Source organism: Apus apus, chromosome 1, assembly GCF_020740795.1.
Source record: "Apus apus isolate bApuApu2 chromosome 1, bApuApu2.pri.cur, whole genome shotgun sequence".
NCBI classification, from domain to species: domain Eukaryota; kingdom Metazoa; phylum Chordata; class Aves; order Apodiformes; family Apodidae; genus Apus; species Apus apus.
In genome coordinates this window covers 137826549-138070341 of record NC_067282.1, presented here as the reverse complement: position 1 = coordinate 138070341, position 243793 = coordinate 137826549, and the positions used below count along the sequence as shown (strand labels likewise).

At 37.3% G+C, this 243793-nt stretch overlaps 2 protein-coding genes across 15 annotated transcripts; both read left to right on the top strand.

Annotated features, from left to right (window-relative positions):
- The first annotated feature begins 1916 nt into the window (after positions 1–1916).
- Positions 1917–163185, top strand: PLEKHA5 (pleckstrin homology domain containing A5). Of its 13 annotated transcripts, XM_051614371.1 has the most exons (30): positions 1919–2024; positions 2171–2247; positions 5266–5323; positions 97026–97109; positions 98035–98155; positions 104279–104383; positions 107403–107475; positions 110915–111015; positions 111818–111933; positions 119225–119692; positions 124296–124764; positions 126290–126373; positions 128808–128927; positions 129589–129642; positions 135957–136037; positions 141650–141712; positions 142797–142877; positions 143012–143161; positions 144544–144645; positions 145726–145837; positions 146088–146134; positions 147054–147242; positions 147798–147915; positions 150980–151095; positions 152664–152873; positions 155553–155711; positions 156940–157061; positions 157866–158011; positions 159203–159287; positions 162304–163185. In XM_051614371.1, exons 1-30 carry the CDS (start codon positions 1927–1929, stop codon positions 162320–162322), a joined length of 3828 nt encoding a protein of 1275 aa, XP_051470331.1. In that variant the 5' UTR covers positions 1919–1926; the 3' UTR covers positions 162323–163185. The 13 variants fall into 13 exon arrangements, with proteins under 13 accessions (XP_051470436.1, XP_051470426.1, XP_051470331.1 ...); XM_051614388.1 differs by lacking the exon at positions 128808–128927; XM_051614380.1 differs by lacking the exon at positions 135957–136037.
- An 18715-nt stretch (positions 163186–181900) lies between these two features.
- Positions 181901–234299, top strand: AEBP2 (AE binding protein 2). 2 transcript variants are annotated; one of them, XM_051640478.1, is made up of 9 exons: positions 181901–182666; positions 200144–200351; positions 203415–203522; positions 211815–212001; positions 218542–218666; positions 226861–226928; positions 230509–230622; positions 230885–230951; positions 232217–234299. In XM_051640478.1, the coding sequence occupies exons 1-8, from the start codon at positions 182038–182040 to the stop codon at positions 230937–230939; spliced, it is 1494 nt and encodes a 497-aa protein (XP_051496438.1). In that variant the 5' UTR covers positions 181901–182037; the 3' UTR covers positions 230940–230951; positions 232217–234299. The 2 variants fall into 2 exon arrangements, with proteins under 2 accessions (XP_051496438.1, XP_051496447.1); XM_051640487.1 differs by lacking the exon at positions 230885–230951 and having other exon boundaries at positions 181902–182666.
- The last annotated feature ends 9494 nt before the right edge of the window (positions 234300–243793 follow it).

Sequence of the window (243793 nt, the reverse complement as noted above, 5' to 3'; positions counted from 1 at the left end):
TAAATACTTAAGGATCTGGGCCAATGTGAGTCTAGCTGTGCTGCATGTCTTCCCTGCTAGAGAAGGAAATTGATTCTGCATGGTTGAAGCTATCCAGTTTTCTGGAGATCAAGAGCGCTTGCTCCTCGCTTTAGTTGGGCTGCGTGTGGAAGTATCAGGATAGGACCACTACCATCTCAAAAGCCCCAAATGGATGTGATTTCCCTCATGCTGTTGCCAGGCAGCTTTCCACAGCCCTTCAGAGGAAGAGTTATTATTCACTTTTCTTCATCCTCCAAGTGCTCTTGCTCTTAGGAGAGAAGGAATCTGTTTATATAATAATTTGTTTTCTCCAGTGTATCTTTTTTCTGGTAGTCTTTAAATCTTAGATGCTGTCAGTGGTGAGTGGAAATGGAGGGTACTGTTGGACAGGGAGGAATTCTTATCTTATATCCAGTTACTTAAAGATAACTTAGGATGTGCTCACATGTTCACTGCTCTTCAGGTCTGGAATATCTTGTGTGAGGCAACTGGGTTGGAAGGTTTTGACCACACACAGTGGCAGGGACCAAACCGCACAGCAACTCCTTCTGCCAAATTTTAGTTTTCCTTTATTGTTCAGAATGGGAGAGAGGACAAAGCTGGTATGCAGAATGCTGTCAGCTGTGAATTTCAAATGTTTTTGTGGACAGAAGAATACCACCAGCCATCCCAGCTTTAATGCGCACTCAAAAACTCATTTTGTAAGGCAAGATTCTCTTAGAAGTATCACAGCCACAACATTTTTAGTAATTTGTCACGTATAACTTAAATCAAAGGTGTGCATAGCTATGTAGAAATGCCCAATCAAATTATTCGTGTGAATAGAAGCATACACACTCGCTCTTTTAATTTTTGCGGACGTGGATTTTACTTGAATTATTGCCACCTCCCTGAACAACTAAAAATCACATGCATGCTATATCCTAGATCTCTGTTAGAGGACAGGGACACAGTGCACGGCAGGGTTGTTTACATGAAGAAAAAATATGGCATCTCTTTACTCTTGCTTCTTAAGGCTATACCTTTGTGTGAGAAATTTAAAAAAAACCCCAACAAACACAAAAACAGTTGGGGGCTCGAGAAGAGCGTATACACACCTAGAGGAAACTCGACAAAAGTTTTAAATTCCGGCAGGAACGCAAGTCTTTAAAGACCCGATGAGAGCTCTCCCGAGGTGCCGCCTCGCGGCTGTAGCTCCAGCCCCGGGGATCTGCCCCGCACGGCGGTCCTGCCTGGGGGGCCGGGCCCCCGGCTGCGGGAGAGACCGCCCCCTCGCCAGGAGCGCGGGGTTCGTCCCCGGCGAGAAGAAACGCACTGTGCTCGGCTCAGCCCCGAAGCTGCGCCGCCGGGCCGCCCCAGCCCCGTTACCGGACTGTGCCCGCCAGCGCCGTCCGGCCGAGCCCCCACCCCCCGGCACGACCGCGCAGCCAGCCCTGCGGGGCGGCCCGCACCGCTGCTCGGGCGCTCCCTGCCCCCGCCCTCGGGCCGAGCTGGCCGGCGGGGCCCCTCCGGGCAGGGCGCGCTGCCGCCCCGCGGCTCTCCCGCCCCGGGCACGGGCCGCCGGGCGCGCCCCCGCCCGCTGGAGTCCGCTGCCCGCCCCAGCCCCGCCCCGCCCCGCCCCAGCGGCGGGGGCAGGCGGCGCGCTCCCGCGGGCAGGCAGCCCGGGCGCCGCGCGCGTCCCCGCGGCGGGAGGGGCGTGCCCGCGCGGGGCGGGGCGTGCCGCGCGCCCCCTCCCCCTCGCGCTCCGCCCTCCCCCTCCCCGAGGTGTTGGCGGCGGCGGCGGTGGCTGCTGAGGGGACGCGCTTCGCTCGTGCCCGCGCCGCCCCCCCCCACCCCCCCCACCCCCCCTCCCGCCCCGCTCCCCTCGGCTCTCCCCGGCTGCGCGGGCAGCGGCGGCGGGCGGCCATGGCGGCCCCGGCGGAGCTGAGCGCGGAGCGGCTGCGGGCGCTGCCCGGCAGCTGGAGTTACGGGATCAGCCAGGGCGGCCGCGTCTTCTTCATCAAGTGAGCGGGGCGGCAGGCGAGGAGGGGAGCGGAGCGAGGCGAGGCTGGGCTGGGCGGGCGGGGGGCCGGGAGGGGCGGGCGGGCGGGGGGGAAGGCGGCGGCGGGGCTGCGCCTGCCTGACTCGGTCCGTCTGTCCGTCCCCGCAGCGAGGAGGCGAAGAGCACGACCTGGCTGCACCCGCTCACTGGAGAGGCCGTGATCACCGGGCACCGCCGCAGCGCAGGTAGGAGCCCCGCCCGGGGACAGGGGGCGGCCGGGGCCCCCGGCCCTTTCCCGGCGCGGTCGCCCCCGTCCGGCCGCCTGGCCAGCGCCGCCCTCCTCCCCACTCCCCGGGGTCTGGTTCGCCCCGTCGTCCCGCGGCTGCCGGGATGGCCCGCGGGGCTCCTGCCGCCCCCGCCCGCCCCAGACCCCAGCCCCGCGGCCCCTTTGCCCTCTCGAGCGCGGGCAGCGCCCCTGGCTTCACCCCGCGGCCCCCAGAGCCGCCCGGTCCTGGAAGCCGCCCCGGTGCCGCCGCAGCCACGCGGGACGACTCGTCCCGTGCCCCTGCGCTCCCCTCACTTCAGCAGTTGTTTGTCCCCAGGTTGAGCGAGAGCGGTGTTGCGGTGCAGCCTTGCGTGTCCAGCTTGCCGGCGCTGTGCTCCTCGTCTTCTTCTTAAAACGCGTTCCTTTGCACCCGTGTGTTCTCTCCGCGTCTGTAATTCCTCTGTCTTTGCTTTCTTTCCGTTGCCTTGTATCACCCCTACGATACCGAATAGTTACCATTAGAGACCGCCCTGCCCCTCTCGTGCTCCTCACCGGCTACCCCGGTTGTTCACCTGCAGAGCATCCTTTCTCGGATTAGCATTCAACCACTCATCGTATTTCTCTTTCCAGCAGGATCTAGATATAACCACGATAGGTATACTAGAAATGTCGAGGCTGATCTCACTAGTCACCTAGAAACCCTTTTCCTCCCTTCACTTCCACCTAGGCTGAGAGTGTGGGTGGTTTCCAAGTGACTGAGAGAAGTGGATTAGGTAGGAGGAAAGGAGACTGAAACGTTAGGAATAACTTGGAGGGAGGAGGGTGGAATAGGTCGTCTTTGCTACTGCCGTTTGTTCCACTCTGGAGAAGTAGCAGCAGGAGGTGCTGGAGGAGGAGGATTTACAGCAGACACTCTGAAGATCCAGAGCTAAACTCTGTCTGCTGGAATTGCACACAGCCTACATATGCCACTGGGAGGTGGTGGAGTGTAGTAATAAGTGCAGTTGTTTTTATGTATTGTAATCGCTTGGATAATCGCAGGAAAATCTGCAAGTGGATTGGATGATATCAGATTATTTGCTTTTTATGTTTGGTTAGTAGTTATGCATTAAGAAATCAGAAACAGCCTATTAGAATACTGTGGGCAGCTGCTCTTTGTTTTTGTTTTGTTTTGAGTTGAGAACACTTTAAAAAGCAGAAATTTCTGGCCATTAGAGCTCTACCGTTTGATCTGAAATGAAGGGCTGTTGTTTGCAAGAAGTCATTTAATGTCAGGAAGCAGAACCATTAATTGCTATCAGACTCCTCTTTTCCCCACTTTCGGTATTTGTACTGAGAAACTGGCCTTCATCTACAGCAATATGCATGGGAGCAGGTGTATGTGAAGTAACATTGAGTATTAATTCTTCTTTAAAACTATTACTGTTGTCTCTCTTGAATGATGGTGATTTCCCAGTAATTTTCCAAGTGTCTCGTTTTTTTTTTTTTTTCTGCTAGTAAGTGCTTTCTAAAGGAAATGCAGCTTGCTGTTGAGTATCTGGAATATTGTATGTAACACAGCAGAGTTACTATTGGGTAAATTAAACTTGTTTCTGAGCACAAGAGTGAGGCATGACCTTGGATATACTGACCATGATTTGTTCAGATGTTGAAGCATCTGCAAAACAAACCTGTTTCTGTAGTTTTCCTTGTTGTATGTGTTAATGGATCTCACCCATACATAGATATAATCAGAGATTAATTCTGTGTTTTATGTCTTGTTTTGCCCTGACTATTTTTTTGGAACTTAGTCAAAATGTGTCCAAAAGATATCTTCTCTTAAGAAAAAATTTGTGAGTGAATAACTCTTCTTTTGGAAGCGTATATTATGGTAAAGCTCCTTATTAAATAATACTGTGAGATATTTATTAGATGGTGAGCAAAAGCTTTGTCCACCATTATGAATTGAAGGGCTTTTTATTCTTTGAGATATTCAACACTGGAAAGGTGTTTTTTGCAACATTCTTACAGCAGCCATAAATACTACTGCTAGAGAGGCTTCCTGTTTGCTGTACTTTGCCCAGTACTGTTATCAGAAGACACCTTGATTTTTGTTCTAGAGAACACAGGAGTAAAGAAAAAATCCAGCCAGAGCAAATAAGTCAACTGGAGGGAAAAAAAAAATCCATGACCCAGACTGAATATTTTTCTTTTAATTAGGAAATGTATTCTTGCCTTTATCACTCAGTGAATCCTACATATCAATTACTGTTTTGATGAACCGGGGTAAACTTTTAAGGGTAGTGCTTTATGCAGAATTGCATAGAGGTGCCGGCATTTTCAGAGCTTCCATTACATCAGGAAGCTGCTTCTTGAAAAAAAAATGTCCATAGGTGGTGTTTTATTATTTTGGGGTTTTTTTTTAATATATGTGTGCTCCTGACTCTTCAGAGTGATACTAGAGAAAGAGAAGATGTACCCACTTACTCCACAAGATTTGCATTTTTCATGTAAAATTGAATAGAGTTGTAAACACTGCAGGAACACTTGTTAGTCACAACAGTGGTGGAATTATGCTAATGCTCTGTGGTGTAGTTGATATCATGCCTGTGAAGATGCTTGTGACTTGCATGTAACACAAACTCAGTAAATTGTTTTTTGTTTAGATCTCTGCCTGTCAGGTAGTTTACTACAGAAATTTAAGGCAGAAGGATCTGGCGGTGACTGCAAGTTGTAGTTAATTATCAAAGGAATGTTAAATAAGGACACACTTAAACCCTTGGTGTTATTATTGGAGAATGAGAAATCCCAATCAGATCTTCATGCATGTTGCTTCTCCTGGATTAGAGCTGAGACAGTATTGTGAATCAATTCTAAAATATTTGTTTATAGGACTAAAGCTTTAAACATGTGGAATCAGACACACAGTATTTTAACTACCTTAGTCGTAAGGGAGTATACCAGTATGGCTAGCATAATTTAAAAAGTTAATTTGAATGTTTTTCTACTTGTTTTCCAGACTTACCCACAGGTTGGGAGGAAGCTTATACTTTCGAAGGTGCAAGATACTATGTAAAGTAAGTTGAATGTTTATCTGTCAAAATACTGTAATTTTCAATTAGTTTGTCTAAATGTTTCTGTAATCTTGAATGTATTCCAAACTAAATGTAAATGTTATGCTACAAATTGGAAAGGACTATTCAAGCTTGTCATAGGGTATGTAGTCTTTTGCTTACTGAATTCTGCACAGCTAAAACAATTTATTGAATTTTTGTGTTAATACTTTTAAAGCTGCTTAAGGATGCAGGTTCAAATTACATTTTTGCTGTGAGTGTGACCATCTAGCAACAAATGTCCTTGCAACTTGAGAACACCCTGAGTTTGTCTGTTTCATACTTGTGTATATATGCTGTCATGCCATAAATGCTGTCAGAAAGACAGTCTTATTTTGTCACTGGGAGAAGAGTTTTGATTCAGCTCTGTTGTCTAGTAATTACTTTGTTTAAAGCCACTCTGATGGTTTAATGTGGCTGTTTTATTTGCAGTCCTGATCAAGTTTTAGTATGTTTTGAGAAGTGTGTCTACTGTGGTAGACTTGCTGTAGTGTCTTTTTGAATGCGTCTCATGCAAGTAGAGCTCTTACATAGAAGTCCAGACGTCAAGTTGATCAGATCTGTATGAACTTCTTAAAAGCTTTTTCTCTCCAGATAGTCAGACCATACTTAACTGGAAAATGTTAAACTGGTACCTATGTATACTTGTCCAGTTAGTATTCTTATTTTTCTGTTATTTAACAATTTGTGGGCTTTTCTTAATTTTTTTTTTTAAATGAGTTTCTACTCCCTTTGCTGTGTGCTTTGTTTGCCATCTTTAAATTAATAGTGTTGTCAGTGGGATAACATACGTGAGGAGAGGTTACTAATAGTCATAAAGCTTGTAGGATTTTCTGTCTTATTGTTGAGCAAAGGTAGCTGTTCTGTGTAAGTTGTGTTGTAGACATCATGAGACAGGTGATATGTATTGTGTAATTTATTTCGTATACCAGAATGTGTTTGATTTGATCCTAAACAAAATTAAAAAACCATATATATACCAAAGGATAATTCTCCAAAAATCTGGTCAGAACTGGTGCTGGGCTCCCTAGAACAGGTCTTCTTTTTGGTAGATGGTATGTTTGTTTTACTATTCTATTCTGCTTTTATGTAATTTACGTTATACTGGTGTTGTGAAGCAACTGACAAAAACTTCAGCAGACTGAGGACAGGAATGTACTAAGGATTTCACCCCCGGTGTTCTGTTCAAGTTATTAAATGAAGATGAGTGAAAATTAGAGAAAGCTATGTTTGTATATAAGATATGAAAATAAATTCTGTACTTTCAGATGGAACTTGTTCTCATAGAAGAAACCTATGAACAATGCGTTAGCTCTCTTAAGTGGAAAATAGCAAGTTGAGTTTTCATGGAATAGAAGTGTGTGGACAACTTTCGTAGAGTGACTGATGTGCTTATGTGCAAACTTAGCATGTGGTAGTTTTTTGGTGTACTCATGTCCTTACAAGATCTTGTGTTCAAGGTGTTATCATAACTGTTAGAATGCACATTAAGCTGATTGTATTGCTGATAGCCAACAGTAAATAGCCCTGTTTATGTTTAAAAGTTGTGCTGCATCTTTGAAAACATGTTGCACAAACAGCACTTCTCTGATTTGATAGATGTAGGAGGATAGCAAGGAGACTGCTGTCAAGCCTGTCGAAAGGTTTACATGGTATGACCAGTTTGGCATCCTTTGTTAAGTACGTGTTTGTTGTGTAGGTTCTCAGGCTGAATTTAAGCTTTGCCCAATGACAGCTTCTGCTTCTAAAGTCTTCTAGCGTTCAGCCCTACTGGTGCTAGAGAAGATGTGAGAGCTAATGTAGACAGAGTGACAGCATTATAATCTCTATGTTGTAAATCCTCAGCAGTGTAACTCCAGATGATGTGTTGATTATAATAATTCTAGTTGTCTGAGTCCTGACTGCTAGGATGCTCCCGCGTGAGTTGGAAACAACAGTGCAGGTTGTTGTGACTTCATGCCGTACGAGCACCCTCACATGTGGATTTTTTATCTGTAATCTGCTAATTTGAGTATATTTATTTGCTAAATATTAATGTTTATTATGTTGATTACAGCATAATAAAAATATGTTGAAATTAAAAATGTTGAAAACTTGTTCATGGTTTGGTCTGAAAGAAATATGTTGTATTATATTCTGGTATGAAAAGTTAGAAGGGAGTGAATGTTAATGGCAGGCTCTTTGTGCATTCAGCCATGTGAAGCTTGGCAGATTGATTTCTGTAAGATGTGCAATAAGAGTAGTAGACAAGAAGGATAGTCAAGTTTCCTGATCACATAAATAATTTTACCTAACTTCTGAGGCACAGCTTCAAATATGTGGGTTGGATAAAAATATTTAACAACCCTGCTTTATGGCAAGATGTTACACTAGACTGTGTTTGAAAATAAAAACCTTTTGAAAATTATTCTTATGGTTCTTTAATAATAGGTCTTTGCTGTTTCAAGTGGGTGTGTCACTGAATCTATTACTGTGCTTTTTCTGGCTTTGATGTAGTAAACACTGTATAATCAAATTGTGATAATGTTGAGGAGATAATTGTCAGCTAAATCTTAACATTCCTTGGAATGGCATTTCAACAAATGACTCAGGATAGAGACTGCATTGAAATGTGATTCTTTTTAAAGAACACTGTATTTTTTGGGGGATGATTGGATGATACGTTCGTTTTCAGAATAAGTAAATACCAAATGGTAGCTATTTTACACTTTTTTTTTTTTTTTTCCCCATGCATTGAATTTATTCTAGCTTTAAAAAGGAAAGATATTCTGAAACAGACAGATATAGAGTTGTTTCTATTGCATTATGTGGTTTTGTTTTTATATAGGGTTGTATTAGTAAGTTGATACTAGCTAGAAGTCTTACCTTTCTTGCAGGTTTTTTTTTGATTCGTAGGAGAATTCTAATGCTTGGTAATGACAGAATCCTTCCCCCCACATCCTCTCCATCCCTTGTAAATGCAAATAGCAAAATGTGATGTTCATTATTTGGAGTAAGGAAATAGGCAGTGTCATAATAAATTATATATTTGTTCTCATGAGATGTGGTTGCATTGTTAAAGTGTTTTGTTTCTTTGGGGCTCCTAAGTCTGGTTTTGTTTGCTTAATGTTAGAAATGTGCACATATCACCCTGCATCATTACTTGATGGGAAACTCTCATCAGTAACTTTTCTGAAATAGTGCTTGGTTTGGGTGTCATCTTTCCTTATACAGTAACTAAACTTTTACCTGGAATATAGCACTGTATGTAAAATTGACACATTCAAATATAAGCTTTCATAGTTAGTTTACTGTCAGTCAACTATTGAGTCTTCTGTTCTATGAAGTAAAAGAAGAGATGGGAAAACTCCAGAGTCTGAAAATGATAGTACAGTCTATGGAAAATGTTTAATTTTTTTTTTCTTCTACTCAGAATATTTCAGTTGACAAGTGATTTATGCTTAGTGTGTTGACAACTCATTGAGATCTGCATATTTAAGGGCTTTAGCCCCAATACGGATATAAGCTCATTAATAATATGGGAAGCTTAAGTTACTTAAATGATTATAAGTACTTAAGGAAATGGATCCATATGACAATCCCAGTATGATACTTATTAATAGAGAAGACATACCTCATCATTGGCTTCAGACTCTACACCTATGAAGATCAGTGAGAATTTTCAACTTGATGTTTTTAGTACCTTGTGATGACTACATAGTCATTAGTCAACAAGGTACTGTTTTTAAATGCTATGAAATGACAAAAAATGTCTTTCACCTTGTTTCTGCATGTGTATTTATTAATACACTTCTATTTAAGAAACCTTTCTTTCTGGTTTATCTAACTATCTAAACTCAGGTATTTGTTTACTTTCCTTTTCAGTAGTTCTGAACTTGCAAGAGGATTTTTGACTTTTTTTTTTTTTTTTTTTTTTCAAATCAGGTTTATATTATTTAGGTGGCTAGTTTACCAAATAAAGTTGTTTTTAAAACCAATCCAAGGATGATATTTAAGGAATTTTGTATCAGTCTAACTAGTTTGGCTTCCAGAGAAGTACTCTTACATAAACTGTTTGTATATTACAATTTGATATTTCTTAACTCTCCTGTAGGACAAATACTTTTTGGGCAGCTGACTGAAAAAGTTCATGAGTAAAGTTGAAAATTTTGGTGTTTGTTTGTTTTGTTTTGTTTTTGTTGTTATTGTTGTTTTTTGGGGGGTGGTGAAGTTTACCTTTTTCTTCATTAGTACAAGTTTTGCCTGTTGCTGCCTGAAGCAGGGCATTGGCAAACCTAGGCCAAAGCTGAGGTGAGTTCACTGTTGCATCAAGTAGAGGGGTTTTTTTATACTTTTACAGACACTTACCAATACAAGTTTGCTTATTGTGGGCATGTAGCTTGAAAATTGTGAAGGTAAGAAAAATTTATTATGTAATTAAAAGGGATAAGATCTTTTTCAGCCTAAAATTTCTGTTGTTTATTAAAATAAACCTGTGCTCATTGAGAATTCAGCTTCCTTTTGAACCTTTGTCTTTTATGTGCATTCTAAAGATTCTCTTTCATTTTCTTCAGAAAAAACAAAGAAAAGCTAGTCATGTTTGCAGAGAAGCCCTTTCTGAAAAGGAAAAATGGGGTTTGAAAAACAAAAACAGAAACAAGAGATCAGATTGTTTTCTTTCCAACAGTAAGACTCACAGTGTCCCTCCCAGAAATTTAGTTCTTTTCTTTTTACCTCTAACCTTTATTTTACTAAAATTATGGAGAGACTGAAGTTTACTGTTGGTTTTAATTCTGTTCAGTCTTGGATGGTAAGACCCCTAGATCTGATAGTGGTATATGGCTAGATGGGACATAGTGTTACACCTGTGCTTTTTACCTTTATAGTGAGCAAATCTGTTCAGAAAAGGAGAACTTTTTAGGAATGCCTGCAAATATATTATCTATTTTAACACTTCTTTATTGCACTGAAATATTTGAAAACCCAAAAACACTTCAATGCCAAAGCTGGATGTGGAGGTGGAACGGTTTTAGACACAGGAAGAAACAGGTGTGGTTCAGAGGAGGAGGGGTGGGACTGCATCCAAAAAGGAGCTTATACAGAGGGCGTGAGGGCATGCAGTGGGAAGAGGATGGAGGTAAGGGTGTACTGAGGGAGAGGGCTAAAAAGGTGGGAGTAGTTGCAGAAGGGGGAGTTCTGGAGACTAAACCAGGCAGAAAGGAGCAGTGGCAGTGGGAAGTCTGTAAAAGGGGTAGGGATGGGAGCTGTTTTCTTAGGAGCGAACTCAATGGAATGTCTCCCAGAGGGAAGGGTGGCAAAAGTTCACCCTGTGAAAACATATGTTGACTGACTCTGTGCAGGTCTGGCAGTGCCTCTTAGTCCTGGCTTATCAACCTGTTTCAAGGGTAGTCTGGCAGCTAGAATATAAAATGTGAATGTCAGGAATTACTGTGCTTATAAAGTCTTCTTTGGACTGTGACATCTGTGGTTGATATTTTGAGCTGTCTTTTCCTGAAGTGTGTTTCTAAATTGGATAATACCTTAAATGCTTTGGTTTTACAAAGATAGACTTGAAGCCACGAGAAAACTTACTGATTTTTTTTTTTTATGTGCTTTGTTGTTTTTCTAAACCATTGCCAGGTTTTTAAATGGTTGTAAGAATTAATGGATACATATTTTAAAAAGACACCTGCATGTAAGTTATTACATGAAATGTTGGAATCCATGAGAAAGACATTGAAGACACTCAAGCTTTTTGACATCAGTTAACAAATTAGTAACTTTGTTAACTTCCCCAGTTTGGGAACCTTGGTTTTGGAACTGGTAATATTTCTTCCCTAACTTTGGCCTTAATTGGTGATGGGGTTAATAATAGCAGGTAAAACTAATGTTTACTTTATGATGTTAATAACACAAAGTTAATAACTATGAAGTTAAGTCTTTTGTGGTCTTTCATATTCAGTACCAGCAATGTGTGAAAGTTGATGAAAAATAAAGGAAATGCTGATTGTTTGTAACTTTTAATGTAGATGGCTGCTGCATTAGTTTATATAGTGATGGGTTTTTTTTCCCCATCCCTTTCCCCCTTTGGCATAAAAAGATAACTGAACTGATACTCATAGAGGTCCCAAAACAGTTCTTAGAGTGTGTATCTCTTCTTCCTGTTGTGTCAGGTTGTTGCACAGATTCTTTTTCTTTTCCCTGCCTCGATACCAGTGTCCTGCAGTACCTGGAACTGAGTGACTCCTTCAAAAATATCTAAAGTAGCAGGCAGCTAACCTGTCGACTTTCCAAACAGAGACATCTACTTGATGTAGTCACTGTTTGGTAGAACTTTTACAGGTCCAAATTTACCTGGTGCACATTGTTTTGTGCTTTTACTTAAAGGAGTTGCATGCACTTTTTTTTCCCCTGTGGTCTGCGAGTGTTTTGTTTTACTGCATCAAAACTAGTGTGTGTTGTGGTGCTGTGCTAAGCCTGTTTTTCCTGCATATGTTTATGTTACACTGGCTCTTATTATAATGAATTACACTTTCATTAAACCTGAGATACACTTTGGTTAGCAGTTCAGAGCTATCTTCAGTACACTTCTGTGTGCTTATGAGAGAAGGAGAAAACTCCTGTGAAGCTTGAGGCAAACTGGCTGGAAGCAAAGCTCCACAGCCCTGACTGCTGGTATTTCTGCCAACGGTGTGCCTGTCTATGTGCTTTTTCTTTTTCAGTAAGTAAATACCTAAATTTAAACACTTTCTCCTTCTCTCTCTTTCTGTTGCCTTCCTTCTTTTGAATGTGGAAGATGGCCGTTTCTTTCTGTGTAGTTCACTTGCTTTTGCATTTGATTAAAGGGATTTCCTGGCAGTGATGTTGGAGGAGAAGTTGCATTGGTAGCCACCTTCAGAAGTAGAAGTTTAGGGGTCAGAACTTGGTAGCAATAGGTGCTCTTTGGGAAAGATTCCTACTCCACAGTACTGAGTAGGACAGGGAGATTTGCTTAAATAGTTGGTTGTAAAATTTCATCTTCTGCTCTGGAACTATAAACCTGGAGTTGAGTACTCATTTGAAATCTGTGATGTGGAAAAAAAGGCTTTTAGACAGCATTTTGAATGCCTCTGTGGCCTGTGGTGGTCATAGAGCTTTATATAAACAATTAAAAAAAACACTTTCATATCCAGAAGGACTCAGAAACTTAGTTCTTCATGTTTTTTTCCATGGTGACTTAGTAAGAGGAATTCTTTGTAATGGAAGGTGTATTGCCACACAACTTACCCTTTAAAAGTACCGTGCAGTTTTTCCTCTTCCAGAATCTATTGCGAGTCTTGTTTAGTAGAAACAAAAAATGAAAGAACTCATTTTTGTTCTTAACTGGAAGCATTTCAGTATGTCAGAGCCGGTAAAGTTTACCTTAGCAGGTAAACTAAGGTGTTTGAAGGGAAAAAAAAATGGTGAAAATTTTTAATTGAAATGCTGTCTTTGCCATCTTTCAGTAACAGTAGTTCATGGCAACTTTTACATTCTTTACTACTCACTGAGTAGGACTACGGAAATTGTATAAATCCTGAAAAAATACAGCTTTTGGTGCTTTTAAGTGGTATGCTACTAGCAAAATTCTGACACTAATTTTTTTTTGTCTAATTTTTTTGTTAAATCCTACAGATTATGCAGCTGCTGATGAAAGTCTTAACATTTCTCATTTTTGGAAGTATCTTAATATTCCCAAAGCTGATGTATCAGCCTTAGTTTTTCAGTGAACCTACTTTATGAGAAGGGCAGACAACTTATTTAGGAATAAAATGTAAGCAACAAGAATAAACAAGTGGTGCTCTCAAACTTTTTCATCTGATGAATGTTTAAAGTGATGACTTCTTTTCTTGGAAAGGGTAAATCCGGTGCTAAGACTGGGTCAGGTGTTGGGATTTTTTTTCTTTGTTTCTTTCTTGGGTTTTTTACATGTTGGCCACACCATTTTGTCAGGCTGCTTTCTTTTGCATTTCCTGATAATGAAGAGTATTCTCTAGATAAATCTAAAACTTCTTGCTTTTCACTCTTCAATAAAGTTTGATTACAGAAGATTGAAAAAAAATTACAAATAAAAATGTTTGAGCTATCAATTTAAGTAACAATTTTTTTTTTTTTAAATTCAGTTTATAAAACTAGCTTTTACTAATTGATCCATTTTTTTTATTGCATCTGCAGAGTTAAAAGGATTTGACATTTGAACCAACAAATTTTTAAGTTGACTGAATCAAATGCCTAAGAAGGATATCTCTAATATGGTAAACTTTGAGTGTAGGTCACCCAATTATACTTGAGCAGGGAGGAGGTAGCTATTAAAATTGTCCGGCAATGAATTTGAAGAGTTTGAGAGCCTAAGTACAGCCATCACTGAGAATCTTGGGCCATCTGTAGTTCTGGTCAGTAAAAAATACCTCTTTATACAAGCATAACTAGGGACTATACCAGGCTGATGAGCTTTGAGATGCTAGTATTTTCTGATATGTGACATACAGTCTGTTTTCTGCTTCTGTCCATCCTTTTCCTCAACTTAAGATAAAAATGAACTGACAGTCAGCAAGGCCACTTCATAAATTGTGCCTTGAAGAAGTGTGGAGATGAGACTAGAAAAAGCAGAGTGCAAACTGTGCTAATGTTTCCAGAAAAGGTGGTTTGGATCTTATCAAATTTTGTTCTGAGCCTTGTATTCAATTACTAAATTATAGGTTTTTTTTCTAAAAAAAAAAAAAATATATATATATATATAAAACTTTTGCAGGTTAAAACTTTCTCTGGAGTTTTTGCCACAGATAGTGTTTGAGAAAAGTTTTGGTCTTAAAAGCAGCTAAACTGACAATGAAACTATCTATTCTGTATGATTTTTTTTTTTTTGACTGAGTACATTACACTGTACATATTGAACAGCATGAAAGGTGAAGTTGTGGAATTGTTTATATGAGTGATATTTAGCATTATGGTTAAGGTGGCTTCTGTTTAAATGTAAATTAAATCAAAGAGTATCCTTTTGACCCTCTCATTGCCAGTAGTGTTTATATATTTTATATATACACACAGAGACACACGTGTGTGTGTGTGTGTATAGGGCACATTGTTCTTATGCCTCTTTCAAGGACCTCTCTCCAAATTTTTTATATGGAACACTTGCATTTTGCTTTACTTTGAAAATATAAAAAGATTCTAGACATGAGGAGAAATCTGAACCTTTTCCTGCCCTGATCTTCATTCTAAGCTAAACACGAAAGATTTTGCAATACACTTCAGAATAAAGCTGACTGTTGTGGTTTTTGTTCAGCTTTGGTTGAGAGTGCCAAACCTGTCTAACAAGAAATTCGGGATTTCTGTTGACTCTGGTTGCTCACTTTGTGGTTTAAAACAACAAAAAGTGCTATCAATTTCAGCAGTCAATTCAAGCACCAGTGCTTTATCCTCTTCATTATAATGCTTAGTTTGGATGCTCGCACTACTTCAAAACATTTTTGAGCTCAAATATGTAACTTATGTGAAAATCCTGCAATTATGTAGGTGGAAAAGAAGTAGGTGAAGGGAGAGATAAGTGGAAAAAAAAAAATCTGTTGTTTAAAGCAGTGATGTCCTATTACCTTGTCTGTGGGGTTGGTTGTTTCACAGCCCTCGGTATTTTGAGCTTGGGCTGCCTGAGAGACTGCAGCAGGCTGAGGAGTTGGAAATAATTAGCATTCTGGTTTTAAATAAAGGAGAGAGAGGGTCTTTTGCAGTTTTTGCTCAATAACTGTTACTTTCTTTGTGACTTTAAGTGATGCTATTTGTAAGTTGTTAAGGCAGGCAGAAGAGTACTTTCATCTTAAACTTTTAATGAGGATTGAAGGCACTGTCATTTTAGACAGGTATTGCAATCAACATTTAACTTTGTAAGGGAACTCTTGCATGTCAGTTATTTTATTGCTTTGTTTAAAAATTGTATTGTGCAATTGGAAATAGGGTTTTCAAAGAAATCACGGTAACTTAAGGTTTTCAATTTTTCAAGGAGGTGAAGAAATTAATGTGGATTTCATTCAGAACCTGTGTGTCTTCTACAGTTTCACCAGGCCTGGTATGTAGGACATTATGTAGCAGGCAGAACCACAACAAGAAACGAAATGCGATGCAGGCAAAGCTATAGTTGACAGCTGTTAATTTGTTTTGAGTGGAGACAAATATTTCAACTCTTCTGATTAGTTTATTTTCCTTGTGTTGAAGTAATTTGCTTTTTTACTAGCTGAAAAGCCTGTATGCACTGCTAGCTTGGAAAAAAAAAAAATGGACTTATTTCTATGAGAAAAAGCAACTGTCTCCAACTCCTATCTGTTCAATTCTTTTATTTTGCTGTTTGACCTTCTCTTTCTCTTCTTTCTATTTCCATATATGTGCCCTTACTGTTCACCCTCCTCTTTCCATAGTTATTCTGCTTGCTTCTGGCACTTGTAGCTCAAGTAGTGTTAGATGTGATTTTCCCCAGTTGGACTGCCTGCCAAATTTTCTGAAGGGGAATGTAAATACTATGAGGTCAGTTCAGTAACAAATGCCTGCAGCCTGAAATGAACCCTGCAGAATCTTCTGCTACTCAGTCAAAATTAGAACCTGCTTAGGATACCACAGTAGATATTGAAGAGTCAGGCTTTAAATTGTATGTTACAATTTACAGACTTTTTTTTAATTGTTATTTTTTTAAAACTATAAACTTAATTTTTCCCCCTAAACTAAAAGCGAAAGAATTAGCACTAGGGACGACTCAATATCATTGTGGTAATTAGCATCTATGTTAAAAAAACTCTCTATACTGATAAAGGTTTTAAGTCAGAAGAACTGGTATGTGTGTGTGCATGCTCACTTGCAAAACGCCTGAAACAATGATATAAGTATTGAACTAATGTGCTTTTGTGCTTTTGATAGAAAATAAAATCTTCAGCTCATGTTTTTCTCCTTATTTTCCCTTCCCTCCTTCCCTCCTCTCTTATTCACCAAAAAAGCATGATGGAGAGAGTTGACTGTGGTAACCTCGCTTACCAGAGCAAAACCAAATTGCTTTGTATGGCGTTCTCATATTTCAGTAATTCTTTTGAGTGAGAAACACTCAGTGTGATTCCTGTAGGTCAGTGATGCTCTCTAATTGGCCATGTGGTAGTTTGGATTACTTGCATCTCTGTGCTTCTGAAGATTTGATGCAGCAGTTTTACTTTTACATGAGTGGAAATATACATTGAAATTTAACTTGAGATATTTTCACTTTGTAGTGCTGACAGTAGATTGATGTACTTTAGGCATATCTGTAATTTTTGAAGTGTTGTCTATGAAAGATTGGCTTCTGTTAGTTTTGGTACAGGAATTCATCTAGTTGGTGAAACTAGGAGAAAATAAACTCCAAATGTTAATGTAAAAGTTGGGGTTGAATTGTTTTTTGGTGTATTCTCTTGGCTATACCATGACAAGACTGATTTACTCTACATTTTATCTCCAGGTCTCTTTAAGATATCATGACAATGTCACTGTAAATAACAGACAAATACGACTTGTGGTCAGGGAAATTCTGCTGTCTTTTTATCAAAGTTGTTTTATTCTTGTGAAGAGATGAATAGTGTTTTGGTCATAAGTTAAGTCAAAACTAGAGTGCTTTTGTAATCTTCCTGGTAAGGTTTTGCAAACACGTTTGTGGTTTTGTATGGGAGGCTTTCGTGATACTTAGATTAAGAAATATTTTATTATTGAATATTATGCTTCAGTTTCTTCTATGGATTGAAGTGGATATTCAAATTGACCATTAGAGGTATTGAACAGTACTGAGCTGAGAATAAAACATTTAAAAATGAAAAGCATTTGTAGCTGTCCTGTAAGTAATGTTAAGTTCAAATTAATACATCCTGGAATGGCTTATTCTGAAGCAAGGATAAATGTGTTCTGGAGTATAAAGCTGTCTTTCAAGAATGTTCCTCAAATACATTTAGTGAATAGTTCTATTAATTGAACAGCATTTTTTACTGTACTTGAAAATATTTGTTTGGAAAGTAGCTTCATGTACCATTTCTCTCTAAAAATGAGAAGCATAAACATCTGTGTGCTGGTAGGACAACACTTAAAATATTCAGGTTAATGTCTGAAGTTGTAGGGACAACTACTGTACTAGTTATGAGCTTCCTTTAAGTTACAAAAAACAGCTTTTTGTTTTATCTTAATCAAAAGTATGTGTGGTTTTTTGCTGTTCGTGAAATGACACGATAGTGACTTCTAATTTCCATTTGAAAATTATGGGAATTTAATCAGCAGGATTACAAGGCCTGGTTTGTGACTAGCTGTGTAGAATTTGTGAGGTTTGTTTGGTTTTGTTGTTTACAATACTTTGCAATGGTGCTGGTGAATTTCAAGAGCCTTAAAGTCAGGGAATGAAGATGCTGCGTAACTTCACCATATGGATTAGTTCTGTTTTGGTTTCTGGAGCTGCTTGAGCGAATGACAAGATGTCCATTCAACTCATCGTTGCATCAAAGCTTTTCTTAGTCTAATTCTGTAACCCCAGGATTTATTTTGGGAAAGATCCAATGCTGTCAGCTGAGAAGTCTACAAGGGAATGTAGGGTTGTTTGTTGGGTCTTTTTTCTTATAAAACAGAATATTCTTTTTTAGAAGCTTCTTTTAAAGTATTTAATGAATCCTCCTCATGAGGTATGATCATTAAGCATAGCTTCCTGTGCATTATTAAAACTTGAAGAAAAAAAAGTTGATTTTTTTTTTAAATTTTTCATTTGAGTTGGAAAGGATGCAGATCTATTCTCTCAAAATTGATTGCATTTGCTGTTTTTTGCACAGCTACATTGCCATTAAAACCCTTTTTCTTAGCATTTCTGAATGAAAAATAACTGTTTAAGGGCTCCTCAGGACAACTGGGAGTTTCCTCCGCACCTGAAATGTGCATCCATTAGGTGTACTCTGGGACTGACATGAGATGTTGGAGCGTAGCCTCTGTAGTGTTGTCTCTCTGCAAACCACTGTCAGCTCTTATATCTCTATTAAAGCAATTTGGCTATGCCCCCTTTTATATAGATTAAGTATTACTTTTGCTGATTAGTGAAGATAGATTCCCAGGGTTCTGAGAATGAGTTCCTTGTAGTACTGAGAAGAAGGGAGCCACAACGCCTGTACTCCGTGTGCAGTTATAAGCCGCATCTGTTTGCTTTTGTCATTTTAAACAATTTAATTCAAAGTTAGAGGAATTCATTTGCATCCCTAAAAATACGTGGAGCTTACTGGCAACTTCTCTTTCTTCGTGTACAGTTCTTTTAATAACAAATTAGTAAACTGAAAACAGCTAATTGTTTCAAATCCTGATCACACCATAGATGATAAAATATTGTATCTGCGTGACTACTGCAGTATCATAATGTAAAAATTAAAGTTACAGGAAATTATATTGCTCTGGAAAAATTAGTGTGCTTTATTCCCACAGGCACTAATTATCATTGTTCTAAACTGAAACGTGTACTTTTCTGCAAAGACTCCTTGTAAGGAGAATATAAACAAGAGCCAGTAAACTGTCTGCTCTTACTTTTAGACATAAATTGTGCCATTTCATTGATTATGTTCCGAAGTTAGGTATTGAAATAGTAAAAAGTTGCTTAACTTAATTCCATATAATGATACATATTTAGCACTCAGCACTCAAAAGAGATGAGAAAGGAGAAGAATCTGATTTCATTTTATGTTTCTATAACTTAGTACCTTAGGTTTCAACTATGTGTTTAAATACTTGATTTATTTTTTTTTAATTTGCATCCAAAACTACTGTTCTTATTTCTTTCTTTTTCAAAGGAGCTTCACTTTTCCTGCTTCTAGACCATATTTTGAACTGCCCAAAATATAGTGGAAATGCTTGTTCTAGAGTTCTCTGGTGATACTTCTTTGAGCTATTTCTGTATATGTTGAGAAATCACATCTTTGGTATTCTGATAATTCTTTGGACCACCAGAAAGGATATGAGACTATTACTAGTCTGTAAGCGCTACTTAGGTATTTAATAAATTAATATATATTTCCTTGCTTAAGGTGTAATAAAGAAGAGTATATAAATATTGTGTGTGGAAGTACCTTTGAAGCTGTGATTTTATTTTCTGTAATTAGCTGTACTCATCTTCCAGTGTTACTTCTTTATGGTATTATGATTCACATGGTAGTGTGGTAATGGCCAGGATAATAATTTGGGAAAAACTGACTCACAGAAAACTGAGGAGATACAAGTCCCAAAAAAGATAATGGTGTTAGAATATTAGTTCATGTGCCTCATTAACTGTACGCAGCCTGTTGAGTCATAGAAGTAATTTGTGAATTACACCAGTTTATAGGCTGAGAGCTGAGTGGGGAGAGATAGTGTGCTTCTGAATGGATACATTTCTTCAGAATAAAAACTTTTTCATCAAGAAAAAAAAATCTCTAGGGAAGATTGCTGTGTACTTCTACAAATTCTCAGAAATAGGATTGGCATATAGGCCTAGGAGCCGAGGAGGGAATGATTAATAAATTGCATGTGAAGTTAGGAAAGGAATTTACATAAAATTACTGTTCTCTTGAGCTTAAAGGAAACACCAGTGTTTTCAAGATATGACCTGTCTGGCCACTAGATGAACTGAATAGTGTAAATTCATGAGAAGTTTATAGTTTATGTATCGTTATAACCTGTTTTGAAGCAGCTGAAGTGGTTCATGTTAAATATTTTACATGTCTCAGCTCTCCCTTTCAAAGAATTCTTTTTATCTAACCAAAGTTAACCATCTGCTTGTAGGAGATCTTTTTGCTACAAAAACAGATAAAAGGTTTTCATTGTGGTACAAGATTAATGGGTGGAAGAATATGAAGTTAGAGGCCAATTAAAATATTTTCTTGCTTACTTTGTGTAAGTAGTTCACTTTTTAAAAAATATGATGTGTTCTGTAATGACATTCTATAGAGTACTTGCTTTGGTGAATGTTTTTTCCTCTTTATATACTTGTTAATTACAGCTACTTAATTGACTTTCTTTCACTTTTTTCTTTTTACTTGCTCAGGGAGAGGGACTTTCCCAAGGTAAAATAATAATCAGGAAAAGCACATCTGTGTAGTGTTAATACTGGTTCAAGGGGTTTTTTGGCTGACTTGTAGTGTTCAGTCTTTAGATCATGATTTGAAAATTGAAAACCCTTTCTTTGTAGATTCTACCACTAGTTTCTTTAAAAAAAAAGTGTCATCTGCTTCTTCTTTAAGGTAACTAGGAAGAAAATTGCTGTCTCTAAATGTGCCATGTTGAGTACTGAATTAAGCAGTAACACGCAGTGCAGAGGAGAGCATGTTCTTTCACACTGTCTTTCAAAGACTTCCATATAAATCTCAATTGTTGCGTATAGTAGTAGAGATTTTGTGAAGCAGGCACTGAAGTCAAGCTATGAGTCTTTTCCAGAAGCAGTTAAATAATACCATTTTCTTGTTCCTTACTGTGATCTCGAAATCTAAATGGGCAATTTGCAGGTGGTAGATGCTGTTTTATCACTTTACTCTATGGAGCCACCGGGTCCTACATTTTAGTGATACCTTTCTAAAACTGGTTAAGTTGTTCAGTTTTTTAATTCTTTCTATCTCCTTTTGAGCCAATATCTTAATTTAATCTTTTATTTCCCCTTTGTTAAAATAAGCTTAGAACAACTATCTGTTCTTAGAATGAATATTCTTGCAGTTTTAGCAAAGAAGCTCTACATGGATTTAAAAGAAAACCTGTGCATGCAACTGTACTAGTATTTTCAGAAACTGGTGGGAACTTACCAGTAGATGATCAGCATTCCCACTGCAGTGGCAGGTTAGTGGAAATAGACCATCTACACACAACTAGCATTGTGTTATCATGAGTTGTATGATCAGTGCTGTCCAGACATATGCAATTATAGCTTGTTTATTGGAGACAAAGAGGATGGCTTCTACTGTTTACCGCTTGCCATGATCTACTGGCTGTGCTGAGGGAATTCTAAGCCTTTCAGGCAATTGTTTCCTTAAAAAAATTCATTTGAAAAGTAAAAATGAGATAATGCTATTTGATGCTTAGATGTGCTTTTTTTGGTCATGATGCCATTGCTTTTGACTGACCTTTTCATGCAAGGATTTCTATCTCTTTTTAACAAGATTTCCTATTTGAAAGGCAGCACTACTTTCTAAAATGTAATTGACATCTTCATGATATTAGGCTTATGAATTGACAGAATTGCATGCCCTCAGGATACAAAAAACCCCAAACTATAGATATTCAGAATACTTTTTCTCACTTTCATTTAAGAAAAAAAATATGATTCTGTGGCCTTGATTCACAGCGTAGACAAAACAGATTTCCTAAAATCAGACTCCAGTTGAAAAAGTCACATGACTGTAGAGGCTTGATATCTGAAATTATATTGTTCCAGTTAAACGTGTCTGGAAATATGAGCATAGTTTTATGCTAAAGTAGTGCTGGTTTAACAGGAAAATGATTTAATAGAATGAGAAGATACAGGAAAGTTTGGCAAGGTTGATCAAAGATGAAAGCTCTTCATTTTAAGAACGCCTGTAATACTTCACTGAGGGCTGATGCAGAGAGTGTAGGTATAAAATTATAACTGGTAGAAAGGGTAGAGAACACATTTGCTGTATATTCCAATAAAAGAAATAGTAGGAGGAACTATGAGTCACGAAGAGTTTACCCTTGTGGCTAGCACTCAAAAGGTCTGAAAGAAATGCATATATATTTAAGGAAAGTAACTGAAAACATCTAAGAAATGTAGCTCAGGATGCTGTGGCCTGTAAGTCTGCATTCATGGAAGAAGAATATATGGTCACCTCTTCCATTTAATATCCCACCTCTGAGGCTTATAGTTGCTGAAAAAAGGTATTGCTGTGTATCCCTCTTGTTCTGATAGGGTCTCCCAAGATGTTTGCTACTAATCATGGCTGGGAACAGGGCACTGTGTTATGTGGACTTTTGATCTGACATAGTTCAGCTGCTGTTAAGAACAACACTAATCATCACGTCATAAATATTCATTTACTAGTAGAAAATGAGAGATGTTGTTTTAATTTTGGTTATGCAGATTATTTGGAACCGTCTTGCAGACTATCTGTGACTGGTATCTTATCTCTGAAGCTTTGATGGATGCTGTGTGTGCATAAAACTTTGTTGTATGACTTAATACTTTCCCTGTAGTAAAGTATTGATCTTAACTTGTTTTGAAAATAAACTGTGTAAACATGAACATGCTACTGATCTTCCTACCTGCCCCTTAGTACACAGATTTAATGAGAAGAACATAAAACTTATTATTTAATTAGATACTGTTCATTGAGTATTGATTTAGGCTGATGTAACTGACTTGTCTTCTAGTACAAAGACGTTTGTGTGACTGAGGTGGTACCTGGCAAAGAGATTCTAAAGCTGATTTTTTTTTTTTTCAGGGTATAAATGAAATTGAATTGTTAAACTTGTACCTGTTTTCAGAAATGCTGAGATAATTTTAGAGATAGCTGCAAGTTAAGTTAGATATACAAGCTCAAGGAGGGCAGAGTGAGTTATTTTCAACAGTCTAAATGATTGACTGCTTACTTACCTGCAGGAAAAAAACCCGTATATACTCTTTTCCCTTGCTTCTCAGAAGACATGGCTGTTCTATGTAAGCACATAGGCACTTGACTAATGTCTTTTCTTCAACTGTGAATCAGTACTTGGATTATTAGGAAATAGCTATCCTTTGTGTATTATCCACTCAAGTACTAAATTCTTTGATAAAAATAAATAAAAATGCAGTAGAACTTTAATAATAATTTATACAAGTTGGTTTTGTTGTGTTTTTTTTTTTCTCTAAAGTTTAGATTTATTTTTATTTATTTATTTAGTGAAACTGTAGGAATTTATTTGACCAGTGGATCTGGAAGCTTTCTCACAGAACTCAACATTGGTCAACTCTGAAAACTGAATTTATTTTTTTTTCCTATGTGCAGCCCATAATTGATATTAAAATTTAGTGTAGCAAAGTAACAGGCATATTGTAAATGACAATTACTTACCTTACTGTTCCTAGTACTAAATTACTGTAAGATGTATATACAGAACTCCAAAAGGCTTTGGAGTGCAAGAACTCTCAATTACAAAGCCCTGTGAAACGTTTAGTTTTTTGGAATCAGTATTATCTTGTGTTATTAAAAAAAAGAGAAAGCGTGTCTTGTTTTTTGAAGAGTAGAAATGCAGACTTCTTGGATAACACAAGTGACTGTTTTTGCTGTTCAACTACTGTTTGTGGGAATAGAAATATAAGCTGTCTCAATGGATAGGAACAAATTCCTAAAATTGTTGGATGTGCCTTTGGAATATCTTTAAAATATAAAGAGAATTAGCTGGTAAAAACTGCTTAATGTAATATCTCCTGGTTTCCTAGTGAAGGTTATATTTCCATTTATTTATTTCTCACTTGGATTGGGAGGAAGAAGGTAAGGAATAAGTATATACCAATACTAGAAATTTGCATTCTTTATTTTATCTAGTAAACAAGAGAAAACTGAGTAACAAGAATATTGGAAACTGATAATTTATAAGTCATATTTGTCTGTTTAAGCTTCTCATCACCAAGCATTAGGTTGTGGGGTGTTCTACCAACACTTCCTAAATTTAAGTCTACCAGGACTTCAGCCAAGCTTTAAAAGGCATTTGAGCACTTCTTAGCATGGCTTATCCATTTCTGAAGAGAGAACAGGAATAATTGAATGAGGTTTCCAAATGTTGATAAAGATCTTGCCATGCTTTCCCAATTTTCAGGCTCTTCAATTTGGACTGTTTTGTGACTACTAATTTACCCAAAAAGTCAGTTTAAATCCTGAAAAACAATAGAAGAATGTTTGGCAGAGAAGACATCAACTAGTGTCTTGGCATTATCTTCAGCTCAGTAAGCCAGGTTGCTGACAGCAAAAACATGAACAGAACTTTGAAGAAAAAAAATAAATGGAAAATCTCCAGTCTTCCTAAAGTAAATCTAGATGGAAAATGGAATTCACTTTATAGAGACTAGATTCTTCTCTGCAGTTACTTCAGAATTACTCTCTATAAAACAATAACACCTGAAAAATATTTTTACCTGAAAATAGATCATTTTCTTTACCAGTTAATGAACTCTTAGGATGACTTAGGCCTGCATTTTAATCCCTGTGATGGCAGTTCCCCATCAAAGGTATTAAATTATTGGGATACACCTACATCTGTTTCTAATTTTCATTCCCTACAAAAAACTCTTTAAGACCCAATTCTTGAGAAACTCTTTGTGATTGATGAAGGAATTGGAATACAGGAAACAACATGAGGAATTATCTTAGAAGTTATGTCAAAGGATGCCACTGTAGCATTTGCTCTCTGCTGCTGTTTGATGTATGCTTTTTTAGCAGACATGACACAGTGGTTAATTGAGGCTGCTTTAAATGTCGAGAATATAAAGTGTGTAAACAGCAAAACTCAAGACAAGTGACATCTGTAACAAAAATATAGGGTTTTGTATGGAACTGTCAGTGGAAGTTTCCATTTGTTAATCATAACTATTTTAAGAGTGAGAGCACTGTGCGAAAAAGTTACTTCATGTTTTGTACGTTCTCTCTGACGCATCCATGAAATCAGTTACTGCTTCATAACTGTGGTCAAAGAATTGTGTAGCATGCATGTAGGTTTGCCAAATCCAAAGTTAATGGCTCAATCCAAGGAGAAAGATGGTTTTTAAAAATATTTTTTGGAACAGTTTTCCAGGATAAGTTCATCTTAACATAAATTGGTTTGAAAATATTTAGAAAAATCAGTCCTGCAGATCCCTTTCCCTCTAGTCATGTAATCCATCCTTTGTTATGGTGGCTTTTGCAACTATGCAGTTATAGGGCAAGTCAAATCAAAGAGGAAATTTGTCTATTATAGGAATGGTTTTCAGTCAGGTGTGTGAGCTGACCTGAACCTGTATCACTTTCAATAAGTGCTTCTGTCAATACCAGTTCATCAGGCAGTATCAGTATTCAGAGAACATACTTTTATGTTGGCATAGTTATATTTGTCTTTAGAGGGTTTGTTCTTGCAGAAGTGTTTCTCACTAAGTAGAATGCTGCATGATATGGTTAGATGGAGAAAAATTTGCCATGTAGATTTGCTGATAGTTTTTATGCAGTGTTCTTATGTACATACTTAAGTAATGCCAGCTCAGTACTTTGCTGCACTCACTCATGTTTCTATTTTTACTTACAGTTTTCTTTGATTAGCCAAAACAGTAAGTAGGTGCTATTTCCAGCATAGAGGGCATATTGAAATAGAGATGTAAAATTACTCTTTGAAGTCTACTTTTATGACTGCCTTCAAAATCAGCAGAAGCTTTATTATCCAGCAAAATTGTTAATATTGTTTATTGAATTGAACAACTTGCCTGTCAGCTCACAGAAGTTTGGAAAAGAATGCTGTAATGTATAGCTGAAATGGTAGATGAGTTAAAATGCAACTGTATTGACAGGAAATATTAAAATAGTAGAATTAACTGTTCTGGTTTAGCAGTGTGTGTTCCGATCTTTAGTAACTAGAACTATTTGAGATTAGTTTAAAACCTGTGATTACACTTGCATGTACAAATGTGAACATTTATTAACTTCTTAATGAAACTTTGGGAGTGGAAAAAGGCTTCTTCATGTTTTTTCCTGATTATCGTGTGTGTGTGTGCACATATATACATATGAAACAAGGTTTGAGATTTGTGTAGTTTCCTGTTTCTTTAGAGTTAAAAATTCAGGTCCTCTCTTAGACAATGATAATGTGACTGAGCAGGTAAATCTTCAATCTTCAGGGTAATAATTTCATTTAATCCCCAATGTCTAGTGAATAACTATGTAAAAAGGTAGAGGTATGTTTAGATAAAATAATTCATGTTTGAGATCTCTAAAATTCCAGAAAAAAACAGAAAATAATTGACCTAAAATTGCTAATGTTTCTCTGGTAAAGTGGGCAGTGAAGGCAGAATAAAAGGGGAAAGGGAAGCACCAACTGTAAAATAATGGCAAAAGGAATATGTACCTTGGCTACAAATTCCTGGATCAATGTGAATGCTTAAGTTATCTTTGTGCTTGTTATTATAATTAATTTTGAAAAGAAAAACAAAAAAACGAAACAAAGAAGTTGACTCCAGAAGTGCAAGTTATTCATCACATGGATAAAGTAAAGGACTGTTCATTTATCTGACTTGTTTGTAAACACTGATTTTGCTCCAGATTATTTAATGCATCTGTTGGTTTTAAAGACAGAGAACATATGCTATATTTGCTCCACCTGTTACCACAGCATAGCCCTAAAAACATGGACCTATATGCCAAGAAGGAATTCTTTCTGACTGACTAGCAGGAGTTTTGTCGGTTTTGGCAAGATGACTTAAGGAAATGGTTTTGCCTTGAAAAATACTGTTAGAAACAAGTTTTTCAGTGCAGAAACTCTAGACTGGTGCTGCTAACTTCTTCAGTGTTATTTCATCATAGAATCACAGAATGATTTGGATTGGAAGGGACTGTAAAGATCATCTAGTTCCATCCCCCACACACACCCTTCCATGGGCAGGGACACCTCCCACTAGTCCAGGTTGCTCAAAGCCCCATCCAGCCTGGCCTTGAACACTACCAGGGACGGGGCACCCACACCTTCTCAGGGCAGCCTGTTCCAGTATCTCAACAGCCTCACATGCAGAATTTCTTCCTAATCTCTAACATAAATCTACCCTCTTCTGGTTTAAAGCCATTACCCCTTGTCCTCTTGCTAGAAGTCCTTGTAAAATGTCCCTTCCCAGCTTCCCTGTAGGCCCTCTTCAGGTACTGGAAGGCCACTAGAAGGTCTCCCTGGAGCCTTCTTTTCTCCAGGCTGAACAGCCCCAACTCTCTCAGCTTGTCTTCATAGCAGAGGTGCTCCAGCCCTCTGATCATACTCATGACCCTTGCCTGGACTCACTCCCACAACTTCATGTCCTTCCTGTGTTGGGGGCTCCAGAACTGAACACAGTACTGCAGGTGGGGTCTTACAAGACTGCAGTAGAAGGGGAGAATCACCTCCCTTGGCCTGCTGGCCGTGCTTCTTTTGATGCAGCCCAGGATCTGGTTGGCTTTCTGGGCTGCAGGCACACATTGCTGGCTCATACTGAGCTTCTCATCAACCAACACCCCCAAGTCCTTCTCTTCTGAACTGTTTTTGATCCATCCTCTGCCCAGCCTGTAATTGTACTTGTACAATTACAATTACAGCCCAGGCTGTAATTGTACAGCCTGACCCAGATACAGGAGCTTGCACTTGGCGTAGTTGAACTCCATGAGGTGGGCACAGGCCCACCTCTCAAGCCTGTCAAGGTCCCTCTGGATGACATCCTTTCCCTCCAGCGTGTTGACCATACCATACAGCTTGGTGTTATCAGCATACTTGCTGCTTGACATAGCAATGCCAATATGTCTGTAATGGTAGGGGCTTTTGCCAGCTCTTGATAAGAAAATGGTAAATATCCTTGAGACATGCATAATCTGTGGTTTACCTTATCTCAGTTTGTACCTGGAGAGGCCTTGGGGTCTTTGTCTTTGAAGACAGTCAAAACTTCACTGCACAAGGCTCTAGTTAACCTGAATGAGGTTTGAAGCTGGCCCTAGTTGGAGCAGGGGTCGGACACTTTCGAGCCTAAATAATTGAGTGATAATTGTGAGTGAAATGGTGGATCTTCCATAAGAAGAAGGAATATTAAGCAAAAATGTAATTACATACACAGATTTCTTCTCGGAGCAGGCTGAGTGGGGACTGGTCTTTTGCTGCTTTTATGTTTGCCAATACAGTTGTAGTGTACAGAGTTGTAAATGTCTCTGAAATGGCACAGTTTGTTCAGTAACAATGCAAACCTTCCTACCAAGTTTTGTGAGAACAGAGAGATGAATCTATTTTGTATGGGAAAAATATTATGGAGAGCCTAAAGAAATTAATTCCTGTGTGAGGTGTTACGGAATCTACTAAATAAAGAAGGCATTCCTGAATTAATTTTCTGGACCTTAAAGAGGACGTGTTTATTTGTTAGAGTTTTGGTTTGTTTGTTTTTAATCTCTGGCGTGCTTCTGTACTGGTTCCAGACCAAACCTGTGTTGCTGTGTAGTTCTGTGCTGTGTGGTAGTATTTCCAATTTGATTGCTGTTAGAGATTTCCACTGTGCTTTCACATGTTCAACATGTCTAAACATGCCCTAGTAGAGCAGAGTGAAGGCTCTCTAATAGATGTCTTCCAAAGTGTGGTGTTCATCAGGGTTCAGAAAATGGAACAAGCATAAACTTTTGGGTACCTCAAAGAGAGCCTGTGTCAGTGAGATCACCACTGCAGTTAGTTTTATTCATGTTTCTGGAAAAAAAATTGGAAACATAGATGAAAATGTAGTACAGTAAAGAATAGGAGGAAATTCTAAATAATTTTTAGTGTGCATATAACCAATTTTGACACTTCGGTGCAAGCAAAGCCACCATTGTGGCAGTAGCTGTTCTGAATAGTGTAGGGGGAAATTAATTACCCCTTTCATTCCTCCAGCCTCCAAGGAAAAGAAGTTGAGCTGATTCTTTTTGAATAGTTTCATACGGACAAGGCAAACTATTTGTAGAGAACAACAGAAGTACTATAAGCAGCTCATTTATGGAGCAGGATATTGAGAACCCCTTACCTGTTGAGTCTGCAATTTTTTTTCACTTAGAGAAACCTGTTCCTTTCAGAAACTGAATGAATGTGACTCATGACTTCAGTTTTGTCACATATGAAAGGCTTTGATCTTCCATTCATTGTAATTTATCTGATGGTGGGTTTTGAAGTAAAATCAGCATACATGTGTTGTGGCGTTTGGGGGTGGATTTTTTTTTGTGGTGGGTTATTTCTGAGTATTCAAAGAGTGCTCTCCTATTATAAATGGTGTTACTCTGGGGAAAAAAAATGCAGTTCAGTGGAGGGCAAGAAGCCACAAATACTATATTTAATGGCTGCAAATGATAGATGGCTATTGAGGGGGCTTAATGGGCCTAGACACAGAGTTTGTAAAATGAGATTACACACACTTGTACCTGGTACGAGTGCTGCCCCTGTTCTAAAGGAGCCTTCCAGTTCTGAATGTCTTGTTTGGAGGTTGTTTACCTGGAAATTAATCTTAACTTTGCACCTTGATTGCTTAGAAGGGTAACGATTGCTAGAATAGTAGTTCAGAAATTAGAGCAAGATTAATTTAAGAATTTAAGACGTAGATTGTTTTTTGACTAGTAGAAATAGAAAAGAAACAAAACTTAAGCTTCATGTTGAAATGACCCAGATATTAAACTGTAGCCCTCACCTTTTCTCTCATAAGACACAATATAAGCTGGGATTAAGTAAACACATTTTAGATTAATAATATGCTTCAAAGCATAAAGCAAGACTTGATCATTTTCATTTCTGGGAGATGCAGTCCTGTTACTGTATCTGTTATGGCAATGTGTGAAAATGTCTATCAAGCTTCAGAGAGCGATCTTAAATATTTTCCTCTTTTTACTTTGATTTTAACACTTTCTTTTGATGGCCTGGAAGGTATCTGGATGTTTAATCTGTTTCTGAAATTAGGAACAAATCCACCAAATATTTTTCTTAAACATCTATCAAGTATTAGCTATTCTGTGTCCAGAACATCCATTTCTTATTCATTTGGCATAATGAAATGGCAAGCACTTGTGAAATTTTTTCCATGGGTGCTTAGCGTCCCTTTTGATGAGTATTTTATTAAATACTAAACCCTCATTTTTGGGAGCAAGAAAAATAGTCAATTGCTTTTCAGTGATTCATTTTACCTGAACTTAGTTGGACAATGGAGGAGGTTCATCAGCCAAGTTAGATTCCTTGCTTTAAGACCAACAATACTGTAGGTATTATAAATTATGCAATGAAGCTGTGGTGAGTGTAAGGTTTAGTGAGATTTGTTTTAAGATTATTAGTGTGTTGCACAATGCCAGGCGTATGTGATTGTAATTTTCCTGGGTGGTTGCATAGGTGATGAACTTCGTTTACAGCAATTTACAACCAGTTTAGGACCTCATCTTTCAAGTGTATAGCAATGTGTACTTAAATAGGTAATAGCAATAAAATGCTAGCTTTGCTGCTTGTGTTGCTTTGATTCATATTGTCTCAAGCTTTTCACTGTTTTGTTCCACTTCTTACTTAAAACACGAGTAATGCTGGGGTGGAGGAGCCTTGGCAATGAATTATCTTACCTCAATCTATACATGGACAAGTACAGAAGGAAAAAGTAAACATCCTTTTTGCTACTTAATTGCAGTCTATTTTGCTACTTAATTGGAGTTTGTTCTTCCTTCCTAAACTATGAAATTTATGGTTGGATCAACAGGAAAAACTTGTTTTAGGCCTTAGGGCAAGTACCTGATGACTGCTGAGAAGCTCTTGTGGGGTTATTTTTTTTGGCGGGGGTTCTTTTGTTTGTTTGTCAGTGGTTTTTTTCCCCTCTTTTTTAAATCATTAGGGATTAAGTGAACTTTAATGCTGGTGTTGAATTTTCTGGTTTCTTGAGAAGTAATGCCAGAAAGAAGGAATGAGTGACAATCATATGACTTCATAAACACAGCTTTGTATAACTGGATTTTATACATTTTTGGAACAAAATATTTAAATAAATTTGGTTCAGTTAGATAAATTTTAATCTTTTTGGAAGAAATTACAAGAAAAATCCCTCAAGGTAGGAAGTAGTATCATGAATGTAAGTATGCTTTGATTTATGGACAGTGGTATCACATTGTTATCTAGCAGAAAAATGAGGATAAATGGAATCTATACTATGACATCTTGTAAGTTAAAACCAGCAATAACAAAATATAAAACCAAGGAACAAAAAAAAGTAAGTGCAGAAGGAATGTTTAGCTCAATATAGTGTTTATAAAAGTTGCTCAGCTTTAAGGATTTTGAGATTTTGGGGTTATTTGTCTGGGTGAGGGGGAAGGGTCAAGTGTTTTCAAGCAGTAGTATGACTCATGGATAACGTGCTTTTTGCATTGGCTTGCACTTTGTAGCTGGATGTTTATGTTAGTGTTGGTGATGCAATGCTCTCTCTTCCAGCACATACTATAAAGGATAGTTTATATGTATCAATCTGCTTCAGCTCTCTAAAAGTCTAGATGTATACATGTTTGTTAGAACATATGTTAAAAAAAACCCACAACTGCCAAACCCTCAATCCCTCAAAAAACCCCCAAAACCTCTGCCCTGTCTCAGCTATAAAATTCCAGCCTTTGTTTGATTTTGGAGGTTATTTGTGGGGGACTGAGGGTTGCGAAAAGTGGAAGATGAAAGTAAAAATTTAAGAATTAACTTATGGTCCATAGATTATCATACTATGTGCAGCATAGTTTGATGAATATGAATATTCTGATTGTTCTTAAGGTATTTCAGCTGAAGCTGTTAGAATTCACTGGTATCAGTGAAAGTAACGTTTTAACTTTTGAAACACTGAAGTAGTGAAACTTGGTTTTCTGAAGGAAGTCTCTGAATATGGCAGGAAATAGACTGCACTAATATATTACATAAATGTGAAGAACCACTGCAGGGGGATAAAGAATGAGAACTTGCAATATAAAGGAAGTGGAATTGATACCTTAATGAGTCTCCTTTCAGGTAGACTTGAACAATTCATGGTGTTTTAAGAGATTTACTTACTTAGATGTTAAGCTTAAGAGGTTACCTCCCCATTCTTCTACCATAGATTTTTTTTTTGGTGTAATTTTTTTAGGAAGACCAACACAGCAAGAAACATGTCTGTAGTTTATAGTACAACGTAAAGAAACTCCATGGCTTACAGATCACAGATTAGCATGTGTATTGATGGCTGAATTACTGGTAAGCTTAGTCTTCTTGGAGGTACATAATGATAGGATGAAAGCCAACAGATACAAGTTGTAGTGAGGGAAAACTGAATTAAGGATTAACAGGAAAACATACTATGTGAGTAATCACATATTGGGACAGATTGCTTGGAGAGATTGTTTCCCTCCAGAACTCAACAGAACAAGACCCTGAGCAACTTGGTTCATGTTCTCCCTTCTATGAGAGCTGGTCTAAATTATTTCCAGAGCTCCATTCCAGTAAAAATTACTTAGTGATTTAGAATTCTGCCTCTCCTGCTGCAGGAGTGAAAACTTAGAGGAGTAAGGCGGGGAGGGTGGGTGTCTTTTAACCTGCTTTAGGTTTTTGATTGCCAGAGTGCATCTCTTGAGGTGTCATGTTATAAATTTCTAGGCATTCTTTACAGAACCACAGAACTACTTTGGTTGGAAAAGACTTTCAAGATTGAGTCCAACCTAACACTAGTAAGTCCTTAAATAAACCATATGAGTAAGTACTATGCCTGTATGACTCTTAAATACCTCCAGGAATGTTGACTGCACCACTGCCATGGGCAGCCTGTTCCAATGCCTGAAAACCCTTTTGGTGAAGAAGTGCTTCCTAACAGCCAATCTAAACTTCCCCTGGTGCAATTTGAGGCCATCACCTCTTGTCCTATCACTTGTAACTTCATTGGACAGCCTGATCCCCACCTCTTTACAACCTCCTTCCAGGTAGTTGTAGAGAGCGATAGGGTCTCCCCTCAGCCTTCTCTTCTCTAGGCTAAAAAAACCCAGCTTCCTAACCCGCTCCTTGTAAGACGTGCTCCAAACCCTTCATCAGCTTCATTGCCCATCTTTGGACATGCTCTAGTAGCTCAATGTCCTTTCGGTAGTGAGGGACCCCAAACTACACACAGTACTTGAGGTGTGGCCTCACCATTGCTGAGTACAGGGGTAAGTAAGTAAGATCACCTTCCTGGTCCTGCTGGTAACACTATTCCTGATGCAGGCCAGTATGCCATTGTCCCTCTTGGCCACCTGGGCACACTGCTGGCTCATGTTCAGCTGGCTGTCAATCAATACCCCCAGGTCCCTCTCTGCTGGGCAGCTCTCCAGCCACTCCTCCCCAGGCGTGTTGTGTTTCTTGGGGTTTTTGTGGCCAAAGGACCTGACATTTTGCCTTGTTGAAACTCATGCAATTGGCCTTGGCCCATTGATCAAGCCTGTCCAGATCCTTCTGCAAAGCCTCCCTACCCTCAAGCAGATCAATACTCCCATCCAACTGAGTGTCATCTGCAAATTTACTAAGGGTCAATCTATCCCTCGTATAGATCTGATAAAGATGTTAAACAGGTGTTGCCCCAGGACTGATCCCTGGGGAACACCACTCCTGACCATCTGCCAATTGGCCACAACTGTTTAGGCATGGCCATCCAACCAGTTTTTAACCCAGCAAAGCATGTGCCCATCCAAGCCATAAGAAGTCAATTTCTCTAGAATGCTGTGGGAAATGGTGTCAAATGCCTCACTAAAGTCAAGATACACAAAATCCACAGCCTTTCCCTCATCCAGTAAGCAGGTCACCCTGTCATAAAAGGAGATCAGAATTTTTAGAGGGGAAGAGGGATGTTTAGAAGTGTATTTCAAAGTCTTCTCATAACATCAAGTAACCTAAAGGAACTAATATTTACATTTTTTTCCAAGTACTCCTTAAAAAAAATACATACATTGCTTTTATACCATGTGAGGAGATTTTGCTCATTTGCGTTTTGTCTTTAATAGTTGTCAACTGACAACTAATTAGTTACAGATCTATCAACTCTTAATGATAGTAACTCTTCCCTGTGAAATTACTGAAGTGTCTCACTTTTTCTTCTGAGAAATGTTAGGGATTGTTAGTTTTGCTTCTGCAGTAACTTCTAGTACTAAAAAAATATTTGAAATCCTGGTAATTATACGACTGCGTGGTAGCTGCAAAATGTATGTATGTTATGGATATGACTAGCCGCTACCTTCTCCCCATATTAAAGAGAATGTCTTGGAAGTCTTCTGTCAGTGTACAAGTAGTTTATAAATAAAGGCAAAGTGTTGAAGTCAGCATCTGAGTTTTACTGCTCCTAGGGGGCAAGGAGAAGGGCTTTTTTAGTTTAAATCCACATCAGAGAGTTCTTTCACAAATTGCCCAGCATCAGGATGATCACTGCTTGACATCTACACCTGAGCGAAAAAGTAATTGTTACCAAGGTTTTTAAGGAATTGGAAGAAAGTAGAAGATATAGTAGTTGTCCTCCTTTGGATTTTTAGTGGCTTTTACACCAACAAATTCTAAAGTTCTTTCCTTTTTTTTGTCTTGCAGTCATGGTTACCCCTCAGGAATCTCTTTAGTTTGTCAGATCATTTGGGAGCACGCATTGATTTGCAGTGTTGCTTTCCCTGCCCACGGGGTGATAAAGCTGCTCCATCTGATGATCCGTTACTGGCCTGTAAGACCTACTAATTGGAAAAGATTAAGACCCTTTAAAATTTCCTCTGACTTCCATACCATCACAATTTTCTGCAAGGCTGTGTGAGACATTCATTCCTAGAGCAGACTTTCCTGGTTTGTAGGCAGAAATAGAAATAGAGAAGATGTAGACAAAAAAGGAGCTTTTTTTCTATCTTTTTTTTTAAAGTCTGGTCATCACATTCTCCTAAAATACTCAAATAAAACTAAACATCCTGCCACTCACCTTGAATTTTTTTTGTAAAATAATGTGACATTTTCCAATTTTTAAATAGATGGCATGTTTAATTCAGCTTTCTTCAAAACTGTTGATGAGTTCTTCTGTGTAGTTAGTTTACTACTGAATTTTATTTTGAGAACTGTGAAAGCTACCACGCCAGTTAGGTCACCTCCGTGTTGGGAACTCGTAGGATTTGTGTTCAGTGCTGGGTTTAGTGTCTCTGTAAGCTCAAGCACTTTTCCCCCTATGTGTTTCCTGCACAGATGGTTACCTCCGGGAAACGTGGTAGACCTTCAGCTTTGCACTTTGTCAGCCAGGATGGACCATTGAAGGAAGTAATTAGTGGCTTAAAATTTTCTTCTCCTGTTACTACTCTGTATCATATACTTCATCTATGGAACTAATAATGTGTAGTATCTGAAAACGAAACCAAATCAAACTGAGATGTGGCACCAAAGATTTTGCTTTCAGTTTGGTTTTTGCTGCAGTTTGTTTTCTCTGCTTACTACTGTAGTCACTAATAAAAGTGAATGCTTTTGTATTTCACACAATGTTTTAAAATATCCTTGTTTCTTACTTATCAGCAGGAAATATACATTGGTTGAAATAAAATGATGTCTGATGTATTTCCTTGCTTATTTTTGTCTCTGTAGAAATTTTCTTGGATTGAGGATTTGAAACATTTTGTGAAGTTATGTCCCTTTTTTTAAACTAGTGAATGTAATCTATCACAGCTTCCAGCTAATTGGGATTTTTTTTTCCTTTTACAACAATCTGATAGTCTTGGGTCTTGTACGACTCTGGGAGCCTTCCATTATGCCCTTTTTGGGATCTTTTGCTGCTGCTTTCTGTTCAGACCTTTCCGTTTTTTTTAATGTCAATGCCAATTAGGGCAGCAAAGTAATACTTATTAGTTTGTTGAACGTTTTAGCTTGTTGACTATTAAGAATTAAGACTGACTTTTTTCTCTTCCCTACTTTCGTTTAGTGGACGCTAGAAGCCTTTTGGTTACATAGGATGCATTGCAGTTACACAAGTATTTTATGAAGTACCATCCAGAGTCTATAGATCCTACATGGCTTGTAACTGAATGTACATGCTTTGTTTGAATACTTGATGCAGAAATGGAAAAAGTAATCCATTATCTTATATATATTATAGCGTATAAAGACTGCAAGCATTAGTTTTAACATTATTTTTTTTTAGCAGAAGAAACTATTGTAGCACACTCAGCTGTAAAAACACAGAACAAAAATAGGAAGCAAACTGTTGAAATATGTAATGTTTAACTATGAACTATTTTCACAAGCTGGCTTTTTAAAATTTTTTTTGAACTTCAACTTCCAACAAAGGAGTTGCGTTTTAAAAAGAGATGCAAACACAAACTGGCAACTCAGTTCCTTAAAAGATTATTTTCTGATCCCCAAAGTGCTATATACTAGCAGAAAGGATTTAGCTGAATTATTGTGAAGAAAAAGGGGTCCCTCCGTTATGTAATGGGCCTCTGGCATAAATTACAACTGTCACACAAGTATTGGTATGAATTTGCAGTATCTGCTTTATGCCAGAGAAAATAGATTCACTAAACTGAGATATGATTTGGACTCTGGACATAGACTCTTTGGCCAGTTAAATATCACAGGGAGACTGTTACACGCTAGAAGAATACACAGTTGCATCTTGTAGTAAACACATGAAATGTTTTGTAAATGAGCAAGTGGTTCTCTTTTCAACTTTCTCAACACAAAAATTTGACTGAAATTAATCCAGAAGGTAAACGTCTGCATTATAGCCCAAACAGTGTCTTTCTACCAAAGTTTTGCTTGTGCTGTGTGCTTACCAGTTATTTTGTGTTTACATTTTCCCTTAAAAAAGCTGGTTCATTAACTGTATTGATAAGAGAACAGTACTGGATTTCATCCTCATCAGAAGTCTAAAACATGTAAAGCTTAAAAATAAACAGTTATATTAAAAAACTGCTAGAAATGTGTTCAAGTACGTAATCACAAGAACTGAATTGTAAACTACATTGTCAGCTGGTGGATATTTGTCTCTTTTTTTCTGCACAGTAATTAGAGCAGATCTTATACTGTTTAAAAGTGATGAGTTTCTTGGAGTACTGACTCATGCAGAGCTCCTAAATTACTATTTCTTACCTAAAACATGCAAAGTACTTTGAAAATTAATCAGTATAGATTATATGAATTTTTACTTTTCCTCAAAAATTGTTCCTTTAAAAATAAAATAAAATCTAAAGCTTCTACTTCTCTTCTAATCATACTTTTAAGATATACTACTTTTGTGCATATTTTACCATTTTATGCTTAGAAGGTGTTTATAAATAGAGATGTAAAGACATTCTGCAACCGATTGTAAAATAGTTTTCTTTTTCTAAGTTTGGCTATTCTTGCTCGGTGCTCATCTCTACTTGATACCCTCAGTTATCCTACTGTGGTGTTGCATTCATGTTCTAAGCTTTTCTGACATTTCCTTTTCTCCTGTGAGCACCCTAGCTCCTCTATGGCCCCCTGGGTTTCCATATGAAAAGGGCGACAAGAATGTTAATTGTTCTTATGGCAATAAGCAATTTATGAGGGACACCCTCGCCCCCCAGTATTTCAATATTTGTTCTTGCCAATAAAACACAAACATAAATCTCAGCTTTTTAAAAAAACTTTTTCCTTGTTTGGATTGTTGAATTATGTAGAATTACGCCTGAAAATGACATTGTTTTGAAGGGTCTGGACTATCAGTGTGTTTAGGTGTTAAAAGCAGCAGCTCTGCTTTGTTATAAATGGAAGTGATAATGTTTAAATGCATAGCAACTTGTAGTTGCCATGGTGTTTCAACTTGAAGTAATTTTCTTTGATAATAAAATGTCGTCTTTGCATTTAAGTAGTCACTATTTAGGAAGGAAATGGCTCTGAAAAGTAATGAGAAACTGTTTTGGATTATCTAATGTGACAACCAGTGAAGAAGTGTCAAAAAAATTCCGCAGTATTCAATAATCTGTTTGGAGCCTCTTTATTTTGACAATACAGGCTTTTATGACACAACTTCAAAACTCCAGGATGACCCCATCCCTATGTAATTAATCAGTTCTTCAAGAAGAAGTTGAGTTTGTCAAAACGTGGAGTCAGTAAACTGGATCAGTCTCCACTTTATCCTGTCCTTGTGTATCAGTCCACTACTGTGGTTCACACGTGCTTTCTTTTCTCCTCCCCAGTTCTGAACCGACAGTCCTTTTATCAGATATGTTAACGTACCTCTAATTCTTACTAATACGGTAATAAAAAGGACTCTTCGTCTGACTGAACATACCACTTTAGAAATACTTTAAACTTCTTCCAGAGCTTTGGTATCTTACCTCAATAATTTCCAGTTCTGGAGCTGCTAAGTGTTAGACTTGGGTCCCCCATGTGGAATCGAGCTGCACTACGACTTCTGGCTCTCCTAGCCGAGCTGCTGCTGTTTATTCTTTTTTTGCCAGTTTTATTTACTCTTTTTGTTTCAAATGAGCTCCTTCCATATGTTCTTCTTGAATAAGGATTTTGACTTTTAACAAAATGAAAATAAAAAGAATTCTATCAGTTACTGTTTTATCTTGTTCTTGGAAGTAATGAGGACTTGAAAAAGCCTCTGAGGTATTGCATGACATTTATACTTAAGTAGTAATAACCCCAAAATGGTGGTCTAGAAGCTGGCTGTAAATGAATTTTTATTGAATTTCATTTAAAGAGTTTTGATGCGGAGCCTTTCTCTGCGACACTTCAGCTGCTTGGCATATAAAAATTGTAAAAAAGTGTTTAAAAAAATAACTTCAGGAAGTTGTTTTTTTCACTAAATTATTTTTTTTAAGCAATAACATTTAATTTTGTAAAACTTGAGTTAGAATCTACTTGTTTACTGTAGTCACACAAAGATTGACTCCAGCTGTTGGAGTAATTCTGTACAGTGAACGAGCTAATTAACTCAAGTTGCATAATATAAACTTCAGATTGCAACACTGGCTACTTTAAACAGCTTGCATCATGTTTATTGAAATGATCAATACTGTGTGAACCAAACATAGTGATGAACTCAAAATTACTAGATTTAGAGTTAATTTATACCTCCATATTCTGACTTACCATGTAGCTGCTGAAACTCAAGGTAACTGCAGAAAAAAATACTGTAGCTTGTAGGTTAAAGGTCTTAGCCCTGTGTTCAGTTAGGGTTAATGTTTACTCTGATTATTAGTGAACCATCAGTAGAGAAGTGAAATTACTGCTGTTTCTCGGAGTAAAAAAAAGTTGCTGCAAGTGTTTGGGGTTTTTTTTGGTCTTGGAAGCAGCAATCTTTTTTTTTTCTCCTTAGTCAGTGAAAATACAACAATCATTGCTAAATATAGTATATAGATGTTTTGAATACCATTATTTCAGGCTTCAGGGCAAAGGCATAACAGGACAGTGATTCTCACCCTGAAAGATGACCTCTTCAAAGCAGTGTCCTGCAGCTATTCAAAGTTATCTATCGGGCAAAGCTGAAATCAAGTTGGAGCTTTATCCCTGCTTCGGAGTAGAGCAATGGGTGGTTATTTACTCTTGAAAGAGAGCTCTATGTGTTCCAGCAAGGTTTCAACCAATTGTTTTCTCAAAAACTCCAGAAGACTGCTCGCATAGCTGGAATCCTATAGGCTGTATGCCTGGATTAATGTTTGAAAACATCACTATAGAAGTTTGCATGATTGACACCTCCATGTTGGGTTATTTGTTGGCTGGAAAATTATTTGGGAAACAATCAGAAAAAACAGTAGTGAAAACTACCTTCTAGAGAATGTTTTTTTTGACCCTGTCATGTTGCTGCAGTTGGTGGTGATGAGAACTGGAATGTTTATGTTCTGGTTCTCAGTCAATTGCTCTACCAGCTCAGGAGCTCTGTCCTCATTTCAGAGCCAAGAATAAATCACATCACCTCAGACAGCAGGTGAATTTTTTAAATGCGCCTACGGATTAGTCTTTGTGTCTGTCAGCAGTCAGCACAATTTAAGTTGCTTTTTACTCAGTTAAGGTGACGTAACTGAATAGTCTGGTGGATGTAGCTTTGCAGTATGTTAAACTTGAGATGGTTTGCCTGCCAGCAAATTCTGCTGGAAACTCCACATCAACGATGCTCAAGTTGTTATTGTAAAAGGGATAGTGTTTGTTTTGTGTAAGAATTCCTAAGAGATTTGATCTTGTAGCTTCAGGTGGCTCAAAAATTATTTCAAAAGGGATGCCTGTGCTGACACACGGTAGTGTAGAAATTTCTGGGCTGGATTTCAGAGGGTTAGCTTACACACCAAAAGCAGTTAAACCATGGCAAAAGATAGAACTGGACATGTTTTAGAGCTGAGGTATTGTGAGAAAGCTTCACCTTGCACTTCAGAAGTCCCTCTGCAATCCCCCGCTAGTGGTTCCGATGTTTTCGTAGTTTCACCTGTGTTACTTCAAGTTCCTTCTATCTTGCCAGCTTTCTGAAAGGGCATACTTCACTCTTCTGTGTTGCTGCTGTTGTGGTGAAGCTCATAATTTCAGTCACATGTGGCAGCTCCTTTATTCCTTCATTAACAATCTGTAAATGTGTATTACTTCCTGCTCAATTTTAAAGGCTTCTGTTTGTTGGGGTGTTTTGTTTTGTGTGTATGTTTTTTACAAGATTACTATGTGTTTTGCAAATTAGAACTGTGAATTATATAATCTCATTCATGTAATTTCTCTATGCTTCCAAAAGATGCTGTTATTCAAGGAGCTTCTTGTAATGAGAATTTCTCAGTTTGTCTTGTTCCTGCTCACCTGCAGGTATCAGTGATGAAAAGCATAACCTAAAACTGTAAGCCTTATATTTACTACCAAGATGACAACATCTTAAGCAACTGATTTACTTAAAGAAATCTCAGCTAGGTTGTTAATTGTCTAAGTCTCTATAGTGGCTGTCTAGAAACTGTAGATCTCAGTCTTTTAAGAGACTCTCATTAGATTGAGTATTCTTTACCAAACTGATTTGCATTGTTAAGTGCAGTATGTGATTATGTTGCTTCTTTAAAAATACACTGGACCTTCCAGTTCAGGAGATTAGCAATCTCTTTGCATCAGCTTCAGCCTTCTGTTTGCATCTGCTCATTGGTGATTTGTTCTATACGAAGAAAGACCTCGTAATCGACTGAAGGTTGGGTGTCAGCTTTTATTCTGTTTTTGACATCCCACAAAAAAAGATGTCAAAACTTTCTTAATACCAGAAAGGTGGTGGGGAATGGTGTTTATGAAAGGAATTAGAATTTATTTATAAATAGCCAGTAGCAATCGATTTCTGAAGTAGTGTATGTGGAGCAATAATCTTAATCTGTGTGAAATGAGAGGCAGTTTTTTATATACTCCAAGACAGAAGTTACAGTTAAAATGCAGTATTTCTCTCTAATCTTAATTTTCATTGGAAGAAACCTAGAGAGATTGTCTGTTTTATTAATTTTTAATGTTAGGGTGGTATCAAGAGGACTGAATCTGCTGTGAAAGGAAGTAAAATGAGAAAAGGCAAATTGTTTAAAGAGGAAAGTCTGACATAGAAAGGGATGTCCTAACTTGGAGGAGTTAATGCAGTTGTAGATGTATGAAAAGTGAGAAGACAGCAGGTAAGAACAAAGAGTGGAGAAAAACAGAAGGGAAATACAAATACACATTATTTTGTTGAGGTGGCTCTTAAGAGATATATATATAGAGATATGTATATAAAATTAATATCTCATATCTAATATAACATTGGAAGGCAAAACCTGGAAAAAGGATTCTCTAAGTCTGGGAAAGGTCTCTGAAGAGTAAAATAATTGGTTAGTTTGACTAGAGTAGCCCCAGTGTGTTTCAGTAGTGTGCTATGGAATTAACTAATTGGTGGCTTATGAGCTTAATTTTGTTCTAGACTTCCTGTTTAGCTTTGTAACTTTGAGCTAGACAATCAACTACAGTGATTTGAGAAGAAGGACTAGCATTGGCTTAATTTTCTTCTGCCCCTGTATGGCTTGTTGAGGTTTCCCCGCATTGTGTTCAATTTATTTCTGTATAAATATTGGATCGTTTCTTATGTGTATTCATACTTGATGACTTCCTCCTTTGATCTCTGTGCATTCTTGTTACGAGATTTGATCCCTCAAATTGGAATTAATGGCAAAGCCAGGCTTGCCAGTGATTATAGTCTTGCACTCAACCCATTCTTCTCCTTTTCTGTTAATTTTATTTTCTTATTGCTCTCACTCCATCACATGTCAGACAGGAGGAGGGCAATAAAGACCAGAGATGCAATGTGTTACTTTAATTTCAGTAGAGCCATGCTGCTGTCCTTCTGGGAGACTTTTGAATCTCCTTCCTTCAACCACTCTTTCATTTTTAGGAGCATTCTGGAAATTGACCTCTCTGGTCAATCTCAGTTACTGTAGTCAATATGTAGTCAACTGGTGCTCAAGTTGTATTAAAACCAGTCCTCTCTGAAGTGCTTTTGGCAGCAAAGGCCCTCTGAATGCTTCAGTGGTTGGTACTGCCAGTAGTATTTCAGTGTCTACTTCTGTCCTGTTTTCTGCAATGATGGAGCAGTCACATAAAAATACAAGTATCTATATAGGTAACTTCCAAAATAATACAATAAAGAGGAAATAATTATTCATTTAAGGAAATTGCAACCTTCTGTTAGTAATAATTTGTAAATTAATGTATAAATTGAATCTGTATTAGTTCTCTCTCCATTAGCAAGCTATCCTCTTCCTTTTTGTTCCACAACATATTTTTTTTTTTTTCAGTACTGATGTATTGGTAAAATGGACAAGTTGGATTGGTACCACTGTTGCTCCTTTGGAAAAAATGTTGTACCTAAAAATTAAATCTTGAAAAGGCTTGATTTATTTAGTGCTTGTTAGAATTATTTAGTCTAGTATTATCAGTAGTTACAGGGGGAAGTTGTTTAGTATTTAATAAAATACTTAATCAAAATAAGTTATTGTTAAGAAAATATACAGGATGAGTAAAGAGATATCTATTGTTAGATGTTTTGTGATGCTTGTAGTTATGAAGCAATACTTCTGCCTATAATTTTAAAAGCACATTTGTCTTTGGGCCATTCCTAACCCACCCTGCCCACTAGCATCATGGTGGCTTGTTTGCTGTTCTACCACTGCAGGTTTCTTCATTCTCAGGGAACAGCAAGGAAAAAACCTCAAAACCCCCTTTGTTTCCCTGTTTGAAGGAAAAATCAGAGCAGTTACTGAAGTGATGCAGATCAAGAGAATGTTTTCAATGTTCATACAATGATTGTTGCTTTGGAAAGAAACTGAAGCAGATTTTTGGGGCATGTAGGATAGAGTAAGCATTTCTCCACAAAAGGGAAGATTATTGACAGGACTGTTGTATGTATTTTAGTGTCACGTTTGTTTTATTTAAAATAAGGTGTTCGTATTATTCTAAGACCAACAGGAGATTATCCCACAGTATACTGTACAGTAAGCTTTCCTTGTTACAAGATCACTTTAAAGCCTGTCTGTAATTAATTGACTTTCAAAAGCATCTTGATTTCCTTGTCAGCAGTGCAGCAGTTCTATAATAATAATTTGCTAATTTCTATGTCCTTGCTGGAGGACAATCTTGTTAGTACTCTTTCTTGCCAGGAATTGATCATACTGGACAGAACTTGTAACTGAATCTTAGAGGTTGCTGTACAATTAGTTTGTCTTATTGTGAGAGCACTGCATAGGTGCATCCTCAGCTGGTAGAGTCTTTTGTTAGAGATGGTCTAAAAATAGAGTAGAATTCCTTTGCGTTTAGTAATGCGTGGTGGAAGTTTCCACTATAAGAAGGTTGGTTGAAGTACATAGTAAGTCCTGTGATATGTAGCTAATCTGGAGGACTAGTCAGCTTCTCTTTCCATAATTTACTAGAAACTTGTGTTTATATGTGTTTCTGTGTTTGAATATCAATTGTGTGTGATCAGAGGGTCACAACAGTTTAAATCTTGCTTGGATTGTAAAATTATTTAGATTTTTTTTTTCTATGTATGTTTGTAACTGGGAGGAAGGGGGATGGAAAAAAACTAATATATAAAAAATGGAGTGTGCCTGTTGAGGGTGATACTGTGATTTCATCAGTGCTGAGAAACTTGGATTGTGACAGGCAGCTGTCCCCAATCCAGTTTATTAAAGAGGGAGACTATATGACATATCAGGGTAAATTAGACCCTTGTTAAAGGCAGTAGTGGATTTCAGAATATGCACTTTTTTTTCTTCACTAGTCACCTTAAATGTACTGTAAAAAATAGTGAAATTATCATAAATTCATCTGTGGTTTGTATTAAAGCTAATTACTAATACAGTTTAATATTATGAGGTAATAATCAGGTGCACATGTGAGATCACATCCAGTGAGTGTAGATTTTCTAAGATACCAGAACCAGCACAAGCTAATAGGAGAGTCTGTTAGGGAAACATAACCTGTAAGAAGAAAGCTGAAAGGTAGCATAACTCCAAAAATACATTAATAGCTACAGTGAAGTGGAAGGGAGTAATTGATTTTCAATGTCTCTGGTAGTTAAGACGAGAAATGAAGGTCTTAAGCTACAGCAGAGGCAAAACAGACTAAAGGGAGGAAATGTCCCCGATAGTTTTATAAGCTGGGATGGACTACAATGACAATCTGTGTTTATTTACATTAATAGTGCTAACATACCTGCAAATGGTTATTTGGTTTATTAAATATGTGATTAAAGCATGAAAATATCTAGCTGTAGCCTGGATTATTGCTTGAGAATACACTGCCCATGAGGGTCATTGTTCCCACTGTCAATATGTCACTTTAGACATGTCCTAAACTTGGTAAATAATTGTTGTTGAGCCGTTTTTTGGGGGGTTTTTTTGTTTGTTTTGTGTTTTGTTTTTGTTGGTTTTTTTTGTTTTGGTTTTGTTTTGTTTTTCTTTTGTTTTTTAAAGTTGCTCTCTGCATTTTGAAAGACTTTATAAATGCATATTACTTTCAGGAGGGATTTTTCTTGGTTGATTGTTTTCTGTAAGTAAATTAATCAGTTCTCTTGCATGTTTCCACCTGAGCTTGTCTTTTGTCTTTCTTTATCTGAATGGAATCTCTTTGAAGCAGAGGTTTTATTCTCTGCTGTAAGGTAAGGTCCTTGAATAAATCCTTTATTTTCCTGTATCATATAGTGTACAGCTCAAAATACCAGTTAGTTTCTGGAACAAGGAAGAGGTCTTCTAGGTAAAAACTCTCATGCATCACTGGTTACTAAAGACTGGAAATAGTATAATGTAACTTACTCTCTGGCATATTTAGGAATCAGCTTTGCTTTGCACATTAGGACAAGTGTTTTCAGCATTCTTTGTGGAGGTGAATTTCTGATTTTCCTTTGTTCATCTGGTTATACAGTTTTTATATGTAAATGCTCCTTCTGCAGGGAAATATTTTTGTGTGTTTTGGGAATTAAAGCACTTTTTCTTACATGTATAACAACGGCTGAGTAGACTACCTGTGAAACAAGTAGAAAGTCTTTTACTGCTCTTTCATACCCAAATGTTGTTTTCTGTGATTGGTGTTGACAAAGTTCTTGATGGAAAGCACAGTCAGTTCACCTGAATTTACAGTATTAACCTCGTTGTGATGTAGTGTAGGGATATAAGTCCATGCAGTTTTAAAGCATATTCTGTAGGATGCATCATTAGTTTCCTTTTTCTGGAAGTTTGGTTTGAAATCTGAAGTGCCATTAGTAATTAAGCTTTGTTTTAGGATGTGGAAATATTCCTGTTGGGAATAACAGCTTTTTTTGGTTAGTAAACCATGGTGAATTGGGAGTGCAGCTTCTGTGCTATGACATGAATATTGATTTAACGTATCATTTTTTAATAGGTGGAGGGGAGAAAAGCCCCCAAGCACCAGTTTGCTCTCATAAAGAATTATATACTACTTCCAAAACAATGCTAGTGTGTTCCCTAAATGCACATTCCAGGGGTAGGATTTTGTTGTAATCTTAAATGTTCTATTTTATTATTGCACTGATACCCATGGTTCCTATGGTGGAAGAAGCATTAAGACTGCCTTAGGGATATTTGGTCTAAGTGGTGTTACTTTATTGCTCAATCCTAATTGTCTAGTAAATGGAGATTTTTTATTATTATTATTATTTTCATCAATTATCCTCTAGTGTATAGCTTCAAAATGGCTCTGCTCAGCAGACCAGAGAGATCTGTGTGTGATGACAGATAACTAAGAGTGTGAATACAGCTAAAACCTTCACCAGTGTATGTTGTGGTTAGTGTTAGTACTTCATTCTACATATGAGTGTGTTGTTTTGTGGTGGTTTTTTTTGCTATGCAGAATACTTTGTGATAAGGAGACCCAGAACTGTGTACAGTTCCATTTGTTTCTCTTGTTAAATAGAACTTGCTCTTCAAGTAGAGATACTATTAACCTTACTACTTCTTAAATCTTGAGAAATTATGAATGCGTCCTGTGTAGAACTGATTTTCAGTATCGCTTTTTGGTATAATTTGTGAATTCAGCTTTCTGGTTTATCAGCACCACTTTTCACGTGTATCTCCTCCACACTCATTGAGTCCTGCTTAGTTGAACTTCAGCTATTTTAGACCATTCCATGTTCCTTCAATCCCTGTTTGGAGTTGGGTGACAGGACCGGATCTCCATGCTTTGCAGAGTTCAGTTGTGATATAGGTGCTTACTGTGATCAATTCCTCTAACATGTTTGTCTGTTCAACCTCCACTGATTTGATGCTTTTTGAAACCACCGGGTAGATCTCCAGATCTTTCTGAAAGGCAGCAGCTAATTCAAGCCTGTTTTTTTTCCTGTGCTTTTCTTTCCTGAATCACTTTGCAATTAATGTGCTCTGTTTCATTTGCTATCTTGTATCTCAGGCACAGGCTATTATGGATTTTCTTGGCAATGCTCTTCAATCTAATTTTGCCTGTCCTGAATTAACTTTGTATCAATTGCAAATTATTCCTATGCTATTCACGTGCTTTTTCAGATAGCTTATGAATATCCTGAGTATAATGGGGTTTTGTGTTTTGCATCGTCCTACCCATATGTACAGAGCACTGTTTTGTTTCATTGCAGTTAGGTTTCTTTAAGAGGTCTGAAAAAAGGACTTTGAAAATATGGCATTTTTTCGAGATAAGCATATTGATCTGATGAATATGATTGTGTAGCAGTAAAATGTACAAGGTGAGGCTTTCTCCTATAGAAGTGATGTTGAATTTTTCACAGTATGCTGTATGTATAGAAATATTTGTTGATTCTGATCTTCATTATAATACCTGATAATCCATCCGATGCAGAAGCTAAACTTAAAAAAAAGGGATGCTTTATTGCACATAGGATCACCATGTGGCATCTTCATTTTCCAATACAAAAGCCAGTTTATATAAGAGGTGTGCTGTTACGTTTTCCTTACAATTATTAAATAAATATGAATTTGATCTGGTGGTTTAATTGCTGTTTACTTATATCAGCTCCATAAAATAAATCTTTTACTGACATTGCTTTGAGACAGTTTACAAAACTTTCCTGCCTATAACGAAACACTCGCACTTTTCAAGGGATCTTGGTTTCTACAGTAAGAAAAATGTGGCTGTTTTGTTGTGGTTTTCTGTCTTGAGTGCTCCTCTTGCATCTGCAGATCAAATCACTACTTCTGATTCTGACAGGTTTTTGTCTGTTTGTCTTTGTACAGTTTGTGCCACGTGCCAGAGGCAGTTTTTCTTGGCCTGCTGAATTATGGCTTGATGATTTTGATTTCTGTCCTTGGACACGAGTTCTGCTGTTTGAAAGGTGTATTTTCTTGTAGGTTTTATTTAGTAGCCTTTATGTTTTAAAGATTACAACTAGATAGAGTTAGGCTGCCATATTTACGCAGCAGCTTCTTCACCTCCTCTCCCACCTCCCTGCTTCACTTACTGCCAGGTGAAATGGAAAATTGTTGGCTCTCTGGTAGATGGCAGCAGTTCTGTCCCGGTGCTTTGCTGGAGGAGCTGAGTGATTAGCTTCAGTTCATACCTGCTCATGAAGGAGCAACAGGTTGAAGCAAGGGGGAAGAAGGCAGGAAAACTTGATCAGCTTTCTCTTGCACTCGGATCAAGCTCTACAAGGACAAGTTTCTACTTTTTAGAAGTCGTAAACTTGTTTTATTGATAACCTATCATTTCTTTTGGCAGTTGCTTATTGCCAGTAAGTTGTCTCTTTATGTTCTCTAAAATTATCACTGGATAAATAATTCTGGGTTCTGTTTTGGCAACAACCAGAGCAAGTGATGCTTGTTATACCTTCTTAGCATCTTTGAAATTGTTCTCAACAAAGTGGCATTAGTAAGGTGTATCCCCTTATTTCACATCTGAAAACTGCCAAAGAGAGCAACCAGAATGCAGGAGAGGGAAGAATAAAAATGGTGTGGGATCTTCTGTAGTTGGTTTGGTTTTTCACCTATCACTTGACAGGTCTGGATACTTTATTATGGCTCTAGACACAGAGTAAAACATTCCAAAGTTATTATTGAACTTTCTAAGAAGGTTAAGACAGGACCAACAGGAAGCACATGGTAAATGGAGAATTTATTGCAACCCTGTTAGTCTGGACAAGTCACGATACGTTACTTGGATTTGAGTCATCCTATTCCCATTCCTGTTGCAAAACAGATTTTGTGAATAAGAAACTTGGAGTCTATCTTATAATTTATGGCTAATGATGGATCTTGTTTCAAATTGGCAGTGGCTGCAGCAGTGTTTCTTACATAAGCTTCTTAAATGGCATATGGAAAACATTCCTAGCTTCTAATTCCTTTTCAAAAGCAGTGTTGAGGAATTAACTGAAATAGGTATTGATGTTTTATAAATGTGACATGTATGATTAGACACTACTGTTAATTAGTTAAATTAAACAAGTGTCTTACTGCCAAAAGTGTTTTTATTTCCTGACACACACATCTGCCGATTATTTGAGCTTTTTAGAAAGCCGCTTTTATTTGTTACAGCAGTGTTTGACTATTTATAGTAGTGGGACCCATATGTGGAGATTTGAGAAACCCAGAAATTAGGAATGACTAAATGCTTAGTGACTGACTTTTTTTTTTTTTGATTGCTTTTCCTGATGACGGTATTTAATTCTCTAATCTACAGAGTTGATCTTAATCCTTAATGGCTTCGTGGTATTTTATTTTGCATCATGTGTGCAATTACATTAATAGATTTAGGTATGTTTGTTAGTATGGGGAAATGCAGACTGCTGTCTTAAATTTTTTCATGACGTTGTTTTACTTATCTGAAAAGTTAGGTCTAGAAAGCATGTGAACAGGAACTGAAGTGATACTAGAAGAGGGGGCAGGGTAGGGGAGGCAGCTAGAATGGGGGTTTAACTTTGCAGCTTCTCCCTGAAATCTCCTGAAGAATTGGTAATTCATTGACTGATAAAGGCATTAGCCTTTACGGAAGAACTTCATAATACCTGTGCCACAAATGTTAAGTTGTGTGTTGCTTTCCTAATGAACATTTCTAACATGCTGCACTTTCTTTGGGCTATAAATCTACTGGAACTGACCAAATCCCTTTGTGTTGAAGGCAAAGGTTACTAGTGGGAATCAATCAAATAATTGATTCAGAAAAGGAGAGAAAATGAGTTTTGTAATGATAAAGATTTGATATGTAAAGTAATTCTAGAAATGGAAATTTCTGACTCTGTTTAAGCCATTGTTTCCCTCTCTTTCCTTCCCCCTACCCCCCATTCCAACCTTGAATAGATAATCCAGAAGAAACAAGTATTTTTTTCCCCAGGAAATTTATGCTCGTTTTCCACACTCTAAAGGGAAATTCTTCTCTTTATGTAAATATTTATGTAGGTCCTCTTTCAGTGTCTTGGAAACTTAAGGCAAAGTCATGGACAAACAAATGTGAAAATGTTTTTTTCTGAATAAACTTACCTTGTGTCCATCCTGCTAATTAAGATGCATGTGGTTAGGGTAAGAGCTATCTCTGTGACAACCTTCCTGTGCTTTCTTTTCAAGCTGGGAAGAACATAAAAGGCTCATCTTAATAAACAGAGGATCTTACGGGCTTTGTCTTTTCAGTACAAGATAAATGTTTGGATAGGATTTATTTTTTGTTTGGGGAGTTTTTTTCTGGGTTTGGGGAGTTTTTTTGGTTGTTTTTTAAAGTTGTGTTTATACATTAATTTACACTGCCGATTAAGTTACTTCTTTCAGATACTTCTGTGAATAAGTTATGTAGGTTCCGCATTAAAATATTAATGGAGGAGATATTTGACTCCTTGGCACAGGACTTATATTTTCCAGGTGAAGTGACTAGAGTTTGCAAAAGCTGTGCCAAATACTGCAGTGCCAAAGAAAAAGACTAGCTTATGCATAATTATTTTCAGATGTACTTCCTACAATTAATTATTTCATCACACCATCATGAATAAACTTGTAAACAGTCAGTTTTTCTAACACTTTAGGTTATGCTTATATGAATTACTTAAATATGAATCACTTAAATATGAATTGTTCTGGGATACTGGTGAGAATTCTGGAGAAGGAAGTTGGCACCTGAGTATAATTTCTTGAAGTTTTCCAGAACAAAGAGGAACTGAAAGGTGATTTTTAGTACGTTATGGGGAGCTGTTGCCACACTAACCTGCATTCATACATAAAGAGGCACAGATGGAATGTGCATGGCTTGAAAGCAGAAAGTAACCAGGAGGGGACACCAGTGTAGTTAGTTCAGCGTTCTTAAGTTTAAGTTAAGCTCTCATAAACTTTAAAACCTGGGTAAAATATTTGAGGGTTAATGCTGCTTTTGTACTAATAAAATTGGAAACTTTGTAGTACACACGGGTTACATGCAAATATAAATGCTGACATTTCACTTTTGAGTATCTCTTACCAAGACTTAAAAGAGCAGAAACACTGTATCTTGTCTTTTAAATAAATAGCTTATGTTTTAAAATTCATATCCAGAAGGAATAAATTTGGTAATCATTAGAAGTAACTTCTGTCTTCAGACTCAACAGGAAATTCAAATGCCTGTCAGTCAACTTATACAAGTCACTTCTCAGGCACACAGAAATCTGAAACAGATTGTCCAAAAAGATTAAAAAGAAAAGGAAAAAAGTAACATTAGAGAATCAAGATACTCTGTCTAAGAGAAACAAATTTGGCTTGATATGTATCATGTTTGAAATGTGAAGTGGTGATAGTAATTTTGAATGATGGTACAATAATGCCACTAAAATATCTCAATGCAGCTAAGTCAGATATTTGTATTTCTAACAAGTTTTTGATAGCATCTTTTTCTGTGTGCTCTCTCTGGATGAGTCTTATTTACATTGGTTGGCAGTGTAGTACTACATTATTCCTTAGGGAGGTCGATATTTGCCTCCTGTAATAACACTGAAAGGAAATAACAGTTCTAAAATCTGGGGGCAGGTGGGTGAAGGATTTTTCTGAATATTAGCCTTATCACAATGTATTTACAAAAAATTAAAATAAACAACCCCTAACCAAAACAAAACCAAGCAACCCCCCACAAACAAACCCCTGCAACTGCTATGTATTGTTAACAGAAAGTCTTTAGTAATAAATAGTTATACAGTAATACTTAACTGTAACACAGACTTACTTTCAAGAATTAGTACTATGTGCTTTTTCTTAAATACTTTTATTTAAGAACAGTTTTTTTAAAAACTCATGGCAGAATTAACTTTTTTAATTCTGCTCATGATATTTTGATGTTTCAGTCTGATAGGAATCCTGGGAGGGTCTTGTCTAGGCTAATGCAAATTTTAAAAACACAAGCAACACAAGTCTGAACACACCTTGCATGAGAGAGAGCGAGGGAGAGATGGGATTGCCGACCAAGATAAGGATACAGTATGTTAGCACATTAATTAAACTTAATTTTTGAAAAGCATTCTTTTCTTTGTCTACCAAACTTCCAATTCTAAACAAGTGATTTAATGTCAGACCATGATTTTGTGTGGGGAGTGTTCGGGTCTGTGGGGTTTTGAATGTGGGTTGTGTTTTGTTTGTTTCAACAGTGAGTTAATTATTCAGAGGTGCTGCTATGCAATCGTGTGTATCCCAGAACTTCTTGTTGGGCTGTGGTGTTACTTCCAGTGAGATGAATAATGCAAGTGTGTGCCTTAGAAGCTGCCCTCCTGTAAGTGGGGAAAATTAAGAGGCCATTAATACTTGATTAATAACCGCCAGTGAATATTTGGGATTTATTTCACACTGCTGCTTCATTAGTCCTTGCAGGTACAAGATATTGCCAGTAGACACCTGTAATACAGCCTTTGCTAAGATAGCAGAATAGTGCCAACCTATTGCAGGGTGGCTGGCATCGCATGGCGATTGAGAGCACAGTAATGCATTTTTGTAATACTGTAATATCTGAGCATTTCAGTCTTAGCAGCTAAGGATTTACCAATAAAAAAAATTAATCCATAATTAATGTTGTTTCATAACACTACATTTGGATATACAGAGTAAATTAGATCATTGTTTCAAGGGTTTTCAAACATAATATAATTTGTTTGAAGTACAGCCTAGGATATTGAGTAGAAATCAGTAGTTCTACGTAAATTGTTTTTAAAGCACTTCAGACCAACAAGGTTTTTTTAGACTAAGGAATTAATGTGATAAAAAAGTTAGATTTCTGTTTGTCTGCAGATGTTTTCCTGAGAATTTTGTAGCTGTACGTGTTGTAGGGATGATCTGGTAGGGTTTGCTCTGTGCATGGTTGAATTTTTCGTGTCAAATGAATGTTGTGAGTTTTGTCTATAAAATCACTTACTGTAAAACTGCACATTGCAATGAAAAACTTCTTTGTGAATAATACATTGTAGAAGGCAGAGCTGCTATTGGGAAGAGAAGCTTGTAGACTAGCTGAAATAAACACTGATTCAGATTTTGCCCATTTATGCTGTTTACACACTCGATGATGGGTCTGGACTTCCACTGTACTTTGCCAAGATTCTGTTTTTCAGACATTTAGTTACTACAAATAATTCAGTCTTTTAAAATATTTTTTCTCTGTTTTGAGTTAAGATCAACAATTTATTTATTGTTTGTTTGAAGTTATGGAATTGTATTAGGAGTTTGCTTTGAAATCTTGAGTCACAAGTCGCTTAAAAGGTGCAAAATCAGCAGCAAGCTTTAAACAGAAGCATATTTCTACTTGTTTTTTTCATCTCCCCAGCAGCAGAATAAGTAACAGTGTTCTCATGTAATCAGTGGAGAATGAAGCACTTAACCTTTCTTGCATTTTTCTGTTTTTCAAATAAGATGTCAGAACAATTTTTTTTGACATTTTCATGCTCAATACTGCTTTTTGACTGTATATAGAAGTGTGCATGTATATATGTGTAATTGGCTGGATGGCTGCACCCAGGGAGTTGTGATCAATGGAGTTGTGATCAGTGTCCAAGCAGAGGCAAGTGACAAGTGTTCCTTGGGGGTCTGTAGTGGGACCAGTGCTGTTAACATTTTTGTTGGAGACATGGACAGTGGGATTGAGTGTATCCTGAGCAAGTCTGCTGATAATACCAATCTTTGTGGAGTAACTGACACCCTAGAGGGAAGGGAGGCCATCCAGAGGGACCTTGACAGGCTGGAGAGGTGGGCCAGTGCCAACCTCATGAAGTTCAGCAAGGCCAAGTGCAGGGTCCTGCACCTGGGTCGGCACAACCCCAGGCACAAATACACGCTGAAGGGAGAATGGCTAGAGAGCAGTCCTGAGGAAAAGGACCTGGGTGTGGTAGTAAATGAGAAGCTCAACATGAGCCACCAGTGTGCGCTGGAGCCCAGAGAGCAGCTGCGTCCTGGGCTGCATCATAAGAAGTGTGGCCAGCAGGGCCAGGGAGGTGATTCTGCCCCTCTGCTCTGCTCTGGTGAGGCCTCACCTGGAGTGCTGTGTACAGCTCTGGTGCCCTTGGCACAGGAAGGGGCGTGAGGCTGTTGGAGAGGATCCAGAGTAGGGCCATGAAGATGATCAGAGGGCTGGAGCACCTCTGCTATGAGAACAGGCTGAGAGAGTTGGGGCTGTTCAGCCTGGAGAAGAGAAGGCTGCAGGGAGACCTTAAGGGGCCTACAGGAAAGCTGGGTGAAGGGCTTTTCACCAGAGAGGATAGTGATAGGACAAGGGCTAACTGTTTTAAACTAAAGAGGGTAGATTTAGGTTAGACGTCAGGAATAAATTCTTCACCATGAGGGTAGTAAGGCACTGGAATAGGTTCCTCAGGGAGCATGTGGAAGCCCCCTCTGTGGAGGTGTTTGAGGGCAGGTTGGATGAGGCTTTGTGCAGCCTGGTCTAGTGTGATGTGTCCCTGCTCATAGCCGGGAGGTTGGACCATAATGATCTTCCAACCTTGACCATTCTATGATTCTCTGATAGGTATATATTTCTAAGTAATACCTTCACCAAAAAAAAAAAAAAAAGCCTGTCAGAGGCTGCTGGAAAGAGAAGTTTGAGTGAAGCTGTGAATTAATTTCCTCTGGCTTGCATTGAAGCCATATGAATTGGCTGTCTTGCTCAGTGATTTTTCTTTTTCCTCTTTGGACTAATGGCGTTTTTGGAGTTTGGTTTCAGCATGTAATATACCATACACTTTTTCTCTCGAATTTCCTGTGATTTTTTTTTTTTTATTTTTTTATTTTTTAATGTGTTTTTTATAATAAATGAGTCTTTCACTTAACAGGAAGTCACATCTCCAGTGTTTTCCTTCTTGTTCTAAAAATATTTAAATACACATTATAGTGTAAGTACATCTTAATTTTAAAGATGAGTATTTTCAGATAATATGAAAAGTGTGCAAAATATTATTGGTGTTTGCTGTCTGAAGTAAAATTTGCCTGTAAGATTCAAAATTGAAGAGATTTTTATTAGTCGTGTAAGTCCAATTTAATTGTTGATTCTGTGTGTTTTGGTTTTTAGCTTATTTCCTATGTATCATATTTGAATGGTGTCCTGAGTACAAATTGTATGCTTTTTGAAGGACTTGAGATATTGGAGTAATAATGAAACTTTATCCCTGGGCTGTTGGCCTGAAAGCAAACATCAATTAAAAATGCATTTAAAGTGTTGCTCCCTCTAGTTTTTATGGAGACATGTAGGCTTTTTCATATTGCAGAATACAAAGCTCATTAGATCAGTTAAATTGACTTTAATGAAGGGAAAAGGCATAATATGATAATTTTTTGTGTGTGCTGGTTTTAACTGTCACTTTGATTAGATTTGCTTTCAGCGAGTTTAAGTGGTTGGTATCTGACAGTAGGGGTTCTTGGTCAGGATAGCTCTGCTGAGTTGGTGGCAGCTTGTAAAGAAGGAAAGCTGGTGATATTAGTGGCTAATCCGATGCTGTGCTGAATCTGGTGAATCAGTTGAGAATGAAATTAAACAGCTACACACTAGCTTGTGAATTTGTTTTTCAAATACATTAAATATTATCCCTGTTTTAAGCAGGGAAACCCACTAATGAGGACTCATATAAAAATACCCGATTGAAAAGCACACGATTATATTCACATACCTGTATTGTGTAGTAAAGTTCAACTGCAAATTAGCTGCGGATCATTTGGAGTTTAATTATCCTGTTCACTGGTTTAATAATCTTTCAACATTCATTGCTTAAGAATTAGTCTCCTCTCCCTTCTACAATCCATGCTACATTTACATCAATTTCCAGGGAAATAGTGAACAGTCCGTAAGCTCTGGCTAGCTGGAGGAAGATGTTCATATTTGACAAGCTAGTGTAATTTGAAGTGAAAGTCAACTCCATCACACAAGTTGATGGATCGATCCGTATCTTGTTGAAAAGGATGTTGGAGAAACAAGGGGAACAGGAAAAACTGTTTAATGAAATTAATAAATTTGAAAAAAAAGCCACCCCCTAGATTTGTAATGTACTGATATTATAATACAATTCCTGCTGGGCTTTACAGTAGCTGAGCAAAGCAGCCAAATATAGGAGAAGTTTTCTCTATTAATTTGATACATCCTGTCTTCAAGGTTTCCAACGTAATGTATTTGTGGCTTTTACAGCAGTTGCCAGGAACTTAAGTGGCCAGAGATGTGGATTTTTTTATTGTTTGTTTGTTTGTTTTTGTTGTTGTTTGGAGTTGTTTTTTAGAATCTACACAAGAATTTCCAGTCAGCAGCAGTCTGGGGTTCAGTGACTTCCAGAGGCAGAGACAATGTCTTTGTGTTGAAGTGCATATGATGGGTTTCCATATTCATTCCTGAAGCCACACAGAATCTCAACAAGTTGTTTTGGAGGCTGAACAGAGCTCCATGCTACAACTACATGTATGGAGTACTATCACCCTTTTAGTTTTGAATTACTACATTCTAGTTTAATTTGTTATGTCCTGCATTTTGTGTAGGTGCAGTGGTGCATTGTTTACCGTAAAAGTCTGAGTGATAAAAAGATCTTTGTCACATCCCCGGTCTGATGCTTATCAATCTGGTTTTTTTTCCTTACATGTGGAAAGTGTTCTACACTCTTTAGTCATCCCTGTTGCCATTTTTTGGGAACTTCTGTGGGTTTTTTTGTTTGGTATGTGTGTAAGGATTAATCTACACACAAAATGTTCTGTGAATTCTCTGAGATGACCAGTCTGTGAAAAGGTATGTGTCATAATACTAAGGTTTTGTTCCATAGTAGTAATGGTCAGCTCAGAACCAACTATTGAATACGTAAAATAGGTGGGGTTTTTTTATTTGCGTTGTGTTACATTACTACTATTAAATATCACTTATTTTCTGCTTGCATTCTTCATCTTGTATTTTTCCTCTGTAATTCTTCCGTAGGGCCCATGTTGATATTACCCTGAATAGCATCCTTGATATGAGATACTCTCTCTGGTAACATTTTACATCTATATTCATCCCATTTTTGAAACTTGGATGAAGAGCATGTGGGAGTTCAAACCCTTGCAGGTCTTAATAATTTGTATCCTTTTATTCTTTTGAACCAGTTACTGTTCAATCAATACTTGAGAATTCCTGTGTTAATTTAAAGAAATAGCTTAATGGGTGCATGTGTAACTGCAATTCCAAATTAATTTAAGAACCTTGCAAAGAGCTTTGAGTGGCTAGTAAGTTAGTTTGAGAGGAGAATTCAGGTATTTTCCAGATGGGATGTCAGCAGTTTTAACTCTGGCTTTATTGATTAATAAAAGGGATTTGTGTTATGTGACAATTACTGAATAAGGATTTGAAAATTACTGAAGGTCTTGCAACACAAAAGGGCTGCTGAGCTTCCATGTTTCTTACAAATAAACTTGTGTTTGATGGATTGTTTCACAAATCCCAAACCAGATTATGCTGCTTTTGTTGATGCTAAATAGTATTGAAGGATGTATTATCAGGCAGTGAGGTCTGTAATGATGTTGCCCTAAAAAAAATCCATGGTCATTTTTACAGTGTAAGAAATTTGCAGAAAAATTTTATTTCATTAGACATTAAGAATAAGTAGATGGATTCCTGAAATTGTCAGTTTTAAGCAGAAGTAAACATATTCATACATGGAATCACTTAATAGATTTTTTTAATGGCAGTTCTGGGAATAGACATGAAAAGGAATGGCACTGATGGGTTTAATTTTAGAAGCAGTCAAGAATTTGCTTTGCCAAGTACTTCCCTTTGTCAGGCTGTTGTTCTCTTGCCCATCTTGAAGGTGTTTCTAAAGCTAATTACTAGTTTTAAAAGCAAAGCAACTTTTTAAGAGAAAAATGGGTGAAGTATTCTGTCTGCTATGAGGACAGGTGGTGGATTGTCTCCATGTCACTAGAGTTTGTCTAGGATAGGCATGTAAGTAGCTTGTACTTCGAAAAGGTGGTTGGTTCAGACCTGATCTTAGTGTCGGTCACCCTGTAATACAAATAGATATATAAAAAAACTTGGAAAACTACACTTAACAATCTAGGCAGCAGTGACAGTTTTATATGTTCTGGCACATTGTCTGATACAATTTTCCAGATGAATCATCTATGGTCATATATTAAAGACCAACACACAGCTTTTATAATCCATGAACAGCAGATATAAACCATATTTTTCTGTTATACGTACTGAAGAGTACGAGCACAAACGATTGTATCTGTAACATTTAGTATACTGATATTTAGGAAGGCAATGACAATATAATTGTTAACGTACGAACTCATAGTTGACTATCCGATCCAATTGTCAGCACATAAAGTGTGAAGAACCTGTAGAAACAGACGTAATCAGAGGCTTGCGATAACTTAATAAGGGTCTCTTCTCAGCTGAAGAAGTAAATTTTGTTGAGTCTTTGATGTCTCATTTGCCTTTTCTTGCCATGCCATGTCATTATTAAGTCCTGCATCTTGAAGCCTTCGAATGAAGAGGTGAGGTGAGGAGGACATCCTTTTTAGTAGGTTCTTTGAGCCAATAACGGTAATGCCCTTTTGGTGGGTTGTATAAACCTCACAAAATAGTTGGAATTTATTTCTTCTTTCTAGGTATGCTGCAGGTGCGCTGAGAGTACTTAATTCAGGTAGAGTAAGAACCTTGTTGATTCTCTAAATATCTGGAGTTAGCTACTTAGAAACTGTGAAAACATAGATAGTGGAAGAAGTAAAACAAACAGAGCAGATAAAAAATGTTGTCTTTCTCTGGTGGTTTGTGTCCCAGTCTCATTTTGGTATTAATCAGTTCCTGATGCTCTTAGCCATATGATATGTGCATTAATAAAAGTTCAGAAGATTTTCTTCAGACTATGTATTATATTCAACATTTTCTTTCAGTATTTAAGGCATCAGGAGATGGTTTAATAACAGGAAAAAAATAAAATAAGAAAGTTGGAGAAAAAAAATAAAATGGAATTGAAATGAAATCTGTAAACTGAGGCAGAATTTTCAAGTGAGATGCAGGAGTAAACTAAACAAAATATACTTAATGTAGGAAGACTTAAATATTACATGATAGGCACTAGAAATAGCACAAACAAAACTTTTCATAGAAGCAAGAATGTAAATGAAAGTATGTAAATAAGAGAAAAATTACTCATCTTTTGAACTTTGCATGTGTAGTTTTTTTTCTTGTGGTTGTCTAGACCCGGATGTAAACTTTTTCTTAGTTTTATTTGAAAAATGTTCTTTCCATCTGAGTGCAGCAGATAGTTAAGATGTGAAAACATAATGGCAAACAGATTTTAAGTTGCTACATGTTTCTGGAGAATGTAGCTTTAAACTATACAGAAAAGGAAGAAATTTTAGATATTTTATGTAGCATTTGAGAGACGCCTTTTGAGGTATTACTTATAATTGACCAAATCTGGAAAAGCTGAGAGCTGAAAGAGCTCGTGTAAGAAACGTGATTGTGGAATATTTTTTTAGGATGCCATAAAGTTTTGTGAACGTCAGCTGCATATCATTTACTGAAGAATTTACCATGTTAGTTTAAAACGTCAGTTGCATAATAAAAGCTTTTAATAAAATTCATATAAAGGCAAGTTGTAAGTTTAAAAGTGAGTCATACTTAATTCTGAAATAGTGGTGAGTGGGATTTGAGGCTTAAAATGAACCTAAACAACGTAATGCACAACACCAGTGTTACTAAAATGAGCTGATCTGCTCTCAGAACAGGTGATCAGAGGACTTTGTGTGTGAGCTGTTGCTAAGAAGCTCTTAGAAAGGAACAAAGATGTTTTAAGTATTGCCCACCTGATTTCTGGATAAATGGGTGAAAAGAGAAAGAAAACAAAACAGCACCACCTCAATAATTAAATATTTTCTGTCAGGTCTTCTAACAGTCCTGATTTTACTGAAAGGAATCTGCACTACCGTTTTACGGCACATCCAACTCAGTCTTCGTAGCAACACAAGTTAGTCTGGCGTAGTTTTAGTGTGCTGTGAAATGTTTCAGCTTCCATGTCTGAAGTCTGATACCAGCTTTATCAGGTTCAGAAAGATAATTATTTTATGAAATCCTTATTACAGGGTATATTTTCCTACTTATGTATTAATGTTTGTTTTTGGTTTTGTTTTGTTTTTTTCTTTAAAGAGAAGTTTATTAGATTACAAATTGGCAAATTTGAACTCAGGTACTATAAAACTCTCTTAACAGATGTACAGATCTTGAAACTCAAATTTATGTCATTGTAAAGGAACCCTTTCAAACTTAGTGAGATTTCTTTGGACTTAGCGTTTTGCATTAGTTACGGAATCAAAGTATTTTGGTTCTAAGTGCTATTCATAGCCCCTTTCCCTTGTATTATTTTAAGTTACAGTTTGTAGGTCATTAAGAGAATAAAACACAGATTCCTCAAAAGAAGAAACAAAAACTGTGTTGGAACTTCAAGTTCCTCTAAGGACTTGGGCAGATGTCCAAGAAATGCAGAGGAGGTTTTTCTTTCATGAAAATTTGTCTTTTTGGGGAATATACCCACAATAAATGAACTTCAGAGCAGAATTTTTGAACTTTTAAATTCCTGTCTATCTGAAATAAGTTTCTCATAGTGTGTTCAGCTTGATGGGATTTGGGGATGCAAAGGTGAATAAACTTGAAACAAGACAAGTGTTTACTTCAATTTTAATCGATTTTATTAGCAACTTCATCTTCTATATCTGTGTGCTACAAAATACTCATTAGGTACATACAGATTTGTACAATTACTCTTTCTTTAATGGCTTTTTTCAGATTTTTTGTTAGAATGCAGCTTGATCAAACATGCATGGCTGAAAATATTTCTCAACTCTTATGTTAATAACATTTTAAATTTTAAAATGTTTTATTTCATCAGTCTGAATCTCTGCAGAAGTTCAGAGAGCAGTAACAGAGCAAATTATTAAAAGTCAGGTGATGAGAGAATATAAGCTTAGGTAAAAATGTGAAATATTATTTAATACTAATTTCCTTTAAAGAGTTCATTAGCTGGGAAGGAAATACTGAAATTCATAACAAAAAGCAGACTTTTTGTCACCTAATAGTAGACTGCAAAATTCAGATTAATTCTACAGCCTGAACAGATCTTGTAGCAAGGGTTGTTTTTTTTGTTTATCTGTGTAGGAAAACTAAATATGAAGATGATATATGATTAAAAAATCAAATGAATGCAGTCAGTGTTACATAATTATAAATAAACTTCTTTTTATAGTGATGGAATATGAAATGGGATATTTCAGTTTGTTCATGCAAATTAGATTTAACTGTGCCATAGCTCTATTGTATATCTTGACTTCTGGGTTTATGACTGGAAAGAATTTCTGAAGTAAAAGTAGTTATTATCATTTTGCCTGAGTTCAAAGTCAAAGGGCAAGGATTAATGTTAAAATAATTACCATAATAAAGTTTGTTTTCATGCCAAGATAATTCTGAAAGCATAGGAATGCAGTGTATGAGTCTTAGACTTCAGCTAACTATGACTGAAGCTGCAGGTTCTCGTACTAAATACAAGCATTTTTACGTAGATGTGAAAGCTTCATTTTAAAGTTAATTTTAGACATTAGTGAAACTTAAGAATGATGTCTTGCTTCTCTATGAAACATTGTATTACCCTTTATCCAACCATGCTAGAAGTAGAGAATTTAATACATGCCTTCCAAGTAGTAGACTTTATTCAAAATTCAGTTAAATACTTCTGTGTGGTAGGGACCAGGAGGTGGGCTGTGTTGGTTTTTATATAACATCTTTTAAAATACAACATTTATGAAGCAGCCTGCCTGGCTTTACTTTCAGCTTGAATGATAAGCAGGAAAGCATTTTAAAGAAGCCAAAAGTGCCTGGGGCATAGCTTTTGTCTTCCCACATGAGAAGAAAGATGTAGTGTGTTCATTTGAAAAAATGAATATACAATATACATGAAAAAAGGCCTGCGACTCAGAGAAAAACAAAACATAGAGAGGGATTCTATATCACTTGTGTCTGTGGGGGAATTAAAAGATGTTAATCTCTAAAGAGAAAGGGTTTGTATATGTGTTTTCTTTGACATAGGATTTTTGCATGTGAATAACCTGGCTTTTGGTATCAAAATAAATTGTTTCTTTACAAAGCTAAATGGTTTCTTTATGTATAAAGATATTTTTAGTGGAGGTTAACTGTTTTGGAACATAAATCACTTGTTAGAAAGTTCTCTAGCCTTCCTTCTTGCCTCCCCCACCCTATTAAAGAAAAAGCTGCCCATAAATCACCAGGTAGGGTAATTCTTTAATTGATTTGGAGAATATTAAACAGATTTGTTATATTTTATTTACGTATTGTGCTCCTTAGTCTTCAAATCATATGCTATCCTGAAAAGGGTTTCAGTCAATTATAGTGGCATCATGTAATTACGTTGAAGCACGTGATGATAGTATTTAAGCCTCAGGATGCCTTTCAGGGAAGTAGTACACATAATTATTTCTGATTGAGTGCAGATTGGGGGGGGCAGGGAGGGAAGAAATCAATATTGCTTGGTGGCTGAGTTTTGCATATTCCAATTAATGATTTTGGATCTGACATAAAGTTCTGAAATTGTTTGGAAGTAGGCCATCTCATGCTGAGATGAAGCATCAGGCCATTTTAAATTAGATACAGAGCATGCTCATATCAAGTACCCACTCTTTCAGATTTTGCAGTGTGTGTCTCGGTTCCCTGTTAGTAGAGCTGTCATTCAACTGAAGTAGAGAAGAGCACAGCATGCCCTTTTATAATCTTTCCATCAGTGCACATATGATTTATCTTGGAACTGGAAACGAGATGTGAAACAAGCCTGGCTTTTCATTTGCCACGGGTTTTGGTGAGTCGATATTAATCTCTTTCCTTTCTAATGCCTTTAGTTATCTCAGATAAAACTCAGCTTCGTACTTGTCTCTGTTCTCTAATGGTATCTATTTGTAACGTCTCTGCCGCCACTCACTTCACTAAAAGAATTCTGGTACATATATATTCATTTCTTTACTTGGGAAGAAATGCTTTTTTAACAGGAATGCTGGGCTGTTTCACTCAGAAGACCGAAAAATGAGCACTTTTTTTTTTCTCTTCTGACTTCAAATTAGCTAACTAAATATAGCAACAGTTCTTCAACTGTCACTTCTCAGTAATTTTTCATTTTCTTTATGTCCTTTGTAAGTTGGTTTAAAACCTAGATCGTTTTGTGAATCTCATGTTTTATAGGGAGTTTTAGTAGTCTTGCAAAAGATAATTTTATTTTTGTAAAACAGTGCTGAAGGGTATTTACAGTACTTGGTTTCAACACAAATTGCTGTAAGGGTAAGTTAAATGCTGTCATCTGTTGGTTTTGCTGATAGATATGCATGTATTCTCTTTAACTGGCTAAGAAACAGAAAAAGACATCTCTTAGTTCTTTGTTATGACTGAGATTTTGCATTTTGGTAGGATATAATAAGAATTTCTGAAGACATTTATGGTCTTTATAGTAGCTGAAGTGAATGTGATACATCTTAATATTTAATTACTGCGGAAGGGCAGTATTTATGGTTGAAAGTATTATCAAAACCTATTTCTTGTACTTGATTCAAAATCTTACTTTCTTCCAAGAGGATCTACAGAATACAACTTTTAAATTATTTTATGCAATGCATTTAACTTGTACCAAAAAGTCAGTTGACTATGTAAATATCTAAACTGAGGTTGTAAGAAGCAATGAGTGAATTGATGAACTCTTAACACCACCCCCTATCCTGCTTCCTAATTGCACTTATGTCCTAGTGAATGAAGATCATTTATATAGTGATTGAACTTCATGTGTGTTTTAAGGCTTCAGGTGTGACATACTAGAGTTACTTCCTAAAATACAGTTCATCACTGGATTGAGATTGGAGGTCTTAATTATAATGCATTCACATATACTCTTAGTTTTGGAGGGTTATTCGTTTTACAAGCAGATACTCTTCATCCTGTTATGATTATGTCTGTATACTTTAAGTAGTCTTCTGGATAAAAGATTTGAATTACAGTGGGAAAAACTGCTTGTCAGTGAATTCACTGAGCCTGATAAAAGAATTTTGCTGAAGATAACTCCTGATATGGTTCTGATTGATCTGATTGATAGGAGTTAAATCAATAAACCGGTAAACTTCATCATTGCCTGGACAGTCCCATTTGGAAGTGAGACAGGATCGACAGTGGTGTATGTGAACCTTGAGTGCTTGAAGCTTGACCCCCTGATACTGGGTTCTCAGTGGAAATTATCTAAATAGGTGTAGTAGTTAAGATTTTTGTTAAAGCCTAAAAGTAATGCATTTAATTGAGGTTTTACTGTGACAAAGGGTTGTCGTAACCCATCAGAAAATGTACATTGCATTGTGTTTATGTTCTTAATGGTGATTGCGCATAAACAGGTGAATTTGAGATCTCAGAGAACCAGATAGTATCTTTAGTTCTGCTGTAATTTTGTTAATATCATTATGTATCTATATGTATGTACACACACACAGATACGCAGAGAGGGAGGGTGAATTTCAGCACTGTTGAAATAATGTTAAAATAAACTTTGTGCACTTTGAAATTTTAAATATGGATGCTTGTATGGAACTAAGGAAAAAAAATCAGAAAAGGATGTGAAAGTTAGGGATGTGGGGTGAAGAGGAACTTCTTATATACATATATATTTATGTCTGTCACTTAAGCTGCCTGCCAGCTATTTTTTTGCACTATTAAAATCTTCTGGACACTGAAGGTTCAGTCTTTTTCCATTCATGTTGTCTTCTAAATGAAACATTTTACTACTGACAATTGCACATACTCATTTCATATCCCAGATGGAGAGTCTGTGACAATTTTAGACTGAAGCTTGTGTCTAAAAACCTTGTCAGCATTCTGAATCAAATCTTGACCTATTTTAGACAGTATTCTACAATGTGATACTTTCAAGAGAATACCATATTTTAGTTTTGCTTTTTTTTTAATAGAGGAAGGAATGGAGCTATATTTCACGAGCATGATCTAAATTTACTTTTCCAAATGAAATGGAAACTGCACACCAATATTCATTTAAAATAATTGACTGTAATGTTAGCATTGGATCCAAGATTTTTAAGGAAAAATAATAAATGTATTAGTTCTTTCTATATATATCTAATTTATAGCTTGTTTGTACAAAGAGAGTGGAAATGGTAAGGTGTTAGTTGAGTCCTGCCTGAATGAGCTGAGAGTTGTCTCTACTTTTCCAGTACATTAAGTTTTAAGTGGGTATTAGATACAGTGGTGTGAATTTTGGCGGATTTTATCTGTGAATGTACTAAATCATTGCACTTCAATAATGAATAGGAATTTAGTAGGAATGTCTATGGATAAAAATTTAGAAAACAATTTTGTATGAAGTGGGTGTTGGGAGCTTTATCTTATCTAAAAGATGACCAAGAGTAAAACATTCCCTATTGTAGGTCATGGTTTCCAGCACCCCAAAAAAGCACAGGGAAGAGATAAGGGGAAAAATGAAAACAAGCACAGGAATGTTTCTTGAAATAGTACATAAGTTTTAATTTTTTTCCATGTATTTTCAGCACAGTACAACATCACTTACCTTATGTATATATGTGAATCCATATTTTTTAAGAAAATCTAGAATACTGGTTTTTGCCTCAGAGATCATAAACATTTGAAATATTTTTAGGATATTCAGGCTTATGCACACTTCAGTACTGTGGTAGAGAGTGGCTTTAAGAAAACTAGAATTGCATTGCACGTCCTTAAAGCTATTCTGAATTTAATGGAAGTATGTGCCATACAGTGACTCTTGTTTCCAAGCCAATCACAAATCTATGCATTTCCAAAGCATGACTATTGAGAAAAAAAAGAATGAAAATTTAAATTTTATGTACTTCAGGCCATTTGAAGAGGCAATCTATTTGTATTTCTATTTCAATTGCTCCTTTTGCATCTTTTGCCTTTATATATAAGAATGTGTGCAGGTTTTGTCTAGGGAATTACATAGGCAATATAACTATGTTGGTAGATAATTTTTTATTTACAGGACAATTAACAAATGGGTAATTAAATACATTTTACTCAGCAAAAATCTGATGTTTGGTGACAGAACTAAGTAACAGCCTTAATAGAATGATCTGGAGCAAATAATTTTGAGTGCCATAACACACCATTTACAGGACAACCAGGTGATCAGACCCAGCCAGCATGGGTTCATGAAGGGCAGGTCCTGCTTAATGAACCTCATCTCCTTCTACGACAAGGTGACCAGATTAGTGGATGAGGGAGAAGTTGTGGATGTAGTCTAGCTGGACTTCAGTAAAGCCTTTGGTATTGTTCCCAACAGCATTCTCATGGAAAAACTGGCTACCTAAGCCTGCACAGGAATGTGCTCTGCTGGATCAAACACTGGCTAGATGGCCAGGTCCAGAGGGTGGTGGTGAGCGGAGTTAAATCCAGTTGGCGGCTGGTCATGTGGTATTCCCCAGGGCTCAGTGCTGGGGCCACTCCTGTTTAATATCTTTGTCAACAACCTTGAAGAGGAGATTGAGAGCACCCTCTGTAAGTTTGCAGACAACACAAAGTTAGGTGGGAGTGTTGATCTGCTCGAGGGTAGGAATGCTCTACAGTGTGACCTGAATGGGCTGGATTGATGGCCTGAGGCCAACCGTATGTGCTTCAATAAAGCCAAGTGTCAAGTCCTCCACTAAGGCCCCAACAACCCTATACAGTACTACAGGCTTGGGCAGTAGTGGCAGGAAAGCTGCTTGGGAGACAAGGACCTGGGGGTGTTTACTGACAGCTGGTTGAATATGAGCCAACAACATCCCTAGGGGGCCAAGAAGACCAACAGTGTGCTGGCTTGTATCAGGAATAATGTGGTCAGCAGGTGTAGAGATGCGATTGCCCCACTCTACTCCACACTGATGAGGCTGCACCTTGAGTACTGTGTTCAGTTTCGGACACCACAGTATAAGGACATTGAGGTGCTGGAACATGTCCAGAGAAGGGCAGTGAAGCTGGTAAAGGGTCTTGAGGGTAAGTCTTACAAGGAGTGGCCTAAGGGAGCTGTGGTTGTTCAGTCTGCAGAAAAGGAAGCTGAAAGGAGACCTTACTGCTCTCTACAACTACCTGAGAGGAGGTTGTAGAGAGGCAAGTGCTGGTCTCTTCTCACAAGTAACAAGCTATAGAGCGAGAGGAAATGGCCTCAAGTTGTACCAGGGGGGTTTAGTGGTTTAGGCTGGATATTAGGAAAAATTTCTTCACAGAAAGGGTTGTCAAGCACTGGAACAGGCTGCCCAGGGAAGTGGTGGAGTCACCATGCCTGGACGTGTTTAAAAGTCATGTAGATGTGCTGCTTAAGGACATGGCTTAGCAGTAGGCTTGGTAGAGTTATGTTAAAGTTTGGACTTAATAATCTTAAAGGTCTTTTCCAAACTAAAAGATTCTGTGATTCTATCTTCAAGGTTTGAATGATACAATATTTTCTATGGAGTCATTTTACGGAGGTCTTTTTTTAGGCTGTATTAAGTGTGAGCCATGATTAAATTAAAAACAAGAAAGCAAAGTGGCTTTATTGCACTATTTTATGTTGTGCCAATTCTTCCTGACAAGGTGTGTTCAGCATAAAATGGAAGTTTTTGAGGGGAAGTTGTTCTGGGAATCAAGAAACTCAAGAAGGTTTTTCAGATTGTCATTAAAACATCAACACAATTTTGAGCAATTTTACTAAATACAAATTTGTCTATTATTGAGATTGTGTCTTACCTGGGAAACCTAAATTAGGCTTTTTCTTTGTTTTTCACTGTTCTGAAAAATAGTGTGGAAGATTTTTTTTCCTCCTGGAGAAAATAGTATCAAGTTTGTCATATCCTAGCAGAGAACAAAAAGGCATGACTTAAACAGAGCCATTTTCTATTTCATCCCACACTGCCCAGTACATTTGTTTTCTCTATGACCGAAAGAAAGACAGGTGTCTTTAGTAGCCTGTCAAAATAAGTACTTCAGTGCCGCCTTTGAAAGTATCTCGAAGTAACAGTGATGCTCTAGCCGTCATGTGTTGGCCTGCAGAGACAGCTTTAGTTGCCTGCCTGGTGAAGTCTGGCTGCTCAGTGGATCACAGCAATGTCAGTGGGAGGCAGAATTTGCACAAAGGATGAGGGAAAAAGTAGATGGTGTGAATCAAAATAATAATGAGAGTGATAGAATTTCACTGGGTCCTTAAAATTATATCCTAAAATGTATCTTACAGAAATAGCTGTAACATGTAGCTCGTTAAAGATGGGAACTGGTCAAGAGGAAAAGAAAAAACAGCTACTCAGTGACTTCCTTGAGCCCTCTGAAGCATTCCTGGATGCTAAGCATTCCTGGTTGAGAGCTTTTTTAACTGTTTTTTAGACCTAGTGAGTTTGATTTTCAAAACTAGTACTTGATAGGTTTAGGCAGAACTTAATTTCTAGCTGCTTCAATGATCGGACCTGGTTGAGAACATTCCCCACAACCTTCCATTTGCAGCCTTACTATCTTAAATTTTTTATTGGATTTAGTTGCTTTAATGATGGGGACTATTTTATATCATGATAGTACAAATGGGAAATGGAAACGGGTTTTCTTAACCAAGGTCACATGGAAAGTCTGAAGTAGAAGTGAAGCCAAAGAGCATATATCCCTGATGGAATTAGCTTGATATTGTGATCCCTGAGTGACTGCACTTAGGCCTATAGGAAGAAAAGCCAAATAGCCCCAGAGGATCTTCTTGCTAAGGAGACTGGAGTGTTTTTGAGATTACAGCTGCCAGCTTTGAGTTATCCCATTCAGAAGTACCAGGTTACCCACAGCCCATTTCTGATATCTTAACATGGCACTGCCTTGTAATATGATACATTTACAGTCCTTACTTCCTCAGCTTTGGACCCTGAGCACTAAGGTGTTCTTGTTGTCATTTTGTCCTGTAATGATTCTTGTTTGTGGGATATATCCGTATGGATCCATTGGATGCAGGTTTTTTTCATTAACATGTCTGTGTAGAAATCAAGTAATAGTAGTTTAGATTTTGTTTAAACAGAGCTATTAAAGATATTAATCATTGTGGGACTTCAACAAAAGTAGTTTTATTTAATTTCTTCTTTTTTTTAATTATAGTGACACATGTATTAGAGCAGCAATGTGTCATCTTCTAATAACTATGTTGAAGTGATGTTGAGAGATTCTGACTGCAGTCCCTTCCTCCATTTTCACTTTTTTTAAATTCTGGAAACTTCTGTTGCTCCTATGAAATGCTGGAACAAAGTTTGAGAACTATACAAAAGAGTACTATACACACCAGCCAAGGGAACAGAAGCTAACAAAAGTTGGACTCACTGCAGTGTGGGCAAATGGGGGTGTGTACCACAGGTGTTTCGGTAGGTCTAGCCAGTACTTTACATTATCTGCCGCCATGTCGTAGTTTCTGTAACACTTGCATGCTTTCTGGTCCGAAAAGTACTGCAGCTTCTCAGACTGAAATTTTTTCTCTTGTTATGTCCATAGTTTTATTTAAATGATTAAATTAAAAAGGTAGAGCCATTTCCTTGAATGGCATTAGAAGATAACTATTCTTAATGTTTTTTAAATGTTTCCAGCTGATTCTCTGCAAAGCTCTGATATCCCAGTGGTATTGAGGAAAACTTAACAATTTAGAAGATTGGACTGTTTTTCAGTGAAAAGCATTTCAGTCTGTCTGCAAATCATAGAATCATAGAGTGGTTTGGGTTGGAAGGGACCTTAAAGATCATCTAGTTCCAACCCCTTTGCCTGGGCAGGGACACCTAAATAGTATGCACTTTTTTTAACTTGTGAGACCTCTTGCACACACCGATACAATACTTGTGGCATTAAATCTAGGCACTGGGACTGGTGAATATAATTCCAGTTCCCTACAGCTTTCTCACACAGAATGAACATATACTGTCAATTAAAGAATTAGAGTAACATGATTAGTAAGACTTCTGCTTGTGATCTAGAAAGTAAATTATTTGAAGACACTAGATGTCTTTGCTACTTCTGTTGACACCACAGTCCTTAGTCTGGAGGAAGAAGTTATAATTTACAGATGTTATAGTTTAAAGTTATTGACAAATAACTCTCAAATGTCATCTGTGTTTGAAACAGAACCAAAAAACATTCAATAAATAAGCTTATAATTTTTAACTAGGTATTTTTTCAGTGTGACAAATCCTTTGACTCTGGAGATGGTTACCAGTAATTCCATTTCTGTTAAATGTGTTTGTGTAACAAACAGATGTGGATCATCAGAAAATATTGTGCAAAGAGCTGAATAGTTGAGAATGTGAATCTCCCTATAATTATTGGAAAAAATGTGTCTTCTCGGTCTTGAGAACTGAGTATTTGATAGCCTGATTTTTTTAAGATATCAAAGTGGCTGACCCCAAAGTATTTTGTTTGATGTACTTCAGTGGAATGCATTCATGGAAACGGTACCAGTGAATCTGCTGTGCAATGGTATGAACACTTTCAAAAATTATTAAAAGAGAGTGGGAGAAAAGTTCTTACAAAGCTGCTTTTTGTGAACCATTGTCATAATCCTCAAGGACGGTCTGCAAAATGCGTTTCAAAGACAAGCATGTGAATGAAATTAAGAAGTTTATTACAGCATCTTAAAACTCATTAACTCAGTGGTTTTATACCACATATTGTCCACTTCAGCTAATCTCCCACCATTTTAGCACCTTCCCCTTTAGGGGGAGAAAAAAACAATAATGAAGTTTTTAACAAATCTCACTCCCTTCTGCTGGACTGTAACTCATTTTCAGCCAGTCTGATAAACATACCTAATTTCAACTCAGCATGATGTTTTTCAGCTTTCCTAAATCAGTGAGTACTGCTGCTTTTATTTCAAGCTTGAACAATGGCTTTTGCTTTGTAAGCTTGTAACTCATTTCCAGCATTGTCAGTAGATTTAACAAAAGATGCTGATCCTTGTGTAAACCTTGCCTTGCTGGCTTCAGTGCTGTGTGTAGTAATGCTAATACCAACTTTTGACATTATTACTCCATGAAGATAGCATTTGTTTTATTACAGAACATACTCTCCTAGGTGGATTGGTCAGTTTATTGTTTAGTTCCTGAGAATAAAGGATAGACATGAAGGCTGGTTATGGCTGCCTCTGTGACAGTCCAAGTGCTTTGACTTAATAGCACCTAAGAACCTCAAAGGATGTGAAAGTAATGAGAGTTATTATTTGAATGTGTTGGAAGCAAAAGGGTCATACAGGAATCCTTGCAGGAAAACCTCCTACCTGGAAGTTATTTAGAGATAGTTTAAGACATATTTATTATAGCATCCTTTGGGGCTACTCTAACTTATTAGATAGCTTTGAGTTTGTGTAAACATTGCACATTTGAGCATATTATATTAAATAGAAGTGTAACATATAGGTGGCTTTCAAAACCTATGTTAGAGAAATTTTTGATTGCTTAAAACATCTGGTAAATTTAAGAATTAAGTTAACTTTCTTAAGTTGTACTTAACCTGCAATGGGTTCAGTTTGGACCAGTGAGATTTGATAATTGATTCTTAAATACAGTGTTTGAATTCTTATGTTAATGTTTTGGACCTTCAAGTGTATGTTCAGTATCTCACTGACAGCATGAAATAAAAAAAAGCCTGGCCTTCTTCCTTGTAACTTCTTAAGGTTACTGAAGGTAGCTGGTGAGTAATCACATCATTATTCAATTCAGAAGTGATGCAGGACATCACCTGTCCAACCTCCTGCCCACAGCAGGATCAGCTCTGAGCTTAGACCAGTCTGCTGAGTGTTTTATCCAGTATGATCCTGGGAGCCCCCAAGGATAGAGACTCCATAGCCTCTCTAGGCAACCTGTCCCTCCACCTCAGTGTCCTGTGTGAAGAAGTTTTTCCTAATGTCTTGTCTGAACCTCTGGTTTTCTTTGATGTCTTTGTCTCTCAACTTATAGCCCTGCTTCACTGTGAAGAATTAGCTTAGTTTTTTTCATACCTCCTTGTAGGTACAGGTGGGCTGCTGTTGGGAGCCCCAAAGCTATCTCCTCTCCAGGCTGAACAAGCCCAGCTCCCTCAGCCTTGCCTCCCGGGGCAGGTGCTGCAGCCCCTGACAGTCTTGGTGGCCCTCTGCTGAACTCATGACAGTTTATCAATGTCTTATACTGAGGGCAACAAAACTGGACACACTGTTCCAGATACAGTCTAACACACTCTGAGCAGAGAGGATGATCCCTTGCTTCCCCTGAAGAGCTACTGCCCATGTCCCCATTGGTGTGGCCCAGGAGGCCACGGGCCATCTCTGCTGCCAGGGCACTGCTGCCCGTGCCCAGCTCACTGCCCACCAGGCCCCTTTGAGCAGAGCTGCTCCCCAGGCAGGCAGGGCCCAGCCTGTGTGGCTGCCGGGGCTCATCCTGCCCAGGGCAGGGTCTGCCTTTGGCCCTGCTGAATGTCACTGGGCTCTGGTCTTCCACTCCTCAGTTTCTCTGCATCCCTCTAGATGGCAGCCCCTCCCCTGCAAATTGGTGTCATCTGCAAATTTGGTTTAATCCACCTACTTATGTAATTTTCTTGAAGACTTCTGTCCTCTCTGTTACTCTTTTGAGCTTCAAGTTGTACCTATTGCATACTTGAACCCATCTAGACTATTTGGTCGTCGCTTAGTGTTAATCTGGTCAGATTATTGTCTCCAGGGGAATCTTTAGTGACCTCATTGGATGTTGTCTTTGAATGTCATTCCCTGTGATTTATCTGGATTTGTGCCATCTGCTTGCTTGCTGCTGAGCCTTCCTGGTTGAACACTATCCTATCTTGACCCAAAGAGCAGTTCCATGTTTTTGTTACTGAATTGAAAATAAGTTTTTCAAAGGGTTGCCAAAGCAGAGTATCTGTAGTGTTGCTTATTAGTGACTGCTAACATGCAAGCATTTAGTTAGCTGGAAAGTGCATTGTATTTTATATAATAGAAAATAATAGAATATAATAGAAAATAAACATGACACTTTTCATTCAGCTTTTCGATAATGTATCAACATCCATGTCAGAAATTTTGAAATGTTATAATATTAATGTTAGTGGATACTGCTGTTGCATTCCTGTTACGCAATATCTGAATTATGTAGTTACTAGACTTTGCACCTCACGCCCATTATGATTTTCCATGACTGTTGGCTTCCTCACGTTGAATTCAGATTTCTAACAGATTAAAAATTGCCTTCCAGAAGTGGTGTACGAATCTTAGCTAGAGGTCAGTTAGTTGTCAGACCAGGCTAAATTGCATATTAGATGCCACAAATATAAGCCAAAAATATTTGAAATAACATAATTTTGCAGTCACACTTTCAATATAGAAGACTTCTACTTATGTAAGTGTTCACTGTATCTGAAGTATATCCTCAAAGTTACCCTAAATGTCAGAATTTTTTTTTAATACTCATTTGGTTCACCTTGCAGAAAATGCAGTTCTTAGTATGCTCACTTTTAAAAAATTTTGTTAAGCTTATGAGAAGATATTCCTCAGAGTGCTGATAAGAGTAAGCAAGGGGTATCTGTGAGGCAGCAGCTTTCCATGAGGTTTTTTTTTAAACAGAAGACTCTTACTAATTCTTCTATCAAGAGTATTTATTTTTAAAGATGACCTTTTTTCTTCATCATAACCTGAGAAAGACAGCTGTCAACCTCAGGATTATAGAACCATTTGAAGTCTGTTTTTAATATCAACTACTTCATATTATACTTTCCTTAAACTTTTTAATATGGGTTCAAAATGAATGTTAATTTCGACTGTTTGTATTTTGTAGAACAAAAAATTACTAGAAATTTTCTGCTTGAAGTCCCTTCAAGAATAGCACTATATGAGCAAGGGATGCCTCTTTCATGGCCTCCCGGATTAATCTATTTTTTTGCCACTGGGGGGAGCAGAAGGCTCACAGGCATTAGGGAATGGAGTAAGAGCATTTTTCTTGTTTCAGAAGATTCACGTGGGAGCTGTGGGAGACTTCAAGTCCTTCATGTGTGGCACATGCTTGAAAATCCAGTTTACAGTGAATAAAATTGCTAGATAGTCAGGTTTCATGACTGCTTTTTTCCAAAGAGTTACATTCTGAATCTGGACTGGATTAATCATAAAGTGTATTTTAGAAAAGGAAGGGAAGAAAATACATAATTTTTACTATGAAGAGTAGATTGTGACTGATGTTTGCTTAGGTAGAGTACTAGAATTCCTCGCTGAAACTTTTTGTGGCAGCTCTGGTTAATGGCAACCTGCCTCTCAGTGCAATATAAATGATAAATCACCTGGACTAGGGTGTAGTTCGCTTTAATAGGAGATGCTGTAGCTGAGAAATGTATATTTTTGAGTTAATATGTGCATGGCTGTTACTTTTACCAGACATTTGCTTTAATCCTGGTTTTACAGAGGTAAATCTAAAAATACTGTTTCCTTCCTTTAAAAGTATTGGAAAGGAGGAAACATTAATTTTCATTCCTTTTCATTTTACAGTCATAGAATCAAAGGCTGCCTACATGTAGGGTACTATAAACATGTTATTCTAGAAAGACAAGAACTCTAAATGCTGACTGTTTATTCCCAAACTTATTTAAGTTCTCTGTCAGTGTTTTATGTCACTGTAATTGAGAAAAAGCGTTCCACAGGCTGTTGAGGCCTTGCCTTCCCTTCTAAGGTTGCTGGACTGGTAATGTTTGTGCTGCATGTAGGTTCTGTTATGTATCTTTAACTTTTTTCATGTGTAGGGCAGAACAAGACATTCCAGTTGCAAGCCAAGGTTGTACTTTCCCTCTGTAAAAAGTTGTTCTGTCTGTTCTGCCAACAGCAAGCTTTAAAATTTTCCTACTTCAAAATTCATTTGTATTTTTGTTCATGGTGTATAGAGTTTAAAATAAACAGAGCATTATCAGAGAAATGCTAGAGCAACACCTCAGTGCTTTCAGTCATAGATTTACAGCAGTTTCGTGAATAGAACAGAAAGCAGAAGACCACCAATAGGTCCTGGAGCATAGCAGCAATCCAGATATGGTTGCAGTGAGGACCAGTGATGTCATTCCTTTTTGGTAATTTTTTGTTCCACCATTTCTTTTACAGATATAAGCTGCCTCACTTTTTTTTTTTAATAGGACATTTAGTTGTAAGGTATTTTCTGACTGGTGTTTGAAATTGTTATGTGTTCTTTATCTAGGAATGTAGCCATCTGAGGGTGCTGAGTGAGCTGGCACATGTCACTGTGAGTCTGTTTTTTATGAGCATGGATAACTCTTGACTGGAAAAAGACAATAGTTACTGTGTAACAAAACAAAAAAAGGAATAAAATTCAGGGAACCAAACACTGGCCAGCTTTCTCTTTCTCTGGGAATACTATGGAGCAAATTCTAGAAACTATTTCTGTGAAGGGCTGGAAGATAATTTGACACAGCCAGCATGGGTGTATCAAGGAAAAGTCTTTCTTGACCAACCTGACTGGCTGCTGTGACGACTGCCTCTTCAAGTGGAGGAAGAAACAGTGGAAGCCATTTACCTTTAGCAAGGCTTTTGATGTAGTTTCATGTAGTATTCTTGTATCCAAACGAGGGGGTATGGTTTGGATGAGTGGCTACAAGGTGGGTGAAAAACTGGCTGCACCATGTGGCATAAGGAATAGCAGTCAAGAGTTTGAAGTTTTAAACGAGTGACTGTTTACAAGAAGTCTGTCTTGGAGTTTGACACTGAGGCTGAAACTATTTTAACACTCATCAGCAAGTTGGTCAGTGAGGCAGAATGCACCATCAACAGGTTCCTGTTTCAAACACTAACCTTGGGAGAAGGGATTGGTATGCTGGAGGGCAGGGTGGACATTTGCAGGGACCTCAGCAGACTGGGGAGTGAGCAAACTGGAACATGCTGAAGCATGACAAAAGTAAATGTGCAAGTGGGGGAGCAGCATCCCAGCAAATGACCTGTGATTCCTGGTGGGCAGAAACTGAATGTTCGTGTTCTGCTGTAATGATGATGAAGGCTAACCACATATTGAGCTGCCTTATTGAGACTGGTGTTTATTCCCCTCAGTCCATCACTTTTGAGACTGTCTCTGGAATAATGTGTCCAGGTTGGTGACATCAGTATGAGAGAGTGAGAGAAACATGAGTGAGTCCAGCACTAGCATAGTTATGGGACCAGGACACATAGTGTACAAGAAAAGGCTGAAGGGGATTGGTATGTTTAGCCTGAAGAAGAGGCAAAAGCAGATACATAACTGCAGTCTTTCCTTGCATACATGGGCTTTATAGAGGAGACAGACTCTCCTCAGAAGTGCACAAAGGAGGAGCAAAATGCAATAGTAATAAATTGCAATAAAGTACATTCTAACAGGTTAAAATAAAAATAAATACTTAGAGTTATAAAACAGCCCACAAAGCTGTTGAGCACAGCAGGGCTATGGAATCATTGTTCTTGGAAATTTTGGAAGCTCAACTGGATAAGGGCCTTTGCTAACTGACCTAGTATTGAATTTGTCTCTGAGTGTGGGGTTGAGCTTGGTGACCACTATGAGTATTGTCTGACTTACATTTTTGTTTGAGTCTCATTTATAGAGAAAATCTTCTTGACTTAAGGTTTTTCTGTAGCATTGCACTTATCCAGAAACTGTAACACAGCTTGTTGGTTTCATCAAAAGCACATTCCCTAAACCAGATGTCTAAAGACCTTGGTAATAACATGAACATAAACCCCTAAATTCTGTGAAAAATATAGGAAAGCTTGTCATATGGTCATCTGTAAGTATGTGCCCAGAGCAATTTTATTTTCCCCTCTTCCTTTGACCAAGTTATGTTGTTTTGTCTTTAGATTGGCTTGATGAAAAACAAAATAATTTTTCTTCTTACTTGAAAATAGTAAAATAGGTTTACTGGTCCAGTCCATAACTCTGTAGGATAGTATGCTCAACAGTGACAAATTGTGACCAGCTGTACTATTGTGATTGAGATTTTCAGCATTAATCTCAGCTATCATACCGTTTTTATTATATTAAACTGTTTGTTTAAAATAATAGTGCTTCAGCACTGGGTGCTATCTCAATTTACTGGCTGTTAGAAGTTGGGAGATAGCTTTTTGCTATCTAGTAACTGTTTTTTACTGAAGGAAAACTGGAAGATAATAAAGTCAGTCAAAATTAGCCCTTGCCCTATTATGGTAAGCTACTGTGTCTCAAACTTGATAGTTCACTCTTCCAGCTGCCTTGGTCCTGCTTGTTTTTGTCTTCAAACATCATGATAATGTTTTATCAAATCACTCTGGAATCAGGACTGGGGACTATGAATGAAACTTAGATTCTTTTGGAAATCGCTCTTACAAAGCTCCATTAATGTCATTGAACTAACAGATTAATTACTTCTATAAAGCTTATTGTATACTAACAAAATAAGAGGAAAAGACTGCCCACTTAATTTCAAGCAGTAGTTCAATTTGGTACATGAAATGTGCAAGCAAGGGAGAAACAAAGTCTCTAGTACTGACCTCTTAACGTGTGATTAAAGGTAAAACTCTTTGATTTTCCAATGGATTGCTGGATTGTTAATTTTTTCCTTTAAGTCTCATACTCCATACCTTTCTGGAAACATCTCTGCTCAGGTTTTGCCCTGTATACTCTTCTTCTCCTAAGTGTGACAGGTGTAATTGTTTCCAAATAAATCACTTCCCTTCAGGGCAGTTGTGGATTTTGAAGACAGCTTCTTTGTGACACAGAAAAGTTACATGATCTCACACATTAACAAGACCAGCCTCATTTTAAATCTCTTCATCTTTTATTTACATGTCTCAGACAACTTGTTAAAGCCTCAAGCTTTATTTACCTTCCCGAGTGTTTTATCTGTACAGCATATAATCATCTTTATGTAGTATAGACTTATCCTGCTTTGTACTGCTTGGCTTGGTGAGACTTATTCCTGTAATCTTCTCTCTTAGAATGAATGGTCATATTGCTAAACTTTTTTTTTTTTTGTTCGAGTTTGAAGTATTGTCATGGGTACGTTACTGAATCATATTTTGATTCTGCTGTCTTTCAACCTTTTTCAGGTTATGGATCCATTAGAAAAGGGACAAAAAAGTCAGTAGGAAGTGCAGACTTCACGTTTTACCACAGAAGTAGCCTCAGTGCAGAGAAATAGAGAACTCGGGTTAGAACAGTCTATATGCATACCGGATGCCATTCACGTTTTTGTCAGTTTTTTAACAGATATTTTGTTAGTTAGGAGTATCACCTTACATTTGTACTCCTGAATTTTGTTCCATCATTGTTGCTCTTTCTTCCTGGGTATCTATTTTTTCCTATATAAAACTCATCTATTTCTCATATTTTATCAAATATAGCTTATATGTCTGATGATGCCCCTTGGCTTTGTCACCAGCAGGCTTCATTACATAATGCCTTTCTTTTTAGGAATTAAGTTTGCCCTCTGAGCAGGATTGAATTCTGGTCTCGGTGCTTTGGTTGGTTCCTGGCTAACTCCCATTTTAAGGCCTTTCTAACTGCATCCCAGTTTTGTGGGGTTTTTTCCAGTCTTTATGCTTTCTCTCAGAAAAGTATTCTTAGTGTCTGACTTAAGAAGCTGCCATTTCTTTACTTTGAAGGCTTGTGTGTTCTTCTTGGTTTGTTGCTTTATCCTTTCCTTAGAATTTCTCATCTTATTCATGCTGGATCATTTTGAAAAAGTAGTGACTTATGAATTTGGAAGCTTTTGCTCTTAAGATTTTTCTCGTTATAGGTCACAGATAATTGCACCAATTATAATGTCAAAAAAATTCAGGCCTCTTCTATACTGAAAGAATTGTACTGCCCTCAGTCTAGTTGACTGCAGGCAGTAGTTTCCCACACAGAACTCCCGTTCATCACTAACCAGCTCTAAATTACCATATTGGTTGTTCAGGACTGTTGAAGATCCGTGGGCTGTCATATTTAAATATATGTGATATTAATTTGAAAATACCAATTAATCTTCAGTGTTTACGGTTTTAATATGAAAGATCTCTCTATATATTCTATCCTAAATTTTTGGATTTGTAGAAGGCCTCAGCCCTCCCTGCAACTGCAACTCTAATTTTTACTTCTGCAAAAGTGAATTTTATATACTGCAGGATTTCTTCATGCTTTCATCACTTTTTTGCTTTATACTTTTAAAGTAGAATATTATTCCATGGTTTCTCTTTCCTCTGTTGTAATTTCCTTCAGTACTTGGGTTATGATCACTCCTTTCTTTTCTGTAGTGTTCTTCACAAGGTGTATAGGTTCACATCTTGCATTAGGAGTTTGGATGCATCCATTTCAGAATCAAAGCTCCCGTTCTTAGCCCTCTGAAGGCCACCATGTGGTGTCAAGAACTTCTCAGCTGACTTGGCTGGAGCCCTTTAGAGAGATGCCACGTGGTGTGGTGGTCTATGCTAGTCTTACCTGTTCCCTCATAATTCAGGAAGTGTTTTATGAATATTGCTGCAACAAACAAATACTTTGCAGGTTAAAGCTGAATTAAAAGAATGTATTCAGATAATGTAGGCAGCATCTGCTCTTTTTCATTTCTCTAACTGTAATGTTTTGTCTTAACCGTGTGATATGCTCTTAAAAGTCTTAAGTGTTAGCTCCTGTTGAAACTGAATTCTGTTGTTAAAATGTTTTGTCTTCCATCATCTAGAGGTAGGGATTTTATTGGTAGAAGAGAGGCAAACATTTGGAACTGCAGTAACATTTCAGAAGTATGTGACATCACTCCGGTATCAGCTTTCTCAGAGGCTAGCAATCCTGACAGCTACGTTGCTTTTTCTCTGGGTCAGGGTTGTGCAGAACTCATTGAGGAACAGCCTCCAAGAGAAAAGGGTTGTACCTCACAGCCTTAGGTGATTTTTGTTGTTTGGGTGTCAAGCTTTTGGTAAAGAATTAATTTCTCTGGAGACTGGTGAGTAATTCTTATACATTTTAACTCTTTTTCTTTAGGAATTAAACATTTCCTCATTCCTTGGGAAAACTCTTTCTTTCTTGAAATACAGCATTCAATAATTCACAGTATATGCAAAGTAGCATACAACATTTATAGAACTGAAGTTAAGATTTTAAATATAAACCTAATTTTAGGTAGAAATTGTTTACTGATTTATTACTTACTGTAACTGTGTGTAACTTTCAAGATTTTTATTCAGACATGCTTGTCCAGTAGATCACATGAGATTGAATATATCAGGAATTTGAGCTTTTTTAATTAGTTTGCAACACTGAATGGGAAGTACTTTCCAAATAGAAACTTGTAAGTTACCTTATTTCAACACCCAGCTCATACAACAATGTTAATAGATGGTCATCTTTCAAATGTTATTTTGGGGGGATTGTGTGTGAGTGTGTGGGGACCAAATGGAGAAACAGATGCATTTCCAGTCAGTGTATGTATCTCGGTGTATATCATCTGCCAAGCTGTGTGTTTATTTATCATGTATTGAGCTTCAAAATCTGTCAGCATAAAAATTATTTAGGAAAAAAAAAAACAACAACCAACAAACAACCCACAAAATTGGATCTGGTTGTGGCTTAAGTATTAAATAACTGAAATAGACTTAGTTTCCACTTCATGGTAACTTGTTTTCTCATCACAGAAATACAAAACACATGCCTTCTTTTCCCCTCCCTTGCACTTAAAAGTCTAGTTGTAAAATTGCTGCAGTAGCATAGTACATGCAGAAATCTCAGCAGATTCAAATTCTGAAAGAGTTTTTATTTTAATATGCTGATAATTTTCCTTATTATAGCTAGAAAATTACAGCACATCTATCTGCACAGAGGTATTTTGCAAGGCAACCCCAGGGTTTTGCTGTGTCACACTGGTTTAGGTTTCTTTCAGTGTTTTCTTTAAGCGTGAGATGTCTTGATGGATGAATATATGCAAAAATATATTATTCATCTGTTTGAAGATTCTGGGGAGTACTGAAACTCCTCTTGATAAAAGTTAGATATTGATTTCTAGCAGGATATAATTTCCAGACTGATTTTAGATGATCTGAATCAGAGCTGTGAGTAGCTATTTGGATGTAATATGTTAGCTTTCAGAAGCCTGTGCATAGGATAATTTTACTAATGCATCAACTGTCAATTTTTTATGATGCAGCAGTGTGGTGATGACATATTGCAGACACAAAATTGATATAATATTTATGATTTGGCAGATTACTGTTAGCATAATAGTTCCTTTGTAGCTCTGACTTTTATGTAGGTGGTTGGCTTACAACACAGAACTAAAAGGAATAAGCTGTGGGAAATGCTTTTTAAATTATATTGTCATGGATATAACTATTTTCTATGTCATAGTTTCCAAATACATTTTAACCTTGAATTTAGATAAATTTTAATGTTTAATTTTAGTGAGATATTTTTTAATAGCTACTTGGCTTTTTTAAAAAGCTTGAAAAGTTAAATTTTATTACCAGTTTTATCACTGTTGGTTTTTTTGTCTATATAATTTGTGTTTAGCCAAAACAGATTTTTATAGGCAGTTATATCAGAATGTCTTCAAATATCTTTAAAATATATTGTGCATATATATATATATATAAACCCTATGGAATATACTAATAAATGGAAAAGAACAGGGAAGTTACACACCAAAATGAGGTGCCAGTAGCATTTTTGATCAGGACACAAAAGTTAAAATAGTTGTTTTCCTGTTCTGTTGGCCAGAATATAGGATTGCGTTTAAACTTGTAATTTGCTGCTTTTCTTTACCAAAAGAAAACATGTAACTGTACTTCTAGACTAATCAGGGTAACTTGCTTAAATAATTTCCAGGAAAAAGAATAGGGGTGGAATGAGAGAGGCTTTTCTTCAATATAGGTATAAAGATACATGTTACGTTGGTTAGCTTCATCACATAATCATTAATACGAAACTTTCTGGCTTTGTTGGTTAACTGAATAGAGCCATAGTTCGAGTTAGTGTTGTCATGGCTGGGATACTCGAGGTACTTTTTACTACCTTTACTATAGAAGTAACAGTCTTGTAAGTTTCCAGTTCTCTTGCAGGATTAGTTTGGGTTTTTTTAAAGGAGAAAAGGAGGCAGTTTAAACATGAGCAAGTGTTTTTTAAACCTTAAAGCATATCTTGATTGAAATGTGTGGCTACCTAATATAAGCTAAAAGAAGAATGAATATATCGATGTATTTAAAGGTATATGTCACCAAGCCAAATGATGGAAGGAAACTTCTGACTTTGCTTCTAAACTGAGCCAATTGTATCAGTCTGCCTATTTTATTGCGAGTGAGGGGGCCAGGGAGGAACACTAAATATGTTTATTCTGGTATTAAAACTCCGATTTTGTGTAAATAGTATGATCCCTAAAGAAACATAAGCTGTGAACATTCAGTGATATCTGTATTTTTCCTTATCTGGCTTTAGAAACAGATTTACTTCATGAAAAGAGAAAAAGCTGTCATTCTGCCAGAAATTTTCAAAAGCTTGAAGTGTGGCATTTATTTTGGGGCGTGGAGAGAGGAAGGAGCAAATTTCTGATTTCACCTGAGCAGTGGAATACTTTAGGGCAATGATGATTGAACAAATTCTTTACCTCAAAATACCTTCTGCCTAATGAGAAAAAGTATGAACAACATTCATGGCAAGGCATTACCACTTGTTCACACTTGCTTCTAGTGAAGCTGATGAATTTATTGCATGGCTTTAACATTTTATTTGCCTGGTACATTGAACTGCTTTCATCTTCTAGAAAGTTCTTTTTTTGCAAAATACTGAAAAAACTTACCTTGTGAAGACCATGTTTGCTTCTATAAAATACATACTACAGGATCAAACCTTTAGCTTAGTATGAAATCATTAAAAGCTCAATTATGTAGCAGTGCCAAGCATTTTCAGGGTTGGAACCATCCAAGTAAAACAGAAATTTTATCTTAAGCTTATCTACTAATATATATATTTGGCTTGTGCATTTTCTGCTCGTTTGGAAATGCATAAAGTAGGTTGAATTGTTTGATTTGGATGGGTTTTGCCTCAATTATCACCAGGCAAAGGACACGAAGAGGGAGGAAACCATGGCAAGCTGTTTTGCTGACTTGTCACTGGCACAGCATTTTCAGACTGCCCAAGGCAGCCAGGGAACAGGAGTAAATTGAGTGTTGGCACACCCTGCAGTCAGTGGGCACCTGGAAAATTCCCAGCCTACAGCAATAATGCAGCCAAACTCCCTACATTCATACTTGGTGAAGGAATTATTCAAGTGGCATTTTGTTTTTGACATGTGAGGCTTACTTTTGTGTCCATTTTTCATGTGGAATGAGAAATTGCTGGAGTTTTTTTGTCTTCCCCTGCCCCAACCTTCCCCTCTTAAAATCCCTGACCCTTGCTTTAGAACACTCAAATAGGATAGAAGGAGAATTAATAATATTCACAAATAGTAGTTAATTCTTCCCAGTGAGGACCTGGGTTATGGAGATGCTGGTCTGTGATACCTGTTCTGTGATGTTCAGTGTGCCTGAATGGATGCCGGGAATCTGGGTTTAAGGCAAATAAACAGATGAACCATGCTCTTTTCTGTCAGGAAGGACCAGAGGTCTTTTTAGTGCAACATCTAGGATGGGTTTTGACTATAAACCTGCTAGCCGTAAACATATTTTTAGACCCCCGTGTTTCATGGCTATGAGAGGGGATATAGCCATATAGAGGCTGGATACCCATGGCCAGTGCTAGGAAATTGTGACTACTAGAAGAAAACCATTCTGAAACAATGTCATAAGGTACATAACACAATATGTAGAACTGTATGTAGTAGCTGAGGATCTGTAGAAATTCTGCGTAGCATAGTTAATAGAACTGGAATATCTCTAAAATTGCTGGTTTTGGAAATGTTCTCTAAGGTGAGAGATACTGTAAAAACATGTTTTTGTACAAATACTGTGTTTTATTGGTCTTGGTCTTGGAATGTAGCCTAAAATCTGCTTTTCTGATAGGATGTGTAATCTAGAAAGAAAAAAGGAGGGAAGGAGTTTTTGCTTCTGGGTTTTGTATGAAAATTCACTGCCTCACAAATCTCTTCCTTATGTTCGTGTTTTCTAGTGGTAAAAGGAGAAATGAGTAATACTCCATATGGTAAACTGCAGTTAATTTATCTTCTTGGATATTATTTTACTAGTCCTTTCTAAAGCCAGATTCAGCATAAGAAAAACAAACAAGTTCCTAGAGAATCTGATAGAAGATAGCATTCCCACCCAGAACAGAGGGTGGTATTGGATTTTCTTTGTCACTTTAAAATTCCACTGAAATGGTTTTGATGTTGAGGGTTGTTTGCATTTAGTGGTCAGGGGAAGCAAAAAACCCAGAGAATAGTATTGCTCTCTGTTACTCACACACACTCTCCCAGGGGAAGATAAAAGGGGAATAAGGAAGAGAGACTTCAAGGTTGGGTGTTAAAGCTATGACAGGTTTACTAGAACAGGGAAGGGATAGTAACACGGGAGATAATAATGAAAAATAGACAAATATAAAAAATCCTGGTATCAGTGGTTGCTATTATAAATGTCTGTAAGTCCCTAGTGACAGAGCCAAATTGGGAAAAGGGAACAGGGCTCTTCCCAGGAACTAATGGATTTGAATTCTGCAGAGCATGTGGCAAGCAAAGGACAAAGAGCATGATTCTCACTCCAAACACTCCAAGATGTCTGCTGGACCAGCTGAAGGAGGAAGGAAGAAGAAGAGAGCAGAAAGGGTGGACTTAACAGCCCTCATGGCTTTTATAGGGTATGGCATGAAATAGGAGGAAATACTGACCCCTTTCTGTTCAGCCCCTTGGATCCCTTGGGGTTCTAAACAACACCCCCTCTCTAGGCCCTTGTATTGATACCATAAAAGTAGCCTGTGCCCTCAAACCACAACAAAAGTGATGTCTGCCATCCACGTGTCCCTTTGTCCCTGACCTCTTGCTCTGACAAATGAAACAAACTGATTAGTCATTTTTATGTAAGTTGTTTCTTTATGAAGGTGTATACGCTTCACATCAGAAAATTCTAGCACTTGAGATTAAAACTTAAGAAGTCATCATCAATGCTGTTGGCATTTCATTACTCATTATGTGAGAGCAGCCTGCAAGAGTTGGCCTAAGACGCATTGCATATAGACTTGGAATGGTATGCCCCCATTCCAGCAACCTGCAATCACAAAATAATTCTGGTTAGAAAAGACCTTTAAGACCATTAACCTAACTCTGCCAAGTCCAGTGCTAAACCATATTCCTAAGGACAACATCTACATGTCTTTAAACACCTTCATGGATGGTGATTCAGCCCACCTCCCTGGGCAGCCTGTTCCACTGCTTAATAACCCTTTCAGTAAAGAAATTTCTTCTAATATCTAATCCTGCCCTCAAGCAGATAAACACTCTGGCCCAATTTGGTGTTGTCTACAAAGTTACTCAGGGTGCACTCAGTCCCCACATACAGGTCATTGATAAAGATACTAAGCAGGAGTGGCCCCAACACTGAGCCCTGGGGAACACCACTTGTGACCACCCACCAGCTAGATTTACCCCATTCACCGCAACTCGTCAGGTGTGGCACCGAGAATCTCACAACAGCTTAAAAAAAACATCCATGAAAGAAAACAGCTCTGAGCTTCTGGCCCTCACTGAGGTGTGAATTTAAGACAAGAACATGCTGGCAAGGTTGTCAGATGCATCATGTATGCTCAAGAGGAAGGATTGTCCTGCAGTTTTTTCCTACTGCTGCGGTTAACCTCTGATTTTAATTGGAAGACACAACCCAGCTTGCCATTTTCTGAAGGGCTGATGTGAGGAAACAGTCCACCTTCTCTCCCCCCACGTAAGACTAAACAAAATGCCTTTCAAGCCAGGAAAGCAGTATTGCTGGGTCAGTAATAGTTTTTAATAAAAATCAAGTTTTATTTCAGTTGTATTGTTGGATAAGGATCCAGTTGAGAGGGTCAGGATGTAAAACTGGGAGACTACATAATATTTTTTTTGCTATGTATGATTCCTACATAACTGTCAGATCTGCTCCCTGTTAATTTTGTAAATTAACTGTAGTAGTTTAACTGAGTTGGCATTTTTGAGATCATCTGGGGGAAGGTGTTGGAGTGATGTAAAAGTTTCGACACAGGTAGGAGTCTCTGAGTGTCAGATTACAACATTTGATAATCATAATGATACTTTTTCTCTGTGCATTCTGAACTAACAAAAGATATTCCAGTATCTGGGGCTCCTGCCAACATGCATATAATAACTGATCAAGAGAAAGCAAGCCAAACTGTACTTGAAGAAGGTTCATTTTAGTTTTGCATGTTTTTAGATATATTTGACTAATCACCTGTTAGACATTTTCCTTTTGACCACTGCCTCTAAATTCTCCCACTTTTCCATTTTGTGCCTGGTAACAGAAGGAGCACAACAATCTAGCTTGCCTAACTTTTAGAAATACTTGAATTTAATGATTCTTAGTAGGCAATTATTAATATTAAACCAGAGAAAAGCGAAGTGAGGTCTCTTTGTAGCTAAGAATTCTCAAGGTTTCTTGCAAGCCTGATTGGTGTCCACATCTCTAGATTAAAATGTTTTATCTCCACCAGCATCGTTACTCTGAATTATGTGGAAATGGACATTAAGTGCAAATACGAACATAAAGTGTGGACATATTAAAACAAAAACTACGTTGTTTTCATTAAGGATGTAAGTGTTCAGAGAAGACCCTAAAATAATTTCTGATATACCTGTGATTTCAAACAAATCCCAAACCAATTTGATTTGTTGCTAACATTTCAGTCGTTTAGAGCCTTCTTAAACAATTCACTCCTATTCTTCTAAGGCAACAATGTTGTTATTTTTCTGAAATTATCAGCTCCTGAAGCTGAACCCAAATGAATTGAAAAAAAACAAGAGAGCTGAGCGAGACTGAGCTGCACTCTCAGACCTTGGAGATGACAGCTGACACGTTCAGCGTTCCAGTTCAGTGCCACGCTTTGTACCCTGTGTGTCTCTGTACTTGAACTTTACGTCATGAGCAATGAATATTTTTAATAGAGTTTGTACTCTTTTCTCTGAGATGAGTGCAGGCCCACACATGGTGTAAGCTTCAGTTAATTATCCTCTGGGGTCTGGTGCACATATTTGCATATGCTCTGTCAGTGGACCACCAAGGTTATTCAATTAAATTCTTAAAATGGTTTTATGAAGGCTGGTGATTAAAGCATTAGTGATGACTATTCATTGACAAAATAATTATATTTATAAATTTCAGTGTCTACCCTTATTTCTTGCAAAATAGGATCTATTGTGAGGGAAAGCCTGAAGTACAGGATGCACCTGAATTGGTTCCACCATTAAAACTGATAAACAAGTAGATGCACCAACATTTCCTTTGTGAAATTGTTTCAATAAATATTTATAAGCATTTCTCAATGATAATGTATTTACTTTGCAGAAGCTTGTCAGACCATTTTCCTCTCAGCAGAATGACGGAAATGTCTAATTATGACCCTAACATTTTCTAAGTGTTTGATAAGCATGGCTTTCTTTAAAAAGTTTTACTGGGTTGTTAATAGAAGTGTGTTGTTACTTAATAAAAATGGCTGTTTACTAGAGATGTGATTGTGAAAGTATGCCAGTTTTTAAGACATTGGGAAAGTGATCAAGGAATCATGAAAGTCATGGAGCTAGCTGAAGACAGTGTTATATTGTTACACTTCTTTGTAATCTTGGCTAAAATAAAAAAGGTTTTGCTTCATAGACGGCTAATACTGTGATTCACAAAATCATCAAAGAAACAAACCTGAGTAATAATAAATAATAGCAAATGGGTTAAGGGAAAGATATCTCTAGAAATCTGGCCAAAGGTAAAAAACTTAAAGAGAAATAAGGTATTTAACTACCTCTTTTAATACATACCAGATTTTGATCCTGATGTGCTTAGCTATCTTTGTGAAGCAACACAGTATGATTTCACCAAATGCCTCTTGAAAGTCTGCTGGTGAATTTGAGATAGTAGTTCACAGTATCACAGAATCATCAAAGTTGGAAGGGACCTCAAGATATCATCTAGTCCAGCCCCACTGCTAAAGCAGAATTGCCTAGAGCACGTTACACAGCACTGCATCCTGGCAGGTTTTGAATATCCTCAGAGAAGGAGACTGCAACCTCTCTGGGCAGCCTGTTCCTGTGCTTTGTCACCCTCACAATAATGAAGTTTTTCCTCATGTTCATGTGGAACTTCTGTGTTCCAGCTTGTGCACATTCTTGTTCTGTCACTGGGCACTACTGAAAAGTGTCTGGCTCCATCCTCCTCATACTCACCGTTTAGATATTTATAGACATTGGTAAGGTCTCCTCCCAGTCTTCTCCTCTCCAGGCTAAACAGTCTCAGGTCTCTCAACCTTTCCTCATAAAAGAGATGCTCCAGTCCCCCAATCATCTTTGTTGCCCTCTGCTGGTCTTTCTCCAGTAGTTCCCTGTCTGTCTTGAACTGGGGAGCCCAGAACTAGGCAGTGTTCCAGATGTGGCCACACTAGGGCAGAATAAAGGGGGCAGATGACCTCCCTTGACTTACTGGCCACATTCTTCCTCTTGCATCTCAGGATGCCATTGGCCACCTTGACCACAAGGGCATAACGCTGGCTCGTGGTTTACTTACTGTCTACCAAGACACCAGGATCCTTTTCCTTATGGCTGCTTTCTAGCAGGTCAACCCTGCTGATGCATGGGGTTGTTCTGCCCCAGGTGCAGGACCTTATATTTGCCCTTATTGAACCTCATTAGTTTCTTCTCTGCCCAGCTCTCCAGTCTGTCCAGGTCATGCTGGATAGCAGCACAGCCCTCTGGAGTGTCAGCCACCCATTCCAGTTTTGTATTATCAGTGAACTTGCTGAGGTTACACTCTATCCCCTCATCGAGATCACTGACAAATCTATTGAACAAACTGGACTCAGTACTGACCATGGGAAACACCACTAGAATACAGGCCAACTCAACCTTGCACCATTGATCACAGCCCGCTGAGCTCTCTCATTTAACCAGCTCTCAGTTCACCTCACTGTCCAGTCATCTAACCCACACTTCCTGAGTTTGTTAATGAGGAAGTTATGGGAGACAGTGTCAAAAGCCTTGCTGAAGTCATCCACTGCTCTCCCCTAATCTAACCAGCCAGTTAAGATTTGATAGAAGTCAATCTGATTGATCAAACATGATTTACCCTTGGTTAATCCAAACTTGCCACTCCCAATAACTTTCTTTTTTTTCACATATTTAGAGATGACATCCAGATAAATTTGTTCCATCACCTTTTCAGGAGTAGAGATGAGACTAGCTGGATTTTCCTGAAATTATGTATTTTTTTAATATTTCTATATATATATTTCATTTGTAACTGAGTAACATTAAGCAACTTTACTTGTTTGCAGTTCTACAGTAGGAGTTAAATTGAATTGCTGTAATTCCAGCAATTATTCTTTAAAGACTGTCACTGCTGTAAGTAGCTTGAGACTAAACTAAACAGGGCTCTGATTTATGATACAAGAGTAAAAAAAAAATTCTAAGCAAGTCATACCTTGTAACAAACCAGCAGACAGTGTTGAGTGAAGGTAATTGACAGCTGAGATCTAAGGAGAGCAACAATGGAAGTTAAGCAGAATGTGAGTTTTGAGAAAATAAGAATCCACAAAATCGGGGTTGTTTCAGGAATAGGTAATTTTCTGTCTAGCAAACATTGAAAACACTTAAAGTTGATATGCAGCTATCAAAGCATTTGCTTAAAGTTTTTACTTAAATTGGTGCTTGAAGTTGTGGAGGGTGACTAAGACAACTGAATTTACTCGGTGTGATGAATTGCTTGTAGTAGCAGAGCACAATAATGATCAGGCAGTTGCACAAGACAAGTGCCAGTCTTCAACAGAAAGATGCATTAGAAGCCAGACTGGAGCATCCAGTGCTGCTTCTGATCTACAAGCCATTTGCTGAACCATGTTATTCCAAATCCTGTTTTTGTTTAGAAAACAGATTGTGGGTTTTCATTGCAGAATTGTTATGTTACTCTAGTTCTTGGGAGCTTTCCAGGTAGTTAGCCATTAAGAGATGCTTGGTTTTAAGCTATCAGATCTGAGGCTTATAGATAGTTCTCTGCCTTTTAGCACCCACCTCATTATTTTCTCAAACTTACATCAGCAAACAATGTATTAGTAACTTTTACTACATATTTACACTTAAAGAATTGAAAATTTTGTTCATATGGAGTGCTATTATCAAGGTACTGTATTAGAAACTGTGCCCAAGGCTTAAAATATATGTAGTGAAATGTTATATAACTTGATGACACATGGCAAGTAAAACTCACAAATTGCCACACTTCTATTTAAAGGTGTGTGGCATTTGTGTCCTTACCAAGTCTCAGTATCTTATAATTTCCCAAATATATTATCTACAGAGTGAAAGACACCTCCCCCTCCCCAAGTTTTGGGAAAACTGAAAACAATAACACTTTCTTTTTTTTGAAAATGCAGTACTTGATTAGAAAGAACAGTTACATACTAAAAACTTCTTAATCTGTCACACATTATACTCTGTTCCAGAATGTATTTCATCCTAGCATTTTGGAAAAAAAAATAGTATTTGCACTTAATTGCATAAACTTAGTTTTACATTGAAAGGATCTCATGCAAATATGTTAATTGTATCTGCTTAAATGAGAGGCTTTGTTGTTCCATAAATATTTTCATTGGAATATAAATCTGGTTTTAGAATGGTCTCATTGAAAGAAAGGTTTGCAATTTCAGGGCAGTAGTGCTTGATCTTTTGGAAAATAAGTATCAATAATTTAAAAAAAAGCTGTAGTACAGCCAATTGTATTGAAATGCCCAGGTGCTTTTTCGTTAAAGCAGTAGGAAGCATACCAGAACTCCTAAAACTATAACTAAGGAGGGCTTAGAAGGGAAGTCTACGGAATTGACACATTGCCTGAAGAAATAAACCTATAGTTTAAACAAAATTAGTAGAGTTTTGTGTGCACCTTCCCAATTGTGTGCACGCACAAAGAATTATAAACACTTTGCTCTTAGGAGCAGATGTGGTGTTTTACAGGTCTGTCAGCATTTCACTTAGAAACTTAGTGTCTCTTTACACCCTCTTTTGTTCCAACTCCCTGATCTTATCGTACTCATATGTTTTCCAGTGGAGCCATGCAGCCTGGTTTCTAGAGTTGTTTAAAAAGCTTAATTGAAAAAAGGCTCCTAATTATAGGGTTTGATACCACTGACAAAAAAGTGCTTGCATTTGCTATTTACTGTACAATGTGGCATTACAGATTTAGTAAAATAGAAGAGTTGGTGTAGCCACAGACCACATCCTTGCTAACGATAGGGGACTGCATTTACTTATTTTTTTTCCAAGTTCGACAGATAAATGTAAGTTACTGCATTTATTTCCATTAGAAATGAGACATTCTTGCAGTAGAAAGTAGGCACACAAGGTAAAAATTGCTGATGTGATTTATTTTTTTTTCTCCTAGTTTAGGAATGAAATGTTTCACCAAAGCAGTATAAAGCTGGCCTAGACTTACCATATGTTTGTCTTCAGCTGAACCTTGCCTTTAAATGTCAGTGCAAAAATTTAAGTATTTTGTCATGCAACTGGTATGAAAAATGCATAAAAGTACTTCTCCTAAGTACTTCTAAGAAGTACCTCTATGTACTCTGAGTATATTTGTGATGTATATGGCTAGGTTGTTAGCATAATAGAGATTAGATTGTCAGACTGTGAATATTATCCAAGACAAAGAAAAAACATTAGGAGGTAGATACTTGGTGTGACATTCTTCTGAAATGTGTTCTTCAGTCGTTCTAAATTAAAGATATGGAGGCCTGTTGAAAGTTTTTTATTATATTGTTAGTGTTCTTTCAGTGAAGTAGAACTCAGCCTTTGCTTTGATCGTGAGGTTGAGAATGAGCAAATGAGAAGGCCTTTGCATTTAGGAACACATAAATAAAGTCTACAAAGAAAGGGCATGATAGAAGCTTTGAAGTGGCATCTAGTTTTAATCTTGGTGGGAGAAAAACAGATGTGTCTTTGGGTGTTCTGTCCCAGCTCGTTTTTTTTGAGAGAACAGGGAACTCAACCAAATCATACAATGGAGAGACCCCAAACCAACTGTCCCCACCCTAGTACTTTGATCTGCCTTGCCACTTCTAAGTGAACTGCTCAGTTCCAAAGAAAAGATAATCTAACCCTTCATTTTGAATTGAGTGCATCCTCTTGTACAACTGGATTACATATCTCTTTTTTTTTCTGTAGCAACTGCTATTGTCTGAGTTCATTCCCTATCCAAAAAGTCCTGGTACTGTTAAATAGGGTAGCAATTTCAAAATGGCAAAACTGGACTGAATTTTTAATTTGCTGATTTTGCAGTGGTGTGTGTTAGAACAAAATATTGGTATGCAGCATTCTGGGTTAGTAATCCTTTCAAACATGAGGTAAAACAAAAAAAAACCCCAACAATCCTACTTGTGTAGGACTTTTGTTGACCAGTGCTGCACCCGGAGTTGTGTATACTTCTGCTTCTTACAAATAAAATAATACGAGTAACGTTTTTGAGGGCTTTTTTTATTAGCCTTTGGTCACATTTGTCCATCAAAAAGATTGCTGTTGTCAGTACATTTAATTAATAGATTAAAAGCACACAACAAGGTTTTATGAACATGTCTAGAAAGTAAGTAAAATTATTATGTCTCCTAAAGAGATTAAGAGTCTCAAGGAATGGAGAGATTAGACATGAAGGCAAATAGCAAGGTTGCTGTCAACTTCTAACCTAAACAGGGTAAGTCCTTTTGCTCCAAGGGCTTGCCCATGTGACAAAGCTAAGCTACCCACTAAATGATGCCAGAGCTTGCAGTGTTCAGAGGAAAGTACTGGGTAAGAGAAGCTTAAAAACTGGAGAAAAGAGATCAAGTTAAGTTGGTATCAGTTGTCATTCACTAAGATAGCAAAAAATTGAACTTGTCCCTGCATGAATTATTTCAGTGTGATTAGGAGTTTGTGCTGTTGGCTTTTAAGTTTATTTATTGTTGGTTTGGTTTGGTTTTGATCCTTCTATAGCAATTCATTGTCCCAGGCTGCTAACAGAATATTGTCTTGAATCATAGAAGAAGTATGCTTTATTTAAATGTTTATCTTTCGTTTCATCTTAGTCAGCTGTATCAATTTTTGGAGCTCAACACATCCTGGTAGCAAGTATTAATGAGGAATGTTTTGTGTCAGGTACTGGAGATTATGCTCATGAACACAAATAAAGTGCACAGGGAATTTTTTCTGTCTTGGACTCTAGTGTTCAGCATGCTATTAATACAATCTAATTACAGATGCAGTAATGGTAAGAGTCAGTTGTATCCTTCACTATAATTTCAGCAGTGTGTGTGTATAGCTGCATGATCTCAAAACATTGATATGAAAAATTGATTGGAGAGAGAAAGAAGAGGAGTGTTGTTTCCATATACCTCTTGTAGGCTGTATCTCTGCATGAGCAAAAGCTTAACACATTGCCTTCTAGCTGGCTGTGTGAAATTCAGTCACTCTTTACCACATAATGAAAGTGCAGACACATAAATATGCAGAGTTGAAACTGAATTGCACACTGCAGTTCGTAATACTCAATAAAACTGCAATTAGAGTTCTCAGTAAAAAACAAGTTTTGCTTTATTTCCCTTGAGTTTTATTGGTGGGATAGGTATTATTATAGTGTAATATATGAAATACTAAGTGTATGTGTGGACCTGGAAATTCATGGATAACTAAACAACTGTCTAAATCAGATATTGAAAATTGGCAATATCAAATTGTAACTTGGTCTTAATGAAACTGTAGTCTGCAAGATCGAGCTTAAAACAAACCCCTTAACTGACTATTATGTGGGAGGGTTATGGCAATAGTTATCAAGCTATTCTACACCTTACGCAAGTATTTTGAGGATTCTTGTCAAAATATCAGCTAAATTAATGCCCAAAATGCAAGAATTCAGATGAGTAATGAGTAAGCCCTCAAATGGAAGTATTTAAAATCTGTTCATCCAGTTCAACATACTTACATTTGTCACACTTGTACAAGCTGAATTTCCAGTGTTGACTCATGAGATTTCACTTGCATCTAAGCTGAAGAGAAAGAAAAGTTTGTTTTTCCTCCTTTGCCTTGCCTTCTCAGAAGAAAATTACTGTAAAGGTCTCTCAAATGCTAGAAAAAAAATATTGTAAATCCCACAGGAGAGTGTTTCATGTCTACAATTTATGGGGTTTTTGCCTTTTTAATGTAGTGTCAGCTACACCTCTTTACACCTTAACATCAGTGTGAGTCAAGTAAGGAAAACTGTATTTTGTCCAAAGACTTTTTGATATATATGGAATACCAATCTGTGACTCAAGCCTGAAACAAAATATTCTTGAATAGGCTCCTTCCTGCTTTCCCCCCTGGTTTTGTGTGACCTGCCCTTCACAATCTTTGAGTGTGGCTTCTCCCTGTGTCAGTGTGAGCTGAAGGCATTCATACTAAACATGGAATGTGCCTCCTCTGTGGTGATCGTGAGTGTTGATGGTCCTTGAGAAGAAGTCCTGATCCATTTATTTCTACATTTCAGCATGTCAGGTGACAGCCAGATGTCAAGGTTTAATGTGAACAAGATGGCAACATTTTGGCAAAGTCTGTGGTGTGACAACTCATCTCTTTTTAAATGTTTTGTGTGACTGTCTGAAATGTCAGAGGAAACAAAGCTTTGGAAAGTGAAGAAAAAGAGGAACCACAAAAAAATCCTGTGCGCTTCCTCAGGAATATTTTGAATTTTAATACTCTTCAATCTGAGCCATTTTCTTTTGAAAGTCATTGTAGGACCATGGCAATTAGAAATGGCACAGACATACTCAGGTCATCTATTTTCTGTCCCCCTCATTGTCATGGATGCATTTCTGCAACAGAAGCTTCTTCAGAAGCTAAACTTAGAATTCTGCTGAATTTAGTATGCAGATAAGAGTACCAGCGTTTGCTAGCTCAATAGTTAAGCTCCATTACATGTCTATCCATTTAAGTATTAGTAGGCTTTTAAAATAATTAAATAAAATACAGAGATTTGGGCTATCTTTCTAATCTTGCACTTCAGGTTTATGCAGATTTATCAAACTATCCAATGACCATGAAAGTAGTGTGAATTTTTTATTAGGCTTTTGCTTGGAAGGAACTTTTAATTGGTAATGCTCCATAATTGCAAAATGTTGTAATCCAAAGGAATTTTTAAGAAACCTGGAGAATGTTAGGGCAGTCTTGTTAAGTCTAGGTTGTTTTAAGAAACAAGAGGGTAGGGAGCGTAACGTTTGAGAGATGAGCTGATCTTCATAGTTTTGAAAGCTATAAAGGTTAAAAGAAAAGGCAATAAAATAATTTCGTGTTAAGGATAAAATACCATTCAGAGCTTTTGTTGTTCTGCACCTCTTGCTGTCTTGCAACTAGAACCCTTTTTTTTGGTCCAGGTTTGTTCTCTGACCAAGAATATTTTTCAAGTCTGAACTTAGGATGGAAAGGCATAGAATTATAGAAGATACCTTACCTGAAAAAGATTATCATCGCATATTCGTTGCAAAAGTAAATGCTATCAAATAGAATTACTTTCTTAATTTATTACAGTGCTCATTTCAGATGCTGTTTTTTTCACTATATATTATTTTGGTTATGCATTTTATTTAAAGTATTAAAAACAGAAGAGGCAAATTTATTTTGAAGCACACAGGTTATATCCAGATAGCACATCTACATTATATAGTTCTGACCTTTCTTAGTATGATTTGTGATTGTATGCTTTTTAATCTCTGAACCAGGTTTAAATTTCATCAGTGCACCTTTTCTGCTCTCTCTTCTACATTTTGGGGCCAGAGAGTTTTGAGGGGGGTTATTGCAGTTCAGCCACCCTCCCCTCTCACAGAATCTTAGGGGTTGGAAGGGACCTCAAAAGATCATCTAGTCCAACCTCCCTGCCAGAGCAGGGTCACTTAGAGCACATCACACAGGAACACAACCAGGCAGGTTTTGAATGTCTCCAGTGAAGGAGATTCCACAACCTCTCTGAGCAGCCCATTCCCTCTCCTAGAGGTACAGTCTGCCTGCTATGCCAGTTGGCAGCTCCATGCTCCCACATGTGCTTGTAGTGTAAGTGGGGCTGGGACTCTTCTACCTGCATGGAGACTTGGGGTAGAAAAGCCCATGTGTCTCAGCTGAATAACATACCTGGTAGGCAGTAAAGGCAATTCCTTCCCTTCTCCTCCTTTCCCTCTAGGGCTGGAGGGCTCAAGTCAAAACATTTCCTTCTTGAGTGGCAGCAGCTGATAGTTGTTGAATTTTGACCATTTCTTCCAAGTTGTGGGAGCTGCTGTGATCTGGCAACACCTGCAATTTAGGGAAAGGAGATATTGCAAAGTGAGCATTTTGTGCTGATGAGGGTGAAGCTACTTGAGGGTGCTCTCAAGATTGCTTCAGGGAAGTAACACTCTGAATTAAAAACTCACCAGCAAAAGTAGAACTGATTGGGATGCATCACTGTTGTTCTAGTCACTGAATATTTATATGTATTATTGAAAAAAATTTAAATTAGTAACTTCATGTTCTAAGCTGGAAGACAATTGCTTTTACAGTAGTGATATTTTATCCCTACAGAGCAGTTGTTTGTCTTATGTTTAACTTTTTTAACTGTCTAGCTGAAGTCTGTTTATGAATCTACAAAGAATCAGCTGAAGAGAATTATCAGTGATCATACATGAGCTAGTAACAGTCTTACTGCTCTAGTTTTTAAAATCAAAGCTATTACCAACCCATTGCTAATGTTTTCCATCTCTTTCCAAATTATTAATTTCTTTAATGCTTGTTATCAAACTTCTTATTAGTTTTTTTAAATATATATGTGCATTTGTGTGTGTATACACATACATTGTTACATGACTTAAATATTCATAATGGTTTTCACTGAACTGATATACTCAATGTACTGGATTTATATACTGGAGTTGGAAAAGAAAAAGATTCTTGCCTAATAATTCTCCATATTTCTCTTCCACAGTCATAATGAACGAAAAGTAACCTGCAAACATCCAGTAACAGGACAGCCATCACAGGACAACTGTATTTTTGTTGTGAATGAACAGTAAGTGGCATCTGTTCAGTCTAGAACATATATGTTTTAAAACTTGTTAATACTATAGTAAGATTCAGTGGTTGCTAATTGCAGCATTTGTTTTTTCCAAGTCAGATTAGTATGTATAAAGTTTTACTTGATTAAGTCATTTGAATGTAATATTAAATACTTAATACTAATTTTTAAGATAAAAAGCATAGCCCACAGTGGTTACATGATAGAAAGGCACTGTGTTTATGCACTGTGTGAATTTCTACTTGTCACTTATTCTGTAGTGTTAGCAAATGGCATATATATTACATTATCCAGTAAGCTTCAAAAAGAAATGCATTTTTTAATCACTTAGGGAAAGTCTTCAATCTGTCATGTTTTGAGTAATAGCTTCTCTGCAATTTATTATTTTTTTTCATCTTGGCCCGCTTAAACTCTTTCTGAACTATTGGATAACTTGGTTTAGTTTTGTAGATTACACAACAATAGGAGAAGGTATGCATGCAAGTCATACCTGACCTCAAGTTTTTATATGTGGTTGAGTATTGGGTGTCCTGCTTGTGACGGTTGCTGCAACATGTTACACAGTGGCTAGAGTGAAAACTGATGGAACTGCAGTATGTGAAATTTCACAAACATGCATGTTCTTCACTGAGGTGAGACAAAGCCATATGGGGTCTTTGGAGACCGTTTCTTCCCATTTCCATCTCATGCTCATGCTTTTTCAATTCCACCAACATCTTACACTAATAGAGAAATCTAATTTTAAAACAACTTAAAATCTGTCTAATAGAATTGTTACAGGTAACTTACAATGAAGTGTGAATTACTTTCAGATTGGAAAAGTAGGACACAGGCTGTATTAGGCTACATCTAGGGGTACTTTGTAATAGCAGCCTGCACACACAGCATGTTCTAGTGCTATTACATATTCTATTTTCAGGACTGCCGCAGCAATGACATCTGAAGAAAAGAAGGAGCGACCAGTAAGCATGATATGTGAAGCAACTAACTATAATCTGACATCAGATTATGCTGCTCATCCAGTGAGCCCTGTGGGCAGAGTAAGTCTTTATGTCCAAATTAAATGAAAGTTAAAATAATTCAATTATGCCACAAGGTACTGGACAGTGCTGTGAATTAGCATTCCACTGAAAAAGAGAAAGCAAGCATATATCTTTTTCAGGGTACTTGGGTCCTTTCATGTTTAATTTGGAAACAGATGTCTGAAACAAATTATCACTGAAGCTGTAATTTTTATCAGGTATCTCAGATCTTATGACTTGCAGGTACTTAAATTGTTTACAGAATTTGACCTTTCTAATCAGTGTGAAGGAGCAAAATCTTGAGTGACTGATGAGACATCTGGGTAAGCATTGTTATGGAAATTGCTTGGTATGCAAACAACTGGCTAGGTTTCTTCAAGGTAAAATACAGAGAATTGTAATTGTGTATAGAAAGTATTCACAAGAGCGATGGAAGATGACCCTGTAGTAAAATTAAAGGGCAGATGACATAATTTGCTGTCATTGGACCAAAAGTCCTGGTTTCCTAGAGCCCTGTAATCTTTTCTACCCAGCAATTAATGTGTAAACAACAAAAAAAGTCTTGTAATTTTGCCAGTCATCAAAAACTTTAACCCTGACAAATACTTTTCAGCAGATTAATCCAGCCTGTAGAAGAAAACTAACCTTTTGATTGTCTTTTATCTGAGCAGATTCCTTAATTTCAGAAACTTGGATTGAAATAATTTCTTTTTTACGTGGTAGCAAACATTGTAAGGTTTCTTTAAGTTCATTTTAGAACCCTCATTTTTTGTTATTTTAAGTGTCACATTAAACAGGCAAAACCCCTGACCTACATTAGAAAACTGTTATTTAATGAGAAAAGTGTCTTAATCTATTAGTGTTGCTGGAGAAAAACAAACAAAAAGTAGTCATAAATGAGTTAGAAACAAAGTCCATCTTGACTTTCATATGTTTATGTTAAAGTGCATGCAGGAAAGCCAGTTTAAAAAAAAAAAGAAAACAAGCTAGAAAACCCGCAAACAGCACGAATTAAAAACCAAAGCCAGATAAGCCCTAAAACAAACCAAGCAAGCAAAAAACCCAAGATTACTTATTGTTAGAGTGACATAGATTGCAATAGAAAATTAATTACAACAGACCTAGTCAGGAAGTACTCTTGGGCTAATTGTAGGAAAGGAACTCCAATTTAGGAACACGTGTTTTGCAAACATATTTTTCATTCTTTTCTTTCTAAAGATAAGTTTGAAATGCCCTTTAGCATGTTCATTTCATAGTGTTCTAGAAGGAAATTGAGATTATTATGGCCTAGTTATTGTAACTTACTTACTTTCATTGATTAATGACACTTTAGCTTCCTGAGGAAATTATTTTCTTTTGAAAAATTACTTTTGTTCTACCTTTCAGTCCTGTCCTAGTTATTTGAATGCACTTAAAATCTTAATATGATTACTGTGACGGTTTTGAATTGTAAATTGGTCTGAATTACTGCAACACCATTTTAAAAGTTCTGGTGAATGCTTGCAGAGTAGAACCACACCTAATAGAACCTCAGCATTTTCTGGTGGTTATTTAAGGCTAATGTGTTGAATCGTTTTTAAAGATAACTGTATTGAAATTCCCCACTGGCTGTACATGAAGGTAACAACTGATTTTCTTCTGTGATTTTATTCTTATACCCCAGTGGTAGAACCTGAAATTCTTAGCTGTCTTACCAACTTTTGAATACAATACAGAATCATAGAATGTCTTGGGTTGGAAAGGACCTCTAAAGGTCATCTTGTCCAACCCCCCTACAATAAGCAGGGACATCTCCAACTAGAACAGATTGCCCAGAGCCCCATCAGGCCTGACCTTGAATGTCTCCAGGAATGGGGCTTCCACCACCTCTTTAGGCAACCTGTTCCAGTATGTAGAGGCTCAGTGTATTTATTGCAGCACAATAAAAGAGAACTAAAATATTGGAAAGTAAATTACAGAACAGAAGATTGCTTCACATGGTTATCACATCTATTTTTAGGTATTTCTGTTTTCAGAGATAACTCATTAACATACCTAGGATTGGAAGGTAATGAGGGCGGAAGAAAAGGTTGTGGTGAAGTGAAGTTTCAGACAGTTGAGTGGTATAGAAACAAGTTCTCTCTTTCATTAACGTTATTTGATACTGAATAGGTCTTCTATTTTGTGGCACAAAGACTCACTGGAGTCTTAATGCTGCTGCTGTTTAGAGCCTAATATGAGATGAGGCAAAAATCAGTCTCTTCCCAGGAAAAGTCTTATTTCTACTCCTCCTTTCTCACAATATACATGTTGCTGGGCAATAACACACTGCAGCTCTGTTAAGTGCTGCTTCTTGCCTGTTACCTTGAAGCATATATCTAAACTTGAAGCCACTAGCACAAACGTCTCACCATGAAAAAGATCTACACAGGCTTGAGATTGCTACAGAGGTATATATTTCTGCTCTTCTTTTTGAAATTGAGAAGCTGGTTTTGTAGTTGTCTTCTTTTTTTATTTTTTTCCCCACTGTTAAAATCACTACCTAGACAAATATGATGATATGTTCTGAAATGCAGGGAATCAGCTTTCTAAAGTGTGAAGTCAGTCAATTTACCCAGTCACCCTCCACAGTTCACTTTTGCTCTTCTTTGCTGTCCTGATTATCAGCAGAATAAGGCTAACAGTTTTCTTGCAGTAAGTGGAATGAAGCGTTTGCCCAGGACAGCTGCTGCGTAGCTCTCTTGTCTCCATTACAGCCAGGATGTAACGTATTGTTTATAAATATTCATCAGTTTGTTTATAGATGTTTCATGCAGTGCTTAAGCCAGTCCAGCTTTAAGTGGCTAGTTTAGCAATAGTTATACATCTCTTTTCAGGATTCAGGTTAGCTAGAGATTTTGGAGTAATAGTCATGGGATAAATCAGCAAACAGCATAGTAAACAGGAGCAATATGTGAAGGGCAGTATTGATTCTCAGGGCTGAACATCTGTACTGTCTTTTCATGGTTTATATTCAGACTAGTCCAGCAGTGCTCCTTCTGCATCTTGCATTTTAGGCTTATCTAAAATAAGACCAGTTTGCTCTATTATGCAAACCAAAGCTTAATGAGTGAATGATTGGGAGATTTGCTTCAAGAGCAACCTTCTGGTCCAAGCTTAAAATGCTGAGGCAGAAACCCTCTCAGCTCATGGAAAAATGCAACATTGAAAGGCACTGAAATTGCCTACAGAATCCAAAAGGCAGCATCATGTTGGTTTGTGGCTTGGAAGAAGAATACTGGAATACTGGAAAAAAATTTAAACAGAAGTTGAAAGCAACAAAGGTTTAGATTTCCAATATTTGTGTTCACATGCAGAAAATTTCCTTATCATCAAGGTTCTCGATCCATTTTTTTCAAATACAGATTCAGTAAGTTTAGTGTTAATTACTTTTGTGCTAGTTCTGAAACTGAGGAAGAAACCTCATGTAAATTCTGTGTCCTCTGTCAGCTAAGCAGAGAAGAGCAGCTTGCAGAGTGATGAAGTTTGCAACCCCAGCTACTGACTGGTCTGTTGCCCACAGTTCAAAATCCTGCTGGTGTTTGTTTTCTTCATGTTTGGGAAAGAGTGAAAATCACTGACTGGGCTTCCTGTCTTTCTTCTCAGTACTGGGACTGTACAGGGTCCTTCCTGTAGATTCTGTTTTCGTAGGTATCACGGTGGCTGGAACCATTCCTTAGAATAGGTCAGATGGTACTAGATCTGACTATAAGTTTGCTCGTTCTCTTACCTTGTACATCTTCCATCAAGCAGTTAGTAGTTGGACCCTTCATTCACTATCCTTTTCTCCTTGCCTTCTCCAGAAGCTGAGACTGTGCAGTATAGCCTATATTTGTAGTGCTGTGGGGTAAAAAGAAGTTGTACTCTTCAGTTCTTACTTTTCTCCTTTCTTCCTGTCTCCCCAGTTTGTGATAGATTAGATATTTGTGCAAGAGCAGACGAGATGTACAGGGATCCCAGATATAACAGGAGGTGGAGGTGATCTAAAAAGTTTGATAACTCGTAATTAGATATACACCTATGATATTTCAGTATCTTAAAATGCTATGTGGGGCTCAGAATTTGTTGTGAGCAGTTACTCTCTTTATGCAGTGTGTGGTAAAAAGATCACAAGTCATCTAAGGTGTTCTCTGTATTAACTAAAATTGGCAAGTACTTGTGAAGCTGTGTTTGATTAAAGGGAGTTTGTTTTCACATTTGGCAAGATGTAACCCATTAAAACTTTACTATGAACTCAGTGAAATTAGAGTCAATATGGTTTGTTATCAGATCTGCTTAAGAAATATCTATCTAAATTATCTGAAATTGTTAGTAAACAACATTAGTAGTACATGTGGTTGGTTGTGATTTCAGAAGCATCCTTAATGTGTTAGTCGTTTTACAAGCATAGGAAGTCTGGAACACTCTTGAGAGGTTTTGGAACTTGAATACCTAATATTAGAGAAGGTATGAGTATTATAAATTATTTCTGATAAAAATCCTGGCACAGCTCTTGTGTCAAATGCCAATATAGTAGCCATATGGGTTAACAGATAGATGCAGTTAATTTTACGTGCTCTGGATTGTTACAGGTTCTCAGTGTATTCCTTTTTTACAGCTGGATGTCATAATTCCCTTGGCTTCTTACAGACCTTTGTTCATTTTGCACTTTTTCAGATGAAAATGTGAAAGGTTTTTTACTTTTATTTTTAATTAGGTTTTGAATTGTTTGCCCTTCCTTTCCAAATGGAGTTGAGTTACATTTCTGTATCTCCAAGGGAAATTAAAGGCACTCTGCTTTTATATTCTTTCAAAAAAAAGAAATACAAAATTACCTTGTTTCATTATGTTGTAGACTTCAGGCAACCACAGTTTTTTGTAGTATTTTTCTTTTTTGGCTTAGCTACATTTTATTCTTCAGTTAATGGCATCATTGACAAAAGCTGCATTTGAAATAGCAGTTTTCCACTTACGATTTTTAACCTGCTGTGGAATTCTCTCTGAGGCATGTATAAAACCCAGCTCAGTTCTGGGATGAATGTTAAGAGAATTTCCTTAGAGATACCCCAATTTCCAGCAACTCCCTCAGTGTTTAACCTTCCTCCTTTAACAACTTTGTATAACCTTATGATTAGTCTCATTAGTAGATATGGGAAGCTGAAGCACAGGATTCTGTTGTCTCAGTTCAGATGGTGGACTTGAAGCAGAGCCATGAGCACAGCTTAAAAAGCTTCCTTGGGTTTTACTCCTTTTGCAGAGTGGGGTACTTTGCTGTATCACATTGCATGGTCTCTGAGGCACCAATTCTTACAGAATTTAAAACACAAGTAAATGTTCAGCTCCTTTAGTTGCAGAACAAACTTTCTAAGCGGAGGCTGAGAAGAGTGAAGTGTGAATTGGCAAAGTGCTGCACATTTCTTTGTCTTTTCCAATTTCTTTTGGTTACTCAACTAGAAGAAGGATAAAGTCTAAAATGGGTTATTTATCTTCTCTTAACCATCTGTGATCACTGCATAGCTGTGAGGTTGTAAAAGGTATAAGCAACAGTAGATACAAGCGATGGAGTTTCAGGGCAAGTTTCAAAGTAGGCCTTAGTAAATGAATGAATATTCAAACCAGCCAAGAGATGACAGAGAATTCTTGAAAGATAAGAAATATTTTTAAACGTTTTGTATATATTAGGAAAGGGGTAGCTATAGATTGTTGAAATCTGAGTAAGTTCTCATGGCTTAGTGCAGTATTGGAAGCAGGAAAAAGTAGATTTTCTTGCCCAGGTGATGTAATTTTTCATAATTAAGAATAGCTCTGTTAGTTTTGCTTCTCCTTCTTCAGCTTGTTAAGCTTTCTACCTACCTTATAAGAAGGTCAGATACGTATTTGGTTGGATTTTCATGTTAAAAAAAATAATCTTTAAGTACTTGTCTTGGGAGTTGTCTTTAAATTTTCTGCAGAGGAAGAAGAAAGAAATGCTGAAGCCAGCAGAACCATCATAATAATTTTTTATCTAAAAAAGGAAGAGTTTGTATTCTGCAATCCCCCAGAGAAGCATGTTTAAGAGAAACATCTTAAAGAAAAGAAAGTATGTTACAATTTTTCCACAGATACTGATATAATGTGTTCTTTAAACTGTTCAATTCAATTTAGACCTCACGATCTTCAAAGAAGGTTCATAATTTCGGAAAGAGATCAAACTCTATAAAGAGAAATCCTAATGCACCAGTTGTCAGACGTGGCTGGCTCTACAAACAGGTACTCTTCCTCTTTTTTTTTTTTTCTTTCTTTTCTTTCTTTTTATTTTTTTTTCTTTTTTTTTGGTAAGGTGTATAATGTGCAAAAGATGGTTTTGCATGGTTGTTGGCATAAAATATAATGATAGCAGTATCAGTGAAGCTATAAAATGTGAAGAATTGACGCGTGATATTTTAATTAATTAGGTACTTATTGTCTTAACATTCTGATACAAATGAGTAAGAGCATGAGGCAAGTGCAGAATGCTGATATATATTCATATTTCTCCCTTAAAATGCATAAACAGCTTGAAAAATCTAGGCAGATGTTGTTACTAAATAGGTGAATTAGTTTCAGGTGTGCTGAGATGCTAGGACATGTATGGCCCAGCATATTGTGGTGTTTTTTTAATTCTGAAGTTTCTTTTGTTAGACTGTATCTCTTAATCTTTTTTTTTTTTTTAATTGGAAATCAAGTCATTTTTTCACATATGAAAATACATAGGAATGCCTGTTTTCTTACCTCAAAGATAATAATCTTAAAACCAGAGAAAATTTTAGGTTTTCTTATTGAATGTAAACTAATCTAAAGTATGTGCTCTTCAGTATTTAGTGACAGTGTACCTAGTCTGCTGTAGATTTGCTCTTCAGCAAAACAACTTCCACTTGTTGCTCTGCAGGATATCAGAGTCATTTTTGATAAAAAAAATTTAACAACAAAACTGATTACGCTGTATTAGGAATATATTTTATAAGTCTACCAGGAACCCTGTAAGAGCCTGTTTTTTAAACTCAGCTGAGGCAGATGTGTATATATAGTTTTGAATCTACATTGTCGTTTACTGTCCCTACCCTGATAGACCAGTATGTCTCACATAACTTTATGGATGCTGTTGATGAGTCAGTTTTTTAAAATGACTATCAAATATAAAAAGATCTAGAAGTATCTGTTTAATAAAAGATTTTTCTATGTTTCGATACTATTGTGGCCTCCACTATCATACAATGCTGAGAGAAAATGTATCACAAAGATGATAAATTTTTTTGCTTTGTTTTGTGGCTATTAAACTTTTATTTGAAGGTGCACTCTGTCTCAGTGTGCAGGTCATTAATGAAGATAATAAATAGTCTTGATCACAGTATCAACCCCTGCAGTAGACCACTAGCAACTGCTTGCTACTGGTGCTGCTGATCTCTGCTCTTTCGGCCTGGTACTTCACCCAGTTTTCAATCCACCTCACTGTCAAAATGCATATGGTTGCACAGGGTTTATGTGTAAAATTATTTAAATGTTGTGGTGTGTGGTTGTTTTTTGCAAGAAAAGAGGTTATTTTATGTTTCCATGTTGTAGTAGTAATTGAAAGCCAATTTAATTGATTTACCAACAGATACTACCTTCAGAAATTTACAGTGAAAGCTTATGCAAGTTTCTTTTTGATAGTGAGATAACTTTGTTGACGTATTTGTGTGATCACAGAGAACAGCAAGTTTTGTTTGACTGAGGGTGTGCTGTTCTCATTGCACGTAATGCCATTCTTCTGTCATTTTTCTACTAATTTTTTAGTCCAAAGTCAACTATTTTGGAAGGTGCTTATTATAAACATACTGTTACTATATTATGACATAATCACAATCAAGAGGAAACAATAATTAGTAAATCCACTGATACAGAAGGAGTGTACTTTAAACTAGGAAGGAATTTAAAATGAGAACTACAGAATCATTTTGTGTGTCCCTCTATCTGAAGATCAAAAGTTCATTTCTAGAGTGTCTCATTGCTGCCAGAATTTTACATGCGGGTCTGTAGAAACCTGTTGGGTTTTTTTGACTGGTGGGATAAATGGAACATTGTGTAACAGCCTCTTCAGAAAGCCTGTCTGAGGGCATGAAATAATCCTTTATACTGAAGAAGTCTACATATTTCCAAGTGGTAGGGGTTGGTTTTCTGGCCAATGTCCTTGGAGCCAGGTATCTGGTATCTTAATCCACCACTGTGTCAGTGACCTTGTCAGTGAGGTGAGGAAGACAGTCTCCTTCTTCCTGTCTGCCTTTCCAGCTGTGAAACAGGAGCTGACTGCTACAGACAGTGTGCTCTTCCAGACTTCATTAGTGGTTTTTAACCCCCTTTGGGGTCCTCAGAAGGAAGGCGCTATAAAGTGTTTAGTTATTCAATTTATGAAAATGTTTGTGGCAAAGGATTTTTTAACTTTTTCTGATTTATGTTTCCCTAGCTAATTCTTGCTTTACCCTTTTGTCTCCCTCCTTCAGTTCATTCTCCCCTCCCAAAAAGAGCAGAGTTTGAAACTGAAGGCTAAAAATGATGCTGACTTTTCTCAAAAAAAACCGCCCAAAACACAACCCCAAGCTCACACCACCCCACAGTTTTTCTTTATAGAATCTCTCTTCTTGCTTGTCACAAAGCCTATTTACTACAAGAATATTGATAATTCACACATACCTTCCTCTATTCTTGGAACAGATTAACATATTTATTAAATCTGATTCTACTAGGATGTGTGTGCTGCAATGCTTTGATTTATTTACACTGCAATAGTGGTGGCAGCCTTTCATTCTGAGTTGTGCAGTCTAAATTGGTTATAAACATAAAAGGAAATGAAATTGGTTAAGAATAAACTTTATTTGAGAAAGAAATTTTCTCTAGATATGAGTGGTGGTAGAAAATTAAGTTCAGCAGAAAGTTTCTTCAGAAAACAAAGGAGGATGTACCCCAAGTACTCATTTCCTATTTTTTAAAAAGTATACATTTTTCTCAATTGACTGTAGATTGTAGTCTCTAGCATACAAAAATAATGGACTCTGATTTCATTTATTCTTGAATCATCTTAACTTCAGCCTTCCTGGGTTATGATTTTGGTTTTCAGTGTTGAGTCTGTGATGAGAAATCAAAGATACTTTCAGTATCTTAGCCAAGAAAATTACCTACTAGCGTACCATCACGGTTATGCAGTATCTGGGTTACTTTATTAACTATTACTATTAACAGTCAGAAAGTTCTTACTTGATCACTTTGATTAATACAGGATAGTACTGGAATGAAGTTGTGGAAGAAACGATGGTTTGTGCTCTCAGATCTATGTCTCTTCTATTACAGAGGTAAGTTCCACTGAAAGCAGATTTTCTGACAAATTTTGACACACCACTCAAGTGTAAGAAGAATGAAAGTGCTTCTTTTAAGTTAATGGATAAAATAGTTGTACAGCTGTCAATATCGAGACCTGGTACTATTTTTTTTCTTCTTCTTTTTCTTTTTTTTCCTTCTTTCTTAATTACCGATTTCACATAATAGCTTCCTGCCTCTCAGATATGCTTAAAGGACAAACCCATTCACAGCCACCTCTTTTATTAAATTCTGAATTGTAGTTTTCTCACTGCTTCTGTTGTTGGGAGCTAAAGATGCCAGGTTAAGTTTGATTTTTCATCCAAGTGAAGTAGCTGAAATGGCGATAGTAAAGGGATAGTGCAGGGGAGCTGAAACTGCCTTTGGAATGATAAAGAAAATATACATGCCTTTTGGGAATCTAATCAGTGATAACGAATACTTATAAAGTGAAACATTGTCCAATTCCATGTGAATAGAAGTCTCTGCTGTATTTTGAACAAAGAAATCTCTTACTTGACTTATGTAGCTACATCAGACTTATTTTACATGGGAAAAATTAGCTAGTTATATTTCTAGTATGCAAATATGTATATTAAAAAACTGATACCTTCACCATTATGTAGTGCTGCTGAGGGGATATGCAAATGGGATTTGTGCATATGGAAACATATTTAGTCCTGAAATAAGGTGTACAACCGTAATTTTGTAATGGAGGCCGAGAGCAAAGAAGATTGATGAAAATTAAATTAAAGCCATCTGCAGTCTTGTGAAGGTTGAGAAAGAGTTTCAGTTTAGGAAAAGACTTGAGAATTGGTTTAAGTGCTGTGGGTGGTGGTGATGCTGAAAGCAGTGATTAATGAATTTAAAATGATGTGCTGTTAAGAGCATCATGGTTCTATTCTGATCAAGTCAAATCAGGTCATGAAAAACAAAAGCTTTGTCTTTGTAACTGTTTTAGTTAAGAAATTCTGAATTATTGAAATATAATCATTAGTCTTTGTTTCTTTACCCCAATAAGTATGTGTGGCTGGATAAACCACTGCTGAGTCAAAATTAGGCTATAATTTCAGTCATGGAGGCATCGATTGTGATACAATTGATTTAGTTAAGTGGTCATTATATACTCTGTGCTTTCTTATTTTAAATAAGTCTTCAGGCTCTCTATTCCAAAGGTTCTGAAGAATGTGCTGCTTTGTAGCTGCCTTAAGAACAGAATAAATTGACTTAAAGCACTGCATATTAATTATATCTAAATAAAAAAACAATAAGCAAAACCAACAACAAATAAATCCAAACGGCTTTATAATCTTTTTCATTTCTACATGCTAGTGTGCCAAATAAGAAATACAAGAAGAATAGTCTAAATCATTTACACGATGAACTTAGCTTTTAGCTTACTAAAAAGCAATTAAAGCTGATAAGCTGTAATTAGACATGTATAGTGATAGTCCTGAAGGTGTTAGAAATGACTACTAAAATGTAAAAAACTTGCACTATAAAGCCAGTGCTTTTATGTCTGTGTTAGTTCTGATTCATATTAAAATAATGGGAAGGGAAGAGACACACACTTACTCATAGTCACAAACAGTGTTTCTGGTTAGGGGACTGTGGTTGTTGGTGGTTTTTTTTGTTTTTTTGTTTTGTTAGTAAATCTTACTGAACTTATATAATCATGATACAATGGTAGCATTATGCCTAAATCTAATTTAGAGATTAAAACAAAAATGATTGCATTGTATTTTTTTTTCCAGAGCTTAAAGAATACTCTGTTTCAGGGAGGGATAAAAGACTTCCTGCTTTTGTATGGGAAGGTTACAGTTGGAAAAAAAAAAAAACACAAACACAGCAAAAGATCTTAGAGTGGAACAGAAGATCTGCTGTTTCTCTCTTGTATTGTTAATACACAGCATACAAGTAAAGATGGGTATGAGACAATGTAACGTGTAGATAAAAGCTAGTCTGATGGGAAACAGGTTTTTTAAATCTGGAAATGAAATGTAACAGTATGTCTTTCACCAGAGTCCCCCAGACATGCAGCTGTTCATTGAAACAAAAATGCTTAATGCTTTTGTAGGGTACTAGTGGGTGTGACTTACTCTGTCTTAAGTCAAAGTATAATTAGGAGAAGAAGGGATTTTTTTCCCCAGAACAGCAGTCCAAATAAAGAAAGCCCCAACATTTGCCATGCATTCTGAGATGTGGGAGAAAAACAGGTTTTGTGGGCATGTGTGTTTAGCACCTTGGGATGGGGAGGGGGGGTGGTTTCAGATATACTTATGGGTACAGTTGATTACCTGAAAATAAATCAACTCTCTTCATTTCTTTTCTATTCTGTTTATTTTTTATGGTTGAAACTTTGGAATATCTGTGTTTTCATCTTAATTTCATAGATACATGGTCATTTGTTGTGGGCAGTATTTTCAAATAAGACAAGTGTTATAGCAGAGAGTCTCCTAAGATACTAGTTGTGAATAGAAGTTCTGTGTCTCAAATACAATTAAGATTGACTTTGTGAATTGCATCCAATTATTCCTTGATTAAAGTATAATTGGATTTAAGAGCTGGTGATGGCTTCCAATTAAAATGTCAATTTATTATTAGAATGTATTATTCTAAAAATGTATGTAAAACAAGGTTCTGGGAAAAGGGTGTTTTGGGGGTCAGTTTGTTTCTTTTTTACAAATGATCTCAAAGATAAACATTCTTACAAATAGGATGCGATGGAGTGTAAACTCTTCATGGGAATTATAAAATTTCATAGCTGAGTATCTCTGATACCAAAAAAAGGATGTGCAAATTTTCTCAAAGGCCAAGATTCATAAGCAGTATTTTAAAATAATTCTGCTCTCAGAGGTTATTTGCAATTCTTACTGAGCAGGCAATAGATAGCCGGCATTGTTCTTGTCACTTCATTAGAGTCTTGACTTCCACCTGCTTTTCAGTTTTGAAGTCATAGGCAGGTAAGCACCAATCTGCAGAAGAACTCTCAGTGAAGCTTTTTGTGGTGTTTTCTGTAAGGCAATTTCTGTAAAGTAGCCCACATGCTTAAACTTTACAGAACTAACACACTCAGGAGAGGTTTTGTACTTGTCCACCTTGGGAAAACATCAAAGGTGGCCATTTTCAGGTGATCTAGATTTCTTGGTGCTTCACAGGTTTTTGGGATGTGCTCTTGTGTGATGCATGTTCTGTGGCATGTGTTGGCAGAGGGGGCTGCATAATTGCTCTTGTGGACTGTGCACTTGAAAGAGTGTATACAAACACCTACATAAAATGTCAGGCTGGCTTTCTGATTCTCTAATGCATTTTCTTCCCAGGTAAACATCTTGTTACTGGTCTTGGGTTGTTAAGTACTTTGTCACTGAAGGGTCTGAATACAAGTGTTATATGTCAAAACACTTTGTTCTCTAATCAAAGACTATACATTCACAGATGAGAAAGAAGAAGGAATACTAGGTAGCATACTTCTACCTAGTTTTCAGATATCTGTGCTTACTCCTGAGGACCACATTAACCGCAAATATGCCTTTAAGGTAAGGGAACTGATTTTTAATTTTAATATTATGTCTGAAACTACAAAAGCCTAGTGATTAGAACTCAATTTACTGAGGTTTTATGCAAAACAGGCTTTCCAGACAGCTTCTGAGACTGATTTTTGCATAGTACAGTAGCAGAGTCTTCCAAGTATTTAGCTTGATGTAAATATAGACATTAATTTTTACTTCATAGATCTCAAATGCTGCTTAAGTTATTTAGATGCCTTTACAAATAAATAAAAATGAAGTTTTTATTTTCACTTCAATCACAGTATCACATGAAATAATTAGTGTTTCACAGCTAATGTTTTTAATCATGTTATAAATCACTACTAAATATTTTCTCTTGACTTTTTTTTGTTTTTTTTTTATGAGCTCCTTTTGACTCTTCTTTTGGCCTTCTAAGCAACACATCATGTATTTGCTGTGGTAAGTACAAATTAAAACTTACTGTCTCATTCAGACTGCAGAAATCTATGCCAAAATCTGTAATAATGATATTAATTTACATTAATGGATAGTCGAGATAGTTTTTTGTAGATTGAAGTAATTGGAGGTCTTTTTATTGAGTGTATTAATGAAGAAGCAACTATGATGGAAAATTATAGGCAATTGTTTTGAAAATTGAATGCAGTGACAGAGAAACATTTAAGTATTCCTTCTGATATTTTTTCTGATAATATTATTTGCAGAAATCTTACTACAGAAAACATTAGAGCGAATGTACAGTAACATTATTTGTCTCTTTTCTTTTACAGACTCCTATTTTTATTGCAATGACCATGTCATTTCCAATCAGGCAGCTCATCCAAACATGAGGACCTATTATTTCTGCACAGATACAGGGAAGGAAATGGAGTTGTGGATGAAAGCCATGACAGATGCAGCTCTTGTGCAGACAGAGCCTGTGAAGAGGTAGTGTGAATTTTCAAAACAATGGCACAATGTATTTTCTTATCATATTTAGTTTGTTTAAATAAATTTAAAATAGGAGGCAAATTTGCTGAAGTAATTTCTCCTTACATTGAAGATCTCTTAGGAATTTAACAATGTTGGATAAAATTTTGAAGTAGTAAAAATAATCTAATTTCCATTCTGAATATGGATGCCTTGCGAGTAAGGAGCAAAGGCACCAGAACCTGAGAAATCCCTTTAGCCAGTGACATCAAAAGAAGGGCAATGGCAAGTCCTTTGTGCAGGCTTGTTTGACTTCCTCTGGCCTCCTGACTGAACAATAACAGCAGCTCAACTGGTGGTAGTCTTTGACTTGTGTAAGTCTCAAATTCACAACCATAGTTTCTGGCTAAATTAACCACTTTACTCCTATGGGCAACCTGTGGGGAGCAATTCTTGTTCATCATTAAGCTGTTATCAAATATATACTTACCTGATCTGGAGCCTTATCGTTCATGTATCCCTGTGTTGACATTGAGAAACAAGTTATCACTGGAAGCCTCATGTTCTCAGAAGCTGAATAGTGTCTGCTGCTGTGTGTCCAGTAAGAATCATTTTCTCTCTAAGTGTTGTCCTTTGGGTCATCTCCATGTCATCTATAATGCAAAGCCCATCAATGGAAGACTTAAAACCTCCTCGTTACTGATGACACAGAAATTATTGCTGATGGCTGCTGTCACTTGATCTGCTTCTGCACTTAGTTCCTAATACACTGGAGCTAAATGGCAGCAAGGCTGAGAAATTCTAAGTTAAAAAAAAAAAAAAGGTAGAAAATTCCATAAGTGCAGATACCAAAGAATGAAACAGGTGCAATTTTTGCAGAAGAGTGAGCACATTGAAATTGTTACCAAAATACAAACAATCTTTCTGAGTTTTGCATCGCTAGTACATGTTATTCCCATTAACTTGTTCCAAGCACTTCGGTGTCCCATGTTCCAGTGTCATACTGACAGAGCCATAAACTGGAATGCAGAGTTATCAGGAAATTTCAGTCTTACATGTTTTAATGTTTTGTGAGCTTCTTAGTCAAACATAGTGAAACTTCTGCTTACCCCCATTTGTGGGACATGCAGGAGGATAACAGTAAACTAGGAACATGTTTACATTTGTACCTGTGCAACCCTTTAGTCACCAATCTTAAGCAAAAAGTTGAAATCTTAGTTTTTGTCTCTACTGTCCTTTATATAGACAGCATATGGAGTATTTCATTCTTTGCATTAGACACCATAGTGAAATAGCTTAACAGAAAAATACATTGTTCCCTGTAGTATGAAAAAATAACACATGCTTCAAGCTCTCAACTGCCATGTTTGTTTTTTCCCAAAATTGCTGAAAATAAAATATTTCAGCTGGTAGAAAGGAGTAGGTCCAGTTACCACAGTGACATTTGATCTGATTTTCTATTATTTCTTATTATATATGAAGATTTTATGTTCTTTGTCTACTGTAACCCTCCTCATGTTTGGGACAGTAGATGACACAGGGAAAGGATAAGCAGACTGAGACAGAGAATAAGCAAGCAGGTACTAAGTAGCATTCTCACCTTTTAATTTCTCTTTTCAGAGCTTTTAAGAGGTTGTACTTAAAGGCATTCTCTTGAAAGAAAAAAATCTCATTTAGTTTAGTGAATAATAAACTTAATCTGAAAAATCAGGTTTGGTTCACATTATAAGTGTGTTGCAGATAGCTGTGGTAGGTTACAGATATAGAAACTATTGAACTAAATCAGACCCGCTTTACTTCAACAAACAACAGTACTGAAGTGGGCCATTCTGAATCTCTTTGAACCATTGAAATGACCTTTGTTTGGTATTTCCAATACTGTGAAGAATGAACGTTTGAAGAGGACATATTTGTAGCAGAAAAAAAATTGTGAAAAAAGTATATCTCCATCTGACAGAGCCTCCTTAGTATGTGTTGTCTTCATAGTCTCTCCCATAGTAGTCAATGCTCTGTAGAAGATACTCAGTAAACTTACGTAGTCAGATGTTACATTATTACTTGTGACATTTCTTATAAGAAGCGATCTGAAATGTTAATGTAAAGATCCAGTCTTCTGTGCTGTTCATCAGTACAGCTGTACAGCCCTGTGTGCTGCCTCAGAGCTTAGCAAGTCACATAGTAAGCTTGTCCTGGTGCCTGGTGCAGCATTGCAAACTGATTATCCTTCGTAGGCTGAAGTGCAGTGGCTGCTCTAATAAGAAGGGTGTGCAGTCTGCTACTGTGAAGTGTGTTCCAGCCTCCCAGAATGCTTGGCCATGCTTTCTTACCCCTGTCAGCCACAGTGCCAGTTCCAGCACTGATGTCTGCCGTTTCCAAGTGCTTGGCAGCATATAGGCAAAGGGGGAGGATTCCCAGTATAGCTAAGCGTATCTAACACTTTGATCCAACTGTAAGTGCTTCTGCAATCTGCCTTATATTGCTTTGGGTGCTTATCTTACTCCTTGGTGAATCAGTGTAGCACATAAAAGTAGTAGAAAAGCACTCAGCAGCAAAATCCGTAGTTTTCTGCCTGGCTATCCCAGGCAGAACAGGCTTATCAACAGCCAGAACAAAGTGTCAGAAAAGCAGCAGGGAAGGCAGATTGTGTAACACTATCTTGTTGTAATTCAGACAAAAAACCCTAGAATGAAGCATCAGAGATGTAACCTCTATGAAAAGTTTGTTAGTAGTCTTGAAATAATTATTTGAGAGCAAATATGTTTCAAGACCAGTGAAGTTTCTAAGACTTCTGTTAGCTATAATAAGGAAAAAACCCCTCAGACATCTGTTTTCTGAAGAATCCATCTTTTAGCTATCAAACCAGTTCTTAAAAAGAACCGTGTAGCAGGATATGATCTTATCCAGAAAAAATACTGTTTCTTCCATGTAAAAATCTGTTATGTGTTAAGTATTGTGTTACCTCATCTCTAAGAAACCTAAAGTTTGTCATGCACATAACTCTAGGCATAAATGACTTTTGTTCAGTCAAATTCGACCGCTACCTTTGTTTGTCAATTCTCTGTTTTTCTAGAGGTTCTAACATTGTACTGAATATAGTTTTCCAGCTGACCAGATACTTAAAATATAATAGCTAAATTTATCAAGAACTTACTTCCTTAAATATTCATGTAAGCTGATGTTGAGCTACTCTTAAGTGCTTGTTACTATAAGTTGCTCAATTATAAGTCATTTTGTATAGTTCTTTAAATCTAGAAGTCAAGGTACTTCACTTCTTACGATACTTTGAAAATCCAAACCCTACAGTCTTTAAATTGAATGTTTCAGCTTTAAATAATTTCAGAGCTATAATCTGTATCTTTATTTTTCTGAGGATGTGAGTTCCTTAGAAAAAATATAAATATATAAAACATTTTAAGTTTTGGCTTTTTTGTCCAGTTTTCTGTAAAATATTCTTACTTTCCACATGCACTTAGCCACATAATACAGAAATGAGATACTGAGGTGAGAAAAGAAAAATGCAACCATTTCTTAAAGAACTGATTTGCTGCTGCTGCAGAAAATCTCCCTTCTGATAGATTAACTGCTGGGAAGGACAAGTATTACTTGGTCCCATTGGCTTAACTATAATTACTCCTTTTTAAACAATTTTGTTTTGATGTTACCTAGGTAGTAAATTCAAATTTAGTAATGTAGTGAGAGACTTATGAAAATAATTAAACACAAAAACTTTAGTTAGTGAGGGACTATTTAAGTTTATGACTTGCAATACAATCCCAAACAACCTCTCTGGATTAGCAAATCATTTTACTCATTCCATGTTCTATCCCTGGAGACCACAGTTAAGTTGTATCTATGAGCATAGATTGCTTTCTTGTGTTCGTAGATGCTAATATCCACCAACATGCTGACTTATCAGTTTTACCCTAAGTGCTGATTTCTCTCCTCTCCCGTACTTAAGAGCATCGTTTTTCTATCCCTACACTGTCAACTGTGTGTGCCAGAGCCTTTGTTTCTTCTGACTAATGCAGCATGTACTGAGAAAAGAGTGGTTTGTTTTTTTCTCCTGTTGTACTTGCTCTCCCGGCACAGCATACTAAGCTGCCAAAAAAGCTCTTGTTAGCATAACAGCATCCACAGTGGGGGTTTACTGATGTCACTGTGTTTGGAAAAGATGGCTTTTTTCCTTTAAAATGCCTCTGCCTGGCTTTGTTAAATTGGTATTCATGTCTGTCTTATACTTGATTACATCCCCCCCTTATATATGTGCTTATCTAGAACAGCAGAAAATAGTACTTTTCCTATATTACTGTTCCATTCAGACTATTCCTGTTTTGTTGTTGAATTCTATACATTGCATTCAATATACATCTCTTGTCTTCTCCCATCTTCAAAATATCCTACAAGTCTTGCTGAATATGTCTTTGAGAGCCAAATATAAATATGGAGTCAAATATTAATATGGATTTCTGTTTTTTAAATTTGCATATTAGGTTGTGATAATTCTTTCCTATTTGGATCCTTGCCTGTGGAAAGAGATCTCTTGCTCACACAGAGTTGACTACCCATTGCAAAGAATGCCAAATATAAATGTTGTGCATGACCACATTAACAAGTGATAGAGCATAGACATTGCATGGAAAAACAATTCGGAGATTTTGGGGTTTGTTGGGAAAGTACTAAGGTAGTGTGAATCGAACATTGTGCCAAGTCTTGAGTTTGCTGCCTGTATGATATATACCCTTAGAGAAGCTGCTCTCTCTGTGCATCATAGATTTTCCATCTGTAGAGTGACAGCTGCTTCTCTGCCACAGAGCACCTTGAGAAAGAATTCTATAATATACAAGGGTGTAAGTGGTACTATTAAAGGCATGTTGCGTATATTAAGGCCTGTGTTTAGGATTATTTGCAAGGTAGTCCTTACATTTATTTGTAAGCTCTTGAGTGCTGGCTGAAGACTGTAACACCCTTTTTTGTCTTGATAGTTACATGAAATTGAGTTTTTAATTCACTTTCCCATTTGGAGAATTCCTTTAGTTTGTGGTAGGCCACTGGGTAGTGAAGTTTTGAGGTGAAAGGGGGATGTGATCCAGTTTTATTCGATAACCTTGAGAAGGAACCTAGAGAGTAATATTTGATCTTGGGAACAGTTTCAAGTCTGGAGGGAAAAAATAATAAAAAAACACCTCAAGTTTAAATGGCAGTAGGAGATCAGCCTAGCATTTCTTTGCTGATACTTGGAAATGATTGAAAAGCTGGTGTAAGTGTAGCAGTTTTACCACGTGTCCTCCTGCACAAAAGTCTACATAAAAATTGGTTCTACATCAAGATTTTTTCTCTCAGAGTTATGGTTGGTAGCAATATTACCCTCTCCTTTCTGCTAGCAGAAAACATCAGATGTCTCCAAGGTCTGCATTTAATAGTGATGTATGAGAAAAAAACCACTGTTTTAAAATAATGTGACTCATATAGCCAAGGAGATGTTCATGTTAGATTATTGGTACAAATGTTTTCATTTGCAATATCTTGGACGAATACTTACGCTTTCATGTTGGCAGCTCAGGAATAATCACTAAAATAAAAGAATTGTTTTGAGCTACCTATATTAATAGAGTGAATTTTGGAAGACTTTTATAACATCATGAAAAATCAAGCAGAGATAGGGATCATCACAACTAAGGGGTGAAAAAAAAAATCACTCCCTTTGTCAACATGCAAAGGGCATGAGCATTCCATTCTAATTCATGTGCAGTATGCAGCAGGTGTTGATGTCTTGCTGTTACTTGTCAAGACAGGAGTTTCTTGATTCCTTTTACATCATGGAGGATTCACAGTAAGAGTAGGGTGGTAATGAGAGGTGCATTTAAATTTAAGCTTCTGATATTATTAGCAGTGGGTAGCATTTTATAAGGACCTTAGTTTTCAGTCCTTTATGTATATCCTGGGGTTCTGTCTCAGTTTTTGGCTTGTTAGGAAGTCATGCCTTAAATAATCTGTTGGGGAAGTGTAGACTTTGTTAGACATCTAAGCCTCTTATTAAAGACAGGGTAAGCAAAAATGCTTACAGCTATTTCTTGTAGTTTAAGTGGAATTAGAGTATTTTTCAGAGAAGCAGTCATGTTTGTGCTCTTGGTCAGTTGTGTACGTGATGAACTTTTGAAACACAGATTAAGCACATGAACTGGACACAATTACATAAATGTATAGTGCATTTGCAAAAAAATGCAAAACTTGTATGAAAGGTTAATTTGACATAATCTTAAAATAAAGTTTTGTTCTTGGTTTGGTTTTATACAAAGATGTAATCTTAAATAATTATATCTTTTACTCTTTTTTCCTCCCATTAAAAAAAATGTTGATTGGAACATTTGAGGGTTTTTGTGGGGTTTGTTTCCAGTAAGCTGGAAAAAAAATGTCATTATCTGAGCTAGGTGTTTAGGTCATGTCCCAGTACAAATAATGACACAGCTTCTTGACATTTTGAAGTCTTAAAAAGATAGCTAATAGAACTGCATACATTGAGTACTTGTGCAAGTACTGTAAAGTGGTAAGTGTTCTAAAAATACCATTATTTTTGTGGTACAGTTCCCTCAGTCAGCAGCTATTTTCCCTCTTAAATTAGGAAAGCCACAGTTCTTTCCACAACATGTGTGCCAGTCAAAGTGATAACATACCAGAGAAACCTCATTGATGCCAGTGACCATGAGAAGTTGTTTGCTTTCTTTAAAGGAGCTCATTATATGTTAAATTCAGCAGTATTGTGCATGACAAGCTGGTTAGCAGTATAATCTGCTGCTGTTTTTAAAGATGGCTTTTAAAAGTGTCGGAATTTCAAACTGCTGATGTCTGGAAGCTTTAGCTCTTGGAAAGCCATTCGAACATCCACTTTTCCAGACTCTGGCTTTATTTTCTCTTGTGCCTTTTTTTGATAGGGGGTTAAATTGAAGTTGGCTTAAAAATTTACCCCATTTTATAAATGTTTATAAAATAGCAAAGAAGTAGAGAAGTATGGAAGAAAAAACAGACTTGCACTCTCCAACCAAAAAAACTCAAAAACCAACCAACCAAAAAAACAAACCAAACAAAACACCACCCACTCTTACAACAAAAACAAAACCCAAAACAACAACAACAAAACAAGCTTGTCCTTGATTATTGTGAAAATATGTCCTGGATTTTTCTCTCAAAGACAAGATACTGATGTGAAATCAGGGCTTCACTGAAAGGACACAAATATATTCACTTTTCTTTTTGTGTTACTATTTTTTTAATATTTTGTTGATGTTATAGCTTGTCATATATTTATTTTCAGAGTAGAGAGGTTAACGATGGAAAATACACCACCTCGAGAGGCAAATAATATTTTAAACCATCGGGTGCTAATCAAGCCAGAGGCACAGAATAACCAGAAAAACAAAGAAGTGAACAAAAATGAGGAGAAGAAAGCTTTGGAAGCTGAAAAATATGGGTTCCAGAAAGTTGGGCAAGATAAACCATTAACAAAAATTAACAGTGTAAAAATAAATGCTTTGGGATCTGAATACAGGACTTTACCCATAACCACAATTCAAGCTGGACACTTCAGACCAGTTCATTTAAATGGGTCTGAGAATAAAGCTGTTGGTGTTGTCCTGGCAGACAGTGGAGATGGAGCTCAGCACAATGCAATTCAGTCACATATGGAGTCTGAACGAGTTATGCAGAGAACTAATTCAATGCTGCAGTTGGAACAGTGGATTAAAATACAAAGAGGAAAAGGACAAGAAGATGAAACAAGGGGGTAAGTAATATGTAATGATTTTTAATTTCTTTTTATTCTTTTTTTGCTAGGCTTTCTAACAAATAATACTTAGCGTTGCATCCTGGTTAGATATTTTAGGTTTTCCTCTATACTAGTTAAATATATTCATTGGTGTCTGTAAGAAGTGCCTGAACAACTGCTCAGAACAGATTTATTAAAGTTTCTCTTCTATTAACATTTGAGTTATTAATAAATTAAACTATGTTAATAATAAATAAAAATGGCCATAAACTGGTTTGAGGTGTTAGAAGTTTCCCTACACTAGCAGAGAGAAGATGTCATCAATCCCAACAATTATTTTTCCTCTTGAAGCCTGTTCTTGAAACTGCCCTCAAATTCTTGTCATAGTATTCTATGTAAAATTCTTTTAAAATATTCCAGGGAGCTTTTAAACTGAACAGTCTTCTGTTGAAGAGAGAGGGAAGCTTCACCTTAGAGTAAGCCAGAAATCTAGCTAACTTGATGCTTAAAGCTTCTCTTCTTGTGAAATTAAACATCTCCCTGTTCTAATATTGAGTTCCAGTGATTATTCATGAAGGTTTAAAATTATGTGTGAATGATATTGAATCTTGTTCCAAAAGCAATTTTTTCTGTCTCACAGAAATGTAGGGATGTTGCTTCCAGGTGGGCTTATGGACAAGCAGCTCTAGCAATGAAATACAGAAGTTTTTAATAGTACATTAAATAAGAAATAAGGGAGATGCTATTGAAGAGTTGGAAATTAAGGGAGTTTGCATATAAATGGATGGCAGAGCAGCACTTACGATAGAATGAAGTCCAGAAAATGTATGTTCCTAAAATTTTAAAATATGGGGGTTGTGGGCTTTTAAGTTTTTGCAAAAACTAGAAAAATGTACAGTAGTTCAACCTACACTTGCCTAAATTGGCTGAACATTTCCTCATTGCCTTTAGTCCTTCATTAAATATAAGTAGGAATTGTTAATGTGTTGGTTCATGAAGTACTCAAATAGTTGAAAGATCAAGTTTGAACTTGCAGTACAGAGAGTGACTTGCTCACTCTGACATTTATTTTAAAATATGCATTGTGTAATGAGAACTGAGAAGCCTCTTTGATGCAATTATATTTTTTAAAAGTTGGACTGTAAAACTTGCAAACATTTTTCAGATGCAAACAGGTATATAAACCCTAAAGCTGATTTCACTGTGAGAATCAAACACAGGCAAATAATGTTAACAGTATGCTTCTAGTTAACAATACTTTATTCTTGATCATAGAGGCCACTTGTTGCTTAAATGCGGGTGGCACTGATAGCACAAATTATGTGCTTTCAACTGCAGTGCTCCATAAAGGTAGGAAATGGAAAAATAATTGGCATTGAGCTAACTTTTTTGCTTTGTGTGGAAGTGGCCATGAATAATCAAATCTCTAATGTATATTGATGTCTTTAGAATGTGGTTTCATTTAAACTATAATTATTTTTTTTTTCAGATTGGCAGTTTCTGACTGGAAACAGAAATTTAAGTAGAATTTAATTTGGTGGATGAGAGTAGAAAGAAGCTCCAGTTTATGTAAAAGCTGAAGATTGGGGTGAGGAGATAGTAAGGCTGTAGTAAGAGCTGTTCAACTCATAACTTGAATTTTTTTTGAAAAGTAGTCTTCATTTAATGGGAAAAAGTTACTGTCTTTAACAAAAATGCATCTGTCTCTCTAATGTTTTAGAGAAATCATGGATGACCAATCTGAGTATCGGTCTGTCATACTGAAAAAAAAAAATCAGGACTTAAGAATACTAAAATGTTAACAAGCAGGTTTAATGAAATAGCGATATATAAAATAGAAGTTGTTAGCTGTCTATGTCTGAAAGGGTTCACTGTAAAACTACTAATTTTTTAGATACATGTTATTAGTTTGATTTCCTTAAAAATTAATGAGAATTATGGCAATGCAGTTTTTAATTCTTGAAGCCATTTCCATGGATTTAGACATCTAGTTTTGCAAGAGCCACATGAATAAAGACAGCTCATGCCTTGGGGAAAACAAACCTTTTTTTTGTTTTCTTTACAAAAAATTACTGTTTTTTAAACAAAAACATTCCACTTCAGTATCCTTTTATTACATTAATTTTGCACAAGTTAGTTACAGGTAAATATTTTCACTAAAAGTCATTCACTTGCATAGTCTTTCTCAAATGTGAAAAAATACAAAAGTGTTGCTTAGTGAGGTTTTTTGTTGCTGCTAACCCAGGGTGTGAGCCTCTGGATCCCCACCTCCCCCATGTAAGTCTCATCCAAAACAATAAACACGTGCTGTATAGCACCAGGTTTCCATCCGCACTCTGCCACCCTTTGCCTGATTCTCTCATGAAAGGTCTGTATTCTGGGCTAGCTGGTATTTGCATTCTTTAGGAGCTGTTGTGACGTTTTGATGTTAGGGTGTCTGTAACATTGCAAAACTGAGCTCCTAAAGGTTTAGCAGCAGCATCTCTTTCCCAAATACCCAACTTGGACACCAGAAGCAGCCTTGCTACCCAACAGTAATCCTAGAGACAGCCTCTGAAGTTGTCTATAAACTCATGTGGAAAACTTTTTTTCATATGGGAACATTTGTAGGGAGCTCTTGACGATGACAGTTGCGGGAACATTTTGTGGCCTCACAGCATGCATGACCGCTTGCTTGACAGGCTGCAGCAGCCTGCCCCGCTGTGCGAGGCAGCTGTGGGCTGCAGTACTCTCTAGAGTTGTTTTTTGGATTTGGCTAGAATTGCATTTTTGCAAGCATCAACAGGACACTGGGGAATCTGGTTTGATTTTTATCAAATAATGTAAAACAAGGCTTAGTATTGAGGTGGTTAGGCTTTTTACGTTTTTCATGGTTTACCAAAAGAAGCTGGATATGCGATCTTCCTAAATGTTCTGGAATATTTCTGTCTTTACATAGTAAGAACTTTGGGCAGCTTTTTTGCAAGTCCACAGGGGTAGATAAGGGAGCCAACAGGATTACACTGCCCATTTATCTGATTAATGAAATGGGAGAGAAGCTTCTGTGAGAGAGGTTTATCTAGCTACTCTATATCTTAATGAAAATACCAGGCTTTCCTGTGCCTGTTTGTGAATAGCTAAAATAATGCTTTGGAAGTTAGAAACTGAATGCAGAGGTGTCTTTTTAATTATTATTTTTTATTATTATTTTTTAATATGAAGATGGAGATAAACCCTTATCATTAATTATATCAAGAAATTTAGAGGTATTTAAGCAGATTTTGCAACAACAGAATAGGATTTAGAATCCATTTCCCTTTTTTGTTTGGTTTTTTTTTTCGTGAGAATGAAAAGCTACGCAATCTGAAAATGGGGATTCTTGGAAAGCTTCAGAAACTATAGCAGATTTTGTATATAAAACTCTTTATAGCAGTTTTAATCTCCACAATGTTACAGGTGATCATAAATACTCATCTGTTTTCAGTGATGATTTAAATAAGCACTTTTCAATTTCCTTGATAGTTATTTCATAAGGATCTAACATAAGTAATGTGTTTACCTTGCCATTTGCCCATCATCATTCTTTTAATGTATACGTGGCACTGAAGTAATTCAAAACCATCTTCAGGTTCTGGTGCCTGGTGGTGTCAAGGATTTTCCTTCAAAATAATGTGGGATGCAGCTAGAGACTGCTGCCCTCTGATGGCTGAATTATGACCAATTTGAGATCAGTTTTCTTGTCTCTGAGCAAGGATCTATCATAGCTGTGATCAGTAGCAAAAGGGTATAAAAGGTGCTCATCTGAATTGTAGATAAGGGTTGAATGAATCAATGTTTATGACCTAAATATTGTCCTCTGAAAAAGCAAGGAATGCTTTGTCATACTTAGGCATGCATTGATACTCATTATGGAAAATTTTGCATTTAAATTAATGCTGAAAGGTGCTAAATGACTGTAGCACTCTAGAATTTTAATGTGACAACAAATTAAAGAACAAGCCTTTGAATTCATACCCAAGTTGAAAAGCAGTAAAATATTATTAGAAAAAAATAAAGAAATATTTGGGTATTTGTTTCACTTGAAGAGCTGATACAGAATACCTTGTCCTTGACAATTACAAAATATCATTCTATAAGACAAGTATTTCTGTTTTTCTTTGGTCTGTTAAAAAAAAAAAATCACAAACATTTTTTTTTCCATAGTAATTTCTCAAGGTTTTCTTGGAGAAACAACAGGAGATCTTTCCACTTTTGAAGATAAAAACAGTTTAAATGTGCTCATATGGAAACATGTGGAACTTCAAAGCTTTCAAAACTTTGACCTATCCAGCATGTAGACAGGTTACAAGATTTGACCTAAACTTTACATGACTAGAATGTTAAACAAGGAAGAAGATTAAATGCAGATTTTGTAATCAAGGAGCAAATCAGAGATAGGATCCAGTTTTGGCTGCTGCGGTGCATTTAAGCACTATAGTTGATTCTTTAATCATCTTGATTTTCTTCCATGTTTGTCAAATGACATTTGTAGTATTAAAAAAAAAAAAGTAAGAGTCAGATAGCTGAACATAACCAATCTTGAAAAACTATATTGCCATAATATTAATACTGCCCACTAATAAACAGAAAAATTGTATTTCAGTATAATCTCATATCAGACGTTACCAAGGAACATGCCAAGCCATCGACCTCAGGTTTTACCCCGGTACCCGGAAGGCTACAGGACACTGCCAAGAAACAGCAAGGCACGGCCGGAGAGCCTCTGCAGTGTGACACCTTCAGCTTACGACAGGGCCATAGGGCCGGTGACAGCCGAGGAAAAACGGAGGTCCATGCGGGATGACACCATGTGGCAGCTCTATGAATGGCAGCAACGTCAGTTCTACAATAAGCAAACAACTCTTACTAGACATGGTACTTTAAGTAGCCCAAAAACTATGATAAATATTTCTGATCAGACAATGCATTCGATTCCCACCTCACCTTCTCATGGTTCAATTGCTGGTTTCCAAGGATATTCCCCCCAGCGGACCTACAGATCAGAAGTGTCTTCACCAGTGCAAAGGGGAGATGTAACTATTGATCGCAGACACAGGACACATCATAGTAAGGTAAAATATTTACTTTAATAGTTTAAAATCTTACAAGGATTTTTAGTAGTGTATCATTACTGAAAAACTCACATTGCCTGTAGTATATTTTAGCGTAATTATTACATTAGTGTTTTCATGGAGAAAGGTTTGATTTTAAAAAGCATTTTAAAGTCTAAAGATTGTGAAAAGATATTTTTCGAATATGCTAGGTGTAAATTTGTTGTCCTAAGATTACTGTCCATGGTAGTATGTTTCTCTAAAGGAAAGTCAGTCATCAGATTATTCAGAGTAGTTTGTTGTATGCACAGACATTTTTCTCTCTTCTAGCTTTTTTAGCTGGAACTCTGAAAGGACTGAAAATCCCAGATTTCTTTTCCTGTGCTGTTTTCTGTTCTTCAGCCACAAGTTTGGCTGCCTTGAGTTCCAGCAGAAAGCTGAGTGTAGTAATTTCTTTTGATGCCTTTGAGTTATTAGGGAGATCACTAGAGACAACCAGAGTCCATTTGCACACAAGCTTAGCACCTGACTAGCTTAACTTTGCTAGTCTTCATCAGTGAGAGAGACAAAGAATCATCTGGGTACTGTATGTGGTTCTGCAATACCCATAATGCTTCTGTTACACAAATTTCTTAATAGATTGGACATTACATAAAAACTATTATTTATGTTGAATGTAAAACTATAATTTTTATGAAATACTCCTGGACCTCTTTGCTAAATCTTCGTCTCAGATGTCTTTATGTCTCTTGATGCAGGAAAAAATACCTAACTGCATCCTAAAGCAGTTTAAACACCATCTTGTTGTTAATTAAGTCTTTCTTTTGGAAAGTTCTTAGATCCTTATCAACAAAGTAGTCACTTTGTTTTGGCATCCTTAGTCTCAACTGGACTAGAAGTTTAGTCCTCGGCACTTCTCACAAATATTAGAAATACCACTCGTGTCAGTGCTGCAGAGCATGTGCTTACTTGTCCTTTCAGCCATAATCTGGAACAGTTTATGCTAGTATTTCAGTTAATATTTAGCATCTCTTATACAAGATTCTTTTTTACTTCAGTTTTTCATGCTGTTTGGTTTGTTTCTTTTACTTGCACAACCAGTTTTTCCCATTAACTTAGAAACACAAACCTGTTTTTAAGAGGTGGGTAATTTGAAGACTGTTTTAAATCACTTACTAAATGTTATTAGATTTATTAGATTATTTATAAGATTTAAATGAGGCAAATTTAAGATTTAAACTCCAGTGATTAATGAACAAATAAAATTGCTCTTGTTTACATGGGCTGTGATTAGGGCAACAGCTGTAAGGGAGAACTGTTAATTAAATTAACAATGAAAGATGGGTTATTTCTAGAAATCAGAGGTAGCCTACTCCGGTGTCTTAGATGGTTGATAGGAAAGGAGCATGACTGCCCAAGGCTGGCACAAATAATTGCACTTTTTTCATGAGTGTGAACTTAGCTTGTCCTTTTATTTTTAGCATTTAATAGTTGTTGATTCTTTAAATAACTATGGATCATACTGTGCTATTTTTTTTTGGTACAGCATGTCTTTGTGCCTGACAGAAGATCAATGCCAGCAGGTCTGACTTTACAGCCTGTTACTCCTCAGAGCCTCCAAGGCAAAACAGTGAGTTGGATTTTTATTTGGTACATCAATTTTTTCTTAAGAATAATTCTTGAAGTATGAAGAGGCAACACTGAATTCTTATTCTATTCAAAACTTTCATTAAATGTAGCCTTTATTTTAATTATCAGGGATTTCTAAAGCAAATAAAGTAGTACTCCTGTTACATCAAATTCTGAGAATGTTGTTTACTGCCTCAAGATTTTCTTTGACAGTTTTACTTATTTTTTTAAATAATCTTTGATACATTACAGAAATTCCTGGGAGACAGTAGAATACAGCACAGAACACTTATTTCTATATTAGGTATTTAGGAAATCCTAGAAATAAAGTTTATTTTTTCTGAAAAGCTTAAGGATAGAAAAACTGCATTTGGTAAAATTATGTCCTTTCTGACATCTTCCATTTTACTGTGATGGAGTTGAAACTGTCATTGAAGGTATTTAATCAAAGTAATACTGAGGAATGCTGTCCACCTTCCTGATTGAAACATGGCTCTTAGCCAAAAGCTAAGAAATCATGCTAAATTTGCCACATTTATTTGCCAGGTTTTGTTTCCTTTCCATAATCTTTCTCTGTCCATCTGAAATTTCTGTTTGAGACAGTTACGAATTGAGAATACACATTTTGAATCATATTGTGGGCAACAGATCCTCAGTCAATCCTTGTACTGCCTTGATCCCTGTTTCTTGCACTTCCCAGCCTGAATTCCTGACACCTTCAGCACTTTAGGGGTTGGCCTTTGGCAGCTAGTGCCTTATCTCTGCATCTAGTCTTCTAGTTGCTTTGGGTTCATGGCCCCATCAACTCTCCTGGGCTCTGCTGCTGGAGCTGGGCCCATGAGTGGGGTAGGGGGCAAGGAGGTCCAAGCTTCAGCTTGTGGAAACCAGAAATAGTATATTCCTGATGCTCTGAAACTGGGCTTTTGCAGAACATACCGAGAAAAGTTTTGATCTTGAAAAAAGTTATTCACTTTTCCTTTTGTTTGAATATGCTGCTTTCAGTTCTCTTATTTCTAGAAGCAAGTTTTACTGTGTTTTGATGTTAATTTTCAGACTGAAAGCATTGTCACTGATTTTTTGAGAGAACTTGAAAATATCCTGTATAGCAGTCTAGATTCTTACACTTTCGGAAATCAAGTGTTTTAAATCCAGGTATTGAAAGATTACTGTAAGTGGAAGACTGGCCATCAGACAATTGAGCTTTGTTGTTGGTTTTCCATCAAAACAAATGGTTTTGACAGCTGAAGCTTTGTGGAAATCCCTTGCCCCCTCTTGTGGGCTACTTTGGTACGAGCTCAGACCCGTGCAAGCGCCAGGCTTATTCTCAGAGATTTTTTTTCTTTTTTCTAAGAAGCTGGTATTGTTTTCTCGGTAATTTAATATTTGGTTCTCTGGAGCTTTTTTCTTTGCTTTGGGAAAATTCTGTAACTGTGGGACAGAGCAAGCAGGGTTTTAGGGTGGAGGTTTGTGTTTGATGGGGTTTCTTTAACTCGCAGAACATGTGAGAAAATCAAAATGCTGGATGAATATTTAACCTCTATTTAAGACTGACGTCTGGAGAAGTGTAAGAAACAGAAGCAAACTGGAACATAACAAAGATCCTTGTGATGTTAAGCTGTTTTGTTGTTTGGTTTTTTTTTTCCTTTGAAGTATTGCTAATAGAAGTGATTCCTAGGAATGCTTCAGGTAGACTTTCCCAAACTGACCTAAACTGAGCTATGTGGAATTACCTGACAAATACCCATTTGAGTGTGACTGTATTTCCATTCTATATATAAGCTTGTGGCTTAAATACTATTCTTCATCCCTTCCTAAGGCTGTATTGTACATCTTAGTTATAAAAGTGAAGCAATAAATCAACTGGTAGCCTCAAACCTGTGAAAGGTGGGACAGAAAATTATTTTTGTCATGCTTGTGTAGTTTAATGTTTTGAAATATGATTGTTTCTGATGTAGGTCAGTTATTATGGGTATTTTTATTTACTCTGAATTTTGATGACGCATACTTTTGAAGAATTATTTTAGTAACATATTTTCTTGAGAGAGTTTTTTTCATTTTTGACCAAGCTCAAACAGCTGTCAATGTACAGATAATGGCATTCTAAGGGCTGGAATTGCCTCCCCCTTCACTCATGTCATCAATTTGATATATATATCTGAAGTTGGGGGCTGTAGACTTTCTCCTGCAATATCCACACTTTTTTGTCCTTTATATGGGATGTTACAATATTACAGCATTTTTGAGTAGTTAAAACTTAACCCTTCGTTATATATTTGAAAGTGGTCAGTTTGTGGGAAATGGCGTATCTTTGGTTATATCAATATAGAAAGCTTTTTTAAGAAAGATATTAAGAACCCTTATTTTAATTAAGTGTTGTTTAGGATGCCAATTAACCTTTTTTCTACTCTTTGGCTTCTCACACTGCACTCCTTCAGCCAGAGGAGCTCACGCTGCTGCTAATAAAGCTGAGACGGCAGCAAGCTGAACTGAGTAGTATCCGGGAACACACACTAGCACAGCTCATGCAACTAAAACTTGAGGCCAGCAGCCCAAAGGTCAGCTATAAAGCAATGTGTGTCATGTACCATTCTCACTAACTTGTAGTCATTCACTAATCAAAGTTTTCATTGTATCAGTGCAAAATTCTGACTACTACAGGAGTAGAATAGAGTAACGTTGGCTCTTTATGTATGTGATGTTCTGCTATTAACCCTTCAAGGCTTTACTCCTAGCTTTTTTATATTAGCAGAGTCAAAGTTGCATAGGAATATTATATATGATAGTTAAGTTTAAAGGCTTTTAACCTATTGTTATTATAAACAAAATTGGTAGTGATAGATCATTAGGTAAATGTATTTTTTATACTGCTCCATAACAGATACAATTGTATCTGGAATCTTCGTACAAAAATTAGGACTTGTTTAAAACAGATTTATCGAAGGGTTTATAGTTGTCTGTGTTGTAGACATTTACATGAGCCTATTGTATTTTATGTACAAAAGCAAAATGTAATGTAGTCTAATTCATGGCAAACTTCAATCACTTCTGTTTTGGGATCAAAACTTGTTGATAGTTCACCAGGAAAAGCAGATAAAAGTAGCATTATGTGTCTACATAAAACAAAAATCACTGTCTAGTTCACATCTTTTAAAGCTCTTTTCATGCATTCTGCACCTTCTGTCCCTTTCCTTTTTCTACCTGACTGCTGCCTGCTAGAATGAGATTCTTTCACATCACCTTCAAAGGAATGCCATATATTTGGATCATCAGGTGGGATTTGCAATTTTCTTGTGTGTTTATATTTCTTAATGCTTTTTGCCTGCTCCTATCAAGCTGGAAATATTTGGGGAGAAGGATTTTCAGTGCTTTTTATAAAATTAGATATCTAATACATTATCTTTTTAAGTAGCACAGAATATCTTATTCAGTTACAAATTTGGCATGTAATGGAAAAAAACCCTTCAATTTGAGGTTTTTCAAAGTACAGTAGCCACTCACAAATTCATTTTTCTGTTCTTCATTTCCTTCTTATAATAACACTAACTGTAGCATTTAACGATCTTTAACCAGAGTTGTATTATATATTTCCAAGTGCATATGACACACATGGAATTTATAGAAAACAAGTACTTCTGATAATATTTGTTTTCCAAATGAAGAAGTGTTAGATGTTTCTACAGGACATTCAATGAAAGGGAGTTCAAACATGACAAATGCTTTAAATCATAGCATAACATTACTTTTTCTCATTTTACTCAGTTATTTCCTGAAGATTTATTTAAGAATAAGATTTTGCTTCTTTACAGTTTCTGGTAACATAGAAGGTCAGAGTGTAATTACGGCTACACAAGCATAATTGATTGATAAGTGAATTGTGGTATCACATACCTCTTTTTATGGCTTTGTAGCATGATCAAATGGGAATTCTGTACAAGTTGTGTGAGAAATTTTTATATGGGAAGTTTTTGCTAGGACTTATAAAATAGACATAAGTGCCTAGAAGAAATAATAGCAATGAGGTATCCTGATAGTTTAGAAGTCACTAGAGCTTTTTCTAATACTGTTTCTTCTAATGAAATTTTTCAACATGGCTCTTAAAAACAACTGTTCTTTGAACATTTTTTTTTCCCTAAATGTTCCTCTGATAAGATTCAGTGAGTTATTAAAAAACGCACACAACGCACTTGGTTCACCCAGTGTTTTTAATTTTCTGTTATCTCTTGGAAACAAGGTGTGAATTGTGACCAGTTAGATGGTGATGCATTTCTAAACATCACTGTCTTGTCTTAAGGGGCTGCAGGAACTCTGAAACAGTAGGGAAAAATGGCATACAAAAATAGGCCAAAATACTTCAACCAACTCAAATATTTCCAGTTTATAATGTTTTGAAATAAGGGAATAGTTCTGTCTTCAACAATGTAATTCATATCCAAGATAGGACAACTCCATGTGAAGCGTAAAACCATGTACTGTGCTGTTGCTTGATTAACCCAGCTTGTGAATGTAGTAGGATTAAATGGAGAGAATCACCTGTGTATCACATAAAAAGTGGTAGAAAGGATTTTCTTTTTACTTGTATCAGATAAAATTTAGAAATGCAATGTGATGTGATAAACATGAATTTCAGGAAGTGTCTAAATCTTAATAAATGTGCCATAATTGCCCCTACCAGAGATGCAAGACATGACTGCACTTCTTACAGTAAGAAAGCATTACCAAGAGTAAAATCTTTTACCTAATCACAAAATCACAGAAGAGCAGATTGGAATACTTGTCCCAGTTTCCGATCAGTTTTTTTTTTTTCCTTGTTTTAATATAATACTGCCACCTACCTGCATATGAAATAAATCCCCCTGATAGGCCTCCTTCTTAGAGTACCACTGTTTCTAGGAGTGTTACCTCATGTATATATTTTTCTTATTTTGTCCGTTAGCAGTTTTCATTTATGTTGGGAATCAAAAAATCAAAGCTTCTTTTAGTGTAATTGAGGCCTTTCCTCCTCGTTACCTGCATCTGTAACAAGCTTGCATAATCACTTGCCCTCTTTGAATTTTAAATGTCCAGTATACTTAAATTAGATATTTCCACTTGTATTTATCTCTGAAAATACTTTCAAAACCTGCTTTGCCTAGAACATGTGATATAACCCCTAGTCCTGTTATCTTCAACTCTCACCTTTTGGGTCACAAAAAATTTAGTATTGTACCTAACAGAAATTAGTAAGTTTGTGCCAAGGTTTCACAGGTGAATTTTCCAGCAGATTAAAGTTCATGTGCAGGGAGCATAACTTCTCTGCTGTTGCAGTAAATTGTTTTCTGCTCATTGGTGACTTTCTTATCAAGACTAAAGAATATCCCATGGCCTTTTTTAATTCATGCTGCTAATTTGTACTGCTGTTTCTTTTTGAGATGCTTAGAAATTCTTATGATACACTTTTTGAAGTTTTTGTATTATGCTTTCAGAATTTTTGTTGTTGTTGTTGGAGTTCAGAGATAGGGGAAAAATGATCAGAGTCTGACACATACATCCAGCCATATGATTTCTTTGATGTCTTATGGCCAAAGGAATGATTGTCCAGCATCCTTTTTTTAAAGTGAGTTTGTGAACCAGTCTGCTGGCTCAAGGTTCATAGAGAGGCGTGAGAAAGGCTCATCTGCCTTTTAGGAAGTAGTTCTTTGGACATAGGTAGCAACCCTAGGTAACAATGATTTGTTTGCCAACATGGGATATGTTGTGAGGGCACATATCTCAGTCTTTAGCATTATTCCCTTTTATTTAGTATTATTTTGTTGGGGTTTTTTTCTCCTTTGTAAATAAAGCCATGACAGGAGGTCCCACTCGAATCTTTCTGTTACTACAGAGCATGCCAGCAAACCAGTCTTTTGGTACACTTCTGAATTTTATATTGATAGTAAAACTTTTCTTTGGCTGAAAAGTCCTTTTCTATTGAGCTCAAGCTGTGTATGGAAAACTCCCCATGTTAATCTCAGAATATCCCAGGTTGGTTTGTCACAGTTGAAACTCTATTCAATTCAGTTTAGTATTTTTTTTTCCTTCTGTTTTTTTGTAATGGCTATTTATGTGAATAGTTTAGATGTTGTTAGTATACTTCTGTTGGCTCTTTAGTTTTTAGTTTCTTTTCATTTTCAAGGGGTACATAAAAATAAATAGAACTTGAACAAGAGTTGTCAAATAAAGGAGTGAAAGTCCCACAGCCAGTGTTCATCCTGTCTGGGTATTTTGCTTCTGTTTTCTTGTCTTCACCACTCTCTTTTACAGATGCTGAAGGTGGTTCTTGGAAAAGGTAATAAATTAAAGGAGGATGAAATAGCACAAGGGAGTTTGCACAGACCTGACAGATACCCGCTGGTGTATCTGAAGTCTTGAGTTTCAGCCTATGTCTCATGTTAGAAATAAATAGGATACTGCTCTTGTATTTTTCAAGTTATCTGGAAAAGGTAGAGTGAGCTGACCCAGCCAATACTGTTGTTCTTTCTGCTGCTTCTTTTCTTCCTTTTCCATCTCCAGAGGAAGAAGAGAGGTTCAAGGTCAGGGACTCTGAAGGGTGAAAAAAGACTGAGCTGGAGGCAGCATTGCTGTAACAAGGCAGGAAGGGAATGTGCTTTTTCCTTCTTTGTTTTCTTTTTGAATGGAAGGTAGAAGAGCAGAAAAAAGGTCAGAGAGGAGTTTGATCAGATCCTGTTGCCACTGCTTTTGCCTTCAGGAAGCGTGAGAGGAAGTGGGTAAAACTGCTAATCCAAGCTCAGTGTTTTGTTACCCATAACATACGTTCTTATCAGTGAGATCAGCTGTCATGGTAGGGAGCCACCATTCCAGCTGATCGCTGCCATCAGAGCAGCACGTACTGAAATGTGATCTGTGTAAGGTATTCTCAAACTTGGAAGAGAATTTAGGAAAAGGCAGGAAGAGAAGAATTGTCAATAGCTTGGCTTTACAGTTTAAAACGCAAAATACCCACTCATATGCCTGCTTATAAATAACATAGCTGCTCATATAGATCATAAGGCAAAGAGGTGTTTTTTTCATTGTTTCCAACTGCAGAAAACTTTTATATACTACATCAGTAAAGATAAAGCATCACTTATGGGGAGAAACAGTTGTCTACTAGATGTAGAAAGTGATAAAGCCAAGACTGCTGGATTTTATTTGGTGTTACTGCTGTGTTACTGTGTGGCACCAGACAGTTCACACTTGAGTTTGCTTATGAAAATCTTAATTCCCATTTTTGTGACTTCTTTAACTGAAGAGACTTTATAATAGTATTAGTATTACAAGTAGGATGTGAAAGTTGTTCCTTACTGTACAAAAAAATAAAAATCTTATTTTTATTCTGATGTGAGAGAAAAGGCTTATTTCTGTTACCAACAAGCAAGTATTGAGATATTTATTCAGTGTGAGTAGTGTCCAATTCAGTTTGGGAGTAGCTTCATGATAATGCTTTAAGAACACCAAATAGGTGTCCTCTCCTCCTTTTAGGGCATGGGACTTACCATTGTGTCCCATACAGCTTTGATTTACTCTGCCAATTCTTCAGTGCACATTGCCTTGTGTGAGCACTAGCTTTGATTCATGGAAGGTTTGTGACAGATACATAGTCCCTCAAGAACTTAAATGTCAGTATTTTTTTTAAACATTATTTCCTAAGAGGAAAAAAGCTTTCTGTATTTGACTGCTACAAGGGGTCTTTGGTTGGCATTATTTTACCAATTATCTGGGTTTTTTTATCTTTGTCCTGTAACGACTTAAGAAAGTGATGCTTTTCTGGAAATAACTGGCCTTTGCAAACAGTGTTAGCTAAGCATGGTTTAGCACCAGTGCTAGTAAAAGTATTGGAAGAACTCCTATAAATCAAAGTTGCAGCTGATTGGAGGACAAAACATTATTTCAGAACATCTTTTAGCAAATCCACTTTGATTTTCTAATCTGGATTAAAACAATTTTTGAACAGTTCCACAGAACTTAATTCTGCTGTTGTCTGTTAATGGTCAAAAACGAAAAAAATGAAATATCATAAAAAAGAATTAGCCAAAGAGCCTGAAGCTGTTGAAGTCCTCCTAATAAAAATGCATCTGAACCAATATACTACTAATAAAATATTTCCATTTCAGAGCAAGTTTTCCTTTATAGCTATTTCAGTTGGCTGTGATTTGATTGCTTGGAGTTTGGACCTTATTGTTCATCTTACTGTTAAGATATCTTTTGGTGTCACTCGGTGCACCCACTGTCTGGACAAAATATTAATGTAAAGGGAGAACAACTTCTTGTGTTATTTCTAGTTTTCTTTGTATGTATGCTATAGATGGAGCAACTGGAAGGGTTTGGTTTTTTTCCCTACCTTAAACAAAAATAGCATTTATTGTGTGTTTATCAGCTGATCATACTTGACTATGTAAAAAAACAACAACAACAACAAAAAGGTTCTCTTGTTTATTAAAAAAAGAATGTTTCCCATAAAGAGAAAAAAAATGCTTTTCCAAATATAGAGGTTAGGGGTTTTTTTCCCCTAAGAATTTGGGGCAAAAAATTCCAAAAGGCATTGAAAGCTCAGGCTTTCTGTTGCATTTCAGTCTGTGAAACAGAACCTTGCTGTGCAAATTCATAGGGAGTGCATAATATATATATATATCTATATAAAAAGAGTGAAGGTCATAAATATTCATACACACACTTCCTTCCTGTGTTACTCTACTTGAATCAGGTATTGCTAAAGTTTCCAACAGGTCCTAAAGTTTCCAACAAAAACAGGAGGAGGATTGTGCATTAAGTGCCTTTTCAGTTTCTTTTGGAGGGGAAGTCTATCCATTTTCATAATTTTTCCCTTACTCTTAGGAAAGTCTCCTTTTTAAAACCAAAAATCCCATACTATTTTCTGTGTTGCATATTTTTGTGAAACCCTAAATGTATGCAATTTTAATGATAATAATAAAAGGATCTGGTTTTGACATTTGCATGCATATCAATGAATACAAATTGTTATAGAAAATGTCTGAACAGTTCCAAAATAGTTTCACACTCATATATGGGAGTGGATAAATAGAATGAGTAATGATTTAAAGTTCCTAAGTATATAAATCAGTGCAGCATAGAAAGGCATTTTGTGATACATGAACGTAAGTCTAAACCTTGCTTCAATATTCAGAGGCTGGGGATGCTTTTATCTTTTTAATATACATTGAGCTATTAAATCTATAATTTAAAAGGTTTTCTGATAAAGATCTGGGTGTTCTTATTGCATAATCCAATAATACTTTTCATTTCAATATTGTACAAAGCCTGGCTTATTTTAAGCATTTTTATTTTTAACAAGGGAGAGTGTAGGTGAATAAATATTACATTGGTTTTGAGCATTCATATGTTTTAGATACATTTGTTTGATATTATTAAACTTTTCAGATGTTGATATTACTGAATGATGGCATATTAAAAAAAGCATGGGATTAAATGTAATCTACTGCATTATTAGAAAAAAATTAAAGTAGAGGCTATATTTTACAGTGTCGTCTTTCAAATCTAGCCATGCTGTAAACTGATGTTTGCTGTATGCTCCTCCTGATTTGAAATAGATGAAAGAGAATGAACCTTTAATCACCATGGTTCACACTATGATTGAGAACTCGGCGCTAAGACCGCAACTGTACCAGCAAGTAAGGTCTTGGATAGTGAATGAAATTGCTTTATCATCTGCGAAAATTTTCCTTAGTGACAGTTTTGGTTGTTCCTCAGATTTATTCATAACATTGGTGTTTCTCTTATTTGCTTTGGAAAACCACAAGTCATCCATGCTTTATAAAATGCTGCAATATCGTTAGCATGGCTTTTGCTGCGTTTTTGTTGTTAAGTATTTAATGTACACTTTTAAATAACTTTTTCTGTCTAGACAATTTAAGTAGTTGATGTTTTATGCAGGTGTCCAGTAAATTCATAAAACTTCTAATAAGCTTCCAACATTTGTCTTAGCATGACTCTTTGCAATTAGTGTTCGAAGGTGCTTCTTTTTTTTTTACCACTACAAAAGCATGTGAGTGGTGTTTACCTGGTCATTTCTGGCAATTTTGTTTTGTTCTAGGAAGTGGATTTACAAGTTTTTGTTTGCACCTACCAAGCCTTTAGCCACTGAAGAAAGGAAGGATCAAAATTACTTTGATCTGGGGACTGTAAATCCAAAAGGCAGTGTCTGTTCATAAAGTCACAGCAGACTTAACAGTGCACACTTACAGAGATTATCTAGTGATGGTGGTAAATGGTAAGATGGAAGAAGAATCAGAAATGTGAATGGAAATATTGTCTGTGAGTTGAGACCTCCATTAACTTATGAGCATGGCCAATATGTATCTGTTGGCACTGCAGTGTCTTAGGGATACTGGGGTTTCACTGAATAGCTCCTGTCACATCAGGGGATGTTTAAGAATCTTCTAGCCTCAGCTGCAACAAAGACGTTGTTCTTCCTTAAATGGCTGGGATATTTTGCAACAGATAAGGTGTGCAATTCTGGTTGCCAGTCAGAAGGGAATATCTGCTTGGTACCTATGCACTTGCATTTGTGCTGTTGTGAGCCAAAGCAATGTATGAAGGTCCCATAGTTTGACGAAAAGGCATTCAGCCATGATAAACAGTAATTTATTAGTGATTAATGTTTTGCCATGTTTCTAAAAAATGCTGCAGGTTAATTTCATGTTTCATTTTATTGGAAGTCAACTCCACATTGTAGATTTGCTTGTGATCCAGAAAAGTTGCAAGAAAAATCTGTTTTCCAAAGGAAGTTGTGTTGTGAGTGACTTTGATTTTCAGGATCATCCAACTTGTTCCTGTGTACAAAATAATAGCTTTAACATGGAACCTGAAGGAACTACTTGGGAGAGGAATGAGAGAAGTAAGGTGCCTTGCTTGGGGTTGTTTGTTTTTTAAAGAAGCCTAGCTGTTAGGATTTTTTAAAGCTAATCCGTTTTCTGTAATAGAGTAAGACAAAGAAGTAATGTGTCAGGGTAAACAACTGCCTAAGTTTCTAACACTAATATAATAGAATGGTTCGGGTTGGAAGAGACGTTAAAAGATCATCCAATCCCAACCCTCCTGCCATAGGTACATTCGAAGTATAGCTGTGCTTGTGCTAGCCTGTCATCTTATTTAAGGATACGAGTAAATTTCAGTCTTGAGGAAGCTGTGCTGTCAGATAACACTACACAGCACTGCCTTCATCTTGTAAACATACCTGCTGCTTTGTATTTGACAATGAATAAGCACCTTTTTTGACATTCTGGGTAAAGAAACAGTAAGTGTAACAGATTATGAAGACTGAATAACCTTTTGTCACTAGAGGTGTGGTCTCTTCAGGTCAGAGTGTTTGCTACATGTTGGCAGGCTTGTGCAGAAGAACCCATGTGCTGCATAAAGTCGAGAATAGCAAGACCTTCTTCTTTCATGGATGAAGTTTCCTATATGAAATACTGCACTAACTAATTTCCAGGAAAGGATAAAAAGGCACTCAAAATTTCACTGCCTAAAGAGTCTTCTAGATGTTTGTAATGAAAAGCTGACCTGTTTAAAATTCTGGCAACTTACTTAACTTAAAAATTTTATTCAAATGAAAGAAATTGTTCTTACCAGTAATCTTTTCCTCTGCAGTTTTACAGAAATCTAAACAATTGGGTAAAGCCTCTGTGTAAGCGACTGGAACCTGTTTTGTTGTCAAGATGTTAAACTGGTTTCTGATGACCATAACCATTCCTACGAGAAGAGAAAAGGGTCTTTCTTTGCTTCAGTTTATTCAGTTCAGGTTTATGACTGAGCTCATTTACAAGTTAAGCAAAGGAAAGCAAGAAAGCCTTGTATTTAATTAAGAGTTAAGGTGTCTTCCTGTTTATTTGTAATGATTAATCATTCTTTAGTTAAAAGAGTTGAAATTTATACTATTTCAAATGTGTTGTTCATAAGACATTTTTGTTTCTCATTTGTTTCATCTTCACAGTTACTTAAAGCACTTTGACTCACATCAGTCTACTCTGCTGACTGTACTGTAAATTTTTACAAGTATAAGCCAGGGCAGTGATTCCATATGTACAGACAAGAAAAAAAGAGGCTTTTTACAGCCTGGACCCATTTCTGCCTTGGGTGTTTTTGATTCTTCCTAGTGCTAGGTGAGGTGTGTTAATCTAGTTTTCTAAAGGCAGTATATGCAGTTTTTTAGTTAGAATTATTCTCAGTTCCTCTTATGTGTGTGAGTTTCCTAAAGGAAGAACAAAAATCTGATTGCAACAAGTGAACATCCAGGCCTTTGCTTGGATAATTGTTCTTAATACATTAAAACATATTAAAACAGTCCTTGATTTTTTGCTCCTGTAAGAATAGGGAGATTTTTTTATGGCATGCATTATTATTAATCATAATTATTATTATAGCAGCTGCACACATTTAAACTGTTATACATGTTAGATTTTGCTATTAACACAAGATTATATCTGAGCTAAAAATCTTGTTTCAAATATGTATTTGCAATGTTATCCATTGCATTATGTAAAATTAGAGAAGAACCTCTGCTTCCTGAATGTAAGAAGTGCATTAAAAAAAAAAAAGTCTGACTTCAACATCATGCTCCCTAGAAAATTGTTCTGGTTTAATTTGCTAAGTGCAGTAATCTTGCAAAGATGCTTAGTGTGCTCTCGGGGTGTGAAATTTCCTGCCATATATTTATTGAGTCAAAATGTTAGCGGAATCTGAAAATAGCTTATAAGGAAATTAAATAATGCTATCACTTACAAATTTTAAATATTTACTGCTTAAATAGGTTTAACCCCTCATGCCTCATGACAGATTTGCCTAACCTGCATTTATTTGGGAAGAAATTTCCCTCTGAGGACATCTTATATTGTGTCCATTGTGGTGGATTTATCCACTTGTGTGATTCTTCTGGTAACTGGCATTTGATGGAGGTGGGAACTGTGCAGTGGGCCTGTAAAGTAGATGGCAAATTATTTCTAACATAAAATGGAGATTTAATTAAGGTCACTACCTTTTTCCCATGTGAGATACACAGTTGGCCAGACTCTGCATGTGCAAGTTTGCCTTTCAAAACCGATAAGTTCTGTTTGTAGGTATTCAGGGTGCTGCTCTTTAATGTTTGGGAACTGTGTGGTGTATTTCACCATGTTGAGAGGAATAGTCTTTTTTCTGTTTAAATAGGCAAATGTCGAGGACAGAGTGTAGCAGTCAGTAGCAAGCCACGTCCTTGGTGCAGTAGGTGGCACTCTTTCTCTGAACTTACTGCCTTGGAAAAGTATTTGTAGGAACAATTTGGTGAGAGAGCCATTTGTTGAACGTGACATAAAATACATTTTGATAACTTGATCGTTGGAGCTTTTATAATGCATTTTCCAGGGTTATGAGGTTGTTAACCTTGCCTATAATGTGTAATTGTGTTTTGTCTACTGGAATTCCTCTCATAATTCCAGTAGGATGTGATAGCATTCTGCACTTTTTGCCTTAAGGTGATTTATAGATGTGCTGTAGAAAGAGAAGCTGCTGTTTTTTCAGAGGTGGGTTAAGTGTTTCGTACTATTTTTAGAGTTTTTGCTGTAAGTCTACATAAAATGTTGCAGTAGAAATGCTGAAACGAAGTGTCTCTGCAGTGCTGCTGACAAAAGCAAGAAGTTGGCAGCAATTTTAAAAGTGCAATAGGATTTTAATAAGAAGAATTACTATGTGTATAAAATTATTTGAAAATGTATTTTTGTTTTCTGAATACTTCAAATATTTTCCTTTTAGGAGGTAGGCATTACATTTTCCCAGGCAAGCTATATAAAATGCAGAACAGTGTCTTGGGAACATGTATTTATCTAATAGGGAATAATCTTTCTATTATGAAATACTTCTATTGTGAAATATAGCTAGGCTTTCTCCGTAAGTTAGTGACATTTGGCCATGTTTATGAGTTTTTTAAATATTTCCATTCCTCATTTTTCTGTCATTGTGATAAAATCAACAGTTAAAAAACACAAGTCTACAATAGTAGGAGCTTAAATAGATCTCTTAATTTTTGTGACATTCATGAGGTGCAAAAGTGCTGTGGCTTTTTTCATATTCCAACACTCATTTTCATAAAACGTCCATTTCAAAGAAAGTTACTGTGTGGTTTTAATACACTATACGTACTTTTAAATTGTCACCAGGTGCATTTGCATGAGGTATGTGGACATTATGTCTTGAAATGAAACACTTAAGTGTGTTGAAGATTTACTATATGTTTGGAATGTTTGTCTGATTAACCCTTCCCTAGTCCTTTTATTTATAAGTGTCCTTTAACATAGACATGTTTTTATAGTTTTTCTTGCACTATTAAGTTATGATGACCTGATTTTGAGAGATACATGAAAGTAAAGTGTCTGTGTTGAGGCTGAATGCACACATGTTTCTAATGAAGTGAATACAAAGATTTATAGTGTTACACTAATACTTGCTGTATAGCACATTAAGTAGTATGTGACCGTCCATTTTAGAATGAGGAGCTACCTTTTTTCATATAAAATGTTTTAAAATCTTGTTACTGGTCACTTCAGAGACTGAAAAAGTTAAGAAGTCAGTGTGAGGAGCTGTATAAAAATAGTTTAAGGATACCTGACATGCTGACTTGCAGGGGGAGATGAGTTTGCCTAGGTCCAACGATAAAACAGAAGGGCTTCCATTTATAGCTTTTCTGGTAATAATCTGTTGGAAGGGAATCCATATGAAAAAGTAGAAAAGTATTTGGTGACACTTAGGGACATACATCTGTAGTGAAATATTTCACGCATATTTGTATACTTAGTCATTGTGTTCTAAGATTCACATCAGAATATCCTGCGTGTGAGTACACTTGACCTTAGTGGGCCTAGAAAGGTTAATTCCAAGTATAATGAGCCCCTGTATTTAAAATGCAAATAAGAAAAGATAAAAAATTATGTATAACTGTGCCTAGGTGTACTCCAGCAGTTTCATTTTTCTTACATAATCCATGTTGGATTGAGTTAGTTGTGCCTCTTAAAAAATCCAGTTTGCATTGGAAACATAGCTTAAGTTAATGCAACTTTCTACCGACAGCCTACTTGACATTCAATTTACTTATCTCCATTAATATATATTGGCTAAAGATATGTTGTTCAATGTGGTATGTTTGATTTGCAAGCAAAAGCTGGTTTCTGTATTAAAACTCTTAAGCTGATGAACAGTAGTTTCTTTTTCATAGTCCAATTAAGTTGTTTTATGGCAATATTATTCTTCCTTATAGTTAACACAAGAAGAATGTAGGGGTACACTATACAAATATAGAACTGAAGACCTGGATATTGATGTAAGTCATTTGTATTTCTTCCTTGGAAATGTTGGTACTTGTCTCATTATTTTGATAATAATTTCCCCCTTGGCTTTTGGGGGCTGAAACACACTTCATATAGGTGATTACCAACAGATACTGCTTTATGAAGTTGAGAAGCACAAGACTTCCTGTAATAAGCTTCGAACTTGCAGGAATTATTACATTTAAGCTGAAAAGCCAATCATTATATTTGCTCAAAGGTGAATTGCTTCTCTATAGGATTTAATTACTTTAGAATGGAAAAGCTCTGTAGTTGAATTTCAGTTATAAGCATGAGAGATGTAATTTCTCAGGAAATATGAGCAATATTCCAAATGCTAGTTATTAAAGGAAAGGGTCCAGGTGTCAAATTGGTGGTGAAAAATACACACATATATAGTCATTCTGTATATGCATATGTATGCATGTCTAGTCATTCTTGCACAATGCAACCATGAATAGACATAATGATTTAAGGGTGAAAAAGAAGACAGGCTTCCAGTGTTATCTTTGAGTTAAAAAGTCAGAGCAGCACAAGCTGAACCAAAAAGGTTGTTCTAATAGAAAGGGAAGGCATTTCAAATTGGTTAGGATGCACTGAACAGTTATTTGCTCAAACTGGACCTGAAGTAGAACAGGTTTAGTCATAGTCAAGCCTCAACTGGAGCTAAAGCAAAGCAGAGCATGGATAGCACTAGAAACTAACTATTGAAAATTATCACCTGAAATAAACTGTGAGAAAGACTATGAATACATACAATATTATTTACAATACTGAGGGATATTTAAATTAAAATGGTATTTAATGCCTATTTTTAAGTTACAAAGATTTAGCTCTAGAATATTGCTCTTGAAACAGCCATGCGGTTTCAAGTTATAATAACACTTCATAGTATCTTAAGAGGGTTTCTTAAGGTTAATTTGAAAATGCAAGACTTATGCCTTCATAACTTTATAATTCCTGTTTTGTGGTAATAACATTTTATATAGATTCATGTAATGATTTGATCGAGTTGTATTTTGATTACTGGAGGTGTTAAAAATGAAATCCTAATTGAGATAATTTTTTGTTATCTACTAGGCTAAACTTAGCCGTTTATGTGAACAAGATAAAGTTGTACAAGCACTGGAGGAGAAGCTTCAACAGCTACACAAGGAGAAAGTAGGACAATTGTATTTATTACCTAAAGTGGATATTATTTTACATGCTTACTGTCAGAACATAGATAACTGAAATAAACCGAAAATCAGTCCCATGATGCAGAACATTAAAAATCGTTCTTTTTATTATAATAGTACACGCTTGAGCAAGCTCTGCTATCAGCAAGCCAGGAGATAGAAATGAATGCAGATAATCCAGCTGCCATACAAAACGTAGTCTTACAGAGAGATGACCTGCAGAATGGACTACTTAGCACTTGTCGAGAAGTATCGCGAGCTACTGCAGTAAGTCATTCGTTCTTGCCAGTAAAACTCAATCAAGTGTTAAACGATGATGGTCATATTCTTACTTTGGTTGTCTTTGTTGTTTTTTTGTTACATTCCAACAAAACATAGTTGTCTTTTGCTTGCTTGTGTTTTTGTCAAAGGCAGCTGTGAAGTGATCTTTTCACTATATTCATCAAGAAGCCTATCCTTATTTTAAAAAATTGTTTTGCCAGGAATGAGTGCATACTGACTCTAATTGCTATGGTAACTTTCATCTTTTTAATATGAATAATTGATTACAGGAGAAGTAAATAACACAAATAAGCTATTTTATGTGATGACAAAATAGTAGCAAGCACATACTTTATCAGGTATTTCATCAGGTGACTAATTTTAAGCAAAAGCAGCTGCAGGATGAAAAGAGGAAAAGATTATACTGTCACGGTCTCAATAGTAGGCCATTTTATTTAGAAGGTATTTCAAGTTGTGCATTTTCAAAAACCTAAAAACAAAGCAAACAAAAAAAGCAAAGTAAGGAAACTGCTATTTACTGTCCTTCATTATGGTTTCTACACTGAAATGACAAGACACAGAATTATTTTTGCCTACTTACATATATATCCAAGAAGGTATTTCGGTGTCAGATTCCAGTGGTTGTGTTGTGGTGAAATTGATACTTAAATAGGCCCTGAGATACTGGTTTGAGTCTGAAGATTAGACTACATTGTAAAAGAAATTGGTTGGACAAGAAGAAGGGAATTAGAGGGAAGAAAATCCTCAATATATACTTTCCCATATTAACTTTTTGATTTATGCTAAATTAAATAAATTGCTTGATGTAGGCTTAAAAAGTGAGATGGTAGAGCTGATCTCAAAAGATTTTCCTTTTGCACCTTCTCCCTTCTGGTGTATGTAGTTTCACATACGTAGAATAATGATGGGGCATCCACTGGTAACCTCACAGGCAGGGCTGCATGACTTATATTTGTCTTGCATAAGACATTGTGTATTCACACACATGCTGTGCACTCACAAATGTATTCTATATGATAAAAGAGACAAATTTGCATATTTTTTGTTGTTTTTTTCTGCCTTGGTGTAAGGACAGCTTAAGACCCACAGGCCTGCTGGCTAGAGAAAGATATTCTGCAGATTTTGCTCTTACCTGTCTTTTTTCTTTGTGAAAAGACAAAATGATATCTGTTTGAATTCCATTCAGTATCATTAGAAAATCAAAGCTGCTTAAACATTGCATTTTATAAAATACGTATTTATTGCTGATACCTATTTATGCATTAATTCCTGAAGTTTCATTCCACTGAATATAGGAGGGGAAAAAAAAAATTTTCTTTTTTTTTTTACTTGAATGTGTAGCTGTAATTATTTTCTTATATACTTAGGAACTGGAAAGAGCTTGGAGAGAACATGATAAATTGGAGTATGATGTAACTGTAACAAGGAACCATATGCAGGATCAACTCGATCGGCTTGGAGAAATTCAGGTGTGGTATAGGCCTTAAAGTACATTTAAGTAACTTTCATTTTCTATTACTTTGTTTCTGCACAAGTTAAAAAGGGGGCATATGTAGTGCATTAAATTACAAGGTATAAAATAAAATCTTTTTAAGCTCTGCGAAGGTGAAGTCTTCAGCTTTTCCTGTTTTCTTGAAGCTATAGCACTGGTTTTCCTGTGTCTGGAAGCCTTTTCTTTCTGTTTCACTGATGGTGTCCAAAGTGGGGTTATTTTCTCAGAGTTTAATTGCTAGAACAGTCATAGCAAATCTTCACATAAATCCTTCCATTTAACTGAATATTTTAAAATGTAATTAAATTCTTCTGTGAAAATAAATTATAATTAAAATATTCTAACCATTGCTTCAGGTCTTAGATATGAAGAATTCTGATGTGTATCTTATTAGCTTGCTGTGCTGTAGAGGATTGGACAGTTAGGCTAAGTTCTGAATTTCTAAGGAGATCTTTCTGTGAGAGAGACACACACGGATGTGCATAGATTCTCTGGAATAGGAGATGGGTGTGGTCCATGCTGGGAGGCATTAAAGGCTGTTTGCTCCAGGGATTGATTTTCTATGCAGCTATGAAAGAGAGATTACAAGGAAGCCCAAGAGCTGAAAAATCTGTTATGTAGCCCAAAGCATGCATGACCATGAATACAAATGGGCCCACAGTTTATATGCTAGTATGCAAACACCATGTTCATCTCCACCTGTTCTAGGGTTTGAACTGATTATTCCTTTTCTTTCGTTTTTTGTCGGTCTCCTGTGCAAAGTTGGCTTGGATTTTCTTTGGAGACAGTAAATGCAATTCTGAAGTGGAGTTTGATCTAGCAAATCGCTGTCAAATTAACGGACTCATAATGAAATTACTTTATCTTACCATTTTTAGTTCTGACAATATTTGAATGTTGCATTTTTATGGGAAAGGAGAGTGTCTGTCATTACTGTGTTTTATTTTCCTTCATTGGGAAAGAATGTGCAATGTAGTCTAAAGAAAGAGAATGGTTTTCTGCCCACTTACAATGCATTCTAATTTGTTGCCTATATATGCTATTTATTTACTGGCAGACTGAGTCAGCAGGGATACAGCGTGCTCAGATTCAGAAGGAACTGTGGAGAATTCAAGATGTCATGGAGGGTTTAAGTAAACATAAACAGCAAAGAAGCTCTTCAGAGGCAGGTAAACTGACTGTTTTTATCTCATGGGAAGTGGTATTAGATCATATATATAAATTTTTAAAAGATAAGCTCCATAGTTGCTTTTGTATGTTTGAAAAAAAGTGGTACAATTGCTGAGAAAAAAAGCCATTCTCTGTTGATGCCTTGTCCATTAGTTTGATAGGAACAGGTTATAGTTTATATTTTAAAAGCTATTTATTGACAACAATTTTTCTTTTCCTTTCTATGCCTTTCTCCATCTCCCCAAACAGGCATCATGGGATCAAGGACATTTTCAGCTATTAAATATAAAAATGAGGTATGGTTTTACAATACTTACCATTCTAGCATCAGTGAATTTCTAATATACATATTAGTAAAATGAGCATTATTATAACTGTTTTAAGGATGTCCAAAATATGTATTCAGTGTGCTTCTCTGAAAATGTTGCATTATTAATTAGTTTTAAAGACTGATATCTCCACTACTAATTCTAACAATTACGTATGTTCTGTGTCTTTATATTCTCACTGGTATGTTTCTCTTTTCCATTTCTCACCTTTTCCTCTCCTTAGGCTATTACCTTAGAAGTATAAACCCTGATTTATGCATTTGTTTTCTACCCACCGCACTTCCCATGGGAAGAAATATGTTGCTTTATATGTATATTCACATATTGAGCCTGGTTCTCAGATGGCCAGAGCACCTACAAGAACAGCTGAAACTGTGGGTGCTCCCAAACATTCAATTCCTCTGAAAATCTGGCTAGAAGTTACAGTTTTAAAGGGACATTGTCATGGTTGTCTGAATTTTATGCAATCTGGCTTACAGAACTTTCTAAAAGTTTTATTTATATACAATTCTTAAAAAAGATAGTGAATTTGATTTTAAAAGGATGGTTCAGAGAGTTCATACATGTCCAACAGGAAGTACAGGTGTTAGAATTGAACATCTTCAACATCTTCATAAGGTGAATAATGAAACAATTGAAGTATCTCATTCTAGGTGGTAGTGATAAAATAAAAAGTGAACAGATGAACAAAAAACCCTAAAGAAACAAGAAGAAAATAAAGCTGACTTGGCCTTTTTGTTTTTTTTTCCTTTAAGTGTGACATTGTCCCTTCAAATTCAATATCTATAGCTGGTGTACCTATGGTAATACATTCTTCTTTTTTAAGTTATAAATAATTGTAACAAGTGTGCACGTCTAAATAAGGTGACTATTCTACAATCTTTAGGAAGAGGAAGTAGTCCCACCTCGTCCTCCACTCCCTCGGTCCTATGACTTTACAGAGCATCCTCCCATAATCCCCCCTCTGCCCAGTGATAGCAGCTCCTTGCTCTGTTATAGCAGGGGCCCAGTACATCTGCCAGAAGAAAAGAAGATGCACCAAGTTCAAGGATATCAGAGAAATGGATCTTACTGTGTAAGTGGCTTAAATTGCCACAATGTTCTTGAAGTATCCCCTTTCCATTGCACAGTCACAATTTTTATTTTGTCATCTGGCTATTTTTGTGTTATGTTTTTACTTTTGGCTACTTAGTTTTATTTATAGTTCCATCATTTGCTCTTTGCATTTTCCTGTCATATATTCTGTGCCTATATAAAATGCCTTAAGACTTAAATACCTGTATCTGAGTAAATTTCAGAAAATTAAATTCCTCTGCTCACAAGTTCTTAATAAACTCTAGGCTCAGGGTCAGTTTCAGTCAGAAGTCTTGTACAAATTTGTTTCCTGAAGACTTATTTAACAGAAAAAGAACAGCCCTTCACATTTTTGTGTCAATTTTTTTTCTGTCCTTTTCTGGAAGTCTGCAAATGGTAGTCAAGCAAGGAAATACTGTGGCAATAGCACTTGAAGAATGAAACACTGTCTTAAAGTGAGAGCAGAGTCATCAAAAATAACTGGTTTTGAGTCTTAAGACATCAGTGCTTATACAAAAATGTGTGTTTATTTACCTGATAACTTGTCATTCACCAGGGTCCTGATTATAGGCTTTATAAGAGTGAACCGGAGTTAACTACAGTAGCAGAAGTGGATGAGTCTAATGGCGAAGAAAAAACAGAACAAATTTCAGAATCAGAATCTTCAGCTAAAGGTTTGTCCCCAGGATGGTGTTTACAACTTTTCAGCCTTTTCCACAAGGAATACAAAGCTTTAACTGTGTTATAGAAGCTATATCATCCCTCCTGTTTTTATAGCTTGTCCATTTCTCAACATGATGAAACAGCTTCCATGACAAAATAATGATTTAATTACATGACGAGAAAGATTTCATCAGTTATACTGCAGAAAAATCACACATTACGCTCACCAACAACCCTGAAATCCTTACTGACACGATGTCTAATCACATCACTCACATTCCCCACACACCGTTCCTTTGAACAATTACCCATTTATGTTCTTGCCCTTGAACAATTACTCAGTTTTTGAATCAAGCACCCGATGTTATGTCACTGGAACGTCCAAAAAGGCAGCACCATGGAATTTTCAGGCTCTCATAAGGCAGAGAAACAATGTCTTTTTCTGGGTTTAATCTTATAATTGTTGAATTGCCTTCTGTCCTCTGATATAATAGGAATAATGATCATGACCTTGGAGTGCACAGACAATAAAGGTCTTTGGAATTGCTAAATACCTTAGATTCTTCTCTTCATCTAGCTTCCATAAAAGCTACTAATTGCTTTTTAGAGTCTTTTACCAGGAAGTGCTTCTCAATTCTGTTTGTTAAAACACACAGAATAGTTTGTTAAAGGTGACTTCAGGAAAAGCAGTTTGAGCACCTCCCAAAATCTTTATTAGGAGCTTTTAGAAACAGTAGCTAAACTTACCCATTTGTTTACCATAACAGTTGATGATTCCAGTGCCAGCAAGATCACTGCCTTCTCTTATGGTAGTTTGACTAAGCATGTACGTAGCAGGTTAGTGCAGGAGGACCAGACCAAGAATCACGTAAGGAAAATATTTTCGTCAGAATTGGTAATGGTGTTTTTTAAAGCTAAGGTCAGCATACAGTTTGGTGTAAACAATATGAATGGCACTGTGATCTATGAGATAATTAAGCTTGCACTTGCCAATTATTCATTTCAGATTCACTATGGTATTTGCTGAGGTACATACAATGTTCGCTTAAGATAGATACTGAATCTTTTAGCTTGGTGCTGAAAAATGCAAGGTTTAGCCTGATATTTTATAATCATCAGCCACCTACCTTGAGGAAGTTGCTTTTCTGACAACATACCAGGTTTTACAAACCTGTGGTGTTCCAGATTATTTATAATAATTTCTGATAAGAGGGAAAGTAATTACCAAGACAATATAAGAAAGCCTATTCTGACTGTATAAAGTAAACCAATACTTTTTGAGCACCCCAGTTTGCTTTCTGTCTTCTTCTGTAAAGGTGGAATTTTCTTATGTTCGTTTGTAGAAAAACAGTCCTCAGTAAGGGAAAACAGTAACAACAACAACAACAATAATAATAATAATAAATAGTAAAAATAATAATAAATATAAGTAATATTTAGGGACAGGGATGAGAATGATGATTGGGATGAGTGGTAGAAAGCAGCACGAGGCTTTTTATCTTCTTAGACAACAATGTGAAGTAGGTTTGTCATAGCTATGTTTTATCCTCTCATCCATGCTTTTGAGCATGTGAATTTTCTAACAGATATTTCTTGTTCTGGGCATTCACTTATAATAACAATCCCCATGCAGTAGGAAAAATGTAGCCATTCCTGGTTGGTTGGTTAGGTTTTTAATCATGTGTGTGCCATTACATCTATGTGCTGTTTCAACAAAAAAATGTATGCAGTTCTGTCTTTACAGTTCATAAGCTGAAAAGGAAACAAACTCAAAGGCAGCTCATCTTTGCAGTTTTTCTTTCTTAATATTTTATTTTTGCCTTAATCACTTAGTTTCCTATTGAGGGTTCTAAAATTAGTACATTTCAGAGGAAGTTTTTATATTTAAAATATATTTATTATTTATATTTATTTATTAAAAAATATTTATGTTTTATATTTAACTGCACCTTTACTGTACTAGACACTTCTCATGTTTCTTCTGTCAGCCATTTCCCTCTCGTTTTCAATGTCAGCAATCAAAGAGAAAGGTTTTAATGGGACTACATAAAGTAACCCTTACAGCTGTCTGCAAGCAGAAGAATAGTTATCAGCTGAGTGGTACATAAAGGTGATACAAAAGGAAAATGGACTGCTGCAGAAAATGAGTTCTATTCTGGCTCAAACCAGGACATACATATAAAGGAGACTCAAACCCTTGTTTTAAGTGTTGGATTTGGCATTCAGATACCTTCAGATTATTTAGTCAGCCTGTCAAAAAATTTGGAGAAAGTGTTAAACCTTTGCAGAGTAATTATATCCTCTCCAGTGTCTGAATCCTACACCTAAGGTCACCTGGACAGCTGGCCTCCCCACCTTGTATACTGATTTCCATCTAATCTTATCTTAAGTTCATTAGCACCTCATGGACAAGGTTCCCCTCAGTAGCAGGTCCTGGCCTATGGTCACTCCAGTAACTGCAGACCTGCAGCCTTTCCAGTCTTTGGCTCCCAGACCTATAATCTCTCTGTAGACGTCTTACGCCCAGGCTAGCCTGGCTCTAAGGTCTTCAGCATCTCTCACACTCTCATACACAGCAGGGGAAGCATATTGGGAATGAAAACACTGAAGAATAAAGTTTAATAAGAAGATAGGACAGATTGCAATGCGAGGGCATGGGGCTTGGTCAGACAAACACACTGACAATGGCTTGTAGTACTGATATGGTTACCTAGGCACTCTGTTGGCCTTGTGAACTCAGATCCACAAAAAGTTGCCAGTACTGATGTTCAGTTTTCTGTGAAGTCTGACCATCTTCCATGTAATTCCTCCTTAACCATCTGTGAAATACAGCCATTCTACACATGCTATCTAACTTGTGTCTGTTTCTCTTGACAAAATGTTTGTATTTTTACGTCCAGCAATTTCTCGAAAGTCTCCTGCCTGCATACCTTAACAGATGTGATAGGCATTAAGGTCTCAGTTATTTTTTGAAGAGTAGTTTCCAAGGTTGACAAGGTGTATTTTCTAGAAAACAGAAGACTGCTTCGGCAGTGTTTTGCATAACATTTAGTATATTGCTCTACTGTTTTGCAGGCTCACATTTTCCTGTGGGGGTTGTACCACCCAGAACCAAATCACCAACGCCAGAGTCTTCAACAATAGCATCCTATGTCACTCTGAGGAAGAATAAGAAGATAGATCTAAGAACGGTACTTTCAAATAACCTTTCAGTGTTGAAGGATAATGATGTGTTCATTTCTAAGTTTAATTTGTGTAGTTACTTCAGAAGTTATAGTTACTTTTTTCTTTTCTTTACATAAAATTCACTTATAAAAATATAATATACTAGGTTAACGGAGATGGCTGTAGAAAGAATGACAAAATTATAAAGGTTGTGTATGTTAAACTATAGAGATCTCACCAGTAAAACTGAGCAAGAACTAAATGGTAATGCTGAATCTATTAAGCTGCTGAAGTTCCGGCTTGAGTTGAAAGGACCTAAGACATCTTAGGTTAAAACTTTTGAAGGACTTGTATTTGGCCTTTGGGGAAATTAGCAGCCCTTGCATAATAAGTATTTGTGGTTTTTTATTACTAAAATTATTTTGGAAAATAATCAAACTAATAAAAATAATAAAAATAATTACTATAAGAAATATGTGATTAATAAATCTAGAATTTCAGATGAGAGGGTCCTGTTGTCTCTGGGTTGAAGACAGAGATTTACACGTAGTTCAGACAAAAGGGAAGAGAAGTTTTGCTATAGTGGTAGCATGAATAGATGAAGAGAAGTTGTAGGAAGAATAGGAGAGCAAAGACAAACTCACAGAATGTTGACTGGAGAATGAATACCACTTTTCAGAAGTTAAATCAGCTGGGTTGAAGGTACTGAATGCAGCTGATTAGCCAGAAGTAAATGTTTTTTTTCTGTCATACAAAGTACAGATCTATATAAAATAAGTGGATTTCAAGAACAGAGTAGGTAAAGTGATGCTTGTTGTAATGGGAATAATATAATGCTTAGAATTACAGATTTTTGAGTTGTGATAAATTTATAGAATCAGTTATGTTGGAAAAGACTTTTAAGATCATCAAGTCCAACCACAAACCTGACACTGCCAAGTCCACCACTAAACCATGTCCCTAAGTGCCACATCTCCATGTCTTTTAAATACCTCCAGGAATGGTGACTCCACCACTTCTCTGGGCAGCCTGTTCCAGTGCCTGACAACTTTTTCAGTAAAAAAAATGCTTCCTAATACCCAATTGAAACCTCCCCTGGTGCAACTTCAGGCTGTTAGAATTTGTTTCAGCCTGCACTTGCCATTAACTGATGTCCAGCTGTAGTTTTTCTTGAAATAAAAAGGCAGAAGTCACTATTAGATCAACTGATATAAATGTCCTGCATCATTAAATTCTGATTACGTTTGTCTCGGTTAAGTAACTTGTGTTTGTGCTTGTATAACGTCTGGTAAATTGTTTTAACTTGATAGGATGGCTTTGAGAGAGCATCTACCCATTATTTTAATGTTTGTTATTGATGGTGATAATGTCACTTCCAAAAAAACCCCAAATTATTACTTTTATTTTTAATTTCAGTGTTCATTTATTAATAATTGGTTCTTGTATTTTCTTCACATACCTAGGAGGAGATCTTTGCTTGCCCACTGTTTTTCTGCTTTTTAGTAAATTATGAGGTGATCTTTTTTAATAAGCTGAACAGTTTAGAATCTCACTTTTTAGAAACAAAAATATATTTATATAACTTCCATTTAAGGAAAGACCAAGAAGTGCAGTGGAGCAGCTGTGTCTTGCAGAAAGCACACGGCCTCGAATGACTGTGGAGGAACAGATGGAAAGAATAAAGAGACACCAACAAGCTTGCCTGAGAGAGAAGAGAAAAGGACTCAGTATTATTGGCATTTCAGACCAGTCTCCTTCACAGAGTCTGCCCTTTGTCAGAGATAATCCATTCAAATTAGCACAGGTGGGTCCCACATTACTCAAAAAACTTTAATGTGTCAAAAATAATAATTAAAAAAAATTACAAAATGCTTCTTTTTCCAAAAATCATATAATACTATTGGTGTTTATTTGAGACTGCTTGGATATAGAGTAACAGTCAATCTTCTGCCAAACACAAGAGAAGGGGAGATGACAACCCTCACCTAATGATAGCAGAAGTCACTTCTTTTTCTTTTTGGAAAATAAATAGTTCAAATCTACATATGTTTAATTACACGTTGTGATGTTTGTTAGCAGGGTTTTTTTTGTCAAACTTAACAAACAAGATGAAATTCTGAGCTTTGTAACTAGAATCAATAAGGGACAATCATGATTCAGTTAATGTATAAATGATGAAGGTTTTCCTGCCATGTAGTATATTTCAACATCTGTAACATTTTTAGGTAGGAATGTATATTTATGATGATAGCTCTTAACTGGTGCTCTTTTGCTGTGGTTTTTGAGCCCATAATTACGTAAAAATAGAACTCTTAACTTTTCTTTTCACTTGTTCTTAAACAGCTAAGGCAAAGAAGTGCATTTATTAAATAGTTATCAGTGGGTAGAGAGACAGAAGATATAATTGCTTGCCATTAAGCAGGAAATACTATCCTGAATATACATCTCAAAAAAACAAAATAACTCAAAACCCAGCTAACAAAAAAAAAAAGCCACACCACTTCAGGACACAAAAAGCAAATACATTCAGAGTAGTTAGTGTATGTTAGCCTGCTACATTCTAACTGCAAAAAATTAATTTGTCATTTTCAGTTGCTTGCTGGAGTTGGTTTATTGGGCTTTTATTTTGTTGTTTGTTTTTGTTTTTTCTTTTCTGGCATACTCTTTTTCTCAGACCACACTGCTCCTTTTTTATTTTTTTCTTCCCCACTGATGTGGAAATGCCTTATTTTATTTTTGTACACATTTAACATCTGATTTTCCAAAATCACATTAAATGCAGTGCACTGTGAAGAAGTCAGGTATTTCCAAAGAAGTTTTAGATTTCATTTTTTCTTCCTCTTAGCATGCTAAGTTGCCTTCAGAGCAATACAGAAATTACTTTTCCTTCAACAACATTGAATCCCCCAGAAGACACTGAATTCAAGTATTGCCTTCATATTACAGCATCTGTATTTGGACTGACATCATGAATGCTGTGTATGAAGGAGGCTCCTACAAATATTTTTGTGATTAACACTGCCTTTCCGCAGAAGAGGACATGCAAGGCAAAGCTTTGCAGAGGGATTTTTTTTTTTCTTGTACTTTTTAGAGGTGTTTGAGCTTTACCACTTTCCTGTGCTACCATTTCATACCTCAAAGTGAGGAAGCTGCACTTGTGTATGTGTCATACCTGGTTAGCAAGCAGTGTGAAAAGCAGCCAAATCCTCTGTGCCAGCACTAGTTGCTATACAGAACTCAAAACATTTTTGTTCATGTCAGCATGTTCCTCAGTCTCCTGTGTGAAATCAGTGCTGTGTGGGTGAGATTAAAAAATTTATAGATGAGGTGAGAACGTCTCTGAATTGAATATTTAGCTACAAAGTCTCTTTTTCTATCACAACTTCAATTCTTCCAGAATGGTATTTGGCAAAACACCCCAGGATGAGGTGTTACACTATAGGAAGAGCTCTCATTTTTAAAAGCATAGATTATATGCCTGTTGATTTTTATGCAGAAAAGCAGTGCAATGCCATTAACTGCCAGAAGCCTTTTCAACTGAAGTTTGGATTTTTTTTATGGAATTTGAGGGGGGAAAAAAGGATTTTATCAACAGCCTACTGTGTAATTATAAGTGATTACCAAAATGTAAAAGGAAGTTGCTCCATAATTGTTACTGCTGGGGACAAGTGCACTATATGGGTGCCTACTTTTAGGAAAGGAAATTGTTTTGTGAACTGACTCAATGGAATTTCCTCTTAATACAGTGCATATGCTAAATCACAGGAATTCAGCCACTTAGTTTGAGTACTTATATGTACCTCACTTCACCTGGGTTTGCTACTCTGCCAACATAATGTTCATGGTTCACGATTTCAAATCACCTCTGCTATCCTTCCTCAGAAACTTAGATCAAACTATTCTCTGTAGAATGGATTTTATTTTTTTTTAAGGAATAAGTTAATATCCTCTGTCATTATCAGATGCTATGTTGTCCTCTGTTAAATCAGTTAACAGCACAGGCTTGGAAGATACACAGGATAACCGGAGAAAGTGCACGCAGGTGCACTCTGAATTTTGTACCGAGAACAGACTTATACATCAGTTTTTCTTAATCAGGATAATCTATTTAAAAAAATAAAATAAATGCAAATCAAATCTTGAATGCAAATAAGAATGCTACTAAGCCTGTGTGTGACTGAGCTAAATGTAATGGAATTTCAGAAAATAAAGGCGACTAACAAAAATGCTGGAGATCTGAGGTGGGGCAATGCAGAAAGAACAATAATCTTACAGAGAAAAAAATAATTAGGCTGAACTGCTTTGAAAGTACACAAATGAGAAAATTCTAAGTCCTTAACAATGTCCATTTTCCTTATTGCAATGTGATATGCTTAAGGCTTTTTAAGTTTTTTTTTTTTTTACCAGTCAGAGGACAGCACAAGACTCAGAGGCTATGATAACTTTTTGAAGTATATGTCAATATACAAATTTTGTTCCACAGAATCGAAAAAAGGATGATGCTGTATCTAGTAACATGAAGGAATTGGAGACCACCAGTAAAGAAAACAATTTGAAACTAAATAATGAAAGTCCCGGAGAAGAAATAGCGCAACTAAAACATGATGGAGAACAGGAACATAATTCAAGTTTTACAAAAGAGGTACTAAACTGTTCTTCATTAAACATTCCATCAGCCTATCTTGCAATAGAAAAATATTCTCAGCCACAGAGAGCAGAACATGGGAAAATGAGCCAGTTCCTTTTGCTTGAAAGATTAAGGTATCTTTTTTAATATAACAAATGCAGTATAGAGAAGCACAAAATTGTATCAGATCTGTCTGTAGCTCAGATTGAATTTTCTTGTAAGTAAATGCCTAAATTTCATTTTACTTATCTGTTACTAACTTGATTGAGTGGAGAATTTCAAAAACACAGTCCTTATTTCTTTGGAAGTAAAAGGAGTATGGATGCATCTTTGAACAATAAGCATTGATCTGTTAATTGCTTAAGATATCCCAGTGCAGCCTTTGATAATCATTTAACTCACCTGACTTTGTTGTTTGGTTGGATTTAGTGCATGAAGTAGTTTATAGGAAGGAGAATAAAGCTGACACAACAATTTATACATGGAAGTAGGCAGTAACTGTAGTTTGTGCTGTTTGGTCACCAGATTGATTTCTGTTTTGCAAGAGTCTCAGACTCACCTGGCAGTGAGCTACCTTGGTGAGCACTCAGCAAAAGCCAGATGACTGTGAAGAGCAGTTGTTTCTATATAGTTGTATTCTGCTTGTAGTTTAAGATTTTTTTTAATCTTGTGTAATTTTTTTTCTTTTCTATCCATATTATTTAATTAGTCATCTTTCGCTTTTCCTTTTCCTCACTCATTTTTCCTGTTGTTTTCCTATTTTATACTTAGCTTTTTTAAAACTTGTCTGATCAAAATTGACATAAACTCAAATAACATCTGTTGTTATTCTTTAAAACCCGTTTGTATTGAGAGTCTGTTGCTTTGTTAAGTATGCAAATCCTTTACGGGAAAACTATGTAACTCACAGGCTCATCAGCAATATATTCCCGTAGCTGGACTCTGTTGCCATTGTGGAGAGGGGGATAGCATGAAAAAATAGGCTGCAGTCCAAAGAGTTCAAATAAGTTCTGGAAGTTATTAAGCCAAGCCTTGCCCATTGGCTGTGGCAGAAGTTCCAGGATAACTCTATTAACCTGAATGGTATTGATAAAAATTTCTTAAGTTATGTAATTCTGAGTTACTAAGTATACATGATGGCAAAATTTGTCTGTTAATAAAACTGTTTCCTGATGCTGTATTTCTATCTACCACTTTAGCATGTGTTACAGCTTTTTGTTTCATTATTTCAATTTTTTTATAGCTGACAAAAACTGATGGTCTTTTATCAGATGCACATGTTGTATCTGACTCAAAAGAAGTGAGTAATGAAAAGAAAGCAGAAAAAAAAAATAAATTGGAAGAAACACATGATGGTGATATAAGGTAAAAATCAAACAAGATGTTCAGAGGCTATTTTAAACTTGCATATTGTATTTATTAGCTGAATGGTCCGAGCAACTGTTGTAAATACTTATAAGGTATATTTATATGGTTTTGAGTGGTTTACATATAGAAAAATCTAGTGAGAAACTTAACCGCTGCGGGGGTTCAGTAAGGGGTGATGAGTTGGAGGAGCAATGTTTATTCTCAAGTATTGCCCCAGTTATAAACAGAATATGCTCATAATCCTTGCTTTGGAATACATCATGTCAGTTCAAGCTTTCTATCAGTTTATTATGGAAGCTTCAGCGCTGGGATTCCACGGCAAGCTCTTTACCTCTAACACTTAGAAAAACATAATGTTCATGAGCAAACTGAACTGATTACACTGTATCTCCTGCTTCACTTCACTATTTTGAAGCACTGCAGAATTAGAGCAGTATTGTGTCTTGAATATTAGTCTTTAAGGAATCATAAGTTTATTTTAAGTTGCACTGTAGATCTTAAGTGAGTTCTTACATTAGGTCATAACTTTCTCACAGCACCTTTCAGCAAAATAGGTACCACACAGTAGGAAATGGCATTGAGTATGCAAAGCAAAGGAATTTAGTTCCCAGTGCTTCTTTTTAAAGTCTAACTGTACACAGTAGAAGGCTTTAAAAATATGTGCTTAATTTATATTGCACAAACTTGCAAGTTGGCAACTTTTTTCTATTAACAGAAGGAAATTAAATTGTAACTCCTATATTTGGTGGTTAACACCTGAGATTAAGTTAGAGTTCTAACCGCTGTGCTTTTTGTAACCAGCTTGCAGAGTGTGACCACAGTTACAAACCACAAACCTAAAACCTGCTCAAAAGAAAGTGAAGTAGTTAGCGTTCAAGAACAAGGAGGGATTATTTCTTCATTTGAATTAGCAGCACAGTCTTCAAAAGGAAATCAGACAACAGCAGGTATGGAAAAGAGTTTGAAGAACAACTTACAGAGTACATATGTAAATTTCTATTTCATTTTCATAATTTCTTTTGATGCTATGAAACTCTTGTGAATAGAAAGTGCTGAGCTAGTCTTGCTGTCAAGTGTATGATTTTATAATGCAGAGAAAAATGGTTTCCCAGTGGACCACTATAGAAATTCCATTTTTCTGAGGTATTAATGTAGATTTTATGGTTGCATTTAATTCAGGGAATTGAACAACTGTTGCCAGACATTGAGTCATACATAGTTGTTGATTGGAGAAAATCCTTCCCTGTTCATTTTGTAGAAATATCATTGCAATCCTGGATATGTATAGATTATTTACTCTTACCTCCTAATGAACGGCCTCAGGAATTGCCAGGATTGATGAATCCTTGCAAGTTTTCAATCTATCTAGTAGATTTCGAACTAGCAAGTAAAAGATCCCAGTATGGTCATGTTTGCAGGAGTAAGAGAAGATAAAGAAACTGAAAAAAACCAGCTGACTGGTAAAATGACTGTTGTTGTGCTACTTTGCAAGAAGACAAGGCTGGAGTAAAGCAAAATTGTTTTCAAAGATCAAAAAAAGAAGGGAGTGTATAGGGAAGGAAGAAGACAGAATTTAAGATGTTATTAGGATATTTGGTGATGGGAATGGTTAGGTAAGCCAAATGGTTCAATTTATGGACCAGGTGGCCTGGTCCTTTGTAGTACAGTCAGCAATCCTTTCTGTGACTTGATAATCAAAACCAGAACATGTAAAAACATTTTATAGTGCTCAGCAGAGTAAAAAATGCTTAGTTAATTTGAGCAGGCATATAAAGTTGGTGTTGGAGTATCCTGAGTAGTTAAATTTTCCTTTTTTTTTTTCCTCTCTCTCTCTCTTTGCAACCTAAATAAGACATCAGCATTCCTGTGTTTGTTTTTTGTTCCTTTGGTGTTCTACTAGTCATTTATAGGATTGAGTAATGATTTTTCTTGAGAACAGCTATTCTTTCCCCTGAACCTGTGCCCATTGTGCTGATCAGATTTTAAGTCTTATGTAGTATTCATTTGATTCTGCTTATATTATTATATTATATTATTATGGCTTGAAATTGTGAATTTCAAGCTTATATTTATTTATGGATTGAAATAATGCTTTCTGTAACTTGTATTCTTAATTTATCTTGCTCTTTGGCTTGCAGTGAAAAGTTTGCCTTCTTCACCCGAATCGTCATTGTCACCAGCTCCATCTACACAGACACAGCTCACAGAAGGATCACATTTCATGTGTGTATAGTTACAGAGAAGTACGTCTTTTTTTTCCCACCCCTCCTGCCATTTTCCAAATACTTTTCTAAGTACATGTGTTCTAGTTATTTTTCTGAGAATCATCTGTAGACAATACATGGGAAGACAGTTACCTGCAGTGTTCAATATAAACTAATCAGAGAACAGAACACCTACGTGTATTGATTTGCTTGCCTCTTATAAAATACAAAGAGAAAGGACTAATTGGCTTATCAAGCACATTCTTCACTACTGGCAAGATAATTTGAATTACATGAGAGACCTAAGCTGTTACAAAACAGATACCCAGTTAATGAATGAGCATCATCAGTGCTCAGGTGCAAATGAGTCTTGATGCTTTAGTTGGGGTAATAGGCAACTAGAGCTAGATTAGCTCTCTTAGTGATGCATAGGAGGGAATGTTCTAATGGCCCAATGAGTTCATAGTTTAAGACATAGATGACTGAGGCATGACAAAGAGGAAGGGAAAAAACAAGTGTGGAAGAAATGTAACAATTACAAAACTTATTTTTTTAAAATTCTGTAGAGGTAGCCCTACACAGCTTATCTTCTTGTCATAGTAGGTTATTTCTTCTAGAAATCAAGTTAGAAAGCATGAGTCAGGCTAGATTTACATGTTCCTACCTGTTACCTACTTAATGAAGGGAAATGGAAATATAAGTAAACATACTTGTTTATAGAAGTGTTTTAAGAAATTAACAGGATACCAAATGTGAGTGCTTCAGCATTTTACCAGCATTTAAATTAATAAACATTTCTTTGTTGTCAGGAAGCATCTGTTTAAATAAGCTTTCTTGTAAAAGAATTATCTTTGTTTCAATGGTAATGCTAAGTACTATAGCTAATGTAATGTAAGAAAACTTTAAAATCAAGACAATTTTAGTCATTTACCATGAGGAGATCTGAAAATGCCTTTTTTTTATTTACTATCACAATCTCCTTTGGCAAGCTTGCATCTTAGCAAACTTAGACTTATTCATTACAGACACCTTTATTGTATGAACTAGGGCCAGAAACTTTATTTTTTTTAAAAAAAAAAAAGGGAACTTTTTTCAAATTTTTCTCCTTTTGAGAGAGTGGAAAATGCATTCTTCACATCACTACTGGCACCTCTGTTGCCAGCTTCATAATGGATGTGGTCTGTCATGATTAGATTTAGCTTGGGCTTCTGTACTTCTAAAAAAAAAATTTATTACAGAACTATTTAAAAAAGGTAAGGGAGACTGTTCAGTTTTACTGGAAATACTGATTTGTGTGAATGCTTTTCAGTTTCACTGTATAAATACACGTGTCTATCATGCATCCTCTTTTAAGTAGGACAAATGTTACCCCATCACACTGCTTCAGGTCAGTAGTGAAACTTAAACAGCACTGCTGTATTCTGTCTGTAGCCACAGCATGCCTGTCTTGGAAGAGGAAGCAAATCTGTACCTTCACCAGAAATTTATTTCCAATTGCATTAAGTGGCTTTCAGCTCTCGTCATCAGCTCAAATAATCAGATCAGCAGATCCTTTTTTTTAAAGATTTATGCTAGATACGAGACTAGCAAAAGTGAAGCGCTCACACACCAAGCTGCTTTGTCACATAATGCCCAAGCCTTGACATCCCACAGCCTGGGTTATGCTCAAGGTAATACTGTAGCTGCAACATTTAGATGTTAAGTACAATTCTACAAATAGGCCTTAATTGGTTATGACAAAATGGTGCATCTGGGATGGCACTTGTAAATCTAATGCTATGATGGATTCCAAAACTTATACATCCATTTGGGCTGTTTAGTATTTGAATTGATTTGGAGAAAGCATTCAGCTATATGCATATACATTCCACATTTCTTTGCTGCACTTGGTGCCTCTGTTGCTTGTTTCCTAGGAGCTCCAAAACAAATTCATGCCAGGAGCTGGGCACGGTGTACATAGGAAATACATGAAGTGTAGTCTGGTTTCCAGCAGTGTTTACTGCCCCTTACCTTCTGGGGCCCTCACTCCAGTATTCCAGTGCTTTGCTCTTTGCTGAAAGATGGGTCTTTTAAGTGTGAGAGAGGAGCTCAGTGTGGCTCAGATGCAAGAAATACCATGTGGCACGGGGAACTTCAGAGCTGTGGGATCAGCCCTGTTCATATGCAACCAAATTTTTCAGGCAGCATCTGGAAAATGTATGATAGATTTCAGAGAATAATGAGGTAATACCTATATTTGGCTTTTACGGTCAATTAGTAAAATGATACTCTTGGCACGAAGCCAGGGGAATTTGGCATGGGAAATTGGTGGCACAGGATATTGTAGGACTAACAAAAAGCCCATTAACACAAAGCTACTTTCTTTGTCATGGCTCTTGCTTTGCAGAGACAAATCTGGATGTCTCCCACTAACAGTTAGTTACCTTTTAAGCATAACATTTATACTGAGTAGTGGAGGGATAACGAAATTTTATACAGCACCTGGATTCAAAGCTCAGAAACATTTTTACTAAGGAACTATTAAAAGCTATTTAAAGAAGTCCTAGCAGCAATTACCAAAATGCAGCAGGCTCTGGGTGGAGCCCTTGAACTTCAGAACACCTTACAGCTATGCTGCCATTACAGTGTCAACAGCTGAATAATACTGCATCCTCTTCAAACTGTGCCTGTCATTTATAAGAGCAATTAGTCTTTGCTACTATTACCAGTTTTATGTGAAGAACATTCAGATCTGGCCATGTGCCACAGGATAAAGCTGTCAGAATAAACAGGCTTTCATAGGAAGCTGTGTACGTTTTGGAAAAAGCTTGGTTTTGCTCCTTGCTGTTGAAGTACCTTGACAGCGGTGTTATTCATCAGGAAAACTGATTTTGGAAACAACTGATTTCTAAGATACTTTATTATGTTCTGCACCATTGAGAACTACTACTAGGATGAGGTCAGAAATTCCTCGCTGTGTTTAATCCCGGGAGTTGCTTTGTACAGTGTTCTGTTGTTCCTAAAATAGAGTAATTTAATCTATGTCTGTCTTTCAGCACTAACGGCTTCTGTTGAAACAATTCATGCCTGAGATGTATGGACCTGATCTATGAAAACACGAGAAGATATTGTACAGTATATTTTAAATCTATGAAATTCATAGTTCTGATGCTTTTGGCCACAGAGCATCATTTTATCACTTCCTGGAAAATGTTTATTCCAAGAGAGCTTTAAATGGCCCACATGTACACTCAACAACCTTCAGATTGTTCTCCTGATACCAGCTTGCTGCTATGATTTCTGTGCACATAAAATAAAGGCTCTTTTTATTGTGCAGCCTACAGTCAGAACTTTATTTGATATCCTCCAGAATTTATTGTTCTCTTAATTATGGATCATATAAGTTTACTTTTTTGCTTCTTTTAGACACAATAACTCGGTTAATTTTACATATCACCACTAAACCTTGTCTTACACTTTTTAAACATTACAATTTATTGTTTTAACATTTTGTTTGTAAAATTTTTATATATATACATATAGATATATTTAAAATGTGCCATTTTTATTACTGCTTAGTAAAGTATGTCCTGTTTCTGCTGTAATTATTTCTTGGTCAGGTTGCAATGTCAGCAGTTATTGCCACACTTCTGTCAACATACACATTAGTGTTGGTGGTTGCTTTTTCTTAAATAAAATGGAGTGTAGGCATTTTGAGGTACTGGGCTTTTCTTTTGTTGGGTTAGGGTGTGTACAGCAATAAGCAGGTTTTCAATCCAGTACTTAGTTTGTGTACAAATGTAATTATGTTCATTGTGTATATATTATACAATGAGCACATACAATGTAAGTATAAGAAGCCACTTATTATTGTTCAAATACAAATGTTCATATCCCATTTCTTTTATATCATAGTAAATAAATGTTGATGTTCTTAAGGACTTGTATGGTTAGTATTTCTTCCAGCAAACAGATGTCACACTGTGTTCCACCTTTTGATGTGGGGAATGCAACAATTCTTATCTAACTGGCAACATCACCTGTCAACCAGAGTAGCAGTGACAGACTCTTAAGAGATTCCAGTCTTCCTCTACGAGACAGAACAAGGCTGCAACACAGAACAAAAAGACAACCTAAGACTGAGATGGAAATACAGGTCCAGCTCCTGAGCCTCTCAGACTTTAATCTTGATGTTGGAATAATCATTTAGTCATCCTGTGCCTCCCCTTCCCTGCCAGTTTACTTGAGAGGTAATGGCCTGTCTTTCTGGGGTGTGGTGAGTAGTAATTCAGTATTTGTAGATGCTGAATGCCACATATAGCAGGGTTAAGGAGAGAACTAGGACGATTCCTTGAGGCTTTGACATCTGCAAAGCATCTTCCAGAGACTGAAGGAAAACCTGAAATCATTTGTCAAGTGTCATCATACTACAGATGTTACTAGCTCCACTTTTCATCTCACACAGCTGTCTGAATTTGCTTGATACAAAAGAGGTTTAGAAAAGAAAAGACTTAAGGTAGAGCTTTTAAATCTGGAGTGTAAAGTTAAGAAATTTTTTAAAGGTTCAGGCAAATGCTGTGTGCTGCAGTGCATGTGTGCACTGTAAGTGGCAAGGCAGGTTTTGTAAGATGATGACTGCCGGCTCCTGTTGTGTTTTTTTATCATACAAATCATATCGTGGTCAAGTTAGTATCACTGTACTAGAGACTATCTAGTTTATTGTGCCTGAGAGTGACACACAGTTGGAAATAATTATCATTACCTCCCTAAGTAGGAGTTTGTGTTTATTTTACTCTTCTGCCACTCCCAGCTCTGTGCAAGTTCTTCTGGGGCTCTTGGCCACGAAGACAGACTACACTGTCTGTCTACCTGTTGTTTTGCCATTTGCTTTGAAAAGTGAAGAAATAGAAAGCAGAATTTAGCAGCAGAGCTTGGAGGGTCATAGTAAAAGAGATGGCTGAAGGAAAGAAGATTAATGATGGTGCAGCCAGACAGCGTCCAGCTGAAAGTTTGACCAAATAGCCTCTCTCTCCTTGTTTTTGGAACAGTAACCCCAAATTAGTGCACCCTTCTATCCAAAACACAGAGTAAAGAGGAGGAATGTCATCTTTACTGCTCAACCAGCTGAGGTTTAAGTTCAGTGGCATCGGTGGAACACCTGGGGGAAAATAAACAGTGCACACCCTGTTCTCTCGCTAACCCTTCTAGAGGGCTGTTCAGCTGTCAGTCCTTGCAATCTCTTCCTGTCGTTGCTGCCAAGAAAAGAATTTCAACCAATAAAGGAAAGAATGACTAAGTGGTTTTTGGACATTTATAGATGTTGTCTATGTTTATAGCAGTTGACAGTTTGGTGTACCTGTGAAGTACGTGCAGTTTATATGCAGCTGTGGGAGGGTGGAAGGATTAGCAAGTTTTTGCTGGTATAACTGTTGGCAAAGACAGCAGACATAAATGATACAGGAATGTAGTAATGCTCCTAGACTATAATTTCACATCCTATGGGCACTTACAGCAAAGACTTGCAGTTTCATTGGGTGCTCTCTTCTTTGTGTCTTATCAGAAAAAAATGTATGGCTTTGTGTTATCACAGAGCATCTACTGTCTCTTGCCTCATCAGAATAACTCATCCCAATGATCATACTCCTGAGATATAGAAATATCAGAATACTGATATTGTTGACCTTCAGACATCTATTTTGAGTTTGTATCTAGGATATTTTTATATTTCTGACTGATTGCTTTATTGGCTATTGCACTGACACTTGTATATATGGAACATGTGCTTTTTTTAAAAAAGCAAAAGTCCTTAGGAATAATGCAACACATTCTCTACAGATGTTCGTGCTTTTCAGAACCAATTACATCTATTTTTGTCTTTTGTTCACCATTTGCATTGTTCCAAGACTACTAGAGAATGTGATTCTTTTAAGTCCCTTAATAAAGTGACATTACTCACAAGGTTATAGTTGGTGTCTTGGCAGTTTTTGTATGTTTTGGACTGGCTCAAAAAGAAAGACCTCACCAGGCAGTTGAAACCCAAACCCTGTTGATATTGTTACAGAGGGAGTAAAAGTAGTCTTCAGTTCATATTTCCGCTTATCTGTCCTAAAAGAAATCAAGTAAGTTCTTTTTTTAGGAAATCAGAAAAAAATGTAAACTGTTCATTTCTATCTGAATTATTTTAATTAGACAGTCTGGGAAATAATTATTACCCACCCTATTGGATCCACTAGATGTAGTAACCAGGAGCACACACATTAAAATTGTTAATGGATTACATTGTTAGTTCTGCTAAATTCTCTAGTACTTTGGCTGATGGCATAAGTTATGTCCTGGTTGAGTAAAGCAGCAGAGTAGATCTTTAATCAGTGGTGGTGCTTGATAATTCTTACCCCAAACTTTCCCTGATAGTGTAACAATAAGGTGGCGTTTTGTTTGTTTGTTTTCTTTTAGAGTAAAACAAACCATAAACAGTACTCAGGTCTCAGAAGTGGGTCATCATGTCTTTTCTGCACAATACTTTTCTGTCCCTGTCTTCCTGGGTTTTGCTATACTTACACTATTCTAGGGTAGTTTAATCTTACTTCAGTTTGAATCCTTAGTTAACATGTTCTTTTCCATCCTTTGGAAAGTTGACATTTAAATAGTCAATGAACAAATTGCCTATACCTGGCATTAATAATATATTTGAAACAACTTAATTTAACTTTTTTAAAGATGCCTGTGAAGGTAACAAAGCAACAGCTGGCCTTCATTTCTTCTAAGGAACATTATATATACTTGCTGTTATATCCTTGGAGCTGGTTAGCTTGTCCATATGGGAACACAGAAGAAGCTGCTACAAAATAAAATGGAATATACTGGTGGCTGAAAGCAAACGTCTGGCCCAAAATGAAGGCTAAAAGCAGCTGCTTTCTGAACTTGGCTGCGCAACTTGTTACTCAGCTGTTCCAGATGTGTCAGTATTCAAATGTTACTTGTGGAATTAAGTTTTTGGGGGGTTTGGGGGATGTTTTCTTTCACTCTGTCATACACCAAAGAAAATGTTTTTAAGGGCTGTCTAATATCATCTAGCTGCTGTTATGAAACTGCAAGCAACTCTTAATTGTAGCTGTCGGTACGTGACATCACTGCAGTGGTTGCTAATAGGATCACGTGGCAGCCGTGCCATGGATGTGTTTAAGAACATTTCTTTAGGCTGGGTTAGGTTTTGTTTGGAATAAAAGAAAACGCTGTAAGCAAATGGCGCTGTTTCCATTGGACTGCTGCAGAGTATATCAGGACAAAAACAGATGTGCTCTCATTAACTTCTTTATTGCTGAAACCAAACCTAAAATAAGGAACTAATTTTTTGTCAGATTTTATCCAGATCCCTGTTGTATGAAACAGAAATACTTCAAAGAATTTCAGACTAAAAATGGAAACACCCCCTTCCTCCTTTGAAGGTGGAATGAGTACTGTTTAAAAAAAAAACAAAAAAACAGCAGACCCTGCAGGTTTAATTTTATACGTAGAAGAAGCAAGATTTATTTATGGCCTAGAGATTTGATCAATGAAAACTTTCAGAAAAATACCTGATCCTCATCTGTTGTCATCTAGTAGTTTTCCTGAATCACAGTGGTCTGGATTCTCTTCTGTGACTTTAAATCCACTCCAGCCCGATGTGTAAAATATTCCACATTCCTTGTATGGAGGAAAAATGCCTTATCCATACAACAGCTGTCTGTCCTGACATAAGCAGCTGAATCCAGGCCACCAGTTTCTTACTTGAATTCACTAAAAACTGCAGGTGCTTAGCATCTTGAAAAATCACGTTCAAAGCATAGAATGTGAGACACCCTGCATTTCCAAGTAACCCGCATATGAATCTCCCTTATTTGGAAGAAAAAATCATTTTTTTCAAAGCACGAGTCACTTTGTTAGAAATCAAATAATTAGTAGGTACAAATAAATACATAAGAATTTATCTGAGAACAGCGTGATCAATTGACAGCAGTACATTTCAAAGCAGTTGGAAAAAAGCTGCAAAATTCAGCAACACCTTACTCATAAAAATCACCTCTTCACAAAATGAACTTCTGCTCAGCATTGACACTGGTTACATGTGTATGTAGTCAACTGCTCTGTATTGGGCAACTTTCTTTTTGGTAAAGTCCCAAGTCTGCAAGAATGTGGAGGCTGTTTCATATGTTTTCACTTTAAAGATTACTTTTTTAGATATATTTTCTTGCTCATCCACCAGTTTTGAAAACAGCTGGTAGTGGCTTTTATATTTATTCTTTTTATACACTGAAAAATAGTCATACCTAGACTCAGAGAAGAAAGACAAATTTTTGATTCATGTTTTCTGATGTTTGAGACTGCTGCGATTTCATGTTTGATTTCTGGCTGCCTGGAGACTGACTCAGAGTGTTTGCACGTGCAAAGGCTGGTACTGCATGGAAGCCAACTTGTGTATGAGTGAGAGCTACCTGAAGGTGTCACCTTGTGAACTAGGAGGTTGCCTGCAAACCTGGGACTGATGTAAAGCACATGTGAATAACACTTGTGGCTGGTTTATTTAGCCCATACCAAGATACCTGTAACATTTTGTAACTACTGTTTCTAGTATATTGTCCCTACAGATAATAAATATTTTTAATAAAGACAAAGTACCTGGATAAAATGTGAAATACTGATTGCTTTTTACAAGGTAGCAGTTACTCATTAAAGAACCAGCCCCTTGACCATTTAGGAGATTGTGTTAGTGAAGAGGAATTGGTTAATACTCAAATGAATTTGAACATTGCAAAAAACACACTTGCTTATGTAACCTGATTCTTTGGAATATGGAGGGATAACTACTCTGAATTCAAAGCATTTTATTTTAAAACTTCAATTTCATGTCTTAAAGCTATTCCATTCCAGCTAAGCTTCTCTTCATTTCCATTATCCAGAATTAAGGATAAGGAAGAACAGAGGTCATGACATTTTTATTATTATTTTTGCCTCATTAAAATCTTGTGGACCCCAAGGAGCACAGTTAGGTCATGTTTGTAAAAGGTAGGAGTCTAAAGCCTTGCTTTGAGCCTAGCCTATTTCAGAGGAGTACTCTGCACAAATTACCATACATCATTCCTTGTCTGCTCGGTTCCAGGCTGGAGCACTTCAGTTATTTCACCTTTGAACAGAATCCTTAACTTTTACAACATTTTCAGGCAATTAATCATACACCGTCTGTGAAGGGTAAGACCTCTTCACAGCTGATGGCTCTAAACTATTAGGATGATGACTGTATACAGGAGTGAGTCCCAGTTAAAGCCTAAGCACTCCAGACTTTGTAGGCAATTCCCAAACCCTCAGATACTGTAACTGCATCTTTGTCTCAATGCAGGAAACCAAATTTCTATTCAGTTGATCAAATGGCCTCTTCCAGCAACTGTTGAGAGCTGTTGATTGTAAGGATACCCAGCAAGCTGGATTTGTGTTTTGAAAAGTGCTGCTAGCAGTCAATAATACTGCAACAGGAGGCTTTCCCTCCCACATCCCTCCCTTTTTCCTGCAGCTGTCAGTAGGCACAGGCTCACTGGCTTCTGCTGTAAAGAGTGTTATTACCTGTTGGCCTTGATGCAAAAGCAGCCAATCTAAGCTTCCTTCCAGTATCTACACTGGGAAGATAAGTTTTGTTAACAGGGAAGCAGAAGATGAAGGCCATGTACATTATCAGTCCAAGTTCAAGTGCTTGCCCGGGAAAGACCCTGAAAGAACAAAGTTAGGCAGCTGCTGCTGCTGCTTTCCCACTTTAGCCTTCCTTCTTTTTCCTCTGCCTGTGCTTTTGTCCTCAGGCGTGACTGCCGTTGTATAGTAGTTTTACGGGATGAAAGCAAATGATTGCTGATGGGTGACATGATAGTGCTTTAAATAGGAATGCAGATTGGTTCCACTACTGAGTAATATAGTAAGGTGGACAAAGCAAGTGGCAGCAGCACAATAGGCTTAGAATGATCGCCATAACCGTAAGTGACTGACAAAAGAAACTGTGATATACAAATACCAATATGTGTTAAAAAAAAAAATATAAAAATCTTGATGTTAAAATATCCACAACTGTCAAAGATCCTGTGGTCTGGAAAACTGCAACTTGCAAGCTGTGCAGATGCGGCACAGACTGCAGCTGACCTGTCATCTTAGTAATATTTAGTATCCCATTCTCTTCTGACTTTCTGGGAATCTGGGTTCTGAACACGCGCAGGAAATTGGGGATTACAAACTTGTCTGAACTTTTCACTGTCAGACATTAACATGCAGATGCAGCAGCCTGTATGTAAATTATGTTATCTGAGCTGTTCTATGCATGTGTTTCCAGGATAAGAAAGGAGATCATTTAATTGTGTGAACTAATTACCTGTTAAAAAAAAATTACAGCCTTTTCAATGTTAATGCTAGGCTGTATTTTTATTAACCTTTATACACAATGATCCAATGTCATATGTTTATTGTGGATTTTTACACCATAGAATCATTAAGGTTGGAAAAGACCTTCGAGATCATCAAGTCCAACTATCAGCCCTACAGCCCCATGACCACTAAATTATCCCCCAAAACACCACGTCTACCCATTTTTTTAAAACCTCCAGGGGTGATGCCTCTACCACCTCTCTGGGCAGCCTGTTCCAATGCCTCACTACTCTTTCTGTGAAGACATTTTTCCTAGTATCCAATCTGAACCTCCCCTGGCACAACTTGACCCCATTTCCTCTTGCCCCATCACTGGTCACTGGGGAGAGGCCAACACCCACCTCACTACAACCTCCTTTCAGGTAGTTGTAGAGGGCAATGAGGTCTCCCCTCAGCCTCCTCTTCTCCAGGCTGAACAGCCCCAGCTCCCTCAGCCTCTCCTCATAAGACCTGATCTCCAGACCCCTCATCACCCTGGTTGCCCTTCTCGGCACCCTCTCCAGCACCTCAATGTCCTTCCTATACTGCAGTGCCCAAACCTGCACACAGTGCTTGAGGTGTGGCCTCACCAAGGCTGAGTGAAGGGGCAGGATCAGCTCCCTGGTCCTGCTGGCCATAGTATTCCTGACGCAAGCCAGGATGATGTTGGCCTTCTTGGCCACTTGGGCACACTGCTGGCTCATGTTCAGCTGGCTGTCAATCAGCACCCCAGGTCCTTCTCTGCTGGGCAGCTCTCCAGCCACTCCTCCCCAAGCCTGTAGGGCTGCCAGGGGTTGTTGTGGCCCAAGTGCAGGACCTGACATTTGGCCTTATTGAAATAAGAAGACACTGATGTGACTGCATAAACAGGTTTCTTCTCAAGGTTGTAGCCACATCTCAGAGCCTTCCCCTCACCCTTAAAATAGGTCAAAATGACTTCTTAGTGTCATGTTATTGCTGCTTAATCATACACAGCAACAATGAAAGAAAGCAGACAATCAGTAACCTGGACCTACAGGACAAATTACTGCAAAACAGAGAAAATACAGCCTAATCTTGAGTTGCATATAGCCAGAGCAACAGAGTTGACATTCATGTAACAGATCTGAGCCCAGATGGGAACAGCCCTTTTTGGCTTCAGGTAGACAGCTTCTATGATTAAAAGTTATACGTGCTCATACTGCAAAGATTACGATACTAGAGAAAATTTGTGCATGAGCCCAATCTCTTGTGGTTACTACATCTTAGCTGAAATTCAGTATGTTACTTATTAATACTATAATTAGTTAAGGGAGGAGGGGATTGACTCTCAAATGTTTCATGGTTTAATATTTGTATAGTTTTAAATCAGCATTTATTTTGTCATACTTTGCTAAGCATAAGAGAAACTGGGTTGTTGAGGTTTGCATCTATATTTTTCTAGAGAGCATAAACTGCTGATAAAACGTTGCATGTAATGGAAATGCGTATGTGTACAATATCCAAAGGAAGTTACCATAGTACAGTGCAGGTAGTGGACTGAGATCACCTAGTGCAATAAAAGAAAGTCCCCAAATCCGACTGGAAAGTCCTGAAAAGGACTTCCAAAATGCATGTTAACGTAACAAAACTGAAAGACAGCTGGTTCACAGCCATTGGTCTAGCACTTAATGTAAAAATAATCTAGGGTGGTGGAAGAAATGTTGTTCCTTTTTTTTTTTCAGTAAAGTTCCATTTTAAACTTGCTGCTTTGCTGTTTTTTTTGCATGGAATTTGTGGTCGTGGAACTGGAAAGTGAATGTGGCTGAGGAACATTTCTGTAAGATCAGGTCCTCATGGTAGCAGGGAGCACAAAAACCACGGCCTGAAGTGGTGCCAAAGGATTCTCTCTGGAAGTAACAAAGCAGAAGTAGGTCATTGCTCTCTACAGAGCTGATACCTTAACAGTTTTCAGTGCCTCAGTTAAACTTATATAATACACACCTCTTTGTTGTACCTCTCATGCACTAGCGCAACCTAAATCAAAGAGTTTCCTCAGAATAAGAGTCCCGAGTTCTATGTGAAGACACGTAGGCATGAATCGTTGCAAGATGTACCATATTTAAAATTAGATCTTTTTCACCCTACTCTCCAGTGTAACAATAAAAATATTTCCTGTATTTTCCAGGCTTTAAATAGCTGAATTCACTTTTCACTAAGATGAAACAAATGCTTTGCATTGCCAAGCCCAGCTAGAAATTCAACTGTAAAGATGATGTTTCTGATAAAATATCTTGTTAAATGTAATATAAAGCCAAAGTGCAGCCATTTGCCCCTATTGTGGGCCTCTACAGCAAAAGCTTGCTAAGAATTTATAGTGCCACATTTTACCACCATATTTTAAGTAGTATAGTAGGTTGTTATGGGACACTGAACGGCCTAGGAAAAGTATGGGATGGTAGTTGTTTCTTGAATACAGTTTAAATGTCAAAAAACATTAAGCACATAATAAATGTTCATCCTCACTGAAAAAAGTTTTGAAAGACTGAACAGAATCAAAAGTGTTATCTGATTAAAAATGAGGCCCATATCTGTTGAGAACACTCATGTTTATGTACAACAGCTTTCACTGGAAAGCTTCAAAGACAGACAACTACACCTCAGGGCAACCCTGGGAAAGAGACTCCATAATGCGCATCCTAACCAGGCTTAAATTGCTGCATAACCAAATGATAAAATGGTTTTCCCACTCCTGTACAGTCAGTAGCTTTGGAGAGTCTGTGAGCAACTGAGCTGGGAACAGGCTTCAGGAGAGGGGAATCGCTGCTTTGCCTATGAGAAGCCACGTAGTGCATCTGTAGGGCACATCACTGGGGTGTTATGATTTAGGGCTCCCAATTCTGCAATGTATTCAAGGCTTCCTGTGAGAGGGACCCTCTGAATTCTGAATGATGGATGGGTCATGATGCATTTACTTGGAATGGAACAGCCAGAGCTGACCAGGTAAGATCCCACTGTTGTCAAGAGTATGACCCCAAGCAACCGGTACTGCCACAGAAATCCTCTCAGCCTCTTGCCCCAAAGCTGCCATGCAAACATCACAGCATACAGACATGCTAGCCCTTAACATTGGAATAACAGGAGTGGCAGTTGTTACATTTGAAGGAGTTGGAGCATCAAATGTGCTGGTATTTGTACAGGTTTTCTACAGATTAACTGCTGCCTTCTACCTGGCTTCTTTTGTTGCCAGGGAGGGGCAAAAGGGAGTACAAGAAGGCTAGGTGCTGCCCCTGTTAAACCAGATAGATGAACAGAAGCTGTGGGGAGTACCAAAGGGGGAGGAGGAAGGCAGGAGTGTTCCATTTTTGCCAGGCTGCAACTATATTTCCAGCTTCAGAGGGCAAGAGTGGGGAAGTTTGCAGCAGTAAAACCAGGGAGATTGGGCCCGCAGGCATTCCCCTGGCTCTGTTGTCAGCATGCAGACAGGCAGCACAGTTCCTTTGGCACAGAATTGCTGCAGTGAGCTGATGGAGATCTTTTCAATCCCTGGTCTTCCCAGTGCTGTCATGACAACAGCTACTTTCTTGGTCCTGCTGAAACCCCTTTTCACATTCAGTGAATGCAATGCACAGAAAAGTAGGTTGTTCTCATCAGTCTCCCACTCTCTCTCAGATTTGATTGATTGAGAATAGAGAGGGAGGCCGTACTTCTATGGACTTGGCTTCTTTTCTGTGCACATGACGGATCCTTGATCTTATAGGGAAAGTTTGAAGAGTTATGAATTGAAAACACTGTTTTAATAGCTCAGAAGACAAAAATGCTATCTGTAACAAATATTTGTTGTTAATGGCAAATGACAATAAAGTCATCCTGCTGGTTTTGATTACTTTTTGATTACTTTGGGTATGACTTTTGCTGTTCAGTTAATACCATACTAAGGGAAACGCTATTTTTTGGATGCAAATCTGAACTTTTCTGAAATTCAGGTGTTTGCTCATGCTCAAGCCTACAAAATAATAATCTATTTAAATACACTAAAGCTGTATATCTCTAACTGTTTCATAAACATTCCATGACCTGAATTTTTCTTGTAAGATAAGCAGAGCAGTGGGGAGATAAGAGGAATCCTCCAGTTGTTAAGGTTTTGGGAAATCTGGAGTTCAACACCTTCTCCATGACAGTATTCTGCCCAAGACTGACCCGGTTGTGTGCTAAATGCCTCTCTCAAGGATAACCTGTCTGCCTTAACTATCTTGCATGCCAAGATCTGGCAATCATGGAAAATACATGATCTTAGTTGCTTGGCACTTTTAATCTCACAGGGTTTAGCAGGAGCCTAAATTTGTCATGCAAGCTCTCATGGGAATTCTGAATGCAGTCACCCGCATTTCAGACTGCATCTAAACCTGCCTGCAGGGACTCACTGCTAAGTTCCCAGTCATGCAGCTCAGCCCAGCTTCTGTGGCTCCTGACTAGGCCTCCCTTCCCTTCTTTAGAAATCATGGTGCAAGGCATGACTGGTGTGAACATGGTTTCCCCATGTGAAGCAGAGGCAAAGCCAGGGTATATACTTATATCTGGGAACTCAGAAAAATACGGACTGGTTTTGAATGTTTGATGATGCCTGTATCTTTGTGTAATGTGGGAATAATATCTCAACTTTACAGAATCACAGAACAGTTGAGGTTGGAAGGCTCCTCTGAAGACCACTGAGTCCAACCCCCCTGCTCAGAGCAGTGTCAGCTAGAACAGGGTGTTCAGGACCATGTCCCTTACTGTGAATAAGTTTATTCTTATGTTGAAATAGAATTTTCTGTATTTCTCTATGTGGTCATTTTCTCTTGCGTTGCACCAGACACCAGTGAGAAGAATCTGGCTCCATCTCCTTTACTTCTCCCTTTGGGTATTTATACATCTTGACAAAATCCCCCTGAGCCTTCATTTCTCCAGGCCAAAACATCCCAGCTCTCTCAGCCTCTCCTCTTCTGATGTGCTCCACTCCCTTAATTATCTTCAGGGCCCCTTGCTGGGCCCACCAAGGCATGTTTTGGGAAGCTGAGATCATGCTTGGAAGGACGTGTTCAGTAGAGCTTGATCTTGGAAATATGAGATTTTTTTCAAGAAAAAAAAAGAAAATTTGTTTTAAAAAGCACAAACATTATAACTAGATTTCTGCAAGTGAATTTTCATTTAAAATTTATGAAATATTAATTAAAAAAAAAATTTAAGACTCTTCTTTCGTTAGTGACCTGGATGAGGGAACAGAGTGTGCCCTCAGCAAGTTTGCTGATGACACTAAACTGGTAGGTGTGGCTGACACACCAGAAGGCTGTGAGGCCATTCAGGGAGACCTGGACAGGCTGGAGAGTTGGGTGGGGAGAAACTTGATGAAATTCAACAAGGGCAAGTGTAGAGTCTCACATCTGGGGAAGAACAGCCCCATGTACCGGTACAGGTTGGGCGCTGACCTGCTGGAGAGCAGTGTAGGGGAAAGGGACCTGGGGGTCCTGGTGGACAGGAGGATGACCATGAGCCAGCAATGTGCCCTTGTGGCCAAGAAGGCCAATGGCATCCTGGGGTGCATTAGAAAGGGTGTGGTTAGTAGGTCAAGAGAGGTTCTCCTCCCCCTCTATTCTGCCCTGGTGAGGCCTCATCTGGAGTATTGTGTCCAGTTCTGGGTCCCTCAGTTCAGGAAGGACAGGGAAGTGCTTGAAAGATTCCAGTGCAGAGCCACAAAGATGATTAAGGGAGTGGAACATCTCCCTGATGAGGAAAGGCTGAGGGATCTGGGTCTCTTTAGCTTGGTGAAGAGGGGACTGAGGGGTGACCTCATCAATGTTTACAAATATGTTAAGGGCGAGTGTCAGGAGGATGGAGCCAGGCTTTTTTCAGTGATGCCTAGAGATAGGACAAGGGGCAGTAGGTGCAAACTGGAACACAGGAGGTTCCACGTAAACATCAGAAAAAACTTATTTACTGTGAGAATGACAGTGCACTGGAACAGGCTGCCCAGAGAGGTTGTGGAGTCTCCTTTGCTGGAGACATTCAAAACCCACCTGGACAAATTCCTGTGAGATGTGCTTTAGATGATCCTGCTCTGGCAGGGGGGTTGGACTAGATGATCTTGCCAGGTCCCTTCCAACCCCTAAGATTCTGTGATTCTATGAAAAAAACCCCATATTCTACTTATGACCACCAACTGAAGAAGGGGAGTTTTAAAGTAATCCTAGAAGAACATATAAAAACCTGCTATAAACTTGTACTGCTTCCAAGCTGTGATTTGTATTTAATTAGCATTCAATTCATTATGCATTTCTGGTTGTAATGGTTACACACCGGTTTTGCAACATGCAAGATCTTGATTACTTCTATGGTTTTGAAAAGAACCTCCATGTGTGCAAAGAAAGACTTTGCTCTTGACTTAAAATCTACATATTTAGAAAAAAGCCTGCTAGGATTCACTGCCTAGTGTGCTTGTGCAGAATTGCCCCCTCCATTGAGATGATCTCCCCGTTTTTATTGTAGTGCTCTGTAGTAGCTGACCTGCAGAAAATAAATGGACATACTGGTGGCAGCCCTGAATTTGTGGTCAGGCTCACACCTTCAGTTAAAGCTGGAATCCAGCTCTGTTTTGCATAAGAATGAAGAAAACACACATTCCCCAAATCAACAGCATGTAAAGACTCTTTAATCTGGAAGCACATATGTTAATTATCTCTGGTGAAGACTAATCTAAATTGCACCCTTTAAGAATGTTGATTCTTCTGACACTGAAGAATTTTGACTGCCTTTTATAGAAAAAGAGCGAGCTGTGCAAAGTAAAAAATGTATACAAGGCGAGTTTTTTGGGAGGAAAAGAAAATATATCTCATACTTATGTTTTTTAAAACTATAATCTGAAAATATTACAATATTCATGACACAGATGCTCTATTTGCTTGTACAGTACTGCACATATTATTGCTTTTCCTGTTTGTTTAATATATTGCTTCAGCTGTTTAAATTTTCCAATGCGGCGTTTGGAAAACTTTCTGGATAGTTTCAAAGAAAAGCACAGCACATTTTTAGCATGTACTTATGCAAATCCCTGGAATTCACAACAATTTAGAGACATGGGGTGACAGGATTTTTAACCAGAGAGATACACTAGCGCAGAAGTATTGCAAGTAGCTTTTGCTTTTGAAGCAAATTCTGAGTTGGTTCTCAGTGGTATCTATAATAACTAACAGTTTATCATAGCTAAATAGTAGCTATGTGAAATTCTGTGCTTATGTTTCAGTTTTTGCTTTACAAGCTGTAAAGCACATAAATGAACCATGTTATGAGGTCTTCTAGAGCCTTGAACTCCATGCTTTGTATCTTTCACATTCAAAAAATCTTCACACTTTCCGGTTTTGCTTTCTCCTTCACTATAATTTGACAGCAAATTTAACATCAATTAGCATGCATTTTAGAGAAGAGATTTTATGCACTTGTAAAACAACTGATTCCTCTCAATTCTATTTCATACTCTCATATTCTGTTTCATTCCTCTCATACTGTTTGTGTTTATAGATGGCTTAATGCAAAGGTGCCCTCATCTCCACTGGCCTTGCAAGTTCCTATGATAATACAAATGCAAATAAAAGGAACGTTCAAAAGTGCTTTTGGATGAAGTTCAGAATGACAGAAGGGGATTTTCCACTCCTAACCTAACTTCTGGTCTCTTGTGTCACCTTAATAATGTCTTTTTTTTTCTCTTTCTTTTTTTCCCATCCTGGGAGTGGGCAGTGACACTTAACCGAGCTGCCAGGAGTTTCCTGAAGTTTCACAAGCTAACAGAATGCCATTTTATTTCTTTTTATTCTTCTCCTAGTTGCTGGCACAACAGAAGAGGCAGTGTGTCACCAGAGCTGTAACAAAGAATGGGCAGGGAAGAGGGGGAAGAGGGACCTAAGCAGTATCCAGAACTCCTACTCCTGCACAGTTTTGCAAAGCAAGTGTTCAGCCCCAGTGAGCCCTCACCACCCAACAGGGGAAGAAGAGGGACCCCAGCCCAATATGTGCTCCCAGCAGCCTTCTTTTGGTTGACCCAACCTAAGCAAGGCTTAGAGTTTCCTACAGTCATGGTTTCTAAGCGAACAGTATGGGGAAAGATTAAAGGCAGCTTTCAAAACAAAGCAGTGTAGAAGCCGAGTTTAAAGGGAGAATTAACTGGGTGCTGCAGGAAAGGGTGGGGTCAGAATTGCAGAATGAGACAGTTTCGGTCCGTCTGAAGGGAAGGGTGAGAACCGAGTGCTGGGTGCTTACTTGAAGCAATGGGAGATTGCAGCCTCTTCCTCCAGACCTTGGATTTAGATGGTGACGGGTGGGGCAGAAAGAAGGGAAGGGTGCAGTTTCCAGAGGCTGCTGAGCAGGCAGAATATTGTGAGCAAGGTGAGTCATGAGGTTCACGTAGCAGGAATTTCCTGCAGTGCTTGAGACGCATGCGGAGGCACGGGCAGGAGGAGGGAGTGCAGTGATCAAATGTTTTGTTTCACAGAATTTCGCCTGGTATCCCAGCAAGTGCAAGACAGGATGTCATTTTTCCGGTGTCTTAGGCCTATGGCATTTTTTTTTCTCTCCTTATAGGCCTTTCTTACTGCTTTGAAGTGTTTATACATCATAGTACTATGATGCTGATCAACATTAGGAAAAAAAACCTGCCTTACATATACGAAATCCTCTGATGATCTTACCTAACTGTCCTTCAAAAAACCCCACCAAACAGTAGAAAAACTGTTGTGACTCAAGCAAAGAAGAAACTACTTAATTGGAGTGTGCTCATTATTGATTCTGCTGTCAGTGTGAATGCCCTGCACCTTGGTGTTCCTGAGGTAAGAGAATAAAATCTTAATTTCTTCTCTGTGCTCTGCTGTGCCTACAGCATTGTTCGCGCTTGCACTGGTGGTGAATGGCTATCTTTGGACTTTGCCAGGGAGCAAGCTTCTCCTAATTTATCTACTGACATTTTTATTTTGTACTTTGTTGATAATTGTCTTCCAAGTAGCACAGATTAGTATCCCTGAACATAAGTATCTCAGCTTTAAAGCATCATCCCTGGTGTAACGTGACCATACCCAGCTAGACTGAGCATTCCAGAAGCCCTTTGTGTGGACATCCACCTTCAAAGCTGAAGTGGATGTGTTAAAGTTCTTTTTTAAGAGGATTTCCTAACACCTGTCTCCTGCTTTGAGCTTTTATCAGACGATTCAAATTAAAGTGATTTAGATGCCTTTAAAGTTCTAGACTCACCTGTTCTCAGACACACGTCCTCTTCTCAAGAGGTCTGAACATTCAAAAAACTTGGATAAAAAAGGTGATTTATCTTTGGTAAGCTGGGCGGTTTTTTATAGAGAAAGCTCAGTTAACAAGAGACTCAGGTAATCACTGCTGCTTTCACTTGATCAAGACTTGACTATAGTGTTCAAGGACAAAGCCTTGGTGCAGAATTCTGTAGTTTTGAAAAACTGAGAGCAGAACACCGCGAGATTATCACTGAGTGTTTTTTTGATGGCTGCCTGATGCAGTAGTGATCCCTTTGGTACTGATCCCTTGTTGAAATGATGAGTGATTCCCATTAGGTAGGTTCACACCGTCCTTCCTATTCATGTGTGTCTCGAGGTTTCCTCCCCTGACCCCTTCCGAATACACAAATTACCTAATGAGCTGGCGTCTCTACTGCTCTACTTAGGAAAGCGGAAAGTGGGAGGTCTGACTCACCCTGCTTGCTCTTGCTACACAAACACTAGGAGCCGTGCGTGCACGCATGACCTCAAGAAACCCAGATAGACTCAGGAAAAAGAAGTACATTGATGGGCTTGTGAACACACAGTGGAGTGGATCTGGACAATTTACATTGGGGTACATGGAGTTCTTTGAAATAACTTCCTCCCTTTTTTTCTCATATTCTTGGGTTAAGAAGGTGTCTGTTTCCTAAATCCTGTATATGTTTTTGGTTTCTCATTACTTGATACGTGATTCTGTACCTTGCTACAGGAGAAGACTCCAGAAGGGAATCAGTGGGAGAACAGACATAGGAATTTGGCTACCGCTGTCTTCTGACTGAATCAAAGGGTATAATTTGTTTTTGAAACCTCACACTTTGTGTTTGATAGGACTGGTGACAGCAACACCCACCCGGGGGTGCCACACCTTGCTGGGTGAAGAGTGCAGAACAAAGCACGTTGTTACTGGGAAGGAGGAGGGAAGGCAGAAGAGGATGTAGGAGCTCAGGGTTTCTGTATGTCGGTGGAGTTAGTAGAACAGTGATACATTTATTACACAGATGCAACTGCATTACTGCTGCCCTTGGCTGCTTTTTTTTTTTTTTTTTTTTTTTTACCACTTCCACTTTGTAGCTGCACCTGGTTTCTAGAAATCTGGGAAAGTATCATCCCTTTTTGTCTGTTGTTGGTTTCCAAAGTTCGCTTATGCTCCTCTGCAGGTTCAAGATGTCATTGGTTTGCTTTCAAAGTCTAATCCGCTGTCCTGTCCCTTCGCCCCAATACCGTGTTGCTGTTTCAGCACTCTTTATTTTTATGCTGCTACACCGTGGGTTGCTGGTGTTGCTACCAACATCTGCATTTGTTGATGGGCTTGGAGCCACCCCCAGCTATGCTAGTGCAGGTCTCAGTAGCACCATTTCCGAATTTTAATCCTACGTGGTTAACTTCTCCTGGAATTTAGGAACCCTGTGGATATGCCAGATAAGCCTGCTGTAACTTGAATTGGTGATGTTCTTCCTGTTGTGCAGAAGGCACAGTGTTTTTCTGGACTGAGCTGTGGTTCTGTGTTTTGTAGTTTGTTTTTAAGCTAAACTACCATTGCTTCACAATTTATTTATTTTTTTAATGTGGCAAGCTCTGTAAGAGTTGGGTAAAGACCAACAGATGTACATGTGACATTCAAATCCATGTGGATTTAGCATGTTATGCTTTGGGTTACCCTTTTCATCCCTCCAGTAATTTGTCAAACTACCTGATTTCATCTCTGTGTTTCAAATTTTACAAAACTGTCCTGTTGTACTGCAAGTCCCACACACTTTTGCTAATCACTTCCACATGACGATTTATCAAACGCTTTCTTGATGTCCACGTAGAGAAGACTCTGGTCAAAAAGCCTGTCACATTAGTCTGGCGTGGTATACCTCTAGTAAACTTTAGCTCATTTTGCATTAATATTACCATTTCTTTAATTAAAAAAAAAAATATTCTGTATGCGATTGACAGTCATTCTGCTTACTTATCTTTCACTTTTCCCCTTCTATACATCCACTGCTAATTTTTTTTTCAGATGGCACAATTCCCAACTCAAGAGATTTACTAACCCTGTACCTCCAGAACTGCATTTAGGGTTATGAGAAAAAAGAAAAAAAACAACAACCCATAGCTTAACCAGTTTCCCCAGTTTTTGCACACTATTTGGTTTTACTTCCATTTAAATACAGTGGTCTGTATTTGGCACTCCTTCAGTCGTGCTGCTCCGGCCCTGTAGCTGACACGCCTCCTCACTGCAGACGGAGGTTTAAGGCCACATCTCGTTCACTCTCCTTGCTCCTCACTGCACAGCGTGACGGCTGCTCTCACTCCTTTTCGTCAGTGTAGCCGAAAACCCTTTTCTGCCTCCTCTGCGTCTCAGCCGAGCTCGTCTTTTGGCAGTTCTCCCGGGGTGATGTCACACACACCGGGACCCGCGCCCTCTCGGCGCTGAGCAGCCGCGTTTCCCCCCCCGGCTCCGTTACTCCGAGTCCAGCCGGAGCCGGGCTCCCTCCGGCTTCTTCCCGCCCGCTCTCCTCTCGCGGATACCAGCGTCCCTAAGCCTCGCTCGGCCGCGACTCGCCGTCTCTTCGCTGCCTCCCTCCGGCTGCCCGCAGGCCCGGCGTCTGGCGGCACCAGCCGGGGGGGCGGCCCGTGGCGCCCGCGGGGGCGGCGGGAGGTGTTTCCTGGCCGGCAGCGCCTCGTTCCCCCAGTTCCCGGGGGGTCCTGCGGGACTCCCCTCCGGAGGCGAGCGCTGTCCGGCCCCTCCTCGCCCGCCGCCCCAGCGCGGGGAGCCAGGGATGACGCGGTTCCACCGGGACGCGGGGAGCGCGCCGGGAGCCCCGCCCCGCCCCGCCCGGGGCCGCCGCTCCGCCCTCCCCACGAGTTTGTCCCCAGGCGCGTTCCGTAGCGCGTGCGGCGGCGGCCCGAGCCCCTCCTCTCTGCGGCTCGCGCCGCCGCGTGATTGTGCGGGTGAGAAGGGGCAAGCGGGGAGGGCGGGAGCGCGGGGGCGTGGAGCGCGAGCGCGGCCGCGCGCACGGGCCACGCGCACGCCCCCGCCGGTTGCCGCCGCCGCCGCCGCGCGCGCCCCCGGCCCCGCGCGGCTCCGCGCGGCTCCGCGCGCAGCGACTGGCAGGCGCCATGGCGGCCGCTCGCAGCGACATGGCGGAGCCGGAGGGGCTGCTCCCCGGCGAGGCGGCGGCCGCCGCGGCCGAGGAGGAGGAGGCCGGGGCTGGGTCCTCGTCATCGCCTTCGTCCTCGGCGGCGGCGGCCGCGGTGGAGACGGAGTCGTTGATGATGATGAACGGCGAGGCGGAGAGCATGTCGGAGCCGAGCCCGGAGAGCGCCAGCCAGGCCGGGGATGGGGAGGACGAGGACGAGGAGGAGGAGGAGGAAGAGGAGGAGGAGGGCGGCGAGGAGGAGGAGAGCAGCCTGGTGGGGAGCAGCAGCACGAGCAGCGGCTGCTGCAGCGACGAGACCCGCTCGCTGAGCCCCGGCGGCAGCAGCGAGGCCGACGCCAAGGAGGAGCCCAAGGGCCCCCGGGGCAGCCAGGAGGACGGGCTGGGCCGCGGCGGCGGAGGCGGCGGCGGGGGAAGCAGCTCTAGCAGCGTGTCCAGCGGTGGCGACGAGGGCTACGGCACCGGCGGCGGCGGCGGCGGCAGCAGCAGCAGCGGCAGCAGCAGCTGCAGCGCCACGTCGGGGGGCCGGCGGGGCAGCCTGGAGATGTCTTCGGACGGGGAGCCTCTCAGCCGCATGGACTCGGAGGACAGGTCAGTGCCGCGTCCCGTCCCTCCCGCCGACGGCCGCTGCTCGTGCCCTTCCGCGGGCGCGGGGGGGTCCCTCGGGTCCCGGGGCCGGCGGGCGCCATGTCCGGTCGCCTCCCCGCCTCGCAGCACCTGGGGGCTGCAGCCCGCCCGCAGCGGCCAAGGGGCCCCTCTTCCCCGGGCGCCGACCCCCCGCTCCAATCCCGGCCGCGGGGGCTGTCAGGGCAGCGGCGGGGGGCAGCCACAGGTTTCTACGGCCAACTTGAGCCGGGCGGGGCAGGGGGCGGCCTGTGGCGGCTCGGCGGGCCCTCCGCCCCCTCTGCGGCTTCTGCTCTTTCAGGCCCTCTCCGAAGGCCTGCCCGCTGCTTTTGGGAAGAGGGGGCCCTCCCTTCGGCCCGGCACCGGTGGGGCTGCAGGCTGGGTGAGGGCTGCTGAGCCTCAAGCCATCATCGATAGGCGTTTTGTGGCGACCCCCGGAGGGGCCCCCGCTGCGAGCTGAGCACGGGGCGCTGCCTGTTCAGGTGGCGATGTTTGGTTGCCGCTTTCCTCTGAAGCTTCTGGGTTTTTTTCAGATGGTGCTTTTGGGGCTCTTCGGGGTTGTATCTTGCGCTAACGCACAGGCGGGGTGTACCAAAGCTGCAGGATGGGAAAGCATCTTTGGATGTGGTTTTACTTGCACCCGCAGCAAGGTCTCTGCTCTAGAGGCAGGAAGTTGATTGATAACTTCTTACAGCCTAAAGGAAAAAATCTAGTTTACTAAATAGAAAGGAGGCCAGCCTTTCCGTGTTAGGTGTGCATAAGTAAAAAGCATGCACGGTATTTAGCGAGGTTTAGTAGTTTGAGGCTCAAAATTACGTTTGGATGCATTCAAGTAAATGTCAAGATTGCTACTTAGGATTTTTGTATGTTAAAGGTACGCATCTCACTTGGTACCAAGACTTTAGCTAGATTCTTGTGGAAAGGCACAACCAAATTCTCACACATGGTTGAAGCCTACCTACCTTTCATGTCTGGTTTAGCCTAATGAGTCAAGAATTTCAAAGAACGTGGCTTTTGTAGTAGCTGTCTTGGATGTTGTGTGCAGTGGTTTAATTGACAAACTGAAAATAGCATTAAAAGTATTAGACTTCTCTGTTCGAGTTACAGTTAAGTAGCAATTACAGTTCTGTGTGTATTTTCTGAAGATAGTTTCATTGCTAAGCGTGAAGAATGATGTGGCTTGGTCTGGAAATGTACTTTGAATATATGTTAAATCAAATTCCACGTTGCTGTACAAATATCCATATTTCAGAAGTGGAGCATCACTAGAAATAACCTCAAGTTTTAAAAACAAACAAGCAAAACCCTTGTGAGTCACTTCCCCAAAACCATGTAATTTGCATCTCTAAAAATCATAAGAGAATAATGAGTTCGTTCTGACTTTTGAGACTCATAGTTACATTTTCTTCCTTCCAAGCTTGTGCAAGATGGAACAGCGGCAGGTGGGTTTTGGGGTTTGTTTTGTTTGTTTTGTTCTGTTTTTTTCAGAAGCTGAGATTTTATGTGAAATTGCGTAGGTATGGGAATAGACCTGAAAAAAACAAGTACATAATGGAGTTACAAAATAATAGCTTATTGTTTTAATAGAATTAAAATCTAATCCTGATCTTATCTGAGCGCATGTCAATTTGTGTGTTGAGGAAATAACAGAAATAACTTGAAGGGATTTTCTGGAAGTGCAGTGTCATTACAACTCACTTGTGCGCCCTGGAGCTAGTGTACTACTTTCTTTCTCAGTCGTTGTTCTCATGGTTCTCTTGCTATAGTCACACAATTAAATCTATGTCCGTACTAATAATTTCTCCTTTCTGGTACCATTGGTACAGACTCAGTCACAGGAGCGGGACTCCTGTGGCTTAATACCAAGATGCTGTCCTTAATTAGTCTTTGTAAAGTCTTACCTTGAACTATCAGGCTGAAAACCTGGGGTGTTGAGGGAGAACTTTGTCCTGTAATTTCAAAGTCTGCCTGTTGAGTTGGGTAGGAAAAGAGTAATGCTACCAAGAATGCCATTTGTTATTCTGGGTGATCCAAAATTTTGTTTTGTGTGCATGCACTCCTTGCTGCAGCATGGTAGAATACTTTATTATTTTTGCTACATGTAGACTAGCAAGTCACTGTGGAAGCCAGTCACAACATAATCTTGTGCCTTTTAGATGATCAGGCAGACAAGCAGAGTGCAGCAAGGGGCAGAGGATGTACCAGAGTATGTCAGGGGAAGTGTGAAATACCAGGGACGAGCTGGGAACGGTTTAGATTTATAGATGGAGGTACAGGTTTATTATAACATATTAAAATCCTTAAAGGCTTAAGCATTCACTGATTTGAACACCTCTGCATGAAAATCTAAGTTCTGTAACTATATTAGAAAATTATATTCTATCTATTAGTGATGTTTTGTGTGAAATAGTATATTGTACAGCACTTTGTGACTTTGCTGACTGTGTCTCTGAAGTCGTAGAGAACTTGGTATCTTGTCTCATAGTGTGTTGTATAGCAAGATAACCTGTGAGAGGGAAGAGAGGGAAAAGGAAAGAGAGGTTGAAGTAAACGTTCTCTGGGTTAAGCCAGAGGAACCGGTAGAAAGATATACTTTCTCCTGATGTAGGCAGGTTTGGTAACATTCAGATCATGCCCCAAGGCTTGGGATTTTTTTTGTTGTTTCCTCTTTAGAAAATTTGAATGAATAACAGGGTGTGGTGAGAGGGCCTGAATTCCATGTGTGATCAAATTCCTGTTTCTCTGTGTACTGTCTAGTCATTCTCCACAATTATCAATGTGTTATATTTCTGATTTTTGGCTTGGTGATATCAAATACAAATAAAACAGCAGAACAAGAAAACCTTGCATATGATCAAACTATAACTATTGTGCAGCAACTTCTCTTAGTAACATTTTGAATGTATTTTGAGAGTATTTGGTAATAATCTGCTAATAGAATAAATCAGGGCATGACTGTAGGCAATTTGTAAGTATAACAAAAACAAATAATAATGTTGAATATCTGAGCTGCAGGGTGAATTTTAACCAACTGTTTCCATGCACATATCTTCCCTCCAAAAAAAAACAAATCAAAAGGCAAAGCCCAGTGTGCTACCTAGGATAACCAGGTGGCATTTTCAGCTCCATGGTATTAGTAATGGGAGTTGAGTGCAATAACTCTAGAACTAGTAAGTGTCTCTTCGATCTGTAGTAATTCCAGGTTTTTCTTGGGAATTATGCTAAGTTCCCACTGCTGTGCTAGAATTTGTCTATGACTTTTGAGCAAGCTCGGATAAGCTGACTCAATAATAGGCTGCATTCAATCTCATTTTCCTCCAAATTAGAAAAAGAATATCAGCATGTGAATGCTGGTAATTTTCATGTGCCTTTCCGTAACTTCAGATGTATCCTGAGAGGACAGATGTGTTTCTCCAGAGTTCTTGGGAGCATTTGGTCTTGTTACAACACTGAGAAACATTTGATATGATTTTAAAAGTAAAAATGATGGTTCAGTTAACTATAAACACAGTAAGAGTTTCGCATTGGACCAAAGGTACTGATCAAGACCTAAGCAGATGCATGGATTTGAGTGCGAATTGGATGATGTGAATGCTGTGAAGTTGGGTCTGGAGCTCACTGATGTGATATTGCTGAACTACAGTATTGACATACAGTCAGTGTTACATTATGGAAATAATTAAAACATTGTTTGCCAGGAAGTTTGTTATGGAAGTATACTTAAATTTGATATCTTTTCATTATCAGGTTTTGTTTGATTTAGAGAACAGTGGTAGATCTTGTAATAAGATGTTTAGCAGAAATATAAGTAGAAAAGCTCTATGAAGGGCTTTTTAGTTCACCCTTGTGAAATTGTATTGCATCTTTGTACTCTCACCTAGGAGTTAGCCCTGATCTTCTGTTCTGACATCATCTTTACCTTTCTTTAGCAGTTTATCCTTTGCCCCTTCCTTTTACTGACTAGGCATGAAGCCCTTAAAAATGTTTTAGCTGGAGGCATCAGCTGTTCAGCTGACTGGTATATAAGTGCTGGTAGGCCAAATGTAACAGGTTTTCGTGGGACTTAGTAATCTTTCCCTCAGGCACAGCACCAATTAATGTCCATCCCTTTCATAGAGCAGGCAATTTTAATTTAACTTATAAGGTTTTGAGGTTTTTTTGAGTCTTTTAATGTTTACTGTTATTCACAAAAATAAGTGATTATTGGGAGGTACTGACTGAAGGAATACTTGGTAATACTCAAGGAAACTTTTAGCTATCTTAACTATATTAGACTTACAGAATACTTTTAGAAACATTATTATTCTGTTCCTATGTATTAGATGAGCAGTTGCGAAATGTTTCAGATGTTTCAGAATTTTTTTTTTCAATAATAAACTTTTTGTGATTCAGGTTGTTAGGTTTTTTCATTTTAATGAGTGAAATGAGGCAGTGTGAAACTAACAGGTTGAAAGATAAGAGATTTAGACGTGACTCTTAAAAGTGAAAAATTTCCAAGACTGACTAGGCAGTAACATATGAATTGTATGAGTGATGTTTGTGAAGGCAGAATAGTAAATTTGAGATACAATCAGGAAGGCATATGGTACTAATAGATATGTTTCATGTATCCATGTGACCAGATTAAAAAGTGCTTCAGGCCTCTGCTGCGTGGTCTCACTTTTTCCAATCCAGGAAGTGAAGAATCATTCATTAGCTTTCATGGCAAGGTGGTTAAGTTGTTACTACTTTTTATTTTTTATTTTTTTAGAATGTGTATATTATTGATCTGTCAGAGAGGGCTATATAGAAGGTTACCTGTGTTCCCAAATTTCTGCTGCATTTATTATTGCTGTTGTTACTTACTTTCAAATTGCAAAATAAACCCCTTGTTTCTGTAATGATTATGTTCTAGCCTTTCTGGCACTGAGGAAAATAGCTTTTGATGGGGAAGACAAAACAGCCCAGATATTTTGTACAGCGAGTATCTTTAGTAATAAAGCTGTTGGTTGCTGTAATTGAGTGGTTAACATGAGGTCTTTTTGTGAACGAGATGAAAGAGCTTGTTATAATGAGCTGTTATTTTAGTAAGATGTAAATATACTTCATAGAATTTGAGAAAAACATTTACCTATTCAGTGTAAGAGAGAAATTATATTGCTTCTGTGTTGGATTTTTACATTCATACAAGTCTGTGTGCATTTTGCTTAAGTGTGTGACATAGTTAAATCTGGTAACTTCTGAATATGACGTTTGATTGGTCAGTTGTTTAAGGGAATTTCCTAGGCAGTAGTGGAAAGAACTGTCTTGTTTGTTGGTTTGGGTTTTTTCTTCATTTTCACTTTTCAGTTAAGTTAAACCGAGTGTTATCTGCAGCCTGAACATCCACTTGGCAGAGATAGGACATTTCTGGAGTTGATCACAGATAAAGCTAACTTTTTTTGAATGATGCAGTGGAAATGTTCTACCATAGCCACTTACTCAAATCTGCACAGCTTTCCAATAGCTTAAATATACTTACATATTTTTTTAAAAAACACTATCTAATTAGAGAATAGTGGTGTGGGAATGAGGAGGTATGCAGAGTTAGTATGCAAGACAGCAGTATGGAAGTACACCTCCAACCCATTGCGTTGGGGTAGTTGTGGAGCAATCTTACTGGGTTAGGAAAGTGTGTATGTGTCATAGAAGGGAGCAGATGGAGCATTTGAGATGGCAGTAGAGGTTTCTGGCAAGGAGAAGACATGAGATACACACAAAACTTCTGGTGTGATAGGGAACAAAATATGTCTGGTAGTCTGAAGAAAAAGCAGAAAGTTTAACTCGAAGTGAAAATTAGGTCTCTGCTGTAAGGGAGCCAAGTAATTGCAGGGAATCCTTGAAACAGGTGGGAATGTAACCTCCAGTAACTTGTGCAGGAGAAGGGAAAAGAAGAGAGTGAGGAACTCCTTTGTGTGAAAAGTGAATTTTATCCACACTCTCATTTTCTATTTTAAAAAAACAAACCTTGGCATGACTTGCAGGAAAACAAAAGAGATTGCTTTGGAAGATTCTTTGAGGTAGAGGTTTCTTTATTTTGTTGTCTGCCTATGTAACTTGTTCGTTTTCATAACTTTGTATGTATTCTGTCTGGATTTGTTCATGCTTATAATATGAACATGTTCAAATAGATTTGTTTTAGAGAATGAAATATAAATATTCCATGTTATACTTGTTACTTACAATTGGTTTTGTGATGTGCTGAGATAGTGTGGTTTTGCAAACCTAAAAAACAAATGGGGAAAAAATTTGAAGCCTCTCAAGATACTGGTGTACTTTTTTCCTTCCATGGTGGTAAAATGCAAAAAAAAAAAAAAAAGCCCCCAACACAAAACAAAAAAACTGGGATATCTTTTCTGATATCTAATCTTTGTCTCTATACTAGAATTTAACATTCTAAGTATCCTTTGCTAAACTTCAGTTGCTGGAGTTTATTGGATACTTTCTATAATAGAAGAGTATTGAAAGTATATGTAAAGAAATTTGATAATGATAGACAAAAAAATATTTATTATGACCTTGAAAGTCCTGTTTCACCAGAGAAGAGTGCTTTAATTCAAATAGCTTGTGTAGTGTCAGAGGGAGTAAAACTAACCTAAGTTGTTTGAGTTGAAGGACTTGTAAATGGCAAGATTATTGGCACATATAGTGGTAGTATCATTTATTGAATATACTTTAAGTAATAATATAGCATAAAGGAATTTCCACTTGCTGTTAATGTTGTGCCATGCAACACCTTATACAAATTACTAGTGCCCCAGTAAAACTGCAGTCAAGTCCTTATTTTGATCATTATATTTTATTGTGATGTAATAATAACATGAATTAAAAAAAAAAAAATCTTAAAGGTGCAAAGAAAATATTTACATTATATACACAGTAAGCAGAGAAGTGTAAACAATTTTTTTCCCATTTGAAATAAAACTACTTTTGACATCTCTTTAAGTAGACTTCCTTAGGCTAACTTGCATGCCAAGTTGTAGATTTAGCAGTTTGTACAAGTAGTAGTTAATTCAGTGTGCATTAGAACAGGAATCAGACTTTAATTTGTGACCTTTCTCTTACTAACTTTGCTGGTTTCTCTGCTTTTGTTGCCTGTTGTATACTTGAGGCAGGAGCGAGCTATTCACTGAGATATGAGTAGGGGAAGCTCCCACTTCATAGAATGCTATTCTATATATGTATTTTTATTCTCTATTAAGTTGAACATAACATGATGGTAACTGAAGCTAGGTCTCCTCTGAGAGTTTTCATTTTTATTTGATCGTTTTGTCTTCTGCTTGTTTTCAGAGTTTTGTGTTGTGGGGATGGGGGTGAGGGAAGGTATCCTGAGGATGGAAGAATGGAAGGATAATAGTTACAGTGGGTGCAATTTCTTTGACACTGTGCCTGAAGGCTGTTAACTTCCAGTGCTGATTAGCATACTTCATATTGATTATGGTTGTTGGCATGGAAAGCACAGTTTAAAAAAAAATAATCTGGCGGTTCTTTAATGACTGAAAGGGTTTCTTTTGTGCTTCTCAAGTGGTGCTAGTAAGCTTACTGTTTTATCAGTAAAGACTGAAAGTTATGAATCACTCATTGCTTTTCCCTGACTTTCCAAGGAGATTATCAAGTTGGAAGATAATGTGGTTCCCAGAAATGAAGGTCAGTTTTATTTGTGTCTTTAAGTCAGAACCACTTACAGTTTCTTGATTTGTGTAATCCTTTTGCATATATAGTCTTAGTGCTGTAATAACGCAAGGGCTGCATGTTCAACCTGCTTTACTCTTTCACTGCTTTTCTTTATTGTGTTACCTGTTGTTCTGTATGCTGCAAATTCTGTGATACCTTGGGTTTGTGTTATATAAATATTGTAAGCCCAAATATTCTAGGGCTAACAATCCAAATAATCAAAGTAAGTGATCCAGGAGAGTGGAAACAGCTCCAGAGAGGTGGTGATTCATAACACACTTTCTCAGTTTTGTTTTGTTTCCTGTGCATGTTTGTTATTCTAAGTTCCTTTGATTTCTCTATCTTGAAGAGCTTTTCTGTCTTACCCTGTTTTACATTACCAATTGGAGGTGTTTTCAGTGTTGCTCCCTTTTCTAGATATTTATACCAAATGTAGACCTAGCTTTTCTCTAAAATGAGCTGCTGCTTCGACACTTTCACATGGTTTAAGATTCTCTCCCTTGACTTGTGTTTTTCACTATGTTTATTTCTAAGTATTTGTGTAAATATATGGATATTCAAGGATCAGTTTTGAAGACTTGTTTTTAAGACTGATTTATGAATACTTCTGGAGTTTTGTTAATTTTGAGAATTTTTTGTTAGAATAACTTAATCTGTGTAAAGTGTTGGTCTGATTTCCGAAGAAATACCCAAGTGATTCAGAAGCGCAAGTGCTTCCAAGTGAGTGGGTGCTCTCTTACTTAAATCATGCAGTTCTGGAAGTCATGGTCTTTTTTCTTTACCAGAAGTTGCCTTAATGTTGCTTTTACTTATTTAAAGGTATCAAGAACCTTTAGGTGCTTCTGGAAAATGCTAGACTACCGAACACTACTATTTTCCTTTTGTATCCCTCTTAACTTTTTAGTATTAAATCTCTTACTTGCTAGCTTGATTTATCTTCACTTTCACAAGGTAACTTTTCTGACATTCTCAGTTTTTTGCTGTCCTATTTTTCCTCCATTTTCCGAAGAGCCATGGGGTCAGTTGTGGTGCCTGATATCAGGGGTCTTCGTGGATCTTTGCTGCAAGAGCAGTTGTGAGCAGATGGTATTGCCTGTAAAATACAGCAGTGCACTTTTATGTTGTGTAGTTGTGACTTATTGTTCAGATCCAGGTATTTTAATTATTTGTTGCAATGTGAATTATTGTTCTCGCTTGCTTAGATAGTGGTTTATCTGCATACACTTTTTTTTTTCCCTTCCTGGTGGTAGATTTTCCTGACTTAAAAATGGATAATTATCAGTCATGAAATTATTTCGGATACTTTCTATTTTAGTTAAAGACAAATAGTTTTCTCAGGAAAATAATTAAAAAAACCAAATACCTTAGAAATGCGGGTAGCTGAACTTACTTCCTACTTTAAAGATTCTATCTGAATTGCTTGATGGTTAGATGTAAAGAAACTGTAGGAGCACTAAAGCATTCCACACCACAGTGAAACTACAGCCATTAAAATAAGGCAAACTCTTTTGCTTGTGGAACTTATTTTATTTGGGGAATTAAAATGATAAATCATGGAAGTTTAGTAGTAGGAGTGTTGGGTTTTTTTTGTGGAACTAGTCCATTGGTCAGAGCTGCATGTCAAGAGTTTTCCACCCCATGTCTTGGAAAGGAATAGAGAATAGAATAATGAGGAAACTTGTGAAGGTTTTGTTTTCACTCGACTTTTGGTAGTGAAATGAAAATAATGAGGTGATGGGGTATGTCACTAGCCATGTATTTTTTTTCTTTCAATCTGTGTTCTGTTGTGACTTGGTGTTTGTAATTGAATGATTGCAATTGAGGCTGTTTTGGGAATAATATGTGGTTATGATTTGGTCTTCCATGTTGTTAAAGCTTAGCTTTTATTTTTAAGTTTTAACCCTTGAATTTTTTTGTAAGAAATGACTGTCACAGTGCTTCCGTTATTCTGAATTTATTTTATCTGAGCGTTACAGTTTAGCTTTCTTTCTTAACCGCTTCCATGAATTGGAACAATGTAGCTGAAGCTCCATGCAGAAATGACTCGGTATTTCCCTGACTAGTAAAAGCTAAAGAAACCAGCAGGGCAATTTTTTTTGTCATTAAAATATTCACCTGCTTCTAGTGAGGTTTTGTAGTATTTGGGTTCTTGAATGTTAATTATGCTTTTCATCTAGCCAGAGGCAATATTCTGTGGATTTGATGCTTTATGACCAGGTACTTTAGAAGAAACTCTTTTTGAAGATTCCTCACTTGCATTAGCATAGTGTACAGCTTGATGGCAACTCTGTAGTGTGGTTTTAGTGACCCTGAAATGTGTGTTCACTGGCATCATCACTGCTCATTTTTAATTTGATGTGTTACAAAATGAGATTGGTTATTATAGGATCTGTCAGTCATTTCCCTTGTGTTAGCTGTAATCAGCTGGGTCCTTTGCTTACCTACTGAACATCTGGGGACTGGAGGCTAAGCATTCTCGGTGGAGGTACTGTAACTCTGAAATGTGCTCCTGTTGATCAGACTGAAGTAGTGCTTGTTGACCTCCAAGGGCATGGTATAAGGCCCATCTGTTAGGTCTGAATTTTGCCTGAGGGAAGGTTACTTCAGTTAAGGTCTAGGGGGATTATGTTTAGTAGACATTAAAAGTATAATAGCAAATTGATTGGGCTTTTGTGCATGTGTTTTGTTTCTGCCTCTACTATTGCTTGGAGTGAACAGTTGCTAATGGGGGTTCATGGGAAGTAAAAATTAAATATGCTGTTCTTTTATTTTTGTTGATACTCATTTTAGACTCCTACTGTCCGTTCTGGAAGATTAACAAAAAACAGGAAAGAAAAAATTCTAGGCATTCCATTTATTAAATTCAATGGAAGGGATTGCTTGCAGTAGTGAGGAAATTGATCTCCTTGGAAAGCCAACTGTGTGTCAGGAATGATGTGAAGTGCACCATTTTCTTTAATGCATTAAATCACAGAATTGTTATATTTTCATTTGCATTTAACTGGACCCAACAATTAGTGGCCAAATGCACATGTGACAAATCGTGTCTTTTGACATTTATGCATTTTTAAATTGGGAATAATTTGGATTTTTTCCTTTATAGAAAGTATTCATATTTACTTGACTCGAACAATGGCTTAATTTTGCTGACGTCCTTAAAGGAAAAGGATTTAGAATGCTTGAATAACTTTTTTTTGTTCTCTATAAAGTGAAAATGACTTGCAGCTTGTTATTTTAGCTGTTATTTTTTGTTTTGGTTTCGGAGTTGTTTTTAAATACAATTTTGACTGGAATTACCAGCTAGATGCATTTGGTTCACATGCACATATAGATTGTGCAGTTACTAACTTTTTAACATGAAAGTGATACTTGAAAAATGTTAATCACCTTGATTATGAAGAACATACGTTATTTCTAGCTACAGTAGATACAGGTGGAAGTAAGAACTGAAACAGTGTCTGTGAGGTAATGATTCCTCTATTTAAGCTTGCATAAATGTTGTTGCTCAATGAACGTACTTTAAATGTCAGTATGTTTTCAAAGCTGTTGATCTCTTGGTATAGGAGAAAAATTGTAGGAGGAGGAAAAAAGGTTTAACACTTCTTAGAAGACTGTATTTTCAGTTCTACCATGCTGTATTTGGAAGGTACTGTTTGCGAGTGTTTGCGGACTTGGTAAAATGAAGTGTGGGTTTAGTAAGGTAGTTTAGAAAGGCATTCAGTTCTTCCCTCCAGAGCTGTGATTTTTACTTCCACATTGATTCTGGTGCTCGGATTAGGATGAAAGTAGGATAACATAAGCTCAAAGACTATGTTGTGCTTGCTGTAACAGTTTTAAATTTTAGTAATTAGTCAGTCTTTTGAATGGTGCTTCTTAAAACCAGCTATTGTGTATGCAAGCTGTCTCCAGCAGTGACTGTTTTTGATGTTCTTTTGTTTTGGATGACCCCTGAGTTGAACTCTCTGAAACTCAAATGTCTAATGTTCTTCATCAGGCCATGGTCTATAGATCCATTACAATGGAGCTGGAGCCTGCTTACAGCTTGGGAGCAAACCCAGACCTGTCTGTCACTAGCAATAGGGGAATGCCACTTAAGTTCTTCACGTGTCATTCTGCTTTGATAGTGGCAGTCAGGTTTTAAACAGATCTCTTGGCAAGGGAAAAAGAGCTTAGAAAAAGACAGAAAACTTGCTTCAGTGTCTTTGTTTTGTTACCAGTAGTTTGCCAGAATGTCTGGGGGTTTTTTTGTTTTGTTTTGTTTTTGTTTTGCTTTCTTAGTACTGTTATCACCTCTTTGATACATGTTATTATTTTCCTGCTTATAGGCTTTGTGAATTTCAGATGAGAAAGCAGAAGGACGTAATTTCCATTACTACTTTGTTAAGGAACTTTTCCCTCTCGGATCATATCAAGCAGATAGAAAGTCAGACTGAAATGCTCCATTCAAAGATAAAAAGATATACAGACACTATTTTAGTAGTCCAGCCTTTTTTGGGCTGAGTTGATGTGCTTCCACTCTCGGTCAGGAAAAGACTTAAGTGGACTAGATGAAGATGGTGGAGTGTGCACATATCTTACCCACTTATATGTCCTGTCCTCACACCCTTTCTGAAAACCCAGGAAACAAAAAAGTGGGTGAATCAGCAGGTGTAAGTGTTGCAGACTTAGCAGCAGCCACAGTTCTGACTGTAAAACTTAGCATTATCTTTGTGATTCATCTTGAAATGGCAGGTCATTCTCAAGTTATTGTCTTCTCTGATGCTGTCTATACTATGAACTTTTATCTGAAAAGCTCCCTGATACTTTTTCAGTATGTGGAAGACTAGAGAAAAACTACACATGCTTGACCTGTAAGGGCACTATGACAGAGAGAGAAGATTTTGCTGGTCTTTCACAGATTCTCTTTGCAGCCTTTAATTCTTTCCTGGGTGACCCAGAACTCACTAAGTGAGAAAGACAGAAACTGACTCTAGATTCTCAGTACTGTGAGGAACCTGGTCACAATGAAATAGGCTGGTTCTGGAGGAACAGAAGAGGAAAAAAAATTTTTTTATTTAATGGGTTATTTTTAGAGGAGGAATATGTTAGAACAGAGAGTTTCTTGCATTTTGGCAGAGCCTATCAAGAGAACTGTCAGAAAGCAGTGGTCTCTTTTTGTGTGACTCCTGGCCATTTTGTTTTATAAGCAGTTTAGCTCTTTCTCTAGTAGGTCCTGTGACAGCAGTATTTCTCTCTACTGTTTAATGTCTTACACAAAGCTCTTCAAACTAGAAGGAAGGTGTTCCCTTTTAAGTAAATACTAACCTGAAGTCGCTGAACTGGATTTAAGTTACTTTTTTTTCCCCAATTTTTAGACTCTGTCTTGAATAGGTTATAGAATCAGAGCCTAGTGTAGCACTTCACCCACAATTTCCAAGAAACTCTATATGCTACTTCTTCAAGTGCTGTGAGCAACCTTTTTTATTCCAGCACCTCTGATACTAAATTTTGATAATCATCTATGCAACTCTAATCTGTTAGTCAGGAGGTAAACCATTATAACTAAATCAGCTTTCTAAGTGTTACTGGTTTCTCATGTCATTAATAACTTTGATTTTCAGAATAGCTTTTGATGGATCAGTATTACTAGTTAACTTTTACATATTTTTATCCAAAACTGAATTATTTTTTACAGCTAGCATAGCGTATTAAAAAAAGAAAGTCAAAGTATTTGCATTCCTTAGGCTGTGAAATTAGAGACCTGTGATTTTGTGTCATAAGGTAGTCAACGTATGTTGCATTGTATTTGCAATACAAAATAAACTCTCATGCTACAGGTTCATCAAGTTGAGGTTTTTTCATCTCTGCTTTGAGAAATTAACCAGATCGCATGCCTATGAACCGGAGAAACCACACACACGTGCATGAATGTACTCTTCTTCTCTGCCCCTCCCCCTCCCGTTTCTTTCAAAGAACTCGTTCTGGGTTATGTTTCTCATTGCATTCCTGCTCAAGACCGGGCTATAAAACTTGGAAACTCTTGAGAGCACTTTGCAAAATACCCCTTTGTTGTCTGTCCTTGTAGTCACCAGCACCATAACTCTTCATAGTTGGAAATTTGCTTATGCCTATTTGTGAGGTTTTTGAGAACTGTACTAATTCTGTCAGTGGATGTAGAAACCCAGGCTTACTGTAAATAGCTTGGAAGTTTGAGTCCTACTCAAAGTATTTATAAAGTACTGTACATTAGTACCTTTCAACTATGAGAATGTTAAGGTTACTTACCCACATGAAGGGCTCTGAGGCAGCTGTTGCATGAGTGCTGTAGCTGCAGTGCTTTGCCGTCCTTGGTTAAGCGACTTCCTGTTGGAATCACTGATCTGTGTAACATTGCTGTATGTAACAGAAATGGTCAGGCAATGTGCCATCTTGTATGCATTAAAATCTACTTCTAAATACTGATTTTGAGAAAACTACTTGGATAACTGAAACTCAGGTCTGTGGGGGGGGTCACATGTATTCAATTTTCCTAGCACCCTGTTGGTAAACTTTGCTTTCATAACGCAGTTTTACAGTTTTTACATTTGGCAATAATTTTTTACTTAGGCATCAACTGAGGAAGGCAAGCATGTCAGCGCCCTTGTTGCATTTATGGTGAGTCTGGCAGATAGAAAAATAGGGATTGCTTGGCTCAGTTATGGGGCCAATCTTACTCAATATCTTTATCGATTACGTAGATGAGGAGATTGCACCCTAGTAAGTTTGCAGATGACACCAACTCAGGTGGGAGTGTTGATATGGTGGAGGGTAGGAAGGCTCTGAGGAGGGACCTGGACAGGTTGAATAGATGGGCCAAGGCTGGCTGTGTGAAATTCAACAAGGCCAAGTGCCAGGTCGTGCACTTCAGTCACAACAACCCCATGCGGTGCTACAGACTTGGGGAAGAATGGTTGGAAAGCTGCCTAGAGAAAGAAAAGGATCTGGGAATGCTGATTGACAGCCACCTTAACATGAGCCAGCAGTATGCCAGGTAGCCAAGAAGGCAAACAGCATCCTGGCCTGCATCAGGAATAGTATGGTCAGCAGGACTAGGGAAGTTATTGTGCCCCTGTAATTAGCACTGGTGATGCTACACCTCAAGTAGGTCTCTCACTACAAGAAAGACATCAAGGTGCTGGAGCAAGCCCGAGAAGAGCAACTAAGCTGGTGAAGGGTCTAGAGAACAAGTCCTATGAGGACAGGGATTGTTTAATTTAGAGAAGAGGAGGTTGAGGGAAGACCTTATTGCTCTCTACCTGAAAAGATGTTGTAGTGAGGTAGATGTTGACCTTTTCTCCTCAGTAAATAACTACAGGACTAGAGGAAATGGCCTGAAGTTGCAGCAGGGGAGGTTTAGACCAGATATTAGGAAGAATTTCTTTACCAAAACAGTAGTCAGGAACCGGAGACTGCTGCCCAGCACTGTCCCTGGAGGTGTTAAAAATTGTGTAGATGTGGCACTTCTCATGTGGACATGCTCTAGTGGGCATGGTGGCTGCTGTTGTGTTGGTTGGTTGTGTTGGGGCATTTTTTTTTTATTTTTTTTTTTTATTCCTTCCTTCTCCCTCTGGGTGGACAGTTGGACTTGGTGATCTTAGAGGTCTTTTCCAACCATGATGATTCTGTGATATTTTGCGCATAGAGCTTATGACAGTTTCACATAGGGATACTAAAATACTATTACCAGTAGCTGTAGTTAGTGACTGTTAACACTGTTGGGACTAGTTGCTTCAGCTCAGTGCTAGTTGCCTTTTTTTTTTTCCCCCCAAAGTTTCTGGTGAATATAAAATAAGCTTTTTGGGAAAGGCAGCAATATGGAACATAGTCAAAATCATACCTATAGTCTTCTGTTGGGCACCTTTTCTCTGTTCACTAGTTGCAGATTGTGTGCTGGTATGTCATAAAAAAAACCCAAGGCATCTTGAAGCGGGACATGGAAAGGGAAGGTGGGGAGGGATCATGGAAAGATGTCTGTATTCAGGGTATAGAAAAGGGAAGAAAATAAAAATAGGGAGCACATGGAAAAATGCTGTGTAGCAGCAAAAAGCTCGTAAGACCTTCATAGGTAGAAGTCGTGTCTTGTAAATAGGTTTTTATTTTTTTTTAATTGGAAGGGGGTAAAAAAGGCATATCTTATTTGCATAGCATTTAGGAAGTATTTTATGTATTTTTCAGCTTTTTTTCTTTAACAAAAGGTCTCTAAATCTTTCTTCTAATTTGGAAAACAAAAGCCAAAGTATAATTGTTCAGTTTTAATAATGGGAGGAGACTAATGAGTTGGAAGAAGATACGGTAGTCAGTGTTTTCATACATGTTACCTTGCTGGTCTCTCTCAGATCAGAGTTTGCTTATGAAACCAAGTTACTCTGGATAGTTAAAAACTAAAGCTTAACTGGAAGGCATTGCTAAAAAGAATATTTTATTTTGACTAAGACAATACATTTTCTATTGATGATAAATCCAGTGGAACCCATGTGGTGTGTGAGGGGAGAAAAGTAAACAACAGTATGATGATTTCAAAATATATCACAGGAAAAAACTGCTTGCACAGTAGTAATTAAAAAGATGCAGATAATGTGAGAAATGGTTAGTAATGGCTTTTAAAGCAAAAGAGCAAACATGCTAATGATATCTTCAAACTTTGAATAATGGTGTGGGTTTTGTTTAATCTATGTCAAAATGTATAAAGGAGAATAGTGGGTATGTGTACACTAATGGTTAGAAATCTAGAACCTTTAAAACTAGGATGCTTTAGTATAGAAACTGGGTGCAAGAGATGGGGGAGAATATGGATCTGATAAAAGTAAGAAAATTGTAAGTACTACATAGAGCTGAGCAGGATTTCTTTTTCTCTGAAATAATTAATTAGAAATATAATTTAATATTTTTTTTTCCTTGCACTACTTTGCTCAGAAGAATGTTTAAAGACACATGGAAAAATTACTGCTGCATATTGGTGAAAGTGTATCTATAATTAAAACTAAACTGGACAAGATCATAAGCAGTTTGATCTTACTTGCTCCTCTTTGCGCAGGAGACTTGAACACCTGATCTTCTGGGGTCGTTTCAAAGATTACCTGTTCTGTAATGCTGTGGCTGATGGAAATGCCTCCTCGTGGCCATGTATTCCCCACTGCTGCTTCTGGCCTCTCTGGATAGTTTAAAAAACAAAACAAAACAAAAAAAACAGAACAAAAAAAGCATTAATTTAGACCATGCATGTGAGGGAGAGCATGCTGGGGCAAAAGCGGGATCTTAAACCTTTCACCCAACTTTTCTTGTGCTATATTCTTTTTAATGATCTAGTGCTAGCAGTGGATGCTGGACTAGGTACAGCTCTAGTCTAACCTAGCATGCCTTTTTTTTTTTTTCTTTCCCCTTTCCTTTTTCTTGTCTCCTGGGAAATAAAAATAATGAATGGCTGTTTAATGTAGCTTAAAAAATTACTTTGTTAATCACATGAGAGTTAATTTTCTGACAAGTCAGTGAGTAGGAGAATTTTCCATCCCTCCCTTTTGTTGCCAGTGTCCAGAAGTTATGCTGTCAAGCAACAGTAGCTATTTCCTGACTGTACATTTATTATAGTTAGTGATGAACCACAATAAATAATAAGTTTGTGTTTTTATTTTCAACCTAAATAAATCTGAAACAAACCTTAAAGAGCTGCAATTTTTTAATTTGTTCTATTAACATGCAACAAATACAAACTTTCTCTCTTTTTTTTGGTCTTACAGCATAAGCAGCACTATAATGGACATAGACAGCACAATTTCCAGTGGACGCTCAACTCCGGTTATGATGAATGGACAAGGAGTTCCTGCCTCCTCCGCAAAAAGCATTGCTTATAACTGTTGTTGGGACCACTGCCATGCTTGCTTCAGCTCCAGCCCGGATTTGGCAGATCATATTCGCTCCATACATGTGGATGGTCAGCGAGGAGGGGTTGGTGTTGCTTTTCGTTTTTCCCTCTTTCTTAGTTGCCAGTGTTTTACTCCTTAATGGCAGTAGAAAACTGTATGTTTTAAAGTATCAGTTCTCTAGCTAGTGGCAATGAAGGTTGGACCTTCGGCAGTCTGGTATTAGGCATTCAGCTGCTATTTTTTTCTTAGTTCACTTGATTTGGTATTCTGTGTTTTTAATTGAATACCTAATTTAAAAAATGTAGTAAGTTCTTTTTAAGACATTATTTGAGTGTATTGAATGGATGTGCTAACTTCTCAACATCCTGAAGCATTTAGTGTACCTTTTAAAGTGCTTATGTTTGGAATTATTTTTATTAAAACCATTAGTGTACATGTTTTTGCATGTGAATTCAGATGAAGTTTTACCAAAACTGCTGTGTCTGAGTTACTGATGGCAAGTATACCTTCAATATAATTGCGTCTTGTTGTGTTTGTGTTTGTTTTTTTTTTAAATTAAGGTGTATATATAATAATGTATATTTCAGTTTAATCCCTGTTCAAATAATGCAATTTCCACTGATCTCACAGTTTTAATGTTTCAAAACATCTTCTAGCAGAGTAATTTCAAATCTGTACTTAATTACCTGCCCCTCCTAGCCTTCCAAATTAGCTTTGATGTCTAGAATATGTAATGTAAACTACCTCTACATCAAACGCAAGCTATCTGCCTGCTTTTGGGACTATGCATTGCAGCTCTTTAATTTCTGGGAGAGCTAATATAGAATCTTAACCTAGAATAGTCATCTTTTGACTTTTTGTCCTGTCACTTCTCCAGAAGTAGAATATAAGGCCATTACACTTTATCTTGAATGAATGAGAAACTGAACCAAAATACTGATTTGCATTATATTTAAGTAATTTATTATGTGATTGTGTCACTGAGACAACTGTGACTCTGGTTATATTTAGCTAATGTTTTTTGGTATGATTGAACTTGAAACTTCCTCTTTGGTGACTTTTTGCAGTCTAAACTCTAAGCATAATCATCCGTCCAATGAGCTGGCTTTTTAGCCACCCGTGAGATGATTTCTGTTTATAAAAGTGTTACATGAATCCTGGATGAAAAAATGAAACTAATTATGTGTATTGGTATCCTGTGTGCTTTCATATAACTGCATGTCTGGCAATCTTTGTTATCCCATCCATGACGCCATTTAATGAAAAATATTCCAGACTAGGTATTCTGTTTTTGGCTTCCCCCCTCCCCACCTTTTTTTTTTTTTTGGTTTTCCTATTCATTTACATTACATGTTGCATGATTTATGGATATTTTTATTTAGAACTATTCTTAAAGAGGAGGTTGTTGGAAGCATCAAGTGTTAAATAACGATGGCATTCAGTTCACAATTTTTATCCCTGTACTGAAAATGGCTGATTTTTTAAAAAGTTTTTCAACTTGATGTTAAGGAAGGGGAACTGATCTGGCTGGTTTGTTTCAAGTATTTGTCTGCCACCTGCTGGTGAGGTGTTTAAGTGGTGTTAGAAATTATGTTCTTGTGGTTTTGGTTGGGTTTCATATACTACTTAACTACAATGACTGTAAATTTGAAGTCAAGTGGAGAGTTGGTAGTAACTGCTTATTGAGAACTTAAAAACAATATGATAAGCATACAACTGTGGAAAATGTATATTTTCAAGCTATTACTGATATAGCAGCTCCGAACCAGATAGATCCACGAAGAACCCAAGAAACCTTTTGACAGAATAGCTTTACTTCCCATAAATTTTTTTTGTCAGGAACATTTTGGAGTCAACCTTTTAACAAGGGTTCCCAGGAAACCTTACCTGGACTTCTCGTGGGTTGTTGTAAAACCAATTGCTTGTTTTTGGGAGGGATTGCATTTCCACAATTTGTAACTTCATAGTAATATTCCTTGGCTCAGTGGCCTGCAGTCACTAATAGAAATATTAGGACAGTTACATAACTGTTGCAGGGTCAGGAATCTTGTAAATTCCAATTCTGTGGCTTCAGGGCGATCTCAAAACTGAGGAGCGACAGACACCAAAGGCTTAGGAGATTGGGCCTTATGTGTCAGTAAGTGTGGATCAGACATACAGACATGCTGGTTTTCCAGCTTTGTTTTATTAAGCTGGGTTATCTTTGTATTATATAGCAAGTACATAGCACTCCTGTGACTGCTCTTTTGTTTTGAAAATACAATATTCTGAAGGTTGAGTTTTTAAATCTCCAAAATATAACCAGAAACTCAAATCCAGTTAGTTTCCTGAAGTTTTGAAAACCTGTTTTATGAACAGTGCTGCTATTCCTGGGGACTGCATTGTGCTGCTACAAATTAGGGCTATACCTCCCTTCACACACAGACCTGTTGAGAAAATTCTAATTAAAGGGAAGTTGTTTGAGCTTTTTTTTATTCTCTCAGCTACAGATAGACACAATGAGAGGAGGGAGAAAAGTCCTAAACCCCCTAATGCATTATTATGTATGCATGTGACTGATACGTACACTGCAATCACAAAACACCCATAGATTTTGAATCCTATGAGAAATTGTAACTGTCTTCATCAGGAATTGAGTTTAAGGCCTAACTAGAGGTATCCGGTATTCTGTGATATAAAAGTCTGGTATCTAAACTATTGTAACTCAGAGGTTTTTCTTTTTCCATGTTCAAAGAATAAAATGAATTGCTTTTGAGAGCAAGTTATTTTAATTCTATATCTGCTACTCAGAAAATTTAAATTTGTCATTTAAAAGTACTCTTTTGCAATATCTGTTGAATACAGATTCTGAGTGCAGACACAAATAATTTTCAGTGGATGTTGTGGCTCTTGATTGTGTTTACCTGCAGGAGCATCCATTTTTTGATATTTTGTTCCAGTGACCTACTTTTTTGAATAACTGTAGTTTTTATTTTTTCCTTGGTGATATACGAGAAGTTTGTTGCAAACTAAATGGTTATTGTTCAAAAGTCTTTGAAGTACTTTGTGTTGTGAAAATGGGCTGCTTTGCTGATCTGTTTTATTTATTTATTTATTTACTGTTTTCTTTGACTTGTGTAAACTTACCACATTTTTACTCTATTAGGTGTTTGTTTGCTTATGGAAAGGTTGCAAAGTATATAATACACCTTCAACAAGTCAGAGTTGGTTGCAGAGGCATATGCTGACACACAGTGGGGACAAACCTTTCAAGGTAAGGTTCATTGTAAGATATGTCATCCCTTATTTTAAAAGCAATCCTGTGTGTTTTTCCTGATACAATATATTAACTGAAAAATGCCATCACAGGAGGATTTCTTAACAAATATATAGTGAGCTGAGTCTCCATCTTTGCAGTAATAGTCCCCAAAGGACCTTTTTATGTTGTGGAAACAGATGAAGATGCCATTATTGCTTCTCTATCCCTGTTTCTTTTAATCTATAAATGGTAGGGGAGTGTAAAACTAAATAGCACTGAAGTACAATTTTTGTGGGTTTTCCAGTTGAGCTGCTTACACTGTGATATTTTTGCCTCATGCTTTACACTTGCACGTTAAACTTTGAATCATGTCTGATGGTGCACATTCCGTGTGCTATTAACAAAAATCAGTTGAAACACAGTCAGTGACTATTTATGGTTAACCTCTCTGAGAATAATAAGGAAGTCAGGAATGCAGGACCGTTGAGCTGACTGTATCTCCTGCATAGTATTTTCTAACTTTCTCTTTCTTTCTCCCCCTAATCTGTACCTGCTATTCTAGGTATAGTAGTGTTTATCATTCCCATATCCACCAATCCGTTATTAATGAGTTGCTTCATCCTCTTATGGATACAGTTGGGGCAGTTCATAGCTGTCAGTCCTGGATCACTTGATGGTAAGTCCCACCCACACTACTTCAGACTGAAGTTCTCCTTCCATGTAGGATATGAAAATGAATTAGGGTTTTTTAAATTCAGGTAGCATTTTATGCTTTCCTCTCCCTCATCCTCCAACCCCACCAAGTTTTAGTCACTGCTTCTGCACTTCCCCCTCCTCTCTTTCTTCTCAGGTACTATCTTCTGCTTTTATTTTCTTTTTTTAAATTATTATTTAATTTTTCCATTTTTATTTTAAGACAGCCTTATTACTAAAAGTACTTCTCTGTTACAGTGTTGTCTTCCAGAAGGTACTACTTCTGCATAGTTAAACAGTAGTTATGACAGAAAACAAAACTAAACTCAAAGTAAAGAGTAAAAATGGTGCATTGCACTATTTGGAAAAGTATTTGGTAAAGGTTAGACTGATTTTTCCATACTGAACTGTGTAGTTTACTCTGAGAATTCTGATTGAGAGTGTGAATAACAACAGGAAACTCACCCTTGAAGTTATTCATACCATTTGTTCAAAGAAAGAAGGTTAGCAGGCTCTTGGAAGTATAGCATAAGGATCATAGATCCCTGGAAGTTGGCAGATATGTTTGTTCCAGCAAATGATCTAATCTTAAGTGCAAATCCCTGAATAAAACAAAAAATACCCTCAGTCATCAGAGGAAATGTACCTTAGGTCTTCTCATTTTTTAACTATATACTTTATATAACTTAAAGTATAATGGCAAGCTCTGTTCTTAAAAGAAAGTCTTTCAGTAGGGTAGTTTGTATACTATTTGATCTAGATCAAGGAAACACAATTTTAGAAATATTGGGTTTAAAAGAGGTGGGCATAGCTCAGAAATACCAGTAATACTTTTGGGTTTGTCGGAGTTACCTAGCAAAGTCAATAAAAGTTGGTATCCCAGATTATTACTAGGCTGCTTGCAGCTAGAGCCCTTAAAATTTAAAACAGTTCTGATAAAAATAATCTTGTGTTAAAAATGTGTTGGTTCACCAGCTTATTTTCTGTACTTTATGGTTATACTAGATGAAAGAGCAAAACACGGGCTAGGATTGCAGTAGTTACTCATCATGGCTCAATGTGTGTGACTTCAGCTTTTTTTCCTACTGTTGTGTTCAGTCCCTCTGTTTGTTTTAATATCCGTATTTCTCAATCTGTTCCTGGGGGCTTTGAATGGAGTATAATTGTGGTCTGAGTAGAAGTTTCTAACATCTTTTGTTCCTCTGCATTTATGCTGAATATAGGCTTCGGGGCTCACATGAGGTAGCCAAATATGTCTCTCTAATAACAACGTATTAATTAACTAGCCCTCTTTTCCTTGCTTGCTTCTTTTCTTTTGCAAGCTTTTGAAGTCTGTCTGATATGAAAACAGTTAAAGTGTTGGGTATTAGTCTTGATCAGTCCAAAGACAGACATTACAGATTGGTTTATGGCAGTCATTCAGTAACAGAGTAAATGTTTCCATTTGGTGCATTTTGCCATTCTTATAAAGCTTAAGTGCTTACCTCTTAGAAGCCACATTTTTTCAAGTCCCAAAACCTAAATTACAAGTGAAATTTCCATTGCCTCATGAGAATATACTTGAGTTTTAGTTTAAAGGAAGGAATCTGTAATTACAGAAAACTTGCTGAAAATACCTAGTCATTCAGTGTTTTATTAAAAAAAATGAGTGTCAGGATTTTTGAGGAAAGCTGTAAAAGGCAGTAATGGAAATACCATAGCTCTATGCTGTTGTTTGAAGAGCTGCTGTTCAGTGTGTTTTTAAGAAAACAATGTTGCTAGGGAAGTGACAATTAAAAGCATGAAAAATTTACTTTTTTAAATGTTAAAAGAACAATATAATCATATAATGACCAGAGGCATGGCAGGTGGCTGTATTCTTGTATTTCTAGTCAAAGTAAGAGACAAAAGTATTTTCTTAAATTGAAAGGCAATTGGGGACTGTCTTAGGAATAAACCTATCCTTTGCATTAGACCTACGCTGTTGAAGGTTATGTCCTTGTCCTATCATCCTTTTGCTTGCAGGTGGACTCATTTTGTGTACTTGCTCATGTTGCATTTAATTATCTATTTTTGTGATACACATGGTGTTGTCCTGTGATTAAAAGCTGTGTCCAGCTGTAAATCCTGTGCTTTCATAGTGAAGGATCTTTGGGGGTTTATCTGCTCTTTTCATGCACTCATATAAACTATGTGACTATGTAGTTCCCTTGTCACAGAAATAAGCCCACTTCTAAATTACAAAGGCAGAATGTTTCATATTTTTATAAGTTGCTTCTGTATTTTCTGTTTGTGTGGTTTAGTGTGTCCCCCTCAGCATTAATATTGCAATATCTGTGTCACAGAAAAGTTAAATTTCCTTGTGAATGTCTGTTTTTGAGACCTTTATTATGCTAGTTCCTTTTTTTATATGGGGGAATTTCCTGGTGGTGTTCCTCCAGCTCATAAGGAGACATATCTGAGTCATCTGCTGAACTAAGGGGCGGGGGGAAGCTACCCTAGATGTTTGGGCAGAATTTGGGACCCCAGTTCCCCTTTAGTCATCGTACTGCTTTTCTATATATTGTCTCCCTTTTTTTAAAGTTTTTATTACTGATGGCCTTGGGTTTTATGTGGAACATAGAGATTTTTTGCTTGCTTTTTTTAAGGCCATCATCACTAAGGTTTGTTACTGATTGTCTTTTCCTAGGACCGCCACCAAAGAAAAGGTGTCCATTAAATGAGACACCATTGCATCTAGTTCTCAGTCAGTAGTCAAATATGATTTCTACAAATCAGCATGCTTTCCAATTCTGCTTTTGTTCAGCATAATTTCCTAACTTTTTCTTGTCAAGAGGAGCAAACAGACTGTTCTTACAGAACATGATTTTGGTTGAGAGCTTAATGGCCTTATGTGGCCTACTGTTAGATTTTTTTGAAGTTATGCTGCTCCTCTTAATACCTGAAGTTCATTGCTCTTGTGTTGCTGGGAGTTTCCTCTTTGCTTATTGCAGTCTGATTCTAGCTGTCCTTTCTTTTGTGTGTGTGTGTGTGTGCACGCCTGTTATCGTAGACATTAATATAGATATTCTTAGACCGTGTAATTGATTCTCTGAAGACAGTTTGTTTATGTATGATTTTTTGCATTCAGAGTTGAGAGAGAAAAATCTAAACATGATCCCTTTTATTTTGGTTCTGTTATTTCATTATATGTACAGCTTTTTAGAAACTGGTGGGATGTTGTGGACTATAATCAACATGTAGTGGTGAGGGTTCAGCAACTTTAAAACTTTCAGGTTTTCAAAATGTGTAGACAGGTGGATCTAGAAGACTAATCTGTGTTAAAAAACTGATGCTAAACTGTCTTCGGCAGGCTGAGAAAAAGTGAACAAAGAAATTCTATCTTACTTGTCTGAAGCTTGTCTGTTGCAAATTATAAAAATTTTAATAGTTACTGTGCTGTGATAACCTGAGTTTTCCAGCATGGTTTCTGGTACTCAAAAAAATTAATAAATTTAAGTACTATTCATGCCTTGTTGCTGGTATAAGGCATTGAAAGTTACCTGAAGACATACCAAAGAAGATTCCAAAATGTAGTCTAGGTGACCAAATACAAGACATTAGGTACAATGAAAGGACAAATGCTAGTGTGAGCAGAAAACAGTGGGAGAATTTATGCAAAATAATTGCATATAGCAGTCTTCTGTAAATATAAGACTGCATGTGAGTATGCTACCAGCTGCTTCTATATACTGATTGCAGTGGCTATGCTCTTAATGTTTAAGATCAGTAATGCAGAGTTTGTTCATATAGGGTAAATGCTTTCAGTAATAATGCTTTTCAATAATAATGAATTACAGTACTCAGGCTCATTGGAGTCTCTTATCCTTTGTTTAAAAGAGGGGAAGAAAGTAATAATGAAAAGGAAATTACATGCTCATTCTACCTCCTATAACTTCCAGAAATCATTTAGGGATGGCTGCATTTGGTATGGCTCTCAGTAGAGTACCACTTGTTCAACTCTAGAAAACACAACCAAGCAGCTTCAGTCCTCATTCGAAACTCGAGTCTCTTACTCTTTTGGCAAAATATCTTTTATGCATTAGAGCACTGCACATACATATGGAAAATGTCAAGGCATGCTGCCTGAACACTTGATTGAGACAGTAAGAAGCTGTATCCTGATGTCTAAAATATTACTATTAGATTCATTGGAAAAATTACGCATTGAATATTCTAGAAAGGAGATGTAGTTATCTTGAATTGCTGTTAGATATTTTTATATCCTGTTGGTTAAAGTCACTGGTCACTACTGCCCATTAATAATGGTGGGTATGGGTACACTGGAGAAATTAAACTTCTTACGTGTCTACTTATTTTCTCTTGAAGTAACATATCCACCAATCCGGACCAATCTATCATACTTAACATTGAATGCAAAATTTTGAGATTTAGGTTTTGGGGGAAAAATGAGGAGATTTGTTTGAAGTTGAGCATAATAGTTGAGTTTGGTTTATTAGAAGCCCTCTAGATCTGTATAATTATCTGGTGGGAAGCTGATTTGGTGTGACTTACCGTCCAGAGATCCTGAAGTGACAGCCTGAACTGCTCCTTTATCTTTGGAGAGAAGAAACTTTACCCATTAGTAACGGATTGCTGGATATATTATTTTAGAGAAAAAAAAAGGAAAAAAAAGCAGGTAAGATTTTTCTCCTCTTCTACTATTTCCTGTCTACAACAAAGGCATTTTGTGTCATCTTTGATGTATCAGCTGTTAATTGTTTGATGACATGATAAGGTGGTCTCAAACTAGATAATATCTGAATGTAATGATTTTTGCAAATATTTCATACTGAGTCCATGAACTGTAAATAGGTTTTCTGGAAAAAGGTAATTTCTAGCTGCAAGTTGCATATATTGAAAATTCAAGGATGCTTGTTTTGGCCCTTTTGGAAGTAAAACTTTGGTAGAGCAAGAACAGTAGGTGGTAGCTACTCTGGATAATCTTTATAGAATATCTGATTGTTTTCATTGTACATGAATAGGTAAAAGTCAAGTTATGACATTGTGAGTCAAACTGCAGTTTGTTGTAAACCAAATGTTTCCCCTCTGACAAGAAGTACAGTTAAATTTTATGAACTCATGTGTTTTAAAAAGTTTTAGAAATCTGCCTGACACAAATTTTGTGTTATTTTCCTTTGGTGTTGCTTTTTGATCTTTATTAAACTCCAAATATGGTAATGCACTGTATCAAGACTTAACATTATTTTTGACCTCTAGCAGGTGTTGGCAAGACTGAAATTTTAGTTGTTTAGTGTCATTGAACTTAAGGACATGGGTGGTTTTTTGCACCCATTTTTGTTCAGTCAGTGTTTGTAGGGTTAGAAAGCTAGAAGGTGAAGGTCAGGAGCACCTTAATGAAAGTTAAACCTGAGTTTAGATTTAATTGCTTGTTTTAGTTTCATGAAACTCCTTTAATGGGCAAGACAGCTATTTCAAGGACTTAAAAACTGGAGAATAACAAAATGTTTTAACTGATGCACGTATTTTACTTGTATCTACTAATTGTGAGTTTGATAATCTTTAATACAAATAAATGGGTTAGGTTCAAGGTCAGGTTGCATGAGGCTTTAAGCAAGCTCATTTAGTAGAAGGTTTACTACCCATGGTATGATTTTTAAGGTCCTTTCCAACCAAAACCTTTTTGTGATTCTGTAAGTGTAAATTTTAATGTTCAGTAGTAATTTGAAGTAATAAATATTGCTTTGGGGTTACTGTAACATAAATGATATAAAATTATGTGTTTTGAATTTCTTTGATTTACTGAATTTCTTACATTGTAAGTTGTAAGTATAATACGTTATAAGTATACAGTATTGCTATTGTTTCAACATGGGAAATTATAGGGCAAGGAAAAAAGGCAGAGGTAGATTTTAGTAAAAATCTTCACAATTCTTAAGATACTTACTAACTTGGGAGACTGGCTGGAACAAATTCAGTGAAGGATCCTAAAGCTTTTTTCAGGTAATTGCATTTTTTTTTTAGTCAGCTTGGGACTAATTTCCTCTAAGTTGTTTTTTTCCCTCTAAAAAAAAAAAGGGACAAATAAAAATGCAAAAAATGTCCTCCTATTTTTTGTCTTTTACCGTCTTGAAATTATATATAGATTTTTTTAGTCCTATAGCAAGCATAACATCTGTTGGGATTTTTGTGTTCATGGACACTACATTGATACATGATGACTGGAAAACCATTTGCTAGGTCTGAGACAGAAATTGACTGCTCAGTTCTGCAGCTGCAGTTGGAAAGCATCACAGTTAGGTTTTAGGGACAAAACTTGCTGAGTTGTGGTCTACTGCTATTTTCTTGTCTTTCAATCAAGTGTTCAGGCTTGGGGCAGAATACTGTAAGAGCTTGCAAATTCACCCTTAGTCTTCAGAGAAAATTTAGCACTATGTACATAGTTGCAGCATTACTTATTCCCCAACTCCTGTTGGAGCTGCCTTGTCAGTTTACTGTGAAGGAAGTGTTAAGAGAAGAGAGATACAGATGAAAGAGCTGAGAAAGAGAGGAAGGAGGGGGAGCAGCAGAACAGATGTGAAAGGAGACATTTCTAGTGGTTTAGAGTGGTGGTGGGGTTTTTTGCTACTGGCTGATCAGCTCATTTGCTTCACTGCTATTCTCTGGGTTGCAGGAAAAAATCAAATAATGTGGATTCACAATTCTTTGCAGCCAATGATGGAATGCTTATATTAAAATAACTTTTCTGTTACCCTTGTAAGCTCAGAACAAGCCTCCCTTCCCAACAGTTTAATTTTGCAAATGAAACAATTGTAAATATAAACCAAATGTGTATAAAAATACCAATAATTGTAGCCAGTATTAGCTTAGTTGTGTGTATCTTATGGTTTCTGGATTTCTGTGTAATTATTGTTGGATCTTTTCTTATTTTTCTGTTTGAGAAGGAGAGGCCATTTTCTTTAAATAGGAACTTTCTTAAATACTTCTGAAGTAGCAGCATCCCAAAATAAATGTATAACTAATTGTTAATACATCTTTCAAGTTAGTGAAGTTAAAATTTTAGACAGAACTGTAAGATAACTGTTTACTGACATCATAGCATATATAAAAAGTGTTAAGCTGTTTCAAATTTTATGTAGGTAAGGATGCATTTATTTACTTCTGCTTTGTCAGAAGCAAAGAGGACATTAGAGGACAGTAATGTTACCAAATGCGTAAGATTGGAGAGCTGTTGAGGAAAACAGAATAACAGTGCAGTATTTTGAAAGACAAGGGGATGCTGGTCTGTGAAGGGGAAAGTTCTTCAGGAGCATTTACTTCCCATGGGAAAAGTTTCTCAGTACATTGTTTGAAATTGGTTTTATGCTATACAACATTATATTCTATAATATAGCACAGAAAAAAATATTATACCATGGAATAATTATTGACAGTTACAATGTTCAGATAGAATATTGTTTCTGATTATGTTTCTGGTTTTCTTTTTAAGAATTGCATGGTCATTAAGAATTTCTTTCCTTTTAGTGTGTTGGAGGTTGAGCCAGAAAAGTCAAACTGAAAGATCTGTCAGACTTCTGTGAATGGGTGCCATATAGCACACTGATATAGTTCTGTTTTTTTTTTTTTCTTGTTAAGTGTGTAGTTGGTGGGTGCAATGCAAGCTTTGCATCTCAGGGAGGACTTGCCCGTCATGTACCCACACACTTCAGCCAGCAGAACTCTTCAAAAGTTGCCAGCCAGCCAAAGGCCAAAGAGGAATCTCCATCTAAAGCTGGAATGAATAAAAGAAGAAAGTTAAAGAACAAGAGAAGACGGTCATTACGTAAGTATTTCCAGAAGTAGACATTCTCGAAAGTTTTGTCTTCGGAAATTCCTATTCAATGTGGTTGTTTCTTTGCACTTGTAGATCCTGTAGGATTGGTGATCTTTAGCGTTATAGTGTTGGCATCTCTTCTGATAGAAGGAAGGCTTTTCTAGATTCTGTTCTTGTTCCTTTTAAGGATAAAACATCTGTGCTCAGTAGAAAAGATTAGTTTCTGTGGGCAAGATGCTTTTAATTTTAGAGTCACTTGCTGTTTTACTAACTATATTACTGTTGGAAAATGTTCTGTTAAGTGATTAAGAGATCTGAAGTTCAGAATGACAGAGATTGCAGATCATATAGAGATAAATACATATTACACAAGCTCTCTTTTGAGAACAGTATTTCATTAGCTTAATGACAGTATTATGAGCATAACCAAGATCTGATTTTGGGCAGATTTGACTTGCTATGTTGTTTTATTGTTTCTTCACACAGTTGATGTTGATTAATTCTGAACGAACCATGTGCTGAGAAGTGTGATTTATCATTTAAAGTGAAAATTGTTTCCTCTAGCAAGTAATAATAATTTACCTAGTACCTTTTCTAGTCCATTTTGATCCAGTTGTTTGATTCCTGAGTTGTTCTAGCATCAGACTAATAACTATATCAAATTTTATTATTCTAATGTACAAAATTAGGAGGGAAGACAAGACAATTGTTAAAAATTCAGCTTTGTTTTTATAATTGCTTAGGATGCAACTCAGCAGTACTGAACTGATTAATTAATGATTTTCAACTGTTGCTGTGACACTTGCAGTTTAGAGAAATGTGAAAATCCGTTTAGATTTTTTTTTTTTCCCCACTGATGTGTCAACAGCTGAAGAAAAGAATTCCACTAATTTTTACCTGTGGTGTAAAGTCAACCATTTACAGTATTGGAGAGAAGCACAGAGATACCTTTTCTATGAACCACTGAACCTGTTGTATCTCCTGCTGCTCAGAGAAACGAAGCTCTGTTCATAAGCAGGGTGTTATTTCAGTGTTGTCACCTGACTGGAAGTAGCATTTTAGTGATGATGTCTTGTTGATGCAACCCAGCATCCAGTTGGCTTTCTTTGCACCCTATTCTCTCAAGCTTGAGCTTGTTGTCCACCATGACCTTCAAGTCCCTTTCCACGGAGCTTCTCTCCAGCCAGGTTGACCCCAGCCTGTGCTGCATTTCTGGATTGTTTTCCTAGATGCATGACCTTAGGTTTGTCCTTGTTGAACTTTGCAAAGTTCTTGTTAGCCCTTTCTTCTAGCCTCTTCCTGCACAGTGGCTCCTTCCCCACTCTGTTTGGTATTATCTGCAAGGTATGTGAGGATACACTTGATTCCATCATCCAGATCACTTAAGAAGATACTAAGCAGTACTGGCCCAAAATATTGATCCCTGTGGAACCCCCCTTGTGACACATTGCCAGTTTGAAAAAGAGCAGTTTACCACCACCCTCTGGGTGCAACCTGTCAGCTAGTTCCCCATGCACTGCACAGACCACGTGTCTAGGCTGGAATGCATCAGTTTCTCTAGGAGGAGACTGGGGAACTGTATTGAGATCCTTGGAGAAATCCAGGTAGATAGACAATTTGAGCTTTTGCTTTTTTCTAACTGCATCTCTGAATGCCCTGACAATGCCCTTAGAGTTCTCAATGGGTATTTTTCCAATTTTGCATGTCTCTTATGCTTCCCTTTTGGTTTTCAGAAGGTTTGGAAACATCCTATGCTTCCTCATGCAGTTTCCATACCCTGTCCCCCCATATGCAGAAGTAGTTTTTCAGGTTGGGATTTTATTAGTAATTTAACATTATTGACTTAAAAGTTTGAAATCAGAGCTTCATAATTAAACCTTCAAACTACCTGATTAAGTTCTAGACATTATAAGGACTCACTGCAATATTCTTGAATGAATCTGTGGAAAAAATGTGAGTGGTAAATAATATGGGAGTGTTAAAGACCGGACTGCAGTACTTGAATGGTCTGCTGTGTTGATCAAGTGTTGCGCAGGAGGAAAAATGACAGCTGCTTGAGCAATTGTTTTATCTTCCTGCCTCTTGAGACAAATGCAATACTGGCTGTAGAGTTTTGCCTTAAGGCAAAAATATCTCTAACTAGGCTTGGGAACTGACTACTGTAATGTATTTCTCCAGAGGGTATATGACCCAGAAATGTATCTAAAGTTGATGGCATTTTCTGAAAATGCTAAGTCTGGGTATTTTTGCTTTAAGACTTTGGGTGGATTATTGTTAATGAGATGAATTTGACAAAGGGCTGATAGAATTTTGCATGTCTTTCTGTTTCTTAACTTAGTTTTAGTTAAAGAATGAGGTGTGCAAGTTAGTATATTTTGTTTAGATTAGAAGAACAGGAGAGAATAAGGGTCTGTATCTAAGAAGCCAAAGAAAAAAATATAACAGCGATAAGTATTTTCAGTCTAGAGTATATAAAGTTAGGAACATAGCTTGATGTTTAGATATTTTAAAAGTGTCCGAAAGGAAAGGTGTTGAACACTAGGTTCTTTTCAAGCTGGGTTATAAGAAGTTATGAGAAATGAGTGTAAAGCAAGATGCTATTTTGATAGTGTACAATCTGTTTAAATCACTCACAAATAATAATTTGACAAAAGTGACAGTTTGGTATCACAGAACAATTTTCTCATGAAAAAATGTTGTCAAAATGTTCTTTCTGCCTCCTCACAGTTTAATTAGACGCTGCATTTTTTTTTTTTTTTTTGCAAGGTGTAGGTGGCTTACTAAATATTTATTGCCAGTTGATCGCTAATACGTGCTGCTTTTGAAGCATCGTCATGTATAAATTCTTAATAGTTCTTAATTGTTTTATATATGAAGGTTAACACTTCTGACACACATTAGTGCATAAATAAAATGAGGAGACTTTATTGTGGCTTTACATGTGATGAGAACACGATCTTTTAACTTAAACTATAAAGGGAATTCTCACTGTTACTTGATTTTGGTTTTGTGGGGTTTTGTCCTTTATTTTGTAACATCTTGCTGTTCTTAAATTGTTTTGCTTTTCTTTTTCCTGTCTGTAAAAAGCATGCGTTGCTTTAAGTTTGGAAATCAGTACTTATGATGAAAGCATGTTTTACTATATACACCCATATAATAAGCTGTTTACGTTAGCGGTTTCATAGAGACAGTCTGATTCACCCTCTAAATGTTGATGTTGCAGAATAATTCAGGATTAAAGTCAGTAGCTTGCTTTCTGTTCTCAATAGCCTTATACACGTTCACTGCTCCATGTAGTCTGACATGTAGAGATATAGAGCAAACATACTGAAAGTATCTCTCAAATATTATTGCTATTCTGAAGCTACCTCAAATAATTGTATATAACCTGAAATTATATTTACAATGTTGTCACTTGCTTTTCCAATAGCAAAGAAGACACTATGGTTATTAACAAGCATGATAATTGACTTCACTGGGTAAATGTAAGGGAGATAAGGAAACTTACTCTTTATGAAATTTACAGTAAGACTGTGTTAGTTCCATAGTAGCTATTGGTATGAAGATTTTAATTTATTTGAATTCAGTAATTGATGTGTACACGGAACTTGTATTAAGCAGGAAGGGACATACCTTACTATGAAAATGATTTTGAGGGAAGAGATTTAGATGCATAGAAGATACAGGATTAACACTCAATAAAGAATAAATAAAACTATTGATAGGCTATTGACAAATTGTATCCTTTCTTCTGCATCTGTTGAATGCTATCCAATATTAAATCCTAACAAAATTTGCTGTATTAAACCAAAAGCAAAAATTTGGGTGTGTTTTTTTTTTCCTCTCCACCCTCCCTTCCTTCCTCTCTCATATTTACATATAAAATATTTATATGCTTGCATCACTGACCACCTGCAGCATGAGCTGCAATTCTGTGTTATCGCTTAAAACAAGAAAACATTTCAGTGCAATGATTGCCTAATTGGCAGTATCCAACTGAGATAGAACAAGAGCATAATGTACAGATGAATACTTAACAACAGTTAGTCCCAGGAGTGTAGCAAATACTAGCTTTAAGTGAATTTTTTAGTTTAATTTGAAATAATGGATAGATACTCATGGTGAAAAGGTAATATATAATTTGTTTTAAATTAAAAAAACATCTTTGGATCACTGTTTTTGTAGATTATGGAATGATGCATAGTTGATAATGTATCAACTCCTATTCTTATTTTTAATTCTAGTGTGTTATTTAGAGAATTACTGCTCTCAAATAAGGCTTAAATATCTCAATACTTCATACTTTATTTGCTCATGTAATTTTATTATCATACTGTAAGATAAATAAAAAAATAGTATGAAGTATTTCTAACAGTATAAAATATGTACCTACTAGCAGTTATCTTTTAAGTACTTTTATTGTAGAATTGGTAGACCTTTTCTATAGTCCAAGTCAGAATTCAGTAATTTTTTACTGTTCAAGAAACAGTTAACTATAAAGTTCCTTTTATAAAAGGAAAAAGACATTACTAGTGCCTGCTAGGTTTAGACTGCTTTTAAAATATAAGATGGATGTTAATTGCACTTTGCTTATTGTAAATTGAAGTGTAGTATGTGATGTAGTTGGTGCTTCTTGGCTAGAAAATAATCTATTTACTTGTAGTCGAAGAACATGGAATGACAACTTGTACATAGAATATGTCTAGCAGTTTGGAGGCATTTACATGGCTGTCCAGCATTTTTACTCCCTGGAGATACAGAAAATACTAGTTAATATATAAATTTTTTAAGTTCACAATAATTCTTACTTCATCCTTTGCTTTGTATTCAACTGCAGTATCAAGTTGGTTTTGTTTTCAGTGCCGTTGTTGATCTCTTTGCATCATCCCAGTTCACTGGAAATAGTTGGGGTTTCTAGTGATTGTAAATTGCATCAGAGCAGTTAGGTTTTTATAAGGTTAAGAAATAAGGTATAGGTATAATTCTGCTTTTAAGATATTGATTGCATTCGTTATCATGTTTTGAAGTACCGTAATACTATTTTTTAAGAAGTCACAGCAGTAATATTTGAGTTGTTGACTGTTCTGTAAAGGTGACTTGGCCGTTTAGGTTCCCATAAATGTAAGAACCTAACTTGGCTAGTTTTGCATTTAATTATAAGTCACATTTTTAATGAGTTCTGGGTTTGGTTTCTTTGTACTGGTACTACTTTTTGTTAAGAGATTACAGCAATAGATGTTCCCAGAAATACTGAGCAAAATTAATTAATTCTTAATTTTGAAGATTAAGAGATAGTAGAATCACAGATTCATTAAGGTTGGAAAGGACCTTAAAGATCATCTAGTTCCAACCCCCCTGCCATGAGCAATGAGCCCTACAGCTAGATCAGGTTGCGCAAAACCTTGTCCAACCTGGCCTTAAAAACCTCCAGGGATGGGGCATCAACAACCTCCCTGGGCAACCCATTCCAGTGCCTCACCACCCTTATAGTGAAGAATTTCTTTCTAATATCTAACCTAAATTGGCTCTCTCTGTTTAAAACCATTACCCCCTGTCCTATCACTACTTTCTGTGATGAAAAGCCCCTCTACAGCTTTCCTGTAGGCCCCTTTCAAGTACTGGAAGGCTGCTATGAGGTCTCCCCAGAGCCTTCTCTTCTCTAGGCTGAACAGCCCAAACTCTCTCAGCCTGTATTCATAGCAGAGGTGCTCCAGGCCTTTGATCTGGATCCTCCTCTGGTCCCTTTCCAACAGGTCTACATCTTTCTTGTGCTAAGGGCCCCAGAACTGTTCACAGTATTCAGGTGGGGTCTGACCAGAGCAGAGTAGAGGGGCAGAATCACCTCCCTGGCCCTGCTGGCCACGCTTCTTTTGATGCAGCCCAGGATGCAGTTGGCTCTCCGGGCTGTGAGCGTACACTGGTGGCTCATGTTGAGCTTCTCATCAGGGCCTTGCACTTGGCCTTGCTGAACTTCATGAGGTTGGCACTGACCCACCTCTCCAGCCTGTCAAGGTCCCTCTGGATGGCGTACCTTCCCTCTGGGGTGTCAACCACACCACACAGCTTGTTATCATCAGCAAATTTGCTGAAGATACACTCAATATCACTGTCCATGTCTCCAATAAATGTATTAAACAGCACTAAACTGCACTGATCTCAATACTGACCCCTGAGGGACACCACTCATCACCTGCCTCCATGTGGACATTGAGCTGTTGACCACAGTTCTCTGGGTGCAGCCATCCAGCCAATTTCTTATCCACTGAGTGGTCCGTCTGTCAAGCAGCATTCATTTGAAGCTTAAAAAATGAGAGCGTAATTCAGTTTGTCAAGATAGCTCTTTAATCCATTAAGAGTGTGTTTTGACCAAACTAAAATGAACTGTTTTCCTCTCGGTTAAATCAGTGTTTACAACTCTTGACAAGGTGGTGCTACTGCCATAAAGATAAATTATTTACTAACGACACTTCAACTTATTTATGTGCTTGAATGTGTTTGAATGCTTTCAGGGTTTTCAACACTGAGGATCTCTTTCCCTTTTTCCTATAGCAAGACCTCATGACTTCTTTGATGCGCAAACACTGGATGCTATAAGACATCGAGCCATCTGCTTTAACCTCTCAGCACATATAGAAAGTTTAGGAAAAGGCCACAGTGTTGTATTTCATAGTACTGTAAGTATACATATTTTGGATTCTGTTTGTTTTTCTATGTGTCTGAAAAATAAAATGCTTCAAAAAGTTTTCTGTTTTCCTCTTACTGCTATAAACATTTCATCAGAAATAAGTAATAGTGGGTAGTATACATCGCTGAATTGTCCACGTCTATTAGTAAATTCTTAAAAGTAGTGTTAGTAGTTGTTCTAGCATACAAGTTCAATAGTTTGCAACATTTCCTGTCTGATACACTTGGGAGTATCTAACTGCAAGTATGTGTTGCAGAAAAATTGGTTATATCTTCTAAATAAGAATGCAATTTAGATGGTATTTTCATAGTTATGAATGACAGTGGTAATTTATCACAGAATATTTTGAGAGTAATGGTATAATTGAGTATTTGAAGATGCCAATCTGAAATTTTTTTTTATTCCTTCAGTTTAAAAGATACAATCAGGAATAAATGTATTATTGTCCCTCATTTTTTTTCTTTTAATAAACATACCACCAAAATGTTAGTGAATTGGTAGAAGGAGGCAAGTGCCAGGTGGGGACCTGGCCTTTTTTCCTGCTTCCATATCCCAAATTGTTAATTTCACTCATGTTTGGATAGGATAAACATCAATATTAATTGAGGAAAGCTTAAAACGGGGAAAAAAGTACTTGGAGTATACAGATCAAGTTCAAAAAGCTATATACCCTCAGGCTTTCTTAACCAAAGTGGAAGATACGGACAAAAAAATGTAGAGACTCAGCTAAAGAAAAGAATTAAGAGATGGGACAACATCAGGGGCGGTGCTTTGTAAATAGGCAGACTAGGGCAAGATGAACTGCAGTCCAGGGAAGGAATGCTGACTGTTGTGTATTTGACTGTGGCTTAACCCTTAACACGATTCAGACTATCAAGCTGTCACTCTTTCCATAAATAAAATATTATTTTATATGCATGAAACATATTTTGTTCTTTTCTACAAGACTGATGATTGTTATGAATACCTGTGGCCTATATTAGAAATTTTTCCCAAATGATTACTCCTGAACTTTATGTACATAGAGCACCACCTGCAAGTGAAGATTTGCAGCTGGCTTAGCTGTTCCTGTATTTAAATCTCATTCTAGTTTTTCTGGCCAACATGGATTTTACAGTGCTGTGAGAAAAGCAGCTTCTCTTTCAATTCACAGCTTGCTTTCATCTGAAAGGTTATCCACACAGACTACTCAGTTGTGGAAGCTCACCTCTGGGTATTGGAATAATTAATAAGGAGATGGAACTGGAGGGAGAAATGTGCTCTAAAACTGATTTGAATTAACTTGGAGGAAGTGGTGAAAATCCTTTTGACTTTTATCTGTGCATGTGTCAGTCAAGGTGGTGTAGGGGATTGATTAGATCAGAAATTGCTTAGGCCTCAGTTGTGGGAGAAGTTGTACCAGTGGGAGAACTGGTCTGAGATTCCAGCTCTGTGCCGCATTTTGCTGCCCTGTTACTGTGCTGCTGCAGGTGTGTGAGCTTGTGCTAGTGTCAGCTATACTGATGAGACTCAGCCTAAATCTGCTTTAGAAAGAAAAGGTAGAATAGCAGCAGTCTTGCGTATGTGCTGTTACACTGAGCTAATGGTCACCTCAGATGCAAACACATTTTGCATAACTTAGAAGCATTTAGACATTGAATTTTAATGGTGACTGGCCAGATAGCATTATGCAGTTTGGTCCACCTTCAGATGATGAAAAAATGTGTAATTATTAGGGGCATTATTTGGAAAGATGAAAAATATGAAAGCTGAAAAACTACCTGTCTGAAAACTGACATAAATTATGTAGGTTTCTTTATTTTTATGCAGCCTAAGAATAATGTCAGCACAATGTAGTATTTTACAGCATGGATATCCTAATGAAAAATTACCAGTCTGAAGAATTTCTAAGCAGTCTCTGTAGATACCTTTCCTGTGAAAAGTCACTGCTTTAATTTTATATAAAAATATGTATATTTATATATTTTTAAACCTATCCTTGTAAATGTATATATTTTTTAACCCATACCTTTCTTTATAGCCATGGAAAGCTGTAGAATGCAGTGATCAAAAAAGCCTTTTTCAAGAAATGTTTTTGCCATCCAGAGTTTTGACTTCATTATTATTTTATTCTTTTTTTCAGCTTTGTGTTTTATTGGAGTCAAATTCTTGGTACTTCTTTTCTCTGAATTGTCAGATTGAAAAAGTCAAGCATCTCCATTTGACCTAAAGAGCAGATAATACGCTAGTTTAAAAATGTAGCTTTTGGGTTACCCTGTCCTCGGCACACCCTCCCCCCAGTTATTCAAATTACTAGAATTAATTCTCTAAAATATTTTAATACTAAACTGTTCTTCACTGTTTTTAGCTTTTTTAGATAGTTCAGTGATCACATGTATTGAGACTAGTTACATATGTTTTGAAATCTTAAAAACTTTGAAACTGAGGAAGCAAAAAAAGTGAGGCGCATCCTAATATATAGGGTGAGATTTTTTCTTTTTCCAGAAGAGGTCAGCAGAACTCCGTTTCTAATTTGAGACGTTTCCTTCACAGAGATACATTCAAACTAAATTTTCATTCTGTTCCTGGGACACTGCATGAAATTTAGAGTCTATAGTAAGAGCTTTTTTGAAACAAAGCTGAATTACATTTTTAAATTACAAACTTAAATAGCATTGAGTTCTTTGCAAAACAGTTCTAAGTCTTCAGAGCATCATCATTGCAAATATGCTAGATTTCTTCCATTTCAGTTGTAACTTTTGCAGACTTGACCATAATGCTCTGATTACTAGCACCAAAATAGCAAATAATTTTTTTGGTGGCTTTTTTGCAAAATTTTTGCAATTTTACATTTGTCTGCATCATAGCTCTGTTTCCAACTCTAGCCTACCTAGGAGATGGTAAAATTTTCATTACATGTGATTAAGGCAGATGCTTTTTATATAAACTTATTTACATTTGACAGTTTCAAAATATAAGTGGGGAAAAAGCAATGGCAGCTATTAGATGCCAGATTTCTGTTGTCTCCTAACAAAAAGCTAACATACTACTTTAACATTAAACAAAAATTGGCTTGTTACATATTGGAGAGAAGATGCTTCATCCCAGTCAAAACAAGTGAATTGCTCAGATTTTGAGTATTGATTATTTAGTAGGGACAGGATAAGCCAAGATATGACGAAAAAGTCTGCAGTGTTTGCATTGGTTACAAGTATATCTCTGTATGAAAGTTATAGCATAACTCATTGCTTTCATACATTGTATATGATTAGCTATTTTGTTACAAAAAATTTATACTGTTAGAATTTCCTTTCTTCTGTTAAACTTGTATGTGTGTGAAAGCTGGTTTAGCACTGATTGCTTGAAGATGTTACTCGGGCTTTAGAGAATGGTACTTGTAGTGGTATAATTCTGGCAGTACTTGAACTGCTGCAAATTTTCCACCCTGAAACTCTTTTACACATCAAAACTTCATCTTCCGAATTTTTACTAATAACTTTATTTTCAATGTGGTGCTCTTAAGACAGCAGAGTCCTAAATTTTATACAGCATATTTCTGAAAATGAAAAATTGTTAATATCAGAGTTTCTGTATTACTTTTTGCTTGTTCGGGAATGCAGGTGATGATACTGGATGGTTTCCACAAAGAAATGAAATTCTGGAATTACCATGTATTATACCATAAATCCTTGTAGAAGCAATGCTGTTGTTCATGTGATAGAGGAACAGCAGCCATGGCTTTAACTAGTACTTACATGTAATATGCATCTGTGACTTGTGTGTTTTGTATGGTTTCCAGTTCATATCCTTCAAGTTTTAGATAGGATGAAGAGCAGTTTGTGGAGAGTTTCTTCTTTCTAACTTGAGTGTTACTATGTCCAAATTGTAACATTTTAAAATGTCACCTGTAAGCTTTTCAGTGTGTGATACCATGATGCTTGCATTACATGAGAGAACAGATGTGTTGTCTTAAAACTTGAAGGTTAATCTGAGACCAAATTGCCCTGTTTGCCCTCTAAAGTAAGCTTTGACATCTTTTCTTGGTTCCAGGCTCAGGTGCTCCAGTCTACAGCAAAGAAAATGAGTTTGCAGAAAAAGCATCTGGGTTCTGGGCAAAAGCTAAAACTTCAAGTTGGAAGGGACTGGAAGAGTGGATTCTAAGCCTTTATTTAAATAGGAGTCAGGGTTTCCATCTCTGTTCCAAATTTAACACAGGAATCTATCCTGTTGTGGGTATGGCTTGAGAATTATGAGGGGAAGTCTGAGCAAGGTTTCACATGCCTGAATTGAGGAACCTTATAGTGTTCTGTGATGCAGGAGTCTCTTCACTTTGTCTTACTGGCAAAGATTATTAAAAAAGTATGACATTCTATTGCAGTTCTTGCAGAGAGTGTTCCTTCAGTTTATTTCGTATTACCAGACACCAAAAGCAGATTTTCTTACTCTGCCTCGTAATCTCATTTCCAGAAGAACTGTAAATATATACTAAATTAGAGATGCTAAAACTGAGGCTAAATAATGGCAACCTGCTCCTTTGGGAAGAACTGTTCATTACTGTAATTCACTTAGGCCATTTGATGGCCTTTTCCATATCTCATGGCAACGCCGTTTCAAGCCTTTTAGTGTGAGGCTTCAATGTTGTGTAGAAACTTAGTATCTCAAACACAGTGGTGGGTTGACCATGACTGGATACCAGGTGCCTGCTGTCGCTTCCCTTCTCAGCTGGACAGGCAAGATAAAATAAAACAAAAGGTTTGTGGGTCAAGACAAGAACAGGGAGAGATCACTCTCCAATTACAATGACAGGCAAAACAGAGTTTACTTGGGGAAATTAATTTTAATTTATTGCCAATCAAATCAGAGTAGGATTATGAAAAAACCCACAAAATCTTAAAACACCTTTCCCCCACCCCTCTCTTTCTGGACTCCACTTCCTGAGGCGTGCAGGGGATGGTGAGTGGGTGGTGTGTTCAGTTCATCACACATTGTCTCTGTCACTCCTTCCTCTTCACACTCTTCCCCCACTCTCCAGCATTGGATCCCTCTCACAGGAGACAGTCCTTCAGACACTTCTCCAACTTGGGACCTTCTCACTGGTTGCAGTTCTTCATGAACTGCTCCAGTGTGGGTCCCTTCCATGGGGTTCAGTCCTTCAGGAGCAGACTGCTCCAGCCCACATCCCTCTCAGGGTCACAAGTTCTGCTGCGAAACCTGCTCAGTGTGGGCTTGTCTCTCTGTGGAGTTACAGGTCTGGTGAGGAGCCTACTCCAGCATGGGCTCTCCACAGGGTCACAGTCTTCGTTAGGCACATCCACCTGCTCTCTGGTGTGGTGTTCTCCATGGGCTGCAGGTAGGTAAATTTCTTCTCTGCAGTGTACCTCCATGGGCTGTAGTGGGACAGCCTGCCTTGCCATGGTTCTTAACCATAGGCTGCAGGGAAATCTCTCCTCTGGTGCCTGGAGCACCTTCTCCCCTCCTTTGCTGACCTTGGTGTCTGCAGAGTTGTTTCTCTCATATGTTCCCACTCTGTCTCTGACTGCTGTTGTGCAGCAATTTTTCCATTTCTTAAATCTGTTATCACAGAGGTGTTATCACTGTCACCGATGGCCTCAGCCTTGGCCAGTGGTGGATGTCTTTTGGGGCTGGCTGGCATTGGCTCTGTCAGACATGGGGGAAGCTTCTGGCAGCTTCTCACAGAAGCCACTCCTGTAGCACCCCCTGCTACCAAAACCTTGCTATGCCAATGTAATGTTCCAGTTCTCATCTACAAGCATATGGACAGTTTCAGGTATCTCAAATATGTCTGTATTAATCATCTGGCTTTTAAGGCTGTGGATACATGGGTCTGCATGATTTCTGTGTAGAGGATTACTGTGTAGTTGTAAAAATAAAACTTTAAACAAATTTATGAAATTCTTGAAATGTCATGACCAAGTTTAATTTACTGTGATATTCAGTTGTGGGAAATTGCATTGATTTATGCAGATTATGGAGGTCAGCATTTAAGTTTAGTATGCTGCATTGTAATTTAGCCTTTTTCTTAAAGATCACTTGCCAGCCTTCTTTATTTCTGTGCTTTGAAGGTTCTCTGGTGACCTTTTTGGAGTGTACAGTATCTGCAATGGCTGTGTATAGTTTTTCAAAGATGTAACAAGCATTTTATGCTCAGGGTTCAGAACGTGGGAGATTTGGTGTTTGAGGCAAACAGTAAAACGTGTGAAGTATTGTGATGTGTAGTAAAGGAGAAGCTGAGGGCAGATCAGTAGAAGAGGAAGGAAGTGAACGGCTTTTCCCTGATTTTTCTGAGTACTGTAAATTTTTGGGATACCTTAACATACTTGTACCTGAATGAACAGATTTTTTTTTTATATTATCTCTGTCTGTATTTCTAACTTTATCTTAGCTAAATGTGGGAGTCTAGCTTCAGGGTCCTACACCTATAAACTTGTGGGGCTATCTTATGTACTGGTCTACTGTGAGCTGTGATGAGAAAGGAGTTCTCACTTTGTGTCTGCGACCTTACCAGTACACATGTTCTCCTTAATCTCTATCCATTGTCAAAAGGTCTTGTCCGTTTCATTCAATCTGTCATTCATATAACGATAGTAGAATGTGTACTCTGAAATGTTAAGGGTCCCCAATTGTTTGTGCATTAAACACTCTCTGTAAGCCTATGAGTTCTCCCAAGTAGCCTTTGTTACTGCCTCATTCATTGCTTGGTTTAGGTATTGAAAATGATTAAGTAAAGCTTACCTAGGGAGTTATACATACTATGTCTGCAGAAGTTAAAGCATTTGTGAGAGAATGATGCCATGGTATAATTAAACTATAAGCTGTATCAGTTTCTAGAATCTTTGTTCTGGTTTGGTGGGTTTTTTGGTAGCAGGTGAAGGGCGCCAGGAGTGTAAGAAGCTGAGAAGTTCCCCCTACTCCAAATACCCAGCCAAAGAGCAATAGATAAGCCTCGGCAATTAACATACGAAAGAATTGCTATAACACCTGAGCAGAGAAGCACTGCAGGGGGAAAAGCTGTGCTGCAGGATGAGAGCTGTGCTGCAGGATGAGAACGGTGCTGGTGGTTGGTGAGGAAGAAGGGGGAAAAAGGTGCCCAAGCAGAAGTTTCCCTGCAACCCATGGTGAGATGGCAGGCTGTCCCCCTGCACTCGTGGAGGAATGTGGTGGAACATTCCCTGAAGGTGAACATGGCCAGGGGACTTGGATGTTGTGGCCCAGTGGATTTGCTGCCAGTGGACTATGATTGTGCAGCTTTGGAAGACCCTGGTGCCAGGGGAGGTGGCTGTTCCCAAAGGAGCCTGTGACTCTCAGAAGCCCAGGCTGGAGCAGCTTGCTCCAGACCTTGTGGGAAGGACTCATGAAGGAGAGGTTCGTAGAGGACTCTCCCATGGGAGAGACCCTGTGGGGAAGCAGAGAAGGACTGTAAGGAATCCTTCCTGAGGAGGATGGTGTGGCAGAAACCACCAGCCTGTGAACTGACTCTAAACCCCATCCCCTGTCCCCCTGTGCCGCTGGGGGGAAGGAGGGAGAGAAACCGGGAACAAAGTGATTTGGGCCCGCGAAGAAGGGAGGGGTGGGGTAACATATGCAAGCCCTGCTCTGTGTGTTGTCTGTGTCCTGTGTGTGTTTGATTAGTGTGAACTTGAATTATTATTTTTTTCCCCAAGTTGAGTCTGTTTTTCTTGGGACCTTAATTGGTGAAGAACCCTCCTTGTCCTTTGTCTCAACCCATGAGCTTTGTCCTCCTCATCCCAGAGTGTGTGTGTGTGTGTGTGGAGTTGAGTGAGCAGCCATGGGGCTGTTCCTTTGTTGTCGTGTTGGGCCCAAACCCACAACAATCGTCTATACACATCTTGTGGAACAACATGCGTGTATTTGTAGAGGAAAGTATGTTCTTCAAAGCTTTCAGACTAGCTGCTGAAAAATTTGAACTATTTTAAGACAAGTACTTACAGGATGTTTTTTTTGTTTGCTTGTTCATTTTTCCAGCGACCACTCAATAGATCAATGTTAGAGGAAAATATTAAACCTAGTGACATGTACATTCTACCTATATATAAAATTAAGGCAACTTTCAAAGAGTAAAAACAGTTTGCTTTTTATGAATGTCTAATTGAACGTGAACAATGGTATATGAGCAAAATATCTGCAGATTCTGTTTTAACTATGATTTATGTAATTCTTACCAGGTAATAGCTAAAAGAAAAGAAGATTCTGGAAAAATAAAGCTTTTACTTCATTGGACACCAGAGGATATGTGAGTAATTATTAATGATATGATACAGGATTTAAATGGGGAAGTATTTACAGTGGGGTAAATGAATTGTCTGTCGCTAAATGATGTTTTGCCTTTGAATGTTTAAATTAAAATTCAGGTTTTAAAAAACACTTTAAAAAAAGTAATTTAGAAGTATAAAAAATAATAAGCACTGCTTTAGTTTTACTGTAGTTTTCAAGTCTTTAGACTCTGATACCAGTTCAGGTAAATTTGAAGCTGTGTTTTTGATGCAATTTGTCACTATGGGTATTTAGAACTAGATCCTCTACTTATTGAATGGGGAGTTCAGGTTGGTTTTGCCAGCCGTATACATAAGGCAATCTATCAGTGATACAACTTAGTTTTATTTATGGGTCCGTTGTGATCCTAGAATACTTTTAGGTATTGAAGTTATATAATCATCAGTGTAACAGCAGAACTACAATAAACTGCCTAGGTGCCACAATTTTAACAGTGTGATAACCACAGTTGGCCCTTTAAAGGGGCCTTTTTTTTTTTTCCCCCCACCTTGTTCCAAGTGAGTAGCCTTGTGTGTAATGCAGGAGAAATATACTGCCCTTGGCCAGGCTTGGGACATTGAAGTAGTAAGTGAACTTTAGAAATAATTTATCTACTACTTCAAAATAGCTGACATCTCTTTCTTCTGTCACAGAATATCATTTATATGTAAATATTTTTATCTTAATTGTATGGAAAAGTAGAATAAATGTTTGGTTTCCACTATGCTGTAGGAGAGCAGTAGGCAGAGTGTTTTTAGGAGAGACAGTAGCTGTATGCTCCATGTTTCCACAAGTTTTAAGGTGATAAACTGCTTTTCCTTTTAAATGTAAGAATAATTAAAATAGAATTTATTTCTTGGATCTGTGCTTCTGCATACTGATTCCTGGATCCATAGGAACTGTATGCATCCTGCATACAGTTGAAATTACTGGGATATTTAGTTCACATTAAGATGGAAGCTACCAAGACATATATTTCTAAGATGTATAGCTAGCTGCACAGTTAGGTTGGAACAGCAGGTTTAGAAGCTCTGTCTTAAAAGGAACTTTAGTTGTACCAGGAAGATACCGCTAAGCTAACAGAAGTCATTGGCCAAGAATTTCACTTTCAGATGAAATAGTCATAGTTCATACAATTGACTTTTAGAACAAGGGGATCTTTTAGATTAATTGCTGCTTTTGTGATTGAGTGGGATGGTAATGTAAAGCCTTAGCATACTAGACATTTACCTTTGCTTTGGTGAGGTGGTTTAAATTACTCAGTTTCATAGTATCTCCAATTAGTCACGTGCAGTAGTGTGACCTTGACAGTGTGAACCTATTATAACTTATTTGCAGAGGACTAGGGTTTGTGATGATTTATCTGCAGCCATTTTTGGTTGCAATTTTAAACTGTCTGTAGCTTTTGTTGCTCATTGCAGCACTTGTAAGCTGCAAGTTTCAATTTGACTTGGGAGAGAATTAACTAAAATACTGTATTAAAAGTTCAGGTTTTTTGCTTCCTTTTAGGACATTTGGTAATGCTATATGTATAATTCTGAAATTATTCTTATTAAAATATTACAGATAAAGTAATTGCATTTCAATATAAAAAGCATATAACACTGGGAACATGAAAGGTAAAATTAAAAAGAGAAAGCTACTTTTTTTCTAATACAGTTGAATGAGTTTTTTGCTCGTGCAGATGAATACAATATTAGAGTCTCTGCATTGGAGAGGACAAATTAATCCGTAATGTTAAGACATCCCCAATAAAATGTAGATTTGCTTGGTCAGGTCAAAATAATGTTTTATATTGTTTTTTCTTGCATCTTACTTGGGTCTGGTAGGGGGTTTATTTCCTGCACTGAATGGTGTAGTTTTGAATTACTGAGTATTCAGTAGATGTGATTTCATGTTATTATTACAGTTAAGGAAAGCAAATGCAGGGGTACCGTCATGGCTCATGTCATCTGTCTGTCTCATACAGGGAATGTACTCACACTTTAGAAAAGTTGAATGCAGTCATTCTGAATCCTTTCCATTGTGCTGAGATGCTCATCAGCCTTTCAGATGGAGCTAGTAATAGTAATTTAACTTTTTCTACTCTGAGTCATCTTGAGAAACTGCTAAATCGCTCCAGGTTATTTGTACACTAAATGTTTTTTCAGGAAAAGTAAATACTAGTCTTTAACCTGTTTCCTCTACAAGAGGGAAATGACTTTTACATATTTTTTTAGATTAGGAATTTATTATTTGTGCCAGTACTTTTTAGTTTACTGAGTTGTTGTCTTTCTGTATATTTCAAGTAGTCTTTGAATTTGAAAAGTCTTCTAATTTGCTGGTTATATTGTTTTGCATGTTCAGCATATAGCTTCTACTAAAAAAGTCTTCCAAATGTTGTTTGCCAAATACCTGATTTTTGGCTTTATTTTAAAATAAAACCTTACAATATTGTTACACCTTTCATGGTCCTTAGTTGAGATATGGATTGCTTCCTAGGTGGCAGTTTGTTTTTTTCCTCTCCCCGTCTTTTTTTTTTTTTCCACCTTCAGATGAAAAGGGAAAAGTGTCACTGGGAAGAATACTTTTCCTTCTGGGACAGAAGTTCTCTATTTAATTTCATTTTTTGTTTGCCTTACAAAAAAAAAAATGAGTTAAGGCGAACTTTCATTGCTGATAAAGAGAGATTCATGTAATAATTTGAAAAAGTCTATAAAATTGCTTTGGTCACAGAACTTCTGGAATGAGGCAGGAAAGCAGGTCTTCAGAAAGTCAGTGATGATTTCTGCAAGCCCAGGACCTCTCCTGACAATGTGTTACCTGAAAACCTCAGTGGGCCCTTAAAAACGCATTGTGCTTTCCGTAAAAGAAGCAATGATGCAATAAGCCACTCTGAAGTCAGGTGTTTGGTTTCCAAGAATTAATGTACAAAGCGTACATAAGTTGTGTATGGTATCTCCAGCCATCTTCCCCAAGTTTCACTGCAAGTAACACTGAAGCAACAAGTCCCTTTAATGTTTTATTCCATCTCACAATGAGAGCTGTTACATAGTCAAAATATTTTGTGGTGACTGCCTGGATTTCCAGAAGATAATTAGTTACTAACTTCAGCAAATTGGAGCATTTTTACATGGAAATCTTTGAACTTGGAGCAAGCAAATTGATGCAACTTGAAGCTCAATGCCTGCAGTATATTCTGGCCTTCACTTACTTACCTTTTTGTGCATAGAAAAAAATGTGTGCCCAGTAAAATAAAGTATTTTCAAAGATCTGGATGTTTTTCCTGCTACCCATTTTCACATCAAATTGTTAAATGGACAATATAGTGCAATTATCACAGTATGTTTGGTTTAATATTCTTCTGGAATAATCTAAATTCTGTTTAGCATCTTCTTCACACTGAGAACTTTAAAAACTTTGAAGTATCGTGTAAAGGTGGGCTGTCTTTCCCTCACTCCAGTGAAGATACTTTTTAACCAGTGAAATGTGAAGGTTATTTGTACTAGTTTACCACATAGCTGTATGGTAAGAAAAATGTTTTTATCTTTTTTGAATATTTTTATTTTATTTATTCATAGTCTGCCTGATGTGTGGGTAAATGAAAGTGAGCGGCATCAGTTAAAAACTAAAGTAGTTCATTTATCAAAACTACCAAAAGATACTGCCTTGCTTCTGGACCCAAACATATACAGGTAAGGTCCTAATTTTGACACTTGATTTACTTAAATATAGTCTTAAGCCTCACTTAACTTTTTGACGTTGGAAAGCTAGGATTGTTAATGCATTATACGGCAGAGCAGGGAGCCTCTATCCTGTCAGCGTCCAGGAGTTAAGTTCTGAGGTCTTAAGCTGTTTCAGAATTACTTAACTTCTTGAACTGAACTCTAGTTACTGAGAAATGGGGAATGTGTGTATTTACCAAGTGTATTTTACTTTTTTGTGCTTGGTGTACAGAAATTCTAGTAAAGGAGGTACATACAGTGGAATCCTGAAAGATCACTTCTGTTAAGATCACATACTGGTTTGTATATCGATTTTTTTTAAAGTCCAAATTTATCTTTCCATATTTTATATTCAACTGTAATACATGCAGTATTACCTTGAAGTCTGTACTTGTATGCAAGTACTGTTATTTTTTAATGCAAGATTTTTAGTTGGGGCCAGAAGGGGGCATTACGTGTTACTTGTCTTAAAGCTGCATTCACAGTTGTGTTTTTAGGACAAAAATGATTGGCTTCTAATCCATCTTGTTTCTAATAATTTCCTGTATTTTTCTCCCCCCTCTTTATTAGTGTGTTCACATAATTGTCAGTACCCACAGTTCTGTGTGTGTACGGCTTTTAAAGGTAATCTGAAATGCTTAATTCACTCTTAAGTTTTTGAATGTCCAAATATACGTATGTATGGGTTTATATTAAAAATCCATGAAAATAGGTTGGAACAAAGAGGTTTTTCTGCCATAACAGAAGTTCAGGGTTTCTATGTTTGTTCCTTAAAATCCAGTGACCTAGTGATTACTCTGATTACTCTGAAGTCTTGATCTGTGATAAGCCTTTCAGTTCACCTTTAATATTTGGTGCATTTCACGAATCAGATTAATGAAAACTTGGTTTAAAATATGAAAATAAATTGACATACTGTATCTGCTATCTTTGTAAATGCAACTATTTAAAATACTTCAGTACGTGAATTACTGATGTTAACAGTAAATCATTAAAATGTTATGAGTAAGTTGGATTGTGTGTTTTAGAATTGCTTAACACAGTGACTTTTATAATCTAACTTAGGTGTTAATCATCTTTATATTGATCAATTTTGTGGAACTTGATTAATTTGATTTAAAAAGAAAAAAATAAACTTTTAAAATAATAATGCAATAATTACTCTGAGATTAACTTTTTGAGAAAGATGAGCAACCCTTTCTCCCAAAAAAAAATTAAGGTCCCCTCACATGAAGTTAAACTGTATTTTTAGCAGGATAGATCAGTGTTGATCTGGGACCAACTGCACAATATCAAAGAAAGCTGAAGACCGAAACTTTGCAAGGGAGAAAAGTGGTTAAAAGAATTCAGTTACAGCTACTAATGTCATGCTAAAATGATGACTCCAATAGAAGATTTCAAATAATTGTCTAAAATGTATGCTAATATGGGATCATCTGAAATGCTTTCTGGTTTTAATAAAATTAACGAAAGTAGATTTTTATATAGTAATTATTTCTGAGTATACTCTTGCTGACTCAAATCTTAGGGTCTTTATGTAAAACTGTACTGTCTTCTTTTACAGAACAATGCCCCAGAAGAGGTTGAAGAGGTAAAAACCAAGCAAATGGGGACATCTGCAGTCTTAGTCACTGACAATGGATTTAGAAATAAAGTTGCACATTAGTCAAATCCCATCCTTTTTTTTTTTTTTTCTTTTTTTTCTTCTTAGATATTTATGCTTGGTGTAAACATTCTGTGAATGAAGTTGACACTTCCGTGGAATATATTAATATATTACTGTATATCCACATTTTCATGGAATGGTACAGTGGGAGACTGAGCAAACACTCTTCTGGCAACTTAGTGGAACAACTGAAAGGCTTTGCATGCTTGCTTCTTTAAGCTGCTTTTTTCTTTAGTGAATACAGTAGTTTATATTTGATGAAAAGAAAAAGTAACCATCACCATTTATTCACAATTCCCAGGACAACTGTTAACAAGCTATTAGGTTTCCTGTCAATGTTAACTAAATATAATACATGCCAGACAATAAAACAGCTACCAAGGGATTATCCTGTTGCCCTTTGACTATGGTGGATAGTAATCATTCGTCATTTGTAATCTCGTGTCCTTTTGCAGATACCTAAAATGTTGGATTATAATGTTTAAACAAATGTTGATGGAATGCTTGTCTTTTCCAGTCAACTATGAATACATATAGTACGGTTTAAGATGTTAAGAGTGTTGCAGTATGTCTGACCCCCTATTCAGCAGTAGTATAGTATGTTAATGAGATCTGCTTTTACGTGTTCCATATAAATGGACGGTTTTTGAAAAACCTCTACTTAAGCAGTTAGTGTTACTGGTGTTTTATTTTACTTTTTTGACCTGTTAGGATCCTCATTCACTTGTATTCTTTTTTTATTTGGCCTAATGTTTTCTAGATGTAAAGAAAGTGGTATTTTTTTTAAAAAAAAATCTAGAAATTCAATCCTTTATGCACCAAAGTTGGCTTTGAAAAATAAAGTAAAATCTTTTTCTTGCTTAATAAGCAAGAAGCCATGGACTTTTTTAACTGACAAATAGAGATGTGTCTAACCTGTTAGTCTTTGTATGGAGACAAAAATGTTGCATATAGATAATAGGACATTGCTTGTAAATATTTCAGCAGATTTGTAATATATTTTTATATTATGAAATGTACTGTAGATGTTTTTCTAGAGGCATGAAAGTTAAAATGTATATATTATGGTAGAAATAATATTGAAGGATATTGTAATTCACTAGTGCTGCCAGAAGAATTGTTTAAAAAAAAGCACCTTCCCTAACAATAAAAAAAACTTCTTTTACATACCTAAGGGACTATATACTACTGTTAATATCTGTTATAAGAACAAAAATACGTTGAACATCCTTCCCAGAAATCTTAGAGGGATGAATAGTACCCATAATTAATTGATGGCACTCCTTTCTAATAGTGAACATGAAATTAGTTTCTTCCTTACTATTGGAAGGAACTAATATGTAAAATTTGTATGGATAAATGCAGTCAAACTGCAGAGTTAATCCTCCTTATGGGGGAGGAATTTACTACATTGAACTAATGACCAGCAGTTTTTACACTAAATTTTTATTAAATATAATAAAACTTAAAGTAACCCTTTGGTTGCAGAAGTGATCATATCCTAATATAATACAAATGTATTCTGCATTGGTACTGACACGAGACACTTGCTTATCTCCAGTGGGTTAAAAATGTTACTTACACACACAAAATCTTATCAAATAAAATGAAGTGCAGATTAAAAGCACCACTAATATAAGATGTTCTGGAATGGTTGTTTAATAAGGGTATTATTCATAAAATCTGTAGTGATGTGACTTTATTTTTGAAAAAAAAAATGCAGTGTTTTGGGTTTTTTGTTTTTTGTTTTTTTGCTTGAGCACTTCACCTACTGCTTTTTCTGTACCTATAAAGTAATCCGTAATCTTTGTTTCTTTTTTGAGTTTGTTATAAAATTGCCAAATAGAAGTGTTTCAGATATAGTTTGTATTTGTATTTTTTTAATTTTATTGCTTCATGAGTTTCTTGTAAGTCATTTATAATGGACAGATGATTGTAGACCTTGCCTGAGTATTTTTTCTAATAAAACAAAGCAAACCAAGCTCATTAGCTTCAGAATTGTAAGATTTCTATGAAATTTTCAAAGACAAATATAAAAATGTCATTATCTCTTATCTTGTAAGTATTAAAATTCATACCTTCACAAAATGGGAAATTGATGAATTCAAGTAACGTATTGTTGATGTAAACTGTGACTTTCTTTTCTTGGGGTTTGAGAAAGGCATTATCTGCTATTTTCATGATACAACTTCTGCCTTGGAACACTCAGTTTAAAACATCTGTGAACAAATGGATATTGGAATTAAATTTTCCGTAGTAGTCAAAAGGTAAGTGGACTTTTGCCTGTTTTTAACCTTGGAGTTATCAAAGTGAATTGCTAAAACTTTGTTTCAGATGACAGTCATGTCTCTCTAAAGCTGCTCATTGTTTGCCTGTGTCCCTAGATGAATTTCAGTTTGTTAGAGTACCAGATAGATGGAACTGTCATGGCATGCTGAGAGGCACTGTCACTTTGTTCTGAAGAAGTCTTACTGCTGTTATTCTAATTCTTAAAAAGTATTAAAGAAATAATTGGGCCCTCCCTTTTTGGATAATTCCATGTGCTTTCTTTCAGGATATGACACAGAGGTTTTCTCTTGTCTTTCTCAAGAATTTTTTAAAGTAAATTTTTCAAATACCTATAGAATGCGTTTCCTCGCAGCTGGAGTGCTTATTTTGTTTGTAAAGAAATGTCACCAAGACAAACCTGCAGTTATCTTACCCTTTGCTGCAGTCTGTTCCCAGTCGGCTTTAATGTGTAACTCAATATTTTAAATTTATACCTTTTTTTTTTTTTTTTTCTTGGCGGATCTGTATCATCTTTAACACATTACAGAAGGCGAGAGAAAAAAGCCAGCTTATTACAGTTAAATTGTGGCAAAATACACTGGAGTTTGTATGCCACAAAGAGAAGCTGAGGGGGCTGGACAATTTCAGCCCGGAAAAGAAGGCTTTGGTAGAACCTAACAGCAGCCTTCCAGTACCAGGATGTTACCAAGAACGTGGAGCCATGCTCACTTAAAACTGCACAGCAGAGGGATGAGACTCAGTGGTCATAACCTAACATGGGAGAATTTTTCACTATGGTGATAATCAGGCATTCAAACACATTACTCTCAGTGATCTGAGACGTCTCTGTCCTTGGAGGATTTCAAGATCCAGACAAATCCCTGCACAGCCTGGTCTGGATTCAGTGTTATTGTTGCACTCAGCAGAGGATTAGATCAGATGCTCCCTTGGGAGATCCCTCCCAACATTAATTATTCTGCATTTCTGTGATTAGGAACTACCCACATGCTTGGGAAGACATGAGCTATGTTTAGATCACATTAGCAAGCTGTTCATACATTCATAGATCATGGCTAGAGTTGGGGCTGTTTGAACTAAAAACTGTTGAGCAGTGACAGTAACATGGATCCTGGGGCTTTAGTCTACATTTGATCTGTCCTCCTGTAGTCTTGATCTGCACTGGTGCTATAGTCTTAAGGTAGATGCTGATCCTTGAGGATGTGAGTCAGAAAAGGGCATGGAATGGAGTGTTTTCTCTTTGCTGTCAGATGACACCGGAAGGGTTTTCAGAAAATCACCAGTCCCTGTGGAATGTGTTGGTTTGAATTATACAGTTTTCTAGAGCTGAATAAAGGAGTAAGGAGTGCTGTTGTGGGCAGGAAGAACATTTTAATCTTTTGCTTAAGTGGATGGAAGTTTTTGTCTGGGAAGACTTGCTAGCATTTGGTCATAGCATACAGGTGATTGTTTGATCTTGGATCTCATTCTATCTACTAAAGCACTTTAAGAGATGGAGCAAAAATATATCATTTCTTTTCTAATAGTTATATTGCTTAAAAGTTTCTCTGAAGTTACTGTGAGTTTTTTCAGGTTTTGGCCAAATGGCATAATATGCAACACAGTATAGTTTTCTTGACTTCTATTAAGTAATTATATCAGTAGTTTTCAATTTAAATTACATCTTTAATCTGGAATAGCTTCACTTGGGAATAAATATGTTAATTATGTTTAAATCTACATAGGTTTTAACAGTGGAAATTAATTGGTTGATTTCTGTTCCTTTCAGCTACTCAGTGCATTGTAGAAAAACAGTCTTATTTAATATTTCATCTGAAACTGATGATATATCCTCACTTAATGCTTTCTTGCCTTAACTTTTTAAACTTGCATCCTATCATAAGTACTTACCTTGTCACATTAATTTATGATGCAACAGGATTTTTTTTCTGTCATTAGGAAAGCTGGCTTTTAGAAAAAGCAGCTGAATCTATAGTTTCTTTCAGTAATTTTCTATAAGTTAAGTAGGAATTCTTTGAATGGCTCCTATATGCACATGTCTGGAAGTAAAATAAACATCTTGATTCCTAAAACACCATAGTCTAAACAAAACATTCCAGCAACAGCAGATGGTCTTAGCATCACATGGATATTTTTAGTGAAGTAAAGATTCCCTTAGGTCTGTTAGTTTTCCTGATCTTTACCTATTCCAAGCAAAGAATGCTGGTTGGTAAATTATGTTACTTCAACTTTTAATAAAAATCTCTGAATTATGTATTTTGGGTGAAAAAAGCTCTACCTGCTCTACTGTTTTGAGCAATATGATGGAAAAATATTTTCAAATCAAGAATATCCTTTTGTTCATGCCTTTTCAATAAGGCCTCTTTATAAAAATTATTTGTGCTTGAAATTATGTAAACCAAATTGAGACTAAAAGAATAAATACTCATTAATATAGCTGTAGTCTCCTAATGCTAGTAAGATGAACTCAAATCTGACCAACTATAAAACCTTGTACTCCTGAAATATTAAGTGTTTTTTCAACCATCTGTTATGTTCTGTTTCCCTGAATAAAGCTGACAAACTAGAAGACACAAATAGATTTAGACATGCTCTCAGATTTTTTCGTAGAGGTGGGGAGGAAACCCGAGAGATTAGTGTTTTGTGTTTAAAGCAGAGCATTAGTTCCAGGAGACAGGAGCCATGAATTTACTCTGTCCGGGTATGAAGCTATGGTGATGAGCACAGACCAGTGTTGCAACCTGTATTTATGGATTTTGACTGGAAATGACAATACTGAAGACTTGCATTCCTACTGTATTACAGGAACTGTCCTTAGAGTGAAAAATTGTCCGTAGACTATATGTCCACATGTATAAATTTTTATACTGCAGTATACAGTACTCTGTACAGTAACATACAGAGTATCTTTGGGCTTTCCTGTCCCTTTATCGAAATCCTTTGTAATCAGTGCTTTGTGTTTCTCTTCATGTTAATGAAATGCATAGTTGGAATACTGTTGTCTGCCTCTTAATGCCTTGCATTTCTGAAAATTGAACCAAGTTGCTTGTGTTTTATGTCTGGTACTTTCCACGCTAATCCATTTACACTATATTACAGCACACAGTAGTGGAAGTACAGAGAGGGACCCAAGTAAAGTTCCATATGTACCCATGTTTCTTGCATGCCCTAATTTTTGAAAACTTGTCTTGAAATCTTCATTGTATCATAGAATCATAGAATGGTTTGGAAGGAACCATAAGAATCATCTAGTTTCAACCACCCTGCATGGGCAGGGACACCTCCCACTAGACCAGGTTGCTCAAAGCCCCATCCAACCTAGCATCCATCTTTCACTGAGGGAGCATCCGCAGCTTCCCTGGGCAACCTATTCCAGTGTCTCACCACTCTTGTAGTGAAGAATTTCTTCCTAATGTCTAACCTAAATCTACCCTCTTGCATTAAAAGTCATCACTACATGCCCCTACAAAAAGTCCCTCCCCAGCTTTCTTGTAGTTGCCCTTAAAGTACTGGAAGGCTGCTAGAAGCTGTCCCTGGATCCCTGACAAAGATCGTAGAATCATAGAACTATTCCAGTTGGAAAAGACCGTTGGGATCACCGAGTCCAACCATCATCCCTACTCTACAGAGTTCTCCCCTAAACCATATTCACCAACACCACATCCAAACGACCCTTAAACACATCCAGGGATGGTGACTCAACCACCTCCCTGGGCAGCCTATTCCAGTGTCTGACCACTCTCTGTGAAAATTTTTTTCCTAATGTCCGGTCTAAACCTATGCTGTTGCAGCTTGAAGCCATTCCCTCTTGTTCTGTCTCTAATTACCTGTGTGAAGAGACCAGCAGCAACCTCTCTACACTGTCCTTTCAGGTAGCTGTCGAGACTGATGAGATCTCCCCTCAGCCTCCTCCTTCTAAAACTAACCATTCTCAGCTCCTTCAAGTGTTCTTCATAAGATTTATTCTCTAGGCCCTTCACCAGCCTCGTTGCCCTCCTCTGTACTCGCTCCAGCACCTCAATATCTTGAATTGAGGTGCCCAAAACTGGACACAGTACTCCAGGTGTGGCCTCACCAGTGCTGAGTACAGGGGGACAATCACCTCTCTGCTTCTGCTGGTCACACTATTTCTAATACAAGCCAGGATGCCATTGGCTTTCTTGGCCACCTGGGCACACTGCTGGCTCATATTCAGCCACTTGTCAATTAGAACCCCCAGGTCCTTTTCTGCCAGACACTTTCCAGCCACACCTCCCCAAGCCTGTAGCCTTGTAGTGCAGGACCCGGCACTTGGTCTTGTTGAAGCCCAGACCATTAACATTAGCCCAACAATCTAATCTATCCAAGTCTCTTCTCTAGAGCCTCCCTGTCCTCATGCGATCAACACTCCCACCTAACTTGGTGTCATCTGCAAACTTACTGATAATATGCTCTATGTCCTTATCAAGATCATCAATAAAGATGTTAAACAGAAAGGGCCCCAACACTGAGCCCTGAGGAACACCACTTGTGACTGGCCACCAGCTGGATTTGACTCTTTTGACCACCCCTCTTTGGGCCAGTGCTTGATCTGACAGATTGTATGCTCATCCAGGCCCTGAGCAGCCAGTTTTTTAATCAGACTTCTATGGGGAACAGTGTCAAATGCTTTTTGGAGGTCCGGATAGACAATATCCACAGCCTTTCCCTCATCCGCTAGTCACGTCATCAGGTCACAGAAGGAGATCAGGTTTGTCAGGCAGGACCTGCTTTTCATAAACCCATGCTGACTGGGCCTGATCCCCTTGTTATCCTTTATATGTCTTCTAATAACATTCAAGATGATCTGCTCCATAACCTTCCCTGGTACTGAGGTCAGACTGACTGGTCTATAGTTTCCCAGATCCTGCTTTTTGCCTTTCTTACAGATGGGTGTTACATTTGCTACCCTCCAGTCCCTTGGGACCTCCCCAGTCAGCCAGGACTTCAGGTAAATAATTGAAAGTGGCCTGGTGATCACATCTGCCAACTTTTTCAGCACCCTTGGGTGTAGCCCATCTGGTCCCATAGACTTGTGTGCATCTAAGTGGTGTGTTAGGTCTCTAACCACTTCCTCTTTACTTGTGATGACCTCATTCTGCATCTTCTCCCTGTCTCCTAGCTCATGTGGCTGTATATCCATGGAAAAGCTAGTTCCACTGCTGAAGACTGAGGCAAAGTAGGTGTTGAGCACCTCAGCCTTTTCCTCATCCCTTGTTACTAAGATTCCCTTACAATATTATTAAGATTATCTTACAATAATTTTCAGCGATGATACTAGAATTGGGAATTATCTCTTGATATTCATAAGACTCATTGTGCTGAGTGGTCCTGTTGGAGATAGTAGAGGAACTTGGATCAGTAGTGGATGTTGTTTTTCGTGCAGACTTGAAACAAGGAGAAGGAGGAGATACTACTTGTGAGTTTGGTAGTTTTTGAAAATTTAGGGTTAGTAATACTGTGCTCAGCTGTAGACTGGAACTGTGATCTATATAACTCTTCAAAGGTTTTTTCTGTTTTCCAATCTGTTAGGGCAAAAAAAGCTAAAAAAAACCCCAAACAAAAATACCCCCCAAAATAAATCAAACCAAAACAAAAGACCAACCAACCAAAGAAAATCAACAACTAAAAAATCCCCTAATGTTCTGGTCTAGCCTGTTGTTCTAGTCCAGTGCTATTTCGCTGTCAGGTGTACATCAGATTTATTTACTCTTCCATCCCACATACATACTTGTACTTCTATCTCTAATTCTTGTCCAGAGAAGAGTTAAAATCGAGATGTCTTTGATGTTAAGGTGTAACTTACAGCAGAATAAAGAAGTGTAGTTTTAAATGTAAAGAGAATAAAATTATATTGGATGCATGCAAGAAGTGGGCTGTTGGTTGACAGCCAGTTATGTGAATATTCAGCACTTGCAGTTGTTTGTGAAGATTAATGCACTGTGATTTATGCTACATTATTTGTTTTTACTAATTCTAAAAATGGCCCTTTGCACTTGTGTAAATCCTTCTTGGTAGTAGAGCAACAAATAATAAGTAATACGATAAGTCTGTTTACTTCGTCCCAGAAGAGAGATAATTGCTGATCAGCATACTCATGGTTTGGCTTGGTTACAGAAGATTTGAGTGCTGTCTACTGGATGCTGTTCAAAAGTTTTGTCAAATTTTAATATCCTTTCGTCTTAGTATTTTGCCTGTGTTTGTGGTCTCAGTGGAGGATATAAGATCCCCTCATACATTTACTGTGAAGAACTGCTTCTGATTTGGGACAGTCAGTAGCCCTTCTCACTAACCAAGGAAAACAAGAAAATGCAGTCAGTGATCATGTTATGGGCTTTTGTTGTTTGTGTGTTGTTGTTTTTTTACTTGAAAATGTGTAGTTGTATTGTATTTAGGGAGAGAGTTTACTGTTTTAGGAGGAAAGGTGAATCTCAATAGAAATGTTCTTCCTTCTGTAATGCTTGTGAGAACAGCTGCTTTCAGCAGTACCCAGGAAAAGACATGAAAGATGTTGTCTTGTCCCACTAGGTGGGTACAGGTAAAGTTAACCTTTTCTAACTACCCCAGGGGCAGGTTTAACCCTCTCTTAGTTAATCTCTTTTAACAACCCAGTTGGCAATATTAACCTCTGGGATTCTCTGCACAGTACTCTTAAGAGTAAGACCATTATCCAGGAGGTTTGTACAAAACACAGCTTTACTTAAAATTGAGTAAGATTTTAAAGCTTGTCAAAAAAGATACAATATTACTCTCAGAGCAGTGGATTACAACTGACAGAACTCAGCAAAATTGTACTCTTAAAATAACAGGTTACAACTGGTGAAACTTAGCAAAATTAGAAATTATGTTAACCTTATGTGCCTAGGCTCAGGTTAGAAATGGAGAGAGAGATGAAGATGGGATAGAAAGAATATCACCACCCTTAGATCCAGGGACAATCTCAGCATGATGCTGTAGTCCCTGGGTGGTGGCCACATGCATGAGCATTCCGAGTCTGCCTCTTTTATGCTGCCTGACTCCACCTCTCCTGGGTGAGGCTCACCTTACTTTGTGCAGACTCAGTGATGGGTCCGAGAATGTTCTGGAAATGAGTCAGTGGGGAGTGGGGAGCCAGGTGGTCATTCGATCTCCCCCGGTGGATTGACCAAGCAATGACCCTTATTTTCATGTATGTGCTGAGGCCTTAAACAGGAAAGTGGTCTTTCATAAGACAGCACTCTGTCTCCACAGAGCTCCTCTTTCCAGCCACACTGTTCCTTACCAAACAAGGGGCTCCCCTTGCAAGAACAGGGTCCAGGTGGCTTATGGAATGACGACCCATGAGGGCGGTTGTTTTGAGACAATTATTCATTTCAGGATTTTACAGATGTTTCACTATAAGTTCTAAAGAGACTTATGAAATACTTGAATAGTAATGCACAACAACTCTCCAGTCAAAAGCTAATTCCATATTAGTACTAGATCTTTAATGCCACTGACCAAACTTAGGGATCTACTTTGTCTGAATGCCATTGCTCAGTTGTGGTTTTTATCTTGTTCCATCCATGTTATGTGTAAGCTCACATAGCTCAGTGACTTAAGAAGGACCTCATTACCGATTATTTGACTTGTCTACCTCAGTTCAAATCTGTTGTCTGAAACCCAGATTGTGAAATCAGGGAGAATGGAACACAATGTTGCTTATGATTCATTTAAGCCAAAATACTCAACATGAACAACTTAAATGTGTCTAGGCACTGAAATATATGTTTGGATATCCGTAATTTCAAGGCCAAAAAATTAGTAAATATGTTGTTTTGGGAGCAAAGCGTTGGAATGCAAGATTAAAGACTGCCCTTAAGCAATAAAGGCATTTTAAACAACTTTAATTTTAAACACTTTACAGCTTTTACTTTCTAGTGAATACGAGGCAGGGACTTGGACCCTGCTTGCTTTTTCTTTCTTTGTGTCATAAATACTCTCTCCTAGAGCATGGAAAATATATATCAATTACACTTAAACCGGTGTTTATTGCACAGCGGATGTGTGCATACACCAACTGTAGCTGAAAGCCAAAGTATTTAATTAGCAGTTGCCTGCAGCTGGATTCTTTCTTTTTAAACAAGTGGGGAGGTGGGGAAACAGAAGGATGTCAAGAGACGTTCTGCTGAGAGTGAGCAAGTTCATTTAAAATTGTTAAAAATCCTGTTCTGCCTCCATGCTCAGAGCCATCATGTAGTATTACTGCCTTTTCATTGTGATGTGCAGTCATCTAGGAATTTCATGCCCTCACTGACAAGGCACGTTTGCTGCCTCATTCAGATAACATTTGATTGGGTTGTATAGCCTTAAGAAAGGAGGAAAAGAGGTATGAAAGGGTTTTTAAGTCTTGTGCTCATCTGTTAATCTTCATTGTAGTTGTTCCCTCTACGCTTGTTGAGAATTTGCTGTTGATTTGAAGGCTGAGGACTTATATTTCAGTCAGATCTCAGAGTCTGGAAATAACCTTCCTTGTGGGTAAAACTCTCAGGATTTGCTTGCTTAAGCTGTAACATAAGCTGCATAAGTGTAATTTTTTTGCGTGGTTTCCTTCTCGTTGTCTAGTTAATAGCTTTTCAGTTGAACAGATGAGGATAAAAGTTGATTGTATGCTGTAAAGATTTCAAAGCTGATTTTGGAGTAAAAGGTGGGCTCTGCCTTAAAATAACCTGCATTTATTGTTGACAAGTGAATTATTGTGGAGGAAAAGTGCAAAACAAAAAACTTATCTTGGCTAATGCCTCACCAGGGTAATCTACTTAAAAGCTGTACAAGCTGCACATTGTGGTTGCTGGTGTGTTTATCACCTTGGAGTCCTCTTCCCTTTTTTCTTGGCTAATATGTTTTCTGATTTTAATCTTAGAAGGCATTTCATAACGTAGTAACCCTTACACACATTCCAATGGGTGCTGAGTTCAGCAGTAAAAGAAGATATGAAGGTATTTTAAGCTGGGATATGGTAAGTAGATGTCAAGACATGCAGCCACACACTGTGCAGTTTACAGAATGTGTAAATGATGTTCCTGTCCCCCCTCTGAGATGCTAGGCTCCCACATGACACAGCATGCGTTTCCTTTGTGTGCGTTTTAGGTGCAAATTTAATTTCCTTGCAATTTGTAACCAAAAGGTGGCAGCAATCTACCACATTATGAC

What these genes read in the sequence shown, in the direction of transcription:
- PLEKHA5 (XM_051614371.1), top strand. Translation starts at nt 1,927, where the DNA reads ATGGCGGCCCCGGCGGAGCTGAGCGCGGAGCGGCTGCGGGCGCTGCCC. An exon ending in ATCAGAATCTTCAGCTAAAG is followed by an intron (nt 147,916 to 150,979) that starts GTTTGTCCCCAG and finishes ACTGTTTTGCAG; the next exon opens with GCTCACATTTTCCTGTGGGG. An exon ending in ATCCATTCAAATTAGCACAG is followed by an intron (nt 152,874 to 155,552) that starts GTGGGTCCCACA and finishes TTTGTTCCACAG; the next exon opens with AATCGAAAAAAGGATGATGC.
- AEBP2 (XM_051640478.1), top strand. Translation starts at nt 182,038, where the DNA reads ATGGCGGCCGCTCGCAGCGACATGGCGGAGCCGGAGGGGCTGCTCCCC. An exon ending in GTGGGGACAAACCTTTCAAG is followed by an intron (nt 203,523 to 211,814) that starts GTAAGGTTCATT and finishes TTTCTTGTTAAG; the next exon opens with TGTGTAGTTGGTGGGTGCAA. An exon ending in CATTGGACACCAGAGGATAT is followed by an intron (nt 226,929 to 230,508) that starts GTGAGTAATTAT and finishes ATTTATTCATAG; the next exon opens with TCTGCCTGATGTGTGGGTAA.